The sequence below is a fragment of the Schistocerca cancellata genome, chromosome 1 (genome assembly GCF_023864275.1).
Source record: "Schistocerca cancellata isolate TAMUIC-IGC-003103 chromosome 1, iqSchCanc2.1, whole genome shotgun sequence".
Classification (NCBI taxonomy): domain Eukaryota; kingdom Metazoa; phylum Arthropoda; class Insecta; order Orthoptera; family Acrididae; genus Schistocerca; species Schistocerca cancellata.
Genome location: NC_064626.1, coordinates 1,147,827,644 through 1,148,116,001, shown reverse-complemented (window position 1 = coordinate 1,148,116,001; position 288,358 = coordinate 1,147,827,644). Strand labels below are relative to the sequence as shown.

Genomic DNA, 288,358 nt, shown 5'->3' with positions numbered 1-288,358 from the left:
ACTGTCCAGCACTTGCGGTCATATGAACAAGTGTAAAATTGGATCGGTTCATGACTCCCCTCAAAAGATGACCAGTTTATACACTGCGGGATTCGTATGCCGCCCTAAAGCTAGGAGAAAGCAGTGGCAAAAGATGGCCAATACTGTGAATCGTAAATTTTTTGTAGGTTTTTCAGAATAAAGTCTCGAACTTCGAGAAAAAACGGCGGAAGCAAAGTTGCAGACCTAGCAAGTGTCACCAGCCGTGCACGAGGTATACGGGCATTTTGACGGAAATCGGAGCGTCCTATTTCAGATTCCTTAATAACAACAAAAATCAACTCAATCGCATTATCGAAACCATGGTCCCATCATTAGGGGAAATCTACATTAGAAAAATTGAGTTTATTATGATATTTACTTTCTGGTTTACTTTATTTTTGTGTCATCCGATCGAATGGACTATGAATTTGGAAGGTCTTCACAGTGGACTGTTACAATTTTCAAGTATTCCTAAGACCTACGGGGATCGCTCGAATGCCTCTTTTACCTTCACATTCACTTCCAGTCTAAAATAAAGTTATTTCATCTGTCATTTATCTTTCTTTTCTTCGTTTTGAAGTCAAACCTACTGTCACCATCTTCTTTACCATAGCAAGACTACGAAGAAAATTCAAATTTTATTGTTTCGCAATTTTAAGGTCTGGAGCTAATGAGAGTTACTTATTTTGAGGCTCTATCATTGTCGGAGAACGAGTAATCACGTAACTTAAGCAAACGCAAAGGGGAGTTGACTCAGATATACTGTAGCATGTTGCTAGCCGCCGCCGTAATGGAGTCTAATGGTTGTGCAGAACCGTCAGCGCGGAATATAGACAAAAATGTCCCCTGCCCTCCCCAGCAATGAAAAGAAATTTTAATACACACTGGGGCGACAAAAGTCATGGGATACCTCCTAATATCGTGTCGGATCTCCTTTTGTCCAGCGTAGGGCAGAAACTGGACGCGGTATGGACTCAACAAGTCACTGAAAGTCCCCTGCAAAAATATTGAGCCATATGTCTCTATAGCCGTCCATAATTGCGAATGTGTTGCCGGTGCAGGATTTTGTGCCCGAAATGACCTTTCGATTATGTCCCATAAATGTTCGATGGAACAATGTCGGGAGATCTGGGTGACCAAATCGTTCGCTCAAATTGTGTGTAATCTTCTTCTAACCAATCACGAACAATATCGGTCGGGTGGCATGGCGCAGTGTCATGCATAAAGTTCAATCATTGTTTGGGACATGGGGTTCATGAATGGCTGCAAATGGTCTGTGAGTTGGCGAACATAGCCATTTCCAGTCAGTGTTCGGTTCAGTTGGACGTAAACACAGCCTACACGATCGTGGAGCCACTACCAGCTTGTACAGTGCCTTGTTGACAACTTGGGTCCATGGCTTCGTGGGGATTTGCTCCAAGGTCGAACCCTACTATCATCAGCTTTTACCATCTCAAATCTGGACTCGGTTTTCCAGTTGTCTAGATCCAACCGATACGGTCACGAGTCCAGGAGACGCGCTGTGGGCGGTGTCGAGCTGTTAGCAAAGGCACTCGCGTCAGTCGTCTGTTGTCATAGCACATTAACGCCAAACATCACCGCACTATCCTTAGGGATACGTTCGTCGTACGTCCCACATTGATTTCTGCGGTTACTTCGCGTTGTGTTGCTTGTGTGTTAGCACTGACGACTTTACGCAAATGCCGGTGCTCTCGGTCGTTAAATGAAGGTCGTAGGCCATTGAGTTATCCATGGTGAGAGGTAACGCCTGAAATTTGTTGTTCTCGACACACTCTTGACACTGTGGATGCCGAAATACTGAATTACCTAACGACTTCCGAAAATGGATGTCTCCTGCGTCTAGCTCCAACCACCATTCCTCTCTAAAAGTCTGTTAATTGCCGTCGTCCGGCCTAATCACATCGGAAACCATTTCACATGAATCACTTGAGCACAAATAAAATGCTCCACCAATGCGCTGCCCTTTTATACCTTGTGTACGCGATACTACCGCTATCTGTATATGTGCATATTGTTATTGTGATTTTTGTCACTTGAGTGTAGAAGAACTGGAATGGTGGAAGGGAGGCGAGGGAGTGGACGAAAGCGGGGTTTTGGTTTCCGTTGTCGTGTTGGCTCTGCTGAATTTGTTGTATCACTACACAAGTAATTTTGTGACGGCTGTGGCGACTTGAGATGTCATTCTTATCTGAATACGTATTTACGTCCAGATTATGATGGAACTGCTTATAACAGCTTCCACAACGAAACTTTGTCTCGAAACCTGGCAGAAAATCCAAAGAGATTCTGGTCGTATGTGAAGTACGTTAGCAGCAAGAAACAGTCAGTCCCTTCTCTGCACGACAGCAATGGAGATACTATCGAAGACAGTGGCGCCAAAATAGAGTTACTAAAAACCACCTTCCGAAATGCCTTCACAAAAGAAGACGGAGTAAATATTCCAGAATTCAAATCAAGTACAGTTGCCAACATGAGTAACGTAGAAGCAAATATGCTCGGAGTAGTGAAGCAACTTAAATAACTTATAAAAGCAGGTCTTCTGGTTCAGACTGTATACCAATTAGGTTCCTTTCAGAGTATGCTGATGCATTAGCTCCAGACTTAACAACCAAATACAAACGTTCGCTCTACGAAAGATCCGTACCCAAAGACTGGAAAGTTGCACAGGTCACACCAGTATTCAAGAAAGGTAGTAAAAGTAATCCACTAAATTACAGGCCCGTATCATTAACGTCGATATGCAGCAGGATTCTGGAACATATATTGTGTTCGAATATTATGAATACCTCGAAGAAAACGGTCTATTGACACACAGTCGACCTGTGTTTAGAAAACATCATTCTTGTGAAACACAACTAGCTCTTTACTCGCATGAAGTGCTGAGTGCTATTGACTAGGGATTTCAAAAGTATTTGGTATTTTTCGATTTCCGGGAGGCTTTTGACACTGTACCACACAAGCGGCTTGCAGTGAAATTGCTTGCTTATGGAATATCGTCTCAGCTATTTGACTGTATTCGTCATTTCCTGTGAGAAAGGTCACAGTTCGTAGTAATTGACGGAAAGTCATGTAGTAAAACAAGTGATTTCTGGCGTTCCCCAAGGTAGTGTTATAGAACCCTTGGCTGTTCCTCATCTATATTAACGATTTGGGCGACAATCTGAGCAGCCATCTTCGGTTGTTTGCAGATGATGCTGTCGTTTATCGACTAATAAAGTCATAAGAAGATCAAAACAAATTGCAAAACCATTTAGAAAAAATATCTGAACGGTGCGAAGATTGGAAATTGACCCTAAATAACGAGAAGTGTGACGTCATACACATGAGTGCTAAAATAAATCCGCTAAACTTCGGTTACTTGAGAAATCAGTCAAATCTAAAGGTCGTAAATTGAACTAAAATCGGAATTATAATAATGAACAACTTAAATTGGAACACATATAAAATGTTCAGGGGAAGGCTCTCCAACAACTGCATTTTATTGGCAGGACACTTAGAAAATTCAACAGATCTACTGAGGGGAGTGCGTGCTTGTCCGTCGTCTAGAAACTGCCGCGCGGTGTGGGATCCTTACCAGATAGGACTGACGGAGTACATCGAAAAAGTTCAAAGAAGGGCAGCACGTTTTCTATTATCGAGAAATATGGGAGAGAGTGTCACAGGAATGATACAGGATTTGAGCTGGACAACATTAAAACAGAGGCGTTTGTCGTTGCTACGGAATCTTCTCACGAAATTCCAATCACCAACTTTCTCCTACGAATGAGAAAATATTTTGTTGACACCGACCTACATAGGTAGAAACGATCAGCACTATCAAATAAGGGAAATCAGAGCTCGTACGGAAAGATATAGGTGTTCAATCTTTCCGCGCGCTATACGAGATTGGAATAATAGAGAATTGTGAGGGTGGTTCGATGAACTCTCTGCCAGGCACTTAAATTTGATTTGCAGAGTAGTGATGTAGATCTGTAGCCTATGAACACGTGACAGCAATCTATAATTTGACAATACAAACACGATTACAACAAAAACGCTGGCAATGCCACAAGTCTTGTCCAGCGTAACTTAAGTGAAAGTAAATGCAAACAAGTGTAAAAACTGAAGACGGGTGCAGAACCAATAAATGTGTTACATATGACTGTATGGTCGGACGGGGATTTGGACCTGGCTTGCCCACGCTCTGTACCACTACCCCACTTCGGTTGGTGAGGAAGATTGGATCAAAAATTGTCGCCCATATTACATTTCTAAGCTTCTCCGCAGTTTTCACACATGAATTTAGATTAATGTAGCGATAGTTCTTTCTTTTTAAAATCAACACATTTGCTGTCATAATGTTCTGCAACTGACGTAACGGTCTGTTTATTACGATTTCTGTGTCTAGCCTACCTTCCATATTCCTTTACGTACAGATGCTGTAATTTTATAAGCGCATGACGTCAGTTTCGTAGGAGTATGTTTAAGAGATGACGATTCTGTTTACTTAATATGTGCGAAGACACACAGCTATTGTGAAATTAAACATTTTCCATAGTACATACATATTATATCAAATGGATTGTGTAATAGAATGATTATGTACCGAGTCATAAATAAATGTAAATGTCGTATGACTAGGGCCTCCCGTCGGGTAGATCGTTCGCTGGGTGCAAGTCTTTGGATTTGACGCCACTTCGGCGACTTACACGTCGATGGGCACAAAATAATGATTAGGAAACAGAACACCCAGTCCCTGAGCGGAGAAAAACCTCCGACCCAGCTGGGAATCGAACCCGGGCCCTTAGAATTAATATGCTGTCGCGCTGACCACTTTTTTTATTTTTAATTTTTTTTCTCTCGAACCCGGGATCTCCTCCTGAGATGGCAGACGCCCTAATTTTTTTTGTTTTTTGTTTTTTTTGTTTTCTTTTAAATTTTTTTAATTGTAAATGATTTCCTCTGCCAACCTTTTTTATATATATATAGATGGAAAAAGGCGTATTTCAGTTACGACAAACAAAATTAGAATGTACATCTGTAGCAACAACAGAACAAGAGTTCCTTCTAAACTATGAAATAGAATTTGAAACCAATAGTGTGATGATAGATAATAAAGAAAGAAAAATGTAACCAAATCCCGCACGCCATTCCATGTGCATGGCCCATCTGCGTACAGATTCCATGTTCCAAATTGGTAGAACATTTCGCAGCGTGTGGAGCCCCATGAAGGCGGTCATCCTCTGCCCGGTACTCCCCAACTGTGAGGGGGGTTATCGAAGACACTGCGCAAATAGTTCGCAAATAGTTGTCGGTATCGGGGTGTACGCTCAAGTGTGCTATGACTGTCCTGAAGAAATTGCCAGTAATCAAGCACCATCTTCTCATCATCTCGAAAGAGGTAGTATATGGACATGTCTTTAAACCATGTGAGAGCGTGAGTCTTCGCAGGTGGGAAATAAGTATCCTCTGGACAAAGGAGCAGCCGTGGCTCAATTGTGCGAGGCGCGATACGTAGGTAGCAGGCGAGGATCTTCTGCACTAGCAGACATACCTCTAACGCCGATCCACATGTTAAACGGTGTTCGTCAGTATCCACGAGGTGGCAACGTGGGCACAGGGGGGAATCCGCCATCCCAATAGCGTGCAACCTTTGTCGTGTTACAACCTTCCCGTTCACCACCTGGTACCACGCGGCTCGTACCCGCGTGGGGAGGAACGGCTTCTGGACCGCTCTCCACACTGCAGGCCACAGGGTCGTAGGGCTCTTCCTCTCAATCACATTGCGAGGGATGGACCTTAGCAGCAGTCTGTAAAAGTCTCTCGCCTTGACAGTGCGAGTGTTAGAAGGTCTGGGTGCACGTAACTATACTCAAGAATAAATGCCGAGAGGTGCGAGAGTGAGGGTGTAATGTGCGCAACCGTGACAGGTGGCAGAAGAGACGCCGGCAGCAATTCCTCTAACAGACGACCCGTAAGGGAAGCATCTTTGTGGGTCCACAATTTCATCATTGTGCACAAGTATAATGCTGTAGCCCTCGCTCGTACATTTATAAGTCCCAGTCCGCCATCAAGCGGAGGGAGGGTGAGTGTTTCGTAGCGGACTTTGAATAGGTGTCCGGCTGTAAGGTAATATCCAAACGCTGCTTGCAGTCTGTATGCCATCGCTGTCGATATCGGTAGGACCTGGGGCATGTGGATCATCTTAGTTGCCACGTGAAGGTTGAGGTATTCCACACGCTGTAGGAGGTCCATCCGTCGAAGTAAGTTCCCGCGAACGTCTGTGCGTATTGCCTGTAGTAATCGTGCATAGTTCATGGCAGCCATGCGGCGCACATCCTGTGTAAATGTTATGCCCAGGAACCGGATCTTGTTAACTAGTGGGAGTGGGGCTAAAGCGTCCTCCTGTAGACCTCTCCCAATGGGCATCGCTGCCGACTTGGCCACATTCATGAGGCTGCCCGCTGCCAAACCATAGCGATTGATCCATTGTATCGCCGAGCGTACCTCGTCACCAGATCGGACAAGTAATAGAAGGTCATCAGCATATATCCTGCAGTGAAAGGTGTGATCCCTCAATGACATGCCTGAGAGCCTGTTTTTCAACCCTCCGACAAGTGGTTCGAGCGCGATCGCGTAAAGGATCATGGAGAGTGGGCATCCTTGGCGAACTGACCGTCGGATCGGAAAGGGACCCGCAATCTGTCCGTTCACCAGTACACGGGATGCAGCTCCACGGAAAAGGCGCTGAAAGATGTCGAGAAAGTCAGGCGGAAAGCCCATGCGGGACATAACGGACAGAAGGAACTTGTGGTGAACTCTGTCGAAGGCGTGGTCGAAATCAATGGAGATCAGAGCAGCTCGAAGGCGACAGGATGTGGCGATGGCTATTAAATCCCTGCATTCACTGGTTGCCGTTTGCATGCTGGTCACTCCGCCCTGTGTCGTTTGCTCCATTGAGCGGAGCAGGGGCAGAACCTTCTTTATGCGGCTGGCGAGTAGTCGGGCGAAGATTTTATAGTCCGAGTTGAGCATTGCAATTGGCTTGTAGTCCTCGACCGTCCGACCTCTGGAAGGCTTGTGTATCGGTATAAGGAGACCTTCCACGAATGCAGGTGGCACGTGGGAACCGGGGGTCATCAGTTCTTGGTACATGATGATCCATCGGGGCATCATGAGATCGCGGAAAGTACGATAAAACTCGAGCCGCAGTCCGTCTGGCCAGGGAGATTTGTTGAGTGCTCCCTTGTTAAGCGCGTCCTCGATGTCGTCTCGTGTAATTCCACCTAAAAGCGTCGCCGCTGCTGCATTGTCGAGGGTGTGCGACACGTGCTGCAGTATGTCGTGATCGTCCGCTTCCTCGTCCTCTGTATTCACCTCGTCGTAAAACCGGCGATAGTGATCTGCGAAGGCTTCTGTAACCGCCGCCTGAGTCTTACGACCCTACCACCTGGCAATACGAGGTCCGTGATCAGCTGCTGTCGGCGTCGGCGGCTGTCGAGCACGATGTGATGCATAGACGGGTTTTCTCCTTCCACTCAGTCTTGACGTCGCGATCGCACTACGACCCCCTCCAAACGTTTCCTCGTAAGAGACAATATTTTACCTTTAATTCGGCGGCTTTCCATTTGTCGGTTTGGAGATGGTGGTTGGCTGTCGAGTTCGCGAAGCATCGTGTAATAAAAGTCCAATGTGTGACGATGCCAAGCTGCGATATCTTTTCCGAATTGTGTTAGCACACGCCGAAAAGCTGGTTTTGCACAGTCCACCCACCATGCTAGAGTCGATGGGTATCGGGGAAGACGACGTTCGCAATCCAGCCATGTGTTGGCGATAATCTGACGGCATTCCGGGGCTTGAAGATGTGCCACATTCAGCTTCCAGGGTCCTCGGCTGCGCCATATCCGCTGCTGTTGTAGAGTGAGTGTGCATATGAAAGCGCTATGATCGGAGAAGGCAAGCGGCCAACGTTCGGCGTCCAATACTCACGGTGCTAGAGCTCGTGAGACATAAATGCGGTCTAGGCGACTGGCTGAGTGACTAGTAAGGTATGTCGGCCCGGGACGGTCACCGTGCACTGTCTCCCACGTGTCGGTGAGAAGCAGATCTCGAACCAGGAGCCGAAGTTCTTGACAAGTCGAGAAATGTGGGACTTGGTCTTTGGGGTGGAGCACACAGTTAAAATCGCCGCCGAAGATATATTGCTCGAAGCGGCTGATAAAGAGGGGGGCGATATCCTCCGAGTAGAACAGCGATCGTTCGCGGCGTTGGTCAGTTCCTGATGGAGCGTAAATGTTAATGATGCGCGTGCCCAGTGCTGTGATCGCCAGCCCCCTTCCTGACGGAAGGTAAGTCACTTCTTCGATGGCAATTCCGTCGCGCACTAGTATTGCCGTACCGCTGCCATTCCGGTCCGCCGGTGACACATAGGTCACATAACCGTAGAAAACCACTCAGGTATTGGGGGCGGACTACGAGTCAGCATATTGTATTAAATCAAAATCGACGGAAAAGACAAAAATGAAGAGGTCTTTGAAGCAACAGCTCATAAAAATACGTCTCTGCATAAAATAAAACTTAAGAAAAATACCTGTTAAAAGCAAAGGACTAAATAATTATGCAACGGTTGATCAAGAAAACGGAAAAAGATGGTAAACAACTAGGTATGGCACTGTTACAAACATGAGAGCTGGCGAGAACAGTAGATGACAAATCGTGAAGAAAGGCTTCAAGGGCGGCCGGGGTGGCCGAGCGGTTCTAGTCTCTACAGTCTCGAACCGCACGACCGCTACGGTCGCAGGTTCGAATCCTGCCTCGAGCATGGATGTGTGTGATGTCCTTAGGTTGGTTAGGTTTAAGTAGTTTTAAGTTCTAAGTTCTAGGGGACTGATGACCTCAGAAGTTAAACCCATAGTGCTCAGTACCATTTGAAAGGCTTCAAATCTATGGAAACAGTTATGAGTGGAAAAACAAATTATATATGTGAAATGTTGTTGGAGACTCTCTCGCCTGTTATTGCCCTTGTACCGATTCTTCAGGGGATGAAATATCGATTTAGAACATTTGTCTCCATCCAGTTCGCTCATTCTTCAGTCAACAAGATATAAAAGTATTACCTTATGCAAACAGTAACAGAGGAAAAAACAACTGACAGATGTTAGAAACTCCCAATCTAACAAAACGTTCCAATCTCGTACGAAAAAAGTTCATAAAAGCGTTCGAATTTCCTCTTAAGTTTGCTGCGCTCTGCGTTCACAGGTGGCCATCGTGTGTAATAATCGTGGCAGTGGCGCCGGAATTGCTCCTCCATAATAATAATAAGAGAGGCCGGGCCTGCCATAGGGGCCGTAATCAAGTATTGATTGCCGCCGGGGAAATGGAATTCTGTAGGGCAGGCCTCGCACGCCACGGTCGTACGCCGAAGCGCCGGCCCCACAAATGGCGGGAAAGGGCGGACAATTTGTCCGGAGGACTCGCAGCCGCGCATAACGCCTCGCGGGAATTTTCTGTGAGCAGGGACAAGTTCTCGGACGTGTCTACATCTACATCTACATGGATACTATGCAAATCACACTTAACTGCCTGGCAGAGAGTTCATCGAACCACCTTCACAATAATTCTTTATTATTCCACTCTCGAAAAGCGCGCGGAAAAAACGAACACCTCTACTAGTCGAGCTCATTGTCAAGATCTGTTCAAAACACTGCGGATTTTAACTGCTCCATGTGAATACATTTACCAGTCAGTTGTACACATCAAAAATAATATTGGTAATTAGTGCACAAACAGCTCTGCCCATGACCACGCAACAAGAGATAGAGTCAACTTACATTTACCAAGAAAAAAATAAACATAAAACTCAAAACAGCATTTTCTACAAAGGAATAAAACTGTACAATAAATTACCAAAAGAGATTAAAGAAATTGCAAAAATACTCTTATTAAAAAGGCAGCTAAAAAGTACCTGTTATGCAATACATTTTATATATTGAATGATTACTTAGATAAAACAGAGTAGGAGTTTGATAAAAAATGTTATACAAATAAATAATAATATTAATGATTATAAAACAGCCAACATTCCACATAACACCTTCACTTTATGTTTTTTTCCTTCTTTTTTCCTTTCTAGAAATACTAACCCCCAAGATATGCATAGCATAATGCTAACACCTCTTCCTCTTTCTGAGTTCAACATTTCACTCATTATGGAGGGATGCTGACTCAGTTTTTTAGGATAGCAAATGGGAAGTTGCGGTGCGGAAAATGGCCCAGAGATCATCAGTGTGTGTGTTTGCGTGTATGTGTGTGTGTGTGTGTGTGTGTGTGTGTGTGTGTGTGTGTGTGTGTGTGTTTGTGTGTAGCGAGTGAAGTGTTATGAAACAATGAGCGTCTAGTGTGTGCAGTGAATGATAGTGAGATATGAGTGAACGATGTGGCATTACATTATTTAATAAGTCATTTGTAAAAAAAAGTATTGTGTACCAGGAGTAAATCTAATGATTGTATCTAACTAGAAGTCTGTAAATATATGTGTATACGAATTAGCTTATTTTAAATTGATCTAAACTTGTAAATACTTTGTAAAAAGAGATCTACGGATGAATAAAGCTACTACCACTGCTACTACGCCGGCCGTGGTGGCCGAACGGTTCTAGGCGCTACAGTCTGGAACCGCGCGACTGCTACGGTCGCAGGTTCGAATCCTGCCTCGGGCATGGGTGTGTGTGATGTCCTTAGGTTAGTTAGGTTTAAGTAGTTCTAAGTTCTAGGGGACTTATGACCTAAGATGTTGAGTCCCATAGTGCTCAGAGCCATTTGAACTGCTACTACCACGTATCTTTCCGTGTGAGCTCTGATTTCCCTTATTTTATTACGATGATGATTTCCCCCTACGTAGGTCGGCGTCAACAAAATATTTTCGCGTTCGGAGGAGAAAGTTGGTGATTGGAACTTCGTGAGAAGATCCTGCCGCAACACCCTAAATCCCATATCATTTCTGTGACACTCCCTCCCATATTTTCCGATAATACAAACCGTGCTGCCCTTCTTTGAACTTTCTTGACATACTCCGTCAATCCTATCTGGCAAGGATCCCACACCGCGCAGCAGCACTCCAAAAAAGGACGGACAAGCGTAATGTAGCCTCTTTAGTAGATTTGTGTCCTGCTAATAAAACGCAGTCTGTGGTTCACCTTCCCCACAACATTTTCTATGTGTTCTTTCCAGTTTAAGCTGTTCTTAATTGTAATTCCTAGGTATTTAGTTGAAATTCATGCCTTTAGATTTGATTGATTTATCGTGTAACCGAATTTTCACGGATTCCTTTCAGCACTCATGGGGATAAACTCACATTTTTCATTACTTAGGGTCAATTACCAATTTTCTCACCATGCAGATATCTTTTCTAAATCGTTTCGCAATTTGTCTGGATCTTCTGATGACTTTATTAGTCGATAAACGACAGCATCATGTGCAAACAACCGAAGACGGCTGCTCAGGTTGTCTCCCAAATCGTTTATACAGATAAGGAACAGCAGTGAGCCTGTAACACTACCTTGGGCAACGCCAGAAATCACTGCTGTTTTACTCGATGACTTTCCGTCAACTACTACGAACTGTTACCTCTCTGACAGTAAATCACGAATCCAGTCACATAGCCGAGATGATACTCCATAAGCACGCAATTTCACTACATGCCGCTCGTGTGGTACAGTGTTAAAAGCCTTCCGGAAATCCAAAAATACGGAATCAATTTTAAATCCATTGTCAGTAGCACACAACAGTACATGCGAGTAAAGAGCTAGTTGTGTTTCACAAGACCGAAGTTTTCTAAATCCGCTTTCACTGTGTGTAACCATACCGTTTTCTTCGAGGTAATTAATAATGTTCGAACACAATATATGTTCCAAAAATCTGCTACATATCGACGTTAATGATATGGGCCTGTAATTTGGTGGATTACCCCTATCGTGTTTATTAAATATTAGTGTGACCTGTGCAACTTTCCAGACTTTGGGTACGGATCTTTTGTCGAGTGAGCCGTTGTATATGGTTGTTAAGTGTGAAGATCAGCATCCTCTGAAAGGAACCTGACTAGTATACTGTCCGTACCGGAAGACTTGCTTTTATTAAGTGATTTAAGTTGCTTCACTACTCCGAGGATATCTAATTCTAAGTTACTCATGGTGGCAGCTGTTCTTGATTAGCCGGCCGGTGTGGCCGTGCGGTTCTAGTCGCTTCAGTCTGGAACCGCGTGACCGCTACGGTCGCAGGTTCGAATCCTGCCTCGGGCATGGATGTGTGTGATGTCCTTAGGTTAGTTAGGTTTAAGTAGTTCTAAGTTCTAGGGGACTGATGACCACAGATGTTAAGTCCCATAGTGCTCAGAGCCATTTTTTTTTGTTCTTGATTCGAGTTCTAGAATATTTACTTCGTCTTCTCTGGTGAAGGAATTTCGGAAGGCTGTGTTTAGTAACTCTGTTTCGGCAGCACTCTCTTCAGTACTATCTGTTGTGGCGTAGCAAGACAGCCACACCACTCGGAGGTAGCCTTGTTGACTGGAAGAACTTGTGGCCTAATATGCTCTGTAAGTTAGCATCTGCTGCACCAGCCTGCATCATAAATGGTGGTGGTACAGCATACATTCCCTGGGCTGCAGCCTGATTTCCACCAGTTGCTGGACCATAAGACTGAGCATTGTTTCTCTTTATTCTTTGGCCCTGCTGGTAACCATTTCTCCCAGTCTGGTTATTATATGGTCTTCCATTCTGTGGACTGTAACTCTGTTAACACATAATCTCTTTCAGGCTGTGACAGTTTTGTTTCCTTTTCATGCTCCTGGCAAACGTCAATAATCTGCATAATGTTATGGTTGGCAGCAAGTGTCAATGAACCAATATTTATCTGTATATAATCTGTAAGGAAGTCTTCTGCTAATGCCTGCACCTCTTTAGGCCATGTAGCTGACCACATCAATACCTGGCGATCTGGTCTGATCTGTTCAATTATTTTTCGAATCTGTGGTTCAAATCCCATGTCTAACATGCGATCTGCTTCATCAAGCACTAAGTACGTACAACGCCGCAAGTTTGTAATTCCCCTCTCCAGAAAGTCTATGAGACGACCAGGTGTGGCAATCACTATCTCCACTCCTCTCTCCAGATCACGAGCTTGTGGTCCCTTTGGGGCTCCTCCAAAGATGCACGTATTACGGATCAATGTTGATGTCCCAAAATCTCTGGCCACTGTCTGTATCTGCTGGGCCAATTCTCGTGTAGGAGCAAGAATAAGGACAATAGGACCATCACCACGAGACAACCTTTTCTGGTTGTTGATGTGTACTGTGGCTGGCAGGACATAAGCAAGAGTCTTCCCTGATCCAGTCTGGGCTATTCCAACCAAATCACGCCCGTCTGCATTAGTTAGCGTGCCTTTCCTGTGTTAGGACAGTGCAGCCTTCTTGCAACATACAAGGGACAAACAAAACTTGTGTCATTTTACGTTCTTCGCTCTTCTGCTGCAGTCAATTTGTTTGGTTTCGATTTATTTCAGTTGTTTAACTTGTGTATCGTAAATCAGGTCCTATCAGTGAACCAGCCTGTGCCTTCAGCCAGTGTTTCTAGTCTATGTGAGGAATTTGCAGACATTTTTGCACCGGGCCTTGGTTGCGCTAAGAACTATGAAGCACATTTGGAACTCAAAGTCAACGCGCAACCGAAATTTTTCAGAGCGCGCAATGTTCCCCACGCATTGCGTGATGAGGTCGCAAGAACATTAAAAGATTTAGAATCGCAAGGTGTCATTGAACGTGTGCAGGTTTCTCTCTGGGCCTCACCCTTAGTGATTTTGCAAAAACCTTCCGGCAAATTGAGACTTTGCGTGGACTTCAAAGCAACAGTGAATCCACAACTAGTGACTGCTACTTTTCCTTTGCCCCGCCCGGAAGATCTTTTTGACAAACTGTGCCCGGGAAAATATTTTTCAAAGTTGGACCTAGCAGATGCGTACTTGCAAATACCGGTGGACGAAGAATCCCAGCGCGTATTGGTGATTAACACGCATCTTGGACTATACAGATTCAAAAGACTGCCATTCGGGTGTGCATCCGCCCCTGCATTGTTTCAGCAATATTTACAAACTATTTGTTCGCCGGTCAGAGTTGGTTGGTGGCCAGTGACACTTGGAAACCAGTCTGCAACGTTGCTGTAAAATGTGCAGCAACGGCTATTCCAACCAAACTATGACGGTGGAGGAAGTAAACAAATATCGAAGTAACCATGCAATTACTGTGAAAGGAAATAATGTTCCTCACCCAAGTCAGTTTTTTGAAGAAGGAAATTTTCCTGAATATATAATGCAAGAAATAATGCCAATGTTATGTGTCGACAGAAGTGCCGACACAGTGTTATTTAGACGGGCCGAATAGGCACGCTATAATCTCACCCAGAATATCGTGAAGTCTGAAACAGGATGCTCAATGAATGCTAATAAGAAAAGAACGGAGCGTCTCATATACTTAACTTTATTCTCTTGTGTGGTACATCTCTATGGTGAATACAAGTAAGACTCTCTCCAGATATGGTTAACTGCGCCTTGCTAGGTCGTAGCTATGGACTTAGCTGAAGGCTATTCTGTCTCTCGGCAAATGAGAGGAAGGCTTCGTACGTCTAGTCGCTAGCAATGTCGTCCGTACAACTGGGATTAAATGAAGCAGGACTTGTTGAGGCCGTACCATTCTAAAAGGGAGACGGGTTGTGATTGTCTGATCTGAGCTTTTTCTGGCAAACACTTTGAACATGTCCTTTCTTGTGACAGTAAAAGCAAATAGCTTGGCGTGAGGGGCAATTTTCACGCGAATGTCTAGTAGCACACCGCGGGCATGATTTCACTGCATTTGCGGGCTGGCGAGGCACACCTGGTTTAGAGCGCGGCGGCAGCTGCGTCGAAGTGCGCGAGGGCCGGTTACCGGGCCGCGCAGCGCGTCCAGCGGGCCGGTTAATGTTACACACTGCTGGCGAAGCTTCAAAAGATTCCTGAGCACAGTCAAGTGTGTCTTGCCTATCCAATATGTCTATCACTTGTTGAAGGGAGGGATTAACTAGTTTCAAAATCTGTTCTCTTATGCGAACATCAGAAACGTTCTGTGCTATTGCATCACGCACCATTGTATCTGCATAAGGAACTATCTCCAATGCTATCGCGCAGAGAAGGCATTGATTGTTTCTTGCCGCTAGCTTGCTTCATAAACGACCAGAATGTCTTCGGATTTTCTGCCAGGTTTCGAGACAAAGTTTTCTAGTGGAAACTGCGTAAGCATCTCACATGGAAGTCCGCACTGAATTTAGAGCTTCTGTACAACATTGCCAATTTTGGAGATTTTGTGTTCGTTCAAATTTGGCATGCTTTTCTCCTCGTTTCTGCAACAGCGTTCTGACCCGTTTTGTGTACCAATGAGGGTCAACTCCGTCGTTTTCTAATTTGTTTGGTATAAATCTCTCAATTCCTGCCGATACTATTTCTTTGAATTCAAGCCACATCTGGTCTACATTTACATTTTACACTATTGGCCATAAAATTGCTACACAAAGAAGAAATGTAGATGATAAATGGGTATTCACTGGACAAATATATTATATTAGAACTGACATGTGTTTACATTTTCGCGCTATTTGGGTGCATAGATCCTTAGAAATCAGTACCAAGAACAATCACCACTGGCCGTAATAACGGCCTTGACACGCCTTGGCATTGAGTCAAACAGAGCTTGGACAGCGTGTACAGGTACAGCTGCCCATGCAGCTTCAACACAATACCAAGGTTCAGCAAGAGTGACAGGCGTATTGTGGCGAGCCAGTTGCTCTGCCAGCATTGACTGACGTTTTCATTTGGTGAGAGATCTGGAGAATGTGCTGGCCAGGGCAGCAGTCGAACATTTTCTGTATCCAGAAAGGCCCGTACAGGACCTGCAACATGCGGTCGTGCATTATCCTGCTGAAATGTAGAGTTGCTCAGGGATCGAAAGAAGGGTAGAGCCACGGGTCGTAACACATCTGAAATGTAACGTCCACTGTTCAAAGTGCCGTCAATGCGAACAAGAGGTGAGTGAGACGTGTAACCAATGGCACCCAATACCATCACGCCGGGTGATACGCCAGTATGGCGATGACGAATACACGCTTCCAATGAGCGTTCACCGCGATCTCGCCAAACACGGATGCGACCATCAAGGTGCTGAAACACAACCTGGATTCATCTGAAAAGATGACGTTTTGCCGTTCGTGCACCCAGGTTCGTCGTTGAGTACACCATCGCAGGCGCTCCTGCCTGTGATGCAGCGTCAAGGGTAACCGCAGCCATGGTCTCCGAGCTGATAGTCCATGCTGCTGCAAACGTCGTCGAACTGTTCGTGCAGATGGTTATTGTCTTGCGAACGTCCCCATCTGATGACTCAGGGATCGAGACATGGCTGCACGAACTGTTACAGCCATGCGGATAAGATGGCTGTCATCTCGACTGCTAGTGATACGAGGCCGTTGGGATCCAGCAAGGCGTTCCGTATTACCCTCCTGAACCCACCGATTCCATACCCTGCTAACAGTCATTGGATCTCGACCAACGCGAGCAGCAATGTCGCGATACGATGAACCGCAATCGCAATGGGCTACAATCCTACCTTTATCAAAGTTGGAAACGTGATGGTACGCATTTCTCCTCCTTACACGAGGCATCACAACAACGTTTCACCAGGCAACGCCGGTCAACTGCTGTTTGTGTATGAGAAATCGGTTGGAAACTTTCCTCATGTCAGCACATTGTAAGTGTTGCCACCGGCACCAACCTTGTGTGAATGCTCTGAAAAGCTAATCATTTGCTTACACAGGATTTCTTCCTGTCGGTTAAATTTCGTGTCTGTATCACATCACCATCGTGGTGTAGCAATTTTAATGACCAGTAGTGTAATACATCAATGAGCTATATACCACACACACTAACCTTACTTAAAATTACTTAACATCTACCCACACATTGGAAAAAAAATGATAATTTGTGGTAAGGTCTTATGGGACCAAATTGCTGTGGTGTTCGGTCCCTAAGCTTACACACTACTTAATCTAACTTAAGTAAGAACACACCCGTGCCCGAGGGAGGGCTCGAACCTCCGACGGGGGCAGCCGCGCGGACCGTGACAGGACGCTCTCGACCACGCGGCTGACACCCGCGGTCACCCCTTGGACCTGTCGTACCGTTGTACTACTCGTACCACACTTGTCAGACCTGACTACCAGAACAGTAGGTACTTCTCGATCAATACAGCAGGTTACAGTTCGTACCTTATTTCCACCAAACCAAATCAACTTATTCGTTACCGGCGGTGTCAAAATTTCTCCCTCTCTTTGAAGATCAGTTTACAACACAGCTCTACGAGGTTCTAGTAGAAGATCACTTCATCGGGTGAAACCGAAACCAGTCCCCTCGCTTTCAATGACCAAAAGTTCCAAAAGTGACGTACCATCATTTTACACAAGATGGCTACCATGGCGTGCCGCCTTCTTTCTCCAAACTATCGAAAGTCCGTGCGTGTGTCTTCCTTCACACGCGCACGATCCTCTGCTGGCAGCAGCCTCGCCAAAGCACGTCCTCTCTCTATCCGTTACGCTCGCAGAACTCTTCCTGCGCATGCGCACAGCCACTTGCCATCATCGCTCGCGATCTCTGCTCTCTTGCTTGCCTCGCACGCCTCATCTGTATCACCAAAGACATTCTATCAAGACAAACCAGTCAATCGATACCATCGGAAATCTCGAATCATCGAACATGGATCACTTTTTAATCTGAATGCCTCTTTCTTGGTCTTCGATTCTTATTGTTCAAATGGTTCAAATGGCTCTGAGCACTATGCGACTTAACTTCTGAGGTCATCACTCGCCTAGAACTTAGAACTAATTAAAACTAACTAACGTAAGAACGACACACACATCCATGCCCGAGGCAGGATTCGAACCTGCGACCGTAGCGGTCGCCCGGCTCCAGACGTAGCGCCTAGAACTGCACGGCCACTCCGGCCGGCTCTTATTGTTCCCTCATGTTCATGTGCATATTGTATATTATCCGTTTCTCCCTATGACTTACACCTCTTTCCTAATTATCTTGCACCATCTCACACTGTCGAACGCTTTTTCCAGATCGACAAATCCTATGAACGTATGTCGATTTTTCTTCAGTCTTGCTTCCATTATTACACGCAACTGCCTCTCTCGTGCCTTTGTGTTGCTTATAGCCAAACTGATCGTCATCTACCAAATCCTCCATTTTCTCTGTCAAATGGTTCAAATGGCTCTGAGCACTATGGGACCTAACATCTTAGAACTACTTCAACCTAACTAACCTAAGGACATCACACAACACGCAGTCATCACGAGGCAGAGAAACAATTTTCTCTGTCATTCCTTTGCTTATTATTCATGTCACAAGCTGTCATGAGCTGTTAGGCTGACTGTGCAGTAATTCTCGCTCTTCTCCGCCACTGCAATCTTCGAGACTGTGTTTCTCTCCATAAGTCTAATGGTATGTGTCTAGATTCTGCACAGTAACTGGAATAGTCGCTTTCTTGCCACTTCACCCAATGATGTCAGAAACTCTGAGGGAATGTTATCCATCCCTTCTGACTTATTCAGTCGCAAGTCTTCCGAGAGTCTATCAAACTCTGACTGTAATACTTATCCTCTACGTCTTCCATAATGACTACCAGCCGGCCGCGGTGGCCGTGCGGTTCTAGGCGCTTCAGTCCGGAACCGCGTGACTGTTACGGTCGCAGGTTCGAATCCTGCCTCGGGCATGGATGTGTGTGATGTGCTTTGGTTAGTTAGGTTTAAGTAGTTCTAAGTTCTAGGGGACTGATGACGTAAGATGTTAAGTCCCATAGTGCTCAAAGCCATCTGAACCATTTGAACCATAGACTACCACTTCTCCATCTTCCATCTCGCCACCAGACCAGTGCTCCCCCTTCCCGAGGCATTTAATACACCAGTTTAGATTCTTCGAAAGATAAAAGGGAACTCAGAGTAGAACGTCTTGTGGACAATGGAGTTATTAGTGCCGGACCCCTAGCGAGAAATGGACAAGGGCGGAAAGGGAAATCACCTATGCTTTTTTCAGAGTCACCATTCAAGGTACTCCACTGGATTTAGGGAAACCACGGAAAGCGTAAACCTGAATGGTCTCACTGGGATTTAAACATCGCTCCACCACAACGCGAGAGCAGTATCTTCATGACTGCATCATTTCGCTAGTAGATTTTTCGAGCCTTTCTGCACTAACAACTAAGGCAAAGTAAGCCAATAATCTTCAATAAATGAGAGAGGAGGGAAGTATTAATGTATCGCTGTCGCCCCTCCTCTACAACGTCAATATCAAGTACGTGAAGAGACAGATGCCCGGCGACTAGTGAAGGGGGATGACAGTCGAAGAGCGACGTTAAGTTACGTAGATGACGCACTCGTCGTAGGTGGCTTGCGGCAACCAGTAAGGGGTACAACGGTTTGCCTGTTGGGCTTCGTCTCGGTACCTTCGGCCGAGGTTAGTCTAATCACTTTTTTGAAGATTCGCCAGTACGACTTTCTAGCGTTGCCAAAGATTCAGCCTCCATTGCTGGTGAATCTCTGACAATGCCAGCCACTCGCGCTGGCAAAACGTCAGAGAAATCATCAAACTAACTCCCTAGAAGAAAGTCACCACAAACATCCTTAAAACCTGCAACACTCACTCAAGGGTATTTTACAGGCACAAACCAAATAACAACTGAGAGAAGGCAAACAGGAAACAACATCATAGGAATGCTCTGTTGTGGTAACTACCGAAAAGTCTACGAAGTTAATGTTCGATCTAATGTTGTTGCTACTTCAACTGGACAATTAACTGGACAATGCCACCGCGAAATGTGTCAAATGGCTCTGAGCACTATGGGACTTAACTGCTGTGGTCATCAGTGCCCTAGAACCTAGAACTACTTAAACCTAACTAACCTAAGGACATCACACACATCCATGCCCGAGGCAGGATTCGAACCTGCGACCGTAGCGAAATGTGTCATGAATTAAATAGCAAAGAGCAGTAATTGTGCAGAATCGAAATAGTATGAAAACGGAAAACTAAAGAATACTCTGAGAGAAGTAACGAAAGCACAGTGCGTTCTACAAGCTCGTAATGACGGTAAAGTTGTGACCGCGCTGTCCCATTACACGAGCGGAGTTTAAGCTTAACACGCCCACTACTCACAGTTGCTGAACAACTGTAATTAAAGCGCTTGTGGAGTGCGCTCGTAAATAGGAAGTGTCGAAATAGGTAGCAGTCACTTGTGTGCCTAACGAACTGCGGCAGAGAGCAGCTGGAAAACAGGAAGAAAGACATGGGCGGGCAGGGCTGCACTAAACGCCCTGCACAATTAACAATGGTCGACTGTAATATCGACCGTTAATGGCCGACGCTTCCGCGCGGCTGTTCGTCCAAACAGGTGTGGCACGTCACACAAATTGTGTGTGTGTACATTGTGTGTCTGCCACTGTCTTGGTCGACGTGCGCTGTTCGTAGAGGCTTCCACAAACGTGTTTTGTGGCGCAGGAGGCAACTGCCACATTGTGCCACACAGGGGCCAAACCGACTCACTCCATATTTCACAATTGCTCTACTTTTTATTACGAAAACCTCACATATGTTTTCACTGGCTGAAATGTTTAACGCCTTTCAGTAATTCAAGCACCAGCAGGCAACAGTACTTTCCGTGGCAACTGAACATTTCGTTACAGTCTTCAGAGGCCAAACTGACGAACTCCGACTTTCTTATTTGTATTTTAGGCAGTGAAGAAATAACAAATAAGCTAATGCAAACAACTTCGAAACAATGGATGACGACTGGTGAGTGACAGTGAGCAGTGTAGTACTCGGGGCCGATTTTTCGTGCGTCACCCTGAACCACTGAAATAATATTGTAGGAGTTATCATATTCTGTATTATGTGACACCATACACTCGATTACGAAGCGCAGGCTTCATTCGGTTGTAAGTCAGCCTGCCATCGATAACCATGAACATGCTCTTTTACCTTGGATCAAAAAAAGACGAAAATGGCCATTAGTACCTGCGTGCCGACCTCATTTGCATGTGTAGTAACAAAAAAATCTTGCCTTAAGTATTTCTTCTGCTATTTATCGAAATTGCGAAGTAAGCTAATATACCGTTTTGTTACCTGAAAAGATGTGTGTGTTACATACCACGTAATTTTTATGTAATTTACGTAACTATAAAATACATTTTAATTACCGGTCTTGGACGCTGAACAGAATACGAAGAGAAGCAGAAGTTCAGAGTTAAAAAAAAAGGTTGAAACAGATCTACATTACTGGCCAGCAAAATTGCTACACCAAGAAAAATGCAGATGATTACATTTTCTCGCAATTTGGGTGCATAGATCCTGAGAAATCAGTACCCGGAACAACAACCTCTGGCCGTAATAACGGCCTTGATACGCATGGGCATTGAGTCAACCAGAGCTTGGATGGCGTGTACAGGTACAGCTGCCCATGCAGCTTCAACACAATGCCACAGTTCATCAAGAGTAGTGACTGGAGTATTGTGACGAGCCAGTTGTTCGGCCACCATTGACCAGACGTTTTCAATTGGTGAGAGATCTGGAGAATGTGCAGGCCAGGGCAGCAGTCGAACATTTTCTGTGTCCAGAAAGGCCCGCACAGGACCTGCAACATGCGGTCGTGCATTATCCTGCTGAAATATAGGGTTTCGCAGGGGTTGAGTGAAGGGTAGAGCCACGGGTCGTAACACATCTGAAATATAACGTCCACTGTTCAAAGTGCCGTCAATGCGAACAAGAGGTGAGCGGGACGTGTAACCAATGGCACTCCATACCATTGCGCCGGGTGATACGCCAGTATGGCGATGACGAGTACACGCTTCCAATGTGCGTTCACCGCGATGTCGCCAAACACGGATGCAACCATCATGATGCTGTAAACAGAACCTGGATTCATCCGAAAAAATTACGTTTTGCCATTCGTGCACCCAGGTTCGTCGTTGAGTACACCATCGGAGACGCTCCTGTCTGTGATGGAGCGTCAAGGGTAACCGCAGCCACGGTCTCCGAGCTGACGGTCCATGCTGCTGCAAACGTCGTCGAACTGTTCGTGCAGATGGTTGTTGTCTTACAAACGACCCCATCTGATGACTCAGGGATCGAGACGTGGCTGAACGATCCGTTAGAGCCATGCTGATAAGATGCCTGTCATCTCGGCTGCTAGTGATACGAGGCCGTTGGGATCCAGCACGGCGTTCCGTGTTATCCTCTTGAACCCACCGATTCCATATTATGCTAACAGTCATTAGATTTCGACCAACGCGAGCAGCAATGTTGCGATGCGATAAACCGCAATCGCGATAGGTTCCCATCCGACCTTTATCAAAGTCGGAAACGTGATGGTACGCATTTCTCCTCCTTAGACGAGGCATCACAACAACGTTTCACCAGGCAACTCCGGTCAACTGCTGTTTGTGTATGAGAAATCGGTTGGAAACTTTCCTCATGTCAGCACGCTGTAGGTGTCGCCACCGGCGGCAACCTTGTGTGAATGCTCTGAAAAGCTAATCATTTGCATATCACAGCATTTTCTTCCTGTCGGTTAAGCTTCGCGTCTGTAGCACGTCATCTTCGTGGTGTACCAATTTTAATGGGCACTAGTGTATGATGGACGTGCGAAGCGAACGAAACGAACAACAACTCGATGCTAAGCTGTGAGCAGTCGGCAGTGGAACTGCGACGAGTTGCCACGCGAAGAAGGACGAGTGCGGCCGACCGAGACCGAGACAGACGGGAACGGGACCGAGGCTGGAACGAGACCGGCCGGCGTGCCGTTGTTGGAACGAGATCGACCGTTTCCCGATCCCCGTAACTATAAGTGAAAGACCGTTACTTAGAATTCGTTCCTCGCTCGTTACGTTCATCTTGGTGAACCGTTCCTTTGGGCCCGTTAGTTCGCGAACAACCCATCTCTAATAGCAGCGTCACATGGCGAGCGATGACTGCTAATCAGACACACGCACGGTGCATGTAGTGTCAGTGAACCTGCAGTCCGTGTGTAGAATAGGGAAGGCGCGCGATCTATCTGAGTTGGACCGGGGACAGATTGTGATGGCCCGGAGGCTCAGCACGAGCTTTTGGGAAACTGCACGACTTGTCTGGTGTGATAAGAGTTCTGTGGTGAGTGTCTGTGGCGAAACCAGACATCGTAGGGTTACAGACGTCGGACGTCGAGGCTGGGTAAACTGGTAAAATAGGACAGGTGGCGAACTGTGGCGGAACTAACATCAGACTTTAATGCTCGCCCGCATCTCGTGGTCGTGCGGTAGCGTTCTCGCTTCCCACACCCGGGTTCCCGGGTTCGATTCCCGGCGGGGTCAGGGATTTTCTCTGCCTCGTGATGGCTGGGTGTTGTGTGCTGTCCTTAGCTTAGTTAGGTTTAAGTAGTTCTAAGTTCTAGGGGACTGATGACCATAGATGTTAAGTCCCGTAGTGCTCAGAGCTATTTGAACCTTTAATGCTCGGCATAGCGCAAGCGTATTGAACACACAGTGCACCAAACACTCCTAACTACGGGCCTCCGCAGCCGAAAACTAATGCAAGTGCCAATATTAGCACCACGATATCGGCAACTGCTAATGAAATGTGCACGTGACCGTCGGCACTAGACGTTGGCGCAGTGGTAGAGCGATGCACGTTCTGATGAATCCCGATGCACTCCTCATTATGCCGATGGCAGAGCGTGAATCCGTCGTCTTCCAGGGGAACAGCTCCTTGACACCGGTACTGCGGGACGGAGACAAGCCGGCGGCGGTTCCATTATGCCCTAATTAACAGTCACGTGAGCATCCAAGCATCCATGGGTGCAATGGAGCTCGTGCAAGGCACCATGACGGCCAAGGAGTATCTTACATAACTATCGTGTTTCAGATGGCACTGGTATTTTTCAGCAAGATAATGCACCATGTCACAAGGCCAGGAGTATCATGGACTGGTTCGTTGAACAAAGTGGCGAGTTCCAATTGATGTTCTGGTCCACTACCTCACCAGACACGAATCCGAATGAGCGCATCTGGGATGTGATTGAACGTGGTGTCAGAGTTCATCGCCCCCTCCCCTGAATTTACGAAAATTAGGTGACTTGTGTGTGCAGATGCGGTGCCAACTCCCTTCAGCGACCTACCAAGGCCGCGCGGGATTAGCCGAGCGGTCTTAGGCGCTGCAGTCATGGACTGTGCGGCTGGTCCCGGCGGAGGTTCGTGTCCTCCCTCGGGCACGGGTGTGTGTGTTTGTCCTTAGGATAATTTAGGTTAAGTAGTGCGTAAGCTTAGGGACTGATGACCTTAGCAGTTAAGCCTCATAAGATTTCACACACATTTGAACATTTTTGACCTACCAAGGCATCACTGCTTCCATGCCACGACACGTTGCGCTGTTACCCGTGCCAAACCTGGAGATACCGGCTATTAGGTAGGTGGTGTGAGTGAATTCGTAACAGACGAAACTGCTGAGGTAACCGGTATCCCTGTCTGAAGTTAGAGTCCTCCCTTGGGCATGGGTGTATGTGTTGCCCTTAGCGTAAGTTCGTTTAAGTTAGATTAAGTAGTGTGTAATAGAGATGGGCAAAACTGTTCTTTTCAGAGATTGGATCAGAACTGTTCACTCCCTGAAATGAATTAGCTCTTTTTCATGACTCACCACTCATTTACAATAGAAAATAAATGGAAGGCACATTGCCCTTTAAACTTGGTTTATTCCAGTACTATACCTGTATTTTGATCTTATTTGATCCTATTTTGAAGTAACACAGATAATGAGTAAGAATTTTGTATTGTTTATTGAAATTTCCACGATATGACAAAGTTTTTGATTATTGATTTATTTTGCACTATCGTGGCTTTTTGGGTGATCGGAAAATGTTGTAACTTGAGATTTACATTAACAATATATTTGGCTATAATGTATTAAAATTTCATTAACCTCATACAAATACATCGCAAGCCATATATTTTTAAAGTGAACGTTTACTTCCGAAGACGCCTAAAATCGCAAAATCCGTACCAGAATAAGAAAAAAAAATATAAATTTGACTGTAAAACGAAAGTGCTGCATATAGCCTTACGCAGAATAAAACAAGGAAAATATTGGTGTATCATATTTTGCGATACGTTTATCGGTTCGCTCGTAATTAAAGCGTAAATTCGAGTGTCCATAATAAAAATCCTATAGTAAGAGGAGTCGTCAGGAACCTAATCTAATCAGTTTAAACAAATAAAAATAAAATAAAAACAATTGATGTATACATAACATAATAATGTAATATACATAGCGGTATTACTACGAAGAACAATATCCAGTAGAGACGAACTCCGATGCAGAGGCGCTGAGTCGAGCAGGTCGAGCCGCGAGCTGTATTACTGCGTGAGCTGAGACCGCAGAGACCAGAGTGACACCTGAGTCGCTTTGCTCGACGCTCTGGCTAGAGTCTAGACGGTGGGGTGAGCGTTGAGCGGGCGAGTTCCGAGGGTGGGGGGGAGCGGTGAACTCACCCGCTCCGAGACAAATCCTCCGTTCCCTTGCGAGCAGGTTTTTGCAAGTAGTTCCTATGTTATCCGCTAGGTGGCTCTCTGTCCTGTTGCTCGCATCAACTGCCCAGAGGGCAGGACGTGCGACTGAAACAATCGCCGACAGAGTGCGATGCGAAGTTAAGCTGCGCCAGACACTGCACAGTGCACACGGCAGACGACGCACAGAGACGGCACGGCATATGTGAAACACAAAATCCAATGGGGCACTGCACAATGCAGGCAGCCAAGGTAGAAGCAGGGCAGAGGCCGGCGCTGGCTGTGTTGTGTGGCGTGCACTGTGCTCTGACCAGCAGAGGCGCTGCTGATATGCTCCGTCTCTCTCTCTCTCTCTCTCTCTCTCTGCCGTGGGAAATGTTTGGAGCTACCGTTCTTTTTTTCTGAATCACTGATTGTTCACTCCTTTGAAAGATTGAACTCTATGAATTAGTTCAAGAGCGGATCCCCCATCTCTAGTGTGTAAGCCTAGGTACCGATGATCTCAGCAGTTTGGTCCCATGGGAATTTACCACAAATTTCCAATTTCCATCGGTACCTAGACTTACATACCACTTAAACTAACTTATGCTAAGAACACACCCATGCCCGAGGGAGCACTCGAACCTCCGGCGGGAGGGACCACGCGACCCGTGACATGGCGCCTCTAACCGCGCGGCCACTCCGTGCGGCTAGGTAGGTGGTCTCAATATTCTGGCTGCTCAGATAAAAATTTCAACATGCACTTTTGTTTGTTGTGACCTCTTTCGTGGATGACGCAAACTTCTCCACATGTTACAAAGAAAAACTCTGACAGCTCGGAAAAAGAAGGACGAGGTTCCAACAACATGTCAGATAGTTCAAAAAAAGAATGACAACAAAGCGTTTTACAAGACGATAATACTCCTCGCTACTCTCCAAACTTTACAAGAAATGCAAATTGCTCTTCAAATAAAACGGACAAAACTATGTCGTTCCTACAAAGTGAATGTTTAATCCGCTTACGAATTATTACTAGTGACTCCCTGATTCTTTTACGAAGTTAGCCAAAATGTAGCAAAACATAAATCTGCCTAAGTGAAAATGGTGTCACGTTCACCCGTGTGCTATAAACTGGAGGAACGGACCGCACAAGTCCGGGAGCTGCATCGGCGAAGCATTGAAATAAACGTGACCTCATTTCACGAGCAACCATCTCACTTTCTACAAACAGAGTCTGTTCAAATAGAAACAGAGCCGCGGCAGGCAATAACAGACAAACAGAACTGCGGCGAGGCGCGTGATTCGCAGTGGTTTGGTTGGATAGCGCACCTTAAATCCCAGAGCCGATTGTTCTACCCCGCACAAGCTGTTATGCATAGTTAAAACGTGCACGGTGATGGAAAAGCTTCCAGTATAACATGTACTATAGTTGGAGCCACGAGCGATTGCGATCTAGTTTAGGCTTGTTCTGCTCATCTACGTCACGTTTTCTCCGACAGCCAATGAGCGTTCAGAAGCGTTCTGAGCACTCTTCTGTCAATGCCGTAGCTAATGTGATGTTAAACATAAACGTAGCGAGTTGTTGGGTGAATCTCTATTCCTTTTGTTGCAAGTTGTCATCGCTGATGGTGGTGGTAAGCGATAAATTCTGCATAAGGAAGCGAGACAAATACGGGGGTTGGAACTTAAATAGTGGCAACTCTTTATTCACAACCGATACAAAAGTGTTACATGTTTGCACCTGTTACTGTCCTTCAAAGTAGTCACTAGCATTGTGTATAATCCGTTGCCAGCGATGTGGAAGGCGTAGTATACCGTTTACAGAGCCTGTTCTGTTGATGGTGCGAATGGAGCGGTCTACTGCCTGTCGAATCTCTGGAAGAGTTCTGAAGCGAATGTCATGAAGTGGTTCCTTCATCTTTGGGATCAAATCAAAGTCACAAGGATTTAACTCGTATTACTGTTCGTTTTTGGAGCATCACCTGCGACCAGCTTTGCGAAAGAAGCGGCGACACTTCCTGCGCAACCCACCCATCATTTTGCACGACAATGCGCGGGCGCATAAAGCGCAAGCTCTGGCTGCTCTGTTCGGTCGATGGGACTGGGGAGTAGTGTACTTAAGTCCTTGTGGCTTTGATTTGATTCCGAAGATGAAGGAACCACTTCATGACATTCGCTTCAGAACTCTTCCAGAGATTCGACAGGCAGTAGACCGCTCCATTCGCACCATCAACAGAACAGGCTCTGCTAACCTAATACAACGCCTTCCACATCTCTGGCAACGGGTTCTACACAACGCTGGTTCAGATGGCTCTCAGCATTATGGGACTTAACATCTGAGGTCATCAGTCCCCTAGAACTTAGAACTACTTAAACCTAACTAACCTAAGGACAAAAAATGGTTCAAATGGTTCTGAGCACTATGGGACTTAATATCTTAGGTCATCAGTCCCCTAGAACTTAGAACTACTTAAACCTAACTAACCTAAGGACACCACACACTTCCATGCCCGAGGCAGGATTCGAACCTGCGACCATAGCAGTCCTGCGGTTCCGGACTGTAGCGACTAGAACCGCACGGCCACCGCAGCCGGCACCTAAGGACATCACACACATCCATGCCTGAGGCAGGATTCGAACCTGGCCCCGTACCGGTTGCACCGTTCCAGACTGAAGCCCCTAGAACCGCTTGGCCACACCGGCCGGCACACAACGCTGGTGACTACTTTAAAGGACAGTAACAGATGCAAACATGTAACTCTTTTGCATCGGTTGTGAACAAATAGTTGTCACTATTTAATTTCCAACCCTCGTAATTTGCAGGATACAAGCTTTGTTCAAGCGGAAAGCACGGTTTTGCGCGTACCGCAACTGTTACTTGGAATCAACAAAAACGAGTACCCGTCCGTGCCTTGACATGTGCGAACCGCCACCTTTCGTGGATCCGACTACAGTAAGCGAGACGGTGCGTTGGAAAAAGTGAACAGTCTAATAGGAAAATTGCTGTTTCTAATCCTCTAATGGCCATCCTAAGGTACATTATATTATGGTATTCCAATTAGATTACTTTATAATCTCATTAAATCGAACTGTGTGCACCAGAGCATAAACTACAAAACAAGCGGTCATCACTCCTAGCTAGCAGTCACTTTTGCAAGTCAAAGTAGTCCTTCTTCTTCTTCTTCTTCTTCTTTTGCTTACGCCTTCGTCCAGCAGTTTTCGCACGGTCGGCGTGGTTACAATCGGATTTGGCAAGGTTACTATGAAGGGGTGGCCGGATGCCCTTCCTGCCGCCACCCCATACACGCTGGGATGGAATCAGTGTACCCCAACTGTCTGCATCTAGTGTAAATCACGTGTGACAAATGTCTGCGAGTCGTGTAACTGAGGCGGGATGTGTGGACCAGCCCAGTATTCACCTATTGGGATGTGGAAAACCGCCTAAAAACCACATCCAGGCTGGCTGGCACACCGGCCCTCGTCGTTAATCCGCCGGGCGTATTTGATTCGAGGCCGGCGCGCCAACCTGAGTCCAGGAAGCAGCGCACTAGCGCTCTCGGCTAACTAACCGGGAAATTAGCGCAGGCGACCAGAGGAGAGAACCACGCTTCACTGTCCTACCCAAGGTCCTGGTGGAGGTGGTTAGCCGTTGCCATCCTCCTACCTGGTATGACCAGTCAAGTGTGTATCTGTGTCGTGGGGATGATTGTGATGAGTGCTTGAACAGTATTGTGCTGTGTTGTTGTGGATGAAGGGAAGGGAAGGGTGAAACCCGTTATTGGCACACATGGCCTACTCCTCTTCTCTCGAAGAGCACCAAGGCGGCCATCGAGCTTAAAGTCCTTATCCAACAAACGATGGTGAGAGAGATTTGGAGAGATTTGGGATTCAGTTCAGGACACTGGCGAAAGACTGGTAATAAGGAACCTTACACCACCACCTCTCATTCCCTTGCCGGCCAAATAACAGCAGTGCAGGATTCGAACCAATCTCCCTCCGTGTTGAACACAACCACAGTGGTGTGCGTTGTCGACCTCGGCTATAAAGGCGGTAGTTAGTATTCAGATTCAGCTTGATTCCTGTAGGTTAGAAGTTACTTCTAATTTCTCTTAGGAAATGGGCCAAAATTTCTGAGGCGATATAAGGCTGTCATCAGTCCAAAAGTTGGCTCGAATACGACAGAACTTCGCTACGCATGGTCCCATTCCTCCCACATCGGAACTGACTTAGGCAGCCAGTTATAGGGGGAACAGCGATGCATCTTTGCCTTTTTCTTATCTTGGCATTAGCACGCCTTTGCCAGAGGTGAAAGAACCGATAAGTAACAGAAAATACGCCCACCCGGTTGACCGTGCGGTGTAACGCACGGCTTTCCGGGCGGGAAGGAGCGCCTGGTCCCCGGCACGAATCCGTCCGGCGGATTTGTGTCGAGGTCCGGTGAACCGGCCAGTCTGTGGATGGTTTTTAGGTAGTTTTCCAACTGCCTCGGCGGATGCGGGCTGGTTCCCCTTATTCTGCCTCAGTTACACTATGTCGGCGATTGCTGCTCAAGCCGGTCGCGGTGGTCGAGCGGTTCTAGGCGCTTAAGATCGGAACCGCGCGACTGCTACGGTCGCAGGTTCGAATCCTGCCTCGGGCATGGATGTATGTGATTTCCTTAGGTTAGTTAGATTTAAGTGGTTCTAAGTTCTAGGGGACTGATGACCTCAGATGTTAAGTCCCATAGTGCTCAGAGCCATTTGAACCATTTGATTGCTGGACAAACAAGTTCTCCACGTACGCGTACACCACCAAAAAATGGTTCAAATGGTCCTGAGCACTGTGGGACTTAACTGCTGAGGTCATCAGTCCCCTAGAACTTAGAACTACTTAAACCTAACTAACGTAAGGACGTCACACACATCCATGCCCGAGGCAGGATTCGAACCTGCGACGGTAGCGGTCGCGCGGTTCCAGACTGTAGTGCCTAGAACCGCTCGGCCACTCTGGCCGTCGTACACCACCATTACTCTACCACGCAAATATAGGGGTTAGACTCGTCTGGTGTGAGACGTTTCCTGGGGGGTTCACCGGGGGCTGAACCGCACAATAACCCTAGGTTCGGTGTGGGGCGGCGGCGGGGTGCATGGACTGCGATAGTTGTCGTGGGGTTGTGGACCACTGCGGCTGCTGCGGGAACAAAGCCTCTCCATCGTTTCTAGGTCCCCAGTTGACATACAATACAGTACAATAGAAAATACTCTACGACTGCCTGAAGGTTGAATCTCACAGCTGTAGAATTAGGCTTTGAGATGTAATCAGTTTTTATTTAATTTTATTGGCATTATGCATTCAGCACCATATTACATTCCTGGACATCAAAATTTCAACACCAGGAAGCATAGCAAATAGCGAAGTTTTACTTATTGTGCGTAACCACTACAGTGAGAAAGATTCATGATTAAAACTGTTGGTGACTTAGGATTGTACAACGTTCAAAAGTTAGTACACAGAGTCAACAGCAATAGCACCTCTTATCCGGCTGCGCAATGAATCGGTGCAAAAAAAAAGCAACATTCTCGAAGACGACGTCATTATTCGATTGGCAGGTGAGGTGACAGGTAGTTAATTTTTCTATGAGTATAAGATAAATTTAGACCAAATGAAGCATACAGTAAAGGGTGCCCATATAGTCGCATCAGTCCACTGTGTACCCCTCTCTGGTGGCAACGGAGGCGTGTATTCTGGCATGCAAACGATCATATTATGTTGCCGAATGGCATCCTACGATAGATTATCCCAAGAACACACAGCCTTCTGTTGCAATTCGGCAGTGGTTCTTGCAGGTCCTGGTGTACAAGTCAATTCCCGCTTCATAACATCCCCATACGTGTTCCAATTGGGGAGAGATTTGGGGATCTTGCTGGTCAGGGCATTTGTCGTACTCCATGAACGTGTTGCGTCGCAGCAGCCGTACATCGTCCGCTGAAAAAGCACATCACCTTCCTATCGAAGAAATGGCAGTGGTACGTGGATAACAGCCGGTGCAGTGTAGCGACTACTGGTTACTTTATCCTGCAGAAACACCAGATATAACCCCGGGATGTAACTGACCGTCCCCACATCATGCACCCTGGGATGGGACCCGTGCACCTTTGGCGAATATACTCTGGAATAGGTCGCTCACCAGATCCACACGTATACGTCCATCACTCGCAACAAAGTGCGACTTTTTCACAACGCCAGAGTAGCCGTGCCTTGTCAGTGATATCCTGGCCAGGGGCACACACCATCTTAGTCCTGCTGCAAGCAGACGGTTCCCAATGGTCCCTGGTGACACGGTAGATGCAACATGTGCTCACATTTCTTCGCTGGCTGACTTTCGGTTGCCCATTGCTGCTCTCACGTTACGTCGACTCTGTGCGTCTGTATTACGAGGTGCATTTAAGTTCTAAGGCCTCCGATTTTTTTTCTAATTAACTACTCACCCGAAATCGATGAAACTGGCGTTACATCTCGACGTAATCGCCCTGCAGACGTACACATTTTTCACAACGCCGACGCCATGATTCCATGGCAGCGGCGAAGGCTTCTTTAGGAGTCTGTTTTGACCACTGGAAAATCGCTGAGGCAATAGCAGCACGGCTGGTGAATGTGTGGCCACGGAGAGTGTCTTTCATTGTTGGAAAAAGCCAAAAGTCACTAGGAGCCAGGTCAGGTGAGTAGGGAGCATGAGGAATCACTTCAAAGTTGTTATCACGAAGAAACTGTTGCGTAACATTAGCTCGATGTGCGGGTGTGTTGTCTTGGTGAAACAGCACAAGCGCAGCACTTCCCGGACGTTTTTGTTGCAGTGCAGGAAGGAATTTGTTCTGCAAAACATTTTCGTAGGATGCACCTGTTACCATAGTGCCCTTTGGAACACAATGCGTAAGGATTACGCCCTCGCTGTCCCAGAACATGGACACCATCATTTTTTCAGCACTGGCGGTTACCCGAAATTTTTTTGGTGGCGGTGAATCTGTGTGCTTCCATTGAGCTGACTGGCGCTTTGTTTCTGGATTGAAAAATGGCATCCACGTCTCATCCATTGTCACAACCGACGAAAAGAAAGTCCCATTCATGTTCTCGTTGCGCTTCAACATTGCTTGGCAACATGCCACACGGGCAGCCGTGTGGTCGTCCGTCAGCATTCGTGGCACCCACCTAGATGACACTTTTCGCATTTTCAGGTCGTCATGCAGGATTGTGTGCACAGAACCCACAGAAATGCCAACTACGGAGGCGATCTGTTTGACAGTCATTCGGCGATCCCCCAAAACAATTCTCTCCGCTTTCTCGATCATGTCGTCAGACCGGCTTGTGCGAGCCCGAGGTTGTTTCGGTTTGTTGTCACACGATGTTCTGCCTTCATTAAACTGTCGCACCCACGAACGCACTTTTGACACATCCATAACTCCATCACCACATCTCCTTCAACTGTCGATGAATTTCAGTTGGTTTCACACCACACAAATTCAGAAAACGAATGACTGCACGCTGTTCAAGTAAGGAAAACGTCGCCATTTTAAGTATTCAAAACAGTTCTCATTCTCGCCGCTGGCGGTAAAATTCCATCTGCCGTACGGTGCTGCCATCTCTGGGACGTATTGACAATGAACGCGGCCTCATTTTAAAACAATGCGCATGTTTCTATCTCTTTCCAGTCCGGAGAAAAAAAATCGGAGGCCTTAGAACTTGAATGCACTTCGTATTCAGACGCTTGTAGCTGTTTTTAGCACGGCAGTTCGATGCTTTAAAGAAGGTGGGATGGGAAGGGTAGGGGGAAGGTTAGCGGTCACGAAGAACGGCGGCGTAGCTTAAAGACAACGCCCCGCCCTGGCGCGGCAGGATGTGATTACATTAGCGCCGGCAGAATGGGGCAGAACCTGATTGTGGGTGTGGATATGTTCACATACACTAATCGGCCCGAACATTATGACCACCGACCTGCTATCGATATAAACCCGTCCAGCCAACAACAGCGTCACCTAGTGAGGAACGACTGCTGGTCAGACAAACGCTCTGAGCATGTAATATCAGCGAGCGTGCTGTCCGTGTGTGGAATGATAAAGGCGCGCGATCTATGTGGGCAGATCGTGATGCCCCGGAGGTTCCGCACGAGCATTTCGAAAATGCACAACTTGTCGGGTGTTCGAGGAGTGCTGTGGTGAATGCCTTCAACATGTGACAAACCCAAGGTGAAACCACGTCCAGATTTCGTGGGGTTTGGTGGCCACCCCTAGTTACAGATTGGTAAAACAGAACAGGCGGCGAATTTTGGCGGAACTAACAGCATACATTAATGCTGGGCGGACAACGAATGTGGCTGAACACACAGTGCAGCGAATACTCCTAACGATAGGCATCCACAGCCGAAGACCCGTGCATGTGCCAATGTTAACATCACGACATCGGCAACTACGACTGAAATAGGCACTTGACCGTCGACACTGGACGTTGGCGCAGTGGCAGAGCGCTGCACGGTCTGATGAATCCCAATACCTTCATCATCATGCCGATGGGAGGACACGAATCCGCCGTCTTCCAGGGGAACCGCTGCTTGACACCTGTGCACCGAGACGGAGATAAGCTGGCGGCGGCTCCATTATGGTCTGAAAAACATTCACGTTGCCATCCATGAGTCCACTGGAGCTCGTGCAAGGCACCATGACGGCCAAGGAGTATCTTACACTGGTTGCAGATCACGTACTCCCCTTCATGACGGTTGTATTTCCCGATGGCAGTGGCGTTTTTCAACAAGATATGCGCTATGTCAGAAAGCCAGGATTGTGATGGACTGGTTCGAGGAATACAGTGGCCAGTTCCAATTCCTATGGCCCCCAACTCGCCTGATCTGAACCCGATCGAACGCATTTAGGATGTGGTTGAATGTGGCGTGAAAGCTGATCACTTCCCCCCCCTCCCCCCTCACCCCTACCCCCTCGCCGGAATGTACGGTAATTAGGTGACTTGTGTGTGCAGATGTGGTGCCTACTCTCTCCAGCGACCTACCAAGTCCTTACTGTTTCCATGCCACGACCAAGGCCTTATTGTTTCCGTGCCACGACCAAGGCCTTATTGTTTCCATGCCACGACACGTCGTCGCTGTTGTCCGTGTCAAAGGTATACATACCGGCTATTAGACAGGTGGTCATCATGTTCTAGCTGATTAGTGTACCTCTGCTGAAACTAGAGACATACCAGCGATACGCTGTGGCCGACATGGGCAGCAGTCCGTCATGTCCATACAGCTTCCTGCAAGCTCATGGCGTAAACCCTTTCAAATGGCTGAATCTGTTCAACAAGAGTACGCACTCGTCGATGGGGCTTACTTGTACCCTAGAATGATTGTTGCAAACATTTTTCACCTTTAAACTCAACACAGTTACCGTCTGTAGTGTCAAAATATAGGAAACACAAACAGGCCTCCTGTGCACCATCTGTTCACCAGTGACCGTGACATATGAATCATTAACACTATACCCTGATGAGCCGGCCGCTGTGGCCGAGCGGTTCTAGGCGCTTCAGTCCGGAACAGCGCTGCTGCTACGGTCGCAGGTTCGAATCCTGCCTCGGGCATGGGTGTGTGTGATGTCCTTAGGTTAGGTTTAAGTAGTTCTATGTCTAGGGGACTGATGACCTCAGATGTTAAGTCCCGTAGTGTTTAGAGCCATTTGAACCATACACCCTGATGGCACTGAACATGGTCCTTGAGGGTGCTGCATTTTTTCACGGCAGTGTGCATACAAGTACGAATGCTGCTTGATGCCAGAGCTGATCAATGGTAGTGTTTGGTGATAAGTTCCCAGTGGGTGAGACACCTGTAGAACTTCTTGGCCAGGGCAACAGTTGGACATGCTCTGTATCAAAGTTTTCCGTACAAGTACGTCTATATGATTCTAAATTTACACGTCTGCTGGCCACTTCACACCTGGCGGAGGGTTCATTGAACCACCTTCACATTATTTTTCTATCGTTCACTCTCGAACAGCGCATGGAAACAAGAACTTAAATCTTTCCATTCAAGCTCCAGTTTCTTTTATTATATTACGATGATCGCTTTTCCTTATGTAGGGTGGCGGCAAAATATTTTTACATTCTGTCGGCCGAGAAAGTTGGTGATTGAAATATAGTGAAATAATTGCCATCCCAGCTTACGTATCATGTCCGTGATACTCTCCCCCCTGTTTCGCAATGTTTTATCGACATTATTACAAGTCTTCTGCAGAAGTCAAGATCGACAATTGTGGTAAACAGTCAATACAGTAGGCCCATTGCATTGAAAAGCTCGATGCGACAAGGGCGCCCGATGTTTATGTCACTCTTTGCAATAGCAATCGAGCCATTACTCTTACGCCTGCGCCACAACCTCCAAGGACTCACTACATAAGCCGATGACGTTGCATTTATTGTCAAAGACACCGACGACATAGAGAAAGCACTCGACATAATAAACAAATATGAACTAGTATCTGGTGCGAAACTGAATAGAAATAAGTCTGGCTTAATGAATATTGGAAGTGGATTAGGAGGTCCCATTCATGGACCAATAAAGGAAACTGTCATCATGACATGTCTTGAGGTGGAATATAGAAGGAATATCCGGCAAACCATCGCAGTTAATTACAGAAGAATGCTCAACACCATCCGTGCCTGTATATGTCAGCACAATCTCCGTACTCTTGATGAGATACAAAGAGTGGCTCTCGTCAATATCTATTTGTCCTCTAAAATAAATTACGCGGCGCAAGCCCTGCCAATGCCGAGGGAAGTGGCTAACAGGATTTTGGCTGCTTTTGGCCACTTCGTCAGCCGCGGCCACATCTTCAAAGTCAAGTACCAAACGTTGACACTGTCGACTGAGAACGGTGGATTGAATCTTACAGACGTGTACAATAAAGCACAAGCACTGTATGCCTGTAAAACAAATAAAGTGAGGAAGCGGTCAGTCAGTAGTGTTGGCGCATTTCTGTTAAATGAAATAGCACCGGCCATCCAGGACGCCCCAATTGACGTTCATCACATCCCAAGTGAACTTTACCACCTAAAACATTTCTTCATAGAATATAGCTACATTAGACTGGGAACACCCGAGAAAGCTGTCATCAAAGTCAAGAAAATCTATCAAAACGTAATGAACGTTCAGACCAAGAACATCATAGAACAAAAATACGTCGGTAACTCTTGGCATGACATCTGGAGGAACATACACCACCCGAATTTACCAACAAACATGCGGTCATTGTGGTATTATTTTGTGAATACGAAGTTTCCAACGAACTCCAGACTACGTTGCATTCATCTGGCGGATTCCCCTTTGTGTACCATTTGCAACCTCATTGACACAGATGAACATCAATTTGTCTGTGGAACTGCAAATAACATATGGTTGTCAATCAGAGAAAAATTAGCAGCTATGCAGAGAAAACCGCCGTATTTGATGACGCCAACGTGCCTTTTATACCCGGAAGAAGAACTGTACCTCGCCTCGAAGAACAATGCCGTCAACTGGTTGAAGGAACACGCGAAATTTTATCTAGTGTCCAGTAAAGAAAGGACCGAAGGAGATTTTTGGACATACATCTCCGACCAGCACCACAAGCTACTACGCATCAACAGTTACTATGATACATACGCCAACTACCTCAGAGGAACCGTCATGTGAACTCCGATTTTCGATGATGTGATTCAGAACATGGAAAAACGAGAGAAATATAATCTTTGAAAAAGACGTACGATCTAACGACGAACATCACTTTCAAGAAATGTTTCGTTTACGCAAAGGCTTCCAGTAATGTAGAAGATTATCTTTAGGCCTATGTGACTATAATAAGCAATTTCATAATGTTGTTGTCACTATTTCTGAATAAAAAAATCGCTATAAGGAAACGAGCTACTCTTCTTTGAACTTTCTCGGTGTCCTCCGTTAATCCCATATCGTAAGGAACCCATACAGCAATGCGGCATTCTCTCTAGTAGACTTGTTGCATCTTCTAAGTGTTCCGCCAGAAAAACGCATCTTTGGTTTGGCTTCCCCACAACATTGTCTATGTGAATGTTCCAATTTACGTTGTTCGTAATTGTAATTCCTAGGTATTAACACTATGCCGTCCGGCGACACCACAGTGGTGTCGTGCGCGAAATAGCGGTCAACGGCCGGCGACACCACAGTGGTGTCGTCTGCACAGTATCCCGCAATGGCCGCCGACACCACTTTGGTATCTTTTGCATTATCTTGGTGTTTTGTTTAGGTAACAATAAGTTTCACATGTCATCAAGTTTTTTGTTTTTATAAGTACTTGTGCCCTTTCATCATGGCGGACAAAAGAGGCAATAGGATTATTTACGATGAAAGCGCGGACGTCTTGTCTGACGTTCCGAACGACTTGGCCGATAGGGAAGAAGACGTTGGATATCAAAAAACTGAAAGTGGAGCAGAATCGTAGGAAGATAGTGAAATACGTCCAAGAAGAATTCGGCGAACGCTACGGTTGCCAACTGATTCAGATGAAGAAGGCAGCGCATAGTGGTCAGACTTTGATTTACCGACGATCAATAAAAAAATTGAACGATCCCCGGGTCCAAACATATTTCCCAAAGATACACAGAGCGACGAGGATATCGTAGAATTATGTATTGGGAACGATCTGTGAATATATTAGCAACGAAACTAACAAGTACTACAGTCAAAATTAAATAGAGGGAAACTGTATTTAATAAATGCCACATTTGTCGACGTTACGGGACCCGAACTTGGAAAATGGTTTGGGCTTGCTATCCTTACGGGAATAGTAAAAAAAGCAAGTATCGATGATTATTGGTCAACGAATCCATTGATAGACACACCGATATTTCGCAAAACGATGTCCCGCAACCGATTCATACAAATATTATCATTTTTACATTTTTCTGACAGCAACAGTAAACCAGATAATGCCGATCGGCTTGTCAAAGTGCAATTCGTAATTGATTATTTTTCCAAAAAGTTTAAAGAAACGTTTAATCTAAGTCAAAACATCTCAATTTATGAAGGAATGATACCGTGGCGTGGTCGGTTAAATTTTAAAGTTTACAATCCGTCGAAAATTGGGAAATACGGCATACTCATTCGGATGCTGTGTGATTCGAGTACCCATACATTTCCTCTTTCAAGATATATTCCGCCGCTGGACAGCCTTTAGCAAAAACATTGATGGAACTATTGACACCTTCTGATGGAAAGTGGTATCACCTCTGGATGGATAATTTTGTAACAGTGTAGAACTTGCAGAGAAGTTACTTGAAAAGAAAATTCGAGTTTGTGGAACGATACGGCAAAATAGAGGATTTCCGGAAAATTAAAGAGCGCAAAAGTCAACGTGTTTGAAGCTCGTCATCAACGGACAGGTGACAAGCGGCTGGCGACAAGACACGTACAGGGTTATTACAAATGATTGAAGCGATTTCACAGCTCTACAATAACTTTATTATTTGAGATATTTTCACAATGCTTTGCACACACATACAAAAACTCAAAAAGTTTTTTTAGGCATTCACAAATGTTCGATATGTGCCCCTTTAGTGATTCGGCAGACATCAAGCCGATAACAAGTTCCTCTCACACTCGGCGCAGTATGACCCCATCAGTGAGTTCGAAAGCATCGTTGATGCGAGCTCGCAGTTCCGGCACGTTTCTTGGTAGAGGAGGTTTAAACACTGAATCTTTCACATAACCCCACAGAAAGAAATCGCATGGGATTAAGTTGGGAGAGCGTGGAGGCCATGACATGAATTGCTGATCATGATCTCCACCACGACCGATCCATCGGTTTTCCAATCTCCTGTTTAAGAAATGCCGAACATCATGATGGAAGTGCGGTGGAGCACCATCCTGTTGAAAGATGAAGTCGGCGCTGTCGGTCCCAGTTGTGGCATGAGCCAATTTTCCAGCATGTCCAGATACACGTGTCCTGTAACGTTTTTTTCGCAGAAGAAAAAGGGGTCGTAAACTTTAAACCGTGAGATTGCACAAAACACGTTAACTTTTGGTGAATTGCGATTTTGCTGCACGAATGCGTGAGGATTCTCTACCGCCCAGATTCGCACATTGTGTCTGTTCACTTGGCCATTAAGAAAAAATGTTGCTTCATCACTGAAAACAAGTTTCGCACTGAACGCATCCTCTTCCATGAGCTGTTGCAACCGCGCCGAAAATTCAAAGCGTTTGACTTTGTCATCGGGTGTCAGGGCTGGTAGCAATTGTAAACGGTAAGGCTTCTGCTTTAGCCTTTTCCGTAAGATTTTCCAAACCGTCGGCTGTGGTACGTTTAGCTCCCTGCTTCCTTTATTCGTCGACTTCCGCGGGCTACGCGTGAAACTTGCCCGCACGCGTTCAACCGTTTCTTCGCTCACTGCAGGCCGATCCGTTGATTTCCCCTTACAGAGGCATCCAGAAGCTTTAAACTGCGCATACCATCGCCGAATGGAGTTAGCAGTTGGTGGATCTGTTTTTGAACTTCGTCCTGAAGTGTCGTTGCACTGTTATGACTGACTGATGTGAGTGCATTTCAAGCACGACATACGCTTTCTCGGCTCCTGTCGCCATTTTGTCTCACTGCGCTCTCGAACGCTCTGGCGACAGAAACCTGAAGTGCGGCTTCAGTTGAACAAAACTTTATGAGTTTTTCTACGTATCTGTAGTGTGTCGTGACCATATGTCAGTGAATGGAGCTACAGTGAATTTATGAAATCGCTTCAATCATTTGTAATAGCCCTGTAATCCGAATTAGCGCTGCCGGCGCCAGGCGAATAAATTTGTACTAGACGTGCGGACGGCAAAGTGTTAAGTCGAATTCATAGCCTTTAGATTCGTGTAGAGGTAGCAAGTAAGTTGTTCTAACACCTCTTCGTCGCAACGTTAGCATATAGAGTATCAAGGGCCGAGGAAAAGGGTGGTTTTACAAATATACTGTCTCCAAATTTCGCTACGCACGCCGCTAAATGCGATGACCACCTACTTTCCAAATTGTCATACTGTCAGCGGAACAGTGCACGGTACATCGTAATCAATACTGCAGAGTACTTCAGCGCAGACTTTGATGTCGTTCGATGCTCTATACCCCGCACCAGACTGCGCCGGTCATTTGTCACAAACGACGCACCCCTAATGAGGGCCTACCCGGGCATGGAAAGCCACTTCCCTCCCCTCGGTGTGGAACGGTTCACGCAGTCATCTGACCGTGCTCTACCTCCGCGAACTGCTCTGAATCTTCCATTCTGGGCTCTTATTCCGCCTTCCTTTGGCTGCGAATAGTTTCACAAGTTACATACAGACAACTGGATGTAAAACACACTGTAACGGTACCACCGACCACCTTAAAACGGCAATCGATGCTAACGTTATACCTCTGCGAGAAATTTTTGAAAGTTGTGACCGTGAGATAACCTAATGGAAACAGAGCAATCAGACTAGGATTCGTTTCCGAAACACTCCAGCAGATTATAAGCAACATTAAACGGTAGGTCAAGAAGAGACGTTCTCCCAGCACAAAAGCAAGTTGTAACATTACGTATTAAAACCGATCGCCATCCTTATTAGGCATTCTTGTGTCAAGAAAAAGGATAAAGCAGAAGGCAGTGCTAAGGCTATCCTAACCTTCCTTGACACACACATACACACACACACACACACACACACACACAAGGACACTAAACTCTTTCCTTATAACTGCTCATACTACAACACAGTAACCTAACCTTGCGGATAAATGTTCTACTAACAAACAAATAATCAGTGAGATAGTAAACAGTAACAAATGTCTCACAACAACACCTACCTTAAATGAACTAGGTGCAACAGTTTATAAAAACGGTTACGGACACACATGAAACTAGTAGCAATACTGAACAGGGAAAAGCTTGAAATGATTCTGAATGTAAATCAGGGGGTCTGCTAATGATCTTAATCTATAACTTCTTTGCTTAGTACGGGGTATCTATGCCTGTACATTAACCAACGTGCATTAGAATAGATAACGCAGTAAACAGTTCTTTCTTAAGCTCGGTTTGAAGCAACTAAACAGAATGAAAATCTAACTACACTGGCTCTGAAGGAGCCTTTGCATTGCTTCGTTAACTAACTAGCCTAGTACATGAGTACCGTTAAACTTTCATGGTTTGAAGAACCACGCTCATTAATAAAACTACACCAGTTTGTACAAGAAACGGTAAGTATTCTTATCATTAATTATTAATTAAGTGAAGCACAACAAACTATAACCTTTAAATAACAAATGTGCTTTGATAAGCAATCTTTTGACCTACTCAAAAGTATAATTGACAACACAACATTACATTTAAGCGATACCAGTTTCTCATAATAAATCAGGACACTCGGAATTAAATTCACTGGGATAGGATTCCTATCCAGGTTTGTGATTTGAGATAATCACGGGTGTAAGGTAGAGTTTTTAGGAATACCACAATTATAATTATAAAATCAACCAAATTTCACAAATACCTGGTCCATTTAGAGATTGCCAAATATAAACAATTTAGTGGAAGGCTGGTGGCACTTGTGGCGCAATTTGCTGTGGCTGTTAACCTGGCGGCGGTGCAATCACGGCGGTACTGTCGGCCTCACCCTATTACATATCTTCTTGGTGTCGGAATTATACTTTTATAGAGCCAAAAACCATCTCATGATAACGGTATCACCAAGTGCAGCATGCGAGGCCCATAGTTACTCTGCCCTTAAGCTCTTCTGGCCTCAAAGCTCCAGGAATACGAGCCACAGTGATCCGCTACTGCTAGCGAGGTGTTAACCACAGCACTGCTCAGCCCAGACTCCTTAGCCGTCACAAAGGACGAGTTGCCACTTGCGCGCCAACCACACCTTTTCCACTCCGCCAGGCTGCTCCTGTAGCTGCGGTGCTTTCCCACATCTTTTACATTCAACACTACGGTCCCTAACTGTGGACCAAGTCACTTACAGTACATTATATAACAGTCATTTCAGTAGTTATTTAAATTCACAACCATAATTTAAAAAACGTCGTTCAAAAGTTTCAGATAACTGAAACATGTATACATACTCAAAGATTTTCCATGGCAGATACAACATTATAATTAAGCAGTACTACAAACTGACATAGAAATATCGATACAGATACTACGACAAGAAAAACGAATAAAAGTGAGATAGTGTTAATACTTTCATCCTTCTTTACCTCCTCTGCATTACTGCAGATGACGTGTCACTGAGCACATTTGTACTGTGCATGCAGTACACGTGAGGTGCCTAATTGTATCCACTGCCCTGTGTGGAATACATAAGTTCTTGTACACTTAACTAACCTGCTGTCTTCATGATGATGATGTCCTCAGAGCAGAAAACAGCACGCAGGTCGTGGATTCTTTTTCTTGAGGCTGAAATTAACTTCGCAAGGAACTGCTGCTACGAATAAACTACACTCCTGGAAATGGAAAAAAGAACACATTGACACCGGTGTGTCAGACCCATCATACTTGCTCCGGACACTGCGAGAGGGCTGTACAAGCAATGATCACACGCACGGCACAGCGGACACACCAGGAACCGCGGTGTTGGCCGTCGAATGGCGCTAGCTGCGCAGCATTTGTGCACCGCCGCCGTCAGTGTCAGCCAGTTTGCCGTGGCATACGGAGCTCCATCGCAGTCTTTAACACTGGTAGCATGCCGCGACAGCGTGGACGTGACCCGTATGTGCAGCTGACGGACTTTGAGCGAGAGCGTATAGTGGGCATGCGGGAGGCCGGGTGGACGTACCGCCGAATTGCTCAACACGTGGGTCGTGAGGTCTCCACAGTACATCGATGTTGTCGTCAGTGGTCGGCGGAAGGTGCACGTGCCCGTCGACCTGGGACCGGACCGCAGCGACGCACGGATGCACGCCAAGAACGTAGGATCCTACGCAGTGCCGTAGGGGACCGCACCGCCACTTCCCAGCAAATTAGGGACACTGTTGCTCCTGGGGTATCGGCGAGGACCATTCGCAACCGTCTCCATGAAGCTGGGCTACGGTCCCGCACACCGTTAGGCCGTCTTCCGCTCACGCCCCAACATCGTGCAGCCCGCCTCCAGTGGTGTCGCGACAGGCGTGAATGGAGGGACGAATGGAGACGTGTCGTCTTCAGCGATGAGAGTCGCTTCTGCCTTGGTGCCAATGATGGTCGTATGCGTGTTTGGCGCCGTGCAGGTGAGCGCCACAATCAGGACTGCATACGACCGAGGCACACAGGGCCAACACCCAGCATCATGGTGTGGGGAGCGATCTCCTACACTGGCCGTACACCACTGGTGATCGTCGAGGGGACACTGAATAGTGCACGGTACATCCAAACCATCATCGAACCCATCGTTCTACCATTCCTAGACTGGCAAGGGAACTTGCTGTTCCAACAGGACAATGCACGTCCGCATGTATCCCGTGCCACCCAACGTGCTCTAGAAGGTATAAGTCAACTACCCTGGCCAGCAAGATCTCCGGATCTGTCCCCCATTGAGCATGTTTGGGACTGGATGAAGCGTCGTCTCACGCGGTCTGCACGTCCAGCACGAACGCTGGTCCAACTGAGGCGCCAGGTGGAAATGGCATGGCAAGCCGTTCCACAGGACTACATCCAGCATCTCTACGATCGTCTCCATGGGAGAATAGCAGCCTACATTGCTGCGAAAGGTGGATATACACTGTACTAGTGCCGACATTGTGCATGCTCTGTTGCCTGTGTCTATGTGCCTGTGGTTCTGTCAGTGTGATCATGTGATGTATCTGACCCCAGGAATGTGTCAATAAAGTTTCCCCTTCCTGGGACAATGAATTCACGGTGTTCTTATTTCAATTTCCAGGAGTGTATAACTCATTTGGGATGCCACTAGCGTTTTTATTGATATAGACACGAGAAACTATTCTCGATCACAACGTACTAAACATATCTTTCCACAGTCATTATATCTGACTAAAATTACCTGAAATACATCCTGCCACAGACAACATGTCTGTCTACTGCAACCGTCAGAACTGGAGAATAAAATTACATGAATGAAATACTACTATTACAGATAACATGTCTGTACCTAGCGACGGTCGGAACTGTAGTAAAAAAAATTACATGAAACAAATACTGCTATAACAGACAGCATGTCTCTCTATTGGAACGGTCATAACTGGAGAGCCGGATTGCCCGAGACACTTCGCGCTACAAGCCAGCAAGGCGTGACCCCAACGCCACCGAAGTGCATCGGCAGTAATATCGTCAGTCTTTTGTTTTAGTAATACTTTGATTTTAATATTTTTGAAATGACTGATTGATAGCTGGCTGTTGAGAGATGTTTATTTAAAAAAATGAAGTAATTTGGATGACAGATTTAATTAATAATAGCAACTAAAGTTTAACCTTTTGGCGCCCTACCACCGAACACAGCAGCCAATCACAGAGCAGCAGCATCATGCAGGCGGTCTTTCTCACGGGAATGGTACCGAATCTAACATCTGTCACCGGTACCTCATCCCACATTGCGTCATCTCTATGCTTTTTGCATCTCCACTGCCCTGGGAATAGCTTCCTGGAGCCTAATATGATGGCTGAATAAGCCAGAAATATTACAATACAAAATACGTAAAAAACAGGTGTTAAAACTCGTCAACCGATTTACACACATTACGGAAGATGACGCTTTTATTTATCTGTTCAATACACTTTTCGGAGTATTGTCTCTATCATCAGGAGGATTCATTTAAATTATCTCACCATAGACGATCTGTAAGATAATTTAAATGAATCCTCCTGATGATAGAGATAATACTCCGAAAAGTGTATTGAACAGATAGATAAAAGCGTCTTACCATAGATGTTCTGTCCCCCCCATGAACCATGGACCTTGCCGTTGGTGGGGAGGCTTGCGTGCCTCAGTGATACAGATAGCCGTACCGTAGGTACAACCACAACGGAGGGGTATCTGTTGAGAGGCCAGACAAACGTGTGGTTCCTGAAGAGGGGCAGCAGCCTTTTCAGTAGTTGCAAGGACAACAGTCTGGATGATTGACTGATCTGGCCTTGTAACAATAACCAAATCGGCCTTGCTGTGCTGGTACTGCGAACGGCTGAAAGCAAGGGGAAACTACGGCCGTTATTTTTCCCGAGGGCATGCAGCTTTACTGTATGATTAAATGATGATGGCGTCCTCTTGGGTAAAATATTCCGGAGGTAAAATAGTCCCCCATTCGGATCTCCGGGCGGGGACTACTCAAGAGGATGTCGTTATCAGGAGAAAGAAAACTGGTGTTCTACGGATCTGAGCGTGGAATGTCAGATCCCTTAATCGGGCAGGTAGGTTAGAAAATTTAAAACGGGAAATGGATAGATTAAAGTTAGGTATAGTGGGAATTAGTGAAGTTCGGTGGCAGCAGGAACAAGACTTCTGGTCAGGTGACTACAGGGTTATAAACACAAAGTCAAATAGGGGTAATGCAGGAGTAGGTTTAATAATGAATAGGAAAATAGGAATGCGGGTAAGCTACTACAAACAGCATAGTGAACGCATTATTGTGGCCAAGATAGATACGAAGCCCACACCTACTACAGTAGTACAAGTTTATATGCCAACTAGCTCTGCAGATGACGAAGAAATTGAAGAAATGTATGATGAAATAAAAGAAATTATTCAGATTGTGAAGGGAGGCGAAAATTTAATAGTCATGGGTGACTGGAATTCTAGTGTAGGAAAAGGGAGAGAAGGAAACGTAGTAGGTGAATATGGATTGGGGCTAAGAAATGAAAGAGGAAGCCGCCTGGTAGAATTTTGCACAGAGCACAACTTAATCATAGCTAACACTTGGTTTAAGAATCATGATAGAAGGTTGTATAAATGGAAGAACCCTGGAGATACTAAAAGGTATCAGATAGATTATATAATGGTAAGACAGAGATTTAGGAACCAGGTTTTAAATTGTAAGACATTTCCAGGGGCAGATGTGGACTCTGACCACAATCTATTGGTTATGACCTCTAGATTAAAACTGAAGAAACTGCAAAAAGGTGGGAATTTAAGGAGATGGGACCTGGATAAACTGAAAGAACCAGAGGTTGTACAGAGTTTCAGGGAGAGCATAAGGGAACAATTGACAGGAATGGGGGAAAGAAATACAGTAGAAGAGGAATGGGTAGCTTTGAGGGATGAAGTAGTGAAGGCAGCAGAGGATCAAGTAGGTAAAAAGACGAGGGCTAGTAGAAATCCTTGGGTAACAGAAGAAATATTGAATTTAATTGATGAAAGGAGAAAATATAAAAATGCAGTAAATGAAGCAGGCAAAAAGGAATACAAACGTCTCAAAAATGAGATCGACAGGAAGTGCAAAACGGCTAAGCAGGGATGGCTAGAGGACAAATGTAAGGATGTAGAAGCTTATCTCACTAGGGGTAAGATAGATACTGCCTACAGGAAAATTAAAGAGACCTTTGGAGATAAGAGAACCACTTGTATGAACATCAAGAGCTCAGATGGAAACCCAGTTCTAAGCAAAGAAGGGAAAGCAGAAAGGTGGAAGGAGTATATAGAGGGTCTATACAAGGGCGATGTACTCGAGGACAATATTATGGAAATGGAAGAGGATGTAGATGAAGATGAAATGGGAGATACGATACTGCGTGAAGAGTTTGACAGAGCACTGAAAGACCTGAGTCGAAACAAGGCCCCCGGAGTAGACAACATTCCATTGGAACTACTGACGGTCTTGGGAGAGCCAGTTCTGACAAAACTCTACCATCTGGTGAGCAAGATGTATGAGACAGGTGAAATACCCTCAGACTTCAAGAAGAATATAATAATTTCAATCCCAAAGAAAGCAGGTGTTGACAGATGTGAAAATTACCGAACAATCAGTTTAATAAGCCACAGCTGCAAAATACTAACACGAATTCTTTACAGACGAATGGAAAAACTAGTAGAAGCCAACCTCGGGGAAGATCAGTTTGGATTCCGTAGAAATACTGGAACACGTGAGGCAATACTGACCTTACGACTTATCTTAGAAGAAAGATTAAGGAAAGGCAAACCTACGTTTCTAGCATTTGTAGACTTAGAGAAAGCTTTTGACAATGTTGACTGGAATACCCTCTTTCAAATTCTAAAGGTGGCAGGGGTAAAATACAGGGAGCGAAAGGCTATTTACAATTTGTACAGAAACTAGATGGCAGTTATAAGAGTCGAGGGACATGAAAGGGAAGCAGCGGTGGGGAAGGGAGTAAGACAGGGTTGTAGCCTCTCCCCGATGCTATTCAATCTGTATATTGAGCAAGCAGTAAAGGAAACAAAAGAAAATTTCGGAGTAGGTATTAAAATCCACGGAGAAGAAATAAAAACTTTGAGGTTTGCCGATGACATTGTAATTCTGTCAGAGACAGCAAAGGACTTGGAAGAGCAGTTGAACGGAATGGATGGTATCTTGAAGGGAGGATATAAGATGAACATCAACAAAAGCAAAACGAGGATAATGGAATGTAGTGGAATTACGTCGGGTGATGCTGAGGTAATTAGATTAAGAAATGAGACACTTAAAGTAGTAAAGGAGTTTTGCTATTTGGGGAGCAAAATAACTGATGATGGTCGAAGTAGAGAGGATATAAAATGTAGACTGGCAATGGCAAGGAAAGCGTTTCTGAAGAAGAGAAATTTGTTATCATCGAGTATAGATTCAAGTGTCAGGAAGTCATTTCTGAAAGTATTTTTATGGAGTGTAGCCACGTATGGAAGTGAAACATGGACGGTAAATAGTTTGGACAAGAAGAGAATAGAAGCTTTCGAAATGTGGTGCTACAGAAGAATGCTGAAGAATAGATGGGTAGATCACATAACTAATGAGGAAGTATTGAATAGGATTGGGGAGAAGAGAAGTTTGTGGCACAACTTGACCAGAAGAAGGGATCGGTTGGTATGACATGTTCTGAGGCATCAAGGGATCACCAATTTAGTATTGGAGGGCAGCGTGGAGGGTAAAAATCGTAGGGGGAGACCAAGAGATGAATCCACTAAGCAGATTCTGAAGGATGTTGGTTGCAGTAGGTACTGGGAGATGAAGAAGCTTGCACAGGATAGAGTAGCATGGAGAGCTGCATCAAACCAGTCTCAGGACTGAAGACCACAACAACAACAACAGATGATCTGTATGTAGGCTACGATCTTTCACCAGCCTATGGCACTGTTTGCTAGCAGAAATTGACAACGTAACTCACCTTGAACCACTAGAGATAGGACGTTCATACTCACAGACATGTACATTAGCATGTTCTGCAGTAATGATTATCATTTTAACCATGTCGGCCCACCGGTTCGAGGTCAACATCGATATCGCAGCGCAACACCACCTACCTGTAAAATGTGCCCGCAGCTCTCGTTGTTGCTATGAACCGAAGGGGGACTTGAGCAGGCGTACAGGACGGCTCGCAGACGTATGCACGAACCGTATTGTCGAATTTGCGAGTTTGAAAGGGGCGCATTACTGGCATGAGAAAATTTGATGCATCCATCCGGGACATTGTTGCTCATGTGGGACGAAGTGTTTCGGTAGTGCAACGGGTGTGTGCAGAACGGTTCACAGAAGTCTGTAGAACACGACGAGAGGGGATCATGTCGCACCACCCAGACCACACCCTGAGAAGATCAACGCCTCATCCGAATGGCACTGCAGGACAGAACTGCGTCCCCCTCGGCTCTGGCGCAACAGTGGACCAGTGTAACACATCGCACACTGTAAGGGGTCACAGTCTGTCTCCGTTTATTACGGCACGGGATATTTGCGCGTCGTCCACTTCTCAGCCTACCTTTGACAAACGTACAGAAACATGCCAGACGGCAATGGTGTGTGGAAGGACGTCACTGGGGACAGGAATGGCATCATATAGTGTTTTCGTACGAATCCAGGTTCAGTTTGAAAATGATGGCCGCATTTTGGTTCGCCGCAATTCGGGAGAGCGGCATCACAGTGACTGCATTTGCATAACACGTACAGCGCCAACTCGACGCATTATGGTGGGGGTTGCTATTGGGCACAACCACAAATCACAGCTGTTGCTTGCCGAGGGCACGGTGACCAATGCGGCCTAGGTGAATGATATTCTGCGATCCGAAGCGACACTCTTTCTGCACAACACTCCAGACGCCATTTTTCAGCAAGACAATGCACGACCACATTTTTCTGCACGAACATGTGCCTTCTTGGTGTCTGCTCCACTAGATCACGAGACTTGTCGCCAGTCCAGAATGTGTGGGATACTGTGAAAGATGGGTGCTGCACTGTGACCAAATGCGAATCTCTACAGATGAACTTTGGAACCAGGTGAATGCAGGATGGATGGTTACGCCACAGGACGCCATTCGCGCCTTATACGCGTCGATGCCATCACGCATGGAGCAAGCTATCAGGGCTCATGTTGGTCCTTGTGCCTACTAGACAATAGGACACAAGCTGGACCGAAGTGACTGGAATGCTAACCATTTCTGCAGAACATACTAATGTACATGTTCTGTGAATATGAACGTCCTATCTCTAGTGGTTCAAGGTGTCCTGCTTTTCTGAACATAAGTGTATTTTGTGCGAAGTTTTAATAACTTCTCTTATGACTTGACTACACAGTGTCTCCCTCTAAGTGTGGCGTGCCTTCTGAGAGGTTCCGCCTGATTTTATGCAGCCCACATAACGCAAGTGTCATGTGTTTGCTTCTTCTGGTTCCCAGTCGCACACCGCAGGGGCAACAAAGACGCTCCTGCAGCGTTATCGATGGCAAGTGTTTGATCACCCACAGTACAGCCCGGACTGGACTGCCTCTGATTTTCATCTCTTGGCTCACATGAACCGCTGGCAATGAGGACAGAATTTTGGCACAGACAACGATCTGTAGACCAGCGTAGGGGATTGGAAGGAAATAACAGGTGGCTGCCTTTTAAGATGATGTATTGGAAAGTTGACATCACGCCACGACAAATGCTTGAGTGGGATCGGCGACTACGTAGTGAAGTAGCAGGAAGGTGTAGCTAAATGTTGCAGATGCAACGTTTCTGATTTTCACTCTTGTTTCCATTTCGATATAGATCGTAGGGTGAAAAACAAATAGCCTTCGTGATAACAAGTCTGGAAACATTGTGTGTTGTAGTTACATGCATGAAAGAAAAACTTATTACAGGCTACTGAAGATAAAAAGATGCTAAACGCGTATGGTAAAAAAGATGCAGCCCTTCATTTAGGCCGGCCGAATTGGCCGTGCTGTTCTAGGCGCTACAGTCTGGAACCGCAAGACCGCTACGGTCGCAGGTTCGAATCCTGCCTCGGGCATGGATGTGTGTGATGTCCTTAGGTTAGTTATGTTTAAGTAGTTCTAAGTTCTAGGAGACTGATGACCTTAGAAGTTTAGTCCCATGGTGCTCAGAGCCATTTGAATTTTTTTTGAACCTTCATTTAGATACAATGATGGACAACATCTCCGAGAAAAATAAATTAATACTATAAAAATCCATAGTTTCTGTATTTTTTATTTATAAATCTGAAGGTGTTCTACTAAGCAGTGACGAAACTAGTGGAAACAAGAAAAATGCATGTAAAGTCCAAATTACTTCTGCATTTTTCTGAGTTATCTGTAAGTGTTGATCGCTTTACACTGACCGCAGAGGCTGGTTTTATGAAATGTAGACTTTTGCCTCATAATTATAACCAATAAAGGAAAAACAGTATCATTTGATAACTTTGTATAAGGTATATGAAGTATTATTTTTAAAAAATCGATGTTTTTGCTATCGAGCAAACATAATTAAAAATATTTGTTGGTAATTGTTACCTCTGGAATACTTTTAACTTCAGAACATAGTCAGCCCGTCTCCAAGCGAAACCTTTGCGTTACCTCCCGTCTTGCTCGCCGTTAGCCACGCCCTACAAACTGCCTTGACCTCTGCAGAATATAGGAAGCAATTGGCCTACTTTGGCGACCCAGAACGGCGCCTGAGGGATTAGAGTCGATTAAAGCACTCCCCGGAACGGAAGACGCGTCAGCCACGCGACGAACTGGGGGTGGCGTAATTCACCGTCTATACGTTGGCTCGCCTGCTCTGATAACAACCTGAGAGGTGTCCTCCTTCGTTTCCCACCCTGCGGCCGCTAGTAGTGGAAACTCAAAGACGTTTCGTGTGTGGGGAAGAGTGCTATTTAACCACTACAGCTCAGCAAAGTAACAGTTTTCACACATCACCAATATAGCTTATAATTAATTAATCGCCTGCCATCTGCCAAAGTGTTATGTAAATGCTGCACTTTATGACGATGTTTAATTCATTCTGACACAAACTGAAAGACACTCCACGTCTTGGAAATAATCATAAAAATTATTATGTACACTCCTGGAAATTGAAATAAGAACACCGTGAATTCATTGTCCCAGGAAGGGGAAACTTTATTGACACACTCCTGGGGTCAGATACATCACATGATCACACTGACAGAACCACAGGCACATAGACACAGGCAACAGAGCATGCACAATGTCGGCACTAGTACAGTGTATATCCACCTTTCGCAGCAATGCAGGCTGCTATTCTCCCATAGAGACGATCGTAGAGATGCTGGATGTAGTCCTGTGGAACGGCTTGCCATGCCATTTCCACCTGGCGCCTCAGTTGGACCAGCGTTCGTGCTGGACGTGAAGACCGCGTGAGACGACGCTTCATCCAGTCCCAAACATGCTCAATGGGGGACAGATCCGGAGATCTTGCTGGCCAGGGTAGTTGACTTACACCTTCTAGAGCACGTTGGGTGGCACGGGATACATGCGGACGTGCATTGTCCTGGTGGAACAGCAAGTTCCCTTGCCGGTCTAGGAATGGTAGAACGATGGGTTCGATGACGGTTTGGATGTACCGTGCACTATTCAGTGTCCCCTCGACGATCACCAGTGGTGTACGGCCAGTGTAGGAGATCGCTCCCCACACCATGATGCCGGGTGTTGGCCCTGTGTGCCTCGGTCGTATGCAGTCCTGATTGTGGCGCTCACCTGCACGGCGCCAAACACGCATACGACCATCATTGGCACCAAGGCAGAAGCGACTCTCATCGCTGAAGACGACACGTCTCCATTCGTCCCTCCATTCACGCCTGTCGCGACACCACTGGAGGCGGGCTGCACCATGTTGGGGCGTGAGCGGAAGACGGCCTAACGGTGTGCGGGACCGTAGCCCAGCTTCATGCAGACGGTTGCGAATGGTCCTCGCCGATACCCCAGGAGCAACAGTGTCCCTAATTTGCTGGGAAGTGGCGGTGCGGTCCCCTACGGCACTGTGTAGGATCCTACAGTCTTGGCGTGCATCCGTGCGTCGCTGGAGTCTGGTCCCAGGTCGACGGGCACGTGCACCTTCCGCCGACCACTGGCGACAACATCGATGTACTGTGGAGACCTCACGCCCCACGTGTTGAGCAATTCGGCGGTACGTCCACCCGGCCTCCCGCATGCCCACTATACGCCCTCGCTCAAAGTCCGTCAACTGCACATACGGTTCACGTCCACGCTGTCGCGGCATGCTACCAGTGTTAAAGACTGCGATGGAGCTCCGTGTGCGACGGCAAACTGGCTGACACTGACGGCGGCGGTGCACAAATGCTGCGCAACTAGCGCCATTCGACGGCCAACACCGCGGTTCCTGGTGTGTCCGCTGTGCCGTGCGTGTGATCATTGCTTGTACAGCCCTCTCGCAGTGTCCGGAGCAAGTATGGTGGGTCTGACACACCGGTGTCAATGTGTTCTTTTTTCCATTTCCAGGAGTGTATATCCTGGTTGCACCAGATACGGTAACATTTTTTGACCTAAGTGCCGTAGGACATTATTCACACGAACTTCGTAAATACAAGAAAGCATATTGACTACTGCCATTATCTCCAAATGTCTCTGCGAGTATAAATTTCACTTTAACGTTATTGTCTACTTAAACAACCTGGGAAGAACATCATGAAGCTCACGTCTACAATATGTGAGCAGTCCTCTCCTGCCATTACAGTCAAAATGTTTTCCTGGCTTACTACAGGAGGGACAGAAACTACCTGGTAATAAGACCAGAGGAGGAAAGCGGACATCGAATCGAAAAATAATCTTCCAGATGACCATAGGCGCGTCGTTGTGGAGGTCTGAGACATAAAAAGACAGCCAGCGACGAGCTCCCAGAAGTGAGTTCATCTCAATTAACTGGCACCAGCTGACAGTGGTTATGCTAAGGAACGCAGTTAGTAATTAGATTAGCTGAAGGCACTGGTCTCGGCTGAAGAGTCAAAGCTAGGTGAACTTTAAATTCTTATCAGTGGCTGGTTCTGGAGAAAAACTGTAGGATTTCAAACCGGATGGCGGTATTAAAACACCGCGATCTTTCGACGACCTTAAACAGTTACCCTTCAGTTTCCTTACTGACAACTTTTTCCAGAATATTAGAAAAAGTAATGTACTCAACAGTAGTCGCATACTTAAGCGGGAACAACTTACTTAGCATATCACAGTTTCGATTGGAGAAGGATTGCTTGACTGAGAATGCACTTTATACATTCATTCATCGATTGTTACAACCCCTAAATTATAATATATCGCCAGTTGTTAGTTTTTTGCGCTCTTTCCAAGGCCTTTGATTGTGTAGGCCATGTTACTGTCTTAGAAACACTCAAGTTTTATGGAAATGATGGCTGTACACACAGCTGGTTTGAATCATACTCAACAAACGGAATGCGAAAGGTCGTGCTGAATAGTTCAGACAATACTGAAAAGGCACAAAGTTTTAGTGACTGGGAAAAAATTCTCAAATGCAATCCTATAGGGTTCAATTTTTGGTCCACTCCTTTCCTTGTATATGTGAATGACACTCCACTTCACATTCAACAAGCAAAATTGGTGCTTTTGGCAGACGTCACTAGTGTTACAATGAACCCCATTAGTGAGAAACAACGGAAGAATTGGTAAATGATATTTTAGTGTAGGCTGATTTTTACAAAGAAGAAGACAGCAACCAGCAACTATTAATACTGCAATTTATTTAAGTAAATAGCGCCGTAAACGGTTTCGAACTGACATGTTCATCATCAGACGGCTGTTCACAAGATTTACAAGATGCACTTTACACAGTCGTTAGTTTCCGATTTTTATTCGTCCACTGTGGCGAAATATTCTTGGTGTGTTGGTGCCCTACGGTGGAAAACAGTGATAGAAGTGCCCTATGTGAACATAACTAACCTCCAGACGATGAAATACAGAGTAAACAAATGTGCGAGGTTAAGTGGTTATGGTTCTTACATCGAAAATTCCGCGCAATTTTGTTGCGAAGTTGCAGGATTGTATTTTTCAAGTATTCCAAAATATATGCAGCATTTATATAATTTTCACATCACCATACTGTGCAAAGCACCACACACACACACACACACATACCAAAAAGTATTTGCCACGTGTGAAGTTGACACAAAGATTGCAGTTTTACAAATACAACAGTGCCAGAGATATTACAATATACAGATTGCTTTGATTTCATAGTATGGCTGTTTTTAAAGAATAGACATAACATAATGAAAATTAAAACACAACGATGAACCTTACATTATAAGCATATAATATTACAGATGAAGTTGACAGATGTAGTAACCAGCTTGTGTGAATGCTACTTATATGGTATTATGTAAATACCGTGCTATATACAGAGAGCAACATAGAGGTGAGATAAAATGAATACTATGACAGTAACAATTATATTAACATCATATGGCGCACTGAAATTTTGACTCAAGTACAGATGCAACCAATAAAGTGTGACTAAGCAGGTAGCTATATTTTGGTGTAAAGCAGTGCCAAAGAAGTTCTTGTATTGTAATATATACATTGCTTTAATTTGATATTTTCCAAAGAATTATTAAGTGGTTCTCTGCAAATGGACTCTTCCCAGTTTTTGAAAGAACTTTTCAGTTCTGAACAACAAATGGAGTCATACCAACAATTGATGTAGCACATGAGCAAGAGTCAGTAAACAGGGTAGAACGCTCAAAATTTTTGGATGGACATACTCATGAAAACTTCAGACATGTGTGCATCGTTCTTCTGAACAACACACGCACTGCAATATCGTATTTAGCCGCCGATTTCGGGCAGCGACTTTCAATTAAAATGTCTTCCCCTGTACGGGAACAATGTAATGTGTGTACTAGCAGAGGTTGTGACGTAGGGATGACTACACATGGAAGTTTGGCTCTGGTCGTGGGTAGTGCACAGATAGCCAAAGCGATGCTATCCGTCGTTTCTGATACGGACGTTCGGCTCGCTTTGCACGTAACGGTTAACGGAAAGCATGTGTGCCCGTTTTCGGCTACATCAAGTTCACCTCACAGACTCTGCATTGCGTGTCACCTGTGGAGTGATGGATAAGAATAATCGTCGCCTTGTCTCCGAATCGCCGAAGGACGTTTGTCACTGAATGCCCCAAATGTTAGATTTTCTCACAAGTCTGAGTCCCGAGCCGATAACTGAACAATCGCTTCTCTCCCCGGGTGAGATGTATTTTCCAAGAGCAAAACCGAATTCTGCGACGTGGCCACGCAACCACTCCGTCCACTACTTGTTCGGTTGCGTCGAGAAGACAGTCCTCGATTTTTGGCACTACGTAAGCAAACGACACGTTGGGATCGGATGGAACCACAAACACCAGCAGTATTTCTCAAATTTTCTCTGGAGCCCGTTTCATAAGCCACCAGCAGCTGTGTTATCCATGACAGGAGAAATTGAACCTGTGGGCTTTCAAAAATCTAAATGAAATGATGTGATGTGGTGGCCCACAACTACGTACCCTCTGACTCAGAGTTTTGGCTGGTTTCGTTGTCTAGGGGCTGGGATACGTAGTTGCCGCATTACAAGCGAAATACTGCTGAGTCTACAGTATACAACATGAATATACACATGAATCGAATCCTATCACTCGGCAATTGCGAATTATGAATGTTATATAGAAATTTATAAGTGAAATATTGAAATTAAATAAAATCTGCAGGTACGATTTTAACGACTTTAAATGATGAGTACGATAGCAGAAGTACCTTTAAGAATGCCCTTTATTACAGTAAAACACTTATTGGTGTCGATGGTCCAGCAGTTAAATAAAATATAAACTGAATAACAGGGAAACAATAGATTCCTACTTCACGTAATTAGTTATGAACAACAACATAGCTCGCGAGATATTCACTTCTAAACGCATACTACGTCTTCACTGCAGAACCCACGGAAGTCGCACAAGTGCACAAGTCAGCACTACGAAATATTTCTATCTCCCGCAAACTGCTCCACTCTCCCAAACTTTCCTGCGACCGTGCATCCAACACGCCGTACTGTCCAGAACTCTCCCTTGTCCTCCCCCGTACAGTCCCTCACGCCGCACAGTTCAGCACTGCCCCCTCCCCCACTTCCAAACAGTCTCTCTACGTGTCCTTTTTGGAAACGATCGCTGTGATTGGCTAGAGCACTCCCAACCTGTCTCCAAGCCAACGCACACATAATGAAACACATTCGGAATCCTGGATTTACATTTAAATATTCCTAAGGCTGGACCATAAACACGTTCTAACACATATTATTAAATACATAAACAAATTAAATAAACATATATCAAAGGAATAGAAAATAAAATTAAGCCAGTAGCCTAATGTCTCAGTGCTTTCTGAAACACAGTAAATAATTGACCAACTTCTTCATGAATAGTATATATCGGATATAAACAAAGACGTAGATGAATAAATATATTTATAAGCATGCTGCTACCGTTTTTTCGTATAACTGTGGAGTACTTATGGCCTGACGCGATCGATAGTAATCGGCCACTTTGACCTCCAGTAACTCATATACTATTCAAGTTACATACCTGTAATTCATACCAATTTAGGTTTACACTAATAGCTTTCTAATGACACGTCGATCGACGAAATCGTTCAGAGTTTGGAAATTCGTTGCTGGGTGTTACTTTTATAATTTACTGTCAGATACCAAACTTGAAACCAATAAAGGTATTGAAACTCTGATTACACCATTACAACCGCCGTGCAAATAATGGTAATGTACACGTTTCCTTTTAAGGTATCATGATTCATCTGGCTACTATTAATTCCTATACGAACTGTGAAATGTCTGCCCTTAAGGTTTCACAAAGTCCGCCATCTTTGGCACTCCCTGCATGTCTTCTTCATCAACACAGCGTCACCACGGAATTCCCAGACACGCGGCTGGTGCACCACGTGGTCCGGCCATTGTGCGGCATCACGTGGTACCATCGAGCCGCGGTGGCCGCCAACTCTGAACTTAGAATATTTTCAGGGCGCCACAACTCGCTTGTTACCTCACAAACCACATACCCTTTCTGTTAGGACTGGACTCCAACGGAGGCCACATTGCTGAGAGAACACATGCGTTGTTAACACCGCACCGAATAGCATAATGCAGCTCCCTCACGTCATAACGAGATGACCTCTTTTGTTTTTGTTCCTGTTTAGAAGCTGACGAGGACCGGATTTCACTCACCTTCCGTTCGGGATTATGAGACACGTCATAGCAAGAGCTTTTGCAAAACAAAGGTGATGGTAAAAGAAAAAGAAAAGAAATTCTTTTGTCCTTTTGCTTGATGCATTTTGGCCCGCTTGGATCCTATTCCCTCCACCCTTCTTGGTTCTGAGAGGGAGAACGAGACAGCATACCCAGGCCTCAGGTTGGGGTGAACCACATCTACTTTGCCCCGACCATCACTTTCTCTCTTCAACTAGCATTGCATAGTGCTCTACATTTTTTCCCAGTGCATACGTGCGACAAGACACAGTTTGTATTCCATCTGCAGAAGCCTCGAAATGTTCACTTTTCCTGGCATAGGTGGACAAAAGATCTCCTTATAACTAATGTGTTCTTTTTTAAAAAAAAAAAAAAAAGAAGAAGAAGAAGAAGAAGGGGGCGTGGTTAAGGCGACCATTCGCTTAAAGTGGGAATTCCGGGTTCTAGTCCCGCTCCGGCACAATTTTTCATTGTCGTCGTTCCCTTATACAACCGATGGTTGCTCGTATTCGCACCTACGAATAATTTCATCTATATATAGAGTTGTGCTGTAGCTGAAAATAGCTAAGCCAAACTTTATATGAAGTTCTTGCATGTCCATCCTTCTTATTGGAGGGACTTCGCCCGTTCACTTATGTGATAACGTGGAACATCTACAGCCGTCCTTACGTTGGTTGCACACACGAGATCGTCGTTACAGGTAGTCTACGGAAACCAGTTCATAGATGTTGGCCACTGATGGATCTTGTATACGATTGGAGTTAACCCCCTCAGCAACAGTGAAGGCCTGACGATGGCGCACTGATACACCCAAACTTGTAGCCATACAGTAAATAACATCGTAAGGACGGCTGTAGCTGTTCCATTTTATTACGTAAACTTTTTGTCAGTAAGTGTTACAAATTATATTTACTGCATGGAAGATGTATATGTGATAAATAATAGAATATATACCAAATTGGAATACAGTGACAGCCACAATAAAATGAATAAATTCGATCTTTTTATTGAAAATGAAACTCCTCCAGCTGTATTTATGGTTTCATATTTATTTGGCTACTAGTTTCGACGTTGCGTCAACTTCATCTTCAGGCCCGTACACTTTGATGATATCAACTGTGTGTGGCTGAGTACTAGAAGTCCGCGGTGAGACCAATACGCGCACCACATGGATAGCGAGGAGTAACTAAAAAAAAAAAAAAATCGGGGTGAAGTGAGTGATGGAACGGAAAGGCAGCGTGCGAATAATCGCAAAAATGTGAGGTGTGAGTGAAGTTAGGTAAGGGTGTGTACTAGGCTGAGTCTGGCCATTTTAAATTAAATGAGAACTGTGTGTCAGATGTTTATTGATGTCCAGGACTTCCAATAGACTGATTAAACATTTTTCGTTTGCCAAGTGAACGAAATGGGACCGTGTATGGTAGTTGTGACCTTTACTGACAAGGGAACCTCCCCATCGCACCCCTCTCAGATTTAGTTATAAGTTGGCACAGTGGATAGGCCTTGAAAAACTGAACACAGATCAATCGAGAAAACAGGAAGAAGTTGTGTGGAACTATGAAAAAAATAAGCAAAATATACAAACTGAGTAGTCCATGCGCAACATATGTAACATCAAGGATAATATGAGCTGACGAGCGCCGTGGTCCCGTGGTTAGCGTGAGCACCTGCGGAACGAGAGGTTCTTGGTTCAAGTATTCCCTCGACTGAAAATTTTAATTTCTTCATTTTCGCAAAGTTATGATCTGTCCGTTCGTTCAGTGACGTCTCTGTCCACTGTAATAAGTTTAGTGTCTGTGTTTTGCGACCGCACCGCAAAACCGTGCGATTAGTAGACGAAAGGACGTGCCTCTCAAATGGGAACCGAAAACATTTGATCGCAAGGTCATAGGTCAACCGATTCCTCCACAGGAAAACACGTCTGATATATTCTATACGACACTGGTGACGGCATGTGCTTCACATGACAGGAATATGTTGTCGACCCACGTAACTTGTACACTTGGCGAATGGGTAAAAAGATTCTTCTACCTTGCCCGATTTAGGTTTTCTTGTGGATGTGATAATCACTCCCAAAAAAGTGATGAAAACATAAGAGTTTGTCACATAAACTGCAACAAATGAATGCAACAGTTTCACAGTCGCACAGTTTTCCCTGTACTCTGTCAAAACATATGTTTTTAACGTTTTCAAATTTTTCCTTGTGTAGACAGTCAAATCCTGCATATGTCCAAGCAAATCTGAACATGTCCTGGAATTTCGGAGAGCGAAGTTGATTATGTGTAAGTGCCTGAACTTTGATAATTGTCTGAATACAAAAAATTAAACTTTTCACTCGAGGGTAGACTTGAACCAAAGACCTCTCATTCCGCAGGTGCTCACGCTAACCACGGGACCACGGCGCTAGTGAGCTCATATTATCCTTGATGTTGCCTATCGTGTGCATGGACTACTCAGTTTGTATATTTTGCTTATTTTTTTCATAGTTCCACACAACTTCTTCCTGTTTTCTCGATTGATCTGTGTTCAGTTTTTCAAGGCCTATCCACTGTGCCAACTTATAACTAAATGGGAGGGGGGTGCGATGGGGAGGTTCCCTTGTGAGTACATGCTCAGCATATGGGGAGGCAAGTAGCTGCCGACCGCCGTGGTTACAGCTGACGGTACATGAGCGCGTGCCACGCCTGTGTGTAGCCCCAGAGAGGAGTGGGCTCCCACCTGGTCGGCTCTGGACTGCCCTGGCCAAGCTGACTGCTGGTCGATATCTCCGTAGCGGCGTCGCGGCGCACCTCACACCCGGGACCAGCGCGGAGTAGTACCTACACCGAATACTACTCACGCGTCGCATCTCTAATTCAGCCCCACATGTCTGTCTGTTGCAGGACGTAAAGTTTTGAGCTCGCCGTTCTCTCTCAGTCCCAACCCACACTCTCCATTCGATTTCCATATTACACTGCTCGCCAATAGAACTGCAACACCAGGAAAGGATAGCGAATGACGAAATTTTACATATTCTGCATGTACTAGTACAATAGGAAGAGTATGTGACTAAATTTGCAGGTGATTTGGGGGTGTGAATGGTGCGAAACCTAGTACAGAGAGCTGAAATCTCTGGCAATAACAAGGGCTCTAACCTGGCTGGCGTTTATGAAGACGGTAGAGGATCATAAACTGAAAAGTTTGAAACGTGGAACCTATGGTTGAAAACGAATATTTCAGGACATACGACATCTGGATTGACAAGTGCGAGTGATGTACCCGTTCTACACTGCTTCTGGTTCACAAGGAACAAATGCGTGCTGCGTCAATGTTGGTCGAGATACCTTGAAAACCAACACAGTATCGTTTATGACATGCCCATGGTACAATCCCTGTTAACATTTTATGTTTGTCTCTCGAATACGGACTATTTACTTGCTGCAGGAACTTGTAGATGAGCTTGTAATGTATGGTGCAACGATACATACATACAGCCCGGATAAGCATACAGACAAATTTTCACCCTAGGCGTCACCCTAATAGAAACAAATTTAAGACTGAGGATATAAACTTGCGGGAAACTGGATCGTTCAAGGCACAGACAGCTGCCAAGGGCCTCGGAAAAGAACTGTTCGCTCAGAAGGAGTTGACGAGATAGTGTTGCAGCGCGTGCCAGCATATTCTTCACATCTACATCTGCATCTACATCTGCATCTATATATATGGACACTCTGCAAATCACATTTAAGTGCCTTGCAGAGGGTTCATCGAACCAGCTTCACAATTCTCTGTTATTCCAATCTCGCACAGCACGTGGAAAGAACGAACACCTATATCTTTCCGTACGAGCTCTGATATCCCTTATTTTATCATGGTGATCGTTTCTCCCTATGTAGGTCGGCGTCAACAAAATATTTTCTCATTCGGACGAGGAAGTTGGTGATAGGAATTTCGTGAGAAGATTCCTCCGCAGAAACGCCTTTGTTTTAATGATGTCCATCCTAAATCCTGTATCATTTCAGTCCCACTCTCTCCCCTATTTCGCGATGAAACAAAAGGTACTCTCCCTCTTTTGCGATGTACTCCGACAATCCTATCTGGTAAGGATCCCACACCACGCAGCAGTATTCTAAAAGAGTATGGACAAGTGTAGTGTAGGCAGTCTCCTTAGTACATCTGTTACGTTTTCTACGTGTGCTGTCAGTCAAACGCAGTCTTTGGTCAGCCTTCCTCACAATACTTTCTGTGTGTTCCTTCCAATTTAAGTCGTTCGTAGTTGTAAATCCTATTTATTTAGTTGAATTTACGGCCTTTTGATTTGACTGATTTATCGTGTAACCGAAGTTTAACAGATTCCTTTTAGCACTCATATCGATGACCTCACGCTTTTCGTTATATAGGGTCAATTTTGCACATCATACTCATTTCTTTTCTAAATCGTTTTGCAATTTGTTTTGATCTTCTGATGAATTTAGTAGTCGATAAACGAGAGCGTAATCTGCAAACAACCTTAGACGGCTGCTCAGATTGTCTCCCAAATCGTTTATGTTGATGAGGAACAGCAAAGGGCCTATAACACTACCTTGGGAACCCAAGAAATCACTTTTGTTTTATTCGACGACTTTTCGTCAATTACTACAAACTGTGCCCTCTCTGACACGAAATCACACAACCAGTCACATAAAGCACTCCGTCTTCAGGCCACAAGTGGCCCATCGGGACCATCCGACCGCCGTGTCATCCTCAGATGAGAATGCGGATAGGAGGGGCGTGTGGTCAGCACACCGCTCTCCCGGTCATTACGATGGTTTTCTGTGACCGGAGCAGCTACTGTTCGGTCGAGTAGCTCCTCAATTGGCATCAAGAGGCTGAGTGCACCCCGAAAAACGGCAACAGCGCATGGCGGCCCGGATGGTCACCCATCCAAGCGCCAACCACACCCGACAACGCTGAATTTCGGTGACCTGACAGGAACCGGTGTACCCACTGCGGCAAGGCCGTTGCCCTAAACCAGTCACATAACGGAGACAATATTCTCTGTGAGACAGTGTCAAAAGCCTTCCTGGAATCTAGAATCGATATCTTGATCAAACGACTTACGGGAATTACGTCATCGACGACCGCCGATATTTCGACAGGAGCACACCTGGCAGTTTTGCCTTGGAAATGACAGGGTGGTCACCTGGTGATATATCGGTGGTTGTAGATGATGTCACCCGGCTGCATTCCCGTAAGTTATTTGAACATTATACACGCTGGGAGAAAGTCTCACATCGACAATCTGGTTCGAGACATACGCACTTCTAAGAATACTATGTAAGAACTGGTCGAGCAGTAATTACACTCGTACCGTAAATTACGTGTACAAACAATAGCAGCAAACAATGTTGCACTCTGACAGAACTGATCTAATGTATAACACTGTAATGTGTCCTCTGAGACTAGTAGTTGCCGCAATGAATACTTACTATACACACTCGCTTCTGATCAGTAGTTGCTTATCCTAGTCCAGGAGCCTTTATCTTCCGCTCGGTTACACTGTCGGCGATAAATCACTGTAAACAGTAACAACTGTAAAACAGAAAAGTACCTAGAGGTAACCTTCTGGTGTGACGTAAAGACCACAGAATACAAACAGAAAGAAAAGCATTCCACGCTGAGGTAAACTGAAAAAAAAAAAAATGTGATTCATCCACGAAAGCAGTGGTCGACAATACGCTCGTTACACCATTTATTCAGCATTTCTCAAGTGTGACACCCTTATGAGTCTGGATTAACAGAAGAGACTGTGAAGATCCAGCGAACAGCGGACCAACTCCAGTGGCACACACTACGAGTTAACAGCGTAGATAAAATAATCAAGGAGATCGCTTCAGCGAGTTTTGTCCGCAGAAGCATTTCACATTGTTTTGATCTCTCTCGACGATGTTAGGGGTTGCCAGAAATAACACGTGTTTCGGATTCCACGTTAAATTGCAGCTCTCCTTCTACATGTTTGATAACTTGTAACGTGCGCGTGGGGCACACAATACTCATTAAAGCCTGTGCTATGGTAAGTGAGCGGGGTTCACCTTATGAGAAAGGATTCTCGTATAGATATCGACCGCGCGTACCTGAATGGTGGCAAATCAGACTTACACCCACTCTGTAATAACAATGACCCGTCAAGCAAGTCCGAAATGCAACTACACGTCAGGATGAACCAAAAGCAATACTGAAGATGCTACCAATTTAATAATAATACGGTCGCCAGCCTAATTAGGCATTAACTGAGTTTCTTCCCTGTATAAGTTGGTAGATATTCATGCAAAACAACAAGTAGTAACACTGCATAATATAGTAGAATTTTAGAACCAGAAAATCTATTGAACTGATAGTTTCACGTTCTGTACTGATATGGAAAAACCATGAATACATAACACTACACTACAATGTATACTACAAAACTTTATACTGTCTATTAATCTGATTAAAATCGGGCATAGGTTACCCTAGAAATATCACTTTCGTGCCACACACAAAATGTCAATTTTGATAAAGATAAAACACTGATAAATTTTGACTTTTATATTGACTTTAACTTTTGCTGGTCAAACCAATGTGGAACACTTCAGAATTCAAATGAATAAAAAGGGGGCGGGGGGGGGGGGACACTGAAACTGTTATGATCACTATATTAAAAAAATTGATTACTGAAATTATCATGCGTTCAAGATTTCCAGTATATGAGTTACTACTCTTTTTTTATTTACTGTTCATTTAAATACCTTTATATCTGTCTCGAAATAATTAAACTTCATTACTATATCAATATTAAAGTTATCTTTCAACTTCGTTAGACCTTCGTTATTCATTTACTGGTTCATTAACAAAACTGTTCTTTAAACACCATTCTAACATAACTAGGTCTGCAAGTAATTATTATTAACACAAAATTTAATTTTTCATTTCGGGACACTCGGATTGCACAACATTTGGAAAGGACCCTGTCTAGGTTAGTTGTGAGGATAATTAAATGAGAGGAAAGTTCTGGTAAAATTTAGGTTATTATTGAACGGTTCACTCTATGGTCCATACGAATACAGTTCTAAAAGTTTCAACCTGCTTGTATCGATGCGGCGGTTGGCGGGTGTCGAGATGGCGAGGCACAGAGCACACATACAACCACAGCTATGGCTCTTGACGTATCGGCACTTTAATTCTTCTTAGCGTCGCAGTTCTTTTCCATTTAGTGCCTATGGAATTTTGCCATGCTGTGTGGGCGTTGGAACAGCATACCCGAGGCTCAGTGAAACTACGTCTTCCAGGAGAGCCTCCTCGCTCCAGAAGGTGTTGCTCAGACCAATGCCAAACTCCAACTACTACTGCTGAGCCCGTTGTGCCGTGCAGTGCCCGTGCGCATTTCCCCGCGCTCGCCTGCCATCCACCTTTTACCGCTCCCTGACAGGCCGGGTATTCACCCGAGGTTTTGCATTCTACATATCCTAACACATTGCCTACGTATGGACCAGACGCACAGTTACAATTTTAAACATCTTACAACAGTCTCAACATTTGTTACATTTCAATTCTATTACAATATTGCTTGACATTTGACATAAACATTAATATTCACATTGAAACTTGTTTACAGTTTTCTTAACACAGTGACATGAAACAAAAAAGAAATGAAATCAGAACATCAATTACACTAGTTTATCGAAAAATCAGATGGAAAAAAATTTACTTATATGTACAATAGTACAGGGTGGTTGTTGTTACAAACTGGGGTAGGTTGTTGACACACAAGTCGCCTCAGTCACTTCCATTTGATTTGGCATGCGTTTCCTTTTGTTTTCACTGCATGACGTTTAAATGTAAACCCTGTTAATTTTGTACATTTTCACACAAATGTCCAACGCTAGAGTTCTGTTTTTTCAACTGAGCTGTAATCCATTAAGAATGGTTATAACTTAACGGATTCCCCCGAAAAGGCCATGAGGGTCCAACGGTACCGACCGGCCGCCGTGTCGTACTCAGCCCACATGCGTCACTGGATGCGAATATGGAGGGGCATGTGTTCAGCACACCGCTCTCCCGCCGTATGTCAGTTTACGAGACCGGAGCCGCTACTTCTCAGTCAAGTAGCTCCTCAGTTTGCCTCACAAGGGCTGAGTGCACCCCGCTTGCCTACAGCGCTCGGCAGACCGGACGGTCACCCATCCAAGTGCTAGCCCAGCCCGACGGCGTTTAACTTCGATGATCTGACGGGAACCGGGTTTGCCACTGGCCGTTGGCTAAGAATGGTTATCAGAAACTTATTGTTCGTCCTGACAGTTGCTATGGCTCACAAAGTGGTTTATCTCAAAATATGTCCAGGTGATGTTGTCGGGTGTTGGTCCCACATCACTCTTGCACAGTCTTCCGCTGCTACGCTTCGGCGATGCTGCTAAGGCCTACTTCCAGGAAAAGGCTGTACAATGTCACAGTCCAACAATGTGGAGGGTTATGAAATGGAAAGATCACACAGGCTCACTCGTAGGTAAACTAGGTGGCAGGCTTGGCTTTACTGGCAGGACCCCAAAGACAAGGTTGGAGTAATTATAGCGCTCACATCTTTTAACATAATCAACAACGACTACGAAAGCTGACATTTATGTTCAGAGCTTCGTAAGTACTATATGTTGTTTATAAAGATGATGGCATTCGTGAAATATTTGTTAACTGCTGGCGATGATGCTAAGAAAATGTGTAAATGGTACATTAATAGCTTACTATGTCTTTAGGAAGTGCGATAATTTTTTTAACAGGTATTAGTAATAATGCCAGTATTACCACAGGTGCTCCTAGTACAACTTATAATGCTGCTCATCTGTAGCGTCATCTACATTTTCTGGAGCTGATGACAGCGTGGGACTTGACACGGAAAATGAGGTAGACATGTTATGTTTCCTTCTGTTACTCATCCACCGTCCCAGGTACACTGTCACTCATTAGAGATGCACCACAACATGGCTGCTTGCAACGAACTTCAAACTGAGGTGAAGTATATTACATGCTTGGTTACGAAAATGATTAGCATTTCAACGCAACAGCATGAATTACTTAGGAGTAATGACATTTACATAGTATAGGCTATATTTGGAAAGATTACGCAGCGACTTTCTCATTGAGAAATGTCGTTTGGATGTTACCTGTGAGAAGATCATGTCGTGCGTCATATAAGTAGGAGTCACTTTTACCAGCTCGTCTACCAGCACGGCTGACGGTTCTAGGCGCTTCAGCCCAGAACCACACTGTTGCTACGGTCGCAGATTCGAATCCTGCCTCGGGCCTGGATGTGTCTGATGTCCTTAGGTTAGTTAGGTTTAAGTAGTTCTAAGTCTAGGGCACTGATGACTTCAGATGTTAAAGTCCCATAGTGCTTAGAGTAATTTGAACCATCTACCAGCACGTCGGAATACCTCAGTGGCAGAATCGTCGGCTGTCGAGATTGCCGTTCTTGATTCCGCGCTATTGCAGCTCGTGTTCTTAGGGATCTACTGACTGTCAGCTACATCTACATCAACAGGTTAGTTCTGGTACTACTGACTAATCCACCCCTCCCCTGTTCCACCCACGAATGACGCGGGGGATCGTCGCTAAGCCTTTGTATTTGCTCAAATTTGTCAAATTTTGTCGTCATGATCATCTCGCAAGACGTATGTGGCAGAAATTACGTTGCCCGACTCTTCCTCGGTACAGTGCTCTCTCTAAATTTCAGCAGCAAACCTCTCCGTGGTCTAGCGGTTCTAGGCGCGCAGTCCGGAACCGCGCGACCGCTACGGTCGCAGGTTCGAATCCTGCCTCGGGCATGGATGTGTGTGACGTCCTTAGGTTAGTTAGGTTTAAGTAGTTCTAAGTTCTAGGGGACTGATGACCACAGATGTTAAGTCCCATAGTGCTCAGAGCCATTTGAACCATTTGAACCTCTCCGTGATGAACCACGCCTCTTTTGTAGCGTCTGCCACTGGGGTCTGTTGAGCATCCCCGTAACGCTCTCATCAATCCTCTGCACGTCGTTCTGCAAATGGTATTGTCTTCTAGCGTGCTACTGTGTTACAGTCGACCGCATTATCTGCAAACAGTCTTAAAGAGCCTCCGGCGCTTTCTGCTAGATCACATACCTACTGATGAACCAAAACATTATGACCACCTGCTTAATAGCTTGTTTGTCCGTCCTTGGAACGAAATACATCACTGATTCTGCGTATGAGCGATCCGGCCGTAAGTTGGGAGCTTTGTAGAGGTGCGTGGCATTAGCTGTCTACGCACAGGTCATGTAGTTCGCGTAAATAGCGCGCCGCTGATCTGCAACGCACATGGGTTCCATAGGATTTTCATCAGGCGAATTTGATCGCCGAGACGTCAACGTGAGTTCACTATAATGCTCCTCAAACCACTGCAGCACGGTTATGGCTCCCAGACACGGACAGTTATACTGCTGAAAGACGAGATAGCCGTCGGGGCAGACATCAAGCATGACGGGATGCAGGTGGTTCGCAGCTGTCAGCGTGTCTTCGATTACTACCACAGGTTCCACGTAAGCGCAGGAGAATCTCTGCCATAGCATAGGGAGCTGCTGCCACCAGCTTGCGCCCGTGGCGCGCTGCACGGTTCGAGCCGGCGTTCGCCTCGATGACGGCGTTTGTGGAGACGACCGGCGACCTAGAGTAGCAAAAATGTGTTTCACCTGAAGAGCCGACACGTTTCCATTGATCAACAGTCGAATCAAAATGGTCTGGTGCCCACTGCAATCGTAATTGACGATATCGTTGGGGCGACGTGTGGACATGTAGAGGTGATTTGCTGCGGAGCTCCATGTTCAATAATATACAAAGATCGGTGTGATGTGAAACACTTGTGAGTGCACCAGCATTGTGCTCTTTCGGCAGAGACGCCGCAGATCACCATCTACTCTACTTAACAGAGCAGACAAGCCTCGAAAACCCACGTTTTGTGAAGAGTCGTGGACGTCCAACCATTTAGCGTCTAGTGGTAGTTTCACAGTCCTTCTACGTCTTTCCATAGAGGCTCACGACAGTGGCACGTGAACATTCGACAGGCTTCGCCGTTTTCGAGATACTCGTTCACAGGCCCTACATGCACTAATGGCCATTAAAATTGCTACACCACGAAGATGACGTGCTACAGACGTGAAATTTAACCGACAGGAAGAAGATGCTGTGAATGCAAATGATTAGCTTTTCAGAGCACTCACGCAAGGTTGGCGCCGGTGGCGACATCTACAACATGCTGACATGAGGAAAGTTTCCAACCGATTTCTCATACATAAACAGCAGTTGCCTGGTGAAACGTTGTTGTGGTACCTCGTGTAAGGAGGAGAAACGCGTACCATCACGTTTCCGACTTTGATAAAGGACGGATTGTAACCTGTCGCGATTGCGGTTTATCGTATCGGGACATTACTGCTCGCATTGATCGAGATCCAATGACTGTTAGCAGAATACGGAATCGGTGGGTTGAGGAGAGTAATACGGAACGCCGTGCGGGATCCCAACGGCCTCGTGTCACTAGCAGTCGAGACGACAGGCATCTTATCCGCGTGGCTGTAACGGGTCGTGCAACCACGTCTCGATTCCTGAGTCAACAGATGGGGACGTTTGGAAGACAACAACCATCTGGACCAACAGTTCGACGACGTTTGCAGCAGGATGGAATATCAGCTCGGAGACCATGGCTGCGGTTACCCTTGACGCTGCATCACAGACAGGAGCGCCTGCAATGGTGTACTCAACGACGAACCTGGTGCACGAATGGGAAAAAGGAATTTTTTCTCATGAATCCAGGTTCTGTTTACACCATCATGACGGTCGCATCCGTGTTTGGCGACATCGCGGTGAACGCACATTGGAAGCGTGTATTCGCCATCGCCATACTGGCGTATCACCCGGCGTTATGGTATGGGGTGCCATTGGTGACACGTCTCGGTCACCTCTTGTTCGCATTGATGGCACTTTGAACAGTGGACGTTACATTAAAGATGTGTTACAACCCGTGGCTCTACCCTTCATTCGATGCCTGCGAAACCCTACATTTCAGCAGGATAACGCACGACCGCATGTTGCAGGTCCTGTACGGGCCTTTCTGGATACAGAAAATGTTCGACTGCTGCTCTGGCCAGCACATTCTCCACATCTCTCACCAACTGAAAACGTCTGGTCAATGGTAGCCGAGCAACTGGCTCGTCACAATACGCCAGTCACTACTCTTGATGAACTGTGGTATCGTATTGAAGCTGCATGGGCAGCTGTTCCAGTACACGCGATCCAAGCTATGTTTAACTCAATGCCCAGTGTATCAAAGCCGTTATTACGGCCAGAGGTGGTTGTTTGTCTGAGTACTGATTTCTCAGGATCTATGCACCCAAATTGCGTGAATATGTAATCACATGTCAGTTCTAGTATAATATATTTGTCAAATTAAAACCCGTTTATCTTCTACATTTGTTCTTGGTGTAGCAATTTTAATGGCCAGTAGTGTAGTAACAATCTTCCCTTGGTCAAAGTCGCTTATCTCGATGGATTTCCCCATTCGCAGCCCGTATTTTCTCTAGGGTGATCCGCGGCCCGTTTCTGCTCCGCCTATATGCTTTTTACTACCGCGTCACGTGCCCACAACGCCACCACGTGGCACCCATCGTCCTTGGGGTAACCAGAAAATTACATCTGTCGATTTTGTTACGATAAGGGCGACGTGCTGAGTTCTGTCTGCAAGGAAGTCTTGAAGCCGGTGGAGAATCTGGGCCAATACTGGGTACCCTCGTATTTTTTCCACTAAACGGCAATGCGGCACGGTGTGAATTGGCTTCCTGAAGTCGAGGAACACGGTGTCAATGAGAGCGGCGTTGCCTACAGCGCTATGGACCTCACAGAGGAACACAGCGAGCTCAGTTTCGCAAGATCTCTGTTTGTGGAATCCATGTTGATTTTTATAGAGCATATTTTCGTACTCCGAGTACGTCATGCGATTATGGAATCGACTCTTTAATGTAATGTACAACAGTCATTCGAGAGGACGGACGTACTGTTCGCTCGGTCGTAGAGAACCGTTTAGGCGGGTCATGTGCGGCGCATCAGGAAGAGTCTACAACAAGAGTCTACACAGGTACTGTGCGAAAGACGTGTGGAGCAGCACTGACTGTCCTATGGCGGCAGAGGTGAGCGCCCCGACAGTCGCGAGCCCAGCGACAACGCTCGTGGCAAGAGTGGCACCACGTCGACTTTTCAGACGAGTCTCAGCTCTGTGTAAGCCACCATGAGGGAAAGATCTATCTGTAGAGTCTCCAAGGAGGACTAACGTTGCCGGACAGCGTTCGTCGTCGTCGTCATGTGAGCCCAGCACCTGGCACGATGGAAAGGATTGCCTTGGGTACACGACACGACCACCTCTTCTTCCCACAGCCTGTCATCTGCACAGTAACCTTTACATTTACTACTTATTACGGCCGGTAGGCGTCTGCGACGCTATCTTTCAACAAGATAACGCAAGACTGGGTGTTGTCCTCGCTATTCTGACCGATGTCGATACACGGGGTGTACTGGTCGAGCGTTCTCCAACTCTCACACCCGCTGATCAGCTTTGGTGTTGGGTTGCTGTGCCACAGAGACACCACCCCTTGTCAGTCGTTGCGGCTGATAAAACTCCGGCATACAATTGAAGTTGCACGTAATGACGCACTTGTATCTGCCATTCGAGCTGAGTTTACCTCCGTGTCCAAATGGCCAAGTCTTCTAAGTTCGAAATATAGCAAAGGTGAAGTTACGAAACGAGAGATGCTGGTCACCTAGGCGCGATAACAGTCAGACTTTGGAGGGAGCTGACATGAAACGTCAGAGGCTCCTAAGTACATCGGGGACAACCTTGACCAGAGCACCAGGGTGGCGACTCTAGTGTATGGAGGTAAGACTGTAAGCTGTGGCAACAGAAGTGAAGTAACTGCAGACAAAGAGCGAGGGTAGGAGGCCAATAAAGCGAGGGAGTATTTGGAAGGAGCACGTATACTGAAGAGCCAAAGAAACTGGTACACCTGCCTAATAGCGTCTAGGACCCCCGCGACCACGCCGAAGTGCCGCGACACGACGTGGCATGGACTCGATTAATGTCTGAAGTAGTGCTAGAGGGAACGGACACCTGCAGGGCTCTCCATAAATCTGTAAGAGTACGAGAGCGTAGAGATCTCTTCTGAACAGCACGTTGCAAGGCATCCAGATACGCTCAATAGTGTTCATGTCTGGGGAGTTTTCTGACCAGCGGAAGTGTTTAAACTCAGAAGAGTGTTCCCGGAGTCGCTCTGTAGGAAGTCTGGACGTGTGGAGTGTCGCATTGTCCTGCTGGAATTGCCCAAGACCGTCGGAATGCACAATGGACACGAATGGATGCAGGTGATCAGACAGAATGCTTACGTATGTGTCAGCTGTCAGACTCTCGTTTCTAGACTGTCAGGGGCCCCATATCACTCCAGCTGCACTCACCCCACACCATTACATAGCCTCCACCAGGTTGTACAGTCCCCTGCTGACATGCAGGGTCCATGGATTCATGAGGTTGACTCCATATCCGTACACGTCCATCTGGTCGATACAATTTGAAATGAGACTCATCCGATCAGGCAACATATCTCCAGTCATCAACAGTCCAACATCGCTGTTAACGGGCCCAGGTGAGGTGTAATGCTTTGTGTCGTGCAGTCAACAAGGGTACACGAGTGGGCCTTCCGTTCCAAAAGCCCATATCGATTATCTTACGTTGAATGTTTCGCACGCTGACACTTGTTGATGGCCCAGCATTGAAATCTGCAGCAATTTGCGGAAGATTGCACTTCTGTCGCGCTGAACGATTCTCTTCAGTCGTCGTTGGTCCCGTTCCTGCCGTATCTTTTCCCGGTGGCAGCGATTATGTAGATTTGATGTTTTCTCAGATTACTGATATCCACGGTACACTCGTGAAGTGGTCGTACGGGAAAATCCCCACTTCATCGCTAGCTCGGAGATTGTGTGTCCCATCGTGTGAGGTCTAGTTTTGCTTGAAATAATCAGGATAATTACGGAAAACTTAAGGGGAGTTAGAACAGAGAAAAGTTTCACATTTTAGGATTTTTATCTCATTATAAAATTAACAATTTTTCAAATAAAATGATATATATATATATATATATATATATATATATATATATATATATATATATATATATACCACTTATAAACTCACATGGGAAGTATTTTATTTTATTTTTTAAACATAATCTATACAGGTTGAAAATTTTAAAATATTTACTTGCGTTACTTCAAGATCTAATAAAATCGGTAATTTTTTATATAGAAGGCCGTGAATTGCTGTATTATAAACTGGAATGTGTTGGTCACGTGCAGGAGAGGATGGGCACCAGGTTGAGGAAGTTGAAGCAAAGTTTGGGAGACAAGAAATTTTCTGATGGTAAAACCATAAGAGGCAGGCTGACAGACAAACTGATTACGTGGCTGCACTACAGCAGTATTGTGGGATGGCCATTAGAAATAATACCGAGGAGTTGTTCAAAATGAAGCAGGCAGTATGGGTTACCTTCTTCCACAGACTGTCAAATGATGAAAAACCAGTACACCACTTTTGCCCTCTTGGACCTGATTCATGGTCCAATTACCGTAATGCCCAGTACTCAAACAGTTGATACAGCCATAAACATTGCATCCGAGCAGCAGTAATGGATATCATAAAACCTATTTACGGACGCCAGAAAAATCCTGAATTACTGAAGAATGTCTACATGGTCAGACTCAAAATCCCAGTGAGTCGTTCAGTAATCTTATATGGGATCGCTTACCAAAAAATGTTTTTGTTGGAATGAAGACGCTAAAGGGGGGATGGAGTCAATGATGATGTTATTGCTTTTAATGATGGCAACACTGGTAGGGTGAAAGTGCTGCAGCATATGGGAATTAATCCTGGAGCAAACTGCACCAGAGAACTTGAACAGATGGACAAGGTTCGCATTGATAAAGCAGAGTTTGCAGCACAGCTGGCCACTAAGTAGTCCAGAAAGAAGAAGAAAAAACTTCGAAAAAACCAGGAGGATGACATGCAGTATGGTTCAGGGTGTTTCTGAGTGACTAAAAATAAAAATTAAGCATATACAGGGTGCAAACTTTAAGTTGACAAACCAGAATAACTCGAAAAGTAAGCTTCACACGAAAAAATGTATAGAATCCAAAGGTGATTATTTTCGGGGGACATCTGCTGGTGCTAATATCCCAGCGCTAGTGGGGCGGGAGGCAACTTTAAAATTTGAAATGGGAACCCCCATTTTTTATCGCAGAATCATATTCTACATAAAAAACTAACATTTTGTCTTAAGCATTTGTTTTGATTCTTGGAGGTTGGCGCTGTAATTCAAGAAAATCCATGTTCTCATTTTGCGTGGAAAATGGTTACGGATAAATAAAAAATACTTATTTACTTCGTAAATTTTGATTCGCTAAAACTAAAACTCTCCCTCTCTCCCCATAGGGCGGGGATGGAGAGAGAGGAATTAGAGTTTTACAAATGAGCAATGTATGTTAGACGGAGCAAACCGCACGTGGAAACCACGGGGATCGCAGCCATGGGACCGCACAGCGGGCTGTTTGTGCAGGCGGGGAGAAATGCGAGCTCCTGGCGCCGGACCAGCTGCTGCCTGCGCCCCCCCCCCTTTCCCCTCCCCCTACCACAGCAGAGTAACTAGCCTGCCGCGGCCGTGTAATCAGGCCCGCAGGGCAAACACACCGAGCAGTCTGGCGCGGCGGCGAAACGCGTGGTCGGTCTGAAATGCCAATCCGAAGCCCGTCTCACAGCGCACTTTGACGTAACGTGTCTCTATGCTATCTATATGGACCTAGTAGAGTTGCAAAACTACACTAGGCTACCGTAGAATATCATAAGTAAGCGTAGACTACGATAGTTTTCCCAGTAGACTTGGTCAGTCAAGCTCCTACTCGCAGTATCTGTAAGTTAGGTGTGTTGCATACGTATCGGGCGTTACGTCATTTACGTATGCGCTCAGTTTCTTACTAGATTGCGCTAACCACCGGAAGCGTTGAACCGTCTAGACACTGACAGCAGATATATAAAGGGCCACATAAAGTACGGGACGTTAGTACGCGACCAGCTTTCTTCAATATGCGTCATTGTACAACAGAAAACAGAAGCCACGTGTTGGTACTGCGGAACCATATATCACAATGCAGTGGCTACTCGTTTACGAGATCGCCTTAAAAATGCAGGACCTACAGTCTACCTACTAAACGGTAGCTCAGGAAGCTTTACACAGGCTAGGAAAAATGTTGAGGACCACTTCTCGAACAACTAATGAAACGCCGATGTCTGCTATGTCTGCGACCTCTCCTGAGGAGCAGTCTAGTCTCTCGAAAGCCAGATCATCGGTTTCCAACGGGCAGTCCTACAACAGACTCTGACAGTCGCTAGAGCTGTTTATGCTTCAGCAACCCTTGATCGTGACGTAGTACGTCCTCGAGAAAAGAGGAAGAACTTGTTGCCCAAACAAGCAGCGTGCGTGATTGCGCCGTTTGCAGTATGTGGTGAGGCGTTCTCATGGACCAAAAACACCCTCTTTGACAGATTCGTTTTGACAGCCTCCCGTAGTATGCTCCTGCGACAGTTTCCCCATTACGACCATAATCTATCAGCAGCAGACAACAACTATCTCAAAAACAGTCAGTTTCATCTCATCCGATGAGATTCATATACATCTAAGTTCAGGTTCCGCAAGCCATCGCACGGTGCCTGGTGGAGAATACCTTGTTCCACTGCTACTCATTTCCTGTTCCACTCGCAAACAGAGCGAGGGAAAGACGAATTTCTATACACCTCCGTAAGAGCCCTAATTTCTGGTATCTTATCTTCGTGGTCCTTAAGAGAAATGTAAGTTGGCGACAGTAATATCGTTCTGCAGTCAGCTTCAAATGTTGATTCGCTAAATTTTTTCAATAGTCTTCCTAGAAAAGAACGTCGCCTCGCATCCAAGGATTCCCATTTGAGTTCCTGAAGCGTCTCCGTAATACTTAACGGACGACGGTTATAGCTGGGACAACCGGTTTTCCGTTATACCGGCTCTAGTTTAACGTGACATTTAAAACAGCTCGAAATAACCGGTTTCTAAAATAACAGATTTCAGGTTTTTTTATTATTATTTCCAAGTAATACACGTAGACTTCGAACAAAGACTGAAAAATTCTGATGAAGCTGAAGGAGTACGAGATCTCGATCGATGTCTTGTTCAGACTGGTGCAGAAATCGGTCTCATCTCCAGCAAAGATGGCGAAGATGAAGGAGACGACGTGTCGACAACGAGAACAAAAGGTTAGAAGTTGATGTCTTCTCTGAACCGTCACTTTCGGATGGTATCAATTTTTCGGCCTGAAGCAACCACAAAATTAAGGTTCAAGCTATTATCTCAAGTTTATGGCATGACAATAAAACTATTTGCATGTTCATCAAATGTACCTTCTCTTCCAAGGGACATTGTGGACGTTTTCTCCTCATATTATGTCGTAATCCTGTGGTATCTCGTCCTACTTTTTGAAATAAAAAAAACTTTGTACTTCATTGCTACTACAATTCGTAACTAGGCATAGTGTCACTTTGCAAAACAACCGGTGTTTGATGACGACCGTTAGAAACTGCCGTATAGGCCAGGCGGGTCAAAAAATGGTTCAAATGACTCTGAGCACTATGGGACTTAACTTCTGAAGTCATTAGTCCCATAGACTTAGAACTACTTAAACCTAACTAACCTAAGGACATCACGCACATCCATGCCCGAGGCAGGATTCGAACCTGCGACCGTAGACTGTAGCGCCTAGAACCGCTCGGCCATACGGGCGGCACCAGGTAGGTCAAGTCCAGCACATTACACGTACTCGTGTACTGCCTAACAGGCCACGCCACGTCGCAACAGCTACCTTATTGGCACTACAATACTGTACCAATTGTTACGTCATGTGTTTTTTTTCTTTTCCTAACTCTCGTCGTTGTTATTAAAATAGCAATAATTGTTTCTCCCAATATTTCAAAGCGATGGAAATTTTATGAATAAACATCACTCGTTTACAAAAAAAAGTTTAATTTAAAACCCCACAACTTTAGCACCGCTGCTATGGCAAACGGATGTGTCGGACTTTTTCGCGAGTTATTACTAAAAAATTAAAAAAGACCTGTTATAACCGACACCAAATAAATACCGAAATATACCGGTTATTCAAAACTAAAATACCGAACCTGTTTTAACCGGTCGGTTTTTCCCATGCCTACAATACAGTACATGCGTTATGTGGTGCTTGTAATGGTTGGAGCGATGGTGAACCCAGGCGTTTCCACTGCTTGCTTTGCTTCCTTTTTGTCGGATTCATATTGATACACCTAGCAGTCACCCATGGTGACGTCATCGACTGCAACGTTTCCTCTGCTGCGCCGGTCTGTCAGATCGCATAAAATATTTCTTTATTTAAGACAACCGATTTCAGCAGACTTTGGTGTCATCCTTAGGTCTTGAAATATTTTTGTTATAAAACAAGTTCATTTTACACTGAATTTCACGCACAAGGTGTCAAGTGGATAAAAGTGGATTTTTATGCGATCTTGACTATTGAATTGTATTTTACAATTAAAACAGATCGCCCTTCAGTACTCTCAAAATGAGAAGATTGATCCATCTACTTGAGCACGACAAGCAATGAGATGTGTTCCCAGTCTTAATTTTCTCATCTGTTCTGACTCCCTGAGTGCCCTTCAGACCATGCAACACTTGTACCCAGCGGATACGGTCGTCCAGAACATCCATGATGCAACGGCAGGGGAAGGAGGTTTCGTTCTGCTGGGTGCAGGGGCACGTGGGTATTAGGGGAAACGAACTGGCAGATGTGGCTGCCAAAGATGCATGATCCCTCCCTCACGTTGTTGAATGTGCCGTCCCCCTCCATGCTGTTACCTCCCTTTTGCGTTTTCGTGCTATGCGTCAATGGGAAGAGGAGTGGCTGGCAGTCGGTGAAAATAAGCTGCGTCTGGTCAAGGCTACCACGCGGCCATGGCGTACGTCCTACCAGTCATGCAGGCGGGATGAGGTTCTCCTCACTCGCCTCCGCATCGGGCACAGTCCCTTAACGCATGGTTTTTTACTCCGGCGGGACGACCCCCCCAATCTGCAGTGCTTGTGACGTCCAGATTACTGTCCGCCACATTTTACTTGACTGTCCTTTATTCTCTGACCAGAGGGCGGTGGTTTCTTTGCTACCGGATTTGCCCTCTATTTTGCAAGACGACGCAACGACTGTGGTTAAGGTCTTACGGTTTTGTGTCCTGTCCAATTTGTTGCTCAGATTTTAGGGAGAGGATTTTAGTGTGCTGCTGGATGGCTGGCTCACCCAGGTTTTAGGTAAGAGGTCCGCCAGTCACGATTACCTACTTGTTTCACTTCGATTTCTGTTCTCTTTTCCTTGTGTTTCCTTTCCTTTTTTTAGTGCGTTTCTTCTCCTCTTGTGTTGCCTCTGTATGTAAGGATTTGGAACTGCGTCAGGTCTGTGTCTTTTAGCCGTTCTCCTTGTTCACTGTCCGTCTTCGTCCCTTCACCGCATGTGTTCCTGTTTCTATGTGTTTGGGCACTGATGACCACGCTGTTTAGCGCCCGAAAACCTCAAACCACACACACACACACACTCCAACATGGACTGCTGCCGCGTTGTTCGATTTCAAACGTAGAATACGGATTATGGCACGATAATCCACTTCATAAGTGGCCATTTTGTTTTGGCTCCTATAGCGGCGCTAGGATTTCAGTGTTTACCGACACTTACCCGCAAAGAGAGAAACAGTTAATTACGTAACTTAGTTCGTCGGGGTGGTTATTAATTACCGCTACCCTTCACATTGTTCCGTTCCGTGCCGTACCATATCGCAATTGGTTGCAATATCACACTCCCTTTTCTAAATTTCCGTTAGCGTGATACACGATAGCGTTCTGCCGTATGAAACGTCCCCTTAGAACAATTTATATACGACTGTGCTTAAACTGACACACAATATTTTTTAGCGCAACGCAATCTGACTTTCAGAAACCCCTACAAAGGAATGGCCCTGACTAACATTAACCTGTACCTTTCACAAATCACTTACCTCACAAAAATCTTCGTTACTCAAGCTACTGCAATACAGCGAGCGCCACTATTGCCAGCTAAATAAAAGATTCAAACTACAGAAGGCACTAACTACTGATAGGCATAGTTAGCAATTGAAAGATGTTAATAGAGAACAAACAATGTATTTACCTTAACAGTCATAATATATATAGTAGTTCATGACATCCAATGTTACAAATTTCAAAACTCCGCCATCTCTCTCCCCACATCCACCACTGCTGGCGGCTCACCTCCAACTGCGCAACGCTACGCGCTGTTCACATCCAGCTGCCGCTGCCAAACACTACAATGGCAGACAACAATGCAGACTAGCCACAGACTGCACACAGCACAGCCAGTGATTTTCATACAGAGCGCTATGTAACGTTGCCAATAAGAAAACATAAACAGCCTACTTACAAAGCCCCCATGCTCCCCACAAAAAATTTTACAAATTGTTTTGGGCAGTGGCCAATAATGATTTGAAAAAATTTTTCATAATTACAGTAACAAAGATATCAAATGCACACACTTATTTATACAATGTTGGTCAAAAGCTAAAATTTTCTCACAGTCCATAAAGACAGTCCTGATCATTCATCACAGTAAAATTGCAGAGTTTTTCTCAAAGTCTGAGCAGTAGAAGAAAATGCACACGGAAGTAGTGGATTTCCCTGCAGTCTTGAAGATGTAGTGTTGGCCTTCCAACGAAAAGTGCTGACTCTTGACATGCAGACAGGTAATGGGCCACAACAGAGCAAACCCACAGCAGAGTCATTCGACGTTTTGAAGAAGATTGGTAGGTAGGTCATCACAGAGTAGACCCACTGTAGTCCTGGTAGAGATTGTGGTATTGGTGGGCCACCAGAGGTGCAGACCCACTGCAGTCCTTATATGTAGTCAGATTCAATGCCCGCAGGCGAAGGCCAGCAGTGACCTTTACGAACCTTCGGAAAGAATATATTTGGAAAGATGACCCACACACTTCGGATTTGCACCGGTGGGCAACTATTATCATTGCACTACAGGCTTAAAGGTAAGCAGTGTAAACATCCAGATTCGCTGCGGAACAAGAGCTCGTTAAATCTAAACACTCAGAAATCAGTCATGATCAGCCACTGAAAGCATTTTGGTAAAGTTCTGAGTCATCCTGCACGTATATGTTTTGTCAGATAACGTTGGCAGAATCATTTTGGAGATAAAGGCGCGTGCGGAGTCAAATTGCAAGGCAGACGAGGTAGGGGACATTGCCGAATTGTATAAATGAGCACGGCTTAATGCGTCACCTGCCCCGCCACACCAGAAACCTATCGACAAACATACTCCGGAAACCACAGTACAGCGAATGGCCGAGGGTACGCTGAATCAGCGTGTCATTTCCTTTCCTAAAGACAATATTTATCACAGTCAAAAACTCGCACCAAATATTCCTGTTACTTTGTCGCTTTCGACATAGTCTACGGTATGAGTCTTACCAGTCAATTAGCACATGGGGCGATCTTCAGCATACTTTTGACAGAGCCTTGTGATAACGATCATTCCATCGACTTTTAAAAATCGTTGATAAGTCGAAAGACAAAATATTTTATGCGAGCGTTGCTCTGTAATAGATTTAATTGTAAAGAAATATATAGTTGCTACTGTTCACCGCCAGTAAGTCGATAAACACCGAAACAAATGATCTTTGCTATTCCACTCGTGAATGGATCGAGGGAAAAATGATTGCCTTAATCCTCTGTACGAGCCGTACCTAAACTTTGGTTAAAATACGAGGTGCATTCAAGTTCTAAGGCCTCCGATTTTTTTTCTCCGGACTGGAAAGAGATAGAAACATGCGCATTGTTTTAAAATGAGGCCGCGTTCATTGTCAATACGTCCCAGAGATGGCAGCACCGTACGGCAGATGGAATTTTACCGCCAGCGGCGAGAATGAGAACTGTTTTAAATACTTAAAATGGCGACGTTTTCCTTACTTGAACAGCGTGCAATCATTCGTTTTCTGAATTTGCGCGGTGTGAAACCAATTGAAATCCATCGACAGTTGAAGGAGACATGTGGTGATGGAGTTATGGATGTGTCGAAAGTGCGTTCGTGGGTGCGACAGTTTAATGAAGGCAGAACATCGTGTAACAACAAACCAAAACAACCTCGGGCTCGCACAAGCTGGTCTGACGATATGATCGAAAAAGTGGAGAGAATTGTTTTGGGGGATCGCCGAATGACTGTTGAACAGATCGCCTCCAGAGTTGGCATTTCTGTGGCTTCTGTGCACACAATCCTGCATGACGACCTGAAAATGCGAAAAGTGTCATCCAGGTGGGTGCCACAAATGCTGACGGACGACCACATGCCTGCCCGTGTGGCGCGTTGCCAAGCAATGTTGACGCACAACGACAGCATGAATGGGACTTTCTTTTCGTCGATTGTGACAATGGATGAGACGTGGATGCCATTTTTCAATCAAGAAACAAAGCGCCAGTCAGCTCAATGGACGCACACAGATTCACCGCCACCAAAAAAATTTCGGGTAACCGCCAGTGCTGAGAAAATGATGCTGTCCATGTTCTGGGACAGCGAGGGCGTAATCCTTACCCATTGCGTTCCAAAGGGCACTATGGTAACAGGTGCATCCTACGAAAATGTTTTGAAGAACAAATTCCTTCCTGCACTGCAACAAAAACGTCCGGGAAGGGCCGCGCGTGTGCTGTTTCACCAAGACAACGCACCCGCACATCGAGCTAACGTTACGCAACAGTTTCTTCGTGATAACAACTATGAAGTGATTCCTCATGCTCCCTACTCAGCTGACCTGGCTCCTAGTGACTTTTGGCTTTTTCCAACAATGAAAGACACTCTCTGTGGCCGCACATTCACCAGCCGTGCTGCTATTGCCTCAGCGATTTTCCAGTAGTCAAAACAGGCTCCTAAAGAAGCCTTCGCCGCTGTCATGGAATCATGGCGTCAGCGTTGTGAAGAATGTGTACGTCTGCAGGGCGATTACGTCGAGAAGTAACGCCAGTTTCATCGATTTCGGATGAGTAGTTAACTAGAAAAAAAATCGGTGGCCTTAGAACTTGAATGCACCTCGTAAGTCTGTGACTGACAGTTCCAGTGAACCGACTGGTGGGTGCCATCCGCCAGCCAATCGCACTTCTCTGCCGTACGTCACGTGCTCTGTGCTGTGTTGCCTTTTTTGCTGCTCCGTGCACAGCCTCGTCAGTTGTGACTGGCTCCAAACTAGGGCTGCTGATAAAATACCGATACATCGATATAGCGATACTTCCGCAAAAAATGTACGTTGGTGATATTTTCTTGCCCGATATACGTCTATGTCGATATCAAAATGGCAATATCGAATGCCGTTATTTTTATTTTATATTATTTTTTCTCAACTTTCGGTAAATGTTTGAAATTGTTCTTTTGCAATTGCAGTAGAACATAACTTTACTTTCACTGTTTGAAGGAGTCTTACTACCTTCTGAGCTCCCATCACGTCCAGTCTTTCTCTTTGACTGTGTGAAGCATGGATAGGTGGCGCAAAAGAAGTCCAATTGCACTGGGGGTTGGCGGTGTGAATGGAATAACGAGATTTCCTAAGTGAAGAAATAGCACACCAGTTGTGTTAAAGAACAATTTTCATCGCAACTAGTGCGCTACTTCTTCACATCAGGATCCTTCAACAACAGTAGCTGAAAATGGTGATCGAAAATCTAAATGACAAGACTGGTCTTTGCGGCGGGTGGAGACATGTGAGGGGAAATGCTGACGTAATCGGCGCTCATCGCTACCAACAGCAACTACAACGTTTAGCTTCACCACATATTTCTCCTACATCACCTTAAGAAAAGGTTTATTTCAACATGTAAAAAATAAACACTCCGTCGTCAGGCCACGATTGGCCTACCGGGACCATCTAACCGCCGTGTCATCCTCAGGGGAGGATGCGGAGAGGAGGGGCGTGGGGTCAGCACACCGCTCTCCCAGCCGTTATGATGGTATTCTTGACCGGAGTCGCTACTATTCGGTCGAGTAGCTCCTTAATTGGCAACACGAGGCTGAGTGCACCCCGAAAAACGGCAACAGCGCATGGCGGCCTGGATGGTCACCCATCCAAGTGCCGGCCACGCCCAACAGCGCCTAACTACGGTGATCTCACGCGAACCGGTGTATCCACTGCGGCACCATGTAAGCAATGATATATTAAGAAAATAAGGTATGAGATATTAACTGCAATGAAGTATTGCATGACAATGGACCATGTACAAGGTGACAATTACTGAACTATACGAAATCAAATCGTCGTAACTTCTGAACGGTTTGCCTTAGGACGTTCAAACTGCACGGTTGCCTCGGGGCATGATGAGAAGTAGTATGCGCCGTATAATTTGATTTAGCGACGAAGCCCACTTTCATTTGGATGGGTTCGTCAATAAGCGAAATTGGAGCATTTGGGGGACAGAGAATCCGCATTTCGCGATCGAGAACTCTCTTCGCGCTCAACGGGTGACTGTGTGGTGTGCATTGTCCAGTCACGGAATGATCATGCGATATTCCTTGATGACACGGTGACTACCGAACGGCACATGAAAGTTTTGGAAGATGACTTCATCCCCATTATCCAAAGTGGCAAGACGTGGTTCATGCAAGACGGAGCTCGACCCTATAGAAGCAGGAGAGTGTTTGACCCCGGAGGAGCACTTTGAGGACCGCAGTCTGGCTCTGCTGTACCCAGAGACAACTAACATGGGCCTCGACTGGCCGCCATATTCTCCAGACTCCTTTTTGGGGGCCATATTAAAGTCAAGCTGTACAGCAATAACATCAAAACCATTGCCGAGCTGAAATCAGCCGTTCAGGTCATCGACAGAATGGATGTTCCGACACTTCTGCGGAACATGCAGAATTCTACTATTCGTCTGCGCCACATCGTGGTCAATGATGGCAGGCATATCTAACTTGTCATAACCTAAATCCGAATATCTGTTGTGACGTTTACATGTTGAATAAAGTGTGTGCGCGCCGTAGTTTGTAACTAATTTACTTCTTTTTCATATAGCTGAATAATTGTCACTCTGTGCACAGTTGTTAATTAATAACACAACCGTCGGCCAAAAAGTATTGTAATACAAGTTTTCATCTGCACAAAGTCCCATCATTAACTTAAAATTTTTTTTAAATTAAGTGCTTTTCTTTCCATTCTTGCTCTAAGGGGGATAGGCAGGCTGCAGACTTGTTCACGTACAGAAAATCTAATAATAAATCAATATCAAAATATAAAATTCTAAACCCGGCAGTGTATTTACAACGTGGAGCCAATATTTTTATAGGAAGGCAAGGGGATTTTTTTTACTTTGAGTTATCGATGTCATCTGTCGACCTATCGAGGGCGGATAAATGCAACCTTTTACATATCGATATATGTGATTACCGATATTTTTAAAAATATCAACAGTCTTATTTCAGACAGAGTTATAATCTCTCTTATGTAGAACAAGTGGTAAAACGTGAGATTTCCTAAAAAAAAAAAACGGTTCAAATGGCTCCGAGCGCTATGGGACTTAACATCTGAGGTCATCAGTGGCCTAGAACTTAGAACTAGAGGGAGCAACATAGAGGTGAGATAAAATGAATATTATGACAGTAACAATTACACTACTGGTCATTAAAATTGCTACACCAAGAAGAAATGCAGATGATAAACGGTATTCATTGGACAAATATATTATACTAGAACTGACGTGATTACATTTTCACGCGATTTGGGTGCATAGATCCTGAGAAATCAGTACCCAGAACAACCACCTCTGGCCATAATAACGGCCTTGATACGCCTGGGCATTGAGTCAAACAGAGCTTGGATGGCGTGTACAGGTACAGCTGCCCATGCAGCTTCAAAGCGATACAACAGTTCATCAAGAGTAGTGGCTGGCGTATTGTGACGAGACAGTTGCTCGGCCACCATTGACCAGACGTTTTCAATTGGTGAGAGATGTGGAGAATGTGCTGGCCAGGGCAGCAGTCGAACATTTTCTGTATCCAGAAAGGCCCGTACAGGACCTGCAACATGCGGTCGTACATTATCCTGCTGAAAAGTAGGATTTCGCAGGGATCGAATGAAGGATGGAGCCACGGGTTGTAACACATATGAAATGTAACGTCCACTGTTCAAAGCGCCGTCAATGCGAACAAGAGGTGACAGAGACGTGTAACCAATGGCACCTCATACCATCACGCCGGATGATACGCCAGTATGGCGATGACGAATACACGCTTCCAATGTGCGTTCACCGCGATGTCACCAAACACGGATGCGACCATCATGATGCTGTAAACAGAACCTGGATTCATCCGAAAAAATGACGTTTTGCCATTCGTGCACCCAGGTTCGTCGTTGAGTACACCGTCGCAGGCGCTCCTGTCTGTGATGCAACGTCGAGGGTAACCGCAGCCATTGTCTCCGAGCTGATAGTCCATGCTGCTGCAAACGTCGTTGAACTGTTCGTGCAGATGGTTGTTGTCTTGCAAACGTCCCCATCTGTTGATTCTGGGATCGAGACGTAACTGCACGATCCGTTACAGCCATGCGGATAAGATGCCTGTCATCTCGACTGCTAGTGATACGAGGCCGTTGGGATCCAGCACGCCGTTCCGTATTACCCTCCTGAACCCACCGATACCATATTCTGCTAACAGTCATTGGATCTCGACCAACGCGAACAGCAAAGTCGCGATACGATAAACCGCAATCGCGATAGGCTACAATTCGACCTTTATCAAAGTCGGAAACGTGATGTTACGCATTTCTCCTCCTTACACGAGGCATCACAACAACTTTTCACCAGGCAACGCCGGTCAACTGCAGTTTGTGTATGAGAAAGTGGTTCGAAACTTTCCTCATGTCAGCACGTTGTAGATGTCGCCACAGGCGCCAACCTTGTGTGAATGCTCTGAAAAGCTAATCATTTGCATATGACAGCATCTTCCTCCTGTCGGTTAAATTTCGCGTCTGTAGCACGTCATCTTCGTGGTGTAGCAATTTTAATGGCCAGTGGTGTACTTAAACGTGTAAGTAGGCTGTTTATGTTTTCTTTATGTAAGTAGGCTGTTTAGGTTCTTATATTGGTAACGCCGCCGCTACGTAGCGCTCTCTGTATGAAAATCACTGGCTGTGCTGTGTGCAGTCTGTGGCTAGTTTGCATTGTTGTCTGCCATTGTAGAGCGGCAGCTGGATGTGAACAGCGCGTAGCGTTGCAAAGTTGGAGGTGAGCCGCCAGCAGTGGTGGATGTGGGGAGAGAGATGGCGGAGTTTTGATAATTTGTAATACTGGATGTCAATTATGAATATTAAGGTAAATACATTGTTTGTTCTCTATTAATATCTTTCATTTGCTAACTATCCCTATCAGTAGTTAGTGCCTTCAGTAGTCTGAATCTTTTATTTAGCTGGCAGTAGTGGCGCTCGCTGTATTGCAGTAGTTCGAGTAACGAAGATTTTTGTGAGGTAAGTGATTTCTGAAAGGTATAGTTTAATGTTACTCAAGGCCATTCTTTTGCAGGGATTTTTGATAGTCAGATTGCGTTGCGCTATAATTATTGTGTGTCAGGTTAAGCACAGTCGTGTATAATTTGTTCTAAGGGGACGTTTCAAACGTAACTTACTAAGGTGATCACACACATCCATGCCCGAGGCAGCATTCGAACCTGCGACCGTAGCAGTCGCGCGGTTCCTGACCGAAGCGCCTAGAACCGCTCGGCCACATCGGTCGGCTCAGATTTCCAATGGAGGTAGTAAAATACTACACGTCCTCTCTCCAAATATCCAATAGAATTGCCTCTCTCGACACTCGTTGAATTTCAGCGTGTACTCAGAGCGCTGAAGTCTGTGGCAGATTGTGAAACGTCGGACTCATAAAGTGTCGCTGCGACAGTAGCGTGCTGGAAACGTTACATGCGGCTGAATACGCACGCCGCTGCTGCAGTGGACAAACACAACGCGCGCCCTCTATTGTGTGCAGTGGTACATGCGACCGGCAGTGCAGTAGAACAATCCACGCTAGACAGAAGTGTGGTGAATAGTCTGCAGTCACGTGTGTTTCCGTGTTACAATGTGGAGCACCAGGGGTGGTGGAGGAGGAGGAGGCATTGTGCACTCACGTTGTCGTCTTATCAGTGGAAGATTAAAAACAAGAGGTAGCTGTGGCGGTGCGTCCTAGGAGCGGTGCAGTCTCCGCTTTACGTCCGTGTTATTACAACGGACAGAGAGAGGTAGCTTTTGAGTACACAGGACAATAGATCCATCCGTTTGGCGAAGGAGACGTATGCACTCTGACCGGAGGAAATTGTTTATATCCTAGTCTGAATTTTGATCGTAGGAGTAATAGTACGCAGTTGCAACTGTGAGCTGTCTCTGAAATAAAGGGAGGATTTATAAGGCTGCGTCGAAAATTTGCCTTTATGTCCAAAGCTATTTTTGTGCGGGGCACTGCCTGCCCGAACACCGCTGGCAGATTTCCAGTTACAAGTGATATAAACCTGCGAAGAAAACGATTTGTTATCAACGAAACGTTCGGTAGAGTTTTGTGAGAGCTTTTCTCAGAACCAACGAGAATGTTATGTCATATGAAGTAAAGCATGCGCTACCGGAATTCAAATCGTGCCATTCACGCTAACCATCAACAGAACTGAATGAGAAGTTTCGGCCGTGTGGCATCCAGCATCTTAAGCGAGAATCATTGGACACTGTGTTCATAAGGAGGTGGCTGTGTGATTCATTTCTGTCACTATCTGAGGCTCACCCGTTCTCCCTGCTCTTTGTTAGTATTTGTTATTTTTTATCTTACTTGTTTTTTCATGAGTGCTATTCTTCCGTGAAGTGTTAATTTATATCTTGTGATAGATTTTCCATCAAACAAAGAACACGAAAAAGAGAAATATTACCAGGTAGAAAAATATTTACCAGATTTGGCAGTAGACAAATAATAGGCATATCCTAATCGTAAATCCACACATATTACAAAAGTATATGTGTGTTTGTGCGTGTGTGTGTGTGTGTGTGTGTGTGTTTTCCACATTTCTTAAACAACTGAACCGATTTCACCCAAAGTTGGTACACCTTTCCCTCATGTCAGGCAAAAATCGCTGTGGGTATTAGGACTATCTGCCTATTATAGTTCGGGAGATATTGAAACTTCCCCTTTGAATGTAAAGAATGACTGTGCTCGTAAAACTTTACGTTACTTGATTTTCAAACTCCAGAGTGAAACTGAACGTACTGAGATTGTTTCCTCTTTGCTTACGCTGATCATTTTTAAACTGACACACAATATTTTAGCGCAACGATATCTTACTTAATAATCCCTACAAAAGAATAGCCCTGACTAACAATAACCTATTATACCCTTCATGAATTACTTACCTCACAAAAATCTTTGTTACTCGAACTACTGCAATACAGCGAGTGCCAATACTGCCAGCTAAATAAAAGATTCTAACTACTGATAGGCATATAGCAAATGAAAGATTTTAATAGATAACAATGTATTTACCTTAATGGTGTTCAAAAGTCATAACATATTTATATAAATTCGTGACATCCAATTTAACAAATTTCCTTTTTCTGACGGACACACGTTCTGATCATCCACTCATATTAACATCTCAGAACTCTGGCATCTCTCTCCCCACATCCACCACAGCTGGCTGTTCACATCCAACAGCCCAACACTACACTGGCGAATAACTTCCAGCAACGAGTCCAACCAGCCACAGACTGCACACAGCGCAGTCAGCGATTTTAATAGAGAGCGCTACGTGGCGTTACCAACATAAAAACCTAAACGGCCTACTTACAATATGACGTCATGAACACTGAGGTGCGTGAAAAACTGCCGCATTTTTTTGCTACTGATTTTGGCAACATATTTCGCTGACGGTATCCACATATGAAGCTGCTTGTACCCACTTAAATATATCATTATACGACACATAGCTCAAGAGATATGATGTCATAAACACTGAGATGCGTGAAGAAATGCCGCATCATGCTCGAGAATTTAACAGATTTATTCTTTACTGCTAAAACACTCCTACAGTCGATTCAAGTTCAGAAAATCCCTGTCACCTGGCAGTGCATTTAACAGGTTTCAACTACGAAGTGCAAACGTCAATAACCGTCTATAGAGCTAGGAAAAAGTGTTGCCATAGAGAAGTTTGCAAAATCGCGTTGTAAACACGCTGTACATATATATATATATATATATATATATATATATATATATATACACTCCTGGAAATGGAAAAAAGAACACATTGACACCGGTGTGTCAGACCCACCATACTTGCTCCGGACACTGCGAGAGGGCTGTACAAGCAATGATCACACGCACGGCACAGCGGACACACCAGGAACCGCGGTGTTGGCCGTCGAATGGCGCTAGCTGCGCAGCATTTGTGCACCGCCGCCGTCAGTGTCAGCCAGTTTGCCGTGGCATACGGAGCTCCATCGCAGTCTTTAACACTGGTAGCATGCCGCGACAGCGTGGACGTGAACCGTATGTGCAGTTGACGGACTTTGAGCGAGGGCGTATAGTGGGCATGCGGGAGGCCGGGTGGACGTACCGCCGAATTGCTCAACACGTGGGGCGTGAGGTCTCCACAGTACATCGATGTTGTCGCCAGTGGTCGGCGGAAGGTGCACGTGCCCGTCGACCTGGGACCGGACCGCAGCGACGCACGGATGCACGCCAAGACCGTAGGATCCTACGCAGTGCCGTAGGGGACCGCACCGCCACTTCCCAGCAAATTAAGGACACTGTTGCTCTTGGGGTATCGGCGAGGACCATTCGCAACCGTCCCCATGAAGCTGGGCTACGGTCCCGCACACCGTTAGGCCGTCTTCCGCTCACGCCCCAACATCGTGCAGCCCGCCTCCAGTGGTGTCGCGACAGGCTTGAATGGAGTGACGAATGGAGACGTGTCGTCTTCAGCGATGAGAGTCGCTTCTGCCTTGGTGCCAATGATGGTCGTATGCGTGTTTGGCGCCGTGCAGGTGAGCGCCACAATCAGGACTGCATACGACCGAGGCACACAGGGCCAACACCCGGCATCATGGTGTGGGGAGCGATCTCCTACACTGGCCGTACACCACTGGTGATCGTCGAGGGGACACTGAATAGTGCACGGTACATCCAAACCGTCATCGAACCCATCGTTCTACCATTCCTAGACCGGCAAGGGAACTTGCTGTTCCAACAGGACAATGCACGTCCACATGTATCCCGTGCCACCCAACGTGCTCTAGAAGGTGTAAGTCAACTACCCTGGCCAACAAGATCGGATCTGTCCCCCATTGAGCATGTTTGGGACTGGATGAAGCGTCGTCTCACGCGGTCTGCACGTCCAGCACGAACGCTGGTCCAGCTGAGGCGCCAGGTGGAAATGGCATGGCAAGCCGTTCCACAGGACTACATCCAGCATCTCTACGATCGTCTCCATGGGAGAATAGCAGCCTGCATTGCTGCGAAAGGTGGATATACACTGTACTAGTGCCGACATTGTGCATGCTCTGTTGCCTGTGTCTATGTGCCTGTGGTTCTGTCAGTGTGATCATGTGATGTATCTGACCCCAGGAATGTGTCAATAAAGTTTCCCCTTCCTGGGACAATGAATTCACAGTGTTCTTATTTCAATTTCCAGGAGTGTATATATAAATTATGCACATCTCTCAGTACGACTGTTTCATAATTTCAAATGTGTTTTCATGAATACATGGAAATGAATTTTTTCGATACTACACTGCAACCACAGTTCATTTTTTTGTTCCCGTTTCTAATAGAAAACTGGTAAAATAAATATATGGCAGCTGGTAAGACAACATAGTGACCTCCTGAAAAGCTGTTTCATTTGCATTATGGTAGCTTAACACTGATCCACTTATTATTGTGACCAGGGAAGGAAACATAAAAATGTGGTTTTTAATTTTATTTCTAAATTACAAAGGAAACAAATACCATTTGAGAAGCGGATGACAAAGTGTAACGTGCCCCCCTGTTCTTTTACTACCCTGTAGTGTGGATGTTATATTTTCCCTTGATGAACACAAATAGTAACACTGCTAGGTCCTCAATATTGACTGTCCCGTCTTCCCTGTGAAATGACACCACCTGCCCAGCACTGGTCATCCTGCGGCGTCCGACGTGCACCAACCTATATTTGAGATATATATAAAGGGGATAGGCAAAATAATGTGAACAGTGGTAGTAATGGGATGATAGCGTTTGATGGTCAACAACACAGGTAAGGCACGTGTGGTGCTAGACGGTGCTTGTTCAGTACGGGCTAGGCGTCAGTGCAAGTTGTTTACGAGTAGTGCACACTTCGTATTTGCATTCAGAGGCTGAGATCAACGTGCGATGAAAGACATAACAGAGTTACAAAGAGGACAGATTGTGGGGAACCGATTAGTTGAAGCATCAGTAATAGAGACAACCAACTTACTGAATGTTTCAAGAGCAAATGTTTCGACAGTCATGACAGCCTACACAAAATATGGAAAGACATGACCGTGTACAGGTAATAGTGGTCGAAAATCAAAAGTAAATAACAGAGATCGTCGTACGCTGCCGGCCGAGGTGGCCGAGCGGTTCTAGGCGCTACAGTCTGGAACCGCGCGGCCGCTAGGTCGCAGGTTCGAATCCTGCCTAGGGCATGGATGTGTGTGATGTCCTTAGGTTAGTTAGGTTTAAGTAGTTCTACGTTCTAGGGGACTGATGACCTCAGAAGTTAAGTCCCATAGTGCTCAGAGCCATTTGAACCATTTTCGTAGTACGCTAAGACGAATTTTGTCAAAACAACACAAAACTACGGCGGCTAAACTGACTGCAGATTTCAATAGCCGTCTTCGAGACCCCGTATCTGTCGACACTGTCCGCCGAGAACTCCATAAAGCGAACATTCATGGTCGAGCTGCTGTACCGAAACGATTAGTGACGACAACCAATGCAAAGAAGGTGAAAACATGGTGTCAGAAGCAGAAATCCTGGACGACTGACCAGTGCAAACACGTCATATGGTCAGACGAGTGAACGTTTCCATTATTTCCAACATTTGACCGGGTTTACGTCTGCAGAATGCCAAAAGAAGCCTACAGGCCTGACTGCTTAATTCCAGAGGTTAAGCACGGAGGTGGAAGTGTGATGGTGTGGGCAGACATGTCATGGTGTTCTGTTGGTCCCATCATTACTCTCAAAGGCCGTGTTACAGCGAATGATTATGTGAACATTTTAGGTGATCAGGTGCACCCCATGATTCAAATGTTGTTCCCCAACAATGATGCCATATTTCAGGACCATAATGCACCCATTTACACAGCCAGGAGAGTACAGTCGTGGTATGAGGAACGTGCAGTTGAACTGCAGCGATGGCCAGTGTGGCCGAGCGGTTCTAGGTGCTTCATTCTGGCACCGCGTGACCGTTACGGTCGCAGGTTCGAATCCTGCCTCGGGCATGGATGTGTGTGATGTCCTTAGGTTAGTTAGGTTTAAGTAGTTCTACGTTCTAGGGGACTGATGACCTCAGATGTTAAGTTCCATGGTGCTCAGAGCCATTTGAACCATTTTTTTGAACTGCTGCATCTTCCCTGGCCAGGACAGTCCCCGGACTTAAACATTATCGAATTCTTGTGAGCGGTATTGGAGCACAGACTCCTGAGCAGATTCCTGCATCCCTCGTCAGTACAGGAATTACAGGAGATTCTGATCGAAGAGTGGTATAACATTCCACCGGAGACTCTACGATCATATATGCCAGTATTCGAAGAAGAATCGCAGCTGTATTACGAGCAAATGAAGTCCAATAAACCATTCCCATGCAAGTACAGGTGTTCACATTATTTTGCCTATCCCCTGTACGTCTACAGTAACCACGAAGTTGTCGAGACGTAAAAATTTGTACCTTCCTCTTTTGCAGGTGGATGGCCATACGTTGTTGCGATATCCCTTTCTCGTTCAATGTAAGAGTGACCTTAGCGAAACGTCTACTAAGATTCAAAAATAAAAATCGTAACCTTGGAAAAAGGGTGAGAGGAAACTATGTTGGGAGCACAGCTGGATGTGGAAATCGGAATGCTTTAAAGTGTGGTGCTGCAGGAACGTGTTGAAGATTATATGGACTGATCGAGTGACAAGGGAAGACGTCTTGAAGGGATCGACGACAAAAATGCCTAATAATGATGATAACAAATGGGAGAAATAAAATAATCGGCCACGTACGTATTATGACATGGGTAGTTTCTGAATACTGTAGCTTAAGGGGATGCAGCAATAGTTCTGAAATGAAAAGGATAGAAGACAGGAGGGAATGCATCCAACCCTTTTTGGGGTTTTATGATCGGAACAACAGTAATGTCATTGAACGGCGAGGTGCTGTCAAACATCAGGTTGGTTCACACTACTCGGAACACGACGGTCACCATGATGTTGACACGCTAGCGTTTTCGGTTTTTTTCTGTAAGCTTTTGCTTCCTCTTACATATTTCCCGTACTTACACGGACCTGATTGTACGCTTTACCCTGTCAGCTACCCTTAGAAATTCGTAGCCGAAAACTTTCCTACCTAATGAAAAGGAATTTTTAACGAACAACTGTATGATACGGTACCTAGAGCGGCTCTACTTTACACAAATTTGATAGTGAAGGTTCTTAATATTTATTTATTTCTTGTTTTCTTTTCATTTCTTTTATATGGTAAGGTCAGGGCATTCGAGCGACCTCTTTCATCTGACCAGACGTTCTTAATCTGTTTACACTGAGGTGACAAAAAGTCATAGGATAGCGATATGGCCGGCCGCTGTGGCCGAGCGGTTCTAGGCGCTTCAGGCCGGAACCGTGCGGCTGCTACGATCGCAGGTTCGAATCCTGCCTCGGGCATGGATGTGTGTGATGCCCTTAGGTTAGTTAGTTTTAAGTAGTTCTAAGTTCCAGGGGACTGATGACCTCAGAAGTTAAGTCCCATAGTGCTCAGAGCCATTTGAACCATTTTGACAGCGATCTGCACATGTACAGATGGCGGTAGCATCGCGTGCACAAGGTATAAAACAGCAGAGCATTGGTGGAGCTGTCATTTGCACTCAGGTGATTCATGTGAAAAGGTTTCCGACATGATTACGGTCGTGCGACGGGAATTAACGGACTTTGATCGTGGAATGCTAGTTGGAGCTAGACGCATGGGACATTCCATTTCGGAAATCGTCATGGAATTCTATATTCGTAAATCCACAGGGCAAGAGAGTGCCGAGAATGCCAGATTTCAGGCATTACCTCTCCACACAGACAACGCAATGGCCGACGGCATTCTCTTAACGAGAGACAGCAGCGGCGTTTGCGTAGAGTTTTCAGTGTTAACAGACAAGCAACGCTGCGTGAGTAACTGCAGAGATCTACATCTACATCTACATACATACTCCGCAATCCACCATACGGTGCGTGGCGGAGGGTACCTCGTACCACAACTAGCATCTTCTCTCCCTGTTCCACTCCAAAACAGAACGAGGGAAAAATGACTGCCTATATGCCTCTGTACGAGCCCTAATCTCTCTTATCTTTGTGGTCTTTCCGCGAAATATAAGTTGGCGGCAGTAAAATTGTACTGCAGTCAGCCTCAAAATGCTGGTTCTCTAAATTTCCTCAGTAGCGATTCACGAAAAGAATGCCTCCTTTCCTCCAGAGACTCCCACCCGAGTTCCTGAAGCATTTCCGTAACACTCGCGTGATGATCAAACCTACCAGTAACAAATCTAGCAGCCCGCCTCTGAATCGCTTCTATGTCCTCCCTCAATCCGACCTGATAGGGACCCCAAACGCTCGAGCAGTACTCAAGAATAGGTCGGATTAGTGTTTTATAAGCGGTCTCCTTTACAGATGAACCACATCTTCCCAAAATTCTACCAATGAACCGAAGACGACTATCCGCCTTCCCCACAACTGCCATTACATACTTGTCCCACTTCATATCGCTCTGCAATGTTACGATCAAATATTTAATCGACGTGACTGTGTCAAGCACTACACTACTAATGGAGTATTCAAACATTACGGGATTTGTTTTTCTATTCATCTGCATTAATTTACATTTATCTATATTTAGAGTTAGCCGCCATTCTTTACACCAATCACAAATCCTGTCCAAGTCATCTTGTATCCTCCTACAGTCACTCAATGACGACACCTTCCCCTACACCACAGCATCATCAGCAAACAGCCACACATTGCTATCCACCCTATCCAAAAGATCATTTATGTAGACAGAAAACAACAGCGGACCTACCACACTTCCCTGGGGCACTCCAGATGATACCCTCACCTCCGATGAACACTCACCATCGAGGACAACGTACTGGGTTCTATTACTTAAGAAGTCTTCGAGCCACTCACATATTTGGGAACCAATCCCATATGCTCGTACCTTAGTTAGGAGTCTGCAGCGGGGCACCGAGTCAAACGCTTTCCGGAAGTCAAGGAATATGGCATCCGTCTGATACCCTTCATCCATGGTTCGCAAGATATCATGTGAAAAAAGGGCGAGTCGCGTTTCGCAGGAGCGATGCTTTCTAAAGCCCTGCTGATGCATGGACAGCAACTTCTCTGTCTCAAGGAAATTCATTATATTCGAACTGAGAATATGTTCGAGAATCCTGCAACAAACCGTTGTTAAGGATATTGGTCTGTAATTTTGAGGATCCGTCCTTCTACCCTTCTTATATTCAGGCGTCACCTGCGTTTTTTTTTCAGTCGTTCGGAAGATCTACGAGGTGCAACAATAAAGTAATGAGACTGATGTGAAAAAAAATGTTGCTTACCGTTTTAGTCAAGTTTAGTGTTGTCTCCTTCAATGTAGTTCCCTTCTGATAGCACACTCCTTTTCCAGCGCTTCTGCCATTGATGGTAACATTTCTGGAGCTCATCTTCTGTAGTATCCTCTACGACTCTCATCACAGGTTTTTGGACATGTTGTGTTGTTTGAAAATGGTGCTCCTTGACCGCCGTTTTGACTCTTGGAAATAGAAAAAAGTCGCACGGAGCGATATCTGGCGAATAAGGTGGCTGTGGTAATACTGAAATTTGTTTTGAGGTTAAGAAATGGTTCAATTGGCTCTGAGCACTATGGGACTTAACTTCTGAGGTCATCAGTCCCCTAGAACTTAGAACTACATAAACCTAAGGACATCACACACATCCATGCCCGAGTCAGGATTCGAACCTGCGACCGTTGCGGTCACGCGGTTCCAGACTGAAGCGCCTAGAACCGCTCGGCCTCTCCGGCCGGCTTTGAGGTTAAAACTTGCTGTACTGACAGAGCAGTATGGGATGGCGCATTATCGTGATGCAGAATCCAATTATCAGCGATGTTGGCACGGACACGAAGAACTCTTTTACGAAGTCTTTCTGAAATTTCTTTGTAGTAATATTGGATAACTGTTTGTCCAGCAGGCACCCACTCTTTATAAACATTTCCCTTGGAATCAAAGAAGCACACAAGCATGCATTTCACTTTTGACTTTGACATGCGAGCTTTTTGTGGTCTGGGTGATCCCTTTGAGCACCATTGCGAACTTTGGAGTTTTGTCTTTGGATCGTACTGAAAAAAACAACTTTCATCACCAGTGATAACAAGGCGCAACAATTCTGGATTGATTTCCGTCTGCTGCAACAACAGATCGGCTGCCACATTTTTCCGTGTTTCTCGCTGTTGTGGTGTGAGATTTTTGGGGACCATTTTTGCACAAATCTTTCTCATTCCAAGATCTTCAGTTATTATTAGACGAACCGTTTCTTGTTTGATGTTCCGTTCTTCTGCAATCATTTTCACGGATAATTTTCGATCAGATCATAAGAGCTCATGCACCCTGGCCAAGTTGACATCCGTCCGTGAGGTTGGTGGTCGTCCACTGCGGTCTTCAACATTCGTTCTGCCTTCACTAAACATTTTATGCCAACAAAAAACTTGAGCTCCTGACATAACCTCCACTCCAAAAGCCTTCGGAAGCTTACCGTAAGTTGCTGTCGCGTTTTCACCCAATTTAACGCAAAAAGAAATGGCATACTGTTGCGCAATATTATGCAGTTCCATTTCCCTGACGAGAGACACAAACACGTGTTAACTCATTACAGCAGAACTCACGACTGAGCAGTTGCATCGATGTGCCACTTGAACTAGAAGCAGCTTATAGACCAAGGTCAAAGACATTGTGCCAACACAAGCCTACAGGGTTGCCACATATTGCAAAGAAAATCAGTCTCATTACTTTATAGTCGCACCTGGGACGTACGACGAGCGTATCCGCTAGGGCAGTGTCACAACATTTGGCGTTAATGGGCTATGGCAGCAGACGACCAAGGCGAGTGCCTTTGCTAACAGCGCCACACCGCCTCTCCTGTGCTCGTGACCGTAGCGGTTGGACCCTACACGACCGGAAAACCGTAGCCTGGAAGGATGAGTCCCGGTTTCAGTCGGTAAGAGCTGGTGGCAGGGTTGGAGTGTGGCGCAGACCCTGCGAAGCCGTGGACCCAAGTTGTCAACAAGGCACTGTGCATGGTGGTGGTGGCCCCATAATGGTGTGGGCCGTGTTCACACGGAGTGGGCTGGGTCCTCTGGTCCAAATGAACCGATAATTACGTTTGGCTGCTTGAAGACCATTTCCAGCCATTCATGGACTTCATGTCCCCAAACAACGATGGAATTTTGTTGGATGGCGAAGCGCCATTTCACCGAGCGACAGTTGTTCGAGATTAGTTTGAAGAACATTCTGGACAATTCGAGCGAATGATTTGGCCACCCAATCACCCGACATGAATGCCATCGAACATTTATGGGATATAAACGAGAGGTCACATCGTGCACAGAATCCTGCACCGGCAACACTTCCGAAGTTATGGACATCTGTGGAGGCACTACGACTCAACTTTCTGCAGGGGACTTCCAAAGACTTACTGAGTCCATACCACGTCGAGTTGTTGCATCCCGTCGGGCGAAAGGAGGTCCGACACGATATTAGGGGGCATCCCAGGACTTTTGCCACCTCAGTGTACGGTTAGCATTACAATGCGGAGAATGAGTGAGCTGAATACATTGAGAGGCACCCACATGCCTTGCTCATACTGTGGCATCAAGCAGTCAGGCCTGCAAGATGAGTGGTCTGCCAAGCGAGTGGATTCATTCTTATCTGTCGAGTAACATGAACTCTAGTACTCACAATAAAGTTAAAAATTATCCTCCTGTATGAATTATGCGCAACGGAAACGCTCATCTGACTATCAGCAATTTACAGAACTCTGACTGTTCACTACGCACAGGCAATACCACATTTTCTTTTTTTTTATTTAACGGCTTTTATCAGCACGTGGCCATCGCACTGAATATGAGTGGCGCACACATTATAAATTCTGGATATCATGACAACATACAATTCAAAGGAAAAGGCCACCAATCTTTTTCTTTTCACTATCTTATTTATTCCGATAAATTCTATAACCTAAACACACAAATTCTATAACCTACAACAATAACACATGAGAAATTCCGCCCAGTGGGCATGGCTTAACATTGGTGAATCTCTATCTTATGGTCTCGTAATTATTTAACGCTACAGTGCACTTTCTGGATAGGATGTTGGATCTTTTATTATTTCTCACACTTCGACTCTCACAATCATCATCACGAAACTTTCCTTCAGACCGAGCGGTACAAAAGGAACATGCATACCCACTACCTCTGAAACTACCTTGCTACTCTCCCATGCAAACCACGCATACTTAAATTACATGACATACACCACACTACAACATGAAATACTACACAGGGAATAGTCACAACATTATCACTTTCAGCTTTCCCACTTCAATTAATATTTATCCCAGTTTCACACGACACTGCCCCACTTTGTAATTCTACTTTCCTACTATGAACTCTGGAGACATATGCACGTCTTCCTGTGCAATGCAAGCCAAGTGGCGTTGCTGGATAGACGGTCGACTCACCTTGCTTCTCTCTCGGAGTTTGAATCTAGCGTCACACGGAATCATATCACGCAATGTAATATTAAGAACATATTCATCACACACGCGAGTCCTCAACTGATACCATGGACGAGTACTTCTCTTTATCCTTTGTCTCATACACAGATTGAGACTCACACAGTACTCACCACGTGGAAGTACTCGTCTCTAATTTCAAGTCCTGCACATGCCCTTTCTGAAATATTTCAACTTATGGTACACACGCTATTTCTTAAATATTTCAACTTATTGTACACACGCTAGTAATTCAGCTTAACTTAAGCAGACGGAAGTATTTCAACTTATTGCTACACGTGGTTCCATTGTGACCGTTGGTCACTTCCGAAGATTACTACAATCCCATTAATATTATCTGCCTGACATTTAATTCTCCCCACAAAACTTCCTGAAATAGAGAAATTATTATTTCAAACTACTCTTAAATATTCCACATGCATACCATGTCTCCACTCTTTTGTCTTTACGGAGCACAACTAAAACAGGTCTTAACATCACAAGATCCAGCGGCAGAGTGCTGAAACATGGCCGTTCTTCAGGTCCTCTCGCACCTCTGCTGAAGTGGGGGAGCACCTTGCTACCGTATTGGTCAGCCACATTTCAGGTGCTCAAAGCTCAGGTAAATTTCATCTCTTTGGTCCCACCAAAGGTGGCCAAAGGATCGTCTCAAAGATGATCATATATTCACATTCACTATCTGCAGTTAGCAGACGACCATACATTCATTCATTTCACAGATCTCACCAAACTGGATGTAGGGATTTACTTTGTGGGAGTGCACATGTGATCAATTAAATAAATAAATTGTCATTCTTTCCCACACTGGTATCCGGCTTCGCTGTATTAATTGAAATTGAGTTATTTTACAGAAAAAAGTGTTGTTCTGACAAAAATAATGAAGTATGTTGTACCTATTTTCAATGTCGGGCGGTACTGTACCCTTTCAACATTTATGATACGAGGGTAATCCCAAAAGTAAGGTCTCCTATTTTTTTATAAGTACATAGACGTGGAATGAGATTTTCACTCTGCAGCGGAGTGTGCGCTGACATGTAACTTCCTGGCAGATTAAAACTGTGTGCCGGACCGAGACTCGAACTCGGGACCTTTGCCTTTCGCGGACAAGTGCTCTACCATCTGAGCTACCCAAGTCTCGGACTCGGTCCAGCACACAGTTTTAATCTGCCAGGAAGTTTCATATCAGCGCACACTCCGCTGCAGAGTGAAAATCTCATGCTGGAAACATCCTCCAGGCTGTGGCTAAGCAATGTCTCCGCAATATCCTTTCTTCCAGGAGTGCTATTTCTGCAAGGTAAGCAGGAGAGCTTCTGTGAAGTTTCGAAGGTAGGAGACGAGATACTGGCAGAAGTAAAGCTGTGACGAACGGGCGTGAGTCGTGCTTGGGTAGCTTTAGATGGTAGAGCACTTGCCCGTGAAAGGCAACGGCCCCGAGTTCGAGTCTCGGTCCGGCACACAGTTTTAATCTGCCAGGAAGTTTCATACGTAGACCTGCTTATTTCTACAATGGTTTACATAAGCTTACAACTTGAACATTTAGCTATTTTTCGACATAATCACCATTCCTGTCGATGCATTTTTGTAGGCTCTGTGGCAGTTTTTGTATGCCCATATCATACCAGCTCGCCGCCATGCTGTTCAGAATACTGTGAACCTCTTCTTTCACCTCGTCGTCGGAGCTGAATCGCTTTCGGGCCAAATGTTCTTTTAACTTAGGGAACAGGTGATAGTCACTGGGCGCCAAGTAAGGACTATAGGGTGGCTGAGTGATTATGTTCCACTGAAACCGTTGCAGGATAGCAACGGTTTGCCGAGCGATGTGTGGGCGAGCGTTGTCATGGAGAATGTGTACGACCTTGCTCAACATTCCTCTTCTCCGTTTCTGAATTGTCCGTTTGAGTTTTTTCAGAGTCTCACAGTACCTGTCAGCGTTAATTATGGTCCCAGTGGGCATAAAGTCGACCAACAATACCCCTTTCCGATCCCAAAAAACGGTTGTTACGACTTTACCGGCAGACTGTGTTTGTTTGAATTTCCGCGGCTTTGGCGAAGAAGGATGCCGCCACTGGCGTGATTGTTGCTTGGTCTCAGGTGTAAAGTGGTATGTCCAGATTTCGTCACCCGTGACAATTGAGTCCAAAAAGTTGCCTGTTCGGCTGCAAGGCGGTGAAGAAATGCGCGGGAAGCATCAACTCGTCGCCGCATGTGGTCCTCAGTCAGCATGCGTGGCACCCATCTTGAGCGCACATTCCGGTAGTTCAATGTTTGCGTCAAAATTCTATGAGCGGTGCTTCGGGAAACCTGAGGAACCAAAGTGCAGACATCATCCAGGGTGATCTACCGATCTTCACGCATGCTTTGCTCAACCTTCAACACTGTCTCCTCAGAAATTGACAGGCTCCCGCTCCTTTGTTCGTCGTGAATTTCGGTCCGACCAGCTGCAAACTCTGTAAACCACTTACGAACTTTGTTGACATCCCTGCACGACTCACCAAACACTTCCGTCAATTGGCGGTGGATTTCAATCGGCGCAGTGCCCTTTCCGTTCAAAGACCGAATAACTGCGCCCAATTCGCACTTGGCGGTAACATCCAACGGGAGCTCCATTCTAAACGGCTGCCAAGCCAAGAGTGAGCGCCTCAGCGCGGCGTGCGCATGTTTGCACACAACGAGTGAAGCACTTTTCATAACAGTGTGACCAAGTGCCACACAAATAGAGTCCTGTACTTATCAAAAAATAGGAGACCTTACTTTTGGGATTACCATCATAATATTTACTGAATTTTCCTTCGGTGCTTGGCAGAATATAATAATAACATAAAAAGAAAAAAAAACACTTCCTAATGTTCTGCAAAATTATGCTTATTTCGTCACGAACCGCCTTTCGGCTCCTGGAGATAGTCTGAGAAGCCGAAAGCCGGTTCGTGACAAAATAATTGCAGTTTTGCAGAACATAAGGAAGTGTTTCTCCTTTTTAATATTAATTAGATAATAATAGTTATGTAAAGGAATAGGGATCTTACTGTAATCCCAGTATTATTAAGACTGCATTATCAACATTTCTTGTAGAATAACGCACCTGTCCAGTTGGTTTAGTGACATATTAACAAAAATGTATGACAGCTGCATGCAAAGAATCAAATCTGAAAAATAAGTTAATTGGCCCGAAAAAGAGCGAGGTAAAGGCACCAGCTGAGAGCGAAGATAAATGCAGAAGTGCGTAGGCACGTGCAAACCTAAGGTAGTGCTAACTATGTGATAGAACTATTGGAAAGACTGCAGGGTTACACGAGTTGCGACATAGTTGCCGTAAGGTTCTCCATCGATCCTGGAATTTATTTTATTCTATTACTGTGGTGTGCGTACTGTAAGACCTTCGGTACACACACCATCAGATTATTTGACTTGTCGCTCTAGCGAAGTAGGCGAGTGTCAGCAATATGTCTCGTGGTCTTATCGTGGCGTGTTTATCTTCTGCCGTTAGGTCAGGCGATAGAAATGCCACTTGCACGCTTAGAGTAGCAGACTGACGGTGACTAACTTTAAACAGAACTATGATTAATTTTCACACACATTTATTAAAATAATAAAAATCATAGATATTATGTAACTTGATTCTGTATGCTGTTTCCAATTGACAATCTGAAGTTCCTTTGGTCTTGATACTTGACAAAGTGTCTATACATTTCTCTTCATGGCTATGTACAGGAATATGGTAATCTTATTACGCGCAGGCTGAAACTTGACTATAGACTGGTACAGACAACTGCAGACTAAGGCAGACTAATGCAGACTGACTAATCGGAGGTCTGTACACTCGTTATAGTACCTCGCGCGTTCAGGTATCACTGCGCGAGTGTGATCCGCGAGGAGAAAAGGTTCTACGCTAGCAGCAATCTCATTGGCTGCGTTACATATTAATACGCGGATCGGCGGAAGCAGAATTTGGTCCGTCTCTGAGACAGCGCCATCTCGTAGTGCGGAGACGGACGAGCGCTGCGCCTGCGCTGTTGTGCTTAGCGGGGCGCGCTCTAGTGGGAAAGTTGTGTACGCGCTGACTACGCGGAACTACAGGATGTTTCAAAAATGACCGGTATATTTAAAACGGCAATAAAAACTAAATGAGCAGCGATAGAAATACACCGTTTGTTGCAATATGCTTGGGACAACAGTACATTTTCAGGCGGACAAACTTTCGAAATTACAGTAGTTACAATTTTCAACAACAGATGGCGCTGCAAGTGATGTGAAAGATATAGAAGACAACGCAGTCTGTGGGTGCGCCATTCTGTACGTCGTCTTTCTGCTGTAAGCGTGTGCTGTTCACAACGTGCAAGTGTGCTGTAGACAACATGGTTTATTCCTTAGAACAGAGGATTTTTCTGGTGTTGGAATTCCACCGCCTAGAACACAGTGTTGTTGCAACAAGACGAAGTTTTCAACGGAGGTTTAATGTAACCAAAGGACCGAAAAGCGATACAATAAAGGATCTGTTTGAAAAATTTCAACGGACTGGGAACGTGTCGGATGAACGTGCTGGAAAGGTAGGGCGACCGCGCACAGCAACCACAGAGGGCAACGCGCAGCTAGTGCAGCAGGTGATCCAACAGCGGCCTCTGGTTTCCGTTCGCCGTGTTGCAGCTGCGGTCCAAATAACGCCAACGTCCACGTATCGTCTCATGCGCCAGAGTTTACACCTCTATCCATACAAAATTCAAACGCGGCAACCCCTCAGCGCCGCTACCATTGCTGCACGAGAGACATTCGCTAACGATATAGTGCACAGGATTGATGACGGCGATATGCATGTGGGCAGCATTTGGTTTACTGACGAAGCTTATTTTTACCTGGACCTGGACGGCAATAAACAGAACTGGCGCATATGGGGAACCGAAAAGCCCCATGTTGCAGTCCCATCGTCCCTGCATCCTCAAAAAGTACTGGTCTGGGCCGCCATTTCTTCCAAAGGAATCATTGGCCCATTTTTCAGATCCGAAACGATTACTGCATCACGCTATCTGGACATTCTTCGTGAATTTGTGGCGGTACAAACTGCCTTAGACGACACTGCGAACACCTCGTGGTTTATGCAAGATGGTGCCCGGCCACATCGCACGGCCGACGTCTTTAATTTCCTGAATGAATATTTCGATGATCGTGTGATTGCTTTGGGCTATCCGAAAAATACAGGAGGCGGCGTGGATTGGCCTCCCTATTCGCCAGACATGAACCCCTGTGACTTCTTTCTGTGGGGACACTTGAAAGACCAGGTATACCGCCAGAATCCAGAAACAATTGAACAGCTGAAGCAGTACATCTCATCTGCATGTGAAGCCATTCCGCCAGACACGTTGTCAAAGGTTTCGGGTAATTTCATTCAGAGACTACGCCATATTATTGCTACGCATGGTGGATATGTGGAAAATATCGTACTATAGAGTTTCCCAGACCGCAGCGCCATCTGTTGTTGAAAATTGTAACTACTGTAATTTCGAAAGTTTGTCTGCCTGAAAATGTACTGTTGTCCCAAGCACATTGCAACAAACGGTGTATTTCTATCGCTGCTCGTTTAGTTTTTATTGCCGTTTCAAATATACCGGTCATTTTTGAAACACCCTGTATGTACACAACAATTACAAATCGAGTTACGGATCACACATATTTATCCATCAGGTTATTAATTTCGCTCAGCGATGACCTTCTTCAGACCTAAAAATAGACATGCAGAGGTAGCTTGACGTACAGTTCTTCCAAAATATAATTTTGCTTACAGAATCAGAAGTCACTATTGGGAAACTTGACAATATTTCGATATCTGAGTAAACGCAGTATACTACACAATTCCTGTCACTGGGTATTTTGATGGTACAGTCACATTAATTATCTATACAAACTTCGTCACAAAACTGCGAGGGTACGCTGTATCCGGCGTGGGTTTTGCATAAGACGCAGGTTACTTGATACAGCAGAGCCTGGTTTATACGGACTGGATGGGACTGTAGGTCATTCCCGTTATTCGGAATTCAGATAATCCAGAAATTGGGGAAAAATTAGTATGACATGGGCAAATGCTCAGGCCCCCATCCCTCATCCCCCATCCCCGCACACGCGCGCGCGCGTTCACACACACACACACACACACACACACACACACACACACACACATACACACACACACACACATTATACATTATTTTCACGTAAATTTTGACAAAATATATACACACACAAAACATGCATTATTCTCGCGTATATTTTGACGAGATATAGAAAGATAGCAGCGAGTTTTGTACACTGAAATAAACGGTTAAGTTTCTTTTGAGAGAGATACGTCGTTTATGAGCAACGCGATGACGCAGGCTTTTCACTAGCATTGGTTCCACCGAACTTCTTCCCGCCCTCCTTTTCAACTACCATTAATGTTATTTTGCCCAGTTGCGTTGTCGCCGCTGCATGTGGCGTAATCTCTTCCTTAGTGAGATATTCCATCATCACTATCTTCAATGTCTGTCGATCATCAAACGACGGCAATTACATCGTCAGCACTCACTCTTTTGAAACAAAAGTGTTCAATTTTCTTCCACTTGTTCTTCCAGTCTGACACCGTTCACATTCCAACACCAAATTCAGCACCATTTTTTAAAAATAGTTTCCCTTTATCTATTCTGTGCAGTGCATGTAATTATTTGTCCACTTTATTTCCCTTTGACGTCATTTTACACTCGTAAGAAACGGCGCATTACGGTTCTGTTCAGCTCAGTGTTAACTTCTTCACTGGCACAGTCCCACGATCCACGTACGGTGATTGCTGGAATTTAAATGTAATGAGCGCCTTCCTCTATTGTTGCAGCTGTTATTTTCGGAGTATCAAATTTTGTACAGTTACTGTGTTCGCCTCGATAGCGGAGTGGTCAGCGTGACGGATTGCCGTCCTACGGGCCCAGGTTCGATTCTCGGCTGGGTCGGGGATATTCTCCGCTGAGGGTCTGGGTGTTGTGTTGTCCTAATCATCATTATTTCATCCCCATCCGGCTCGTAGGTCGCCCAATGTGTCGTCAAATGTAGTAAGACCTGCACCAAGGCGGCCGGACCTGCCCCGCAAGGGGCCTCCCGGCCAATGACGCCAAACGCTCATTTCCATTGTACAGTTACTGTACTTAAAAAATGGCCCGGTACGAGCAGGACTTGCGCACTGAGGGTTCCGTACAAACTTAATTATTTATACAGACAGTTCATCCATTCCGGCAATTGAGATTCTCGACCATTTTTGCTTGTTATCTACATTGATATTGGCAAGATATCGGTCCCAGGTATTTCAATAATTTCGAGTATGTTTTAATTTCAATAATATAAATGTGACACAAATTCATGCTGGAGGTGGGCGACCATTTTTTATGATAGAAAGTCGAACATCGGGCAAGGAATGAGTTTATTGATTACATGACGTGTTTCGGAATTTATCCATTATCAGATACCCAGGAGCGATTACGGCACGCAGATATGGCGTTCCGAGCTGTACGTGAAACAAACATTCGCAAACTAGTCTGGATATCTGATGATAGATAAATTCCGAAACACGTCATGTGACCAATAAAGTCATTGTTTGCCCGATGTCCAACTTCTGCCATTGGGGCCCAGTCATCCTGAATGCAGAACTACTCATTGTTTCTATTTCAAGTCTGACGTCGAATAATAATTATGTCTTTCGTTGATATAATTATAAATTATCAATTTCCGGATCTTTTCCTTTACTTGTAGTGTGAAACTTTACTTCTTGCCAAGTTCGAGCACTGTCGATCAACGGGAAGTAGCCTAATATGTTTTGATGAGTGATTCAGAACAAAAACAGTCTCGGTTGCGAAATTATTTAATATCAATAACGCGTTTCGCCCTTTTGGGGCATCATCAGGTTGTGTAAAAGTAGCTGGATAGATGACCCATGAGTCTTAAGCCACATGGATGTAAAATAATAAAAGTAGCTGGCTACGTGACCCATCAGTCCTACAACCACATATAATGTAAAGTGAACAAGACAGCTCGATACATAATCCGTCCGTCATGAAACAACAGAACCATGAGGTGGACTTTGAGCACGCCAGCTGGCTCCGCCGTGGTAGTACAAGATAGGGCCTCACTTGCAAAACTGCGGTACATGCCGCATACGACACTGCCTATATCGGCGACTGTTTTGATTCTGAAACACTTTTAAACCGGTTGCTGCAACAGCCTGCCACGATAGAACGCGATTTTTTTTAAATGAATTATTTTGCGATATCAAAATGTGTGACGTAAATGGCCGTACCAGTTAATTGCATTGACTTACAAACTAACGATTATTATACCGCCAAGCACCATAAATCTTAGTATGTGGTGTAAATTTCAACTTGATACGTTTACCCATTCATGAGAATAAAGAGTCTTAACAGACGGACTGACAGTCAGATAGCCAGGTAAGAAATCATAGGAAAAAATTTTGTATGATATAATTACAAATTTAGAGTTTTCGGATTTTTTTCCTTTCCTTGTAGTATGAAATTTTCTTTTTGGGAAAATTTCGTTATCTAAAGCCAACGGAAAGTTGCAGCTGAAGGTCAAACATGCATTTTATGCATTACTTGACGGCTGTTAAGGGGCTCCGGAAAGGCTCAAAATCATGAAAAGTTCAATTTTTACTTTTTTGCGTTTTCTGAATCTGCAGACTATTACCTTTTAATAGATATATAATTTATTCAATTCCGAAGACTACAACTATTTTTAATTTTTTTTTTTTTTTTGAAATGTGTTCTACATGGGCGTGACCCACTGTGGCGCTGTTAAACTGCTGTCAAATGGTGTAATTATTAACGTCCGTGTTCATCAGGTACATTTTAGTGATGTGAGATAAAGTATGTGTTGTGGCTAACCTGTGATGGTTCAATATATATCGCTGGTTTGATTGTCGATTGTTTCATGTTTATTTACTCTGTCGTTATCTCGAAAATATTCGTAATTAATTCTGTTTCTTGAGTCTCTGTTTTGTTGAAGTATAATAATGAGTAAAAGTAAAGTTATTAGGAATCCTCTGAAGGCTTTTAATAAAAGGAGAAATGTTGGAAAGCCAAAGGTATGTGTTATTACTGTAAATAATAACATTCTAACATGGTACGAGCGATGCTTGCTTTAGACAAGGAACGCCTTCGGGCTGCAGACAGGGCTGTAAAAAGTCTAGAAATACAAGCAAGAGTAAACAGGAGGAGGAACAAGAGGAAGCTGGAGGAGGAGTATGCAGAGGATGAAGATAATCCATCCTATGGACCTGGAATGCACTAAAAAGTTAATCCAATCTTTGTCGCTCGATTCCCAAAACTTTTATTTTCTCATACTAATTACATGTTTTCTAAGGATGTTCCAAACATATTTGTTTCAAACTTTCAGTAAATGTTACACGGTACCTTCTGCATAATTTAACACAGCCTTTTTCCAAAAAACTGTATATTTTTGAATATATAAATAAAAAATTCCAAAAATATGTTGTGAATTTTCATTACAATTGAAAAAAAATCATCTTTAATAACTGAACTAAAATTTTGTAAAATCTCTGTGTTAAGTTGTAGCCCATATTCCAATAAATAATCTGTAAAAAGTTCAACTTCCTACCTCAAATACTTTGTGAGGAAAGATGTAATTTATAAGCGTTATTTTAACATTGCAAGTATAGGGCGTTCCGGAGCCCCTTAAGTCACTTTCCAAAAATGGTTACACTACAGATTTTGATGAGTGGGTTGCGAGTATATTTTTTCGATTATATAATTGCAAATTATCAGTTTTCGGATCATTTCCTTTACTTGTACTGTGAAACTTTACTTCTTGCCAAATTTTAGCATTGTCGATCAACGGGAAGAACCGTAATAAATTTTGATGAGTGACTGAGAACAAAAGCAGTTTCGGTTGCGAAGTTATTTAATATCAATAACGCGTCGCCTGCTTTTGGGGCATCATCAGATAGTTTAAAGTAGGTGGATACATGACCCATCAGTCATAAAACCACATATAATGTAAAATAGACACCAAGGTAGCCGGATACATAATCCATTCGTCATGAAACATCTAAACCATGAAGTGGACTTTGAGCCCAGTACTGCCGTGGCAGTACAAGATAGGGCCACATTTGTAAAGCAGCGGTACAAGCCGCATACGGGACTGTCTGCATTGGCGACTGTTTTTGTTCTGAAACATTTTTAATCCGGTTGCTGTAACAACCTGCCACGATGGAATGGGACCCTTTTTTTTTTTTTTTTTGATGAGTGAATTTGCTATATTAAAATATGTGATATAAATAGCCGCATCCTTTGATTGCGTTGACGTAGAAGCCACAGTGTTTCAGACTGTGAAGGGACGACAGACCTCAATGTGTGATATAAATTTCAACGTGATACGTCCAGCCGTTCCTGAGAAAAATAGTTTATAATAGTCAGGCAGACAGACGGACAGACAACAATGTGATCCTGTCAGGGTTCCGTTTTTAGTGATTGAGGCAACAAACCCTAAAACCGACTTGGATGGGCCAGAGAAACGGATTAATGGGGGTCGGGTAAATTAGAGACCACTGTATTTTGTTCCCCGCATCGTACGGCTGAAATTGAGATGAAGAATGAGAAAGGGTGTCATGTACAAATGCAGACAAGATACTGCACGTATTACATCTTGCGTTCGTGGTTAAGTACTTTGTTGTTATGGGGAGTAAGAGTGTTTCGATTGTTGTATTTGGAAGGTTTTTTTCCGGTCACGCGGGTCTTGCTGGCACTGTAGCGGTCGGCTGGCGCAGCTGCAGCGGAATGGCGAAGGGCGTCAGCCGAGTGCTCGACCGCATCGGCCGATCAGCAGGTCGCCGGGGCAACGACCGCCCGTGGCGAACCCGTCCCCCACAAAAGACGGGCCCGGGCGGCGGGCGAAACCGCGCACAGTGGGAAGTTGCCGGAACCCGGCGTCAACACGCACCTGGCCGCTTCACGTTGCGCAGGTATTGACGGTTTCCTGCTCCGTGGCCACATCCTTAAAAGCTCTCGGGTAGTACCACGAAGGGAACTTTAAAGTCACACATGGCTGTCAAGCGTACGGCAAGATACTAGACTCCCTCAGTGGTTACTTGAATAATGATGAGCGAAACCAACAGCTGTAATCCAGCGTCGTGTATTCAAAACACGCTACCAGTTACGGCGCCAAAAAGCGTCTTCTTCAGGCCCCAAGCGTAATCTACCATCAACGTACATTCCACACTGATAAAGCCCCACGTAATCTTCAGATGGAAACTCCCAGTAACAAACATTCGTGGGCTCACTGCACTCGACTATGTTGGCTGCACATGCTGGCATAACATGCTTGATAAGTTGTATTGTTTTCATTTGAAGACTCCGTTGGCCTTCGTCATTGTCGTTCTACACTGATGGCAGATTACGCTTGGGACCTGAAGATGACGCTTTTTGGCGTCGAAAAATGTTCAAATGTGTGTGAATTCATAAGGGACCAAACTGCTGAGGTAATCGGTCCCTAGACTTACGCACTACTTAAATAACTTATACTAAGAACAACACACACACCCATGCCCGAGGGAGAACTCGAACCTCCGTCGGGAGAGACCACACAATCCGTGACACGGCGTCTCAAACCACGCGGCTACTCCCCGCGGCTTTGGCGTCGAAACTGGTAGCATGTTTTAATTAAACGACGTTGGGTTACAATACAGCTGCAGGTTTCAGTTATCATCATCCAAATACGTCCTGTCCATCTGCTATCCCATTGTCCTCGAAGGATTACCAGAGAATTCAGTGGGTGTACGAGACTCGATGAAATACTCAAGACTGAATATTTAATCTCTGCTTGCGTAAAACTTGCCGCAGAATAGAAAACGTGTGTCAGACTGGAATACGGACCCAGGCTTTTTCCTAAACTAGACATTATTGTTATAGACTGAGCTAAATAGGCATTGGCAGCAGTCTGCCGTTGTGTATCTATTGGCTGTTATCCCACTTCGATTGCCTTGTTTGTGTATGAGATCAGTTTCTTAAAAAAAACGCCTTTAAAAAACGTAAAGAGTGCACCGTCTGGAAACTGAGTGAGGATATGTAACAGGCCTGTGTTACCTACCTACATAGTTATCCTCCTGTCCGCCACGTTAAAATAAACGGTATCTGCAGAAAAATTGAAATTGTCCGTGTTTAATTCAGGTTTTATTCGAATATTGTCGATTCGTAACATGAAACACAGGGATGTTGTAGTAAAAAAAATTAAAAATAATAGAAATTTGTCTTATAGTGCTAGAAAACTCAATTTCCTCAAAGAAAAACGAAAGTCTCACCACTGATTTCTACTATCAGCCGCACGCAGTTGACGTCAACAAATGTATGGGCCTGAAGATGACGTTGTTACAAAGTTGAAAAATAAAATCGACACTTTAAATACAGCTGGAGGAATTTCTTCATTTTTAATATAAATTTATACCAGCTGACGTCCCACTGTCCTCCATTTCAACTACGGATGTACGGAGATTGGCTTAAAAGTTCATGCAAATACTGCGATATAAGTTACATAGCCCTCCACATGAGATAAAAATTATTTCACCATTCTCACTTTTTAGTAAAACCCATGGGTCATTCCTACTTGATCACTATTCCTATTCAGTACCAGAATCTTTACTACACGTGAATTACAAAACTTAAAAAGGGCAATATATTCTTACTACAAGTAGAGCAAGCTGTCCTGTAGATTAAGCCAATCGAACAAACTCACTTCTCAAAAAGAGCACATTTATACTTACATAACATCGAATATTGAAGTACATACTTATATTAAACTAATAAGAAAGTTTCAGAACCCCTTAAAAAATTTGCTACGTATCTATGACACTACTCAGTTTTTTCATCCTCGCATTCCTGAAATTACCTAAAACTACAAAAAGATAGAAAGCCATTTTTACCCTAGATTTTTAAGAAGAAGCCCCAAAAGAAAATTCCTCCACTTCAGGCGTTGGTCCATGTCAAGAAAGACCCCAATATCATCTAAAATAATAATAATAATAAAATAAAATAAAACGGAAAAGAGGATACAAGGGAGGTGCCATTTTTCATAAATGAATCCATCTCCGTCGGACCTCGCAAAGACTGGCGATCGCCTTCGACATCAGTGGGAAAGAAAATCCCGTGTGGTGGCGACACATCAGCTGATCATCGATGCACGTCAATAACCGTCGAGGGGATCGTATCTGTAAAATGGAGGACGGGTCATATGTCTGCTGGATGATCCATCTGCAAGAGGGGTTGTGGAAAGCGCTCCGGAGAAAGTTCGAGGAATACTGTTGGTACTTCGGGTTTTTCACAACTACACAATTTCGGTCGTTAAGGTATTGCCAGAAGTCGAGGACTGATTTGTCACCACCACCTAACAGGTAACTGACAGCGTGCCCGCGAATCCAAGTCACCGAGTAGGTCTTTGCACGAGAAAAATAGTTCACGCCCGCGAAGAGAATAATTTGTGGGGTGATGAAGGCCAGCATCTGGCGGACCAAAAGCCAAACATTACTCGACTCGTCGCACACAAGTCGATGGCCATCGTCGTCTTGCACGCCATACGTGGTACATAATGGTGATAGCGCCAGGTGGGTCCGATGAAGACGCGACTGACATACTTGCTTCCCATTAACCGTCACATACCAGGTGGACTGGAGGTTCGACGCAAGAGTAGGGGCGTGCACTGCCTGCCACACGGCATTCCACCGGAGGAGGGGATAAATAAATAAATGTTGTGTGACGAGGACCTCCCGTCGGGTAGACCGTTCGCCGGGTACAAGTCTTTTGATTTGACGCCACTTCGGCGACTTGCGCCTCGATGTGTATAAAATGATGATGAGGACAACACGACACCCAGTCCCTCAGCGAAGAAAATCTCCGACCCAGCCTGGAATCGAACCCGGGCCCTTAGGAGTGATATTCTGTCGCTCTGAACACTTTTTTTTATTCCACAAAAACAGTAACAAAAGTGGCTACAATGAAATGACATAAATAAGGTGACAGATAATTGCAGTCATAAATTACAGTATTCAAAAAATGAGTCTCTAGCAGTAGCACAATTTAGCACCTTCACTGTCACCTTCAACTGGTGGCAGTTCAGCATGCACATTTTCTTCTCCTCCAGCCGGTTCCTTATCATCATTTCCCAGACCCAAATTAATCATTCAGTAAATCCTTGATGTGTGTTCCTTCCAGGTAAATTACATGGACAGAGACCATTCAGCTACCGGAGGCGGACGGAGGAGTAAGGGATGTTTTTCTTCAATCACATTCGGCGGAAGCCACGACTGGGGCTCGGCATACGCTATCTTGGCCGTCGGTAGACGTGGAGGGAGAAGGATGGTCCTGATGAAGTTACATTCAAAAAAGAAATAGCTCAAGTAGGGAAAGGGCGCTGGGACGTCTGTCAGCGGCACTGGAACAATGAGTGACTGGGACAATGGGTGAGCACGGGGTAAGGGCCCTCATCAGTAGCCTGGTGAGGCATGTCGGAGTGCATCGCCACATCCTGACATGCGTGCTTACAAAGAGGGCTGTTGCTCGATGGTGGATGTGACAGAGAATGAGGTCTCCTTTATCTTTCGAATTGGTGAGGGACTCATAGCTGACTTTAAATAACAAGCCTTAACTCACTCAGGAACCCAGTGCAGCCAGCATGCGTCTGGTCGTTTACGGTGAAATGAAGAAAGTCTGGACCACGTGGGGAATTCGCGACACGACCTAAACATTAGCAAAACGTGTCCATTGCAGAATGTCCAGAATTTGCAGTCGATGGCACAGAAGCTCTGCTCGGATCCGACGTAATAAGCCCCTACTGTTAAGGGCCACTGATCGCCGCAAGGCGGTTGTAAAATCAATACCCAGGCATCGTTCCACGTCGCAGATCCGCAGGGGGGAGACGCACTCAGCCCACGGCCTGTAGGCAACCCGCGAACATTAAGGTCGCATCATAGGACTCCGCCCACTCACACGAGCGAGGTGCCACAGTGGCTGCCGGCCTTGTGGCCGAGCGGTTCTAGGCGCTACAGTCCGGAACCGCGCTGCTGCTACGGTCGCAGGTTCGAATCCTGCCTCGCGCATGGATGTGTGTGATGTCCTTAGGTTAGTTAGGTTTAAGTAGTTCTAAGTCTAGGGGACTGATGACCTCAGATGTTAAGTCCCATAGTGCTCAGAGTCATTTGAACCATTTGGCACAGTGGTTAGTACACTGGGCTCGCAAATACCGTGGTGATTCCTTTGAAAGGTCACCGCCGACTTCCTCTCCATCCTTCCCTAATCCGATGCGGACCGATGACCTCGCTGTTTCGTCCCCTCTCCCGAAACAACCAACCGAACCGCCCACTCCAGCGCTGCCCGAACATCGTAACCGTTGCACAGGGGGAGGACCAGGTTGTCCGCATAGGCCGTGCGACACATTTGCGCTAAACAGACGGCACATCTTTCATGACCATACGTAGCATCTTACCATCTCCTGAAAACTTTAGTGTAACTATATTACTAACTGTAATTTCCAGTCATTTTATTTCAACGAATCATAATATTAACGATGGGTCTTCGAGCGATCCTCACTTTGCTGGTGCTCAGAAACGGCTTGTGCAGGGTGTAACAAAAATATAAGGCGCAAATTACAGGACGCATTCCCCACACATAGACGAAGAATGTATATTAGATTAAAGTGGTTCTACAAACGCTTTGTTTTCACCTTACAACTCATTTTCCCCAACTCATTAGTCATGGAAAACACACGCGAAAAGAACACACCATCATACCACATGGAACTCTCTGTCACAGGAAATGTTCAATACGCCCTCCGCGGGCATTCGTACATGTATCAACCCGCCGTCGCAGTGACACTCTTATGCGCTGATGTATGTCTGGAGTATTGCGTGTGGCTTCGCAGCCTTCCACAACACAGGCAAGGGGACTCTGAACACCTTGGAAAAAATGGTAATTTGTGGTAAGTTCCTAAGGGACCAAACTGCTGAGGTCATTGGTCCCTAGTCTTACACACTACGTAATCTAACTTAAACTAACTTACGCTAAGGACAACACACACACCCTTGCCTGAGAGAGGACTCGAACCTCCGACAGGGGCAGCAGTGCGAACCGCGGGAAGGCGTCCAAGACCGCGCGGCTACCCTGCGCGGCTCTGAAGCATCTTGCACTGGGGTTCCATACACAAGAGCTTTCAAATGTACCCACAAATAGAAGTCCAATGGCTTTAGGTCCGGAGAGTGTGGAGACCAGGCAGTTGGCCCATCTCTACCTACCCGTCTGTCACCGAATCTGCTACTGTATTTAGCCCGCATCTCGTGGTCGTGCGGTAGCGTTCTCGCTTCCCACGCCCGGGTTCCCGGGTTCGATTCCCGGCGGGGTCAGGGATTTTCTCTGCCTCGTGATGGCTGGGTGTTGTGTGCTGTCCTTAGATTAGTTAGGTTTAAGTAGTTCTAAGTTCTAGGGGACTTATGACAACAGCAGTTGAGTCCCATAGTGCTCAGAGCCATTTGAACCATTTTTGCTACTGTATTTAGAAGCCGACGGGCATTAACACTCAAATGGATCTAAGCACTATGGGACTTAACATCTGAGGCCATCACTCCCCTTGACTTAGAACTACTTAAACCTAACTAACCTAAGGACAACATCACACATCCATGCCCGAGGCAGGATTCGAACCTGAGACCGTAGCAACAGCGCGGTTCCAGACAGAAGCGCCTAGAACCGCTCGGCCACAGAGGCCGGCTCACTAAAATGAGGAGGTGCTCCAATGTGCATGAAGCACACCTTTTGTCGCACAGCTAAAGACACAGCTGCTAACAATTCAGGTAGTACATTCTCTACGAAATTTTGATAACTTCCACCGTTGAGACTGAAGAAGAAAGTGAGACTGTACCTCTCACTAACAGTGCTGGTCGAAACACTGAAAGAAAATCTTTGTTGATGCATAACGTAACGAGACGCCACCAAGAGTGCGCATTCCCCACAATTCTAATGTTCTGTTCATGTGTGTTTCCCATGGCTAATGAGTTGGAGAAGATGTGTTGTAGGGGTCAGGGATTTTCTCTGCCTCGTGATGACTGGGTGTTGTGTGCTGTACTTAGGTTAGTTAGGTTTAAGTAGTTCTAAGTTCTAGGGGACTGATGACCATAGATGTTAAGTCCCATAGTGCTCAGAGCCAAGATGTGTTGTAACATGGAAACATGTTCATATAACATAATTTCTTCGTCTGCTTGTGAGGAATGTGTTCTGCAATTTGTGCTGTACGTTTTTGTTACACCCTGTGTACGTATGGGCTTCAACTGAAAGAGAATATGGCGCCTCACAACTCTTTATAGATGGGAGATAGCGTGCATGTGACGTATGTGGCGTTGCCATCTCATTGATCAATGTTCAAACGGACGTTCAGATTATGTGACGTGTTAGATAAATCCCTCTACACCTTCGGAAAGACTCCCCGAAGTGCTGTTCCACGCTATGACGTCAGAAACTCGACGCGTTCAACGGTCCGCGTGCCGACGGCTTTCCACCTTACCCGGCCCACGTGTGGCGAGCAGCTCGGCGCAGCCAACCGAGTGGCGAACACGCTTGGCCCTTGGCTCCTGTAAGCAACACCTACAATCGCCGCATAGCATCTGGCCGGCAGGCGCTGAGTCGAAACGAAGCGCCGCGAGGCGCGCTGTCTTCGCCTGGCGGCCTTCCTCCCCTCCCCGCCCCTCTCTCCCTACCACCTTCACAGGTGCCAGGCGCGGGTATTTGTGGCGGCGGTGACAGCAAAGGCGGTCTCGCCTCGCGCCCTGCCCATACTTCTGAGGTCTGGGATCGGCGCCGCGCCCTAACCGGAACTGCTGCGTCCGCTCTTACTTCTAACCTGCAACTGCAGCTGCCACCTACAAATATACCAGCCGAGGCCTCAGCATCCTCATTGCTCAAATCCGTCGCGTTTCTCTTCAGGCCTGAAGAGGCTTTAAAATATTATTGTTGTGCCGCCTCCGTTGTCTACAGGTAGCTGTCCCAGTTCCTCGCTCGCCGTGGCTGTAGGGATAGCGGTTAGCGCTGAAAGAACCGGTTTCCAATTACAACGGTTGTTTACGAATGAAGCCCAGAAAGTAATACACCGCATTTCTTTTTTTTTTCTCGGCCGACGTTAGCTATGTATACTACTGGCCATTAAAATTGCTACACCAAGAAGAAATGCAGATGATAAACGTGTATTCATTGGACAAATATATTATACTAGCACTGACATGTGATTACATTTTCATGAAATTTGGGTGCGTAGATCCTGAGAAATCAGTACCCAGAACAACCACCTCTGCCCATAATAACGGCCTTGATACGCCTAGGCGTTGAATCAAACAGAGCTTGGATGGCTGCCTATGCAGCTTCAACACGATACCACAGTTCATCAAGAGTAGTGACTGGCGTATTGTGACGAGCCAGTTGCTCGCCCACCATTGTCCAGACTTTTCAATTGGTGAGAGATCTGGATAATGTACTGGCCAGGGCAGCAGTCGAACATTTTCTGTATCCAGAAAGGCCCGTACAGGACCTGCAACATGGGGTCGTGCATTATCCTGTTGAAATGTAAGTTTTCGCAGGGTCGAATGTACGGTAGAGCCAAGGGTCGTAACATATCTGAATGTAACGTCCACTGTTCAAAGTGCCGTCAATGTGAAGAAGAGGTGACCGAGACGTGTAACCAATGACATCCCATACCATCACGCCGGGTGATACGCCAGTATGACGAATACACGCTTCCAATGTGCGTTCACCGCGATGTCGCCAAACACGGATGCGACCATCATGATGATGTAAACAGAACCTGGATTCATCCGAAAAAATGACGTTTTGCCATTCGTGCACCCAGGTTCGTCGTTGAGTACACCATCGCAGGCGCCCCTGTCCATGATGCAGCGTCAAGGGTAACCGCAGCCATGGTCTCCGAGCTGATAGTCCATGCTGCTGCAAACGTCGTCGAACTCTTCGTGCAGATGGTTGTTGTCTTGCAAACGTCGAGACGTGGCTGCACGATCCGTTACAGTCATGAGGATAAGGTGCCTGCCATCTCGACTTCTAGTGATACGAGGCCGTTGGGACCCAGCACGACGTTCCGTATTACCCTCCTGAACCCACCGATTCCATATTCTGCTAACAGTCATTGGATCTCGACCAACGCGAGCAGCAATGTCGCAATACGGTAAACCGCCATCGCAATAGGCTACAATCCGACGTTTATCAAAGTCGGAAACGTGATGGTACGCATTTCTCCTCCTTACACGAGGCATCACAACAACGTTTCACCAGGCAACGCCGGTCAACTGCTATTTGTGTATGAGAAATCGGTTGGAAACTTTCCTCATGTCAGCACGTTGTAGGTGTCGCCACCGGCGCCAACCTTGTGTGAATGCCCTGAAAAGCTAATCATTTGCATATCACAGCATCATCTTCCTGTCGGTTAAATTTCGCGTCTGTACCACGTCGTCTTCGTGGTGTAGCAATTTTAATGGAAAGCAGTGTATTATTTGAAGTCTCTTGATTGAGCGCGACAAGTTTCCATCACTTCCGACAGATAGCGTAGCTGCAGGACAGTTGCAAAATGGCGTCTGTAGGGGACGTATGTTACAAGCAACGTGACGTCATTGAATTTCTCACTGCGGAGAAAGAAACTGTGGGGAATAATTACAAACGCTTGTGCAAAGTCTATGAAGAATCTTCCGTCGACAGAAGTACAGTTGAATGAAACTTCCTGGCAGATTAAAACTGTGTGCCTGACCAAGACTCTAGCTCGGGACCTTTGCCTTTCGCGGGCAAGTGCTCTACCATCTGACCTACTCAAGCACGACTCACACCCCATCCTCACAGCTTTACTTCTGCCAGTATTTCGTCTCCTACCTTCCAAACTTGACAGAAGCTCTTCTGCAAGGTTCGCAGGAGAGCTTCTGTGAAGTTTGGAAGGTAGGAGACGAGGCAGAATTGAAGCTGTGAGGACGGGTCGTGAGTCGTGCTTGGGTAGCTCAGATGGTAGAGCTGTAAGATGGAAAGAACTATGCCCCTTACATGAAGTCAAAAGATCACCTAACTCACGTTGAGCGAACAGTAGGACTGAACAAAAAATGACTGACAAGGCACAATGCATCTTGTGGAGGGTATAGATGGACGTATTGACATAATTAATGTCGGGTGATGGTTTTAAAGTAATTCACACAACATGAAAACATTGTGGAAACAAGTCGATTTACTGGGGGCTAGTTTATCCCAGGGAAGTACTCAGAATTGACCGTGGTCGCCAGGGGAGCGGCTAAGGGAAGCGACAATGGGCAGTTTAGGGTGGCTAAAGCTCTGGGAAAGTGGTAACGGGGTACAGCTTCCAGCCGCCTTATGATGAGTGGCAGTGTGGGTGGTTGACCCCGACTCCGTGTTGGTGTACTGGGAAGCAGACAGAGAACTTGTACGCCTGTTGATAAACGTCTGTCGTCCCGTTTTCAGTGAAACATGCAAGAAAGCCGCGCAAAGCTACGGTGGAGCGGTCAACAGAGGTCAAAATATGCGTGATCGTGACTATAGCAACTTCACGCTGAATTCACGGCCTGCAGACTCTGAAGTAAATCAGGTGAAGAGCGACAGAATGAAATACGCCGGCCTCCGATGGAAACGTAGGACCGAGGAATTTGAAGTACTCTCCTGGGAGTCAGAATTCCGGAAAAATTGGTGTTTGTGCAGACGCTAACCTTGATGGGTGGCCTGGGAGGAGCTAAATAACAGAAGTTGAGAGGAAGGGAAATTTTGTGGGAATTTGTTCACTTCCCAGAGCAAGCGTTGGTTGGCACTGGGAAGCGACACATAATTAACGCAACTTGCGCTGCAATTGGCGTAAGCGATTTTGCTGGAGGGGAAACCGAGACGAAGAGCGGACTGTGAGAAGTCTCCGTAGAGGTCTTCCGTTCCTAGCTTGCCTAGAGTGCGGACGTGGCGTTCTTTACTCAGCTTGTCTGAGAAAGTGTGAGCATCTCTGCAGTTAAGGACTTGGCAAATGGAACGATTGAGCTTGGAGATAGTAAGTTCTGGTTCAGCTATGTACTGAGCAAGATAGCTAGGAGTGAATAGACGAGCGCAGCCTTGCAGCACCACGAGGTCGGCCGACGTCCACACAACGACGCCGTTCCGCCACGCTGTATTCGGTGATATTGCGCCCGCTCCGGCCACTGATTAATTTGTTGGATCACGTCGGCAAAGTTTCCACGAGGATTTCATGGGCCGTGTATTGTAGAATTCTTCTCGCACTTCGCATTACGCCTGGGTCAGTCGATAGGAATTACTTTTGAGTTATCGCGCTTTACTCCACGCAAACGCAATTTATTACCACTGCCTGATACGAGAGTCTTGTAATGTGATGATTGAAGGTCGGGAGGTAAAATTAAATTTGTGCTAATCGACTGCATCTGTTTTCAATCAAGTAGTTGAAATCCCAAGTCACTTTCTTAATTAATTTTATGTTCAACATTTGCATCTGGTGTTCAATAGCCGAATATAACATCAATGTGCACCCCTTTTTAATTAAAAGTGATCAATTCTGAGTAAGCCGGCCGCGGTAGTCTAGCGGTTCTAGGCGCGCAGTCCGAAACCGCGCGACTGCTACGGTCGCAGGTTCGAATCCTGCCTCGGGCATGGATGTGTGTGATGTCCTTAGGTTAGTTAGGTTTAAGTAGTTCTAAGTTCTAGGGGACTGATGACCACAGATGTTTAGTCCCATAGTGCTCAGAGCCATTTGAACCAATTCTGAGTAAATTAATGTCAACACTGCCACCGCAGTTCAATCAGGAGTCACAGGGCCATATTACTTTTTTGCGTTATCCGATATTACGGCAGTTTTGCACTCTCTGTTGATCTGTTAGTCAATTAGTTGGGATGAACACACGCCAAAACCAGATAAGTGACAGGTGGGCTGCTACAGAGCACTTGCCCGCGAAAGGCAGAGGTCGCCGGCACGGTAGCTCAGCGTGTTCGGTGAGAGGGCTGCTCGCCCTCTGTAGTAAAAGAAAACCTGAGTAAAGGAATCAACTATCAACTTGAACGGATGTCTTGTGACGTCCGCCCACACCAAACGCAACGAACAATACCGAAAAAAAAGATGGTAGAGCACTTGCCCGCGAAAGGCAAAGGTCCCGAATTTGAGTCTCGGTCCGGCACACAGTTTTAATCTACCAGGAAGTTTCATATCAGCGCACACTCCGCAGCAGAGTGAAAATCTCATTCTAGTATAGTTGAATCTCTGTTGGTCCGTTACCGCTAGAGGACATCGGCTGGTACGTACTTTTCAATTCAATAAACGTTGCCATCAGCCGTAAACTTTCAGATATTTTATTTCATTCTGAAAGCAACCAGTTTCGACAATTCGTTTTGCTATCTTAAGGCCCTATACGTTCTTTTCAAATCAACGAACTTATCGTATAGCGCCATAAAACTGGATATCGTGAATTCCAATCGTTGCGCTTCATGAGGAAGCGTGCCAGGACTGGGCTCAGTTGCTATCACGCTTTCGCATGAAGCATCTGCACAACGATTGGGATTCACGATATCCTGTTTTATAGCGCTATACGATAAGTTCGTTGGGGTCTGAAGATGGCAAAATGAATTGCCGAAACTGGTTGCTTTCAGAATAAAATAAAATATCTTAAAGTCTACGGTTGGCGGCAAAGTTTATTGAACTGAAAAGTGAGAAGTACAGTTAGTCGCTGGGCACGGAGGGTGAGGTCATCTGAAGGCGGTTCGGCGCAGCTGCACGATTTGCAGCGGTCAGGGAGACCATCCACGGTTGTCATACCTGACATGTTGCAGCGAGCTGATGTCATTCGCGAGGACAGACGCATTACGAGTCGGCAGTAGGCGCTGCATCTGTCAACCAGCAAAGGAAGTGTCGATGCAATTATCCGCACTCTTGGATATTCAAAAGTGTGTGCAAGATGGCTTCCGCGGTGTCTAACAGTGGATCACAAATCCCAAAGAAAAAACATTTGTCTTGATTTGTGGCAACGTTTCGAAGCTGAGGGGGAGGCCTTCTTCTCCCGGATTGTTACAGATGAATAAACCTAGGTTCACAATTTTGAGCCCGAAACAAAACGACAGTCGATGGAACGGCGCCACTCCCACTCCCCACAGAAGAAAAAAATTCAAAGCAACTGCTTCCGCTGGTATGGTCACGATCGCCGAGTTCTGGGACTGTGAAGGTGTGATCCTCATTGATGTGATGCCAAGAGGCGGTACCATTAGTTCAGAAGAATATGTCAACACATTAACAAAGCTCAAGATGCACTTCCAGCGACTTCGGCGCTACAGCAACCCAGCAGATGTTTTGCTGCAACACGACAGTCTGAGGACTGCTGAACACATCGCAAAGCAGGTTTGGACAGTGTTATGCCATCCACCCTATAGCCCTGATCTAGCCCCCTCCGATTTCCACTTGTTTAAGCCATTAAAGAATGCCATTCGTGGAAGACATTTTAAGGACTATGTGGAGGTGATTCACACAATGAAGCCCCGGCTGCGCCACCAGGACAAGGATTGGTACGCCCTTGTTTCGCGCTGGAGGAAGACCATACAGCGGGATGCAGATTACGTGGAAAAATAGGATGTCTAGATAATTCACCTTTCTTCTGTGTGTGTAATTCTCATTATGTTCAGTAAAGAAATGTTGAAGAAAAAAATGTGGTGCATTACTTTCTGGGCAACCCTCGTACAATGCACGTTTAACTTGAGTGTTAAAACCGCTCAAAATAACCTATTTCCGGTTTTTTATTCCTATTATTTTCTGCCATAAATGTGGAAATCGAACATAGACGGAAAAAGTTTGACTCCCTCAGTTTCAAGATACAAAAAATCAAAATTTTTTCAAGATACACAAAATGAAAATACTAAATTAAATACGAGGATAAAAGGAAACTCACTCCGGCTACCGTTCGCTGCTTTTCTCGAAAAGCTGTAAGTGGTTGAATACTACCAGAAATCACCAGTATTCTCCTGTTGATTGTTATTCTTGGAAACTCTCCTCAAAACTCATGTTGTAATCGAGGATGACACCAGCATTTCGGCATTGGGAATAGTGAGTGCTAAAGCTTGGAAACTGAGGTAGAAAAATTCTGTTTTTCGAGTTGATTTGCCCGTTTCCAAAGGCTACAAGCAGATAACAGCGTATTACAAAGACACAGGGAACAGATCAGCTGCTTTCCAATTTTATTATAAACAATGAATACACTATTAAGTTACATGGTGTAGCAATTTTAATGGCCAGTAGTGTATTTGTATGGAGTGTAGCCATGTATGGAAGTGAAACATGGACGATAAATAGTTTGGACAAGAAGAATGCTGAAGATTAGATGGGTAGATCACATAGCTAATGAGGAGGTATTGAATGGAAGTGGGGAGAAGAGGAGTTTGTGGCACAACTTGACAAGAAGAAGGGACCGGTTGGTAGGACATGTTCTGAGGCATCAAGGGATCACCAATTTAGTATTGGAGGGCAGCGTGGAGGGTAAAAATCGTAGAGGGAGACTAAGAGATGAATACACTAAGCAGATTCAGAAGGATGTAGGTTGCAGTTAAGTACTGGGAGATGAAGAAGCTTGCACAGGATAGAGAAGCATGGAGAGCTGCTTCAAACCAGTCTCAGGACTGAAGACCACAACAACAATAACAACAACAACAACAAGTCTTCCAAACTCTTTTAAATTCTAATGCTCGGTGTCCTGTTTCCTCTGTATCGACTCGTGTTTCTTCTTCTATCACATCAGACAAATCTTCCCCCTCATAGAGGCCTTCATTGTACTCTTCCCACTTATCTGCTCCATCCTCTGCATTTAACAGTGGAATTCCCACTGCGCTCTTAATGTTAGCGCCCTTGGTTTAGTTTCACTGAAGGTTGCTTTAACTTTTCTATATATTGTGGCAGTCCTTGCGACCATCATTTCTATTTCAATTTCTTCACATTTCTCATGCAGCCATTTCGCCTTAGCTTCCCTGCACGTCCATTTTATTTAATTGTTACATGACTTGTATTTCTGTATTCCTGAATTTCCCTGCACATTTTTCTCGATCAGCTGAAGTATTTCTTCTGTAACCCGCAGTTTCTTCGCAGACTTCCCCTGCACTTAAACCGTGGCGCTCGGCTTGACGGAAAACGATGTCGTGTGTCCGCCCCGGGCTACGGTCGGAAACAATATAGGCCCACACAGGACAGGGAATGGCGAAGGGTAGCTGGGCAACCGGCTGGCCCAGGCTCGAATTCACTAAGCGCCGGAGAGGCCGCCGACGGCAGAAGGTATCCAACAGTGGAGCGGGGGCTCCAAGTTCACCGCATCCAGGCTTCTGCTCAGACGCGAGCCTGCAGCTACTGGTGTAAAGTAACGGAGAGTGGATGACCTCTTCATCTGTTGTTGCACGTGTTCCCTGTTGTGAATTGGCAGGTGGAGGAAGCCGAAAGGCACGCGTTTAAGCTCACGCAACCTGGCGTGAGGTCTGGAACAGTTGTAGGAGTGTAGTCTAGTAACAAAGTATGGATCTTCTGGAATACTTAACTTTAATCCATAATTGGTGTACATCGGTCAGACTGTACAGGCATCATAAGATAAATAACAAATGTGAATGGCGCCTTGCTAGGTCATAGCAAATGACGTAGCTGAAGGCTATGCTAACTATCGTCTCGGCAAATGAGAGCGTGAGAGGTGGCATGAGCCCCCTCTCATATTTCTATCTTACGATTCTCCTCTCTAATTGCATGCGGTTGAAAGTTGCTATTCCTTCACACGCGGACTTCCCATGCAGCATCTCTCGTCACCCGGGTGGTCCGGTGACAGGTGGGCACTGCTGACTTTGAAAGGGTAAGCCAACGGGTGTGAGAGATGCTTTCCAGGCGCCGACATTGTCAAGAGGCACGCCCGGAGGGGCCTGAAGTAGTGGCTGGGCTAGAGGTTCCGTTTCTTCGCAGAAACTTAGCGAAAACACTTTCTGGCGGGCTACCAGCGAGGCGTGGGAATGACTTGTGTACCCAGGCAGTTGTGGCGGGCAAATTCCCGCGCTTTCTGCAAAATCGTAACTGTGATTGGCTTACTCAGGGCATAGCTCCGTGACGTAGCAAAATCGGCGCAGAAATTGGCGCCAAGAATCTCCATTGGTGGAATGGTAGTGTTCCGGCAATGGAGTGGAATTTTCCGCCGGTTTTCGAGTTGCTGATTGGAACGGTTAACCACGGCCACTGTCGTGGGGGCGGGAATGTTCTGTGTTCGGTTTTGTACGGGTACTCTTGTGGGTAGTCAGCTCTCGCCTTTTGGTCGAGGACGTTGAAGCAACCAGCAATCGCCTCCGGTACGCCAGACCGTGTTCTGGCAGTTAAGAAGACAGTTTGGTAAGGTATGTCCGCAGCACCGGCAGACAGGGATTTTCCTAGGTGATAATCAGAGCTCAGCAGAGCGCGCCTGTTCGTCTTTTTCTAACTTTGTTCTGTCTTGGGTAGCAGCAATTAATGTTGGGTTGGCTATGTGTTTTCTCTTAGATTTGAGTTGCAAGGAATTGGCTGCACATACCACTTCGTCATAATCCTCACAATCTAGTTTAGGGGCAACTTCACATTCACAGCGTTTGTTTGAGTATCCAATTTGAGCCAATTTGATGTATTGTAAATGTTTCATGTGTTTTTGTTTATTATTTTGTGTTTAGTCTTCATAAATCATATTGTTATTTTGGACAGAACTTTCATTCTGTTAATCGGTAGAGCAACCCTATCATTCCTCACTATGTTAATGAAACCTTCGCTTATTTAACTTATTTATCAAATTAAATTATTGCAGGTGCCAAACTCTCTTCTACTCCACTGGCAGGATTGATTAGAGTCAGTTCGCGTATTTTTTTTAATTCTTGTGCAACAGCAAAAGTCGGAGTTAGAATAGGGGGGGCTTAGAGCATCATTTACATATGTAGATTCTAGAAGAATTTAGTGTTAAATACACTGCTTGCCCCGGCACCTCGCAAGCGTAATCCGTCAGTGAACTCTCTCTAGCTAAGTCGGCTGTACAACTGGGGCTAGTGCTAGGAAGTGTCTCTAGACCTGCCGTGTGGCGGCGCTCGGTCTGCAATCACTGACAGTGGCGACACGCGGGTCCGTCGTATACTAGCGGACCGCGGCCGATTTAAAGGCTACCACCTAGCAAGTGTGGTGTCTGGCGGTGACACCACATTCCCCATCTCGCAGACATCATTTGGTGTAGACTGCATCGCACGGCGGCATGCAGTACACACCTACATACTGTTGGGTACAAAGAACATCTGAGATTGAAGGTCTGATTTGGTGAGCGGGGTATACAGATGCGCGCATTATATATATATATATTATTCTTTCGAATAACTCATTTGGAGCGTACGATGGATCAACTTATCAACTTTGGTACTCTTCATTGTATTAGATTTCCTTAGTTTCCAAATTTCCTTCATCCTTTTAGAGTGTTGTTCCCTTTCTTCTTCAGTCCACTTTCGTCTAGTTGTTTTCTTTCTCTCCTGAAATTCTGCCTTTTGAACTGCCTTTCTGAAATGTGATCTGTTTTCTATTGTGTCTATTGTGATTCCAGCGTTTTCCATGTCCTTTTCAGTCTCTATAAACCATGTGAGCTTGGATTTGTAGCTATTGAGTAACGTGAATATCCACTTGGTTAGTCTGTTGTTATCCATTCTGAATATATGCCCAAAAAACTGTAGTCTTCTCTTCCTCATTACATCAATTAATTTTTCAGTTTCCAAGTATAGTTCTCTGTTTGGTCTTAACCTGTATTCAGCATTATCGTTTCTTTTAGATCCCAATATTTTCCTTAAAATTCTTCTTTCGGCGTTCTCTAGTTTCTCAAGATCTCTATTTCTTGTTAGACTAAGTGTTTCTGCCGCATACAGAGCTTCATGTCTGGCCACTGTCTCGTAGTGTCTTAATTTCGTGTTTCATGACAAGGATTTTTAGTTATAAACGTTTTCGGTCATATGAAACACTCTTTCCATTTTGTGCACTCTAGTTTCTATAGCTGACTTTTCTTTTGCATTGTATGTAATCCACACTCCTGGGTCCTTAAAGAAATCTGTTTTGTGTATTGTATAGTTGTCAACTGCAATATTTTGAGGAACATCACAAATGCTTTCCGTGAATATTCGTTTTTTCAAAGGATATTTGTAGTCCTACTTTGGCTGCTTGTTTTTGCAGTTCTCTTATTTGTTCTTGGGCATTATCTAGCAAACCTGTTATCAATGCCTCGTCATCTGCGAAGCCCAAATAGTCGACAGTGATCTTGTTTGGATTCCTTCCTAGTTGAATCCCTTTAGTATTGATGGCCTCTTCCATTCTCGAAGTACCTTCTCTAACACACAATTGAAAAGCAGAGGTGACAATCCGTCTCCCTGTGGGACACCTGACTTCATTTCAAACGATTTTAAGAGCTCTCCCATAAATTTTACTTTCGATTTTGTATTTGTCAAATGGCTCTGAGCACTATGCGACTTAACTTCTGAGGTCATCAGTCGCCTAGAACTTAGAACTAATTAAACCTAACTAACCTAAGGACATCACACACATCCATGCCCGAGGCAGGATTCGAACCTGCGACCGTAGCGGTCGCTCGGCTCCAGACTGTAGCGCCCAGAACCGCACGGCCACTCCGGCCGGCTTTGTATTTGTCCAAGTTGCTTTAATTATCTCAGTTGTTTTAGTATCGAGTCCCAATTCTTTTAAGATATCAAGCAGTGTATTTTTGTCAATTGAATCATAGACTTTTTTTTTTAATCTACAAAAGTAATTACATATTTTTAAACAGCCGGCTGGCTGTTGTTTCTCCAATAGCAACGCTCCCAACCCGGAAAACCGTAGCAGCCTTTTCGTCGGCGTTGGGTGGCGAGACTTCAATTTGCCCCAGCTTTGCTGTCTCGTCAGTTCCTCCAAAAGCCCTGACGGAGCTGCGAGGCACGGTTCACACAGAAGGGGTGTTATCGCGTCGCGGCACAGCCTCACTATACCAGAATGAAGTAAGTGCGAACTGCGTAGCGCAATCGGGACGTTAACGACGATGGGTTGGTTATAAATTGCTGTCAACCTTCATATCGGAGATGAGAGGGAGAGAATCTCCTTGATTTGGAGCAAATAAGTTTCCTGAAAATAGGTTACAGAATTGCAATAGGCAGAAAAGATTGGTTAGTTTCTATCAAGTTTATTCTCACATATACTTATGTGAGGTGTTGGACCATAAACCCCTTAGAAAGATTCAGTCTATTCATTCGGACTTGCTACTTCAAAGCTAATTGCCGGTACATATAAGAAACGAGTACAAAGCAATCACTTGTTCTTGGTTAGCACTGAAATCTCTGCAAGTAATTCAGACAAAGACTGACAGCCTCTGTTCAACACTATTCCAATGAAACTCTAAAAATCCTACTTCACCTGCAGTTCCTGAGTGTCCACCAGAGTCTATCACCGTCTTCTCGTAGTTGAAGTCTTTATCAGCTGTATCGGCTGCTACGGGCCTACTCGGCCCCGCTGGCGTCTCGCTGCGGAATCTCCAAACAGCCAGCACTGGCTCTGAATCTGCATCTGAATCTCTGCTTCTAGCTATTCCGCTGCCTGGCCTTTTATTTCCTTTTTCGTGTACTTGGGTGCACACGAGTTAGTTTGTTTCACACGACCCTTTCATTTCTAAGTGATCGGATTGCACAAGAATGCCTACGGTTCCACACGACACTCTCGTTTCTAATTGGTCGGCTTGCACAAGAATGCATTCGGTTCCACACAACAAAAGTATCGTCTACATATCTGAAAAAGCACGCAGGTTTCGAGGTCGCTGACTCCAATGCACGTTCCTCAAAGTCCTCATGGTAGTGAGAATTTAAACCGGTTTTTGGAACATCTGAATTTAATCCACCCGAATAGGCAGTTCACTATGGAGGTGGAAAAGAATGGAGGCCTTCCCTTCCTTGATGTGTTGGTCAAAAGGAAGACTGATGGTACGTTGGGACATTCTGTTTATAGGAAGCCCACCGACACTGACTTGTATCTGCGAGCTGATAGTTGTCACCATCCATCTCAGCGTGAAGGAGTACTTCGCCGGGCCGGCCGGAGTGGCCGAGCGGTTCTACGCGCTACAGTCTGGAGCCGAGCGACCGCTACGGTCGCAGGTTCGAATCCTGCCTCGGGCATGGATGTGTGTGACGTCCTTAGGTTAGTTAGGTTTAATTAGTTCTAAGTTCTAGGCGACTGATGACCTCAGAAGTTAAGTCGCATAGTGCTCAGAGCCATTTGAACCATTTGAATACTTCGCACCTTGGTTCACAGGGCCCACGTTATCTCAGACCCTGAAAGTTTGGCGGCTGAGCTAGCACATCTCGAAGTCACCGTTCGTCAGAATGGTTATAGTGAGAGGCAGATCAAACGTGCGTTGCGCCATCAGCCTTCTGTGCAACGGGCGAGCAACGATAACAACGAAGTGGCACCTACGTCTACGGCCTTTTTGCCTTACGCAGGAAGCATTTCCAACACGATTGGCCGTATTTTGCGGAAATATGATGTGAAATGTGTTTTTAGATCACCTTCCAAGATTAAGGCCCTGTTGGCGTCCGTAAAAGATGATCTTGGTTTGCGTAAGGCTGGGGTCTATCGTATTCCTTGCAGTTGTGGCATGTCATATATTGGTCAGACAATTAGGACCGTGGAAGACCGGTGTATTGAACATAAGCGTCACACACGCTTACAACAGCCGAGCAAATCCGCTATTGCACAACATTGCCTTGACATCGGTCATCCTATGGAATACAACACGGAGATTCTGGCTTGCACGTCAAGCTATTGGGATAGTGTTATTAAGGAAGCTGTTGAAATCAGACTATCAGGCAACCTTATTAACAGAGATGGTGGATTTTGTTTAAATGCTGCTTGGAATCCGGCTCTGTCTCTCATCAAAAAACAGAGAGGCAGAATTAGTGCTACCTCACCTGTTGATTAATAGTAATCGTCGATATTTCTGATGTTGGTTATCTTTGGTTGTGTTGACACTTGTTCTGAGTGTGGTGTCTTCCTTGTTTCTCCACTATGAACCGAGATATTAAATTTCCTTGTACATTTTTCCTTCCTTGCATTTGTGCCTTGAGAATGGCAGGGTGTGCTCCTGTCGAAATATCGGCGGTGTTCGGCGACGTCACCCGGCAGCAAACCCGTAAGTTATTTGTACTTAAACCTAACTAACCTAAGGACATCACACAACACCCAGTCATCACGAGGCAGAGAAAATCCCTGACCCCGCCGGGAATCGAACCCGGGAACTGGGCGCGGGAAGCGAGAACGCTACCGCACGACCACGAGCTGCGGACTTTTGATCAACAAGCCATACTTGGTAGCCTCCGCTGCTTACCTTGTCCCTACGTCCTGGTGGACTATTTGTTAATATCGGCTGGCTGTTTGCCTATGGAGCCTGGACTTTTATCATGGTCACAAAAGCAAGAATAAAAGTTAAAATTTTCTATGGTCACACCAGTGTGGCGCGGACGACTCGTGGCGGGGAAGTGACGGTCTTCCATACCACCTTGATGTTAACAAATGAAGCAACTCACGCTGCAATACAAATTTGCACTAGCAGCAGCAGAAGATGCTCACACAGTATTAAAGTCTCGTCATACACGGTTTTTTAAGATACCTCCTCTCTAAAAAAAAAAAAAAAAAAAAAAGTGATACAAATGGTGTAACACCCCACCCGTCACTTTTCTGGTTTTGGTGTGTGTTCACAGCAGGTAACTGACTAACAGATCAACAGAGAGTGCAAAACTGCCGCAATGTCGGATAACGCAAAGAAAGTAATAAGGCCTTGTGACTCCTGATTGAACTGCGGTGGCAGCGTTGACATTAACTGATTCAGAATTGATCCCTTTTAATTAAAATGGGGTGCACAATGATGTTATATTCAGCTATTGAACACCAGATGCAAATATTGAACATAAAATGAATTAAGATAGTGACTTGGGATTTCAACTACTTGATTGGAAACTGATGCAGTCGATTAGCACAGATTTATTTTAACTCACGACCTTCAATCATCACATTACATGACTCTCCTAACAGGCAGTGGTAATAAATTGCGTTTGCGTGGAGTAAAGCGCGATAAATCAAAAGTAATTCCTATCGACTGACCCAGGCATAATGCGAAGTGCGAGAAGAATTCTACAGTACACGGCCCATGAAACCCTCGTGGAAACTTTGCCGACGTGATCCAACAAATTAATTAGTGGCCGGAGCGGGTGCAATATCACCGAATACAGCGTGGCGGAGCGCGGTCGTTGTGTGGACGTCGGCCGACCTCGTGGTGCTGCAAGGCTGCGCTCGTCTATTCACTCCTAGCGATCTTGCTCAGTACATAGCTGAACCAGAACTTACTATCTCCAAGCTCAATCGTTCCATTTGCCAAGTCCTAAACTGCAGAGATGCTCACTCTTTCTCAGGCAAGCTGAGTAAAGAACGCCACGTCCGCACTCTAGGCAAGCTGGGAACGGAAGACCTCTACGGAGACTTCTCACAGTCCACTCTTCACCTCGGTTTCCCCTCCAGCAAAATTACTTACGCCAATTGCAGCGCAAGTCGCGTTAATTATGCATCGCTTCCCAGCGCCGACCAATGCCTGCTCTGGGAAGTGAACAAATTACCAAAAAAATTTCCCTTCCTCTCAACTTCTGTTATTTGGCTCCTCCCAGGCCACCCATCAAGGTTAGCGTCTGCACAAACACCAAGTTTTCCGGAATTCTGACTCCCAGGAGAGTACTTCAAATTCCTCGGTCCTACGTTCCCATTGGAGGCCGGCGTATTTCATTCTGTCGCTCTTCACCCGATTTGCTTCAGACTCTGCAGACCGTGAATTCAGCGTGAAGTTGCTATAGTCACGAACATGCATATTTTGACCTCTGTTGACCGCTCCACCGTAGCTTTGCGCGGCTTTCTCGCATATTTCACTGAAAACGGGACGACGGACGTTTATCAACAGGCGTACAAGTTCTCCGTCTGCTTCCCGGTACACCAGCATGGGGTCGGGGTCAACCACCCACTCACTGTCACTCATCTTAAGGCAGCTGGAGGCCGTGCACCGTTACCACTTTCTCAGAGCTTGAGCCGCCCTAAGCTGCCTATTGTCGCTTCCCTTCGCCGTTCCCCAGCCGGCCACGGTCAATTCTAAATGCTTCCCTGGGGTAAATTAGCGTCCAGTAAATCGACTTGTTTCCACAAATTTTTCATGTCGTGTGAATTACTTTAAAACCATCACCCGACATTAATTATTCCAATACGTCCATGCTATACACTCTACAAGATGCATTGTGCCTTGTCAGTCATTTTGTTCAGCCCTACTGTTCGCTCAACGTGAGTTACGTGATCTTTAATGACTCCATGTAAGGGGCATAGTTCTTGCCATCCTACAATGGTTTTTGACGTATCTGTAGCTTACTTTCAGATGAAACACTCAACCACAAGGATTCCATAATTCAAGACGTATAGTCCACCGCTGACCCGTAGAATACGCATGTTAAATCGATGTTTCTACAGTGCATTAGTTTTGTGGCTGCGAAATTCATTTCAGAGTGGAGAGCGGAACGTGAGATGTGAGGCGATGTCTAAACACGCCGTGCGGCTGTCATCGAAATTCGCGCGGCGCTACTTCACCGCATCGTAGGCGAGGCGCCTTAGTAAGTGTCTATTCCTGCAGCGGGCGACACCGGACCGCCGCCTGCCACCGCCCACATCAAAGGGACCGCCGCGGGTGGCCGCAAATAGGACCCGCGAGGCATATTGTGACGTCACACGCACCTCTGCCAGCCACGCGTGACGGCGGGTGGCGAAGCTGTCACACCGCGAGGAGGGAAACAGGTGCTCGGCACCGGTCATTAGTACACAGTCGGTCGTGTTCTGGTCGGAAAATCATACGCGGCAGCTAACTGATGGAGGTATTAAAAACTTGGCTGAGAGTGTGCTCATTAGCAACCCTCTTCATTTGCATTTTCACTTCCAAAATGGTTTGAAGCACTCTTGCTCACTGTCACCTGATATCAAAAATGTTGTCGGAGGGTGACGTCCTCCTAGGTGTACGACTCGCTTAAAGATTCTTAAATGGATACAATCCAAAAACTATCTTTAGACAAAAAATGGCCTTTGGAATTGCCGATAGTGTCCCATGTGCCACACGGAAATTAACAAGAAATACTCAAAAATAAGAGATGAGATAAAATCGCATTTATCTTTAATCTACATCTACACACACACCGCGCACGACACCGTATGGTGTGTGGCGGAGGCTATCACGTACCATGTACTGTCGTTTTCTTTCCTAACGAAGAGAACGAGGGATAAAAGACCACCTAACCTCCGTACAAATCCCAATTTCTCTTATCTTGTTTTCGCGATCCTCAATCGAAATTGGGAAGGGAGTGAGACAGGGTTGTAGCCTATCCCCGATGTTATTCAATCTGTATATTGAGCACGCAGTAAAGGGAACAAAAGAATAATTCGGAGTAGGAATTAAAATCCATGGAGAAGAAATAAAAACTTTGATGTTCGCCGATGACATTGTAATTCTGTCAGAGACATCAAAGGACTTGGAATAGCAGCTGAACGGAATGGACAGTGTCTTGAAAGGAGGATATAAGATGAACATCAAAGCAAACCGAGGATAATAGAATGTAGTCCAATTAAATTGGGTGATGCTCCGGGAATTAGATTAGGAAATGAGACGCTTAAGATAGTAAATGAGTTTTGCTATTTGGGGAGCAAAAAACTGATGATGGTCGAAGTAGAGAGGATATAAAATGTAGACTGGCAATGACAAGGAAAACGTTTCTGAAGAAGAGAAATTTGTTAACATCGAGTATAGATTTAAGTGTCAGGAAGTCGTTTCTGAAAGAATTTATATGGAGTGTAGCCATGTATGGAAGTGAAACGTGGACGATAAATAGTTTAGACAAGAAGAGAATAAAAGCTTAACGTGGATGATAAATAGTTTAGACAAGAAGAGAATAGAAGCTTTCGAAATGTGATGCTACAGAAGAATGCTGAAGATTAGATGGGTAGATCACATAACTAATGACGAGGTATTGAGTAGAATTGGAGAGAAGAGAAATTTGTCGCACAACTTGACTAGAAGAAGGGATCGGTTCGTTGGGCATATTCTGAGGCATGAAGGGATCACCAATTTAGCATTGGAGGGCAGCGTGGAGGGTAAAAATCGTAGAGGGAGACCAAGAGATGAATAGACTAAACAGATTCAGAAATATGTCGGTTGCAGTAGGTACTGGGAGATGAAGAAGCTTGCACAGGGTAGAGTAGCATGGAGAGCTGCATCAAACCAGTCTCTGGACAGAAGACCACAACAACAACAATCTAATTTACGTTGGCTGCAGCATAATCGTTCTGTAGTCAGCTGCAAATGCCTCGTCTCTAAATTTTCTCAATAGCGTCCCGCGAAAAGAACGTGTCTTCTTTCCAGAAACTCCCATTTGACTTCACGAAGCACGTCCGTAACACGTGCGTCTTAATTGAATCAACCGACAACATGTCTAGCAGAACGTGTCTGAATTGCTCGGATGTATTTTTTTAATCGACCTGGTAGGGATCCCAAACACTCGAGCAGTATGCAAGTATGGGTCGCACTAGTGCTCTACACGCGATACCCTTTAAAGATGAACTACAATTCATTACAGTTCTCCCAATAAGCCAAAATCGACCATTCGCCTACCCTACTACCGTCCTTATGCGTTCATTCCATCTCATATATTTCGCAAAATCATTGCAAGATTAGGAAGCATGAAAAGGTACACATTTGCCGATCGGAAATTATAGGAAAGGAACCTATAGTCTGATTAAAATAACTTGATAGTTGACACTTTACACGTTAGAGCTGGTTTCCTCCAATCACAGCGCTCCACATCACGCCTGAACCTTTCGCCGTAGCCAAACTGCCGCAATAATTAGGTCGCTTGTCCGGCATTCTGCCTTGATGTGTTTGGACCCCAAATGATAGATCTGGCGCTTTTATTTCGTATTTCATCATACATGATAGCCACACCACAAACAGCACACTCACATAACAATGATAATGAAGTACACATGTTTCACATACAGCACTAACTAAACACTACAGGATACTTCCTCACAAGGCGCAATTCAGCGTCACTTATGCGGTTATCATAATCACAGAAATGGGCTTACATTAGACAAACTTCGCAAGACGTCGCATGAAATTGAGTTTTTCAAGGATGCAATTTATCATTGCGAATGGGCGAGCACACTTAGGAACATAACGAGTTCAGTGAGTGCTCTAGTTTAGCATAGCTGGCACGGTAGCTCAGCGTGTTCGGTCAGAGAGCCGGTTGGCCTCTGTTATAAGAAACTGAGTGGAAGGATCAACCACCGAACTTGAACAGGATGTCTTGCGACGTCGCAACGACCAAACACAACGGTCAATATCAAACAAAAAAAAACGCAATGGTTAACGTATTAATTAACCAAATTAAAAGTCGTAAGTTCGAATCTCGTCAGACGTCGTAAATTTTTTTATTTCTAAATCTAATCTAAAGTGTCTGATTATCATTTATATTTAGTTAATTGGTTTAAATGTAATTTTTTTATTTCTAATTATCTGCTGCGTCATTTTCATCATTGTATTGACTTTTTTACTTGCTCCTACTTTTCTGCTTATTATTCTTTTTTCGTCTGGAATCTGCCTGCAACCAAGTGCCAACGAAGACTGTTCATCGGTTGGCAACGCGCAGCTCGTTAAGCCAGTGCGAGGTTAGTTTCAGGTAACGAATGAATGATAGCGAGATATTACTGTTGCCTTTTAGTTCTGAAACTGGACTTTTTCTGTCTTGACTTAGCTCGTAGAGGTTAGCTTTAACAGCCGTGAACAAATCGATCATATTTTAGTTCCGCCGCAGATTGTTTGACCACAGCTTCCCAGGATACATTAAACAATACGAAGTTGTCTTTAGTTTAGTACATGAGTTTGAATCCACGGCTACAAAACACGTCTCCTGCCGCACACAAGTCATTGGCCATTTAAAATCAGCTGTCGACACAGCATCTCGCATTTCCGGCATACCTCGCGGCGGCCGCTTCCATTATTGCTCCGCATTACACGCTAACAGCATTTCTGAAGTGACTTGTCATGTTTGTGTGTTACCTATAACCGAACGGTAGCCGGCGGTCGATGTAGCAACACCGTGGCGGTTAGTGACAAGACGTCAGCTATCAACTAATTTTAAAGAGACAAATACTCTAGAAACTGAAGACACGGCTTGCATATGGTATACTGAAAGTTATTTGACTTTTTGCCTGTATTGTCACTACGTACACTACTGGCCATTAAAATTGCTACACCGAGAAGAAATGCAGATGATAAACGGGTATTCACTGGACAAATATATTATCCTAAAACTGACATGTGATTACATTTTCACGCAATTCGGGTGCATAGATCCTGAGAAATCAGTACCCAGAACAACCACCTCTGGCCGTAATAACGGCGTTGATACGCCTGGGCATTGAGTCAGAGCTTGGATGGCGTGTACAGGTACAGCTGCCCATGCAGCTTCAACACGATACCACAGTTCATCAAGAGTAGTGACTGGCGTATTGTCACGAGCCAGTTGCTCGGTCACCATTGACCAGACGTTTTCAATTGGTGAGAGATCTGGAGAATGTGCTGGCCAGGGCAGCAGTCGAACATTTTCTGTATCCAGAAAGGTCCGTACAGGACCTGCAACATGCGGTCGTTCATTATACTGCAGAAATATAGGGTTTCGCAGGGATCGAATGAAGGGTAGAGCCACGGGTCGTAACACGTCTGAAAAGTAACGTCCACTGTTCAAAGTGCCATCAATGCGAACATGATGTGACCGAGACGTGTAACTAATGGCACCCCATACCACCACGCCGGGTGATACGCCAGTATGGCGATGACGAATACACGCTTCCAATGTGCATTCACCGCGATGTCGCCAAACACGGATGCGACCATCATGATGCTGTAAACAGAACCTGGATTCATCCGAAAAAATGACGTTTTATCATTCGTGTACTCACGTTCGTCGTTGAGTACACCTCACAGGCGCTCTTGTGTGTGATGCAGCGACAAGGGTAACACCAGCCATTGTCTCCGAGCGGATAGTCCATGCTGCTGCAAACGTCGTCGAAATGTTCGTGCAGATGTTAGTTGTCTTGCAAACGTCCCCATCTGTTGACTCAGGGATCGAGACGTGGCTGCACGATCCGTTTCAGCCATGCGGATAAGATGCCTGTCATCTCGACTGCTAGTGACACGAGGCCGTTGGGATCCAGCGCGGCGTTCCGTATAACCCTCCTGAACCCACCGATTCAATATTCTGCTAACGGTCATTGGATCTCGACGAACGCGAGCAGCAATGTCGCGATACGATAAACCGCAATCGCGATAGGCTACAATCCGACCTTTATCAAAGTCGGAAACGTGATGGTACGCATTTCTCCTCCTTACACGAGGCCACACAACAACGTTTCACCAGGCAACGCCTGTCAACTGCTGTTTGCGTATGAGAAATCGGTTGGAAACTTTCCTCATGTCAGCACGTTGTACGTGCCGCCACCGGCGCCACCCTTGTGTGAATGCTCTGAAAAGCTAATCGTTTGCATATCACAGCATCTTCTTCCTGTCGGTTAAATTTCGCGTCTGTAGCATGTCATCTTCGTGGTTTAGCTATTTTAATGTCCAGTAGTGTAATTTTAAACGGACTAGTAGAAACTGAACAAGCGGCTTGCATGTGGGATATTGAAAGTTATTTGACTTTTTACCTCTCTCGTCATTACGTAGTTTTTCCGGTACTTCATCCGTTAGCTCATACTTAAACTTATTTCATCATGGCAGCCGCGATATTTCTGCAGCTCCTCTTAACTGTTAAACAGCTTTCCTGACCTACTGTAAAATCGGGTCTGTTTCCCTAGAAGCACAAAATATAGTGCCATGTTTAAAGACTGAAGACAAATCTGGATTTTCAATAATGAGTCGGCACTTTGCACACCATCTGGACGGTTCTGTGTGTATAGACTACTGGAAGCACGGTTAGACACACTTTAGACCCAACCTCTGCGCTAAATGTTCGCGTTTTTGTCCAATACTGGAGCAGTAAATGTTCCCAATATCTTGACGCGCTTCTCCGAACTGATGGTACCGTCAGTGTCAACCAGTATCTTCATAACAAGAAGTAGAAAGCTTCACCCAGTCCGGGTGAACAGTGGCCATTAGGATGTGATCAGTTTTCACCAAGTTCGCACGCCCAGTCACTCTAGTTAACATGTTGTTGCACAGTTTTCCAATCAGGCTGTAGTCGAATTTCTCCATTAGCCCGGAAATCCCGCACGGTTAACGTCGAATAAAAAAAGAATATGGACCGAGGTGAGGAAGCTTAGTGACATTCTACCAAACATGGTTACCCACCAAGAGCAGGCGTCCCAATAAATTCGGCGTTTTGCATTGGGAAGACGTTTGTGGCTCCAGGAAACGGATCCGATTTCACAGCTGAGCAGGGAAACTGTTGGGTAGAAAACACTGGAAAGTATATTTTGCTCACCTTAGTTACACCCAAGCTGGGTGACTTGGGGGCTATGTGGCTTTTACAGGTAGCGTGTGAATCAAGTGCAGTCAAAACTGGTACATCTAAGAACTAATGTTGGTAATTACAACAAAAGATGCACCACTAGAATCGCTTGTAGCGTTAGTACTATGGAATATGCTTCCCTCACATCTGTAGAGAAAGAAAAAACACGGGAAGTTTATAAATGAATGGTTTGTTTTACAAATTAATAATAAATCGGTTCATTACTTCATATGGGCAAACCTTACAGCATAACCAGCGGCAACTGTCCAAGATTTTGATGCATAAATCACAGTACTTCAGTATGCGCACATTTGGGCGCACGACGCACGTCTACACGGCAATCAAATTCTTTCCACGTTCCGCGTAGCATGCCCTCCATGATGGCCTGCAGTGCAATTGCAACGATTTTAAATGATATTAACAGAATATTCCGTCGGTTCTTGGTAGAACAACATTATAATAATAAATGAAAAGCACCAGTTTGCTTTTGTTCTACAATATTATTTTTATTGCTAACCGGTTTTCGGCTTACAAGGCCATCTTCAGGCATTTACTGAGTATCATCACCAAAGAAGTTAAATGTTAGCAGACAACATTGGAAGAGAAGTAACACATCTAGAGTGAAGTAGAAACATACAGTGAGTAACATCTTTGCAATGAAATAGTTAAAACTGAACAGTACATAAATAACAATGGAGTTGACAGAAAAACCTTTAGCACAAAATAAGAATAACAGTTTCTATTGATAAACAAAACTATTGAAATAAGATAAAATTAGTACTAGGCAAGGCTGCATCAAGAGGTATGAAACATGGAGAGTAATACACAACCAATTAAAAAAGAAGAGATAGTTGTCAATGTAAATACAGAATACACAAGGAACTTAAGCCATATCAATACAATAAACAGAAATTAATAAATGCAGGAAAATTGAGGTGTTTGAGGGAACCTACAGTTTGAGAGTGTGGTGGTACTGCATTTTAACATTAACATTATAATCAAAGCAGTGGCTGTATACCAGTTTACATTAAATAAATGAGCAAAGTAAAATATGAACAGTATTTGATGAGACAACTACAAGGGGAGTTAAACATGGACAGTAATACAAGTTAAAAGCAAACCCTTAATTATTGAAACTACAGCATATGTGGAATACAAAGACAACTGCAACAAATAAAACAACTTAATGACTACAGGGAAATGGGAATATGTAGGAAGAGAGAGTGTGGGAAGTAATGAACAACAAAGATGATTATATGAAGTTTAGGAGAGGGGAAGTGTTGAGTTGTGTCTGGTCATTTAGGATGAGATCTGGACTGTGAGCAAGATGTTTGTTAATTTCCAGGGCTTCCAGCAGGTTGAGTTTATGGCCTTTGTTTGCTAAGTGAAGTACATGGGACACTGGCTGGTAGTTGTGACCCTCACAATGATGATGTAAATGATGTAAACAAATTATTGAAGGGAAGATGTTTCAATTGCTTATGATGAAAAATCTGCGCCATTATGTTCCAGGAACATCGCCCCAAGGAAGTCTCAGCAGTTGCGAAAACAAAAGGCGAAAGCTACTGTAAAGCGTGAACTACCCGTCTGAAGTTGAACCTGTCGGTTCGAAATCGGTAACGGCGATATTTAAATAAATAAATACACTATAAAAAGTGGGTGGTTGCTGTTAGCTTCTCTATAATCTTTCTGCTGAACACTGTACCTTTCCGGGGAGGGAAAAGAGCAGTCTCAAGTTGTAATCGTTGGGATATCCAGTCAGTTCGCAATGTTTAGCAACCTCTGACTTCATACTGATCTCGTATCTAAGGACATTTGTTTTCGGAAAACGTTTTGAGCTCAATAAATATGCTATGTCATCTCTAAATGGACATTTCGCATTTCACATTCCACTTTTTCACGGGAAAAACGTTGGTCAAGGCTGAAGAATTATCACACTCTTTGCTAGAGAACCCAGACTGTGACAGCTAGGCCGAGAACTAATTTTCTTATTCTCATAGACATTCATTACGAAGTGAACTTTGTATTGCCTCAGGTTTGACACTGCTACGTGGCCCAGAATGAGTCATTGACACCCCGTGGAGGAGCAACAATAAATGCTAAAAACAGCTGCAGGAACGTCTATGGACGTCATTAGATAAATGCACGAACACAGCCGCAGTGTTAGGTATCGGAATAGTCTCGGAGACAGTGACTCAAAGGTTGGTTAGAAAAAACAATAAGATCGCATTACAAACAGCACAATATCAAGGAGGATTTAGATCCTGGAGAAGCTGCCCAGAACAGATAATCACCTTGAAGTTAGTTATGGATATCTACAAAAGAAGGCAAAAACAACTAGTCATAACCTTTGTAGATTTCAAAAAGGCGTATGATTGCATCCATAGATCTTCAATGATGAGAATATTAAGGAATTTTGGACTTCATCCTAAATTAATAAAAATGATACAGTTAACCTTAACAAACACCAAATCCAAAGTAAAATTTAGAGGAGAAATATCTGAACCATTTACGATTAAAACAGGGTTGAGACAGGGAGATTGTTTATCACCATTGCTATTCAATTGTGCTCTTGAATATGTAATGAGAGAATGGTACAAGGAAAATCCTATGAATATTAAAATTGGAACTAAGAAAGATAAAATAAACCTAAATTGCTTGGGATTTGCTGATGACCTAGCATTACTAGCTAATAATATTCAGGAAGCCACGAAACAAATAACATGCTTACAAAATATAGCACAAAAATTAGGACTCCAGATATCATTTGAAAAGACTGAAATAATGGTAACGGATCCACTTGTAATAGATCACATCACAGTGAACAATAGGGAAATTAAAATAGTGAAACAATTTAAATACCTGGGTGAAATTATAACACATAAATTGGACGAGAAGCCTGCATGGCGAGCAAGAACTAATAAAATGATAAAAGCTCAAAAACTAACATGGTCTACGTACAATAAAAAATGTCTATCAATTAAAACAAAATTAAAACATTACAAGACGGTGGTTCAACCAGAGGCTACATACGGAAGTGAAACTCTTTTTAAAGTCACCCAGAAAAACAGAATTGACAAAATTTTAAAAGTAGAGAGAAGAATTGCTAGAACATGCATAAATAAGAAATATCAAAAAGCTGGGCAATGGCGGATAGTTCCAAATGAAGTGGTATACAGAGAACTGGAGCCCATCACCGATACTATACGAAAGAAAAGGATCTCTTTTTGTGGTCACATTCTGAGGACACCAGAAACCAGATTATCAAGGAAAATTATTGAGAAACTCTGGAATTTGAAACAACAAGGAGGATGGCTTAAGGAAATAAGAGAGGATATGGAAGAACTGGAAATAACTCTGGATGATTTGCGGAACAAAACGCCAAATTTAAAGAAGTTGAGGGACACAGAAATAAGATTTAAACCAAAAATTGACAAACGACATACAATGAAAAGGGTATTTACAGATGAGGAACGACGAAAAGCATCGGAACGAATGAAGAGATACTGGGCCACTCGGAAGGGGAAAATACCAAAGAAGAGGACCAGAAATGATTGACTGAAGTGGTCCAATGAGGCCGTAAAAGCAGAAGAAGAAGAAGAAACAGCACAATAGCAACAGCATGCTCTTCACGGGTCTTAAACAGCTAGGAATACAGGAGAGCCAGCTGACCTCAAACACGAAACCACATGGCGTGCCTGTATAATCTCTGAAGTCACGAGCTGGAAGCAATTTAGCACCGTTACCTTGAATACCGGAGACATTTCAGAACGTGGCACAAGGATTATATTGGTGGTGAGCATGCAACCGCTAGCAACAGATATAATGTACTTGTAAAATATTACGGAAACTTCAACAATAAAGTTAGACTCATGTTTTTTCGCAAACCTTACAAAAGCTGCATAGATATACTATAATTTCAGTTGAGCGTTTCTAGACCCCCCATAGATCGACGAAAAATAATAGTTATTTGGAAGTTCGTTTTTTTTATAAAGCGAAATTAAAACCCATAAGACAATGTCCGAAAATTGCGAAGGGCGCTTCGTACCGTTAATTAAATTTCCTCTTTCTCGTTGCATTCGCGAATATTGTGTAAGAAGAAATATATGACGAAACCGGGGAGCTCCCAATAGTACCAAACAAAGGATCTGGAAACAGATGTGGCTCTCTGTGTGGCAACATATGCTTCCTGGACCTTGACCTCTGTAAGAACGATCGAAGACAGGATAGATGCAATGGTCATGGACGACCAGTTTGGCATTAGAAGGGGTCAGGACAAACGAGAAGCGGCTTACGATTAATTCTTGACAAAAGTCATAAGAAGACTCAGGACACATGTATTGCCTTCGTCAGCTCAGAAAAAGAATCTGACGGGATAGACTGGCGACAGATTTTTGAGATGAGGAGAGAAAGTGGCACAAAGTATGAGTACAGAATAATAGTGCAGCGACTGTATAGAGAAGACGTATCATAAGGTGTGTAGAACATCAAGAAGAAGCTACTACCAAGCAGGGTGTACAACAGAATCGTGAAGTACCTCCGCTCTTGCTTAGTGGATACATTCAGAGGGCAATACGTGAAATCTAACAGAAACCAGAAGCTATAGGGTAGAGTCAATGGGGCTATATGGATAGCTTAGTGCGTTCGCGCATCTCGGACGCCATTATGTTACAAGAACGTCGCTAGACAAGTCGTGCACAAGCGGCAAAAGAGCTTTTCTCCAAATATATTTAATGCAGACAGCAATAACGCAGAAGCAACTAGAAGAGGTAAGACAGTATTACTTACAACAATCCGCTACACGACATTAAGTATGTTTAAAATAAGGTCCGTTGTTGGAATACATGAATGCTTCCCGCTACCAGTTGCACAGAATCCACCAACTCTGTCAACTGAACAACTAGCAAAGCCTGTTATAAATCTGAGAAACTGCTTACTTTCAAAATAAGGGAATGGGGCACTGTGAATCACTCTTCGTGAGGCTTTCTGAAACGGAATATAGAAAGTATTATTTCTTTTTTATGGAAGTGTTCTTGTAGCCTCATTACACACAATAGTCCCTCAGCCTCCACCACAAAATTTGTTTTTGGTAAAATTTTCGACGTCTCCTGGAGACGTGGAGCTAATGTAGCAAACTCTGTGAAGGGATTTGAGTGCACAGGATTTTTTCCCGTCAATCCAAACAAAATACAATTGCACAAATTCCTTCCTTCGTCGACATTCCGAGTGTAGACTGGTGAGTCCCGTTCTGTTATACAGAATCAGAAATGCGCTGGATGTTCAAGAGAAACATTCAAGTCAAGAAGAGGATTCATCTTCATCATCACCTGAAGCTGAGTCGGAGGAAGAAAACGTACTCTGTGGTTTCTGCAGTATCAGATAATACGACTCTAGATCTATGAAGAAAGGGAAATGGATCACGTGCGATAAGTGCAAGCCATGGTTCACAAAATGTTTGTGTTTGTGCGTGGTTGGGGGGGGGGGGGGGTTGCTGGTCGTAAGCAAGTCCGCTGTGGGAAGTGTAAGCTTCCATATTTTATATAGTTGTATGACAGTTCAAAATGATTCAATTAGCCCCAGTTACGATTCAAATAGCCCCACAAATTCTTAATTTTTCCATTGTTTCAACATTTTAAATTTTCTTGTTTACAGTGAAAAGTAATAAATCTTTATCATATACAAAACTATTAACTATGATCTATTCACCAATGCAGTTTAATATGCGTAGTAAAATATTTACTATCCCTTTGGGGCCCAAAAAGTTGAAATGATTCATTTAGCTCTATCTTACCCTAGAAGGAATAACAATTTCTGGTAAGGAAACAGAGGTATTGAAATTTGCTATGCACCGCAGTGTCAAGTAAAGATGCAGAACAACTAGAAGAGATGCTGGCCCAGATGGAAACCAGCCTCAGCTCTTCATATACCATAAAAATTAATAAACCTAAAACGAAAATCTTAGTGGCGAGTAGAACAAAAAACCGTTGTTGAATGCTCAGATAACAGTGAGAGACTGAAGACAGTCGAATCCTTCGCCTACGTAGGAAGTGAAATTACATCAGGTGTAAAATCCAAGAAGAATACTGTGAGCTGCATCAATCAGGCAAAGGCTGCTTTTAACAAGAGAAAAAACCTTTTTATATCCAGCTCCACAGAGAAACATTTCAGGAAAGTCAGCATAAAGACATTTGTTTGGAGTATGCCGCTGTACTGAAGTGAAACATGGACACTGGGGGACGCAGAAAAATACAGAATAACATCCTTCGAGATATGGTGCTGCCGCAGAATACTGAAACTAGCCTGGGCAGTCACGGTATCAAATGAAGAGGTGCTCCAAAAATTGGAAGAAGAGGGGCCATGTCTGGAAGCCTATCCAACACAACAAGATCACATGGATTGGTCATCTGCTGAGCTGTAATGCTGTCATTAGAAGTATCGTTGAAGGGACAGAAGAGGGGCATAACACAAGAGGCAGACCGAGACTAGAATACATCAACCAGATCATGGAGGATACCAGCTGCACTATCTGTACCGCCCATAAGAGGAAGGCCGAACACAGAGCCTTAGAGTTGAAGACATAAAACGAAGAAGAAGAAGAAGAAGTGTAAGATAAATAATTCTTTGAATGCCTCTTATGTGGGTCATATCCCAGTTCCCTCTTGTGTTTTCTTTAAGAATCGAGCGTTAAATATATTGTAGACAGCAGAATTATTTTAATATCTTCATAAAGCACCCAGGTTCGTCGTTGAGTACACCATCATAGGCGCTCCTGTCTGTGATGCAGCGTCAAGGGTAACCGCAGCCATGGTCTCCGAGCTGATAGTCCATGCTGCTGCAAACGTCGTCGAACTGTTCGTGCAGATGGTTGTTGTCTTGCAAACGTCCCCATCTGCTGACTCAGGGATCGAGACGTGGCTGCACGATCCCTTACAGCAATGTGCATAAGATGCCTGTCATCTCGACTGCTAGTGATACGGGGCCGTTGGGATCCAGCAAGGCGTTCCGTATTACCCTCCTGAATCCACCGATTCCATATTCTGCTAACAGTCATTGGATCTCGACCAACGCGAGCTGCAGTGTCGCTATACGAGAAACCGCAATCGCGGTACGCTACAATCCGACCTTTATCAAAGTCGGAAACGTGATGGTTCGCATTTCTCCTCCTTACACGAGGCATCACAACAACGTTTCACCAGGCAACGCCGGTCAACTGCTGTTTGTGTATGAGAAATTGGTTGGAAACTTTCCTCATGTCAGCACGTTGTAGGTTTCGCCACCGGCACCAATGCTCTAAAAAGCTAATCATTTGCATATCACAGCATCTTCTTCCTGTCGGTTAAATTTCGCGTCTGTGGCACGTCATCTTCGTGGTTAGCAATTTTAATGGCCAGTAGTGTAGATACTTCCTGAAAGACAGAGTCCTATCAAGAGTCATTTCAAGATAATTTGGATGACTCTGGTCGGGAAGCGCTTTGTGGTTCTTACGGACTTCCAGTTAATAATCTCCCGCTTTGTTGTTTAAGTGGAAACTGCTGACTGTGGTTTTAGTGAGATTCTGCATGAGTCTCCACATCGTGAAATAGTTATGTATTTTGTTGAGATCGTCACCTAGAGTGCTTTCAGCACTTCTGAACTCTTTGTGCTGAACCATAAGTAAGAGATCGTCAGCGTATCCAAACTTCTTTGCGCCGGTTTCAGGTATGTGAAAAATATAAATGTTGAAAAGTAGAGGGCATAATTCTGACCCCTGAGGTAATCCATTATTTAATTTCCTTTCTTTGCTTATGTGGTTACCCTGTCCCACTGTATATTTGATCGACATAAGAGACATGCCGCAGAAGATAGAGCAGTGAACATTAGGATTTGACTTCCTTACACTCGCTTTTTTTAGTATTTGTTCGCGAATTTACAGCATAGTAAGAAACCTATCGTCCATTTATCGGCAGTGAACAATATGTCTGATGGGTCGCCTACACAGACCGAGAGAAAATTCCAAGGATAATGTAAGCAATAAACTGAGTGCTTTGTCCAAGGCCAGACCAAGTTTCTCAAGAATCTAAAGAAAGGAAATGGCTTGTGACGATGTTCAAGGTAAAGGAAGAGATGAAAAACAGGCGATTATTGCAGTAACTAGACGAAGGGAAGGCTACGTGGAGCAACATCTTGGTCTCTTCGAGAACAGCAGGTGTTGTAGCGGTTGTTTTCCTTCATACAACCTATGCCTACTCCTCCTGCGAGAAAAAACTGATGTTTTTTAGCTAGCAGGGGGACATTAATTACCTTGACTGCCTTCTTGTAATTTTGTTCGTTGCCAAGATATGAACAGTAATACGTCTTTCTTAAAAAGCACCATATACTTTTTATTCTCTAAACCACGTCCTCTCCTCAAGACTGTTGAAAACCGTATCACAGTGTACCATTCGCGTAGACATAATGTTATTAAAAACTTACCACAAAACTGATTTTTGCTCTACTGGACTAGTACGCAGCGCAATTACTGGAGGTAACATATCTCGTCCACTTGCTGGAGTTGACAGAAAACAAACAAGCAAAACTTTGACCGGCCATTGCTGTTCAGCTAGCTTACATTCTAAATTGGTTCAAATGGCTCTGAGCACTATGGGACTTAACGTCTGAGGTCATTAGTCCCCTAGACCTTAGAACTACTTAAACCTAACTAACCTAAGGACATCACACACATCCATGCTCGAGGCAGGATTCGAACCTGCGACCGTAGCGGTCGCGCGGTTCCAGAGTGTAGCGCCTAGAACCGCTCGGCCACAACGGCCGGCTGAGTAGCATTTCTACTTCTCATCGTTGGTGTACACTGTAATCTCACAAACCTGTAACAGAAGTCGTTTGACTGAACGACTGTTGTGCATACAGATTAATATACGAGGTGCATTCAAGTTCTAAGGCCTCCGATTTTTATTCTAATTAGCTACTCACCCGAAATCGATGAAAGTGGCGTTTCTTCTCGACGTAATAGCCCTGCAGACGTACATATTTTTCACAACGCTGACGCCATGATTCCATGGCAGCGGCGAAGGCTTCTTTAGGTGTCTGTTTTGACCACTGTAAAATCACTGAGGCAATAGCAGCACGGCTGGTGACTGTGCGACCACGGAGAGTGTCTTCCATTGTTGGGAAAAGCCAAAAGTCCCTAGGAGCCAGGTCAGGTGAGTAGGGAGCATGAGGATTCACTTCAAAGTTGTTATCACGAAGAAACTGTTGCGTAACGTTAGCTCGATGTGCGGGTGCGTTGTCTTGGTGAAACAGCACACGCGCAGCCCTTCCCGGACGTTTTTGTTGCAGTGCAGGAAGGAATTTGTTCTTAAAAACATTTTTCTAGGATGCACCTGTTACCGTAGTGCCCTTTGGAACGCATTGGGTAAGGATTACGCCCTCGCTGTGTCAAAAGAACATGGACACCATCATTTTTTCAGCACTGGCGGTTACCCGAAATTTTTTTGGTGGGGGTGAATCTGTGTGCTTCCATTGAGCTGACTGGCGCTTTGTTTCTGGATTGAAAAATGGCATCCACGTCTCATCCAATGTCACAACCGACGAAAAGAAAGTCCCATTCATGCTGTCGTTGCGTGTCAACATTGCTTGGCAACATGCCACACGGGCAGCCGTGTGGTCGTCCATCAGCATTTGTGGCACGCACCTAGATGACACTTTCACATTTTCAGGTCGTCATGCAGGATTGTGTGCACAGACCCACAGAAATGCCAACTCTGGAGGCGATCTGTTCAACAGTCATTCGGCGATCCCCCAAAACAATTCTCTCCACTTTCTCGATCGTGTCGTCAGACCGGCTTGTGCGAGCCCGAGGTTGTTTCGGTTTGTTGTCACACGATGTTCTGCCTTCATTAAACTGTCGCACCCACAAACGCACTTTCGACACATCCATAACTCCATCACCACATGTCTCCTTCAACTGTCGATGAATTTCAATTGGTTTCACACCACGCAAATTCAGAAAACGAATGATTGCACACTGTTCAAGTAAGGAAAACGTCGCCATTTTAAGTATTTAAAACAGTTCTCATTCTCGCTGCTGGCGGTAAAATTCTATCTGCCGTACGGTGCTGCCATCTCTGGGACGTATTGACAATGAACGCGGCCTCATTTTAAAACAATGCACATGTTTCTATCTCTTTCCAGTCTGCAGAAAAAAAATCCGAGGCCTTAGAACTTGAATGCACCTCGTAAATTATTACCCTCTGCGCTGGCGCTCTTCTGGAGACCACGTGGAACAAAAATTACCTCTTACATCACAGCTGGTGTAGGAAGGGCGAATAATTTACTGTCGGCTGCTAACCAAGCAGTTCATAAATATGGCCCAGTTTGTTGCTGCTAAAAAATTATAAATAAAGGAGTGTTCCAGAAGTGATTAATATTCCCGCCAGTTTACCAGTTAGCACATCTTAAGTTTCCACGCAAACTCTGCGACGCTGAGTAGTTCTGAGCGGCAGAAATATGTCTAAATTCTCGAAAATGCGTTGTGTGGACACAAGAGGATAACTACAGAAAGGCGCGTGGCAATGATTAAGACTCTGGTTATTTATTCGAGAGAAGTTGGGTAAAAATTTCTGTTCGGCCGCCCATATTTAGACTTTTCGTGTATTCTCTCAAGCACGTAAGGCGAGCGCCGTGGCCAGTATGCTCCTCATCCTTGTCCAATCACATCTCGCCCTTGTCTGTAACGTCATATACGTCGATGGAACGTTAAACTGTACTTTCTCTTTCGGAAATTTTCTCACATAACAAGTAATCACTTGTTTGCTCGATGAAATTGAGAAAGTCGAAGGGGCGTTCAAAAAAGATTCCATTTGAGGGCGTTGCTGCAGCGTGTATGCAACGTAGCACGACTGCGATGCATGTATATAAGCTCCGACGTGTAGGCAAGACATTACATCTACATGGATACTTTGCAAATCACACACAAGTGCCCGTCAGAGGGTTCCTCGAACCACCTTCACAATAATTCTCTTTTGTTCCACTCTCGAACCGTGCGTGGTAAAAACGAACACCTGTATCTTTCCGCACGAGCTCTGGTTTCCCCTATTTTCTTATGATGATCGTTTCTCCCTATGTAGGTCGGCGTCAACAATATTTTCGCATTCGTAGGAGAAAGTTGGTGATTGAAATTTCAGCCACAACGTAAAACGCCTTTGTTTTAATGGTGTCCATCCGAAATCCTGCATCATGTCCGTGACACTCTCTCCCCTATTTCGCGATAATACGAAACGTGCTGCCCATCTTTGAAGTTTCTCGGTATTCTCCGTCAATCCTACCTAGTAAGGATCTCAGACCGCGCAGCACTACTCCAAAAGAGGACGGACAAGCGAAGTGTAGGCGGTCTCAGTAGTACATCTGTTGGATCTTCCAAGTGTCCTGCCAATAAAACGCAGTCTTTGGTTTGCCTTCCCCACAACATTTTATATGCGTTCATACCAATTTAAATTGTTCGTAATTGTAATCCCTAGGTATTTAGTTGAATTTACAGCCTTTAGATTTGACTGATTTATCCTGCAACCGAAGATTAACGGATTCCTTTTAGCTCTCGTGTGGATGACCTCACAGTTTTCATCATTTAGCGTCAACTGCCAATTTTCGCACCAATCAGGTATCTTTTCTAAATCATTTTGCAATCTGTTTTGATCTTCTGATGACTTTATTAGACGATAAACGACTGCATAATCTGCAAGCAAGTTAAGACCGCTGCTCAGATTTTCTCCTAAATCGTTTACGTAGATATAGAACAGCAGAGGGCTTATAATACTATTTGTGTCTTTCCGACGTGCGTGCGCCAAATGCAGAAATGCGAACTATGGCAACGCGTTAATACCAAATGCGTCCAAACAGAACCAACATGCACATAGTCTTTCCTTGGCTGCTGATGGGCAAACACCGGCAGATATCCATTGGAGAATGAAGAATACGTGCGGGGCAGCATGGCTGTCAAAAACCAGCGTTATGGAATGGTGCGCCAAGTTTCGTCTTGTTTTATTAGAGTCACAAGATCAATAACAAGAAAATACACGGAAATCGTGCTTTACATTAACCTCGTACAGTTTTACGATGACTTCATATTAGCGAAGTTGCTAAATTTCAGGCAAAATCTTTTATTAGCCATACCTCTGTAACTAAACCTTTGCGGACCTATGTTTATATGAACTTTTTTCTTTAGTTTTACTTGTTGAATAACATATTAAAATATTTGCATATCTTTGTGAATACGTATAACAAAGTAGAAATGAACGGTTGCAGAGCATACAGATAACTCGCTGAGGTCCTAGCTTTGAATGTGAGTTGCCTTTCATTACTCGGTGCTGGCTTTCTCATCCCTTTCAGCAAGTATCTCTAATCTCTGTTGTCTAAAACACAATGCATTTAAAGAAACTCATACTTGTCACGTTTGAGCAAAAGAGTCGGCACAACTAAAAATTTGCGTGTGTGAAGATGGTGTTGCAAATTGGAAGATTAGGGTTGAACGTTCTGACAACGAGGAAGTCGTCAGAGACAGCACGCAAGGTAGTTCAGGGCAAGGAGGGTGCAAGAAACCGTTCTACCAGTGCTCTACCCACCCGCTGAAGTCCTGGCTTTGAATCTGATTTGCCTTTCGGTACTCAGCGCTCTCTTTCACGTCCCTTTCAACAAGAATCTCTCATCTCTGTTGTTATGTCGAATCTGACATCAAATGGTTCTCCTAGTGGGTTCACGGACAGATTGGCGAGTTTACGAAGGACGCCGCTTTCATAATTCTCATGCGATCAATTATTTATTAGCTGTACCATCAGTTAGTAATGACTCTGATTGCCTTACACTGTCATAACTTTAAAATACGACGCGCTTCGAATGGGTACACTCGTCATCAGTAGTACGAAAGAATTAACTTACTGAAACTTTCCGTTCTGGAACTAATACGAGGCTCCTAGTGACTTTTGGCTTTTTCCAACAATGAAAGACACTCTCCGTGGCCGCACATTCACCAACCGTGCTGCTATTGCCTCAGCGATTTTCCAGTGGTCAAAACAGACTCCTACAGAAGCCTTCGCCGCTGCCATGGAATCATGGCGTCAGCGTTGTGAAAAATGTGTACGTCTGCAGGGCGATTACGTCGAGAAGTAACGCCAGTTCCATCGATTTCAGGTGAGTAGTTAATTAGAAAAAAAATCGGAGGCCTTAGAACTTGAATGCACCTCGTATTACCTCTGTGAGGAACACTCCCGAAATACGGACGCCAGCAGAAGGAGGTAGCGGGCGTAAACGCCACGCCACCAAGAACGTTCCGCGTCTGACGTCTGACTGCGGGCAGACGATATATGAAACGCGAAACGCGAGAGCCCGTGGGCGACTTTTTTTGAGGGCGAGATAAATCGCCGTGTCCTGAGAGGAAAAGGCCTGCCCAGAACTGTGGCCTGCCTGTTCCAGCTCGCGTCCTCAGCTGTTCCTGGAAGCAGTTCCCACATGAGCGCTGCACTCACACACTTAATGAGAAGTGAGATCACACCGAACAGCGTAGCGTGCCAAACAATTAGCCGCGTTGCTTGTTTATGAGATTGCAATCCAGGTAACTAACTGCATGCTGAACCTTCGGAGAACGCTTTGCAGCTCCGTTGTAGAATTTGTTGAGTGGGACTAAGATTATCTAAAGAAATAAAAATGTAAATGTTCGTTTGTTCAAAAACGTGTATCTCCAAAAGTTCTTGATCGATTGCTTTCAAAATTTTGTCACAACGTTGCTTTCTAACAAAAGTGTCTTTTCAGAGGTGTGTGTATATACATATATAGAATGTGATCAAAAGTATCCGGAAACCTGGCTGGAAATAACTTACAAGTTCGTGGCGCCCTCCATCGGTAATGCTGGAATTCAATATGGTGTTGGACCACCGTTAGCCTTGATGACAGCTTCCAGTCTCGCAAGCATACGTTCAGTCAGATGCTGGAAGATTTCTTGGGGAATGGTAGCCCATTCTTCACGGAGTGCTGCACAGAGGAGAGGTTCGATGTCTGTCCGTAAGGCCTGTCACGAAGTCGGCGTTCCAAAACATCCCAAAGGTGTTCTATAGGAATCAGGTCAGAACTCTGTGCAGGCCAGTCCATTACAGGGGTGTTATTGTCGTATAACCACTCCGCCACAGGCTGTGCATTATGAACAGGTGCTCAATCGCGATGAAGTATGCAGTCGCCATCCTCGAAATGCTCTTCAACAATGGGAAGCAGGAAGGTGCTTAAAACACCAATTTAGGACTCTGCTGAATAGTGCCACGCAAAACAAAAAGGGGTGCAAGAACTCTCCATGAAAAACACGACCACACCATAATACCACCGCCTCCGAATTTTACTGTTGGCACTACACATGCTGGCAGATAACGTTCACCGGACATTGGACATACCCACACCCTGCCACCGCATCACCACATTGTGTACCGTGATTCGTCACTCCACACAACGTTTTTCCACTGTTTACGCTCTTTACACCAAGCGAGGCGTCGTTTGGCATTTACGGCGTGATGTGTGACTTACGAGCAGCAGCCCGACCATGAAATCCAAATTTTCTGACCTTCCGCCTAACTGGCATAGTACTTGCAGTGGATCCTGATGCAGTTTGGAATTCCTGTGTTATGGTCTAGATAGATGCCTGCCTATTACACATTACGACCCTCTTCAACTGTCGACGGTCTCGGTCAGTCAACAGACGAGGTCGGCCTGTACGCTTTTGTGTCCCTTCACGTTTCCAGATCACTATCACATCGGAAGCTGTGGACCTAGGGATGTTTAGGAGTGTGGAAATCTCGCGTACAGACGTATGACACAAGTGACACCCAATCACCTGACCACGTTCGAAGTCCGTGAGTTGCGCGGAGCGCTCCGTTCTGCTCTCTCGCGATGTCTAATTGCTCGCTGATATTGAGTACCTGGCAGTAGGTGGCACCACAATACACCTAATATGAAAAACCCTTGTTTGGGGGTGTCTGGGTACTTTTTATCACATAGTGTATATATACACTCCTGGAAATTGAAATAAGAACACCGTGAATTCATTGTCCCAGGAAGGGGAAACTTTATTGACACATTCCTGGGGTCAGATACATCACATGATCACACTGACACAGCCACAGGCACATAGACACAGGCAACAGAGCATGTACAATGTCGGCACTAGTACAGTGTATATCCACCTTTCGCAGCAATGCAGGCTGCTATTCTCCCATGGAGACGATCGTAGAGATGCTGGATGTAGTCCTGTGGAACGGCTTGCCATGCCATTTCCACCTGGCGCCTCAGTTGGACCAGCGTTCGTGCTGGACGTGCAGACCGCGTGAGACGACGCTTCATCCAGTCCCAAACATGCTCAATGGGGGACAGATCCGGAGATCTTGCTGGCCAGGGTAGTTGACTTACACCTTCTAGAGCACGTTGGGTGGCACGGGATACATGCGGACGTGCATTGTCCTGTTGGAACAGCAAGTTCCCTTGCCGGTCTAGGAATGGTAGAACGATGGGTTCGATGACGGTTTGGATGTACCGTGCACTATTCAGTGTCCCCTCGACGATCACCAGTGGTGTACGGCCAGTGTAGGAGATCGCTCCCCACACCATGATGCCGGGTGTTGGCCCTGTGTGCCTCGGTCGTATGCAGTCCTGATTGTGGCGCTCACCTGCACGGCGCCAAACACGCATACGACCATCATTGGCACCAAGGCAGAAGCGACTCTCATCGCTGAAGACGACACGTCTCCATTCGTCCCTCCATTCACGCCTGTCGCGACACCACTGGAGGCGGGCTGTACGATGTTGGGGCGTGAGCGGAAGACGGCCTAACGGTGTGCGGGACCGTAGCCCAGCTTCATGGAGACGGTTGCGAATGGTCGTCGCCGATACCCCAGGAGCAACAGTGTCCCTAATTTGCTGGGAAGTGGCGGTGCGGTCCCCTACGGCACTGCGTAGGATCCTACGGTCTTGGCGTGCATCCGTGCGTCGCTGCGGTCCGGTCCCAGGCCGACGGGCACGTGCACCCTCCGCCGACCACTGGCGACAACATCGATGTACTGCGGAGACCTCACGCCCCACGTGTTGAGCAATTCGGCGGTACGTCCACCCGGCCTCCCGCATGCCCACTATACGCCCTCGCTCAAAGTCCGTCAACTGCACATACGGTTCACGTCCACGCTGTCGCGGCATGCTACCAGTGTTAAAGACTGCGTATGCCACGGCAAACTGGCTGACACTGACGGCGGCGGTGCACAAATGCTGCGCAGCTAGCGCCATTCGACGGCCAACACCGCGGTTCTTGGTGTGTCCGCTGTGCCGTGCGTGTGATCATTGCTTGTACAGCCCTCTCGCAGTGTCCGGAGCAAGTATGGTGGGTCTGACACACCGGTGTCAATGTGTTCTTTTTTCCATTTCCAGGAGTGTATATAGCTCACAGGCGTCATTGAATGCGGTTTTGGAGGGGAATGTGATCAGCACACCGCTCTCCCACCGTATGGTAACTCATCAGTTTGCCTCACAAGGGCTGAGTGCACCCCGCTTGCCAAACCGCTCGGCCGAGCGGATGGTCACCCATCCAAGAGCAAACCCAGCCCGACAGCTCTTAACTTCGGTGATCTGACGGGAACCGGTGTTACCACTGCGGCAACGGCGTTGGCATGTTAAAGAAACAGGCATATAAAAAACCCAAGTAGATTCCAATGCAACATTGTGTCAAAATTTCAAAGCATTCGGTGAAAAACTTCAGGAGGTTTGCGATTAGGAACATTTACAGTTTCTATATAAGTACAAAATGTAGATGGTCATTTCTTCCAAATGTCAGGTTTCCGACAGTTCTTCATGGATTGCTTTGAATTTGTGACACAACGTTGCGCTCGACTATTCAAGTGTTTTGGTATACCTACTGGAACGCCGTTTGGTAACATGTAATACAAGGGAAAACGTCATAAGAATGTAAATGTTGGTTTGTTCAAAATCGTTAATATCCGAAAGTTCTCGACCGATTGCTCTGAAATTTTGACACAACGTTGAATTCTAATACGGGCGTGTTATTAGGTACATACTTCTTTAGTATGTCTATATTTTTAAGATACATTATACAAATATCTACAGGCTATTACAAATGATTGAAGCGATTTCATAAATTCACTGTAGCTCCATTCATTGACATATGGTCACGACACACTACAGATACGTAGAAAAACTCATAAAGTTTTGTTCGGCTGAAGCCGCACTTCAGGTTTCTGCCGCCAGAGCGCTCGAGAGCGCAGTGAGACAAAATGGCGACAGGAGCCGAGAAAGCGTATGTCGTGCTTGAAATGCACTCACATCAGTCAGTCATAACAGTGCAACGACACTTCAGGACGAAGTTCAACAAAGATCCACCAACTGCTAACTCCATTCGGCGATCGTATGCGCAGTTTAAAGCTTCTGGATGCCTCTGTAAGGGGAAATCAACGGGTCGGCCTGCAGTGAGCGAAGAAACGGTTGAACGCGAGCGGGCAAGTTTCACGCGTAGCCCGCGGAAGTCGACGAATAAAGCAAGCAGGGAGCTAAACTTACCACAGCCGACGGTTTGGAAAATCTTATGGAAAAGGCTAAAGCAGAGGCCTTACCGTTTACAATTGCTACAAGCTTTGACACCCGATGATAAAGTCAAACGCTTTGAATTTTCGGCGCGGTTGCAACAGCTCATGGAAGAGGATGCGTTCGGTGCGAAACTTGTTTTCAGTGATGAAGCAACATTTTTTCTTAATGGTGAAGTGGACAGACACAATGTGCGAATCTGGGCGGTAGAGAATCCTCACGCATTCGTGCAGCAAATTCACAATTCAAAAAAAGTTAACGTGTTTTGTGAAATCGTGGTTCAAAATTTACGGCCCCTTTTTCTTCTGCGAAAAAAACGTTACAGGACACGTGTATCTGGACATGCTGGAAAATTGGCTCATGCCACAACTGGAGACCGACAGCGCCGACTTCATCTTTCAACAGGATGGTGCTCCACCGCACTTCCATCATGATGTTCAGCATTTCTTAAACAGGAGATTGGAAAACCGATGGATCGGTCGTGGTGGAGATCATGATCAGCAATTCATGTCATGGCCTCCACGCTCTCCCGACTTAAGCCCATGCGATTTCTTTCTGTGGGGTTATGTGAAAGATTCAGTGTTTAAACCTCCTCTACCAAGAAATGTGCCAGAACTGCGAGCTCGCGTCAACGATGCTTTCGAACTCATTGATGGAGACATGCTGCGCCGAGTGTGGGAGGAACTTGATTATCGGCTTGATGTCTGCCGAATCACTAAAGGGGCACATATCGAACATTTGTGAATGCCTAAAAAAACTTTTTGAGTTTTTGTATGTGTGTGCAAAGCATTGTGAAAATATCTCAAATAATAAAGTTATTGTAGAGCTGTTAAATCGCTTCAATCATTTGTAATAACCCTGTATATGTAACATACAAAGAGAAAACATTGTTACCAAAAATCTCAAAATGTGTCTCTCCAATTTACTTCAATTTTTTTCAAGTTACTGTAATAAACGTTTCGCCGCATATAGATTATGTACACTGATAAGTCAGGACATTACGACCACCGACGTACCATAGATATAAAGTCGTCCAGGCGATAGCAGCATCACCTGGCGAGGAGTGACTGCTGGTCATACACATGCACGGTACATGTAATGTCAGTCAGTGAGCGTGCTGTCCGTGTATAGAATGCGGAAGGCGCGAGAGCTATCTTAGTTTGACATTGGTATTCTGAGTGAAAGTGAAGAAGAATTGCAGGATCTGCTGAATGGAATGAACAGTCTGTTGAGTACAGAGTATGGATTGAGAGTAAATCGAAGAAAGACGTAAGTAATGCGAAGTAGCAGAAATGAGAACAGCGTGGAAGGTCACGAACTAGATGAAATTGAGGAATTCTGCTACTTAAGCAGCAAAAAAACCAATGACGGACGTAACAAGGAGGATATCAGAAGCAGACAACACTGGCAAAAAGGGGATTCCTAGCCTAGAGAAGTCTACTAGTATCAAACATAGGCCTTAATTTGAGGAAGAAATTTCTGAGACTGTACGTCTGGAGCACAGCATTGTATGGTAGAGAAACATGAACTGTGGGAAAACCAGAACAGAAGAGAATCCAGGCATTTGAGATGTAATGGAACAGGCGAATGTTGAAAATTAGGTGGACTGATAGCGTCAGGAATGAGGAGGTTCTACGAAGAGTCCGAGAGGAAAGGAATATGTGGAAAACACTGACAAGTAGAAGGGACTGGATGACAGGAACATCTGTTAAGTCATTAGGGGACGAGTTCCATGGTACTGGAGGGAGCTGTAGACGGCAAAAACTGTACAGAAAGACAGAGATTGGAATATGTTCAGCAAATGATTGAGGACGTAGGTAGTAAGTGCTACTCTGAAATGAAGAGGTTGGCAAAGGAGAGGAATTCGTGGCGGGCTGTATCAAACCAGTCAGAAGACTAATGACAAAAAGAAAACGAGGATACGATGCTTAGACGAGGACTAGTGACGAAATAAGAAGCTGAGGTCCCTAGGGTGAAGACAAGTGATCTTCGATGCTGTAAAAGAAAAACCGCCTCTTGTAGAAGTGGAATACCATGAGAGTAACATTCTCTCTCCCTCTTCCCGTGACGTCGCTCCTTAACGTTTGTAGACCCTCCTCGAACCATTTTTCTGGAGTCTGTGGCACCCACTGCAGGACAAGTGCTCACAGTGTCTGGAAGTTTGCGTAACAGTATCCGCAGAGCCCCAAACAGTTGATAATCAGAGTCAGGAGAGTACAGTGTGTGTGATATCACCTGCAACCTCATTTCAGCGCTGGCAGCCTTGGTTTCCCGACTCTTATGGGGACGAGCGATGTGGTGTTGCAAGAGCCCTCTTCAGTGACAGTGCCCACCCTTCACACACTGTCACCAGTCGCCTGTGGACATCCGCAGTGTCTACACCCTCCTTCCACAGAAATCGCGTCGTGCAACAGTGTCCTTGATGATCAAACTTGATGTTGTCCTTTCGCGTAATGACAGCAGTTGGGAAAATGGACTGTAGTGTGCAAGCACTACACTTCTAATGATTGTTCTGCCATCTACGGTTAGACATACTTGCAATTGTACTCGCGAGTTAAATGACACACTATGCCTGACGGAAAAAATAAATAGTAAATCAATATGGATCGAAATCAGCATCCCCTCCCTTTCCTTTCATTTCTTCACCTCTCGACCTTCAGTTTACACATAATGTAAAAGGTGTACAACTTTGCTTCCACCCTTTTTTCCCCAATATTTGAGGCTTTAATTAAACAAATTGGTTACACATGTATCATTCAAAATATTTTCCATCGCTGGCCACTACTTTCTCCCATCTTTTGGGCACTGTACAAATCCCGAATCGAAAAAATTGTTCATCTTTTGAAGCTATCCACGAATCGATCCAATTTGTGACTCCTTCATGAGATTGAAAGTGTTGGTCAGCCAGGTCATGCGCCATAGATCTAAACAGGTGATAGTCAGAGGGAGCAATGTCTGGAGGATACGGCGGGTGGGGTAGGACTTCCCATTTTAACGTCTCGAAGTACGTTTTGACCTCTTTTGCAACGTGGGGTCACTTTCTTGTGCCTCTCGCTATATTGTGGCCATTTTTCTTTTAATGCTCTGCTCATACGCATTAACTGCGTTCGATAACGAGCACCTGTGATTGTTTCACTTGGTTTTGATACAGGACATAACGCCGAGCTGGTCGCAGCAAATGCAGAGCCGTGAAATTCGGTTTGGCCGTCGACGTGGAAACATGGCCGGGATATTCCCATGATTTTTTGCGTTTAGGGTTATCGTAATGAACCCTTCGTCCCCGGTCACAATTCGATGCAGAAATCCCTTCCTTTTTTGCCTCTGAAGCAACTGTTCACAAACACACAAACGTCGTTCAACGTCTCTTGGTTTCACCTCACACGAGACCCAAGTTCCTTCTTTCTGAATCATGCCCATAGCCTCGAGACGTTTTGAAGTGGCATGCTGCGTCACTCCAACTAATCGTGCCAATTCTTCTTGAATGCAGACACAAATCGACTAATGTTTGAATGAGGTTATGTTGACCGAGGTCGAAGCTAACTGCCTGACATCTGCGATCTGTTTCTTTCGACCGCTATTTACCGTTGTTGCAACCTATTGGCAAACGGCGGAATCAAAGTTGTACACCTTGTATAACAGCTGCATTTTCTGCGTGGTGTCTGTTCTTTCGGATATGTCCGAAAAAACAAACACCACGCATTCATATAATTTGATTGCCCTAGCTGGTTGGTCAATGGGCCCACCTTCTTCAGTGCGGATGCACAAGTACGTCCGACCTCCTGTGGGAATCTCAGAGCAGCGAGCATGGAGGAAACGGACAGGAACTGCAGACAGGTGGCTTCCGATGGGAGTGTGTTTCGGCCGTGAGACGTGCCCAGATAGTCTGCGCAGTTGCGATACCACTGTGTCCGAGTGGCGCAGTGTTAACGCACCTGCCTAGTAAGCAGGAGATCCCGGGTTCGAAACCCAGTCCAGTACACATTTTCACTCGTCGCCGTTGAAACCGCATAATGTCCTGCTGCAGCTGGTATCACTAATCCCTTCCCTTTCATTTCCTTTCTTCACCTCTCCACCTTCAATTTACACACAATATGGAACGCACCTCAGAGCGTTGATCTTCTTCTACAAACAGTTACCTATCGTTATGAATTGTTGTTGTCACTCAGTTTTCCACGTTTCGTAAGGATGGTGAATCAGGAAAGTGGCCCACCAGAGGTTTTGTTAGATAATACTGAAACACAATTAGTGCAAGAATAATGACTATTGCCGGCCGGTGTGGCCGTGCGGTTCTAAGCGCGTCAGTTTGGAACCGCGTGACCGCTACGGTCGCAGGTTCGAATCCTGCCTCGGGCATGGATGTGTGTGATGTCCTTAGGTTAGTTAGGTTTAAGTAGTTCTAAGTTCTAGGGGACTGATGACCTCAGTAGTTAAGTCCCATAGTGCTCAGAGTCATTTTGAGCCAATAATGACTATTTATTGTTCCACGATAGATTATGCTGAACTCACAAGGTGGGGTGGAAAACCGCCCGCCCACCCTGTTTGCGAAGTGCGCAAGTGCGATGTAGCTCGGGTCTTATCCTTCTAGCCCGTCACACTCGCAGTATTGGAGGGGTCGCCTGCTTCGTAATAGGTACAATCAGATGTGATTCCACCCGATCTTTTTGCTACCGTCGTTCCGATCCCGCTTGTAGACAGAGAGTTACAATACTGGCCATTAAAACTGCTACACCAAGAAGAAATGCAGATGATAAACGGGTATTTATTGGACAAATATATTATACTAGAACTGACATGTGATTACATTTTCACACAATTTGGGTGCATAGATCCTGAGAAATCAGTACCCAGAACAACCACCTCTGGCCGTAATAACGGCCTTGATACGCCTGGGCATTGAGTCAAACAGAGCTTGGATGGTGTGTAGGGGTACAGCTGTCCATGCAGCTTCAACACGATACCACAGTTCATCAAGAGTATTGTGACGAGCCAGCTGCTCGGTCTCCATGGACCACACGTTTTCAATTGGTGAGAGATCTGGAGAATGTCCTGTCCAGGGCAGCAGTCGAACATTTTCTGTATCTATAAAGGCCCGTACAGGACCTGCAACATGTGGTCGTGCATTATCCTGCTGAAATGTAGGGTTTCGCAGGGATCGAATGAAGGGTAGAGCCACGGGACGTAACACATCTGAAATGTAACGTCCACTGTTGAAAGTGCCGTCAATGCGAACAAGAGGTGACCGAGACATGTAATTCAATGGCACCCCATACCATCACGCCGGGTGATACGCCAGTATGGCGATGACGAATACACGCTTCCAATGTGCGTTCACCGCGATGTCGCCAGACACGGATGCGACCATCATGATGCTGTAAACAGAACCAGGATTCATCCGAAAAAATGACGTTTTGCCATTCGTGCGCCCAGGTTCGTCGTTGAATACACCATCGCAGGCGCTCCTGTCTCTGATGCAGCGTCAAGGGTAACGCGGCCATGGTCTTCGAGCTGATAGTCCATGCTGCACGAACTGTTCATGCAGATGGTTGTTGTCTTGTTGACTCAGGGATCGAGACGTGGCTGCACGATGCGTTACAGCCATGCGGATAACATGCCTGTCATCTCGACTGCTAGTGATACGAGGCCGTTGGGATCCAGCACGGCGTTCCGTATTACCCTCCTGAACCCACCGATGCAATTTTCTGCTAAGTCATTGGATCTCGACCAACGCGAGCAGCAATGTCGCGATACGATAAACCGCAATCGCGATAGGCTACAATCCGACCTTTATCAAAGTCGGAAACGTAATGCTACGGATTTCTCCTCCTTACACGAGGGATCACAACAACGTTTCACCAGGCAATGCCGGTCAACTGCTGTTTGTGTATGAGAAATCGGTTGGAAACTTCCCTCGTGTCGGCACGTTGTAGGTGTCGCCACCGGCGCCAACCTTGTGTGAATGCTCTGGAAAGCTAATCATTTGCATTCCACAGCAACTTCTGCCTGTCGGTTAAATTTCGCTTCTGTAGTACGTCATCTTCGTGGTGTAGCAATTTTAATGGCCAGTAGCGTAATTGCGGTAAAAAATTTCTTTCAACTCTACTTTCGTCCTTAACGATTTACACATTTCTGCCCTTCGTATAATGAAAGTCAAATACTAGCTCGAACAGTAGTTGCAGAATATCTTACAATGCGCTGAGTGACAAGGGAATAACGGATCAGACAGTATGGTAATACGGCATAAGGTAGAAGCACACGCATTATAACCTTGTAACACGTCGGCAGCAAAAGAAAGTCTGTGAAGGTATGTTCCTTTGGATGGACGTTGGCAGTTGGACACGCGTTCTTGGTCTTACTACCTCACGTCTGATTGTTCGAATTTTCTGAAACCTTGGCGAGTGTCCTATTATTAGGATTTTCGAGGTAAAAATACGCGGCTTACGAAGGACGTGGTCTAAAGTGTCAAGGTGCGCCCGCACAGCAGGGCAGTGGCCGGCTGGAGCCTCGGAACCCTGCTGGAGCGCCTTTCGAGGAATCGCCGGCGCCCGCAGCTGCTGGAAGCTCGCCAGCCGCTCGCCGATGCCTCTCCCCCGATTGTCCGTCCGCTGATCGGCTGGCGCCACGTCCGTCTAGAACGTTCCGACACGTTGCGCTGATAGCGACGCGGCGGCGGCAGGGGGAACGCGGCCTCGCACGTTCACTGGAAGCTCAGAGGACCCCTCGAGAATTCCCCGCAGCTCTGCGCGCATCAGTTTGCACTGCTCCTGCTGCAGATCTCGCAGTTTCCTACTGTACAACACTGGCGAACACTAATCCCCGAAAGTTAAGCAAAAGCAAGAGAAGAGAGCACATTTGATGGACAGAAAGACAGTAGAGTTGCAGAACATGATAAGGTTCCGTAACTAGTCATTATGCATACAATAGTGTCGAAAATATGTCATCAAAGAAGTTCTGAAACCGTATATACTGTATATATACTAAGATGGTATCTGTACTTTCGGACATGTAAGCAGGAGATCCCGGGTTCGAGTCCCACTCGGGGCACACGTTTTCATCTGTCCCGTTGACGTATGTCAACGCCTGTAAGCAGCTAAGGGTGCTCATTTCATTGTAATTTCATTCTAACAAGCTGCATGGTCTTCTTTCGGACATGTCCGAAACAACAAATACCATCGTAGTATATATATAGTTAAGGCTCACCGGCCACTTGACCATCTTCTTCTTCTGTGCGAATGCACAAACAGAGCCCGAACTCTTACGGGAACCGGCAACGCGGCGCGAGTAACGAGTATAATGGGTGGGGGCACTACGAATGTAGTGCGGGACAATACGTTGTGAATGGGGATTTCGCGGGAGGCGTGCCAGAGAGAAATCCCTGCAGTCGCACTGTCCTCTGTGTCCTCGGTGGCTCAGATGGATAGAGGGTCTGCTATGTAACTAGGAGTTCCCGGGTTCGAGTCCCGGTCGGGGCACACGTTTTCATCTGCCCCCGTTGACGTATGTCAACGTATGTAAGCAGCTAAGGGTGTTCATTTCATTCTAATTCCGTATATATTCGTTTGAAAGTATGTGTAAGGAAACCGGAATCACTGTTACACAATATCTTAACAGTTAATAGGGGATATGGTTATCCCTAACTAATGCTCATGCTTCGCAGCTATGTGATAAATTTATTTTCCTTTTTATAAAGCGGCTTCACTACTGAGTACTTTAATCGCTCAGGAAACTGACCATTCCTAAAGGAAAAATTACAAATATGGCTAAATACAGGGCTAACATGTGTAGCACTGCACTTTAATATTCTGCTAGACACTCCATCATAACCATGGGAGACCTTAGTCTTCAGTGATTTAATCATTCACTCAATCTCCCTTTTGTCTGTATCACAGAGGAGTATTTCAGACATCAATCTCGGAAAGGCATTTGCCAAGAAAGTTACATGATTCCCTGTAGAAACTAAATTTTTATTTAATTCACCAGCAATGCTCAGAAAATGATTGTTAAATACTGTACATGTATCTGATTTATCAGTAACAGAAATATTTTTACTGCGAACTGACTTTATATCGTCGACCTTGTGCTGCTGACCAGACACTTCCTTCACAACTGACCATATGGTTTTAATTTTATCCTGAGAATTAGCTATTCTATATGCATACCACATACTCTTTGCCTTCCTAATAACATTTTTAAGCACCTTACAATACTGTTTGTAATGGGCTTCTGTAGCTTGATTGTGACTACTTCTAACATTTTTATATAATTCCCGCTTTGTTCTACAAGATATCCTTATCCCACTAGTCAGCCACCCGGGCTGCCTATTACTGCTAGTGCCCCGTTTAGAGCGTTCTAATGGAAAGCAACTCTCAAAGAGCATGAGAACTTTGTTAAGGAAAGCATTGTATTTATCATCTATGTTAAACATCCTGCCACTCTTGTTCCTTGACAAGGTTTAAAAAACTCTCTATTGCTGTTGAATTAACTTAGTTTGTGATTAAATATGACATTCGTTTGAGTAAAAATTCCTTTTAGTGTTAAAATTCGTGCATCATGGTCTGAAAGACCATTCACGCTTTTACTAACAGAATGCACCCATCTAGTAATGAAGAATGAATAAAAATATTGTCTATGGCTGTGCTACTGTTCCCCTGCACCCTAGTTGGAAAAAACACAATCTGCATCAGATCATATGAATTTAGGAGATCTACCAAAATCCTTTTTCTTGCACTATCATACGCAAAATTAATATTCAAGTCACCACATATAACTAATTTCTGGCACTTCCTACAAAGTGAATCAAGAACCCTCTCTAGCTTAAGCAAAAACGCTCTGAAGTCGGAGTTAGGGGACCTATAAACAACAACAATTAAAAGTTTAGTTTCACTAAATTCAACTGCCCCCGCACAACATTCGAATATCTGTTCAGTGCAGTCTTCCATAACTGCCTTCGCCTCTTCAGCAATACGAGCCAAGTGGCTATCAGCATTAGCTCACATGCAGTAGTACACCTTGAGCGTCGAATCTAATTTTACTTTTTCCATCGCGACGTCCAAGATTTTGTCGACTGGATATGTTATCCTCATAATGTCACTCAGTGTAAACAGAGTGATGATAAACTCGCAGCTAGAGAGAGCTCGAAGGAGAATATTGGCTTTGGCAGTCGTTGTCCTATCCCTCCAACACTGTACTTCTTTAAGAACTTTGCAAACTGTTCCAAGATCAGTTGCGAATTGATTAACAGCATCATGTCGCTCAACTCATCTCGTTTGACAATGTGACTGCAGCGTGTGTTCTAGGTGACTCTTCAATGTTGCGAACTGCTTGCTAGACGCTGTAAAGAACGATACCATTTCTTCAATAGCACCAGGTGAATTTCTCACACTTGTAACTTTGCAGCTGCGAGAGACAGCGAGGTTGAGCGGATGACTTCGACACGGTGCTACTTGCGCGCTGATAGCTTTCTTTTTTATTTTAGCCACAGCTCCTTTCAGTTCTGACATATTAACTGAGCAATCATCACAGTCTATACACACACAGTTCTCCATTGACAGAGAAAGGCTTTCCATACTCCTTAGAATCGTAGTTCCTAATACTTCACCAATAACGTTACGCTCTTCATCTTGACTCTCTTGAGGTTTATCATCAATGCTTCCCCTACAGTCATTGTCTTTATGGATGTCAACGAAACCCAAAAATCTTTCGTGTAATTTGCCGTCACCATCAACATATCTTGTAGCTAAACTCAGTTGGGCAATGCACACTATGTCCGTAGTCTCATCGAAGATCATGCTGTAATAACGAGAATCTTTGATTTCCTCCAGTATTCTCGGTAACATCACTATTTCACAGCATGAAATAAGTTTGTTGCACGTTGTTTTACTTACGTAAGTGGCGTTCGCTTTAGTGGTCTCAAGGTGGTGCTTCATTTACAAATCTCCAGCGTCAATTCTAAATCTTAGAAGAGCTCTAAAGTTTTCCTCGTTACTCATTATACTTTCACGATCATTTTCGTTTTCTAATAGACTACCATGATATCTCTGCCCCCTCAGAGAAATATTTTGCTTTCCATGAAATATGATTGTTTTTACTATAGGTACAAGACGATCTCTGCTTTCCCTAATGCTTTCCATTCTCTGTCTTGACAATTGGTTTATGACCTCAAGTTCGCGGTTGTCTCGTGTCGTCAAAAATAATTTTGCATCTGTTGATGCTTAAACGTGGTATTTGAGCTGAGAGTGGATCTCAAGGTCACCATCTTTACCAGTAAGTTTGACAAACTTTCTTAGTGGTTCGGTCACACGTTTCTTGGCAATAATGGATTTCTTTCCTCCATCAATTTTACTATTCACAAAAGTTGAACAGTTGAGGCAAAGAAGTCCCTTTTTAACTTGTAAGAAGACCAGCCATGGATACTGTTCAAAGTAATTATTGTGCACTTGTCTTTTTTCAACCCGTCCCCTCTTGCTGTGCTCGGAAGTAGAAAAGATATAACCGCTTTCACGTTTCCTTGGAGCTGTGAGAAGCTTGTGTTTTATACCATCACTAATGTTTCCTGACGCTAATATATCCAAATAATTGCCAATATCCGTAGGATTAAACGAATCAGTCGATGAACTTTGTTGTGGTAGTTTGGACGAAGTTCTGGGCTCTGCCTGTACATCTGATGGTGTTTTTGCGGCTGAATGGTGACCGGAGTCTTCAAACGTTTCTGCTTTTCTTCTTCTTATTACGTAACGATCCATCTATTATATTGTGGCAATGTAGGTAAATTAGATGCCAATTATTCTCGAATAAACACTTAATTCGCACTGAAAAATGCAAAACTCGTTCACTTACCACTAAAACACACATGGTCACACTCCGCGTATTTCTAATATCACTAAGCGCAACACTGACTGAACTCTGTGGTAATAGCCAATAATCGCAGTTGCTCAGTTTTTATCACTTCCAAGTTATCGCGACGATTGTAGCTTTCAAACTGACTACCTGGCAGCGACTCTGCTTCCCTTATACGAGTATATGTGGCTTGGTTGTTTCGAGAACATTCGCTGCCAGAATCTTCGCTTCCAGATTGTTAAGGAGTGTGAACAAATACACTACTGGCCATTAAAAGCGCTACACCAAGAAGAAATGCAGATGATAAACGGATATTCATTGGACAAATATATTATACTAGAACTGACATGTGATTACATTTTCACGCAGTTGGGGTGCATAGATCCTGAGAAATCAGTACCCATAACAACCACCTCTGGCCGTAATAACGGCCTTGATACGCCTGGGCATTGAGTCAAACAGAGCTTGGATAGCGTGAACAGGTACAGCTGCCCATGCACCTTCAACGCCATACCACAGTTCATCAAGAGTAGTGACTGGCGTATTGTCACGAGCCAGTTGCTTGGCCACCATTGACCAGATGTTTTCAATTGGTCAGAAATCTGGAGAATGTGCTGGCCAGGGCAGCAGTCGAACATTTTCTGTATCTAGAAAGGCCCGTACAGGACCTGCAACATGCGGTCGTGCATTATCCTGCTGAAATGTAGGGTTTCGCAAGAATCGAATGAAGGTAGAGCCACGGGTCGTAACACATCTGAAATGTAACGTCCACTGTTGAAAGTGCCGTCAATGCGAACAAGAGGTGACCGAGACGTGTAACCAATGGCACCCCATACCATCACGCCAGGTGATACGACAGTATGGCGATGACGAATACACGTTCCAATGTGCGTTCACCGCGATATCGCCAAACACGGATGCGACCATCATGATGCTGTAAACAGAACCTGGAGTCATCCGAAAAAATGACGTTTTGCCATTCGCGCACCCAGGTTCACACCATCGCAGGTGCTCCTGTCTGTGACGCAGCGTCAGGGTGAAAAGTTACAATATTACAAGGGGTAACCGCAGCCACGGTCTCCGAGCTGATAGTCCATACTGCTGTAAACGTCGTCGAACTGTTCGTGCAGATGGTTGTTGTCTTGCAAACGTCTCCATCTGTTGACTCAGGGATCGAGGCGTGGCTGCACGATCCGCTACAGCCATGCGGATAACAAGCCTGTCATCTCGACTGCTAGTGATACGAGGCCGTTGGGATCCAGCACGGCGTTACGTATTACTCTCCTGAACCCACTGATTCCATATTCTGTTAACAGTCATTGGATCTCGACCAACGCGAGCAGCAATGTCGCGATACGATAAACCGCAATCGCGACAGGCTACAATCCGACCTTTATCAAAGTCGGAAACGTGACGGTACGCATTTCTCCTCCTTACACGAGGCATCACAACAACGTTTCACCAGGCAACGCCGGTCAACAGCTGTTTGTGTATGTGAAATCGGTTGGAAACTATCCTCATGTCAGTACGTTGTAGGTGTCGCCACCGGCGCCAACCTTGTGTGAATGCTCTGAAAAAGCTAATCATTTGCATATCACAGCATCTTCTTCCTGTCGGTTAAATTTCGCGTCTGTAGCATGCCATCTTCGTGGTGTAGCAATTTTTATGGCCAGTAGTGTACCTACTATGAAAGCGACAGGCCAATATGTACCTTACGACAAAGATGACGTCATCCGGAAATTTTTGTGTTTTATTGTCGATTCCGTTCCTTCCTATTGCATTCGATAGAGTGCTTTATTTATAGTAACAGTGCGTTTTTAGGAATCTTCTCGAAATCATATTTATCGGAGATATACGCATCAATAGTTGCCCATACCCAACTCGAATTACGAGTTACGAGTCTCGTAACAATATTTTTGAATTTTTATTAATTACTATTATTATTACTTCACAAACAACTGATCACTCTCACTCAACCGGCCGGAGTGGCCGAGCGGTTCTAGGCACTACAGTCTGGAATCGCGCGACCGCTACGGTCGCAGGTTCGAATTCTGCCTAGGGCATAGATGTGTGTGATGTCCTTATGTTAGTTAGGTTTAAATAGTTCTAAGTTCTAGGGGACTGACGACCACAGCAGTTATGTCCCATAGTGCTCAGAGCCATTTGAACCAACTCTCACTCTTGACCAACTTTCACACTTGCACTTGCTACAACCAGGACTTTTTACTTATTCATTCTTCAGTCTTAATATTTCTGACTCTAAATGTAAACTAGCTTCCTATTCGGCGAATAGTCCGTATTTATAACGCTACGTATCGAAAGTTCTCTGTACAAGAAAACAGTAGAATATTCGCAACTTTTCCCGAACAAATGCCAGACAGGATAACGTATCGAGATCACTAGAATGGCCGCGACTTTTCTCGTAGGTATATGTTAGCTACCTATGTGCCAGACAGAAATGTATAAAATACGATGACACGGGCGCACGTGCTACATAGGAAAGTACAACTACTCGATAACTCGATTCAGTCGAGTCGACTGATGAAAGAAACGAACGAATAGCGTGTGGCTGACTGGCAGGGGTGGCGCTCTGATTATGCGGGCGGCCCCACAAGGGGTGTGGGGGTGGAGGTGGAGGTGGTGGTGGAGGGGTAGGGGACGTCACCCCGCGTGCTCCCCATATGTATCCGCCACTTCCCACAAGGTTATCTACATTCATGCTCATAAGTTAAGGATAATGCTGATACATGGTGAAACAACGCTCTGGTGGGCGGTTTGCGGGTTTAAATCACCTCGGGGTATGACCATGCTTTGCATTTGACCTGCGGTCGTCGCACGCTAGCGCTGGCAGCAGTCCACATACGCAGAGGTGTGTTGGTGCATGTCAGAGTACGGTGTAGCGAGTAAGTTTGCAGACGTATTCAGACGTGTTAATGGTGACTGTGTGTTGAAAATGGCTCAAAAAACACATATTGATGACGTTATGAGGGGTAGAATACTAGGGCGATCGGAGGCTGGTCAAACAAAGCACGTCGTAGCACGGGGCCTCCACGTGCCACAAAGTGTGATCTCAAGATTACGACAACGATTCCAACAGACAGGAATCGTGTCCAGGCGCTACAGTACGGGACGTCCACAGTGTACAACACCACAAGAAGACCGGTATCTCACCATCAGTGCCCGCAGACGGCCACGGAGTACTGCAGGTAACCTTGCTCGGCACCTTACCACAGCCACTGGAACAGTTGTCTCCAGACACATAGTCTACAGACGACTCAACAGACATGGTTTGTTCGTCCGGAGACATACAAGGTATATTCCACTGACCCCTGGTCACAGGTGAACCCGTAAAGCCTGGTGTCAAGAACTCAGTACATGGTCAGGGACAGTGGTCCCAGTTTATGTTTACGGACGAGTCCAAGTATAGTCTGAACAGTGATTCTCGCCGGATTTCCATCTGGCGTGAACCAGGAACCAGATATTAACCCCTTAATGTCCGTGAAGGAGACCTGTATGGAGGTCGTGGTTTGATGGTGTGGGATGGGATTATGATTGGTGCACGTACTCCCCTGCATGTCTTTGACAGAGGAACTGTAACATGTCTGGCGTATCGGGACGTCATTTTGCACCAGGAGTACCTTGAAACAGAAGATATCAGGCGAATGGAGTGGCCTGCCTGTTCTCCAGACCTAAACCCCATCGAGCACGTCTGGGATGCTCTCGGTCGACGTATCGCTGCATGTCTTCAAACCCCTAGGACACTAAAGGAGCTCCGACAGGCACTGGTGCAAGAACGGGAGGCTATAACCCAGCAGCTGCTCTACCACCTGATCCAGGGTATGCCAACCCGTTGTGCGTCCTGTGTACGTGTGCGTGGTGATCACATTCCATACTGATGTCGGGATACATGCCCAGGAAACAGTGCCGTTTTGTAGCACATGTGTTTCGGGACGGTTTCCTCAACTTATCCCCAAAACCGTGGACTTACAGATCTGTGTCGTGTGTGTTCCCTATGTGCCTATGCTATTAGCGCCAGTTTTGTGTAGTGCCACGTTGTGCCAGACCAGTTATAAGAGTCGAGGAGTACGAAAGGGAGGCAGGGGTTGGGAAGGGAGTGAGACACGGTTGTAGCCTATCCCCGATGTTATTCAATCTGTATATTGAGCAAGCAGTAAAGGAAACAAAAGAAAAATTCGGAGTAGGTACTAAAATCCACGGAGAAGAAATAAAAAAAATTTGAGGCTCGCCGATGACATTGTAATTCTTCAGAGACATCAAAGGATTTGGAAGAGCAGCTGAACGGAATGGACAGTGTCTTGAAAGGAGGGTATAAGATGAACATCGACAAAAGCAAAACGAGGATAATGGAATGTAGTCGAATTAAGTCGGGTGATGCTGAGGGAATTAGATTAGGAAATGAGACACTTAAAGTAGTAAAGGAGTTTTGCTATTTGGGGAGCAAAATGGTCGAAGTAGAGAGGATATAAAATGTAGACTGGCAATGACAAGGAAAGCGTTTCTGAAGAAGAAAAATTTGTTAACGTCGAGTACAGATTTAAATGTCAGGAAGTCGTTTCTTAAAGTATTTGTATGGAGTGTAGCCATGTACGGAAGTGAAACATGGACGATAAATAGTTTAGACAAGAAGAGATTAGAAGCTTTCGAAATGTGGTGCTACAGAAGAATGCTGAAGATTAGGTGGGTAGATCACATAACTAATGAGGAGGTATTGAATAGAATTGGGGAGAAGAGGAGCTTGTGGCACAACTTGACTAGAAGAAGGGATCGGTTGGTAGGACATGTTCTGAGACATCGAGAGATCACCAATTTAGTATTGGAGGGCAGCGTGGAGGGTAAAAATCGTAGAGGGAGACCAAGAGATGAATACACTAAGCAGATTCAGAAGGATGTAGGCTGCGGTAGGTACTGGGAGATGAAGAAGCTTGCAGAGGATAGAGTAGCATGGAGAGCTGCATCAAACCAGTCTCAGGACTGAAGACCACAACAATAACACACGTTGTGTGGCACCACATTCTGCAGTTATGTTTAATTTACGAGAATGAGTGTTCAAATGGCTCTGAGCACTATGGGACTTAACATCTGAGGTCATCACTCCCCTAGAACTCAGAACTACTTAAACCTAACGAACCTAAGGACGTCACACACCTCCATGCCCGAGGCAGGATACGAACCTGCGACCGTAGCGGTCGCGCGGTTCCAGACTGAAGCCCCTAGAACCGCTCGCCCACACCTGCCGGCTGTGCATGAGTGTATGTGCGTGCTTGAGACCTGGCGCAGCCTAGAGAGCCTGTATAGGGAGAGAGTGGCCATAGGTGAAGTTGCTCGTGATTGGTTGATTAGCTTTGGCGCCGTTTTTCTGCGAAACGTCTCTCGCGCTTCCTATGTTCGCCGTGCTTTTGAATTGAATTGAAGTTCAGAGGACTTTTGGAAACGATTAGAAGGTATTTCAATTATTGAGAGACTTGTTATGCGTTGTGCATGCATATTCAATTTAGTTGTATATCTCCAGAATGAGATTTTCACTCTGCAGCGGAGTGTGCGCTGATATGAAACTTCCTGGCAGATTAAAACTGTGCGCCCGACCGAGACTCGAACTCGGGACCTTTGCCTTTCGCGGGCAAGTGCTCTACCAACTGAGCTACCGAAGCACGACTCACGCCCGGTGCTCACAGCTTTACTTCTGCCAGTACCTCGTCTCCTACCTTCCAAACTTTACAGAAGCTCTCCTGCGAACCTTGCAGAACTAGCACTCCTGAAAGAAAGGATATTGCGGAGACATGGCTTAGCCACAGCCTGGGGGATGTTTCCAGAATGAGATTTTCACTCTGCAGCGGAGTGTGCGCTGATATGAAACTTCCTGGCAGATTAAAACTGTGCGCCCGACCGAGACTCGAACTCGGGACCTTTGCCTTTCGCGGGCAAGTGCTCTACCAACTCTTTCAGGAGTGCTAGTTCTGCAAGGTTCGCAGGAGAGCTTCTGTAAAGTTTGGAAGGTAGGAGACGAGGTACTGGCAGAAGTAAAGCTGTGAGTACCGGGCGTGAGTCGTGCTTCGGTAGCTCAGTTGGTAGAGCACTTGCCTGCGAAAGGCAAAGGTCCCGAGTTCGAGTCTCGGTCGGGCGCACAGTTTTAATCTGCCAGGAAGTTTCATATCAGCGCACACTCCGCTGCAGAGTGAAAATCTCATTCTGGAAACATCCCCCAGGCTGTGGCTAAGCCATGTCTCCGCAATATCCTTTCTTTCAGGAGTGCTAGTTCTGCAAGGTTCGCAGGAGAGCTTCTGTAAAGTTTGGAAGGTAGGAGACGAGGTACTGGCAGAAGTAAAGCTGTGAGTACCGCGCGTGAGTCGTGCTTCGGTAGCTCAGTTGGTAGAGCACTTGTCCGCGAAAGGCAAAGGTCCCGAGTTCGAGTCTCGGTCGGGCGCACAGTTTTAATCTGCCAGGAAGTTTCATATCAGCGCACACTCCGCTGCAGAGTGAAAATCTCATTCTGGAAACATCCCCCAGGCTGTGGCTAAGCCATGTCTCCGCAATATCCTTTCTTTCAGGAGTGCTAGTTCTGCAAGGTTCGCAGGAGACCTTCTGTAAAGTTTGGAAGGTAGGAGACGAGGTACTGGCAGAAGTAAAGCTGTGAGTACCGCGCGTGAGTCGTGCTTCGGTAGCTCAGTTGGTAGAGCACTTGCCCGCGAAAGGCAAAGGTCCCGAGTTCGAGTCTCGGTCGGGCGCACAGTTTTAATCTGCCAGGAAGTTTCATATTAGTTGTATATCGTTTTTAGTACGTAATCAGCGTTTGCGATCTTAAATACGAGTTGAAATAATGAAGCGTTCTGTGATGAAGTCGGTAGGCCTACATGTTTGAAGTAAACACGTTAGTAATTGTACAGTATTGTTTTTGACATCTGTAATTCGTTCTGCAGACGTTCGTAAACGATGCCAGGTTGTGCTGCATTTGGTTGTTCCAATAGAGGCGAAGGTGGATTTTGCAGTCTTTTAAAATATTTTTAGTCACGCAAAACAGTTAGGCCTATCACAATTTACTGCATTTTTAAGCTCTTATTTCTTTAACAGTTCGTGCATACTGGTAGCATCACAAGCTTTTCTGAAGCCAATATCTGACAGTCCTTGCTGGAAACTGAAAGTTCCTATAATTGTTGTGCCATGCTCATTCGACTTTATAGCGTTAAACTTTATTTCGTTCCAAATCAGAACACTACGCATTATTTTGGTTTCAGTATTATTTCCTGACTGTTGACGCAGGCAAGTTGTAAGAACGTTTTCCGCAGTTGTCGTGGTTGCTGAAACATTATTCGTAGTACATAATTGTAGGTACTCTTGAAGACAGTTTTTAATAGGCCTACTTACTGTGGGGTAGAAGCGATACGGTAGTTTTCTTGTTATATTTGGTCGTTATTGCAGTAGCCTACATTTAACATTACCTGATTTTTGTAATCTTTTTCGTTTGTTATCTACGAGAGGTATTCAGTAAAAGAAAGTCGTAAGCAGTTGTTTATTTGTGACATGCAAAAAGTTTGAAGACGTGACAAGAAGTACTAATACGTCTCACACTTTTTGCATGTCACAAGTAAACAACTGCTAACGACTTTCATTCATCTGTATGAAATTTTCCTGTGCTGTACATAGTAGGCTATTACAAATGATTGAAGCGATTTCATAAATTCACTGTAGCTCCATTCATTGACATATGGTCAAGACACACTACAGATACGTAGAAAAACTCATAAAGTTTTGTTCGGCTGAAGCCGCACTTCAGGTTTCTGCCGCCAGAGCGCTCGAGAGCGCAGTGAGACAAAATGGCGACAGGAGCCGAGAAAGCGCATGTCGTGCTTGAAATGCACTCACATCGGTCAGTCATAACAGTGCAACGACACTTCAGGACGAAGTTCAAAAAAAGATCCACCAACTGCTAACTCCATTCGGCGATGGTATGCGCAGTTTAAAGCTTCTGGATGCTTCTGTAAGGGGAAATCAACGGGTCGGCCTGCAGTGAGCGAAGAAACGGTTGAACGCGTGCGGGCAAGTTTCACGCGTAGCCCGCGGAAGTCGACGAATAAAGCAAGCAGGGAGCTAAACGTACCACAGCCGACGGTTTGGAAAATCTTACGGAAAAGGCTAAAGCAGAAGCCTTACCGTTTACAATTGCTACAAGCCCTGACACCCGTTGACAAAGTCAAACGCTTTGAATTTTCGGCGCGGTTGCAACAGCTCATGGAAGAGGATGCGTTCAGTGCGAAACTTGTTTTCAGTGATGAAGCAACATTTTTTCTTAATGGTGAAGTGAACAGACACAATGTGCGAATCTGGGCGGTAGAGAATCCTCACGCATTCGTGCAGCAAAATCGCAATTCACCAAAAGTTAACGTGTTTTGTGCAATCTCACGGTTTAAAGTTTACGGCCCCTTTTTCTTCTGCGAAAAAAACGTTACAGGACACGTGTATCTGGACATACTGGAAAATTGGCTCATGCCACAACTGGAGACCGACAGCGCCGACTTCATCTTTCAACAGGATGGTGCTCCACCGCACTTCCATCATGATGTTCGGCATTTCTTAAACAGGAGATTGGAAAACCGATGGATCGGTCGTGGTGGAGATCATGATCAGCAATTCATGTCATGGCCTCCACGCTCTCCCGACTTAACCCCATGCGATTTCTTTCTGTGGGGTTATGTGAAAGATTCAGTGTTTAAACCTCCAGTTCGCATCAACGATGCTTTCGAACTCATTGATGGGGACATGCTGCGCCGAGTGTGGGAGGAACTTTATTATCGGCTTGATGTCTGCCGAATCACTAAAGGGGCACATATCGAACATTTGTGAATGCCTAAAAAAACTTTTTGAGTTTTTGTATGTGTGTGCAAAGCATTGTGAAAATATCTTAAATAATAAAGTTATTGTAGAGCTGTGAAATCGCTTCGATCATTTGTAATAGCCCTGTATATTATATCTGTAAAGAAAGGCATTTAACAAATGATTTCGCCATATGGTCTTGTGCGTTTGATTCGGTGAGTGTGTGCTCTACTACTCCACTACTGGCCATTTAAAAGTCCCGCCCGCAGTTTGGCAGAAAAATGGCCGCCGTATCGTCCGGTTGGCCACTTTCTCCCTATACAGGCTCTGTAGCGCAGCCGTGTAGCCGGTGCTAGAGATGGGGGATCCGCTCTTGAACTGATTCATAGAGTTGAATCTTTCAAAGGAGTGAACAATCAGTGATTCAGAAAAAAAGAACGGTAGCTCCAAACGTTTCCCACGGCAGAGAGAGAGAGAGAGAGAGAGAGACGGAGCATATCAGCAGCGCCTCTGCTGGTCACAGCACAGTGCACGCCACACAACACAGCCAGCGCCGGCCTCTGCCCTACTTCTACCTTGGCTGCCTGCATTGTGCAGTGCCCCATTGGATTTTGTGTTTCACATATGCCGTGCCGTCTCTGTGCGTCGTCTGCCGCGTGCAGTGTCTGGCGCAGCTTAACTTCGCATCGCACTCTGTCGGCGATCGTTTCAGTCACACGTCCTGCCCTCTGGACAGTTGATGCGAGCAAAAGGACAGAGAGCCACCTAGCGGATAACATAGGAACTACTTGCAACAACCTGCTCGCAAGGGAACGGGACGATTTGTCTCGGTGAGTTCACCGCTCCCCCCACCCTCGGAACTCGCCCGCTCAACGCTCACCCCACAGTTCTCGACTCTAGCCAGAACGTTGAGCAAAGCAACTCAGGTGTCACTCTGGTCTCTGCGGTCTTAGCTCACGCAGTAATACAGCTCGCGGCTCGACCTGCTCGACTCAGAGCTTCTGCATCGGAGTTCGTCTCTACTGGATATTGTTCTTCGTAGTAATACCGCTATGTATATTACGTTATTATGTTATGTATACATCATTTGTTTTTATTTTATTTTTATTTGTTTAAACTGATCAGATTAGGTTCCTGACGACTCCTCTTACTATAGGATTTTTATTATGGACACTCGAATTTACGCTTTAATTACGAGCGAACCGATAAACGTATCGCAAAATGTGATACACCAATATTTTCCTTGTTTTATTCTGCGTAAGGCTATATGCAGCACTTTCGTTTTACAGTCAAATTTATATATATTTTTTCTTATTCTGGTACGGATTTTGCGATTTTAGGCGTCTTCGGAAGGAAACGTTCACTTTAAAAATATATGGCCTGCGATGTATTTGTATGAGGTTAATGAAATTTTTAATACATTATAGCCAAATATATTGTTAATGTAAATCTCAAGTTACAACATTTTCCGATCACCCAAAAAACCACGATAATGCAAAATAAATCAATAATCAAAAACTTTGTCATATCGTGGAAATTTCAATAAACAATACAAAATTCTTAGTCATTATCTGTGTTACTTCAAAATAGGATCAAATAAGATCAAAATACAGGTATAGTACTGGAATAAACCAAGTTTAAAGGGCAATGTGCCTTCCATTTATTTTCTATTGTAAATGAGTGGTGAGGCATGAAAAAGAGCTAATTCATTTCAGGGAGTGAACAGTTCTGATCCGATCTCTGAAAAGAACAGTTTTGCCCATCTCTAGTCGGTGCGCACGGCTGGGACGCGGCTGACGAGCGAACTGCGTCCGTTGCCCGCAGGTGCGTGGTGCGGGTTGCGGCCGGCAGGGGCTGCCGCTGCGGCTTTGGCGGCGCCCGACTGGGTGCGGCGGCGGGCGTGCCCCGCGACGGCGGAGGACCCGCAGCCGGCCGCCAGGGTGGGCACCGAGGCGCGCGTGCGCAGGCTGCGCAGCCTCATGCGAGACCCCCGGCACCTGCTCGACGCCTACCTCGTCACCTCGTCCGACCAGCACCAGGTGAGTGAGCAGCGCGCGGCCGCCGGACCGCCGCCTCTGGCGCCTCACAAGGGAACCTCCCCATCGCAACCCCCTCAGATTTAGCTATAAGTTGGCACAGTGGATAGACCTCGAAAAACTGAACACAGATCAATCGAGAAAACAGGAAGAAGTTGTGTGGAACTATGACAAAATAAGCAAAATATACGAACTGAGTAGTCCATGCGCAACATAGACAACATTTACGATAATGTGAGCTCAGGAGCGCCCTGGTCCCGTGGTTAGCGTGAGCAGCTGCGGAAGGAGAGGTCCTTGGTTCAAGCCTTCCATCGAGTGAAAAGTTTAATTTTTTATTTTCAGACAATTATCAGAGTTGAGGCACCCACACATAATCAACTTCGCTCTCCAAAATTCCAGGACATGTTCAGGTATGCTCGGACATATACAGGATTTAACGGTCTACACACGGAAAAATTTGAAAAAGTTAAAAACATATGTTTTGACAGAGCACAGAGAAAACTGTGCGACTGTGAAACTGTTGCATTCATTTGTTGCAGTTTATGTGATACACACTTACGTTTTCATCATTTTTTGGGAGTGATTATCACATCCACAAGAAAACCTAAATCGGGCAAGGTAGAAGAATCTTTTTACCCATTCGCCAAGTGTGCAAGTTACGTGGGTCGACAACATATTCCTGTCATGTGACGCACATGCCGTCACCAGTGTCGTATAGAATATATCAGACGTGTTCTCCTGGATCAAATGTTTTCGGTTCCCATTGGAGAGGCACTTTCTTTCGTCTACTAATTGCACGGTTTTGCGGTGCGGTAGCAAAACACAGACACTAAACTTATTACAGTGAACAGAGACGTCAATGAACGAACGGACAGATCATAACTTTGAAAAAATAAAGTAAGTAAACTTTTCGCTCGAGGGAAGACTTGAACCAAGGACCTCTGGCTCCGCAGCTGCTCACGCTAACCACGGGACCTCGGCCCTCCTGTGCTCACATCATCCTTGATGTTGCCTATGTTGCCCATGGACTACTCAGTTTGTATATTTTGCTTTTTTTTTCATAGTTGCACACAACTTCTTCCTATTTTCTCGATTGATCTGTGTTCAGTTTTTCAAGGCCTCTCCACTGTGCCAAATTATTACTAAATCTGAGGGGGGTGCGATGGGGAGGTTCCCTTGTGAGGAGCTAAGGAGTCGGCAATTTGAAATAAAGGCAAGAGTGTAAAGCAGGGCCGGCCACGGCATACCAAACTTCACACGTGCAATATGTGCGGACCGCTGGCGTGGCATAGCCCGGCCTGCCACTAGGCATTGCTCGGTCCTCCTCCAAAGTATTCGGAACTGCCCGATATTTCATTTAGCATTACGGTGCGGCATTTTCCGGCCTGCACAACTCTGTGTTCGGCGGAGTTGTGGTGTCAGCGCTGTTTACCCTTCGCTATTTGCGCCTGGTATGAAGGACGTTCACAGTCCACTGGCTGTTTGCACAAAAGGAGGCAGTCTAGCGATGTATCGTAACAATCCTCTAAAATGAACAGGAACGACAGAAGAGAGGGATGAGAATTCTCAGTTCGCGTAAGTGACAGGTACAGCATATTTGCTACGAAACGATGTTACAATACTATGCAGAAAGAATTTAAATAGTTAGTTGAAAATGGAAGAGCAAAAAATTACAACGATCGATAGGCGGTATTAGTTGTTTCTGTATATCAAAAAGCATTTTGTGCTAAATTTGCAGGGTGGAGCACGTGCAGAAGTTGGTAATATGAAGAGAACTGGTTGAAGAGGTTGATAAATAACTGCCGAGATGGGAGGTCTTGCCCCATACACCATACAACAATGATCTGCATTCTTCTTGCACTCTCCACACTTTTTCTGCATTGGTAAATGCCATCGACCACTCACGACCTACTGGTTGGACTCACACACTACGAGGAGCGTTTGAAAAGTCCGTGCAAAATCCGAGAGATGGCACCACCGGCGCGTATCGAGTTCATGTTTAGTTAGTAGCATCTTTGGAAAGAACGCACACCAAATTTCAGCCATATTGGTCTATTTCTTTGTGTTTGGCATTCGTGTGAATCAAGGAAGTCGAGTGATTGTCAAAAAATGGACGAAAAATAATTTCGCGTGGTGATTAAACATAACTTTATGTAAGGCAAAACAGCTCAGCAGACTAAAGAGAAGCTTGATAAACATTATGGTGACTCTGCACCTTCGATTAGAACAGTTTATAAGTGGTTTCAAAATTTTCGGAGTGGCCATATGGGCACAAGTGACGCTCAACGTTCTGGAGGTCCTATGGAGGTTACAACTACAGAAATCATTGATAAAATCCATGATATGGCGACGGATGACAGAAGAGTTAAGGTGTGTGAGATTGCTGGTGCTGTGAGCGTCTTGAATGAATGGCTACATAATATTTTGCATAAACATTTGGACATGAGAGAGATATCCGCAAGATAGGTTCCATGGTTGCTCAGGCATGGCCAAAAACGGAATCGTGTGAAGTGTTGCAAGAATGGTTTGCACCTGTTCAGGAACAATCCGCAGGACTTTAAGCATCGTTTCGTCACTGTGGATGAAACATGTATACATTACTATGCTCCCGAGACCAAACAACAATCTAAACAATGGGTTACCAAGGGAGAATCTGCACCAAAAAAGGCGAAGACCATTACTTCGGCCGGAATGGTTATGGCGACTGTCTTTTGGGATTCGCAAGGGATAATCCTCATCGACTATCTGGAAAAGGGTAAAACTATTAAAGGTGCATATTGTTGTTGTTGCTGTTGTGGTCTTCAGTCCTGGGATTGCTTTGATGCAGCTTTCCATGCCACTCTATCCTGAACAAGCTTCTTCATCTCCCAGTACCTACTGCAACCTACATTCTTCTGAATCTGTTTAGTGTATTCATCTCCCTGTCTCCCTCTACGATTTTTACCCTCCACGCTGCCCTCCAATTCTAAATTGGTGATCCCTTGATGCCTCAGAATATGTCCTACCAATCGATCCCCTCTTCTAGTCAAGTTGTGCCACAAAATTCTATTCTCCCCAATCCTATTCAATACCTCCTCATTAGTTATATGATCTACCCATATAATCTTCAGCATTCTTCTGTAGTACCACATTTCGAAAGCTTCTATTCTCTTCTTGTCTAAACTATTTATCGTCCATGTTTCGCTTCCATACATGGCTACACTCCATACAAATACTTTCAGAAATTATTTCCTGACACTTAAATCTATACTCGATGTTAACAAATTCCTCTTCTTCAGAAACGCTTTCATTGCAATTTCCAGTCTACATTTTATATCTTCTATACTTCGACCATCATCAGTTATTTTGCTCCCCAAATAGCAAAACTCCTTTACTACTTTAAGTGTCTCATTTCCAAATCTAATTCCCTCAGCATCACCCGACTTCATTCGACTACATTCCATTATCCTCGTTCGACTACATTCCATTATTCTCGTTTTGCTTTTGTTGCTGTTCATCTTATACCCTCCTTTGATGACACTGTCCATTCCGTTCAACTGCTCTTCCAAGTCCTTTGCTGTCTCCGACAGAATTACAATGTCATCAGCGAACCTCAAAGTTTTTATTTCTTCTCCATGGATTTTAATACCTACTCCGAATTTTTCTTTTGTTTCCTTCACTGCTTGCTCAATATACAGATTGAATAACATCGGGGAGTGGCTACAGCCCTGTCTCACTCCCTTCCCAACCACTGCTTCCCTTTCATGTCCCTCGACTCTTATAACTGCCATCTGGTTTCTGTACAAATTGTAAATAGCCTTTCGCTTCCTCTATTTTGCCCCTGCCACCTTCAGAATTTAAAAGAGAGTATTCCAGTCAACATTGTCTAAGATAAGTCGTAGGGTCAGTATAGCCTCACGTGTTCCAATATTTCTACGGAATCCAAACTGATCTTCCCCGAGGTCGGCTTCTACCAGTTTTTCCATTCGTCTGTAAATAATTAGCGTTAGTATTTTGCATCCGTGATTGATTAAACTGATTGTTCGGTAATTTTCACATCTGTCAACACCTGCTTTCTTTGGGATTGGAATTATTATATTCTTCTTGAAGTCTGGGGGTATTTCGGCTGCCTCGTACATCTTGCTCACGAGATGGTAGAGTTTTGTCAGGACTGGCTCTCCCAAGGCTGTCAGTAGCTCTAATGGAATGTTGTCTACTCCCGGGGCCTTGTTTCGACTTAGGTCTTTCAGTTCTCTATCAAACTCTTCACGCAGTATCATATCTCCCATTTCATCTTCATCTACATCCTCTTCCATTTCTATAACATTTCCCTCAAGTACATCGCCCTTGTATAGACCCTCTATATACTCCTTCCACCTTTCTGCTTTCCCTTCTTTGCTCAGAACTGGGTTTCCATCTGAGCTCTTGATATTCATACAAGACGTTCTCTTTTCTCCAAAGGTCTCTTTAATTTTCCTGTAGGCAGTATCTATCTTACCCCTAGTGAGATAAGCCTCTACATCCTTACATTTGTCCTCTAGCCATCCCTGCTTAGCCACTTTGCACTTCCTGTCGATCTCATTTTTGAGACATTTGTATTCCTTTTTGCCTGCTTCATTTACTGCATTTTTATGTTTTCTCCTTTCATCAATTAAACTCAATATTTCTTCTGTTATCCAAGGATTTCTACTAGCCCTCGTCTTTTTTACCTACTAGATCCTCTGCTGCCTTCACTACTTCATCTCTCAAAGCTACCCATTCTTCTCCTACTTTATTTCTTTCCCCCATTCCTGTCAATTGTTCCCTTATGCTCTCCCTGAAACTCTGTACAACCTCTGGTTCTTTCAGTTTATCCAGGTCCCATCTCCTTAAATTCCCACCTTTTTGCAGTTTCTTCAGTTTAATCTACAGCTCATAACCAATAGATTGTGGTCAGAGTCCACATCTGCCCCTGGAAATGTCTTACAATTTAAAACCTGGTTCCTAAATCTCTGTCTTACCATTATATAATCTATCTGAAACCTGTCAGTATCTCCGGGCTTCTTCCACGTATACAGCCTTCTTTTATGATTCTTGAACCAAGTGTTAGCTATGATTAAGTTGTGCTCTGTGCAAAATTCTATCAGGCGGATTCCTCTTTCATTTCTTAGCCCCAATCCATATTCACCTACTACGTTTCCTTCTCTCCCTTTTCCTACTACCGAATTCCAGTCACCCATGACTAATAAATTTTCGTCTCCCTTCACTATATGAATAATTTCTTTTATTTCATCATACATTTCTTCAATTTCTTCGTCGTCTGCAGAGCTAGTTGGCATATAAACTTGTACTACTGTAGTAGGCGTGGGCTTCGTGTCTATCTTGACCACAATAATGCGTTCACTATGCTGTTTGCAGTAGCTTACCCGCACTCCTATTTTTTTTTATTCATTATTAAACCGACTCCTGCATTACCCCTATTTGATTTTGTATTTATAACCCTGTATTCGCCTGACCAAAAGTCTTGTTTCTCCTGCCAGCGAACTTCACTAATTCCTACTATATCTAACTTTAACCTATCAATTTGCCTTTTTAAATTTTCTAACCTACCTGCTCGATTAAGGGATCTGACATTCCACGCTCCGATCCGTAGAACGCCAGTTTTTTTTCTCCTGATAACGACGTCCTCCTGAGTAGTCCCTGCCCGGAGATCCGAATGGGGGACTATTTTACCTCCGGAATATTTTACCCAAGAGGACGCCATCATCATTTAACCACACAGTAAAGCTACATGCCCTCGGGAAAAATTACGGCTGTAGTTTCCCCCTTGCTTTCAGCCGTTCACAGTACCAGCACAGCAAGGCTGTTTTGGTAGTGTTACAAGATCAGATAAGTCAATCATCCAGACTGTTGCCCCTGCAACTACTGAAAAGGCTGCTGCCCCTCTTCAGGAACCACACGTTTGTCTGGCCTCTCATCAGATACCCCTCCGTTGTGGTTGCACCTACAGTACGGCTATCTGTATCGCTGAGGCATGCAAGCCTCCCCACCAACGGCAAGGTCCATGGTTCTTGGGGGGGAGGTGCATATTATTCATCGTTATTGAACCGTTTGAAAACTGAGCTGCAAGAAAAATGCCGGCAATTGGCCATTAAAAAAAGTCCTCTTCCATCACGACAATGCACCAGCACACACCTCAGCAGTAGTGGTCGCAAAATTATTGGAAACAGGATTCCAACTCGTTTCTCATCCCCCCTATTTTCCAGACTTGGCTCCCTCGGACTACTATTTGTTCCCCAATTTGAAGAAATGGCTGGTTGGACAAAGATTTTATTCAAATGAGGTCATTGCAGTAACTAATAGCTATTTTGCAGACTTGGACAATTCCTATTATTCGGAAGTGATCAGCAAATTAGAACAGCGTTGGACGAAGTGTATAAGTCTAAAAGGAGACTATGTCGAAAAAAAAAGACGGTTTACCCCAAACACGTAAGTAGTTTTTATTTTTGCATGGGCTTTTGAAACGCCCTTCGTAACTGACTAGCAATTCACAAGGCACTCAAGGAACACACAAGCACACTGTAAGCAAACATAACATCTTGGCTCTGAGCACTATGGGACTCAACATCTTAGGTCATAAGTCCCCTAGAACTTAGAACTACTTAAACCTAACTAACCTAAGGACATCACACACACCCATGCCCGAGGCAGGATTCGAACCTGCGACCGTAGCAGTCCCGCGGTTCCGGACTGCAGCGCCAGAACCGCTAGACCACCGCGGCCGGCCATAACATCTCACCTAGCAACTAGGCAGGCTTAATGGCGCATAGAAGTGTCGGTATGGAAACTTTTCAAAATACAATACCCCATAAACGACTCACACTAGAATCCTGCAACAAACACCACTGACATCCTAATTTACTCTACTTTTAGTCTGTTAACGCCAATAGGCGTTGCTGTATTTAAAAAGGTGTATTTTTGCTCAAAAAGACACTTTCTGTTTATTGGCTAGCAATACAAGCCCCTGACTACCAATCCATTCTGTGAAAACCACACATCAGTAGCACTTTCCATTTCTGCAATATGTATGGTGGAAATTTTAGGTGATTCATCCCGTATACAAAGCTTACATTCACATGAGATTACAGATAGCACAATAAAGTTACGCTCGTTCTTAAAAAGGAACATCGAAATTTAAATAAATGTAGTTTTATTGGAAAGCCGGCCAGAGTGGCCATGCAGTTCTAGGCGCTACAGTCTGGAGCTGAGCGACCGCTACAGTCGCAGGTTCTAATCCTGCCTCGGGCATGGATGTGTGTGATGTCCTTAGGTTAGTTAGGTTTAATTAGTTCTAAGTTCTAGGCGACTGATGACCTCAGAAGTTAAGTCGCATAGTGCTCAGAGCCATTTGAACCATTTTTTTTTTATTGGAAAAAAATTAGATAAGTTAGTGTTGTTACTAGTTGCCTTAATCATATGTCTGTTTTCTCTACGTCTAGCAATTTTTGCGCAGTTGTCTTCTGGAACCCTGAAGGTGCTCACGAATAACCTTGTACTAACCATTTGCAGATCCAAGCATGCTAGTTTTACTTTGGTGCATGCTACTGCTGCTTGATAATACACTCCTGGAAATGGAAAAAAGAACACATTGACACCGGTGTGTCAGACCCACCATACTTGCTCCGGACACTGCGAGAGGGCTGTACAAGCAATGATCACACGCACGGCACAGCGGACACACTAGGAACCGCGGTGTTGGCCGTCGAATGGCGCTAGCTGCGCAGCATTTGTGCACCGCCGCCGTCAGTGTCAGCCAGTTTGCCGTGGCATACGGAGCTCCATCGCAGTCTTTAACACTGGTAGCATGCCGCGACAGCGTGGACGTGAACCGTATGTGCAGTTGACGGACTTTGAGCGAGGGCGTATAGTGGGCATGCGGGAGGCCGGGTGGACGTACCGCCGAATTGCTCAACGCGTGGGGCGTGAGGTCTCCACAGTACATCGATGTTGTCGCCAGTGGTCGGCGGAAGGTGCACGTGCCCGTCGACCTGGGACCGGACCGCAGCGACGCACGGAAGCACGCCAAGACCGTAGGATCCTACGCAGTGCCGTAGGGGACCGCACCGCCACTTCCCAGCAAATTAGGGACACTGTTGCTCCTGGGGTATCGGCGAGGACCATTCGCAACCGTCTCCATGAAGCTGGCTACGGTCCCGAACACCGTTAGGCCGTCTTCCGCTCACGCCCCAACATCGTGCAGCGCGCCTCCAGTGGTGTCGCGACAGGCGTGAATGGAGGGACGAATGGAGACGTGTCGTCTTCAGCGATGAGAGTCGCTTCTGCCTTGGTGCCAATGATGGTCGTATGCGTGTTTGGCGCCGTGCAGGTGAGCGCCACAATCAGGACTGCATACGACCGAGGCACACAGGGCCAACACCCGGCATCATGGTGTGGGGAGCGATCTCCTACACTGGCCGTACACCACTGGTGATCGTCGAGGGGACACTGAATAGTGCACGGTACATCCAAACCGTCATCGAACCCATCGTTCTACCATTCCTAGACCGGCAAGGGAACTTGCTGTTCCAACAGGACAATGCACGTCCGCATGTATCCCGTGCCACCCAACGTGCTCTAGAAGGTGTAAGTCAACTACCCTGGCCAGCAAGATCTCCGGATCTGTCCCCCATTGAGCATGTTTGGGACTGGATGAAGCGTCGTCTCACGCGGTCTGCACGTCCAGCACGAACGCTGGTCCAACTGAGGCGCCAGGTGGAAATGGCATGGCAAGCCGTTCCACAGGACTACATCCAGCATCTCTACGATCGTCTCCATGGGAGAATAGCAGCCTGCATTGCTGCGAAAGGTGGATATACACTGTACTAGTGCCGACATTGTGCATGCTCTGTTGCCTGTGTCTATGTGCCTGTGGTTCTGTCAGTGTGATCATGTGATGTATCTGACCCCAGGAATGTGTCAATAAAGTTTCCCCTTCCTGGGACAATGAATTCACGGTGTTCTTATTTCAATTTCCAGGAGTGTATGTTGTTTGCCACCGCTGTACGGTACTGTACACCTCCTGTGACATGCGCCGCCTTGTGCGCAGAGCGAGTTCCTGGCGCGGTCGGACCGCCGGCTGGAGTGGATCTCGGGCTTCTCGGGCAGTTACGGCGAGGCGGTGGTGACGGCGCAGCGCGGGGGCGGCGAGGGCGGCCAGGCCGCGCTGTGGACCGACGGCCGCTACCACGCGCAGGCCGACGACCAGCTGGACTGCGGCTGGCAGCTCGTGCGACACGGCGTCGTCCAGCTCTCCGTCCAGGTACTGCAACGCCGCACCTTCGACCATAAATGTAATAGACTGGCCCTGACGTCATTTTCGTGGCTCCAACATCTCTGGGCTAAAGTCACGTGACTGTTGGCAAAACGTGTTTGTTTCGTGTTGCACTTATGGCTGTACTCAGCGTTTTGTCGGGGGAAATGGCATTACATTTCACGTATAAGTGTTTCTATGATAGTACAGATGCGTTTACTGAAATCTGCTGAAGTGACTTTTATGTTTTTTACACTTGAAATAGAGTATGACGTAAATTAAAGTGTTTAAAGTGATGCCTGTAAAGTCAGACTCATATTACATTTTGGAAAGTATCTGTGATAATGCGGTTACAGAAGTAAGTATAACTGTTTTTCGTTCCTACTCATAGGTTCCCTAAGGATGAAAACCGAAAGCACATTTGGTTACAGGCCCTGAAACGGAAAAATTTTAAGCCATCTGCACATACGCGCCTTTTTGTATATACAAATGAGATTATAATAAGGTAGAGCACCTATAGTCGACACATGAAGAGAATTTTTTTCTACCTTCTAATACTGTTAAATAAATGTAAGCTCCAAAATTATTTTCTGAAACATCAAACTCTCACCTTTCATCTAAAATATCATTTTTTTTAAAAAAACTGATAGTTTAAACTTTTGTAAAAATAGTAGGAACTGTACCTTTGAAGTGCACCTAAAATTGATACTCTAAAAGGACCTGCTCCTAAAGTCGACAATTTTGTCACCTATAGTTGACATAATTCCCACATTCCGTTTTCTTTTATAAGTGACTAGAGCTCAAAACGCGGCGAATCCAATTTTTAAAGTTTTGACACGATCCCACTCTTACTGTCTCAAAGATTTTCAACGACATTTTACTTTAATTGATAGTTTATAGTAATTTCGTCCCGCTGCCCACCAGAGGCAGATTTTATAAATATTTTATAAATGGTACTGTGAACAAATCCAGATCAAATATAGTTCTGACATAATTTTTCGCAAATGAAAAAGCAATTTTTGTTGGAAGCGTTTGGCAGTCAATTGAGAAATGTGGGTAAAATACGATACAAACATAGGATGGCAGACCGCTGGTTTGAAATCCCGCCACTTTTTGCCAACAGTCACGTGGTTTATGTTGGAGCCACACCAGCCCTATAGCTTCTGCACAGCAAGGCCAGTCTACTAGTATCTATGGTCGAAGCGCCGCACACACCGCGCTCTAGCCGGTCTCTAGGAGCCGAAAGACTCTGGCCGGTAGTCATTTGTTTTTAGTCGCAGCCAGCGTTGTCTAGCGGCAGAACGCGGACGTGCTTTTACCACAGTCAAACAACAGTCGACAGATGGAGCGACACTAGCGCTCCAAGCGGCGATTAAGGAGAACATCATACGCGTCGTAAGCATGTTTGTTTTGCATCCATTTCCTACTTAATTTACGAAATATTTGAGTTATTTTCCTGCCTCCAAGGGTTTGTGTAGTATCAGAAGGCATATGTGTTTCTAAAAATGATTCTAAAATAAGCGCAAGTATGGACAAAAACCATTAATCGAGTGGCAATGATACAAGTATAGCTATCACACCCAACAGACAAGAATTAACTGGTGAAATTGTAAACGATGTTTTTCAGAAAATCATTAAGTGGTTCTCTGCAAATGAGCTCTCATTGAACTCCGACAAAACACAGTATATACAGTTCCACACAGTAAATGGAATGACACCATTAATAAATATAGACTTCGATCAGAAATCGGTAGCTAGGTAGAATATTCAAAATTTCTAAGTGTATGCATTGATGAGGGGTTGAACTGGAAAAAACACACTGAGGATCTGCTCAAACGTTTGAGTTCAGCTACTAATGCTATTAAGGTCATTGCAAATTTTGGAGATACACATCTGAGTAAATTAGCTTACCATGCCTATTTTCATTCTCTGCTTTCGTATGGCATCATATTCTGGGGTAACTCATCATTGAGTAAAAGAGTATTCATTGCACAAAAGCGTGTAATCAGAATAATTGCTGGAGCTCATCCAAGATCATCCTGCAGACACTTATTTAAGGAGCTAGAGATCTCCACTGTAGCCTCACAATGTATATATTCACTCATGAAGTCTGTTATTAACAATCCGAACGAATTCAAAAGAAATAGCAGTGTACATGGCTACAACACTAGGAGAAAGGATGATCTTCACTACTCAAGGTCGAATCTAACTTTGGCTCAGAAGGGGGTAAATTATGCTGCCACAAACGTCTTTGATCACTTACCTAATAGCATCAAAAGTCTGACAGATAGCCATATAGCATTTAAAAGGAAATTAAAATAATTTCTTAATGGCAACTCCTTCTACTCATTAGATGACTTTTTGGATATAGTAAGTGGGCAATTTCCCCAACACCCACCAAAAAAATGTAATATTTTGTGTGACGTAATATCTTGTATAGACACCTTTTATTCACCTAACACGTTCCCCATCCTTATGAAGTGTCGTATTCATGATCTATGGAACTAGTACTAATCTAATCTAATCTAGCTACAACACATTCGTGAAGAAACACTTGTGACGTTGGATAGAATTGCAGCTCACCTCGTTGATATCAAAAGAATATAAACACACAGATTCACACGTAAGAGGCGCAAACATGTACCTCCACATCCAAAAGCGATCGACAGCGCATTTATCGTTCTGTAGGCCTACTGTGTTTGTCAATGTCGCCTGTTGCCACAAGTACGACCTTCATCTTTATATTATTCTAAGTGGGTCAAGCAACTGCCAAATAGTGGATGAAATATATTGAAAACATTATAATGAGCTGATAACATTACATTTCACGCAAAACCAAATATCTGAATAATTTGCAAACAATCTGTCAGTGAACAAGGTGCAAACAAAACAATGTAATCACACGAAGGAAGTAAGGAAAATTAAGTGACTAACGACAGAAGTGAATGAAATACATACCAAACATTACGATTTTGTAAAACACGAATAACTGCACTTAATCTAACCACTTCATGTAAAAGCAGGTATGTGTTGAGGATTCACACGAATCTGGCACTGATACATGGAGAGCTGAACTGGCTGCTTCTGTGTCATAGGACTGTTTTACAGCTTTAAATGGATTGTCGAATCTTTGTGGTACTTTCCTCTTCATCGTCAGTTGAGGTGGCTTATTTGGGATGTCAAACAGTGTGGGTACTGCATTCCACACGAGTTTATTATTATCTGCGTTCACGAACTGGTTTTGTTCGAAATTAAGAGAACAAAACCTAATATTATTATACATTTAAACTGGGTCTTTTTCATAAGGTCTACTCGTCTGCTATTAACAAGCCATTTTCTGCTCCTAAAACGAAACATTAATCATTAATACACATGTAGTTTGCAAGTGAATGCTGACGATACAGTTTAGTAACATGATTGTATATACCTCTCAGGATCCTTAGGAAACCTTAAAAAAAGGCAGCTGTGGTGTCTTCTTCCTGTTGTTGCTGCAATTTATTGCGCTACAAACGCTCCCTCTTGTAAAAACCATTGTAGAAATCAAAATAAACAACCACTATTCGCTTTCACGATCGCGCCGAGCTCATAGTTTAAGTTACTGGCCGCTTGGGGCGCTGCTGGCGCGGTAGGCAACAAAATCGAGGCGAAGTGTCGCGACTGTTATGTTAGACTGTGCTTTTACTTGTATATAATTCACGGGAGGTGCTGTGGTTGCGTTCTTTCCAAAGATGAACCACAGTCTAACATAAAAGTCGCGACACTGTCTCGTTTTTGTTCCCACAGCGATAGCAGCGCCCCAAGCGACCAGCAAGCGACACTTCTAAATACGACATAGGATGAGTGCGAATACTAACGTTTATATTGATTCGTACCGTAGTTTTTACAATAGGAAGTATATGTAGTGCCATAACAAACGACAATAACTAAAAAATAACGCCACGTTAGTCGTTATTTAGTTCCATAAGGACCCTGGGATGAACGAAACGGTCCAGTACAGGACAGTCTATTTACGATTCTCTTTAACATACAGACATTTACTGAATAATGTCGTTTTCCTTTAATAACAAAAAGTTGCTTGTAAACACCAGACGATCTTACTTTTTACACAAAGACGTCACATATCTATCCAAGAAAGCAGAGTTTTGTTTGCTATACCTTCAGTTAAATGAGTGAACGTGGAACTTAGGACACCTATACGGAATGTCATACCTACATAAGCCACCACAACTGTAGCTTATGGGAAGACCACACAGATTCATTAATAAATAGACAAAAGCAATAAAATTGTTTCCCCAAAACAGAAGAAACCGATTCCACAATTGTTGCTATATCTGAGCCACAAACGACAAGATTCTTCAACACATCCGCTTTTAAAGCATAAGTAATTACATTCAGAAAAGTGTTCGTATATTAGAAAGTAGAATGAAGTGTAGGAATGAGCGAATCAATAGATTCCATAGAAACTTTTTAAGTTTCAATTAAACTGCCTATGATAATAATAACAGACAACTACAGAAATATATACTTCTCGTGCATGAGACGGGTTTATAATCTCTTGCTTTAGCGGAATAAGCTGCATATATAGACATATTCACAAGTATTTCCTCATGACTGAGTTGTAGCCTATTGGAATTTGCGCAGCTGAATAAGTATTAAGGAGAAAAAAGGACATCTTACTAATAACTATATTTGCACATTCAAGAACAAACAAAATTACAGCGAACACTACAGAATAATTAGCGCACACAAAGAGTGTTAGACAATGTCAAAGATGTCTATTTTACACAGTGCACTTTGCGCCGTCACACACGAAATATATTGTTCACACAATTCCAACACCCCTCCTTGAACTTCTATTTTGTGTGTTGCTTCCACAAGATAAACCAAATAGGCCCACAAACTTCTCAAACTTCTCCCTTTCCAAGGGTTTGGTCAGAAGGTCAGCTAACATGTCTTCTGTACGCAGATAGTCCACGGCAATGTTCTGTCGCTCTATGTGGTCCCAAATGAAATGGTGCCCTATATCAATATGCTTTGTCCTAGCACTAGTAACATCATTTTTAGCTAGGTTTATGGCTCCCTTATTGTCACAGAAGATGGTTGTAGGTTCCTCAATTAAATTGGGTTCTATTTCACTTATTAATGTTCGTAGCCATAATGCTTCCTGTGTGGTGTAGGATAGTGCCATATACTCGGCCTCTACGGTGCTCAATGCAACAGTTTTTTGCTTTTGACAGGACCATGATGTGAGGTCCCCCATTAATTTAAAACAGCAGCCAGTGGTGGAGTATCTGTCTCCCAATTCACTCCCCCAGTCCGCATCGCTATATCCCTCTAGTTTTGCGTTACCATCTCTATGGTATTTTAACTCATAGTTTGAGGTTCCTCTTAGGTATCGGAATATCCTCTTTACAGCTTTCCAGTGCTTTTCCTTTGGGTCTCTGCAATATCTGCTCACTGCATTGGTGGCAAAAGCAATGTCGAGTCGTGACGTTTGAGACAAATATAACAGACTCCCTACTGCTTCTAAATAAGGAACATTCTTGTCACATTCCACATCAGTCTCATTTACACTTAACTTCACTCCTACCTCCATTGGAGTACTTATGGGTTTGCAATCACTCATGCCAAATTTCTTTAATATTTTTTCCGTGTATGATGATTGACTTATGCTCAATTCTTGTCTTTCTTCATCCTTAGTAATCTGCATACCTAAATAACGTTTGACTTCTCCCAAATCATGCACCTTAAACTTGGTTTGCAGCTGTTTCTTGAAAATTCTCATTTGGCCTTCACTTTCAGTCAGGATAAAGAAATCGTCCACCCATATCGCCATTATTATTATTTCTTCTTTTCTCCCTTTATAGTAAATGCTGGGATCTGCCTTGGATTGCTTCATATTCATATTTATTAGAGTTTCATGTAGACATCGATTCCAGCAACGTCCACTTTGTTTAAGTCCATAAATACTTTTTCTCAAACGCCAAATCTTTTTACTTTTTGACCTGGTTTTTATGGCTTCCCTTGGTGGAATGACATATATCTCCTCCTCCAATTTCCCATTTAAATATGCCGTTTTAACATCCATATGATGAATTATTAAATTTCGTTTTACTGCCAAGGCTAAAAGATATCTCAATGATGCATACTTGACTACAGGTGAAAAAGTTTCTTCGTAATCTACCCCTTGTTTTTGTGAATATCCTTTTACCACAAGTCTTGCTTTGTATTTTGGTGATGAGCTTTCAGGGTTCTTCAAGTTGAATACCCATCTTGCCTGCAGTGGTTTCTTATCTCCTGGCATATCTACTCATTCAAAGGTTTCGTTCTTTCCATTCTTGAGAGTTTGGGCCACTCATTGCTTCTTCTGCTGTTCTTGGCTCATCATTAAAAGACTGTGCTGTATACATCTCAAAATCCGGATATTCCTTCGGTTTTGGTACACGAGAAGAACGCCTTACATTGTTTTCTTCATGTTTTTCATCCTCTAACTCATTGTCATCATAAATAGTATCCATTTGTCCTTGGCTGCCGTTTTCCTCTTCTTCACTTCCTATTTCCTCACACAAGGTTTCACCTTCTGAACTAGGTGCAGTTGACTTAGTGGTTTTACTCTCTTTTGAGTCCTTTCTATTTTCAAAGAATATTACATCTCTACTTGTGACAATCTTTTTAGTCAATGGATCCATTAATCGGTAGCCCTTTGAATTTTCACAATAGCTTACAAAAATATACTTTTTAGCTTTCGGATCCCATTTTCCTCTTAGCTGTTTTGGAATATGTGCCATTGCATCACACCCAAAAACCCTTATATTGCTTAGATCAGGTTTCTTTCCTACCCATATCTCATAAGGGGTTCTACTCTTTAATGCTTTTGTAGGTGATCTATTGTTCAAATATACAGCTGTTGACACTGCCTCTGCCCAAAAATCTTTGGATAATTCAGCGTCAGTCATCAGGCTCCTTGCTTTCTCAACAGTGGTCCTATTAGCCCTCTCAGCAACACCATTTTGAGATGGGCTGTACCTTATGGTAGTTTGATGCCTGATTCCCTTTTCTGCCAGAAGTTTCTTCAATTTCTGGTTAATATATTCTCTCCCATTATCAGACCTGATGATCTTGATCTTCTTTCCTGTCCATCTTTCAACCATATTGCAATATTCCTCAAAGATATCTCTCACTTGGTCTTTAAAACTAAGAAAATAAACATGAGTATATCGAAATTAATCATCAATAAACGTAAGAAAATAATTACTCCCACCTATGGATTCACACTCCATCGGGCCACATACATCTGTGTGGATTAACTGTAAGACTTCTGTGGATTTACTCTTACTAGTCTTGAAGAGTAACCTTGCTTGTTTTCCCTTTATACATGTCTCACAAGGATCCTTGGACACACTAAAATTCTGTATTCCCTTTACCATATCCTTTATTATAGACATACTCTTTCTATTTAGATGTCCAAGCCTCCGGTGCCATAAAAAACCTTCTGCTGAATATACTGAATCACTAACATTTTTATGTTTACTGTCAATGATATCCAACTTAAAAATACCCCTTTCGTTACTTGTTGTAGCTATAACTTCACCACTTTCACTGCTTACTCTTGCACCCTGCATGTCAAAGGTGACTGTATTTCCTTTCTTGACAATTTCCCCTACAGACAGCAGGTTAGTTGCCACATTTTTCACATAATGAACATTGTGTGCTGTAACCATATCTGATTCACCATTTACACTTACATGTAGATCTAGTTTCCCAGGCAGGTGACACTGGAGCTTGTTGCCATCAACAGTAGATATTCCCATATGAGTCTTATCTTTGATGTCATAAAGAAGTGATTTATCTTTAACAATATGCACAGATGCACCTGAGTCTAAAATCCATTCCATATCACGATTGCTCATCCCACCAAAAGAATAAAAACATGAGAGTGTCTTACCTTTGTTATTGGTCCTTCTCTCTGGGCTATCAGTAACATACCTCTTTTGCTGAGTGTCTGATCTTGGGCTTACTTTTTCTTTGCATTGAGGCGCAATATGTCCCATCTTCTGACATTTATAGCACCTCACCGGTTTCTTCTTTTTGTTTTTTGAGTAGAGAGCAGACTCACCTTCCTTCTCCAATGTACAACAGCTTGGAGCACTCTTTACGTCCTGCAGGATTTTCACCTTAACACTGTCGCCTGTGATTGGTATACCCGAGCTCTCAAGTCCCATAATCATAGGTGCATACCTTTCGGGCAGTCCTGCCAACAGCAATGTTCCTGTCCATTCGTCAGCGATCTCGAATCCGATGTTTCTCAGTCGGTTCGACGTGGTTATTATTTTGTTAACGTATTCGTCTACACTCTTACATTTGTCCAGACGAGTGGTAATTAACTCGCGTAATAATCCTACTTTTCTCGTAAGACCACCATCCTCGAATGCACTTCGTAAATTGTCCCAGACTTCTTTCGCTGTAGCAGCTTTTTCAACGTGAACATAATTCACCGAATCAATCAGTAATATCAATTTTGATTTTGCTTTCCTATCCTTACTTGAATAATTCTGATCTGTGGATTTCATTGTCCCATCTACCACGTCCCATAGGTCGTCTAAACGTAAATACGCTTCTACTGCGAACTTCCAGGTTGCATAGTTTTCGCGACTTATAAGTCTTTCAATCTGTGGAATTTGTGCCGCACTCATTCTTAACGGTAACTTGCTTTTTATTGCCGTAAAGAACACCAAAAAATAATGCGGAAAAAACTGCGATCGTCTTGTAAGGATAACTCGCACTTCACGTAAATTGGAACTTTTCCAATACTTTCTCCTTACTATTTTATTGACATACTTATTCCAAATGCACGCTGGGCCCATAACCTATTGGAATTTGCGCAGATGAATAAGTATTAAGGAGAAAAAAGGACATCTTACTAATAACTATATTTGCACATTCAAGAACAAACAAAATTACAGCGAACACAACAGAATAATTAGCGCACACAAAGAGTGTTAGACAACGTCAAAGATGTCTATTTTACACAGTGCACTTTGCGCCGTCACACACGAAATATATTGTTCACACAATTCCAACATAGCCCATGTCGTTGAATCAGAGTGATTCGACTGTTTTTACTTGTATTTCACGATAATTCACATCTCTTGGCAACTTAGAAACGCATAGAACGCACAATATAACAACTATTCCTTTAACTAATTAGAAAATAATTAGAAACAAACATTGTCATTACAACGCGTGTGACTGCTTTCTCACTGCTTCGAGCGTTAATGTCGCTTCAGCTAACAAACTGGAACAACTTTCGCACCAGAAAGTTTCATGACTTCATGTATTAGACTGCGGACGTACTTTGGCTTTCTCGAAGGCATGGATAGATGTCCATGTTGTCAAGGTATCGTGTTTATTGCGGCAGGCATTCCAGCAGACGAATTATTTATATGTTCTGTTTGTTCATTCACTGCAAATTTGGAAACTATCACTGTCTTTTCGTTCTTTGGAGTGAGAAGCTGCCCCCTTCGTACTCATTATTTACTTAGCGGTATGTAGTACGGTGTGAAAAGTACCTAAGAAGCTCCCCCAGTGCTACTAAATATGTGTGCTGGCTGTGTGCAGTCTGTTCTAATTTGTGCAAAAAGTTACAACTCATTTGCCAGGAAAGTAAATTCTCCCTTTGCCTCTTGAAAGAACCTGAAACAACAAGAAAAAATACCAACAGGAATATGCCTGTACCAGTGCCAGAATATATTTCGTCTGCATATTTGGGGACATTCTTGTTTGGAAAAGAAATCTCCTAAAATAACAACTAGTAAATCATTTTTGCTTTACAGGCGTTGGACGGTGAAACTAAATCTCTTTTTAATTCTTTCTTACATGTGTCAGTCCTTTTCATGTTTCTTATCCTGCCCATGAGTAATGTTGTTTTTTTTTTTTAATTATTATACCAGATAATCAACATGTTTTGAATATTCACTCGCATTTCCATGTTTCATGGTTAATCTGTAAATTATTGACAACGGCAAGTTCCAGAAGCTCTCAGAAACGTGAAGGTGTCTACTAAATTTTTGTCGATGGCAGGACACAAACCAAAACCACTCCATTCCCAATACCACCTTATCATTCATTTCACGGAGCGTTACCCTTTAACTACATTGACGTCGTACAAATTGGGACTTTGTTCTATGTCACACACATCCTGAAATATTTGTACACCATTGATTCAGTATCTGACATTTAATATCAACAGATTGTACCTCTTCGACAGATCCTCAATGTGCTGGTGGTTTGGGACAGTGTTTATCTATAGGATGTAAGTTACAATGTCGTTATAATCTAAAACACACCAAATACGAGCTTGACGAAATCCATTATGGCCTCGGTCAAGTGCTACAGCCAAAGTATTTATCTTTGAAAGGAGCGCAACCACAGTACTTTTCTTGACGTATATTCAATTAACGTACGTCATAACACGTGGATGGGACATTTAGAGATTAATATCGATATTAGATATAATCGAGCACTAAATATTGATATCGAAGATTAATTAAACGAAACAATACCGATAAGTCAATGTCCGAATGCCAAAAATTTACTTTGAAAATTCAGATTATAACTAATAATCGCCCATATTGTTTAAAACTGTGAGGAGTGGGTTTTACGAATTAGAGAAAACCGAATATAGTTATACATTACGTTACATATTGTGGATATTACGTGTCGTAGATGGTAATAACACACTTTTAAGCACAGAGCAAAGCGAATACAACATGGCTGTACAAATGTAGCACACTGTGAAGAACCTAGGCAAAAGTAAGTCAAAGATCCAAAGATATGGCGCTTTACGCCAGAGGCGCCACAGAGCCCCCCCCCCCCCCCCCCCCCCAGCAGTGCAGAGCATAGCGGAGGGAAGCTGCTTTCTCACTTGAATACAAAATCTTTGTGCCAGTGTGGCGGTTCAAGGTGGCATCCAGCTCATGAAGTGGGCACCTCGGAAGCCACGCCGACAGGGTCACATGTGCCGGACTACTGCGAGGGCTTTGGGGCATCGCTGGAGGTCACATTGACAGAGTCAGCGGGCGAGGCGGCATGGATGGCAGGCAGGCCAGATGCGACGGAACGCGGTTCAGCGAGGGACCACTCCGGTTTTAATCGGTTAACTGAAACAATATTGGGTCGTCCATTGAGAAGTATCACGAAAGTGTTCGCTCCGCAGCGTAACACGCAGTGCAGACCCGAGTAAGGTGGTTGCAAGGCAGCATGTACAGAGTCGTCGCACAGCATTATGAACTCTCACAATGCCAGGTCTTTGTGGACAAACACCGGCAACAAGGAATGAGCGCGAGGCAGGGGTTGTCGAAGGCGGGCGATGTGCGCACGCACCTATTCTAAAAGGGCCAGCAGGTCGACTGCGTCCGTCGGGGGTGCATCGTTGATTAATTCAGCTGGCGGGAGGAGGGGTTCTCCATATAACAACAGGTTTCATAGCAAGCAAAGACTCGTTGTCCGAAACCAATCGCTGTGTATCCGTATCTTCAGTCTGGAGTCGGGGGAGGTCGTCTAAGTTCAAGGGTGTGGAGAGCACCAAGATATGGGATACATAGTCAGCTACAACATTTTCTGCACTGCGGATGTAACAAACATCTGATAAATGTAGGCAAATAAATCCCATGTACCAGAAGCATCGCGGCAGGAGATCTTTCGCCGGGTTGCGTATTGCGTCAACAAGAGGTTTGTGGTCGAAGTTGGTAGTGAAAGGATGCCCCTCCAGGTCGCTCCGTGTTTGACTGCCTCATAAACCGCGAGAATCTTGCGGTTGAAAGCTGGCCCCTTACACTGACTCCTGGTTAGTTTTTTTTTAAGAAATGGAGCGGCTTAGTAGAGTCCACGGTGTGCTGTTGTAAGACAGCGCCCACAGCTGACTCGCTAATGTCGGTTGTAATAGAAATACGGGCCTCGGGGTCGGGGTGGCGAGAGTGACCGCTTTCGCGGAAGCAGTTTTCAGATTATCAAATGCGTCAAGCATGGACTTAGACCAGTCCAACTTTCGCTTCCCCATGGTATTTTTACCAGAGATGGCGTCAGTAAGGGTCGATTGGATGGAGGCAGCCCGAGGGATATAGAGTCGATAAAAGTTTACCATACTCAGAAAACGACAGAGTTGAGCACATTCGTCAGGAAAAGGCAGTGCGAGAATGGTTTCAACACGAGAATCCGTTGGCTGGAGGCTGTCAGCCAAGACCATATGGCCAAGGAATGTAACAGATGTAGAACAGAGTTGAGATTTGTCGTGGCTGATAACCATGCAGTTGGCTGCAAGAGCCGAATGAACTGCATTGAGGTGAAACTGGTGCTCCTCGGCAGACGAGAAAACAAATCAGGATGTCATCCCAAACAGCGAAAGCGAAAGGCAGAGCTGGTAAAATGGAATCAATGCACTGTTGCCATGCCTCCGCAGCTTTTTTCAAGCCGTAAGGCATGCAACAGTATTCAAATAGGCCCAAGGATGTGATGATGGTCATCTTCGGAATATCTGGTGGATGCATGGGAATTTGGTGATACGCCTTCGAACAATCTAAGACAGAGAAGAACTTCGAGCCATGCAGTAATTGTGTTAAATCCTGTATATGAGGAATGAGATAGTTATCGATAATTGTCCGAGCATTAAGGGATGTGTGGTCCCTGCACATGCGTAATGAGCCATCCTTCTTAGGAACGAGGTGGATAGGTGAAGACCAGTTGCTGTCCTATGGTCGGAGCACGCCGGAAGCCAATAAATCCTGCGCAATTTCTTTCGCTTGCACAAGTTTGGAGGCATTAAGATGTCTAGCTTTATAACATACAGGTGGGCTGTCCGAGGTGCGGATTCTGTGACAAGTGCCATTGCTGATGGCTGATAACCGTAAAGGGAGGCAGGCGGAGGAGAGGGAGGTGGAAGAGGGAGGACACAAGTGGTTCACTGACGTTGTACCTTGCCGGAATGGGGTGGGTGGGCCGTTGGCAGCAGACGACGGCACAGGGTGTGGCGCGGCAGCCACGCGATGCGAGGAATCCCGCGAAGCGAGAATATGGGCTTCCTTGCCAGGTCAGAATGGCGAGGGTGGGGCGTTGGCAGAAGACGATGATGGAGGACTTAGTGCAGCAGCTACACGATGCGAGGGATCTTGCAATGTGAGAACATGAGCGTCTAGTCGATTCACCTGTGACGGCGTGGAACCGGCAGCAGTGGGAGGGAAACTCAACACAGGAGCAATGCGGTGTGAAGAAGCAGATGACGGTTCTGAAAGATGCAGCTCTGCAGACAGACAGCGAATCATACTCTGTGCGTGAGCCAATTCTGCAGAGACGGTGACAATTCAGATGCGTAACACCTCGTTATGTGTGCAGAACTCGTCAATCTGTGTATGCATGTTCAATAAATCAGAGAGCCTTGCAGTAATACCCTTGAGCAGAGATGCACATATGGGAAGCGTAGCCAAGCGGTCAGAGAGCGGAGTCGGGCTGAACTCGTTCAAGCACGGAACGATAGAACCAGATTCGTGGCGCAGCATTGTGGCTTGCAGGCCTGGCGAAACTTCGTAATGGTGTAGAAAGTCCAACCTGGTCACAGGTTCATCCACATCAGTAATGTGGAAAGTCCATGGAAAAGTGACGACTGGTGATAGGCGAAGCAACGTGTTGATGGAGCCAAGGACTGCGATAGGAGAGTGATTCACGGTGATCAAAGCGAGGTTAGCAGGAGAAAGCATTTTGCCTGTGTGCTTGGCCGGGATAATGCTGACATCAGCGCTGATGTTGACGAGAAAGCGAGTGCTCAATGACAAGTCCGTGACTTAGAGGCATCATGCCACTGGAGCAAGTGGTGAGGCATTGGACGGTAGTCACTGTGGATGGTCGTGGCGAGACGTGGTGCCTAAACGTGTCCGCCAGAATAGTTTGGGTACGCACAAGGCACGTGTCAGTTGTGACATGGTACCAGCATAGCGGGTAAGCCTGGAGGCGAGGCAGTGTGGAGTGGTCGGGTGACGCAGCTGACTGCGTCATTGCCTGAGATCGCTCGGGCTGCTGCTCAGGTGAGGTCAGCTGCTGTCAGGAGGTATCTCCTGAAGGCTGCCAGGTGACAGCTCCTGAAAGGCCGCTGAGCTGCTGAAGCATGCGTGCTGGCCCCTGCTGGCAGGGTGCGGAACTGAAGGTGCAGGCATGCCAACTGAAGGTGATGGTGATGTCGTACGTGACAGATGGTGTCGGTGACGAATGATTGCGTAGGCCCGATCGGCCGTGTATAGACAAACGTCAAGAGGGTCAGCTACGTGAGAAAGCAGGTGAAGTTGTAGGCCCAATGGAAGTTTGACCATCAACAAGGCCAACAGCATGGTGTCTGGTAGTGTTTGATCATCAATTAATGCATGAAAGTGCTGCCAAAACTGCAAAAGCGTGCGGTCGTCGAGGTGCGCGTCATGGATCATGTGGTGGATAGCTTCTGCTGGTGGGCGAGAAAGGCGTTCGATGAGCTGTGGTTTCATCATTAAATACTTGGGCGAGACCGGCGGTGAGAGGAGCAGGTCACTGATGAGGTGCAGATGGGCATGGAGGTGGCTCACCAGGCAGACGAAACATGCGTCGTTGTCCGAATTCCCGTGGATATCCAGTAGATGATCCACCAATGTGAACCAAGTCTTAGGGTTGTCCTTTTGCAATGCAGGCAGCTTAGGAAACCTGCTGGGTAACACATGTTGATGCACCAGTGGCAGATGGAGATCTGTGTGAGCGGGACAGGAAGCCCCCAACACTGGGAGTGCAGTAGCAGTGGACAATGCGTCGCCCGCTGTCTGCGTGGGGGGCGGCCTAAGCAACACACGATGTGGAGTGAGCCGGTGCAACCGATGGCATGATGTGTCCCAGCTGCAAGCATGAAGGCGAACGCGGCACGGGTATAATGGCCGGTGCCATTGTGCCATTGCAACAGCGGGTGGAAGACATTCGTGGCGCAGCCACGGGGGGCTGATCCAGTAACCAGCATGGATGAAATGGCCGGTGCCGTCACGAAAGCGGGTGGAAGGCTATCATGGTGTGATCACGGAGCGATGGCCGCAGAAACCGGCAGGGTTGAAGCGCAGGGGAGCTTCTGTGAAGTTTGGAAGGTAGGAGTCGAGGTACTGGCAGAAGTACAGCTGTGAGGACGGGGCGTGATTCGTGGTTGGGTAGCTCAGTTGGTAGAGCACTTGCCCGCGAAAGGCAAAGGTCCCGAGTTCGAGTCTTGGTCCGGCACACAGTTTTAATCTACCAGGAAGTTTCATATCAGCACACATTCCACTGCAGAGTGAAAATCTTATTCTATTTTTTCAGCTTCCACTTTTAGACAATATTTTGATGGCTATTTCACATGCAAAATCCGCATCTAAAAGCACAATAATTATTTGTTTCCCCAGTATATTATTATCATTTTCATTGTTATTATTACTACTATTATTATACTTGTTTTATCAGATTAGATTTCTTCGAGTTAAATTATGTTGTTAGTATTAAGACCTTACCTGTTGAAGCAGCAACACCTATCCCAGGATCTGAAGACTCCTTTTCACTATCGTCATCTTATTCAGTTTGATCATAACTTCAGCCTTAGCAACTGGGTTTGAAGAGTAGGAATCTTTGAACCTTGCGTCCAATAATGCTAACACCAAGGATTGACATGCTCTTCATTTTTTGAAAACCCTCAGTTTTTTATATAAATTAATTACTAATTTCAAGGAAAAAGACTTACAAACTTATCTTCTTTATGAAACTTCCTGGCAGATTAAAACTGTGTGCCCGACCGAGATTCGAACTTGGCACCTTTGCCTTTCGCGGGCAAGCGCTCTACCATCTGAGCTACCGAAGCACGACTCACGCCCGGTCCTCACAACTTTACTTATGCCAGTTTCTCGTCTCCTACCTTCCAAACTTTACAGAAGCTCTCCTGCGAACCTAACAGAACTAGCACTCCTGAAAGAAAGGACATTGCGGAGACATGGCTTAGCCACAGCCTGGGGGATGTTTCCAGAGTGCTAGTTCTGCTGGGTTCGCAGGAGAGCTTCTGTAAAGTTTGGAAGGTAGGAAATGAGATACTGGCAGAAGTAAAGCTGTGAGGACCGGGCGTGAGTCGTGCTTCGGTAGCTCAGATGGTAGAGCACTTGCCCGCGAAAGGCAAAGGTGCCGAGTTCGAGTCTCGGTCGGGCACACAGTTGTAATCTGCCAGGATGTTTCATATCAGCGCACACTCCGCTGCAGAGTGAAAATCTCATTCTGGATATCTTCTTTATGTTTCCTTGCTAATGAACCATAAAGCTGCAATGCTTCAACTTTATTCCACATTTCATTTTACCATGGGAATTATTATACTACTAACAGAATGTTTCTCTCTAGAAACTTCACTGGTTGCATACTCTAGAGATCTTAATGAATCTTTTGAATCTGGTGTTCTGCTGCTGTAGGGGAGGAACCTTCAGGTAGATAAGAAACCAATTATAGGAGTACACTTAGCTTTATTACTGAACGATTCTTAATTCAACAAAAAAATAGCAACAAGATGTATGAATGAACGCACTAGTCCTGGTGATACAACTCATACCACACTCAAGTTCTACCAGAAAATCTCAGTAGTAGTCCAAGTCCAGTGATTGACGTATACTAAAAACAAAGTAATTGAAGTGAAATTGAAACAAGTGAGCCCTCGGTCACTATTATTTTTAGTCTTATTGACTAGGTTTCCACACTTCTAAGAGTGCCTTTATCAGAATTAAAACAGGTAAAATGGCCACAGGTACGTCATCGTATTTCTTGTATGCTAGAGAATATTTCAACCAGACGGGCGGCACTGCAATGGAAAGCCCATTAGCTCCAATTGTAGCCAATCTGTTCACGGAGTACTTTGATAACATTGCCCTGGACATGGCTTCTGAAAAGCCTAGTTGCTTTTATCGTTACGTCGACGACACGTTTGTTGTCTGGTCTCATGGACGTGAAAAGCTGGGAGAATTCTTGGACCACATCAACAACATCCATGATAACATCAGATTCACGATGGAGATAGAGACAGATGGTGCCTTGCCATTCCTTGATGTCCTCATCTGCCGCAAAGCTAATGGATGTCTCAGCCACAGCGTTTAGTGGAAACCCACCCACACAGACCGATATCTGCACGCTAACAGCCATCACCATCCGTCGCAGAAACGTTCTGTTCTGAGGACCTTAGTGCATTGAGCTGAAACCATCACAGATTCTGAAAACTTGCCGAAGGAACTGAGCCACTTACGGAAAGTATTCCAGGAAAACGGCTACAACAACCGCCAGATTTCGCAAGCTATCTTTCTGAAAATACATAAGCAAAGAGACTCCGAGGAGAACTCGAAGACGTTTGCGTTCTTGTCGTTCTGTAGCTCAATAACAGGAAAGATAACCCAGCTTCTAAAGAGGCATAAAATCTTCAGGGTTATAGCAAAAATTCGGCAACTCTTGAGGCCTGCGAAAGATGACGTAGGCCTCAGAACGCCAGGAGTATAAAAAATACTGTGTGGGCATGGACAGTTCTATATTGGACAGACTGTGCATACCATTGAACAGTGCTGTGTAGAACACGAGATATGTTTTCGTCTGCGGTACCCAGAGAAATCAGCGATAGCAGACCATGCATTAGAAGGCGGTCATGATATTGCATTTGATGAGATATCTATTACACAGGCCTATGACAGAAAAACTTTTTTGCTGAAAATACCTTATTCTTATGTTTTTAGGGTGGGAAATCCAAATATAATACTTAAAAAAATGTATCACCCACCATTTCTTCACAATTTACTGTTAAATTTATTAAATTAAGCGATTTTTAAAAGAATTTAACAGCTTTTATATAGTTAAAATAATTTAAAAAGGAGGCGTAATGAATGTAAATGACATTGATAGCACTGCTAAAAAATATTTGCTGGCGAAAAAGGTCGATTCTATTTTTCTATTAACAGATCGTGTTTTGTTTACTGTCAACCTAACCTCACTTTCCCTTTTCCTGTACATTTGCTCAATACAATGTCTAATTGTGGTTGTAAAAACTCTTCGGACCATTTTTGTTATATTTGTGGTGAATCTGTGATTAAAAAAACACCAAAGAAACATTACAGACTTTGTGAAAAAGGTTTATATATCATACTTCGTATCTAAACTTGGTGCTCAAGATAAATCTTGGGTGCCACATAAGGTATGTTATGTGTGTGTTGAAGATCTGAGAAAATGGTCCAAACAGGAGGAAAAAACCCTTAGATTTGCTATTCCTATGATATGGAGGGAGCCAAGAAATCATTCCGATGATAGCTACTTTTGCAGTGTTGATATTCCTGGTCATAATTCGAAGAACAAGAAGGTAATAAACTACCCTAAACTTCTGTCTGCCATCTGAGCAAGGAGAGCGTTTTCACCAGGACATTAAAGTGATGGAAAAACGCTACCAAGGCCAGTGTAACGCCAACATGATGGGGTACTACTGTTGGTCACTTCCCCGAGAAGTTCAGCAAGCGACTCATCGTAGAAAAAGCTACACAAGAAGCTTCAACGAAAAAACAGAAAGACAGTACAAACCAATTCCAGCCGACAAGTGAAACCTCTATTAACACATATCATTGTTTTAATAGCTTACTGTAAATACAAATCATGCTTGCAACGTAACAAGGCGTTTCATTGATTTCCTCATCTATCGTATAGCATAGGATTTTTATACTATATATTAAAAAGCATATTGCTCGAAAACTATGGGCGATACAAAAAAACTAAGGCTAGATTTGGATTCAGCTTATAAAAATCTATAAAGATCAGCTATCAAAGTAAAAAAAGTTTTTCAAGAAAAATTTTTCGTTGACCTGTGTTATCATATTGACTAACAGTTTTTGGGATAGAATAATAAAAGAATTGATCGAAATAAAAATCTGTGACAACACGCTCAATAAAGACAGCGGCCTGAAGCAACGCACAGCGTGGGATCCAGCCATCGGAAGGTTTAAGCGGGCGCGGCGGCCACACCACGCAAACATTACCATATATGGTGCCAGAGCGGATACCAGTGTTGTCACGGAAGGCAGTGTGGCTATACAAGAAGGTAACAGCAACTAGAAGACAATCACCACTTGACAATGGCCGAGGAGTACTCTACCGAAAGCTCATGGATTTTAAACCACTTGACGTGGCTGGAAGCCAGAGAAACTTTTATCAGTGATAAGGGCTTGTTCCTGGGAGTGGCAGGAATGCAGTTTGCCCATATGACTTCTAAAAGTTCTTACAAAAAGTGCAACCTTCCCATTAGATTGTGGATGGAAGAGAGCAGTAGTAACATGCTGAAACCATTAACTTGAAATTCTGCTGAAATAAACTGAGGACAATTGTCTGTTACTATGACATGTTGCCACTGAAGTAACTGCTGAAATTTGACAATCGATCATGTTGTTCTTGAATTCCAGCCATACTAGGGAACAATTTGAAGTATTATCTTTAATTCAATTGAGCTTTCATTAGTAAGATAGTAAACGACTCTGTTCTTCTACAGCTGTTTCCTGATAGAGCCCTTCTGGCAATCGAGATAAAGCTTCTGCAACTATGTTCTCCTTGTACAGTCAAAGCTATACTCCTGTAAAGTGAATATCCATCTTACAAGTCTTTAATGTAACAACTTACAAGTTTGGGAAAATGTTGAAGATTGGTGATCACGAATACACTTGCTTGTGATTCATACAGCTGATAGTTAAATTAGTGGAAAGCCCGAGCCACAGCCAGTACTTCTTGCTCTGTAGTGAAAAAAGATCACTAACATGGAGACAAGGTCCTACTGGTGAATGCTACGGGGTAAAATGTCAGTATGCCATCAATTATCCTCATGTGAAACAGACACGTACTCAGTCCAACTGAGGATACATCCATCATCAAACTCCAGATAATATAATAAATTCACTATTGCTCTCTTTGTATCATTGAACACTTCTTGACACTCATTGGTCCACTGCCATGCTACACTTTTGCGCAGCATGTTCAACAGTGCTTCAGCATTCAACAACTGAGCCAGCAGAAAAATTAAGTGAGACCAAGAAACTCTTAAGTTGTCTCGTAGTACTTGACGCTTGTACATGACTGTTCTAAATGCGGTAAAATGTGAAATGCAATTTTTACAAGTTCACTGTTACTCTGGCCTCCTTAAGAGCTTCCAGCACACAAGCTAGTAGTTCTATAAGTTCTTACCAGGTTGATTTAGCTATCAACAAATCATCCACAAATAAAGTCAGCTGATTTTGCAAGTCAGGTCTTATAAATAGTCCTCCTATCTTAATACATCTTCTGTTCCAGGACAACTTCCCATTTGCGTCCTTCCTCCTCCACATCTGATCGTTTTCTTGGTCTTCCCTCAGATCTTCTTCCTACGAGGTTCAGGCTGAAATACCTTTTGGCAGGTCTTTCACTGTTCATTCTCGTTATGTTCCCATACCACTGAAGCCTGTTTTTTTATGACACTGGTAACAGGAACCTCAATGCCAGCTACTTTTCTATTCACCTTATTCCTGATTTTGTCCTTCTTCCTTGTTTGGCTCATAGTTGTAATGAATCTCATTTCTGTTGCCTGAATTCTGCTGAGGCAGGCTTGGTACAAAATACGTGTGACATGGAGTCGCTTTTGCTTTTCATGGCTTTTTATTGTTCCAGAGAAGATTTCTGACTTGACTGTAAAAGCTGGATGCTTTCTGTGCCCTGTGGAGTACTTCCTGCTTAATGGTGTTGTCTTTCGAGATCGTATTTCCTAGATACTTGAAATAGGACACAGAGTCTGCTTTGACTCCTAGAAATACATTTAAGATTGTTCCTTGAATGTTGATGGTCGTTTCTACTGCTTTTGCTTTACTTATTTTTAGTCCACAATTTTTGTATTTTTTTTTTTTATTTATTTTTTTTTTTTTTTTATTCCAATCATTAAGTTTCTTCTGTGCTATCTATCTGGGGCTTGTTTCTGATGTCTACATTCTCAGGCCTTCTTTCTATTGAGTTCTACTGCTGCACCCATTGCATGATCCCTGGCTAAACTGAGTTTGCGCCCAGTGTCATCAGGTTATTCATCATCTTTATAATATTGTGTTTACGTACATAGATGGTACGTTTGTTATTTTGTCTCTTTGCAGTGAGAATTTGCACAGCTTTTTAGGATATATCAGTTCAGTTCATCTGAGCATTTGTTTCACAATGGAGGTGAGAAAGGACAGGTAGCTTCCCTGGCTTGATGGGTTGCTAAGGAGGAAGGATGGCAGCGTGTTGTGACATGCCACTTTTAGGAAATCAACTAAAATTAATTTGTATCTTCAGGCTATTAGTTGGCAGCATCTTATTTAGCATGAAGGGATATTTCAAACCTTGGTTCATGGGGCCTTTGTCATGTCAGTCCCCAATAGTTTGCCAGTTTGTGATGTTCACCTGCTTTATTTCTTCGTCGATAGTCCTCGGTGTCAACGTACTGCACTGTTATAATGGCTGAAAAATGGGGGGTGGAAGTTCAACACTGACTACTGAAAATGATGTAGCCAACAGTTGCATTTCACAGTTCTTTACTTTTATTGTTCACAACCCCCCCCCCCCCCCCCCCAATATTACACAGTTATATGGCCAGTTCACTATTGGTAAATGTTAAGCCTCATTAATAGGTTGTGGACAAACCTTCAGCATATTGCTACAATAGTTTGCTGTTGAACATCTATGAGCAGTAAATACCTAACCACACAGTTCACCGTTCTTGCTGGAGAATAAGGTATGTGTGACACTGTGTCTCAAATAAATTGACCAGATGCTGCCCTTGTTTTAACAAGTGGCCTATTTGTGTTACACTAATTCCACTTGAAACAGTACATAATTTCCCTCTGAAAATCAGCCATGGACTGACTGACTCGGGACAAAAAATTGGGCCCTTATATATATCCTCTCAATAATAGGTACTGAAATTATACATTGTTTGATGTTTAATTTACAGAAATTACAATTAAAACATAACTCATTCAATTAACTGAATACATTGAAAAATTCCTCCTTCTATCACAAAGGTTAGGTCAAATTATTTGTTTAAATAATGAAATTAACAGATATAGTAATGCAAACAATGTTTTTCACAAACCTGGTAATTACTTTGGAATTAATTAAGGGCTGGCTTTGCTAATATGTTTTTGAATAGAGCCAAATAAATAGTTTAAGAATCCTAACAGTTCTTCTTCCACATGTTTATAATTAATACAGAATTTATATTTGTTTATAAGTCAACAATAGAATTTAAGTCACGAAAAAATTACTGATTTCATCCTATAACAAAAGATATTAATTAGGAATAGTCAAAATAAATTAGGAAATTAATTACATACACAGAATTAGACCTGGTATTATATTCTTTAAGACTGAGGGGCAAACTCTCTCTTTTATGAAAATGTAGATTATACTCATATATGTAAATGGTAATTAGGCATAAATGAAAATAAAATGAATTTAAGGAGGCAGATGGCAAAACAGGAGAGGAAGTAAAAAGATCCCAGCTTACTTCATCACTGGTTGAGTTAGCCCACCTTCACGTTACCTTTCATCAGAATGTATATAGTGAGAGACTCATCATATGCATGTTGCACCATCCACCAACCATGAATCAGGGGAGTGATGAGAATAATGTGGTGGCATCTAAGTTAACAACTTTTTCTCCTTGTGCAGGTAGTATTTCCAACAGGACTGATTGTATACTGAGTGAAAATGATGTAAACTGTGGTTTTCGAACACTATGTAAGACACAGTTCTTTCAGGGTCTTTAAAGAATGATCTTGGATTGCATAAGGCAGGTGTTTACCATACATTGCGCATTTCTGGCATGTCACACATTGGTCAGCCCATAAAGACTGTGGAAGGTTGGTGCATAAAGCATAAGCATCACAAACAGTTACAACACCTACCAGCAACTTTGTGACTAAGACCACTGCATTGGTACCAGTCATCCAATGGGATATAACAACAAAGAGATTCTGGTCTGCACTCTCGGTTACTGGGATAGTATTGTTAAGGAATCTGTTATTAAACTAGCGAGTGACCTTATAAATACAAATGGAGGTTTCTACTTATCAGAATCCTGCACTCTTCATGGTCAAATGGCTGAGAAACAGAGTTAGTGTTACTTGATCATTCACTGTTAATTAATATTTCACTATAAATAAATGATATGGTTATAATAGTCCCTCTCCTTCCCTCTTTCCTGATGAGGCAACAGTTTGTTGCGAAAGCTTGAATTTTGTGTGTATGTTTGTGTTCGTTTGTGTGTCTGTCGACCTGCCAGCACTTTCATTTGGTAAGTCACATCATCTTTGTTTTTAGGTATATTTTTCACTATAAATAAAGTTTGATGTTAGTCACCTTTGGTCATATGATGGTGATAGGTGTATACCATATATGTTATTTTTCTGCACATGCCATCTTTTGGTTCCTGGCCAATGTAGCCCCATGCACCAAGAGTTTCAGGTGGCATGCACAGCCATCTCTCATTTCATTTGGACCTGTGGAAATATCAGCAGTCGGTGAGGATATTACCTGGCAGTTGCTCATCCTGTTCCAGAGGAAGTCTCTCAGCCCACAGGATCTGGGCATTAACATAGGGTGGATTTACTGGTAATTGGGAGCTCCAATGTGAGGCGCACAATGGCGCTCCTTACAGATATGGCTGCCAAGGAGGGGAAGAAGTCCAGTGAGCACTCTGTGTGCATACTGGGAGTAGCCATTCCAGATATGGAACAAGTCCTTTTGGATGCATAGGGTACAGCCAACTGCAGGCGGTGACTCATGCCAGTATTAAAGAGGTGTGTCACTATGGATCAGAAGAGATTCTCTTTGGTTTCAGGCAGCTAACTGAAATTGTAAAGACTGTTATTCCTATTTGCAATATGAAGGCAGAGCTCACCATCTGTAGCATCGTCAACAGGACCAGTTGTGAACCTTTGGTACAGGGCCAAACAGAGGGTCTGAATCAAAGGCTCAGATAGTTCTGCAACCATGCAGATTCCTCAACTTGTGCCATTGGGTGGTAGAATTTTAAGGTTTTCTTAACAGGCCAGGTATCCACTACAAGTGGGAGGTGGCTACACAGATGGTGGGAGCTGTGTGGAATGGACTGGGCAGTTTTTTTTAGGTTAGAGGATCTCGGGAAAGTGAAGAAAGGGCTTCAGTTTCAAAGGGTGCAGGACAAACACAGGAAGAGGGTGGCCACACCAACAATCAATATTGCATTTGTAAGTTGTCATAGCTGTTTTGGGAAAGAATTAGAGCTCCAAGCACTAATAGAAAGCACTGAAGCTGAATAGGGTAGGAAGAAGTGCGCAGAAGGAGCATAGGGTCTGACAAAGATATTTTGGAGTTTGGCAGGGTGATGAAAAGCTATTCTAGGCCTGGTGGGTGAAATCTCAGACAGAGTGGATCTCATGTCAGGGCATAATTTTAAGTAGTCATAGCCTTGTTGAAGTAGCTGATTTATACATTCAACACCAGGATAATACAGAGTGCTATGCAAACACCATTTGGCATTTTACATCGGTATGGCTACCATAAAGTTATCAGTTAGGGTGAATGGGAGGAGGCAGAGGGTGTACACTAGCAACACACAATATCCTATTGCAGAGAATGCTCTACAACATAACATTCATGACCTCAGTGCCTGTTTCACCTCAGATGCCATCTAGATTCTTTGCTCAGACAGAAGTTTCTCAGATCTTTGCAGGTGGGGACTGGTGCTACAACATGTCCTTGGTTCTCACTACCCACCTGTCATTAATTTGTGTTAATTTTTTTGATCGAAGCATTCCTTCACTGTTACTATTCCGTTCTTCACTCCCTTTTAGTTTCACACACCTTTCATTTTCTGACTTGTCTATTATTTACCGTCTCCTTCCCACCTCTATTTTGCTTTTTCCTCTTATTAACTTGTGTGTCATGTTTTAGTAGTAATCTCTGTCTTGCATATTATCCTATCTTTCATGGTTAAGTTCTCAGGTTTACAAATCTCATCCAGTGCAGTCCCAAACAACCAGTCTTTCCTTCTCATCCCATCTGGTAAGTCTCCCCTGACCCAAGGTTCTGGGTGACTTTTCCAAATTCTACTCATTTCCCTACACCTCATCAGTCATTTTCCTTCACTGCTCCTCCTTCCCCTTCAGTTCTTCTGCCAGAAAGAGGAGCACTGGCTTCAAAAGCTTGCAAACTGTGATACCCATTATATGTGTGTGCTTGGTGAGTAGATTTTTATCTATCTAATTACTTATATTTCTTTACTTTTTGGCACATTTGTGTTTTCTAGTGATGGATACAGTCCTCTTTGGCTTCCTCTATTAGCTCCTTGTAATGTTTCTGTTTCTCCCACCTTTGTATAGTTATCATTTCCTTTCTTATTCTGGCTCAAGTTTAAAAGAATAGTTTACCATGCACTGAATAGCTATATACCTAGTAGAACAGCTGATACTGGGAGGGAATCTCCACAGTATACAGTCATTGTAAAGAAAGTTGTAAAGAAACAAAGATTACTGCATAATAGGTGTAAAACAAATTGTAGAGCTATACACAGAGAGATGCTGAATGAGAGATGCTGAATGAAACACATCTGGCTGTCAAGAGCGCAATGTATGGCGCATTCAATGACTACTGCAGCAGAATATTGTCAAGAACCCAAAGAAATTCTGGACATATGTAAAGGCTGTTAGTGGCGCCATATTTAGTATCCAGTCCCTAGCAAATGAGACAGAAACTGAAACTGAGGGTAGCAAAGCAAAATGTGAAATGCTTACTCATTTTCAAATGTTTCCTTTACAAAGAAAAGTCCCAGCAAATTGTCCCAATTTAATCCTCATACCACTGAAAAGATGAGAGAGAAAAGTATTAGTACAGCTGAAATCATTAAAATTGAACAAAGCTCCACGGCCCAAAGGAATCCCGGTCAGATTCTATACTGAATTCACAGCTGAGTTAGCCCCTCTTCTAACCACAATCTGTCATAGATCCCTTGAAGAAAAAACCATGCCCAGTTCTTGGAAGAAGACACAGGTCACACCTGTCTACAAGAAGGGTAGTAGAAGTATACCACTAGAGGACTCCAAATTGTAACATATAACATGACAGTGTGTAATGTAACTATGGCGGAGCATGAGAAACAGTGTGATGTAATCGAGTTTTGAACTCAAAGAATTCATCAACACATGAAGCACTCTCTTCTTCAGCATGATGGTGCCAGACCACTCATGAACACTGCCACAAGTGCAACAATCCAGAGCCTTGGGTTCACTGCCATTGATCATCCTCCATACAGTCCCAGCTTGGCACCATCTGATTTTCATCTGTTTCCAAAACTTAAGGAACACCTTTGAGGATTTCACTTTGATAGTGATGAATCGATAGAAGCAGAGGTGGTGTTGTGGCTCCATCAACAAAGTCAAACATTCTACTGTGACGGTATCAACTAATTGGTCTCCTGTTGGGAGCAATGTGTTTGTCACTAGGGGAGTATACTGAGAAACTGTTATGGTGACATGAAGAATAAAGATGTAGAATGTTAAGAAATTTTGTTTTATTTAAAAAGCTTTAAGAGTGAAACTTCCTGGCAGATTAAAACTGTGTGCCCGACTGAGACTCAAACTCGGGACCTTTGCCTTCTGCGGGCAAGTGCTCTACCATCTGAGCTACCGAAGCACGACTCACGCCCGGCCCTCACAGCTTTACTTCTGCCAGTATCTCGTCTCCTACGTTCCAAACTTTACAGAAGCTCTCCTGCAAACCTAATCTGCCTGGAAGTTTCATATCAGCGCACACTCCACTGCAGAGTGAAAATCTCATTCTGAAAACATCCCCCAGGCTGTGGCTAAGCCATGTCTCCGCAGTATCCTTTCTTTCAGGAGTGCTAGTTCTGCAAGGTTCGCAGGAGAGCTTCTGTAAAGTTTGGAAGGTAGGAGACGAGATACTGGCAGAAGTAAAGCTGTGAGTACCGGGCGTGAGTCGTGCTTTGGTAGCTCAGATGGTAGAGCACTTGCCCACGAAAGGCAAAGGTACCGAGTTCGAGTCTCGGTCGGGCACACAGTTTTAATCTGCCAGGAAGTTTCATATCAGCGCACACTCTGCTGCAGAGTAAAAATCTCATTCTGGAGCTTTAAGAGTTTTCACATAAAAAATTGGGAGGCTTACTTTTCAGCAAATCCTCATACATTAGTTTACACATATTATAATATCTTAGGAGAAAACCAGCTACTTTTAAGAAAGGCACTTTAGTGATGTCCGATGAAACTGTGAGCAGTCTGTATCTATGCTCCATAAGCCACCGTACAGTGTGTGGTGGAGGGTACTCTGTGTGCCAGTATCACTTCCCCCTTTACCCGTTCCAGACACAAAAGGTTTGCAAGGTGAAAGATTGCTAGTAAGCCTTTGTGCAAACTCAAATCTCTCTAATTTTATCTTCATGGTATTTTTGCAAGATATAAGTATGAGGAAGCAATATACTGCCTGACTCTTCTGGATCATAAGGGTTCAGAAGTTTAACAATAAACCACACTGTGCCGTAGAGCACACCTCTTGCAGCATTTGCCACTGGCATTGGATGAGCATCTCAGAGTCGCTTTCACACTCACCAAATGAAACTGTCTACGTACTGGAAAAGTTAAAACCACCTTCAAATGAAAATTAATGTTAATCAGAATTAACAACTTCAAACCCAAATTATCTGAGAAATTATAGGAGTTGCTAATAAAGTAGTCTTTTAGTTTGTTTCTGAATAGCTAGAGATTCACTGTTTCCTACCTTACCTTCATTATAACACGCAAATTCTTGGGCATCTGAGCAGATAATGTACTGAGGTGACATTAGCGCACGGCTAAATTAACAAAAATGCTCCATTTAGCTTGCTTTGTACTTAGAAATCTCTCTCAACCTGCAGATAACATACTTTTCCATAATTTCATTCAGCTGCATTCTATTGCTTAATCTTTTGGGGACTAGGCAGTTAAGAATAAAAGATTATTTCTTCTATAGAAATAAGAATATTTAGTAAAATTGATAAGCAAACATCTCACAGAAGCATCTTCATGGAGCTATGAATTCTTACACTTATGTGCCATTTCACTAATTCCATAACGGTATTTGTTGTTTACATTTACTCTCTAATAGTATTCATCATTAATAACAAGACCTAACATGGGATAAACAGCGCAGTCTATGACTATAATACTAAAAACAAAAATAAATGCCATATAAACTTTGCATTGCTCTCTAGACATTCATGTAAAATTTATATGAAAATATAGCTGTGCAAAGTAAGTCAAATGAAGCTGCTTGGTTAATTATCAGGATGCCCAAGGATTTCACACATGAATTTTCATTTTCTGTTTACTCAGTGACCTCTATTTCTGATACCAGTAAGTTTCATAACAAACAACTTTCACTTACACTAGAGTTGGTTATCTATCTTAAAGAAAAATGGACAATTCTTTGTAATAAATGTATCAAAGATTTTGGTTTATAGCTGATTATCAAAAATGGACCATTATTAATTACAAGAGCCTGCAGACATGCATTTAAGTAGGATGCATCATGATGTATCAAGTGAAATTTGTGACTGGATTGAAGTGTTTTTGGTGGAGAGGACACAGCATGTTATCTCGAGTGGAGAAACATTGTCAGATGTATAAGTAACTTTGGATGTGCCGCCAGGGAAATGAGTTGAAGCCCTTGCTGTTCATGTTGTGTACTAATGACCTTGTGGATGATATTAACAGTAACCTCAAACATTTTGCAGATGATACAGTTATCTATAATGAAGTACTGTCTGGCAGAGGCTGCATAAATATTCAGTCAAAACTTGATAAGCTTTCAGAGTGGTGCAAAGATTGGCAACTTGCTTTAAATGTTCCACAATGTAAAATTGTGCACTTCACAAAACAAAAAAATTAGTATCCTATAACTATAATGTCAATGAGTCACTGTTGGAATCGACCAACTCATACAAATACCTGGGTGTAACACTGTGTAGGGATCGTAAATGGATTGATCACATAGGCTCATTCATGGGTAAAGTGGGTGGCAGACTTTGGACTATTGGTAGAGTACTGGGGAAGTGCAATCAGTCTACAAAGAAGATTGCTAACAAATCACTCATGCAACTGATTCTAGAATATTGCTCAAGTGTGTGGGACCCATACCAAACAGGACTAACAGGGGTTATGTATGTATACAGGGCAGGGCAGCATGACTGGTCTCAAGTTTGTCTGACCTGTGTGAGAGTGTCACTGAGACATTGAAAGAATTGAACAGGCAGACTCTTGAAGATAGACATAAACTATTCTGAGAAAGTCTACTTACAAAGTTTGAAGAACTGGCTTTAAATGGTGATGCCTAGGAATATACTACAACCCCTACTTATTGCTGACATCAGGATCACGAGGATAAGATTAGAATATTGCAGGATGCATAGAAACACTCAAACAATCATTCTTCTTGCACACCATACATGAATGAAACAGGAAGAAACTCTAATAACTGGAACAATGGGACATACCCTCTGTCATGTGTACCATGGTGGTTTGCAGAGTATAGATATAAATGTAGATGCAGATGTCAAGCCCCAAAATCTGGGGGAATGTAGGTACAGAGACAAGTTTCACAAAAAGTGCCATCCTAACTATAAGAAAATTATCACTGTAGATAGAAACTTAATGAGAAACAGAGTTGTTCAAGTCACAAGGTTATCAGCAAAGAATTGTTCCCACAGTAGAATTTAAAGAAATTACACTGGGTCCTGTAGAACAAGATCCATCAATGAGAACTCATCACTTGTCCATGAAATCATTGGTGTGTGAAGCCTCAGCAGATACAGACGGTGAACTGATCGGTATGGTCCCATCTAGAGTCTGCATGGTGCAAGTTTCAGCCCACCCAGCCATGCCTAGCAGCCTGGCTGCTTTACAGTCATAATTTTCCCCCATGCGTGTGACTTACACCAAGGCTGTGTATCTATTTCCCATGCTCATTCACACTTAGTCATTCACTATTTCAATGATTCATACTTCACATGCATGCCACATTCATTCATTCATCCACTCAGACAACAAAACAAATAAAAAGAATATTGGTCATTACAAATAACAAACAACCGGGGTCTGAAATTGAAGTTATTAGAAAATATTTTGATGTTTTGACCAAAATGTTGTTCATTCCAATATTTAAAGGTCAGGCATTTAATTTAAATTCTTCACTGACTTCAACACACAAAAATAGTAACATAACACCCCAGGTAGTTATTTCTCAAGGAAAGCCATAAATTGTGTATTTTGGGTAATTTTTTATACATAAAAAATTAGTATAGGAACAATTTTAAATTTATACTGTTGTTGACAATCATCATTAAAAAAGTTTATTGAAAGTTTCACAATAATTGGGTTATTAGTGTTATAACCTTTAATCACCAATAATTGTGTGGATATTCAAACACACTCACTTAGAAACAATAGCTGATTACATGATAATAACTCAGTATCTCTCATTCGACTGCCGTGCCGTGACATGCGCTGGTGCCGTTCGTAGCTAGTGGCGCTCCCGTGCTCAGCCGAGTTGCGGAGCGCCTCTATTGCCGTTTGCGCATACTGTCGTGGTGGCACTGTTAAATGTCGTGGCACTGTCACAACACTTTTCCCCCCTTGAAAAAAAAACACTCACTTCCTTGGAGACATGGACAGTGCGGAGACATCCATGGCCTCTTGTGAGGCCCCGAGAAGATCCCGCGGAGAGACACGAGAGTATGGTCGAAAATGTCCAGGACGGAAGCTCGTGCGTGGAACGTGCCTCCTGGACGAGATGATGGGTGAAAACTCTGGAGCAGCAGCCATAGGTGTCGTGGACCTGGGGGTGTGCTCCAGCGAGATGGGTCCCGGAGAAGGCGTCGTCGCGACTGGGGCCAGTTCCGGCGTACTCGGAAACGGTAGCGACGTCGGCTGCATCAACATGTACGGTAGATCGGCAGCAGCGACAGGATGGGCTTCTCGGGCTGGTGGAGGCGAAGGAAGGGGCAGTGGCACCGGCGTGGCCACCACTCATGGGCGCATCTGGCCATAATGGCGAACAATCATGCCGTCGTCCGTACGTATTTCACAAAGCCGGCGGCCGCGAAGAGCCTTGACCACCCCTGGAATCCATTTAGGGTGAGATCCATACCCTCGTACCCTCGTGCCCACACGTTGGCGCCCACCGAGTATTTTCCCGCACTAGGGGACACAGCACAAGGCCTGACAGGGTGAAGCAGGTGCAGTAGAGTGCACGATTGGCGGCCATGCAAGACTTCAGCAGGGCTGCGATCACCCAGAGGTGTGAAGCGATAAGAACTCAGAAATTGCAGCAGAGCGTCATCTGTGGAAAAATCACTAAGGAATTTTTTCATCTGGCTTTTGAAATTGCGGACAAGGCACTCGACCTCCCCATTCGATTGTGGATGGAAGGGCGGTGCTGTAACATGATGAATCCCTTGTCCAGTACAAAAATCACGGAAGGCCTGTGAAGAGAACTGAGGGCCATTGTCCGTAACGATCGTGGATGGAAGACCATATAGCGCAAAGATTTTGGACAAAGCCAGCGTCGTCGCCGCAGTGGTGGGTGACGGACATCGAACAACAAACGGAAACTTCGAGAAGGCGTCAATCAACAGTAGCCAATAAGTACCGAGGAAGGGGCCGGCAAAGTCAGCGTGCACCCGTTCCCATGGCTGCGCCGGATCAGGCCACGGAGAGGGCATTGTACGAGGTGCAGCCAGCTGTTGAGCACACTGACCACACGCAGCAACCATGTGGGTGATGTCCGAATCAATACCAGGCCAATAAGCGTGCCTGCGGGCCAGGGACTTAGTCTGAGAAATCCCCCAATGGCCTTCATGCAACAGTTTGAGAACATCTTTGCGAAGAGAGGCTGGCACCACGACCCGTGGAGATGCGCAATCCGTGGCCAGAAGAACAACACCATCACGAACAGACAGACGAAGGTGCAAGGCATGGTAGTTGCAAAGGGGATCCGATGCCCGGCCCTTGGTCCTGTCCGGCCAACCCCGTTGAACGAAACCGATCACCTGACGCAGGACCAGGTCCCGCGCAGTAGCCGACGCGACCTGCGAACCTGTAAGTGGAAAACCCTCGACCGCACGACGTTCTTCCTCATCAATGTGGAAACAGAGTAGTTCATCACGATCGAAAATTGGGTCAGGGCCCATCGGCAATCGCAACAATGAATCAGCGTTGGCATGCTGGGCCGTGGGGCGATAGTGAATCTCATAGTGAAAACGAGACATGTATAAGGCCCAACGTTGCAGGCGGTGAGCTGCCTTATCCGGAAGCGACAACGATGGGCTGAATAGAGAGACCAGCGGCTTGTGGTTGGTGATGAGGTGAAACTTAGAACCATACAAAAAATGCTGAACTTTTTCAGAGCATAAATGATAGCGAGTGCCTCCTTTTTGATTTGAGAGTAACGCCGTTGCGCATCGTTGAGGGTCTTGGAAGCATAGGCGATGGGTCGTTCCGACCCATCCTCATACCGATGGGCGAGAACAGCCCCTGGGCCATACTGTGACGCGTCAGAACCAAGTGCTGACCCGGACGGAATGTGGCAAGACAAGGCGCCGACCGCAAATGAGCCTTCAGATGGACAAAAGCCTGCTCACACTCGTCAGACCAACAGAAAGGGATGTTTCTGCGTAACAGCTGATGCAGAGGATGAGCTACCACCGCCGCGGATGGAAAGAATTTGTGATAATAAGCAATCTTGCCTAGAAACGCCTGAAGTTCTTTGACCGTAGACAGCCGGGGTAGAGCGTTAATGGCCGCAACATGCTGACGTAGAGGACATATACCCTCACGGGACAAGTGGAATCCAAGATACACAATGGAGGGTTGAAAGAACTGTGACTTGTCCAGATTGCACGTCAACCCAGCCGAATGCAAAACCAAACAGTGAACGCAAATTGTGAAGGTGCTTCTCAGTGGAGGCCCTCGTGACAACAATGTCATCCAGATAGTTTATGCATCCGGGAACAGAAGCTGTGAGCTGTTCCAAAAACCGCTGAAAAATGGCCGGTGCGCTAGCGACGCCAAATGGTAACCGCTGGTACTGATACATCCCACAAGGAGTGTTGATGATGAGAAATTCCTTGGAAGAAGCATCTAACGGCAACTGATGGTACGCCTCCGATAAGTCAAGTTTGGAAAAGAACTGGCCCCCAGCGAGCTTGGTAAATAACTCCTCAGGACGGGGGAGAGGATGAGTGTCAATGAGGCTCTGAGCATTGACAGTGGCTTTAAAATCACCACACAATCACAGACTCCCGTTTGGTTTAGAAACCACCATGATTGGCGATGCCCATTTGCTGGAGGTAACAGGAAGGAGAATCCCTGAAGCCGTTAACCTGTCTATCTCAGCCTTGACAGGTACACACAACACCACCGGAATAGGGCATTCCCGGAAAAACTTAGGGCGAGCTGTAGGTTTAAGAGTAATGTGGGCTTCAAAATCCTTGGCACGACCCAGACCAGCAGAGAACATGGACGAAAATTCAGAACACAATCCATACAGCTGTTGATACAGAATATCCTCAGATATGAGGTGCACATCATCATCAATGGAGAATCCGAACAACTGGAAAGCATCATAACCGAACAGGTTTTCAGTGCCCGCATGATCCACCACATAAAACGTGAGGGGCCTAACAACAGACTTGTAGGCAGTGGAAGCATCAAACTGGCCAATGATAGGAATTTTCTGTTTATTATAAGTTCTCAGATTTTGCGTAACTGGTGACAAGGGAGAGGAGCCCAACTCCAAATACGTGCGAGAATTAATGAGAGTTACTGCAGAGCCAGTGTCCACTTGCATGCGAATGTCTTTATCCAGAACACGAACAGTAACAAACAACTTATTTGTTTGAGAAAGCACACAGTTAACATCCATGTCCGATGCCTCGTCCTCGTCGACAGGAACTTTAGGGGACTGACACACAGAAGCAATGTGGCCTTTTTTACTACATGAATTACACATGGCCCAACATTTTGGACACGCGGCCCTGTCATGCTGTACGAAACAACGTGGACAAGAAGGAAGTGCGGAACGAACCTGCTTCTGTGGTTGCTGTTGTCGCTGCAAGCGTTGTGGCCCAACGCGACGTTGTTTACGTGAGTGAACCGCCACCACATCTTCGTTCTCCTGTGAAACAGGCAAATTGTCCATGTTGAAAGTTGACTGTACAGCGCCTACATCACACCACGTGTCTATTTGTGCACCAGCAGCGTGAGACACTTCAAAGGATTGAGCGATGCTTAGAACTTCCGACAACGACAGGTTTGGCAGTTGTAGGGCACGTTGCCGAACTTCTTTATCAGGAGCAAGCTGTAGAATAGCATCCCTTACCATTGAATCAGCATAAGACTAATGATGAGTGTCCGTGACAAACTGACATTTCCTACTCAGACCGTGTAGTTCCGCCGCCCAAGCCCAGTAAGATTGATGGGGCTGTTTACGACACCGGTAGAACGCCGCGCGGGCGGCAACGACGTGGGTGTTTTTGCGGTAATAGTTAGACAATAAGTCACACATTTCTTGGAAGGACAGGGAGGCAGGTCCCCGCAGAGGGGCTGACTGAGATAGCAGCTGATAGATCCGTGGGGAAATCCAAGATAGAAATAACGACTTACACATAGGAGCGTTGATAACGCCGAAAGCCAAGAAGTGTTGCCGCAAACGCTTCTCATAATCCTCCCACTCTTCAGCGGCCTCGTCGTAAGGAGGGAATGGAGGCAGAGAAGGGGAAGACAGACGATGAGTAAGCAACATCAACAACGCCTGAATAGCAGCCGTCAGCTGTGTTTGTTGTGCCTGAATTGCAGCCATCAGCTGTGTTTGTTGTTCAATGAGCGCTTGCATAAGCTGTTCCATGTCTGCCCCGTCATGAACACACAAATCCACAACGCAGTGAAAATATCCGACCTCGTCACCAAAAAGTGTTATAACCTTTAATCACCAATAATTGCGTGGATATTCAAACACACTCACTTAGAAACAATAGCTGGTTACATGACAACAACTCAGTATCTCTCATTCGACTGCCGTGCCATGACATGCGGCCGGCGCCATTCGTAGCTAGGTGGCGCTCCCGCACTCAGCCGAGTTGCGGAGCGCCTCTATCGCCGTTTGCGCGTACTGTCATGGTGGCACTGTTAAATGTCGTGACACTGTCACAACAATTAGCACTATCTTTAATAATTCATACCAATCCACATAATATTCAGTTGCTGTCCTGTGCATGTCCACAGCTTGAAAAGCTAGCTGGGTCATGTGTGAACATGTTATTCCTAGTGTGTGAAAGCATTTTCTGGGGTCAAGACTCTGCATGCGGCAAGAAAGCTTCTGTCAGATTCCAAATGGGTAATGTGTATTGCTATGCCTCAACAGGAGGGTTAACCCATGGCCTGTATATGCCAGTGAGAGAAACAAGGGTTGGACAGGCTGAAACCTGTGCTGTGCATGACTCTAATCCTAGCTCCTTATCTCATAATGCAGCTGGGAAGGTTCTGAATGGCCTATACAAAAAAGGAATGGTTAAAATCTAGGGTTTCAATTAGTATATGATGCGTTTCATTATAAATGTGCAGCTTTTGTAGGTTGCAATGACCAGAATCTTTGAAGACCATAATGACAACAATTTGGGTTACATTTGCAGTAGTTCTTAGTGAACATTTTCCATTAGATATGTTTCATATTCAAAGTATTTCATCGAAAATCTGTGTCTGTCCTTATATATCTTGGAATATTTAAGATATGACTTACTCATCACTTGCCATAAAGGTGGTTTTCTGTTTTGTTTTTGACAGTACTTAGATTAATTGTTGACTGATCTTCCTGGGTTCAGAATAAAAAGAACAATCTAATTTAAACACTAATTTGTAAGAACCTACCCAACTTCTCTCTAAGAAACTGATGTCTAATGATAGCTTTGTTCTAATGCTTTACAGGGGTGGCTGTCAGACGTCCTCCATGTGCCTGCTGCTCGTGTGGGTGCTGACCCACACTTACTGCCTCACACCGATTGGCATGCATTATCGGTTGACCTTGGTAATACTGCCAAAGTAGGCAACATCAGTGAATGAACAATGTTCTTTACTTTATAAGTTGGTTTTCTCTGCATGTATTACCCCAAGCACTTTTCAATTTGTCTGATGCATCTAAAAAAAAAGTGCTTCCATCGGTTTATCTCTTAATCTTCTGTATTTTAGAGTCCACATAAATTTGCACATGCAAAAAATAGAGTAATTCTATGATACATTGTATTGACCTTCAGAAAGCATAAGTACCACTGATAGACAAATTAAATGAGAATGTGCTGTACATTCAGTTTTTACAAACAATTAGTGGATGGGGTTGTTGAGATGTGAGACAACTAGTGCTTTAAATTTGTCATTTATTATCATTAAAACAGTGGCAGATCAGAAACTGGCCATGTAGTCTGTTTACGAAAAAACATTTGAAGAAACAGTTCTGTGAAAAAATGGAAATTTCATGTGAAGGTTTCCTTTGGATGATTTTTTTAAGATTTTTGTGAAGGACTAACTCAAGAACAGTACCCCGAATTGTCATCTTTTAGTAAGCAACCACATTCAGACCTTTTGCCGTGGTTGTTCTTCCAGCTATACTGAATTTCATCAAGTCTACCCAAATCGGTCGTTGGTCTGCAAAACATTGGTGCTGTGCAAAACATGATTCAAGCTGAATGGCAGGTGGCTCATTGAAAAAGAGAGAATCCTTGGACATACAGAATATTGCAGTACATTCAGTTCTGTGTGAACAGTTAGCTGTGGAAAAGGTCTGTTCCTGATGGATTTTGCACAACTTGACTCAAGCTCGGAAACAGGCTCCTGTTAATTAGTGTAAGTAAATGTTCAGAAAATGTGACCGAGGAAATGGAAATTCTGTATACAACATCATAGGAGGAAGTAAAACTTGGATATATTCATATGAGCCATAAACTAATCAGCAGTCAACTGTCTGGACGTGCAAGATGAATCAAAACCAACAAAACTGGTCAGTTTGTGAAGCATTTTCAAGGAAATGATCACTTGTTCCTTTGGGTAAAATGGGCATGTTGCAACCATTTCTTTAGAGGATCAAAGAATAGTAATGCTGAAAAGGATACCACAGTTTGCTTGCCACAATTCACTGATGCAATCGGGAAAATAAATTAAAAACATTGCAACATTCTTCATTGTGACAATGTTGGCTACACACAACACATGGGGAAGTTGACTGTTTGTCAGAGAAAAGTCCAAGTAATGTCATGCATCTGATTTATCACCTAACTACTTTTTTTTGTTCTTGTCACCTCAGGAAGGTTTTGAATTAGTTCAGATTCATGCAAAGGTAAATAAATATTGTTGGAAACAGTGGAAATATTTGTACCAATTTTTCCCTTTCATTGTTTTTGTAAAAACTTAAAAAGAGGTACTTGTAGCTTTCAAATCTGCTAGTTCCTTAACCAAGGATGAAAGGAGGATAGGTTTTGGATGGTTGGAAAGGAGAACAGTTTATAAAGACCAAAGTCAAGTTGATTCTCATATGTATGTTATTCTGAGTAATATATAGGCTTAATTAAATGATCATTAACAACAAAATGCAACTACTTCCACTTGTTCATGTCCCATGAATGAATGAATGATGTTCCTGTCATTAACTCCAGATATTTTTCTCGTTTCCAGACCTGACACCCATTTGTAATTGTTCCTGACACACTTGTGTTCACTTTATTCATTTTATGCAGGGTGTACATAAAGTCTGGGGAAACTTTCAATTATTTATTGCACAAGAACCAAACATTGTACAGATATCATACATATGTCACTTTGAAGAGAAACCATGAAAATTTTTTTCACATTTTTCACTTATACCGCCACAGTGTAGTTTGGTAATTTGCCGATAGTCACCGCTAGTCGCAAACATGGTGAGTTCAGGTGCAGAGTGAGCTTTCTGTGTGTTGGAGTTCGACAAAAACAAGTGTGTTACAGCTGTTCAACGGATCTGTAGAACCAAGTACAGTAAGTAGCCACCAACAAGGAAGGCCATTTACCAATGGCACAATGAATTCGTTACAACGGGTTGCTTGTGCCCAGCAAAGAGAAGAGAATGTCCCAGTGTGAGTGAAGTGAATGTGGAGCACCGAGAGCACTGTCACTGTATATTCCTACTTGGACATGTTGCAGCAATGGCTTATGCCTCAAATGCAATCGGACTCTCCATTCACGTTTCAGCAGAATGGGGCTCCATTCCATTTTCATTGTGAAGTTCGTGGGTACCTGAACACGGAGCTGCCACATCGATGGATTGGCCCTGTTACAGAAGGAGACAGCTGTTTCATGAAATGGCCTCCCTAATCACCATATCTCACTCCGTGTGACTTTTTTCTGTGGGGCACATTAAAGATCTGGTGTATGTATGCCTCAACCACATGATGTAGCAGAGCTCCGGGAGAGGATACGGGAAGCATCTGCCACAGTCAAAAATGCCATGCTGGGACAGGTATGGTACGAATTTGATTACCGTATTGACATCTGCCGGATGTCTGCGGGAATTTTGTCTATTCCATACGGTCTTTCAGTGCTCTATCAAATGTTTCTTGCAGTATCATATTTCCCACCTCATCTTCATCTACTTCCTCTTCCCTTCCAAGTTCATTTCTGTCATATAGCCTCTATATACAAGGGGTGTTCAATAAGTGCTGCAACACATTTGCTCTCTGACAGCAGGTTGGTTTTATTCAGGATTCCAGTACACTCTATTATCCCCCACTCTTAGGGCTACAAAGCCCTATTTTTCACCGTAATCTCTGTTCAATGCAATGGACTTACGTCACCTTACTGCGAGGGCTTGTATTCCCACTTGGTACCAATCTACTGGTTGACGTTGGAGCCAATGTCTTGCTGCATCAATAGCCTCCCCATCACCCATGTACTGCTTCCCATGGAGTGCATCCTTCATTGGGCCAAACAGATGGAAGTGCGAGATCTGGGGGGGGGGGGGGGGGGGGATAGGGAGACTGGACAAGTTTGCGTAACCTCGTTGCGATGACGACAGATGCCTCACCCAATGACTCACCATGGTTTTGTCACCGCCAGGTTTCTGAAGCCATTCTATAAGCACCTATGAATATCTGTGAATATCTCTGAGTCTCTGGCTTTCCATCAAAGGAAACTCAGTGACAGCTCTCTGCTTGTAATACACCTCTGTTACAGACACCATTTTGAAGGCTATGTGTAGCGCCACCACCAGAACTTCATGAAACTGTAGGGGCTGGAGAAGAAATATTCCACTATGTCCTGCAACAAATTCCACATTTTTTAAACCAAATTTGACCAGAAAAAAGTGTTGCTTTACTTACTGAACTCACGTCATACATTCCTTCCACCTTTCAGCTTTTCCTTCTCTGCTTAGTACCTGTTTTCCATCGCAGCTCTTGATATTCATACAGTTACTTCTGTTGTCTCCAAAGGCCTCTTTAATTTTCCTGTAGATGATATCTATCTTTCACCTAGTTAAAATCAAACAATGGAAAATCCAGGATGGAATATGACAATATTATGAAAAGGATAGTTGCTACTCACTTTGTAGCAATGATGTTGAGTTGCAGATAGATGCAACAAAAAGACTGTCAGAAAGTAGGCTTTCAGCCAACAAGGCCTTCATTAGAAACACACACACACACACACACACACACACACACACACACACACACACACACACACACACACACACATTCGTACAACTGCAACTCACACACACATAACAGCAGTCTCTAGCTGCTGAGGTCAGTTATGGAGACCTAGTTATGTATTCTTATATACCCCTGCATTTGTCCTCTAACAATTCCTGTTTGTCATCTTGTACTTTCTGTCACTATCATATTTTAGATATGTATATTCCCTTACGCCTGCTTCATTTGCAGTATTTTTATATTTTCTCCTTTCATCAATTAAATTCAGGATCTCCTGTGATATCTAAGAATTTCTGCTAGGCCTTATCTTTTTATCTATTTGATCCTCTGCTGTCTTCACTATTTCATGTCTCAAAGCTACCAATTTGTCTTCTATTGTATTCACCCATTTCAGTCAATTGTTGCTTAATGGTCCATCTGTAACTCTCAAAAACCTCTGGTTCTTTCAACTTATCTTGGTACCATCTCCTTAATTTCCTACCTTTTGGAAGTTCTGTTCCTAAAGACTGGAAAGTAGCACAGGTCATACCAATATTCAAGAAGGGAAATAGGAGTAACCCATTGAATTACAGACCCATATCACTGATCTCAATTTGCAGTAGGATTTTAGAGCATATACTGTACTCGAACATTATGAATCACCTTGAAGAAAATTACTTATTGATACATAACTAACAAGCATTCAGAAAATATTGTTCTTGTGCAACACAGATAGTTCTTTATTCCCATGAAGTAATGAGTGCTGTCGACAAGGGATCTCAGATCAATTCCATATTCATAGATATCCAGAAGGCTTTTGATACCGTTCCTCACAAGCGACTATTAATCAAATTGCATGCATATGGAGTATCATCTCAGTTGTGTGACTGGATTCATGATTTCCTCTCAGAGAGGTCACAGTTTGTAGTGATAGACAGTAAATTATTGAGTAGAACAGAAGTGATATCTGGCATTCCGCAAGGTAGTGTCATAGGCCCTCTGCTGTTCCTGATTTATGTTAATGATCCAGGTGATAATCTGAGTGGCCCTCTTAGAATGTTTGCAGATGATGCTGTAATTTACCACCTAGTAAAATCATCAGACGATCAATTCCAATCACAAAATGATCTAGAGAGAATTTCTGTATGGTGTGAAAAGTGGCAATTAGCACTAAACAAAGAAAATTGCGAGGTCATCCACATGGGTACTAAAAGAAATCCAATAAATTTTGGGTATATGATAAATCGCACAAATCTAAGGGCTGTCAATTTGACTAAATACCTAGGAATTACAATTACGAGCAACTTAAGTTGGAAAGACCACATAAATGATGTTGTAGGGAAGGTGAAACAAAGACTGTGCTTTGTTGGCAGAACACTTAGAAGATGCGACAAACCCACTAAAGAGACAGCCTACATTACACTTGCTGTCCTCTGCTGGAATATTGCTGTATGGTATGGGATCCTTACCAGGTAGGATTGACGGAGAACATCAAAAAAGTGCAAAGAAGGGCAGCTCGTTTTGTGTTATTGCGCAATAGGGGTGAGAGAGTCACTGATATGATACGCGAGTTGGGGTGGCAGTCACTGAAACAATGGCAGTTTTCTTTGTGACGAGATCTATTTATGAAATTTCAATCACCAACTTTCTCTTCCGAATGCATAAGTATTTTGTTGACACCCTCCTACGTAGGGAGAAATGATCATCATAATAAAATAAGGTAAATCAGAGCTCGAACAGAAAGATTTAGGTGTTCTTTTTTCCCATGTGCAATTCGAGAGTGGAATGGTAGAGATGTAGTATGAAAATGGTTCGATGAATCCTCTGCCAGGCACTTAAGTGTTAATTGCAGAGTAACCATGTAGATATAGATGTAGATAATAATAATAATAATAATAATAATAATAATAATAATAATAATAATGTTTATTTGTCCATGTTAACTTTACAGTCTTGGACATTGTCATTTCTTTTACAATTATATCAATATCATGTCATTCCAAGAATGAATATATACATCAAGTAGCACATTGTATATCATTCCATGCAATAATGTTATAAACACATTAGCACATTATATATCACTCCATACATATAATGATTATATACATCAATTAGCCAATTATAACAATACCACCACTAATATACTGCAGTATGTAAAAGAATAAACTAACAGTGCTGCAGCTCAGAATTCTTTTAATGAGTATAAACACCTTTCTATTAACATATTTTTCAACTTGCCCTTGAAAAGATTGCCTTGGAGTTGCTTTATATTTTTTGGAAACTTATTATAGAATTGTCTCTCAGTTACATATGGACTGTGGTCTGTAGCTTTCTTGTTAGTCCGTATCCTATGATAGTCACTTTGGCTTGAGTATTGTAATTATGTGTGTCACTGTTCTTTACACTATTTTCCTCGTTCTCTTTACAAACATTATGGTCTTAAATACATACAATGAGTAAACAGTCAGTAATTTATAATTTTTGGAATAGTCCTACAGGATTGGCATTTGCTTATATTAACAATTATCCTAACTGCTCTCTTTTGAAACCTGAAAATGCAATCCATACAGACAGTGGGTGCCCCACCCCTGACCTCGATCCCATATTGCAGATGTGAGTGTATTAACCCATAATACACTTGTTTAAGGACAAGGGGAGCTACTATATTTGCAAGACGTTTTAGTAAGTAAATATTGCTAGAAACCTTTTTACAGGGAGAGTGTGAGATGTTCATCAATCAATATGCCTAAAAACTTATGTTTGTCAAATGTTTCAACTGGAGGAAGTGATTGAGTATGAGTATTATTAAAATGTAGCAAGAACTTGACTACTACAGTCTTGTCCTTATCCAGTGTAAGCTGTTAGATATTCTGTGATCATTTCAAAGTTCTCTTTGTTGCTTTGGAATGCTGCCCACTCTGTACAGCCCCAGCTAATAAAAGATGTATCATCAGCATAGTTCACTAGTTTGGAGTTTTGTGGCCATGTTCTATACTATAAACAAGAATGGTCCAAGTATACTTCCTTGGGGAACTCCACAATTGAGAGTTCTGTGTGCTAACTTTACTGTTTGGATCTTACTTTCGTTCTTATAATTTAGTTTTGTGCACTGTCTTCTCTCACGGAGATAAGAACTTAGTAATTTTAGAGCTACTCCTCTTATCCTGTAATTTTCTAACTTGGATAACAGTACTGCACGATTTACAGAATTGAATGCTTTAGACAGATCTAGGAAAGTCCCTATAACTTTGTTTCCTTCATCCATCCTGTTCAGTAGTTCATGGTAAAAAGTTGCTAATGCTGTTATTGTAGATCGTCGTTTTTTGAAACCCATGCAAGATGTTGCATCTTGCTGATAACAATTGTTACTGTTATGAAGAAGTGAGGCACTGAGAATTATAAGGGCCCAAAGCACAGACACAAAGTGTTGAGAAAAATATACATGTGTGAAAATAAAACTTACAGGCAAATCGCCAGTTTGGTATGACTTGTTTTTTGTCCAAATCTCATCATCCTATATTTCCTATAAAAAAATGTACCCACTTTATGTTATTTAGGATTATTGTTATTATTAATGTGAACCTACAAAATTTTGATATACAGATTATTGACAATGGCGTCTTTTTGTGGAATAAATTTATTTGTCTATGATCACAAACTTGTTAGGTCCTCAGACTATAGGTCTGTCAGTAATGACCATCTTTTTGACTGCTGTTTACTTTGTATTAATGTGAAACTATAACCAGAACATACAAAAAAACAGATACTAAATGTACCACACAGACACAATATTATGACCTATCCCAACACACCTTAATATGCGTTATCATTATGTTTATTAAGAACATTCTCTGGCCTGATGTTCAGATTAAACTGTGTGTTCACCTCAGCCATGAAATCTAATAGTTTTGTTAAGTGTATGTGTTTTGAGCTTGATCTAGTAGTTTCGTTCTTTGTGCTTGAAGGCTGATATTTACCTTCCACCTATGTATTTGGGCCATAGATTTTCGAGGTATCTACAAACTGTGGGGAAATAACAACTTGTAGTCTCACTCAAAATGACATGAAGAGAATGGTGCCTCCCACAACTCCAGAGGAGAATATATTACTTTAAATAATGATTCATGAGAACATTTTACAAACTTCATTTTTGAAATGTACATTGTTGCCTTGAACATCAGTTTTTGGTTTGGTACTGAGGTTGGTAACACCCTGAAATCCTCAGTATCCATTTTACAGACTGGAATGCTGAAACCATGGAACATGAGGTTACAGTGGGACATTACTGCAAGAGCTTCCAGCTTTTTATGAAGGGGCATCAGTGTAGCCAGTGAGCATTCCTACAGCAATAAAAATTTGTACTTTGGGCCCATATGTAAGTGAATATCAGAGAAATGGGAGACACATCTTTTTGCAAATGTTCATATATGCAGCAGAGGGGCACACCACTGATAAAGATGGTTCACTTTAAGATCGACGGATGCTACTATCTCAAAATCAGCAATGGTGTGCTTCTGGACCTTGTTGTTCTCAGCATCTTTATTATGCTGTTATTAAAGTAGTAAACTTTTCACTATTCATTCTGAGATTACATTAACTTCCTACAATTAATCAGTGTCTTACGTTTATTGATATCACATCAAGTATTTTCTCTGCCTTCATTTTCCTGTCTCTGCAGAGCACTTACCACAGTCATTTCAGTTATTTGATCTTTATTTGTCTTTTTTGTTAAAATGCTGTGATACATTTGACAGGTGATGTACCTTAAGTGATAAATAGTTAGAAACTTAGATGAAAAGGAACTTACGTCTTGAACAGTCAGATCAGGAGTTACATTTCTGAGTAATAAAGCACATTCTAAATGACTGGGCTCCTAAATATTGATGATTTAACCCAAGGGCTTCATATTGAGCTTTTGTTTGATCTCATTTTTGTAATATTCTCTCCTTCTTCGTCAAGGTGAGCACTAGTGAAATCTTGACAGTGCTCTTGCAGGACTTCATCATGTTGATTGTTCATTTGAAGAACTTGTTTTAATATGTTTCACTTTGCATTGAGTATTCCACACTACTTAATATTTCTATATGCATAAAATGTACTTCATTTGGTGATGAAATATTTATGGTAGTTTCCATCTTACAGCAAGTATTAATGTGACGTTGGTGGAAATCCGAGAAAATTTAATAGATAAAATATGGACTGAGAGGATGATGTTTAAGAAATATCCAGCACATGTTCTTCCTGTGGAATATGCAGGTATTTAATTGAATTTTATTCCACAAATCATGTTAAAGTAATTTCAAATAGAATTGGCATGTTCATAAACTGATACTCAACTGGCTTAAAAATTTGTTCATTTATGTTGCTGCTTCAGTTAGCTGTAATTGACATAGGAAATCCTGGTTAAGGAAACTGCCTTGTATAACAACAGTAAGCCTACTAACATGGTGATGTTATTGTAAGTCCTCAGTGGTGCACAAAGAACTGAAGTCTCATGTCCTGAAATTGTTTTAGCTGTCGTCTCATGAATAATTTCTAAGTTAATGAATTTTTGGAGAAAGTAAAGTGTTTACTGGGGAAAGTTGAAACTGAGGGTATCCAGTGAGCTAGATCTGTTTATGAATAAACATTTCACTATCACATGGTCTGAGAATGAATTCAATTACAGATTTATATTAAAACAAGTGAGTCATACCATCATCATAACACAAGAAGTAGAAGTGACATACACTGTCACCTGATAAATTTGTGTTTGGTGCAAAAAGATTTAAAATTCAGAAGGACAAAAATCTTCAATGTGCTTCCAAGTAATATTAAGTGTCTAAGAGGTAATAAAAATAAGCTAAAGGAGTTCTTACCCAAAAAATGTTTCTATTCTCAATATGAATTCTTTAGTGGAGATAGATAAGATTATTTCCCATTTGTTTCTGTGTATTCCTGCTTTGCTGCATCTTGCTGCTGTAATTACATTAATTTTCATTCTGTACTTCAAGATAATGGTCTTTTTTACTTTGTAAATAACTGTTTAGATAATATCTGACAACTGCATCTTAACATCTCTTTGTGAGTGTAATTAGAACTTACTGATTGTATATTTTGTTATTATTTTATGATTTGTACTCTTAATCTTTGTTTATGGTGCTTAATGGCATGGACAAAAAAAAAAAAAAAAAGAAATGAATGTTTTGACTCGTTCCACATCCATGCATTACAATGCAAAAATTGATCTATGGAATACATATCACAATAAATAAATGAAATACTGGTAGACTAGGATAACTGGAACTGTGATGCTTATATATTAATAAATATGATTTTTGTTTTGCTTGCACATTCCAATAGAGACACATGAAAATGAAATTGGTAGGCTGCATTTATAAGAATTAATAAAGAAAAGTTTTAGCAGAAATGGTGGTTTCTTTAACCAGGATTTTCTACTACAACTAATGTGCCTTCTTACGTATATCATCCACCACGGACTTTAATGTGGCTGGACCAGTACGCACGTAGGTGCAAAAGCAGGTGTACATGTATTGTGCCATAGGATAATTAGACATATAAAGTAGTGTGCAGAATTTCTGCACACTTTTTTATCTTCATATAACTACACTGAAGTGATAAAGAAACTGGTATAGGCATGCATATTCAAATTAAGAGATATGTAAACAGGCAGAATATGGCACTGCAGTCAGCAAAGCCTATATAAGACAACAATTGTCTGGCATAGTTGTTAGATTGATTACTGCTGCTACAATGACAGGTTATCAAGATTTTGAGTTTGAATGTGGTGTTATAGTAGGTACATGGGCGATGGGACACACCATATCTGAGGTAGCAATGAAGTGAGAATTTTCCTGTATGACCATTTCGTGAGTGTACTGTGAATATCAGGAATATGATAAAACATCAAATTTCTGACATCACTGCAGTCGGAAAAAGATCCTGCAAGAATGGGACCAAGAACGCCTCAAGAGAATCATTCGAAATTGCTACAAATTTCAATGCTGGGCCATCAACAAGTATCAGTGTGCAAACCATTCAACGTAACATCATCAATATAGGATTTTGGAGCTGAAGGCCCATTAATGTACCCTTGATGACTACACAACACAAAGCTTCAGGCCTCGCCTGGGCTCATCAACACCGACATTGGACTGTTGATGACTGGAAACATGTTGCCTGACTGGAGGAGTCTCATTTCAAATTGTATCGAGCAGATGGATGTGTACAGGTGTGAGACAACCTCATGAATCCATGGACCCTGCATGTCAGCAGGGGCTTCTCAAGCTGGTGGAAGCTCTGTAATGGTATTGGGCGTGTGCAGTTGGAGTGATATGGAACCGCAGATACGTCTAGTTATGACTCTCACAGGTGACATGTACATAAGCATCCTGTCTAATCACCTGCATCCATTCATGTCCATTGTACATTCCAACAGATTTGGGCAATTCCAGTAGAATAATGCAACACCCAACACATCCAGAATTGCTACAGAGTGCCTCCAGAAACACTCTTTGGAGTTTAAACACTTCTGCTGGGCACCAAACTCCCCAGACATGAACATTATTGAGAATATCTGGGATGTCTTGCAACGTGCTGTTCAGAAGAGATCTCCACCCCCTTGTACTTTTATGGATTTGTGGACAGCCCTGCAGGATTCATGGCGTCAGTTCCCTCCAGAACTACTTCAGACATTAGTCGAGTCCATGCCACGTCATGTTGCGACACTTCTATGTGCTCGTGGGGGCCCTACAAGATGTTAGGCATGTGTACCAGTTTCTTTGGCTCTTCAGTGTCTATATGCTAACATTATAATAAATAACATTAAAAGAATTCCTTAGAAGATGAAATTTCATAAAAGTAGGGCCTTGAACTGAATTTCATGATTATTTTCTGAAGAACATCCTTTTCAACTACACAAATCTCTCTGGAAATTGCAGTATAGAGATACTGGTGTATTGCAGATGTATCTTTATAGACTCTGTCCTTTAGGTAAAATGCCTGGATTGATATCAGCACTATAAGGGGCTATTCCACACCATGTATAGTGAATGCCAAGGTGTCCAAGACCAATGATGCAATCTCTCAACATCACCTGAAGACAATCAAAGATGTCCGTAGTACCCCATTGTACCTGGACTGCTAGTTTCAGAGCATTCGGTGATGGCATGCAGACGGTACAAATTTGTATTCCAGGACCTGTCTGTACTACTCTGTTTTGTTAGGTCCCTCATTAAAAATGGTGATGCATTGTGCACTGATCACATACCAAACAGTAACTCTTTGTGGATGAAGTGGAGTACCTGTTTGAATGTATGGATTCTTAGTATCCCAGTGGCACCAGTTCTATTTGTTGACATAACCATGGAGATGAAAGTGTGCCTCATCATTAAACCAGATCTGACCCTTATCAATTATTCCATTTTCAAAGACCTCAATCGTCTCATCTGCAAAAGAATATTGGCGTTCCACATACCTGTCCTTCGAAGGTTGGCACAGTTGAATTTTGTAAGGGAAAATTTTTAGAGCTACAATACAACAAGATCACAAGGAGAACCATTAATGGCATATGATTAAACCACAATACACAAGCACTTTCTAATACCTATTCTGCACCACCCTGTATATTTTAAGTTTATAAATACGTTGTAACTTACAATTTTGCTATCTGTGCTCCATGTCTATAAAATACAATATGTCCCAGTAAGAGATCAACAAAGTTTGTATTTACTTTGGGTGGTCACTGATATAATCAGATTGTTTTGTAATGTATTTCTGAAAATATAATTTGCAGAAGCTACCAAGATGTATAACAAAGTGTAATAAATATTTTTCTTTCAGGAGAAACTTGGGAAAATAAAGTTTCGAGACTGAGATCTCATCTAGCTTTGACAGGAGCTGATGCTATGGTAGTGACGGCTCTTGATGAAGTTGCCTGGTTGCTCAACATACGAGGACACGACATTCCATATTATCCAGTAGTGCATGCATATGTTATTGTAAGTCAGAACATGTTGCTCCTCTTCATTGATCCTGCAAATTTATCTGATGAAGTAAGGGAACATCTCAAGATTGAAAAGTGTTTTAGTGCAAACTGTTTTAGGTGAGCTGCTCTGTAATTCTCTTTTTCACATCTATTTACTGTTTATATAATTATCAAGCATGTCACTCAATAATTTATGTTCAAAGTAAACATATTATGCTGAATGTCCAGAAACTGAAAGTGAAGTTCATAACACACAAATATTTTTTTCCCCTATTAACAACAGTTATCATATCTGGGAAACACAAAGGAGTTCTTCACCAGGATTTAGTACTAACAAATTGTTCTGAAGTGCCCGTGCAGTACTGGATGGCATTTTTGTAAAGACAGCAGTTTAAAGGAATTTTTTACCACTTGTAAACTTCCTTAATATCTGTAGAAAGAAGTACTACTGCTGATATCTAATAATCAGTAACCTCCAAAAACAATGTTCAGATGGTGATTTACAGTCCCCAGTAATAGAAATAAATTTAAAAATAATTGCCATACAGACTTTGCATTAATGTCTTGTGTCCAAAGTGTAATTTTATTCTATGTTAATTTGAGGGGAAGGGTTGGGGGGGGGGTGGAGTGGGGGGGAGGGAAAAGGAAGAAACTACCAATATTAGCTGCATCTGGACTTTGTGTGGAATCAGAAACAATGAGTGATAATGCAGGCTGGACTGGGATTTAAACCTGGGATCACTTGCTTACTAGGCACTTGCGTTAACCAGGGCACAGTATTTATCACAAATGTGTGGGCTATCTTGGCACGCTCCCTGGCTGACTCACACTTCCACCTAGTGCCACCTATTTGCAATTCCTGTACATATCCTCCATGGTCACTAATTTGAGATTCCCTCAGGAGGTCAAACATAAATGTGCACCCACACTGAAGGTTGTGAATTCATTGCCCATTGAGGTGAACCAACTATACAAATGTGTGGTGTCTGTTCTTTCAGACATGTCCAAAATAACAGACACCACACATTAATATAACTGATTTACCTAGCTGGGCATGTCTGAAAGAACAGACACCACACCTTCATATAATTGATTTTCCTCGACGAGCAGTGAATCAAAACCTTCAGTGCGGGTGCACATTTGTGTTCGACCTCCTGCAGGAATCTAAAATTAGTGAGGCTGGAGGACATGGATGGGGACTGCGGATAGGTTGTGTTAGGTGGAAGTGTGAGTCAGTCGGGAGCATGCTGAGATAGTCCACACATTTGCGACAGACACTGTCTGGGTGGCACATTGGGTAACACAACTGCATAGTAAGTAGAAGATCCTGGGTTTGAGTCCCAGTCTGGCATGCTTTTTCACTCATTGCTGCTGATACTGCACAAAGTCCTGATACAGCTGGGATCATTAGTTCCTTCCCTTCCCTTTCCTTTCTTGTCCCTTTCCCTTCAATTTACATAATATGAGGTCTGTTCAAAAAATTCTGGAACATTTGTAATTTCATGCCAATGGTGTGTTAGAGTGAAATGCAGTTGTCATCCCTGTACACGCCTGTGTTTAATGTGTAACTGCCAGAAGTTTCATAGTTGTATGTCAGTTGGGTATTCTTCAGTGCTGTATTGAGTAGAACGTTGTGTTGCACAGTTTACAAATTTCGAGATGGCAGTGTTAGAGGAGTAACACTTCTGCATTAAACTTCGCATGAAACTCAAGGAAAGATTTACAGAGCCTACGGTGATGAATGCATAAGCCATACTTGGTGTTAGAAATGGCTCACACAGTTTAAAAATGGCCGGACAGAAGTTAAATATAACCCTTGTTCAGGAAGGCCTTTGATATCTACCAAAGATGCTCATGTCAGGAAAGTCAACAAAACTGTGCATGCCAATCAAAGACTGTCTGTCAAAGAGATTGCAAAAGAATGTAAAATTGTGGTTGGATTGTGTCATTAAATCCTGACATAGCATCTTGGAATAAATCATGTTGCCACCAAGTTCATCCCATGGCTCATGAGTCATGCATGACTATTGCACAAAAAACGAAATCACTGTGCTGCCTCATCCTCCGTACTCTCGAGATCTGGCCCCAGCAAACTTTTTTTTATTTCCAAAGTTGAAAAACCTGTTGGTGAAGACTTGCAATGATAGATAAGTTAAAAGAAAATTTGCAGGCAGCATTTCATGTGTTCCAAAGAGAGGCTTACCAAAATCACTTGCAGAAGTGGAAACAGCATTGTGGAGGGGAGCATTTTGAAGAAGACCGTACACAATAAGTAAAAGGTAAGTGTAGAAAAATTTTGTGGACAAAGGTCTGGAATTTTCTGAACAGATCTTGTACATACCATAGCTTTGGATCCCACATTGTGTCTGTTCTTTCAGCATGTCTGGCGGAACAGACACCAAGCACTCATATAAGGGAATTTTAATGTTGAAGTACCCAACAAACTGAAATTGTAAGCTATTCAAAACATTAGTTTGACTGGCTATGCTCTTTGAAGAATCTCTTAGTCTGCTGATTTGTTGACAAGAAGGCTATTATTCCCTATGATAATACAACAGTGCTAAATAAATACATATTGTACAAAATTGAGCAATATTAATATTCTGTACATTGGTAACCTAACATCAAACAGACACTTTAAGTACCTTGGAGTTCCCGTATCAGTACATTTACTATATGATGCCAACTTTGGGTGATAACAGCAGTCGGCTTCACCTTTGATACACATACCACCACCACCACCACCACCACCACCACCAACAACAACAGATATAGAAACAATTCTCCGATAGACTTAGCATCAATTACTCATATTCAAAGTGGAACTCCCTACATTGAGCTCCAAGTTTTTAGCAAGTGGCCAATGCATGCAGGGAGTCAGGAAATCACAGATAAATTTAAATAAATATTTCATTGAACAGTTCCATCACAAATTAGCTGAATACCCAGATTTAGGGACTACGGGTACCAGCAAATATTCTAAGGGATAAATTAAAGAGTGGAATAAGCCCCCAGTCTTACACTGTGTAAATTTATAGCTAATGCCTTCATTAATGCCATGAGTAGAATAATATTAATTGTGATTATCTACTGTTATAGCAAACACACAAACCTTATGTTAGTGGACTTTCTTTACTCGTTCCACATTGAAGTTTCTCATTCATAAATGTACCTTTGTTGGGTTTGGGTTTAGCTTCCACTGTCAGCCTGCTTAGCTGGGTGGTAATGTGCTCACCTCCCATGCAAGCAGGCCCGAGTTTGATTCCTGGCTGGGTTGGAGATTTTCTCTGATTCGGGACTAGGTGTTGTGTTGTCCTCATCATCATAATAAGACTTGCACTTGGCGACTGAACCCCCCTGAGTATGGGCCTCCCAGCCAACGATGCCATCTGCTCATTTCCCCCCCCCCCCCCCTTTTTTTTATTTTTATTTTTTTTAATTTTTAGTTTCCGTGTCCTGAAATAAACACAAGGTCACTGTTTCTAGTCCAGATGTCATTGCCATTTGCAAGACAGTTTCTGGCAGGTCATGGATATATAACTTTAACAGTATAAGAATGAGAAATGAATCTTGAGGCAGGCCATTTTGTGGAATTTGTAGTAAATCTGAAACAAGTGGTTACCCAGCACATAATTGCTTGTTTCAAGTCGTGGCATATTGAGGCAAGGACTTCAAATGTAAAAACCATTCAGAAGCTGTGATAGTTCAGCAAACAATGGAGAGGTGTATGTCGCACTTTACTGCAAGAAACAAGAAAGCAACTAAATGGGTCATGAAACATACTTGAGTGGAAAATGTAATGATGACTGCAATGAAAACAAGAAGAAGGTGACCCGAACATGTACTCATAACTGAGAGTATAGATGACTGATGATCGAAAGTAGTTCTTTGTTGGATTCAGAGAGATAAGAAAAGACAGAGGTAACAGTCTAATGGCAGGTGAATAGATGACATTACAAAACATGAAGGAGTAACATGGATGTTTGCAGCTAAAGACTATAATGCATGCAGAAGTCTGGAGGTGGCCTTTATCCAGCAGGAATGTCTGCATGTCGTCACTGATTATTATTATGCATGATTAGTACACAGCAGTTTAGTGATACAGTATAAAAACTTAGTTTATGACTGCTATTTTTCTTCGTTAATGTTTAACTTATCTGAGATCTACAGCAGTTAATGAATGAATTGATGACATATTAAAAGAATGTAAAATATGTGTAATCTAACTGACATATTTGGTACATTATTCATGGTTCAGTCTTTAACTCATGTAGTTTATTACGTGCGGAGGTATTTTTTGAATAAAAATGATTTCTGTATGGAATGTTCTATTAGTTGGCACAACATATGTCATGAACCTTTATGGCACATTGAAACTTAATACAGATTAATATTCAAGTCAATAACCATTAACTTCATGACTTGCAGGTTAAGACATTGGACATATGTCATGGCTTGATTCATTTTGTTTCCAAATATTCACATTAGTAGTGGCAGGCCCTGAGCTGGTCTGAAACATATGCTCATGTGTGTTAATTATAAGATATTATCTTCAAAGAGGAGGGATCACATCTAAGTCTGGTGCACAATGGAACATTAAAAAACTGCCCACGAAAATAATTGCAACAACATTGTAATTGAGACTTAATACTTACCATCCATCTTTCTCCTTGATGTAGTATATGTTTTTCATAAGAGGTTTTCTTTTCTGTGTGTTATGCAGCGTACGGCCTTACTCAAGTATCCTGGCTGGTCTGCACACTGAGTCACAGCAGTGGAACACTGTGCTCCTCCCAACAGAGTGTACCTACAGCAAAGGTGCCAGCCAGGCCATCTACTCAGCTGTAAGGATAGCATCTGTCTGGCTGAATTAGTAAGGTGCATGCATCTTTGAGTCAGTTTTCAAGTTATTCATATGCATTGCATGGAACAGCTTATGAATTCTGTTTCACAAAGCCTTCATATTTTCAAATTGTTGTATTTTCTGTAAGCTTACTGCATACCTTAATTTCAAATTAGTTAAAGAAAAATTTGTATTAGTATTATGCCTATGAGCCACTTTTTCTCCTCAGATTGTTGCACAGTGAGAGATATATTGTATCACATAATTTTCACTATGCAAAAATAATAATTAGAAAATAAAACAAATAGGAATTTGTTCCTTCACTAAATCTTCACCAAATTATGGCATGCTCTGCTTCATAACAACGTAAGTGAAAATCCAGATGTTGAGGCAATCTCGTCTACAGTTACACACTGTCAAATAAAATTACTGATAGAGTTTCCTGAAGCCTCCCACTTTCATTAGTGCCTTTAGACATGATATCTTTTAAAGAGAGTAAGTAGTGTTTTTCAAAGCGAAAAGTAAAGTGTTTTTAAGAAACACAGAAAATAAGCATCACTGTGATGTACATTTATCTCTTCTTCAGAACAAAAATACACCAGCTTTTCTTCCCTCCTATTACTATCATTAATTTACCAAGAAAGTAAAATTCAGATGAAATAGAATACCTCTCACTAATTATTTCACCTTAGAAAACTGTAGAGGCAGCAATTCTGCAAAAATAATACATGAAGGAGATAGGTTACAATATACTAAAATGAGCAATCAACTAAGTCATTTATTTTTCAAACATGTGCTATAATGAGTAATTCTAAGGCCCTACACAAAAAACTAGAAAAGTACAACAATAAAAATCAGATGATAAAAACAGCACAAAAACAATAAACCTACAGATGAAATGTTGTTAATGTATTCTCATACAAAATTTAGATCAAACTTGTAGAAAAATGTTCAAAAACTAACACTTAAATCATCTTTGCGAATGCCGTGTGCCACCCACATTCCACCTGTAGGTGAGTGGTTGCCTGCCCTGAATTTTTATCCAAACGACTAGAACAATAAATTCAGAAATTTACATTTCTGTTTTTAAAAATTATTCGCCTGGATCAGGGCATTGTTACAACAATTGTATATTTATATAGACCAAGTTTTAAAAAGTTTTACATATGTATTAATAATTACTCTGATATTAATATATATTGTGTAATCTCTCTCATTATTTAAGGTCAGTGAAAACAAGTGGATGCCTCAGCAATCACCAATCATTTTCATGAAATCAGTCAAAAATTCTGCTGAAATTCGTGGAATGCAAAATGCTCACATACGAGATGCAGCTGCACTTTGTGACTTCTTTGCTTACATGGAACAGAGGGTAAGAGAGACCGGGTAATTATGATAACAAGCTATCATCTTGACAGGATGTCCAAAAAGTATATTTTTAGAAAAATGTAATATGTAATACTGCTTGTGGCACTGAGTTTGCTCTACTTGTGATACTGGAATGTTCTTAATGAAGTCTGCACACATCAGTGCATGAAACAGCAAAATTTTTTCTGACCATTTCCTGGAGTAACCTTTACCAACACTACATGACATGGTCAGTTTTTGGACAACCTGTACATCTCAGTGCCTTCTCTCTTGTAGTGAGTAAGCATAGTCAGTGGCCAAATTATTCACATCCCCCATACTCATTATGTATATACAATCAGGTGGCAGTCATATATGGATGATGCGTGCTTGCTTGCATGTATGAGTGGTGTCTGTTTCTCTTTTGCTGATGAAGGCCATAGCCAAAAGCTTTATGTAAGTGTCTTTTAATTATACCTGTCGCCAACTTGATGTGTCTTCTTTTCCTACATTGTTAATGTAATGAATTCATATTACTCGTGTGCCAAATATACATTTTGATGGCTAAATTAAGACTGTCTTCAAAACTGTGTACTCCAGCTTCCAGGAGGAAGGCATGTGCCCACTTCTACCTCCCACCACCCATCATGGACACTTATGGCTTTCCAGTAAAGTTTTGAAATCATGTGATCACAAAAAGGCTGTATTTTAAACAAACTTTGCAATTAGTCTGTATATCAAAGATGTTTCATGAAAGAATGAAGTGTACAGTAGTTGGCCCATTAATAAAATACAACAGCTTAATTCCTATTATTTATATGATGATTTACAGCAGTAATGGTAATGGACATCAATACATTCCTCAGCAGAAGCGATTATACAAAGCATGGCCTTCACTTGGGAATGGAAGGCAAAGAGAAATTATGTAGACATTTACAGCTAGCAGTAGGTGCCAATCTGCAAATACCAACTCTAACAAACATACCATGAGAAGACCTTTCAGCAAATACGACAGTGAAAAACACAAGAAAAATCAGTAGCAAAAACAGACCCATCTAACTCGATAGTTATGAAAGATAAACGAGGAGCCGCAAAAAAGAACTGTACTACGCCATCATCACTCAAAGAAGTCACAGCAAAACAAAACTACCATTGACTAAACCAGGCTGTGATACCAGGAAACGCATCTAACCCAAGAAAAAGCAACTGAACCAAGTTCTACACCCGAAGATATTCAAGATACAACAAGAACTGGGCACTGGAAACAAGAAGCAGTACCCACAGGAGACCTACTAAGGACATCAGCAGATCCAGTCTCAAAAGTATCACCAAGGACATCTAATTTTACATGTATCAGTGAACACCAACAATCAACTACTACCACCCCAGCAACAGGAGGAAGTTCAGCAATTCCAGTGAGAAGTAATGTAAGGTGACCATGTCATCTACAAGATTTTTTATTCCCAAAAAGCCTCAAGACCAAATTAGGATAACTAGTGCATCTATCAACACCACCTCCAGTAGCAGTCCTTGCAGCAAAAACAGAATCCACCTCAACATCGACCACACAAGTAAAATGACCAAAGAGATGGAGAACTGCCCCCTTTCACTATCAGGACATTTTCTTGTGACCAATGGAAAAAACCAACTCACACTTCAAGATGAGAATGAAGATTTCCCACATAATTTAAATTCAGGAATAAAGGCAAGTGGTCAACCAAGTACAATCAGAACAAACCTAAAATCTTACCAGGTCACTCTTCTTCATCAGAATATACAGTTACTTAGGAATAAAGAGAGCTGGAAATCTTATTCTCAAGTGAACTCAGATGTGTTAATATACTTTGCTTAACTGAACACTGGCTGAAAGAAAATGAGTTAAAGACAGTGAAAATAACGGATTATGTGTTAGCAGCACAAACTTGTACAAATCAGTTTACACATGGAGGGAACTGCATACACATAAAGAAAGATATCAAATTCAATAACTTAGACAAATGTTGAATCCTTAAACACTGAGAAAGATTTTGAAATATCGGGCATAGAAATTCCAGCTTTCAAGTTAATTGTAATATGTTTATATAGATCTCCAGATACCCACCTAAAAAAATTCAACACTCGGCTTTATACTTTACTAAATAAAGTAGTAACAAATTGAAAAACAGTTCTTATATGTGGAGACCTAAATGCAGACTTTAATAAGTGAAGCAATTCAAAATCTGAGCTGATGAACATATTAACAGCCAATAATTTGGAGATTACAATCCACTCCCTTACACATGAAACGAATCATTCTAGTACTACTATAGACCAAATAATAATTAGCTCCAAAACAAAATATAAATCATTTGTAATTAAAGCTGGACTGGCAGACCATCATGCACAGGCTATAAGCTTTTGTGTATACACTAATCCATTCTATAATTATATGAGGAATACTACACACACGGGCAGAACTATCAGTAATGATGCAGTACAAACATTCCAGAATTATCTCCAAAAAGAATCATGGGAGCTAGTGTATACTACGGAAAATATTTCTGATAAGTTTCAGACATTCATGAATATTTTTAAATATTATTGTAATCTTGCTTTTCCATTGAAAGCCAAAACAACCCAAACCACTAAAAGCAACAAGTGGATTACTAGTGGTATAATGAAATCTTGTGTTAGAAAATGGTACCTTCACAAAATTGCAAGAAGCTACAACACAACTCAGGAGTTTGATAGTTACTTTAAAAAATATAAATCTATCTTAAATAAAATAATAAAGGAGGCAAAGAAACGAGAGACAATGACAAATGCATAGAAGATGCTTCAAACAGAACCAAAGCAATCTGGCAAGTTGTACAGAAAGAAACCAAATCTTACAAAAATAGAGTTAATAATATAGTATTAAAGGCTGGCTTGGAAAACATTAATAACCCACAATAAAAAGTCTAAAAATGAAACACTCTGCAGGCATAGATGATATACCTGATTTCTTTATAAAGAAATGTGGGGACTTGATCACTGAGCCCTTAACTCACCTATGTAACCTATCTTTTGCTACAGGAACTTTTCCTTCATGTTTGAAAATAGCAAAAGTAAAGCCATTACACAAGAAAGGGAACAAAGATGATATTTCCAACTACAGACCATTGGCATTTCTGTCTGTTTTCTCCAAAATACACTCCTGGAAATTGAAATAAGAACACCGTGAATTCATTGTCCCAGGAAGGGGAAACTTTATTGACACATTCCTGGGGTCAGATACATCACATGATCACACTGACAGAACCACAGGCACATAGACACACGCAACAGAGCATGCACAATGTCGGCACTAGTACAGTGTATATCCACCTTTCGCAGCAATGCAGGCTGCTATTCTCCCATGGAGACGATCGTAGAGATGCTGGATGTAGTCCTGTGGAACGGCTTGCCACGCCATTTCCACCTGGCGCCTCAGTTGGACCAGCGTTCGTGCTGGACGTGCAGACTGCGTGAGACGACGCTTCATCCAGTCCCAAACATGCTCAATGGGGGACAGATCCGGAGATCTTGCTGGCCAGGGTAGTTGACTTACACCCTCTAGAGCACGTTGGGTGGCACGGGATACATGCGGACGTGCATTGTCCTGTTGGAACAGCAAGTTCCCTTGCCGGTCTAGGAATGGTAGAACGATGGGTTCGATGACGGTTTGGATGTACCGTGCACTATTCAGTGTCCCCTCGACGATCACCAGTGGTGTACGGCCAGTGTAGGAGATCGCTCCCCACACCATGATGCCGGGTGTTGGCCCTGTGTGCCTCGGTCGTATGCAGTCCTGATTGTGGCGCTCACCTGCACGGCGCCAAACATGCATACGACCATCATTGACACCAAGGCAGAAGCGACTCTCATCGCTGAAGACGACACGTCTCCATTCGTCCCTCCATTCACGCCTGTCGCGACACCACTGGAGGCGGGCTGCACGATGTTGGGGCGTGAGCGGAAGACGGCCTAACGGTGTGCGGGACCGTAGCCCAGCTTCATGGAGACGGTTGCGAATGGTCCTCGCCGATACCCCAGGAGCAACAGTGTCCCTAATTTGCTGGGAAGTGGCGATGCGGTCCCCTACGGCACTGCGTAGGATCCTACGGTCTTGGCGTGCATCCGTGCATCGCTGCGGTCCGGTCCCAGGTCGACGGGCACATGCACCTTCCGCCGACCACTGGCGACAACATTGATGTACTGTGGAGACATCATGCCCCACGTGTTGAGCAATTCGGCGGTACGTCCACCCGGCCTCCCGCATGCCCACTATACGCCCTCGCTCAAAGTCCGTCAACTGCACATACGGTTCACGTACACGCTGTCGCGGCATGCTACCAGTGTTAAAGACTGCGATGGAGCTCCGTATGCCACGGCAAACTGGCTGACACTGACGGCGGCGGTGCACAAATGCTGCGCAGCTAGCGCCATTCGACGGCCAACACCGCGGTTCCTGGTGTGTCCGCTGTGCCGTGCGTGTGATCATTGCTTGTACAGCCCTCTCGCAGTGTCCGGAGCAAGTATGGTGGGTCTGACACACCGGTGTCAATGTGTTCTTTTTTCCATTTCCAGTAGTGTATTAGAAAGGCTCTCCAATAAGAGACTAACAGACTTCTTAGAGGATAATGGCATTCTGTCAGAATCTCAACATGGATTTACAGCAAACAATTCAACTGAATCAGCAGTTCACTCCTTTCTATTAGAGGCACTGATAGCATTAGACAACAAAAAACTTACCATGGGCATACTTTAAGTTTTGTCAAAGGCATTTACACCATAAATCATGACAAATTACTACACAAGCTACAAAATCTTGACATTAGGGGAACAGGTAACAACTGGCTCAGCTCTTATCTTAAGAACAGGGAACAACATGTGGAAATAGATCAGGAAAGGGATAATGTCATTAGGAAATATAATTCCAAGGTACTGACTGTTAAATATGGAGTGCCACAAGGATCAGTAATGGGTCCTGTTCTGTTCTTACTCTATGTAAATGATCTAAACATAAGCAACGACAGCAGTAAAATATTTCAATTTGCTAATGATACGAGTGTTCTAATTACAGGAAACTCAGAAGAAACTCTTGTAAAAAAAGATAAGAGAAGCCACTGACAGCCTAACATGTTACTTTGATGATAATGACTTAATAATAAACACTGGAAAAACTGTAACAGCGGATATACACACAGCACAAACAAAAAAATCTGATACCACCCAATCTAGAGCTATGCAGACAGACAATTGCCAAAACAGCCTGTACCAAATTTCTTGGACTTCATCTACAAGACAACTTGAAATGGAAAGCACATATTGAGCAAATGATCAAAAAATTAAGTACTTCTTGTTTTGTGTTACATACATTAAAAAATTGTACCAACTACAACACTCTTCAGTGTGTATATTATGCAGTCGTACACTCTCACCTCCAGTATGGAATTATGTTCTGGGGAAATTCTGGAGGTGCCATCAAAACATTCAAAATTCAAAAAAAAATTATAAGAATAATGGAAGGGGTAGATAATCGCAAATCATGCAGACCATTGTTTCAAAAAAGGATGATCGTGCCACTTCCTTGCATATATATACTTGAAAATATAATGTATTTAAAGCAAAACTTACATACAAAAAGACCACTCATCACTCAAAATCACACAATACACAGCTATGGAGGCAAGACAAAAATTGGATGTACATGTTCAAAGCACCAACACAAAGTTATTTCAAAACAGTCTTATCCATCCTAGCAACAAACTATACAGTGCCTTACCAGATACCATTAAACACATACAAAACATTGGTCACTTCAAATCTAAATTGAAGTCATACTTGGTTGATCACTGCTTTTACACAGTAAATGAATACTTACAAAAATAAATTTTTCTATGTTAACCAATGTAGTCTCATTCAGAACATTTGTATTTTATCTCTCTGTATATAGTGTAACAACATTTATTTAAGTATTCATCATTAATTGATATATTAATATGCGTTGTTATGTACAAAGGTATATTATATGTAAAACTGTTAATATTAACATAAAAACCCAAATATCTCTTGCACATTGTGCAGCTGTAGATGAAAATGGATCAAAAAATTAAAACTTGATTATATTGAGCAGTTACTAGATGAAGTATTATGTCTACAATTTCTTGGGCAGATGGATGACGAATTAAAATGCATCATACAATGATAAGCTGATCAATAAGTTCACAGTTCAGCCTGTATTACTCACTGTCTTCACTATCAGAGGAAAATGCTAATGTACTTGCATGAAATCAAACACTGGAAAGTCCAGGATGGAATGACAACAATATCAATAATAATGGCATTCGGGTGCCAGTGCCGTGAGACAGTGGCCATTTGTACATGCAGTCTCTCATGTGAGTGTTTTCTAATGCAGAAGAAGAACTTTTTCCAAAAGTTTTAATATTTGAGCACTATTTTTCATTGTACCTCTCTGCAACTCAACACTTCCTCTATGTGGTAACAACTATCCTTTCCATATTGGATGTATTTACATACTTTGACTCATGGCTTTTATTACACAGAACGTACATTAAAATGCAGTTGATAATTAAAGCTATTGCCAAAACTTAGTAAGGGCACTTGGATTCCTACACTTGCTTGTCAGTACCCAACTACACATTTGTGGTTGAAGGAATGAAAACAGGGTTTAACATCTTCTCGACATTGAGGTCATTAAAGATGAAGCACAAGCTCATATTGTGTCAAAGATGGGGAAAGAAACTGGCCCTGCTCTTTCAGAGAGCCTGGAGTGATTTAGGGAAATCAGAAAACTTAAATTTCGGATGGCCAGGTGCAGGTTTGAACCGTCATCGTTTGTTGTTGAAAACAGCTTATCAGTTAGAATTTGCTGCGTCTGGTAATAAGGACATGAATCCATTTTCTATACAGAAGGTCCCCCCCCCCCCCCCTCCCCAAACCCACAGATGTACAGTCAAACCTCAATATATCGAAGACATGTCTACATCAAATTTTATCTTCATTTCCTTCCCTTTGAAGCCCAAAACCTTGATATTTTGAAGAAAACCTGCCTTAATATTGAAGTTTTTGGAAGGCTCAAGAATGACAGATTTTACCTCTATATCAAATGGCTCAAATGGCTCTGAGCACTATGGGACTTAACATCTATGGTCATCAGTCCCCTAGAACTTAGAACTACTTAAACCTAACTAACCTAAGGACAGCACACAACACCCAGCCATCACGAGGCAGAGAAAATCCCTGACCCCGCCAGGAATCGAACCCGGGGACCCGGGCGTGGGAAGCGAGAACGCTACCGCACGACCACGAGATGCGGGCTTACCTCTATATGTCGAAGTTCAATGGACAAAAACTCTTTGTATCAGAGTCACCTTTCTATATCTAAGTCTTTCGTATGGTACCTCTATATATCTAAGTGGACATAAATAAGGAAATCCCAGTCCATTCTCTCCCTGCATCGATGCGTTAGTGAGATCCGAGTTGCACTGCAGTTACCACACCCTCTGTGCAGGTGAGATGTTAGGCAGTGTTTGTTTCTATTAAGTGTGAGCTGTAAGTGTCAGCCATGGGCTCTAAGTGGAAATGTTAATTGATGAAGTGAAAGCAGGAGTGAAGAAAAAGAAAGACATAGGTGCAGAGTTTTGGATTCCAGCAAGCACACTGTTAACAGTAATCAAGAGTGAAGACTGCATGATTACCAGAGGTGAAGGGACAGATTGGTAATGACAACGAAAGCCTGAGTTTCCAGATTTAGAAGAACAGTCAATTAGATGCAATAAGGTTTGTGTTAAGTAATGGGGGGTTAAAAAATTTCGGGCTATAACATGGTATTGTTTTCCAAAAAATGAGTAGAGAAAGTGCCAGTGTAGATAACAAAATTTGTGATGGGTGGAAGACAAAATTGCAGAGGATCCTTCAAAATTACAAACCAGATGACTTTTTTAACACAGATGAACTTTGACTTTTTTACAATGTCTTCCAGAAAAAACTGACTTTCTGAGGAAAAAAATTAGGGGCAAGCTAAACAAAGATCATGTTACCACTCTGTTGGCAGCAAATATGACCAGAAAATAAAAATTCAAGCCACTTATGACTGGATAACCTAAGAAACTATGAATTTTTTCTGGGTGTAAGTCATTCCCTGTGGAGTATGCTGCAAACGAGAAAGCACGAATGGCTCCAGAAGTATTTTCCAAATGGTTCAAGGATTTTGATATGAAAATGACATAAAAATCAAAAAGTTGTGTTGTTTGTGGACAACTGCAGTGCACGCAGTACTATCCTGCAGTTAAAATCCAGGGCCATACAATTTTTACCACTAACACCACATCAAAATTCCTGCCCTTAGATAATGGAATAATCAAGAACACCAAAGAGAACTACAGGTATGAAGTGGCCTGAATCACAGTCCGCAACATTGATGATGACAAACCTGCAACTGTCGGCATTTCAGGTGCTATGGGAATGCTGGACAAAGTGGGGAGAAATGTGAAAGAGCAAATGACCATCAATACTTCCCAAAAAATTTGGATTTTTGTTGACAGATGAAAATGAGCAACATGTAATGTAGTGTTGGCAGAAGAGCCAACACTGTGTTGCAAGAAGAGGCCGAATTGCACGCGTCAACTCACGCAGGTGGCGCTAGGTCTGAAACAGGATACGTAATGAATGCTATAAAGAAAAGGACGTAGCTGCTGGAATACTTAACTTTAATCCATCATTTGTATACAGCATTCTTGATGATACACGTGAGACTCTCTCTAGAAATGGTTAATAGCGCCTTGCTAGGTCGTAGCCATGGACTTAGCTGAAGGCTATTCTAACTATCTCTCGGCAAATGAGAGAAAGGCTTCGTCAGTGTAGTCGCTAGCAAAGTCGTCGTACAACTGGGTCGAGTCCTAGTACGTCTCTCTAGACCTGCCGTGTGGTGGCGCTCGGTCTGCAATTACTGACAGTGGCGACACGCGGGTCCGACATGTACTAATGGACTGCGGCCGATTTAAAGCTACCACCTAGCAAGTGTGGTGTCTGGCGGTGACACCACATGTAAAATCTTAGTTTGATTCTGACATTGGTTTATGAGAATTTTGATTAAAGTTTTTATTTTATATGGCACTTACAGTAGACGTAAGGGGTGGACGTAAGGGGTGACTCATTATAACACTAATCAAGTTTGTTTTGAAGATTTCATGGATGTGGACAATGATGCTGCATAGCAGCACCATTAACAGATGCTGAAACTGTTGACTCCATGAAGAAAGTGAATGAAAAAGGTGGGGCAAAAAACCTGAAAAGTAAGGGGAAGAGGGGGAGGGGTAGGTCGAAGCAGCACTGCCAGTGACAGCCAGCCAGGCCAAAGCCACAGTAATCACAGACAATGAAATCAACTCACAGGTGATCAAAAGTTTAAAGCAAGCGAAAATTACGGATTACTTTTAGAGCCAATGATTTCTGGAAATTTTTATGAACGTATTGTGTGTTCTTTTACCAAATTTAATTTTTTTAAGGTGAAAATATTTTATTTTAAACTTAAAAATTCTTGTCTATTTCAGAAGAAGTAGAACAATATGCATAACAATCTATCTTGATTTCTTTTATATATTACCAAAACTAAACATAGGGCTACCTCATACACAAATGTGAAAATATTGCATTACAATAATAAAAAAATTCATGGGTTGTAAACTTTTTTTCTTTCTCAGAAATTTTGTTATGCTAAACTTTCAACATATCGAATGAATTTTGTCTTCCCTATTCGATATATCAAGGTTTGGCTGTAATCAAAGTTGGCTAGGTAACACCAGTAGAGTTACTGATGAGCTTAATATTTGTTTTATAAAAACAAAAACAATCAATTATTGTTAAAATTATTTAACTAGATAGACAAAAAATTTACTCACCAAGTGGCGGCAGAACACACACATTAAAAACTATTGTGATTGGCACACTTTCGGAGCCAGTGGCTCCTCCTTCAGGCAGAAGGGTTGAAGGGGAAGGAAGAAGGATGAAGGAACAGGACTGGAGAGGTCTAGGAAAAGGGGTAGATTCGGGAATGTCCGCAGGTCAGAGGAGACTTAACACGTGGGATGAGAAGGAAAGACTGGATTGTTGGGGACTGCATCAGATGTGATTTGAAAACCTGAGAGCTTAAAGGTGGAAGGCAGGGTAATTGCGAGACAGAGATTACTACTAAAACATAGTGCATGAGTTTATAAGAGTGAGTAAGCTAATTGCATTGTACGTAACAGGAGTGGGAGAGGACAGTGGAAAAATTGATGAGAAAGACAATGAAAGATGTAGAAAACTACAAGATGTACAACTTTGCTTCCGCCTTTTTCCCCCAACATTTGATGCTTTAATGAAACAAAGTGGTTACACATGTATCATTCAAATTATTTTCCATTGCTGGCCACTACTTTCTCCCATCTTTTGGGCAGTGTATGAATCCCGCATTGAAAAAATTGCTCATCTTTTGAAGCAATCCACGAATCAATCCAATTTGTGACTTCTTCATTAGATCGGAAGTGTTGGTCAGCCACGCCATGCACCATTCCTTTAAACAGGTGATAGTCAGCGGGAGCAATGTCTGGAGAATACGGTGGGTGGGGTAGGACTTCCCATTTTAACGTTTCCAAGTATGTTTTGACCTCTTTTTCAAAGTGGGGTCACTTTATTGTGCCTCTCGCTGTATTGCAGCCATTTGTCTTTTAATGCTCTGCTCATATGCATTAACTGCATTCGATAACGAGCACTTGTGATTGTTTCACTTGGTTTTAACATCTCATAATACATGACGCTGAGCTGGTCCCAACAAATGCAGAGCATGATCTTGGAGCCATTAAATTCAGTTTGGCCGTTGATATGGAAGCATGGCTGGGATATCCCCATGATTTTTTGCATTTAGGGTTATCGTAATGAGCCCATTTTTTGCCCCTGGTTACAATGGGATGCAGAAAACCCTTCCGTTTTTGCCTCTGAAGCAATTGTTCACAAACACACAAACACCGTTCAACATCTCTTGGTTTCAGCTCACACGGGACCCAACTTCCTTCTTTCTGAATCATGCCCATAGCCTTGAGAGTCGCTACCTATCGGCAAACAGCGGAAGCAAAGTTGTACACCTTGTAAAAAGGAGTGAAGCAAAGAGTAGTTACAGTGAAGAAAAGCTGAGTTGGAAGAAATTAACATAAATTAAAGCCAGGTGGGTGGCGAGAACCAAGGACATGTTGTAGTGCTAGTTCCCACCTGCAGACTTCTAAGAAACTGGTGTCTGTGGGGAAGAATCCAGATGCCGTGTGTGGTGAAACAGGTGCTGAGGTCACGAACATCATGTTGTAGAGCATGCTCTGCAACAGGATATTGCAAGTTGCCAGTATATACCCTCTGCCTATGCCCATTCACAGTAATTGATAATTTGGTGGTAGTCATGCCGATGCAGAAGGCTGAACAGTGTATACATAATAGCTGGTGTATGACGTGTTGTTTCGCAAGTGGCTCTCCCTTTGATAGCATATGTCTTGCCAGTTACAGGGCTATTATAGGTGGTGGCGCAAGACTTGTAAGGGGGATGGTCGCAGGGGTAAGAGCCATAGGGTAGGGAGATGGGTGCAGAAGGAGCATAAGGTCTGACAAGAATATTGCGAAGATTGGGAGGGCGACGGAAAGCTATTCTAGGTGTGGTGGGCAAAATTTCAGAGAGAATGGATCTCATTTCAGGGCATGATTTTTTAGGAACTCATAGTCCTGTCAAAGTAGCTGATGAAGGCATTCCAGACCAGGATAATACTGTGTCACCAATGGTGTGCTCCGAAGCTGTTTTATGGAGGGATCAGTAGTACCAGGATTGAATGTGATGGCCTGGGAAATCTGTTTTTTTTTTTTTTTTTTTTAACTAGGCTGGTGGCGTAATTACTTGCAGTGAAGGCTGAGGTGAGAATGGTGGTGTATTGCTGAAAAGAGTCTGCATCCGAACAAATACATCTGCCTCGGATGCCAAGGCTGTATGTTAGGGAATATTTGACATGGAACTAATCTTTGCTTCACTCCATTTTAGTTTTCTACATCTTTCATTTCTTTCCCATCTATTTTCACCACCCCGCCCCCTTCCCACCTCTGTTACACACAATGCACTTAGCTTTCCACTCATATTAACTTGCACACGATGTTTTAGTAGTAATCTCTGTCTTGCGTATTACCCTGTCTTCCACCTTTAAGGGGAAGCTCAAAAAATCCACTCAAGCGATATACTATCATATGATTTCCATGGGTGAAAATCCTCGACATGAGTATTGCTTAGAGGGAGAAGACAGCTTGTGCAAGTGGCAGAAACAAACAGCCCTTGGAATGGAACATGAACCGCACCCTCCTCCATTGCACCCTGACGTACAGAAGGAAATTCTTCCAATATGTGAAGATTTATCAAGGGCTGAATTACTGAAGAGATGTTCAGGTGGCCACGCACTAAATGTGAATGAAAGTTTTAATTCCAATATTTGGCACATTATTGGTAACTTCCTTGAATTTGTAGTTTCCAAGAATTTATTTTTCAATCGCGTTTATCTCTAAATAACTTTTTTCACATTTGTGTGCAGTCTAACTCAAAAAGTATAGAACTGATCATTATGAAAATTGATAGTATGATTCTTTACAAAATTATGAATTATATGAACCAACTTGTGAGAATATATCATGCTTTTAAGGGTATTTTTCTTTGCACATTTAGAGGAAAAAATCGTGAAAATCGAAGTAAATTGTTCCCACGCCTGCAAAATTTTAAATTTTCATAATTTTCACCTGCATTGAGGTTCATATTCTTAGAAAATTGGTTATTAATGTAAAATCAAAACCTTTTCGATTTCAGGTGAAAATCAGAATGACTACACTGTACACAATTGGAGAACTTTACTCACAACCTTCAGCAGGTTTTTTTTTTTTGTTATTTTTGGCTGAAATTATTCAAAAAAAAAGAAAATTTCACAAAAACTGTTCAAAATATGAATGAAATGATGTCAAAATTTGATTAAATTCTAATTAATTCTTCCCACCCAAAACAATCCCAAAAAATCTGTGTTAAACAGCCTTCTAATGTGGTTTCCCCCCTTAAGCTCTTAGGTTTTCAAATCTCATCCAATGCAGTCCCCAACAATCAGTCTTTCCTTCTCATCCCATACGGGAAGTCTCCCCTGACCTGCAGGACCTGCAGTTCTAGGTGACTTTCCCAAAATCTACTCCTTTTCCTAGACCTCTCCAGTCCTTTTCCTTCACCCATTTTCCTTTGGCTCCGAAAGCTTGTCAATCACAGCAGTCTTTTATATGTGCATTCTGCCGCTGCTTGGTGAGTAGTTTTTTTATCTATCCAATTAAACAAAATTTGTTTTAGCTATTTCTATTGCTAAATGGACAAAGACTGGGGAGATATTGCCTTAACTGAACACGACATTTTCAGTAGTAATTTGTGAAAGTGGGGATTAGCAAAGGTTGTGGCCAGGGAGACGAAGGATACGTTGTAGGGAGAGTTCCTGCCTACACAGTTCAGAAGAGCTGGTATTGGTAGGAAGTATCCAGATGGCACAGGCTGTGAAGCAGTCATTAAAGTGAAGCAGAACATGCTGAGTGTAATGTTCTGCAACTGGGTGGTCCAGCTGCATCTTGGTCACAGTTTGGAGGCGGCCATTCGTTGGACAGGCAGCTTGTTAGTTGTCAGGCCCATGTACAAAGCATTACAGTGGCTGCACCTTAATTAGTAGATCACATGGCTGCTTTCACAGGCAGCCCTCCCTGTGATTGGATAGAAGATGCCTGTGACAGTTCTTTTTGGCAGCAGTAGGGAAATCAACCATGAAAACCTTCCAGTAATTCTAAAAGCTTTGTCGTTTTATGTGAGGACATAATATTAAAACTCTTGTAATCTCTGTAAACTTAGTTATCACCGCTAATTATTTCACTGTTAGTAATATGAATAAGCCACACTGTGATTACATACATACTAGGAAAGTTACCTTGGTAAAACTGTCTTATTAATCGTGACTGAATGTTTCAGATGAAAGATGGCTTCATTTGGGATGAACTCACTGTAGCAGAAACAGTAGACGAGTTTCGCAGGGAGCAAAAGCTTAGTCGTGGGCCTAGTTTTGCTACAATTGCAGGATTCGGTCCCAATGGAGCATTACCACACTATGAGCCAAACAACATCACTAGCCTCACAATTGATAACAGTAGCATGCTTGTGCTTGACTCTGGCGGACAATATTTAGGTAAGTGAAACCAAGTGGAAGATTATGTTTTAAAAACTTCTACTAATTTCTAAGCGACATCCATGATTTATTATTATTTAAAAAAGATTCACATTATAACTTGCAAGTCATACATATTTGGAAACACCAATTTCTTAGCAAATGGCAATTGATGTGAGAGTACATAACCAAGCAAAAAAAATCAAAACACAGGAAATGATTAAGTGGCGGCAATGATCAGAATAAATTGTGGTAACTTCTAAACTGATCAATTAATTGTCCAACAATCTAAAAAAGCACTTGCATCATATAACAAATGCCTCTATGAGTAGCAGTGGTGATGGTAATTGTGGTGACAGAATTGTTTGGGCACCCAATGTCAAAATCTTTACCAACTAAACTAGACTAAAAATCTGGTTACAAAATGACGAAAGAGCTCAAACAAGAAGACATTAAAATTCTACAGCAGATACATGGCTGGCTGACCCATTAAACTAAAAAAGGGATGAACCAGGCTCTATACAACACGTTAAATTTCCGAGAGTTTTGTCAGACGCAGATATGTAGGTCCAATTTGCTGTGGCTAGTAATGTAATTGCAAAGGCTTCCAAATAATGTGGCATTAAAAATTTCTTTTTTTTTTACAAGACTTAAGGTACAAAGTTTTCATACTTAGCATTAATCTTTTTGTTCCAGATGGGACAACTGATGTCACACGCACTTTACATTTTGGGGAACCCACAGACTTCCAGAAAGAAGTATACACACGTGTATTAATTGGTTCCATACAGATGGCCTCGTTGATATTTCCAGAGGATGTACAAACATCAAACATAGATGTACTTGCCCGTGCTCCTTTATGGAAAGTTGGTCTTGATTATCAGCATGGCACAGGGCATGGAATAGGTTCTTATCTAAGTGTACATGAATGTAAGTAATAAAACAGTCCTAAAATGACATCATTTAAAAAGGTTTTGAATCTAAGATTATATATCACATATGCATATTGTCATCAATCACTTTAAAAGATATTTCTTACCCCTAAGCGTTTTGTGGAAGGACATAAATTGGACTAATGGTATTTTGCAGCTCCAATTATAGTAGTGTACAGCACAGGAAATGAGACATTCCAGAAGGGTCAGTTCTTCTCTAATGGCAAGTATTCCTACAACTCTAATCTTTAATTTACTGGAAACAATTTTCATTCAAATGATACGAAACAATAACAAAAGTAATATACTAAAAGCTAATTTTTAGTAAATCTATTTTCATTGAAACATCTTTCAGAACCTGGTTACTATAAGGAAGGTCACTTTGGCGTTCGTCTAGAAAACATCTTGGAAGTAGAACGAAGACAAACGGAGGTATAAAGCATTTGTGGATACCATATTCAACCTTTCATATTGGTGGTATTTTGTCAGGATATGGTGTGATTCTTACACTTACACAAAATATGTTTTCGATAAAAAGTTGAGGCATGTTATAGAAAAAAGCTGTCACATTTATATGTACATAAGTATCAAAACCATACACTTTATTATTCTGTCAATAGCATTTGAGAAATAAGGTTAAATAAAATTGTAACCATATTGAATTAAAAATTTCAACCAAGTGCAATTTTGCTTTAAATAGCTTTATTTAGAGACTCATGATGACAGTTTTCGGACTTGAAAATTCCATCTTCATATGCCGTGGAATTTGCTTCTGTATTACATTGTACAACTAAAATTCTACATATTCTTTGGAAAATCCAGGATGGAATGTAAAAATATTACGAAAAAGGCAGTTACTACTCACCATATAGCAGAGATGCTGAGTCGCAGATAGACAAGACAAGAAGGCTGTTAGAAAAAGACTTTTCGAGTAGATATTCATCCAGCACAGAACAGAAATTTTTAGTTTTAGTTCTGGACTCACCAAAAGACCAACATCTGCTCTTTCCTTCATAACCTCAACACTTACTGCCAAACCCAGTTCACCTGGTTCTCACCTCAACAATGCATCTTCCCAGATGTCGATCCTCAAATCTCAGATGGCTCCGTAAATATGTCTGTTCATTTCAAGCACCAACAATACCTCCACTTTGAAAGCTGTATCGTATTCCATGTCAAAAAGAGTCTCTTCCTTACAGCCTCACCATCCATGGACACTCCATCTGCATTGGAAAGCAAGAGTTGCACAAATATACCGATAATCTTACCAGAGCCTTTATTGACAGACAATATCTTATCCAGCTCATCCAAAAATCTCTCTTCCTCTGGCACTAATAAACCTGTTGACTGACAACCTTCTCTGATGTTGTTCATCCATTATCAGCCAGGCATTGAAAAGCTCAACTGTATCCTTCACCAGGGTTTCAACTGCTTCTCATTGAATCCTGAGATGAGGGATATCCCGCCTAAAACACCCAACATTGTGTTCTGCCGCCAACCCAACCTACAGAATATCCTTGACCACCACTGTTTTAGTCCGGCACCGCATGGGTCATTCTGTACTGGAAGACTTGTCCCATACAACCATCTACCACCTCCAACCGTAATTCAGTCATAGGCATTTCCTATCCTATAAAAGGCAGAGCCACATGTCAATGCAGCCATGCTGCAATTCCTGTGCAGCATTCTAGGGCATGGTAGGTGACCAACTCTCTACTCGCATGAACGGCCATTGCCAAACAGTTGCCAACAGCAAACTTGACTATCCAGAAGATACAACCAAAGATACTTGAATAGCTGCATCATTACAAATGCCATTTGGACATTCCCTTCCAGCACAACTTTCTCTCAACTACAAAGGTGAGAATTCTCTCTCCAGCCATATCCTGCTTTCCCACAATTCTCCTAGACTAAAAGTCCGCTAACCTGTTTCCCATTGCCTCACCTTACCTTTTTCCACACTACTCCTTCCCCATCTAGATTGTGTACTGCCTTCTCCCATCATCTTCCACTCGCCCCCCCCCCCCCACCCCCACCCCCATTTTCTCTCTCTTTTCCCCTTTCCTCCGCACTCAACTCCATCTTGCCCCCTCTCCATCTTTCTGTATCTACCCCCTCATAACTCCTGTCATCATCTTGTGCAGCTGCTGAGTCATATGTTTTTCCCACTCCTGCCTAACACTACCCTGCCCCCACCTCCTTGCCTTGTGTGTCCTTCCCTATCACCATGTCCCCATCTGTTGGTCCAGGCAACTGCTCTCAACAAACAGCTGCGGCAGTGTGTGTGTGTGTGTGTGTGTGTGTGTGTGTGTGTTTTTTTTCTACTACAAAAAGAGTCAAAACTCGAAAGCTACTGAACAGTACTTTCTGTCACATGTCTCTGCACCACACACAGCCTGCCAAAGGCGAGTAGTTGCTTTCCCTTATCTTATGTTTCACTTTAGATTTAGAGTGCCACATCATTGTTGTCATTGGGTTGTTACAGCAAGGTGGGTAGGATGTTTTCAGATGCTTTGCTTACATATCCTTTACTTTCGAAATTCTTTGTTAACCTGCCTCACCTACCTCTTTCTTGGATGTCCCGTAGTCTTTGTCCAGAAACATTCCTTTTTAATACTGATGCAGAATTTAGTTGGACTGCATCCACTTCACATGACCAAACTGCTTCAGTCTCACTGCTCTAAGGCTTTCCGCCATGGTCACTTCCACTTGCAGGTCTTTCCATATGTCTACATTTCTGATTTCATCTCTTCTTGCCCTTTGTAGAGTAAAACCAAGGAATTCTTATTTAACATATTTTTGACATGTGGAGTAATCGGGTCTACTGCTGGATGGTTGTGTCACTCTGGCACAATATTTCAGTCACGTAACTCGTTGCCTTCTTCAGGTGCTACCTGGACAAGATCTTCCAATACGGCAGTCTCAGATAGCACCTGAAGAAGGCAACGAGTTACGTGGCCGAAATATTGAGCCGAAGAAGATCTCACCGGGAAAGCCTGAAGAGTTATAACATATTTTTATTTGAGTTATGTGTCTGTTCATCCAGTTTAAGGTTTTCCATGGTTTCCCTAAATTGCTTACACAAATGCCTAGATGGTTTCTTTGAAAAGGACACAGTCGATTTCCTTCTCCATCCTTCACCTGATCCAAGTCTGTGCTTGACGGCCACAGTATAGAAAAAAATATATCAATTTATTGTATGACTTTTGATAATCAGATAGAATGTTGACATTCAGTGAAGCAGGAGAAAATTTTCCACAGAAACAATAATCTATGCCACAAATGATTTTATGAATCAAGACAGTTAATTTGAAGAACATTTGTGTACCCATTTTCAGCAGTTATCCCTTGAGCAATGAGGTTAAAGTCATTTGCAAGAAATTACTTAATTATATTTTTACAAGCATCAGACACCTTTCGCCTTTTATATCAGTGTATCAGTAGGGCTGCTGCACTCCAGAATTTTGTAGAAGGATTCAGTCCACAATTGCGGGTATGTTAATCTACAACTACAAAATTTATCTTTTTGAATAAGTTCATAGTAAAACAGCTCTAATGATGCTTCAGCCCAAGAAGCAAAACGTCTCAGGCGATGATAAAGGAAAAATAATTACATGCTGATAAGTTGCTTAATCTCACTAGTATATACTGTAGTTTTGATTTGTTCAGTCAAAAAAGCACTAAGAAAAAATAACTCTCATATTTGTAGGAACTGAGTGGATGCTGACTTACCTGTTTTAATAGCTGTCAATAGTTAGAGAGAGAGAGAGAGAGAGAGAGAGAGAGAGAGAGAGAGATGCGGCACTGGTATTTGCTTAAGCGATTTGAGAAAACCCTGGAAAAATTCAATCCAGATGAATTCAGCGTGTTGACTACAGAGCCACCTCGCTCTGTATGGCAGGAATAGTCGTATGGCCCCACAGTGAGTGCAGTGGAGTGCTGCAGATGCAACTATCATTCTTCTGTCTTTTGATTCTGTATAAAAGCTTAGCACATGGGCACTGACTCAGTCAGGTAATTTGCTGGTCCACTCGATGGGTGAAGAAATTTCCCACTGATGTCAGGGAGAAATTCATCTGTTTTCTTGGCTATGTCTGAAGTGCCCAATTTGTCACAGTTGTAACGTGAGATCTTGTATCAATATTTTTGTAATGGCCCCTCAGTTCCAAGCACCCTTTAAACTTCAATCTGACCACCTTTCTCTAAAAAATTATAGGGCTTAATGTTTCTCGATTTCCAAGTCCACAGGAATATTCCTAAAAGTACCAACAATGCATCATTTGGGGTCATTTGGTCAGCACCTGTTAATCTCACTAGCACACTTCACTGCATTCTTCCCACTTGTGACACCAACTTCAGTAGTCTGCGCAAGAAAATTTGCCTAACCTGCAAAATTACTTCTTTTGAGAGACTTGATTAACTTTGTAACCTGTTTCCTGAAGTAAATCCAAAATACTGATGTAAAGTAATGGAATAATTTCTATGCTTGTCTTCCCCCACCCCCCAAGTCTATCAAGAGCTTTAATCAACAGTTATGAAGCTAGCATAACATAACATAAGGCTGACTATGTTTATGTGAACATAACAGGTTACTTACTAAGTTACTTAATATTCTTTAGGAAAAATTTTTAAAAATCAAAATTTTATAATTTTTAAATCATCATTTGGAGCAATGTGTTCAAAATGTTTTTCAATCGCTGTGAGTAAGTTTACTGACTTGTTTAGATATTGCTGGCCTACCCAGTCAAGTGAAAAATAAAATATTCCTGCTTGCTCTGACTTTTAAGTATAATTTAATTATGAAGAGTCATGTGACTTTTATAGTGTATATACTTGCAGTCTGGCATTAGTTATCTCCCATCTTATTTTCCAGCACCAATCTCACAAGACCTATTATGGGTTTAAAACTGTAACACTTGTTCCGTATGAACCAAAACTTATAAAGGAAGAAATGCTTACCAGCGAACAAGTAAGTCCATTCAAAATCATAAACACACATCTTATTCATTTTAAGTTATTTGCTGTACTAATATGTACTTGTGTTACCAGAGGGACTGGCTGAATGAATACAACTCACAGATTCGAAGCTTAGTGGGAGCAGAACTGAAACACCAGAAGAGAATGAAGGGTTTTTATTGGATGATGTCGAAAACAGGATATGTGCCTCCATATTGTGCACGGTATAACAGGGCAGCAGCTTATATTCCATTATGCAAGATGTTCATTTTTTTTGCTATGTTGATATGTTGGCTCTTTTAAAACATCAGATACACATACAATGTTCACAGACCATAATAAAATAAAATAATCTGATGGTATGAGTTGCTGGAAAATCACATTTTTGAAATGCACATAATGTGAGCAAAACTTTATTTTGGCATATTAAAATTTCAAAGCATGAAGTCATTTTTACATGTTGTTAAGATGTCATGAATAGCCTCACCCCTGAGCAAAGGGCTTCTATTTTTTTTCCTTGAAATGTGCAATGAAATATTTTTACTACTGTTATTTATTCATAGGTATATAAGCATGAAACAGTCAAAGGATAATAAAATTTATTAAAGGAACAATCAAAATGAAGAAACATTTTGGCAATTGTAGTTTTGGATTTCAATGTTTATAAAGGTTGACAAGCAAAACTGGAACACACATCTTAATCAAAACTCCTTGGGCATCTGTCAGCTATGTTTCTGCAGATGAGACACATTTAATGCCATCTGCTATATCCCTGTGTAGCACTACTACCACGGAAGTCACTGTGGAGGAAATGTGGTGTATGTCTATGGGAATGGTGTGTTTATACATTGTAATACGAAACTGTAACAGAAAATCATAAAATAAAAGTACATAATATGAGAATCAATAAATTTCAGAAAGACTCAGATTGCATAACCAACTGACCCCATGAAGAAGGAACACACGATTTCAATATAGGGAAAAATACAGGTAAACATAGCAGAGGTAGTTAGGAAAAGAAAAGCAAAAGAATTATTACAGAGACATGAAAAAGTTGAATGGGAGACAAGAGCAAGTACTAGAACTATAGGGAGGGTTTAGAATTAGTCAAGACTGGGAGAGATATGAGATGGCGGTTAAAGGAATCAAATGCACACTGCAAAGTAGGTTACAATCAGCAGAGTTCTGAAATGTTAATTTTGGGAGCAACTACCATGATGGTTTGAGTTGCTATCTACTTCCTCTACTGTGTTCCAGAACACTGCAGTGAACTGGTCTGTTGTATGAGTAGCTTCTACTAATGTGGAATATTAGAGATAGCACAAGATTTGCCACTAACAGATATGAAGTGGATAGTAGTAGGCAGAGTCCTTCTCCACACACACACACACATTTTGAAGTTAGGACAGCAATATGTGAAATGGTGCTGAGAGGTATTTGAGAAGTGATTATTGTGCCTCAGAAGAATTCTTCCTACTCTAAATACAACCTATGGACCCTACATAGCCTTCAGCGACATCCATCTCTAAAATATTCATGTTGCACATCAGTTAATCTGAACACAATTTCAGGTTTCTGCACTATGCTGACCAACACAATGCTTTATGTAAGAATGAAAAAGCACAAGTAAATATTATACACATTAACATACAGCACCATGTTGCAGAACTCACTCTGCAACACAATGATGTAGACTTTGCTATATTTCAGACTAATGATTCAATCTTGAGTGTCCCTCTCTATACCAATTCTTTACAACTCCATATATGAAAATACATTATGAAACAAGTACTCAGTACTGATGATACCAAAAAAAGGAGTTCTAATCTGTTGCACCTTCTTTTCTGCTACTTTCTTCCACTTCTAAAAATAAAGTACACTTTTGAACAATGGAAAATCCAGGATGGAAGTGGCAATATTATGAAAAGGATTGTCACAGATAGGCACATCGAAAAGACTGTCAGAAAATGAGCTTTTGGCCAATAAGACCGTCGTCGAAAGTGCACATACGCGCATTGCCCCCCCCCCCCTCACACACACACACACACACACACACAAACACACACACACACACACAGAGCTGCACATCCCCCCCCCCCCCCCCCCACACACACACACAGCTGCACAAATGTAACTGTAACTCAAACACACACGACCACAGTCCCTGGCTGCTGTAGGCAACTGTCAGGCTACAGTGGCCAGAGACTGTGGTCATATGTGTATGAGCTGCATTTGTATTTTATTGTCAGTTTTCACTGAAGGCCTTGTTGGCTGAAAGCTCGTTTTCCGACAATCTTTCTGTTGTGCCTATCTGCGACTCAGCATCTCCAATATATGATGAGTAGCAATGATTCTTTTCATAATGTTGTTAAGTACACTTTTATAATTCTGTATGATAGTAGCTTTTTTTCTTCTCTCCTCATTATTTTCCTGCTTCCCCCCCCCCCCCTTCTTTTTGATTTTCCTTTTCCTGACCAATTATTCCCACATCTTTATATTGTGCAGTGTAAACTGTCTGACATTGTTCCAGAAACTTATCAAGATATCCCCAACCACCTGACTAAACTGTCTTCTTATCCACTGGTCCCAGATGATTTCTACGTTTCATGAGACGTTTTTCCATTTAGGCTATATTTATTTTGACCAGTTTTTCATTTAACAACTATTTTCAATTTTTAAGCCATTACTGAGTGATGAGCTAGAAGAAGATTCCATACATAAGAAAATGACTGAGAATTCACAAGATGTGCTTCCATTAGTTGGCTGTGGTACCCACCATGAAGTAAATTTTCTTGTTAAATAACATCTCTCCTCATTGATTTGAATACTGTTGTACCATCAAAAACTGAAATTGTCTTTTTTTTTTTTTTTTTGAACAATTTAATCAGACATTCCATAGAAGCTTCCATTAGCCTATATTGTCCTAGGAATATGAAACAGAAGAGAGACACATTACTTCAACATCAGAGTAAGTACAGGAAGAAGTAAATATATATTGGTGTTATCATTATTTTTATTCATGATTAGATGTGACAGTAAATAAAAGTAAGTGTAGAACAGAAAAGAAAAATGTTAATTCACTTTTAAAAAAGCTGCAAAGGGTAATAAGCAAGTATCAGTTTTATTGTACCGTTATACTCATGATTATACGTGACAGTAAATAAAAGAAAATAAAGAAAGTTGCAGTGATTAAAAAGCAACATATGTGTTTAAGAGATTTAACTGAAGACACAGCAAAAAGGGACTGTGAATAAAGAATTGTCAGTGTGCAGATTACAATTTCCAGTCAAAATGAATGAGTCAACAGACTGCTACATAATAACAAAGCTCTGAAGTCAAGTTTGCATCACAGGGAGATAAAAGTATGAATCAATTGAGAAAATAGTTGTCAATTGCTTGACTTGAACTAGGAAGCTGCAATGAAGACAGTGTGATCGAACATCCAATATCCCACCCTCCCTGGTAATAACTCAAGGAATAAAGATAATATCTGAACAAAAAAACAAACATCAAACATTTTGCTTGGAAACACCACATAGGAATATCAACAATGTAGGAAAAGATAAATTGCTCCTTACCATAAAGCTGACACATTAAGTTGCAGATAGGCATTATTAAAAGACACTTACACATAAGCTTTCAGCCATAGCCTTCATCACAAAAAGATAAAAACACACCATTCATTCACATAAGTAAGAACACCTCATGCACACATGATCTCCAACTCTGGGAGGTCAGGCCGGAGTTGGCCACATGTGTGAGGTGTGCTTGCTTGTGTGAATGAATAGTGTGTGTTTCTCTTTTTCTGACAATGGCTGTGGCCAGAAGCTTATGTATAAGTGTCTTTTAATTGTGACTGTCTGCAGCTTAACGTGTCATCTCTACGGCAAGTAGAAATCTACTTTTCCTACATTGTAAAGATTTTACTTGAATTTTTAATTTAATGAGAATAACAATTCACCGAATAGTTGACCAGGTGAATCGTCAACAGGCACGTAAGCAAACTGAGAATATTGCTAGCTTTCGGACGGATCCCTTCTTCATAGCTACACACACACACACACACACACACACACACACACACACACACACACACACACACCTCAAAAGCTGTATTGTTCTAGATGGCTAAATTGTGCTGGCATTGCAGCTCAAAGGAGGTGGAGTGTTCCAAGGAGTATTGGGGAAGGGTGGCTGGATGGAGGCAGAGACAGGCAGCAGGAAGTAGGGATAGAAATGTAGCACCATTAAGCACATTCTGGCTGGAGGAAGGGGGACTTGTGTGCAATGCAAAATGATGGAGAAGGGGTTGAGAGGTGGAGGCAGAACAGAGGAAAGGGGAGACTGAGCAGAAGAGTCTGTGAGAGCAGGATGAGTGGGTTAGGGTCATGGGGCAGCAGTGGGATGACTGTGGGGTCGGGACTAGTGTAGATTAAGGAAAGGAGGCTTATGGGATCAAAGGATGTGTTTCAAGGATAACTCCAATCTAGATAATTCAGAGAAGCTAGTATTGGGGGAAAGGATCCAGATGCGGCATGGATTGTGTTGCAACTACTGAAAGAGAGCATGTTGTGCTCAGCAGTGTTTTCTGCCACTGGGTGGTTAACTCTGATCTTAGCAGGTGCTGTCCAACCACGCAAATGACCACTGCCAAACCGGGACCAAAAGCAGAGTTGACTAGCCATTGGCAGATCACACTGCTGACCACCCATTGGCAGAACACACTGTGGAGTACAACATGCTCAATTTCAAAGGGTGCTTCATCTTCTTCTTTATTTACATCTTAAGGGTGTGGGCAGAGAGTACTTTCTGTACCACTGTTACTTACTTCATTTCCTGTTCCAGCCACAAATGGTCCTTGGGTTGAACAACTGTTGGTAAACCACCGTGTGAGGTCGAATCTCTCTAGTTTTACCTTCTTGACCTTTCCACAAGAGACATATAGGAGGAAGTAATACATCACTTCACTCTTCTAGGAAGTATACACTCAGAATTTTAACAGTAAACAACCTATGCCATTTGGATCCTTGTCCCAACACAAGCTTCCCTGAATTAAGCTGCAATGGTTAGCACACTGGACTCACATTCGAGAGGATGACAGTTCAAATATGCATCTGTGACCATCCTGATTTAAGTTTTCTGTGCTTCTCTTAAACTGCTCCAGACAAATGCTGAAATGGTTCCTTTGAGAGGGCACAGCCAATTTCCTTCCCCATCCTTGAAATGTTCCGATCTTATGTTCAGTCTCTAAGGACCTCAATGTCAACAGGACATTAAACCCTAATCTTTATTTCCTTCTTTGAATTACATAGATGGGAGTTGTCCTTTGAACATGTCCTTTGACCCCATAATCCTCCCAGCCTTAATCTCTGTTAGCCCATGCCCCACAGTCACCTCCATCCTTCCCTCTGACCCTAATTTCACTCATCCTGCACTCACCCACATGCTCTTCTCTAGCCTCTCTCTTCCTGTGTTCTATTAACCCTTTCAATCCACTCACAGAGCAAGGTGGCGTAGTGGTTAGCACACTGGACTCACATTCGGGATAATGATGGTTCAATCCCGTGTCCGGCCGTCCTGATTTAGGTTTCCCACGATTTCCCTACCAGGCAAATGCCGGGATGGTTCCCTCGAAAGGGCACGGCTGACTTCCTTCCCCAATCCAATGACCTCTCTGTTTGGTCTCCTCCACTTCATCATGTGCTCAGTTCAGTTGCCCCTGCCTGTGGCTCAAACGAGTTCACAGGTGCCACATTCTGATCCTCTGCCTCTTGCTAACAGGTCTCTTGCTAACAGGTGTTATCCACCTGACCCAACCCTCCCTCTTGTTCCCTGTCTTCTGCCTCACTGACCAATCCATTTGACAAAATCTCTCACTCAAATTAACATGCAGTACCCGCACAGTGTAGTCAGCCAGAACAATGTAGCCCTAGAGGTATGTGTACATGTAGTCTATAGTTTGGAAGGAGGATTCAACTGAAAGCTAGCACAGTTCTTTATCTTTGTTTTGTGTCTGTCAGTGACTCGGAACCTCAATTATTCAGTAAGTTGTTATCTTTACTCCTTAAATTATTTATATTCCACCAAGCTAATATATCAAAGAAAATAATCAATTTTTGAAAATATAGTTTGACTGGATTGGTAAAAAAAAATCTACTCGCCAAGTCGCTGTAGGAGAAAATATACATAAATGTATTGAAACATGTAAGCTTTCAGAGCCAGCAGTTCCTTATTCTGGCACACGTGTTGAATGGGAAGGACAAGGGGCAAAGGAAAAGGACTGGTGAGGTTTAGGAAATAGGGAGAGTCTGAAAAAGTTGTCCAGAACCCCAGATCAGGGAAGACTTGATGGATGGGATGGGAAGGAAAGACTCGAGATTTGCAATCAGATACGTACTGATTGAGGAAATGTTCAGCAGCAGACAGACCATGGATGTGATGGATGTTGGTATAGATGGAAGTGGCATCATTGGTGACAAGCAAGGTGTGTGATGAGAGTAGGACAGGCACAGACCTCAGATGGTCTAGAAAATAATTGCTGTCTTTAAGATAGGAATGAAGTCTTTGTATTACTGGTTGCAAGTGTTGATCAACTAATACAGATACAAGTTCAATGAGTGCTTTGAAGCCAGTAACTATGTGACAGCCAGGGTGAATGGGTTTCTGAATCTTAAGAAGGTAGAAGATTTGAGTCCTTGGTTTGGGTGGTGTAAGAAGTTATATAGATTGAGGTGTTAAGGGCCAGGGATGTTACGGAGGGTCTGTAGGTCAGCTTGAATCACGGAGATGGGATCCTGATGTCAGATGCTGTATGTAGAGCTGTCAGACAGCTGGCGTAGACTGTTGTTTACAAAGAACTGTTGGTCAAGTGCCAAAGTGGTAGATCCCTAAATTGCTGGGAGGATAATGATGGAGTCATTAGGTTTTAGGCAATGAGAGCCTGGAGTTCTACAGTGGACAGCTTAAGGTTATATTGGAGGGACCTGAGGAAGGGTTGTGAACCAATGTTGGGTGTGAGGCTTTGTAAGGAACAATTTTGAGGTAGTGGCAGTGGATCAAGTTGAATCATGATCGGAACGTTCAAAGCAGGGTTCAATATCAGGTTTGTTGTTGGAAAGGTTTAGGAATTAAGTTGGAAAATTATATTTCTAGTAGACATTGTGTGTGAAGGAAAGTAGGTCCTTCACCAAAACCACTTGATTAAATGCAGATTTATGGCTGAAAGTGAGACCTTTGAATAATACAGATGACTGAGGAGAGAGGTTAAGAACACTGTGCTGTTCTGGCTGGTTCTTGAGATCATGAGTTATCATTGCTCTAGAAGAAATTAGTGAAGGCTGGGAGAAATTAATCAGGTTATCCAAGCTCAGTTTGTAGACAGGAGAGGTGGTTGATATTGTGGCTGTTTAGGAAGCTGGAGAGGGACAGGACGGGAAAAACCACTATTGATGTAGTTTAGGAGAAGGTGGGATAACTTTTTGAGGTGAAGCCTGGCCTGTTGTTGCATTCTGAACTTGGTTTGCTGAATGATGCCATCCAATGAAACAAGAGGTGGCAGATAAGGCAAAAGGTGGCAGATAAGCGCAAGATTTTGTACGAGAGAAGTCTGGTGGAGAAGAAATTGACAGATGAGACATATAGGACACAGATTAGCCACGTAACTGCAAGAAATTGCTGTACTTGGAATTGTAAGGGGAGCTGGTGTAGAACAGGATTACATCCAGAAATGGGGACTTTTAATGTCCCAGGGTCGAGCAGGCTTCAAGAAACAGAATGTGGGACCTTAGTTCTGATAGTGCAAAAGCATGTTTTTGAAAGAACCAAATGTAATATTTGGTGGGATTTGTCATGGCAAGAGAGGAAGGCTGGAGTGTTAAGAGATGTTGGAAGTGGCAAAAAAGAAGCAGAGGCAGGGGAAAAGAGAGAAAAAAGGAAGAAAAGCAAGGGAAAAGATTACAAAAATTTTTACGAAAATCACAAGAACAGAAAATGGTTAACAAGAAGTAATGAGTGGGTGAGAATTTCTTGCCAGAAAAGATGACTGTACATTAGGAAAAAATTATGACTGGAAAAAAATTGCATTGGACAAGTTGTGAAAACAGACAAAATTTTAAAAACAGGACAAACAGAAGAAGAAGTAATGGGAGAAAATGTAATCCACTGTGTTTGGCAAATAAAGTAATGCCGGAGACAACAGGAAAGTCGATCAGAGCGGTACGGCAAAAAACGAATCCACTAAAACATTAAAGAATCCTGTAGAAGAAAGGTAAGTAAGGGGGGTGGGGGGTGGGGGGAATTGAGGAAATTGCTTCAAATTTGCAAAAAAAATTGATGGAAGACAATCAGGAGAAGGCCCTGCAGTGTAGTGAACCATAAACAGAGTGTTATATGCAAATTCATGAACAACAATGGACCTGTGCATGAAAATCAGTACTGAAAAAGATGATGGGGGCAAGATGTTGGTTAAAATAGATGGTACAGAGAAACAAATGAACAAACTCGCACATAAGGTCAAAAACTGATGACAGTTCGAAAAATGACAGACGACGATGACTGACAAGGGGGTTACATAAGAAGGAATGATGGCCACACAGGCTAATACATCCATGAAAATAATAAGTTTTTGCAAATATAAAATAACTGGTTTGCATATCCTTCTCATCCCTTCTGATAAATCTCTCAAGCCAGGGTTCTGGGCAACTTTTCCAAACTCTTCCATTTCCAAAACCTCATCAGTCCTTTTGTTTCCCTTTCTTCATTTCCCTTCAACCCTTCTGCCAGAAGGAGCCACTGACTTTGAAAGCTTGCATATTTCAATACCTTTATGTGTGTTTTCTCCTGCTGCTGCTTAGAGGATATTCCACCAATGTCTTTCCATTACCATAACTCAATTTTTTTTTTTAAATTATAAATTACACGGGGAACGCAAGTAGCATGGAATATATTGGTTTGTATGAGAGAAAGATATCAGATGATTTAATGACATGTAATGATTAAGAGGTTTTCATTCCTTCTCTCCTCCCCTTTATTGAAAGTGGTGCATTACAAATACTGTAACCTGACTGGCATCAAGGAAGAGTCGCAAAATGAAGAGTAATAGGTACACGTATGATCAGGGCAACTAATGCATTGTCAAATGTAGGCCCAAAGTGCTGTTAAATGCTGGAAGAAATATACAATAATACAGGAAATTAATACACAATTGATAGGTCACTTTTATGAACTGGAACAACAATAGCTATTCAGCATCATGAGGAATTGAAAAACTCCATCTGAAGAGATGCTTTTTAGCTAGAAAAAAGTATAAGTGATGAACTACTTATTCACTCAAAAGAGTACATTAAAATAGAAACAACCTACTATTTACAAAATTTTAATAGTATCTCTTCAAAATGCAGAGTTCCAAAACACTAAGACAGCCATAGAAGCTTAGGTAGATTAAGCAGTTGACCACATGATAAATAAGAAACTGCCAGTGAAATTGTTGTGACTCTACAGTGCTACAATCATTTCTTTTGCCCTAAAATGCAGTGCATAATGATGTCACAAGTTTAGCAAGGATTAATGACATATCATCTCAGCAAAGTATACAAAAACTGGCACAACAGATTTCTTCTTACTACCAAGAGTGGGATCATTACATCATAATCACAAGTTGAAAAGAAAAGAGAGGCATGTTGTGTCCAGCAGTCATTTACCGGGGATCATTGTTATAGAAAAAAAATGCTCACTAGGTTATTTAGTTCTATCGTATATTTCATAATTGAGACACCCACAATTCTTATCTACAGGTTATTGTCAGAGTCAGATAGTAAGTGCCCCCTGTCTCTCTCTCTCTCTCTCTCTCTCTCTCTCTCTCTCTCTCTCTCTCTCCCTCCCTCCCCCTTCCTCTTCCCCTCCAAACACAAACTACACACTGTAAATGAAAAAGACCTCTTCATTGGTCCCATGTTCTGCCACAGGCAAGGAGAGTGTATAAAGACATTTTAGTATGCAACTGATTTGTACCAAAGTTATCTATTTATGATGGTGTTCAGATATCTTTATTCAATGCAATTTGATATCAATAACACCACAAAAACATCTGTGAACAGTTACAGCCAACTCATATGTTGTAAATTTAATAACTATGCCTTGGATGCCAGATTCTAATCCAAGAATCTAATCTGAAATAACTGTGTTGTTCTGATTACACTAGTTTTCTGTGGCACAAATAACTGATGGACCACTCAGTAAAAATGCAATAGTATAGTCTCCATATTCGAATAACATATAGTTTTAAATTAAAATGATTCACATAAGAGTATTGTATAAATATGTCTGCTTACATCATACATTTGTGCTTTATAAGAATCAAAATTTAAAGTGCTAAATGCAAAATTATTTTTTAAAATAATAATTACTGAATCATTACATAAAAAATTTAATCACCACCAAATAAAGTTTACTGTGATGATTTTTTTTTTTTTTTGTCATTACTGAAATATTTAACTGTGATTATCCATGTAGATTCAGTGTCATGTCATACGTTTACTTTTTGGAACATGTTAACATTTTTGTGTACCACTGCAATTGTTGCCACTTATTTAGTATACTACAATTACCACTAAATTACAGTGAAATTTATTGTAATAAAATTCTCTTCATGATCAGACCTGAAGACCCCAGAATTAGAAACATTAATTTCCCAATTAGAACAACATTTCTGAACCAAGTTTTGTAACTGGCTCATTTTAGTATTTTCATATTTCGGTTTTATGTCAACCTTCCAGAACATTTTCTGTATTTGGCTTTCAAATTCACCCTAAGTTATTGTCCTACACTCATATTTACAGCTACTTTAGCAATCTTCACTATTTCCAAAAATGTAAACTATTTTACCTGAAAATAAAGTTGGCAGAGGTAGTATGTAAGACATAATGAATAATTTATGCAATAAAATCCATGTTTTGTTAATCTTCCTTTTGCTGATATAGCAAACTGAGAGTTATAGAACTCCAGTGTTATGTTTACCCATTGAACTTTACCAGAAGATAGATGAATGGGCTAATGATTGAACGTATTTTACAATTGTACACTGCCTTGAGTATTATTAAAACCCAGAAAACCAAAATAAGGCACATCTACCTCTAATAGTGTATTGACTATTGTGTTAGAATATGGTAGCAACATTTTTCTATGAACATGTGAGTGCAAATGACATACATAGAAATGTTGAGGAATAAAGATGTAAACGGAATTTGTGTAGTTCAGTGTTGTAATTAAATTTAATGGTATTCAAAAGTAGTGGCAAAAGAAGAAACAAATTTTGATAAGATAGTAGTTAAGACAACGTATGCCACATTTCTGTATAATGCTTTTTGCTAAAGTGTCATCTGTGTTACACGAGCTGCCTTATACATGGTTTAATGATGACAAAATAAAATGTGTTCTAATGAAGACAGTGTGTAAGATCTTTATATATGAAATGTTATGTTCATTTGCATGTATAATGTTTATTTTTTTTAATTTCTCAAATGTGATACATATGTGTAAACAATTTCCACCAATTTTCCTACAGTTATTCCAAATAAAATAGTTTTTTTCCAAAACTGTAATATACAGTACTTCCAGGGTAAAATATTTAATAAAACTGAATGAATATAAATTAGTGCAAATTAATACTGATCCCAGTACACCTGAATTGTTTTCAGAAAAGTTTGTTTTTGAAAGAGCAGTCTAAAAACGCTTACTGACCCTTCAAGTTTTTCCTCTGTTAACTGTACTGTAGCAAACACACAGGAAATGAGAAGCACGAGGATACTTTCAATAATTTTGAAAATTCAGCAAGCTATACACCACATATAATTTGCAAAATCAGAATAATACCATAATTATTTGCAACTGCATTGATATAGGATTGTTTCATATGGAACATTTACTACAGCGGCAACTGTGGGCCTTGAGCAAATCCCACATACAATGGTACTCTTATAGGTAAGACTATGATCACAGATGATGAAAAACCAAGACATCACGTGATTAAAAATATGATTGGTGGCTGCCAGTTTGCAGTTATCAAAAACAGTCTACCTGACATTTTGCTCCATTAAACAGTAGCAGGAGATGCAAATGCAAAGAAAAAATGAAATAAACTCCTAGTTTTTGGGACAGACTAACTAGGAAATCTATCACAATAGTGATGTTGGAAAATAAGGATAGAAGTTTCAATATATAGGCCTACAGTTACTTTTTTGTTACCATCAATACCCAGAAGATTCTAAGGCATGGTTCACACTGAGCTGGTCCAATGCGTGATACGACAAATTGCAATAAACATAGAGTGACACTTATTGATGTGACACTTGTATTCCAACTGGGATGACATGTTATGCGATACGATAAGCAATGTGACTCGGCATATGGCAAGTGACAAGTCAGCATGAATTGTGTTTCTGTTTCAGTTTCAGTTGCAATCATGAACGCTTCTGCAAAGGACGTTATTGTGGCCTGTCATCATTTAAAGCTCAAAAAACTGAAAAAGGAAAGGAAGTACTGGATGCACCCGTACAGCGTTATAAATATCAAACATAATTCAGGTCGGTTTCTTGTGGGGTCTGTCAACACAAAAAATTCCACAAATTTTACAGAATGATGAGTTCTACAGAATGAGTCCAGACAGTTACCACTTTTTGGAGCAACTAATTTCAGCCATTCTGATGCAGCAGGACACAAATTTTTGACTTGTTGTTTCTCCTGTTGAGCAGCTATTCATTACAATAACGTAAGTAGGTTAAATTATGTGAATGACAGTACCATGCCACAGTAAAAAGTTTATTTTTTGTAATAACATCTAGCACACTACTTTATTCAGTGTGGTATATAAATAATGGTTACAAATTAAGAAATGGACAATAGCATTTCTACAACCTTTCAGTATCGCTAAGTAGTGTATGATTCAGCTTGAGGAGTAGACCGAAGAAACATTGTTGGATCTGGAGCGAAATCAGTCACCAACAATGGTATAGCAGTGAGTGGTGAACACATAGGGGTACACAATGTATCTGAAGAAACAGAAGCAGCCCATGATGATAAGAAGAAACACCGACATGTCCTTCTTGGTGTCGTCCAGTTTCTCATTCACAAGGGGAGGCCGCCAATTGTGAAATTCAAATTCGATTCATACTGCGCATAATAAAAGCTCATGGCCAGAGGTGTAATGTGGCAAAGCACCAAGATGCACTTCTCAGCCGTCGTCGAGAAAATCGACAGTTAAAAGAAACCGTTGCGGTGAAATACTCTCTATGATTTATGATTTCCTACAGCGTCGTGGTGAAGCGGTAAGCGCTCGTATATATATATCGTGGGGTCTCTACTCTAATTCGAACGTTTGACTTGCACTACACGTATTCGTTTCGGAATATCGTTTCTACGTCTTCCGTTAACTACACGTGTAAACATTATGAAGACAATTAATAACATTTGTGAAATACAACTTTGTTTGCGGAAAACATAATCATGTTCGAAGTCGCCAGTTTTTCCACGACAAAGGACTTTCAACAACTTATTATATGCATAATTGTTGCAACTGATTGCCAGGAATTTTTTATATATATATATATATATATATATATATATAATTGTTGCAACTGATTGCCGGGAATTTTATATATATATATATATATAATTCCCGGCAATCAGTTGCAACAATTATGCATATAATAAGTTGTTGCAAGTCGTTTGTCGTGGAAAAACTGGCGACCTTCGAACATGATTATGTTTTTTGTACTTCAAATATATATATATATATATATATATATATATATATGGTTATAATAGAAGGAAACATTCCACGAAGGAAAAATATATTTAAAAACAAAGATGATGTGACTTACCAAATGAAAGTGCTGGCAGGTCGACAGACACACAAACAAACACACAAAATCCAAGCTTTCGCAACCAACGGTTGCCTCGTCAGGAAAGAGGGAAGGAGAAGGAAAGACAAAAGGATATGGGTTTTAAGGGAGAGGGTAAGGAGTCATTCCAATCCCGGGAGCGGAAAGACTTACCTTAGGGGGGAAAAAAGGACAGGTATACACTCGCACACACACACATATCCATCCACGCATACACAGACACAAGCAGACACAGAAGTGTCTGCTTGTGTCTGTGTATGTGTGGATGGATATGTGTGTGTGTGCGAGTGTATATCTGTCCTTTTTTCCCCCTAAGGTAAGTCTTTCCGCTCCCGGGATTGGAATGACTCCTTACCCTCTCCCTTAAAACCCATATCCTTTTGTCTTTCCTTCTCCTTCCCTCTTTCCTGACGAGGCAACCGTTGGTTGCGAAAGCTTGGATTTTGTGTGTATGTTTGTGTTTGTTTGTGTGTCTGTCGACCTGCCAGCACTTTCATTTGGTAAGTCACATCATCTTTGTTTTTATATATATATATATATATATATATATATATATATATATATATATATATATATATATATATATATAATAGAGGGAAACATTCCACGTGGGAAAAACATTCCACGTGGCCTTTACAAATGTCTGCTTGTGTCTGTGTATATGCGGATGGATATGTGTGTGTGTGCGCGATTGTATACCTGTCCTTTTTTCCCCATAAGGTAAGTCTTTCCGCTCCCGGGACTGGAATGACTCCTTACCCTCTCCCTTAAAACCCACATCCTTTCGTCTTTCCCTCTCCTTCCCTCTTTCCTGATGAGGCAACAGTTTGTTGCGAAAGCTTGATTTTTGTGTGTATGTTTGTGTTTGTTTGTGTGTCTATCGACCTGCCAGCGCTTTTGTTTGGTAAGTCTCATCATCTTTCTATATATATATATTTGAATTACAAAAAATAAATACTAAAAAAAAGTTGCATGGCGCGAGATTCGATCAAGCGACCTTCAGATTACGAACCCGAGCACTTACCGCTGCACCACGACGCTTTAGGAAATCAGAGATCGTAGAGAGTGTTTCACCACAACGGTTTCTTTTAACTGTCGATTTTCTCGACAACGGCTGAGAAGTGCATCTTGGTGCTTTGCCACATTACACCTCTGGCGATGAGCTTTTATTATGTACAGTATGAATCGAATCTGAAATTCACAATTGGCGGCCTCCCCTTGTCAGAGCTTTAGCTTTAGCTTTCAGATCTCTCTTATGTCTGTCACAAAGTCTCATGAAATCAAGGAGCATAAATTAAAAAACATCCAGTCATCATCATCAACTGATGACTCCCAGTGTCCTTTCATTTCAGTAAGCTTTTCATTTCCAGCCTTGGCTTGTATTGGTAGCATACAAAAAAGAGAAACACGAGGTACCGCTGCACTCTATACAGTAGGCAGCAATAGCATCACGTGTAGCTGCCAACTTCATCGCGGACAACTTCCAATGTATCTCGTGTACTTTCTTGAGAACAGAATGAGGTATTACTCTCCTTACACCATTAAAGATAATTTCAACACATTAGCTATATTTTGCATGCTGCAATGTATGACCTAAAACCCACCAAACAAACCGGCCAGTAAATACATTCTTCACTGCAAACTTCTCAAAATATTCTTGGAGGTTTACTTACTTGCAAAGTATCACAATAGCTATTAGCAATAACAAAAAGGAAACAAGTTCATTATCAAGCTGTGGTGTTCCACAATAAGATGCAATAAAATCAATTTTTTTACTAAAATGTTTCCTCAAAATCTAATGAGAAAGAACACATAGCGGCAAACACATGGGGATCCCTACAACAGTTGTTTTTAATTTTGTACACAAAGGGTAAAAGGTTTACTGAGAAACTACCTACAGAGAGAGATGGGTGTAGATTTACTTCCTTAACATGAAACTTCAGGAGCAGTGGGTGACCTGAAATTTACATTCCTGGTTACCATATGAAACAAGTTGCATAGGGTGACCAGCACGCCATGCTGCACTGGTCCACACAACAGATATACTTGCTGGTGCCATATCATTGTTGAGCCATTGTTAATCAGTTAAGTCACTTCAACAACATTTCTATGTGCTCCGATTATGCAGGTTGCTTCTGTGTAGCATTGCAAGTCGAATCATGTGTTGTATTGCATGCTGTATTGCCTCACTGTGAACTGCACCTAAGATAGTGGACATAAAGGAAACAATAGCTGGAGCACTTGTAACTATATATGTATCTTATGACTTAGTAGATGCCAGAATTAAAACTCTGCTATAAACATGGGGTGTCACCTGCACTACCTTACAATCTGTGGCACATAAAAAAGATGACTAGGTTAGCCATCAAAATATCCTTAGCAAACATGGAATCATCAATACAGGTGGTAACCTAGATATGTGACACCAATCAATCATGGTGAGACAATCTCAGAAATCATGACATAGTAATATTTCATTATGAAAATTGCTTAAGGCAAAAACACTGTTTTATTTATGACTTAATGACTATCATTATTGGTTTCAATAAATAAAGAGAAAAACCATAAACATAGCAATAACTAATATATCTGTGATGAAGCTTTGCTGAAGTTTAAAAGAGAATATAGCATAAACAAAAATTTAAAGCCCAGCTGAAGATTAAAAAAAAAACTGTACATTATCTTTAAAGTATACAAAACAGGTCTATAAACATGTAACAGTTTGTGAGCAGTACTGGGTAGTTGACCCTCATGCACATCATCTTTGTTAAGCCAATTCCACACATCACTCCACGATTTGACTGTTCCATGGCTGCAAATGAGGGTAAACTGAAGCTGAAATGGGATTACAATACTATTCTTGGAAGTGTGCAGACATAAATATTAAAGAGTACATTATGAGTCTTGGTCAACTCTGGCAGCACTTTCTGAATGTCAAACCTGTGGTTAAAAATTGTTGTCCTGTCTCTGAACAGCAGAAATATGAATATTTAACAATATGGCCACTTCTATCAGTTTAACTTGCCTCCAATCTATGAACGGCTCCCAACTGCAAATGATCCAATAAAGGATGCGTTGACTCTCTCTCTCTCTCTCTCTCTCTCTCTCTCTCTCTCTCTCTCTCTCTCACACACACACACACACACACACACACACACACACACCACCTGCCATCCTACTGTCAGATGGGCAGCTGTTTGCTGCACAAAAACGACTCAAATTGATTGAAGTGTTGCTGGTTTGGATGTGGTACTTCAGTGCAACACTGCAGTAACTGTGAGTCTTGGACACAGTTCACACTGAGGCAATATGGTATGCAATACAACACGATGCGACTTGCGATGCAACACAGAAGTGACCCACATGATTGGCTTACATAGAAACGTAGTTGAAGTGACTTAACTAATTCGCAGTGGGTCAACAGTGATATCACACCAACAAGTATCTCTGTTATGTCATCTGGTGCAGTATGGAATGCTGGTTGCGCTGCGCAACTTGTGTCATATGATACTCGGGGTTGGAAATTTCAAGTCATCCGCTGCATCTGAAGTTTCATGTCAAAGAAACACAGCTACACCAACTCTCTCTGTAGTTAGTTTCTCAGTAATAAGAACACACAGTATTTGTCATGTCATCTGTTTCTTTCTTTCCCATGTCACTGATGTTTTGATGATTTACGGAAGTTACGAAAACCAGTTTATTTTCCTGGTTACATTTGTTCTTGTAATATGTAGCACAAGTATAACAACAGCAATTCGGCTTTTCAAAATTTGCCACTAATATGGATTGTCCAGTACTAATTACTGTGTAGCAAGGTAATCTTTCTACAATAAGGGAAAGGCAACCACTCACCTATAGCGGACTGATGTTTGGAGGACAGATACACATAACAGGAAACAGCATTCACACTGGCTTTCAAGCACTTTCTCTTTTTCTAGCCAAAGTACACACATTCACACACACAACCAATCATCCAAATGTACACTCCAGCAAGACTCCTTGGCATGCCTCATCTCTTTAGTCACATACCACCTCCCACTTTCCCATCATCTGGCCACAAAGGAGCACCCCATCATGACTCAGTACCACACAGGAGAGGAACAACTGATTCACATTCTCCATCAGTGTTTCAACTAACTCTCATCGTTTCCTGAAATGAGGAATACACTATCTTCTGTCCTTCCCATCCCTACTACAGTGGTATTCTGCTGCCCACCAAACCTATGAAATATCTTTGTACATCTCTGCTCTACCTCTACTCCCAACCCCTTGCCTCAAAACCTGGACATAAGTGCACGACCTGTCCCATACATCCTCCAACCACTCCCTACTCCAGTCTGTTCACAGGCATCACCTATCCCATCAAAGGCAGGAATACTTGTGAAAGCAGTCAAAGGGACAGCTGGACCACCCAGCTGCTGAACATGCTTCCCAACACAACGTGCTTCTCTTCAATGACTACTTCACAGGCTGCGACATTTGGATCCTTTCTACGAACTCTCCCTGCAATGTATCCTTCCTTCCCGGAACCCCCCCCCCCCCCCCCGGCCACAACCTTTACTATTCCCTTGTCATTGACCCACCTACCCCCTTCCCTGTTCCCACTCCACATAGCCTTGTATTCACCAACACATCCACTTGTCTTTTTCTCCCTTTCTGCTTCTGTCCTTGTCTGCTCCATCCCTCCCACCCCTCTTCAAACCTCTCACGGCACCTAGAGGCCCTACCCTATCCCCACGACATCCGTGCACGATCCCACAAGCAACACACCACCCTGCCCTACTCCTATATTGCCATCCCTCCCTCTCCCTTACCTTACCACTTACAGATTGCTTCTCCATCGGGCACAGTTGCTTGCAGTCTGGCCTCAGTGGCCAGGGAAAGTGATCGCTCGCACTCGACATGTAATACAATGAACCCTTATCTCTGTTGTACACTTCACAAATCTGAAATGTCCAATAAGCGATGATATCACGTGAATTGAAAATATCTAGCCCTTTTACTTTATAGACTATTGGTCCACGTACAAGAGCAACGGTGACCCAGCCGTTACCGTATTCATTCGTATCCTTGTTAGCGAGAGTGAAGTTCAAAACTAGACCCCAAAACACCAATGGACCATGCAAGATGACTTGGGCGCCTACGAAATCCTTGGTAGTAATAGAAATGTTGTCTATTGCTTTAAAAACTGTAAGACGCGAACGCCTACTCCTCCTAAAATAACGAGGCATAACTAATCTACACTCCTGGAAATGGAAAAAAGAACACATTGACACCGGTGTGTCAGACCCACCATACTTGCTCCGGACACTGCGAGAGGGCTGTACAAGCAATGATCACACGCACGGCACAGCGGACACACCAGGAACCGCGGTGTTGGCCATCGAATGGCGCTAGCTGCGCAGCATTTGTGCACCGCAGCCGTCAGTGTCAGCCAGTTTGCCGTGGCATACGGAGCTCCATCGCAGTCTTTAACACTGGTAGCATGCCGCGACAGCGTGGACGTGAACCGTATGTGCAGTTGACGGACTTTGAGCGAGGGCGTATAGTGGGCATGCGGGAGGCCGGGTGGACGTACCGCCGAATTGCTCAACACGTGGGGCGTGAGGTCTCCACAGTACATCGATGTTGTCGCCAGTGGTCGGCGGAAGGTGCACGTGCCCGTCGACCTGGGACCGGACCGCAGCGACGCACGGATGCACGCCAAGACCGTAGGATCCTACGCAGTGCCGTAGGGGACCGCACCGCCACTTCCCAGCAAATTAGGGACACTGTTGCTCCTGGGGTATCGGCGAGGACCATTCGCAACCGTCTCCATGAAGCTGGGCTACGGTCCCGCACACCGTTAGGCCGTCTTCCGCTCACGCCCCAACATCGTGCAGCCCGCCTCCAGTGGTGTCGCGACAGGCGTGAATGGAGGGACGAATGGGGACGTGTCGTCTTCAGCGATGAGAGTCGCTTCTGCCTTGCTGCCAATGAAGGTCGTATGTGTGTTCGGCGCCGTGCAGGTGAGCGCCACAATCAGGACTGCATACGACCGAGGCACACAGGGCCAACACCCGGCATCATGGTGTGGGGAGCGATCTCCTACACTGGCCGTACACCACTGGTGATCGTCGAGGGGACACTGAATAGTGCACAGTACATCCAAACCGTCATCGAACCCATCGTTCTACCATTCCTAGACCGGCAAGTGAACTTGCTGTTCCAACAGGACAATGCACGTCCGCATGTATTCCGTGCCACCCAACGTGCTCTAGAAGGTGTAAGTCAACTACCCTGGCCAGCAAGATCTCCGGATCTGTCCCCCATTGAGCATGTTTGGGACTGGATGAAGCGTCGTCTCACGCGGTCTGCACGTCCAGCACGAACGCTGGTCCAACTGAGGCGCCAGGTGGAAATGGCATGGCAAGCCGTTCCACAGGACTACATCCAGCATCTCTACGATCGTCTCCATGGGAGAATAGCAGCCTGCATTGCTGCGAAAGGTGGATATACACTGTACTAGTGCCGACATTGTGCATGCTCTGTTGCCTGTGTCTATGTGCCTGTGGTTCTGTCAGTGTGATCATGTGAGGTATCTGACCCCAGGAATGTGTCAATAAAGTTTCCCCTTCCTGGGGCAATGAATTCACGGTGTTCTTATTTCAATTTCCAGGAGTGTATCTCGATGCTGCTGCACGTGTGGCTGCTCGACGACCGACACTGTATTTCCAGATTCATTACTTATATAGCTGTCAGTTATCAAACCACAACTTTCGGGCTGTGGTACAGTGGCAGCGGAAGCAGAAGGGCGTTCACTGGAAGTTTTGATTTTAGTGCTACGGCCGACTTGTTAAAATTAGAGTGGCATGCACGTGTGTGTGTGTGTGTGTGTGTGTGTTTTCTACCTTAAAAAAGCTCAAATGTATAGCAGGCTTTTTGTTGTAGCCTGTGACTCAATATCTCCTCTACATGGTGAGTAGTAATCTATCCTTTTCATGAATTAACCCCTTTTTTCTTTTTTTTAGTGGAGCAACTGGGATTTTTGGTCAGATGAGCACAAAGTAACATCATCAGAAAACTGTATAATAGGACATCGCAAGGAGGAGAGGAAGAGATAGAGAAAATATATAAGGTTATTAAACAGTTAATTCAGTGCGGAAAGGGAGATGAAAGTCTAATAGTCATGGGGTACTGGAATGCAATTGTAGCACAAAGAGTAGAAGAAATGGTTACAGGGGAATATGAGGTTGGTAGTAGGAATGCGAAAGGAGGAAGACTAATTGAGTTCTGGAATACATTTCAGCTAGTAATAGTGAGTACTCTGTTCAAGAATCGTAAGAGGAACAGGTTACTTGGAGACTACTTTATGATCAGGCTGAGATTCTGAAGTCAAATATTGGATGGCAAGTTGTACCCAGGAGCAGACATCGATTCAGATCACAATTTAGTAATGATGAAGAATGGGTTGAAGAAATTTCTGAGAATGTATGTTTTGAGCACAGCATTGTACGGTAGTGAAACACGGACTGTAGGAAAACTAGGACAGAAGAAAATTTGAAGTATTTGAGATGTGGTGCTACAGACAAATGTTGAAAATTAGGTGGACTGATAAGCAATGAGAAGGTTCTCTGCAGAATCCATGAGGAAATGAATACATGGAAAACACTTACAAGAGGAAGGGACATGGTGGTAGGGCACCCGTCAAGAAGCCTGGGAATAACTTCCATGGTACTAAAGAGAGCTGTAGAAGGTAAAAACTGTAGAGGAAGGCAGAGATTGGAATACATCCAGCACAAACTGGCGATGCAGGTTGCAATTGCTACCCTTCGAGGTTGACACAGGTGATGAATTCATGGCAGGCTGCATCAAACCAGTCAAAAGACTGATTGGGAGGAGGGAGCAGAAGGTAGGTGGTGGTGGTGGTGGGCGGGGGGGGGGGGGGGCAGTGAGTAATTATTTAGTTTATTTACAGAGAGTACACATAATTACACACAAAATCAATATCAATGGACAAATCAGTATTATCATTCTTTGTCATTAGCATAGTGCGAGTTATTATTGTCTGGACAGCTATACAGGTTACTGTGGACCATTAAACCATGAAAGATTAATTTGGAAAAGCAGTACAGCAATGACAAACTTCAGAATGAGAGTGGAATAAATTTAACCGTTAATATGAGTGTGGTTGGATCTAGGCATTGTTAGAAAGTGTGTCACAAAGTCAATAAATGTACATATTCCAGGCCACTGATGATGCCTTGCAGAAAATAAAGGCGAAACGCGTATGGCACTAAAATTGTGTTTTATTCAGTTGCTGTCAGACGGTCCATAAGTAAAAATTATTAATATACCGTAATATTGCGCACAACTGAGGAGGACAGGACTATAAAATTTGAAGATGTCAATACAGCTATGTCAAGCATTCCCTGTCAACATGTACAACAGGTTCAAGAAAATACATCTGAGACAGCATATAAAATTCAACAAAACATGCAAAAAGAACGATTTAATTCCAAGTTACATTAATGTAAAGGTTAAAAACAGTTCTACAGTGGCACAAAAGTCGAAATCATTTGCAGAACGATATTGGTTACTACATGAAATTAAGATGCTCTATTCGAAAAAACAGCACCTAAACATGATGCTCTATGAGACTCATCTAGAATTGGCAAAAAAACGTAGGAAACGCCGCAGTTTTCATGGCACTAGTAGAAAAAACTGAACACAACACATACACAGCAATGAAACATTTACAAACCAAACATAAACAGAAGATAATGAAACTAACAGTAAAAAGGACGCAAAAACACATTTACATTTTAAATGTGAAACCACATGAACACCAACACACATTCCATCCACGCTTAGTTAACCTAACAGAGACAGAACTACACGAAAATGAAAAAATGCTCTTGGAAAAAGGTTTGAAACACTGCACCAATAGCAAAGTGAACAATTAATACATAGAAAATCTCATAGTAGAAACTGAACACATCCTTACACGGGAAGAACAACAAAATAATTGTGAAATAAACATAGGACTGACGAGAGAACTAGTAAAAGAAGAAATAAAAGGCATAATAAAACAAACACAGCAGACACACAATAAGAACAACCAAACAGAAGCAGCTACTATGAAAAGGTTAAAACAAAAGTTAACAGACAATAACGTATTAATAACAAGAGCAGACAAGGGAAATGTAACAGTACTCATGGATAAAGAGCAATACATCACAAAAACCAAGGAATACATAAACACCAACGCCATACAAAAACTAAAGTCAGATCCAACTACACGATTCCAGGCAAATGTGAAACGAACACTGAAAAACATTGAACACACACTCACAGACAAACAGAAATACTACTTAACACAGAAAAACCCACAAGCACCAACACTCCGCAGTCAACCTAAAGTACATAAAGACGGAATGCCAATGAGAGCCGTTATCAACTTCAAGAAAGCCCCAACATACCGCATAGCCAAACACCTCCAAAAGTTAGTTACAAAACACTATAAAGTAGAAAACAACAGAACAGTGATAAACACAGGAAACCTAATAGAAAACGTACAGAACATACAGGTACCACACACAGCATCACTGATTTCATTCGATATAGAAAATATGTATACCTCCATCCCTATCACAGAAACAATAGAAATCATAGAACAAAATCTCTCATCCCACAGCAACCTCACCACAGACGCAATAAAAGAAATAACAGATATGCTCAGACTGACAACTGAACAAAACTATTTTCAGTTTGAGAAAGAATATTATCTACAAACTGATGGACTGCCCATGGGATCCCCAATATCAGGAACACTAGCAAACATTTTCATCAGTCACCTAGAAAATCAGATATTTGATAAGATAACCACAAATGAAAGTTTCAAAATCATATATTGGTACAGATACGTGGATGACATTATTTATCTGGTAGATGAGCCAAGTGAAAAAATAGATGAACTCCATTCAGAAATAAACAAAGCTCATCAGAACATAAAATTCACACTTGAAAAAGAAAATCAATTAAATTTTCTTGACATTACAATTAAAAAAGAAAATGGTAAACATACATTTAACATCTTTAGAAAACCAACAGCCACAGACACAATAATACATTCCACATCCAACCACCCCCACAGCCAGAAACTTGCAGCACTAAGACACATGTTACATAGACTAAACAGAATCCCACTCAGCAAGAGAAACTATGAACAAGAAATGAGTACAATCATACAAATAGCTAGGAAAAACGGGTATGACACACATGTGGTACACAAGCTCAATCAAAAAATAAAAACACAAATAAAAAACAAACACAACAGTTCCACAATACAAAAGAACTCACAAGCTGAAAACTTACAAACACACTCAACAAACACACACAATGACAACACCACACAGAAAAGAACCAGATGGTACACCATGACCTACACACATAAACTAACACACAGAGTTGCCAACATCCTAAAGAGACAGGGCTTCAAAATAGCATATAAGCCTGGGCAAACCCTTCAATCACACCTAAGCCAGCCAGCTACCAAGAGAGACAAATTCCAACAATCAGGAATATATAAACTTGAATGTCAAAGTTGTGATGCAGTATACATAGGCATGACATGCAGGAATTTTCAAACAAGATACAAAGAACATATCAGATGTTGGAAGTATGAAACAAACCATTCCACATTTGCAGAGCATTTAAAACACTACAACCATCATCCTACAAACATGGAACAAGAAATGAAAATAATGAGAATAAGCAACCATGACAAACATCTTATACAAATGCAAGAAAACTTCCACATCCAGAAAGCCATAGCAGAAAACAAACATGTGATAAATGAACAAACACACATCAGCACAGGCTCCTTACTACACTTAGTAAAGGAAATGATAACATAAAACAAAAAATAATAAAAAAAAATAGAAAATAAAAAGAAAGAGAACTCTTCCCCACATCATCTGGACACACACACACACACACACACACACACACACACACACACACACACACAGGATTTAAAAAAAAAAAAAACCCTTACACACACACACAGCACAAAAAAATATATATCACACCAAAAAACACACACACACACACACACACACACACACACACACAAACGCACACACAAATGCATACACGAACAGACCACAGATACTTCAATAGTTACACTCATAAGTTTGGCAATAAAATTCGATCTTTGGCAAAAACATTTGACAGTCGTCAACAGAAACCGAAACATTGCTTTAAAACAAGCGTTCTGTGCATAGTGTTGTGGGATGGCGAAAAAAACCGCAAATTGGCGTTCATAAGAAGAAGAACAACACCAAAAATGCAACAGGAGCGTAATATGTAGGAAATTGTCCACGCATCCTGTAAGTACAGTCCAAAACATTACTACTTAATAGGAAATACCAACCACCAGAACTGTTTATAACCTATAGGCACAATGACAAAAATGTAAATAAAATAGCTAACATATGTACATATTCCAGGCCACTGATGATGCCTTGCAGAAAATAAAGGCGAAACGCGTATGGCACTAAAATTGTGTTTTATTC

General features: G+C 43.5%; 2 protein-coding genes and 3 non-coding genes across 5 annotated transcripts; 3 read left to right on the top strand and 2 right to left on the bottom strand.

Moving 5' to 3' along the window:
- Window positions 1-12,774: 12,774 nt before the first annotated feature.
- LOC126135761 (probable ATP-dependent RNA helicase DDX17) lies at window positions 12,775-58,276 on the bottom strand. The gene is made up of 2 exons (XM_049915202.1): window positions 58,248-58,276; window positions 12,775-13,459 (listed from the first exon to the last, which is right to left on the bottom strand). The coding sequence occupies exons 1-2, from the start codon at window positions 58,274-58,276 to the stop codon at window positions 12,775-12,777; spliced, it is 714 nt and encodes a 237-aa protein (XP_049771159.1).
- A 52,069-nt stretch (window positions 58,277-110,345) lies between these two features.
- LOC126135595 (xaa-Pro aminopeptidase 1-like) lies at window positions 110,346-264,042 on the top strand. The gene is made up of 14 exons (XM_049915201.1): window positions 110,346-110,394; window positions 178,311-178,525; window positions 187,587-187,799; window positions 223,859-223,958; window positions 232,729-232,842; window positions 236,428-236,689; window positions 241,296-241,416; window positions 242,641-242,787; window positions 256,825-257,038; window positions 257,714-257,947; window positions 258,107-258,172; window positions 258,305-258,381; window positions 262,823-262,918; window positions 262,999-264,042. Exons 1-14 carry the CDS (start codon window positions 110,346-110,348, stop codon window positions 263,206-263,208), a joined length of 2,118 nt encoding a protein of 705 aa, XP_049771158.1. The 3' UTR covers window positions 263,209-264,042.
- Window positions 173,255-173,329, bottom strand: Trnas-cga (transfer RNA serine (anticodon CGA)). The gene has a single exon. It is a non-coding gene; the product is annotated as a tRNA-Ser (tRNA).
- Window positions 174,030-174,104, top strand: Trnas-cga (transfer RNA serine (anticodon CGA)). The gene has a single exon. It is a non-coding gene; the product is annotated as a tRNA-Ser (tRNA).
- Trnas-cga (transfer RNA serine (anticodon CGA)) lies at window positions 174,331-174,405 on the top strand. The gene has a single exon. It is a non-coding gene; the product is annotated as a tRNA-Ser (tRNA).
- Window positions 264,043-288,358: the final 24,316 nt, after the last annotated feature.

Bases quoted from the DNA above. Each gene is read 5' to 3' on its own strand.
- LOC126135761 (XM_049915202.1), bottom strand. From the start codon at position 58,276: ATGACGTGTCTCATAATCCCGAACGGAAG. The intron at 13,460-58,247 runs GTGAGTGAAATC...GTCCTAACACAG, and splicing joins CTCATAATCCCGAACGGAAG to GAAAGGCACGCTAACTAATG.
- LOC126135595 (XM_049915201.1), top strand. From the start codon at position 110,346: ATGGCGAAGGGCGTCAGCCGAGTGCTCGACCGCATCGGCCGATCAGCA. The intron at 242,788-256,824 runs GTAAGAGAGACC...TGAATGTTTCAG, and splicing joins TTGCTTACATGGAACAGAGG to ATGAAAGATGGCTTCATTTG. The intron at 258,173-258,304 runs GCAAGTATTCCT...AACATCTTTCAG, and splicing joins GGGTCAGTTCTTCTCTAATG to AACCTGGTTACTATAAGGAA.